This window comes from Prinia subflava (assembly GCF_021018805.1).
Source record: "Prinia subflava isolate CZ2003 ecotype Zambia chromosome W unlocalized genomic scaffold, Cam_Psub_1.2 scaffold_31_NEW, whole genome shotgun sequence".
NCBI classification, from domain to species: Eukaryota; Metazoa; Chordata; class Aves; order Passeriformes; family Cisticolidae; genus Prinia; species Prinia subflava.
Window position 1 is genome coordinate 2,390,053 of NW_026960608.1, and position 288,358 is coordinate 2,678,410.

The 288,358-nt window shown below is 44.0% G+C and overlaps 1 protein-coding gene across 7 annotated transcripts; it reads left to right on the forward strand.

Annotated features, from left to right (window-relative positions):
- The first annotated feature begins 32,248 nt into the window (after nt 1-32,248).
- LOC134564987 (ceramide transfer protein-like) lies at nt 32,249-223,932 on the forward strand. 7 transcript variants are annotated; one of them, XM_063424330.1, is made up of 18 exons: nt 32,315-32,741; nt 35,371-35,505; nt 116,209-116,325; nt 162,459-162,566; nt 163,334-163,472; nt 164,996-165,079; nt 186,339-186,496; nt 194,126-194,218; nt 195,625-195,711; nt 196,689-196,781; nt 197,348-197,422; nt 209,381-209,476; nt 211,873-212,005; nt 212,118-212,188; nt 213,443-213,571; nt 214,360-214,489; nt 215,739-215,926; nt 222,565-223,932. In XM_063424330.1, exons 1-17 carry the CDS (start codon nt 32,646-32,648, stop codon nt 215,915-215,917), a joined length of 1,923 nt encoding a protein of 640 aa, XP_063280400.1. In that variant the 5' UTR covers nt 32,315-32,645; the 3' UTR covers nt 215,918-215,926; nt 222,565-223,932. The 7 variants fall into 7 exon arrangements, 6 of the variants coding, with proteins under 6 accessions (XP_063280405.1, XP_063280400.1, XP_063280403.1 ...); XM_063424331.1 differs by having other exon boundaries at nt 32,319-32,741; nt 215,790-215,926; XM_063424335.1 differs by lacking the exon at nt 35,371-35,505 and having other exon boundaries at nt 32,249-32,741.
- The last annotated feature ends 64,426 nt before the right edge of the window (nt 223,933-288,358 follow it).

Genomic DNA, 288,358 nt, shown 5'->3' on the forward strand with positions numbered 1-288,358 from the left:
AAATGGCTGGTTTTATAGTGTCAGATAGTTTACAGTTGCAGGTGCATTTCTATTGGCATTCAGCATGAGAAAGAATGCAAACAATCTTAGCTTAAGGCAGCGACCGTGTTTCTACTCTAACTGTCCTAGCTAAAGCATGCACACACCTTAACTTAATTTCTAACTGCTCCACAAGTTTAGTCTACTTCTACATGGACCCAAATCTGAGGCCTAGCAGGCCCAAATCTGAGGCCCAGTTTGGGATAGCTCAAACTTCATTCCATAACACATCATGCTCCTGCTACAACTTAATACTTCTCTTTGTCCCTTCAGTTTTTCTTCATATTCATGTAGATTCATCCTCGCCACCTGGGTCAGTTGAATAGTTCTTCCAAGGGGAGATGAATATTAAATATGATTTCTGGGAATCATGCATTGAGATGCGTGTCCCCGATGGTGGACTGAGATCCATATCGGTGGTAATGGTTGGGTCGTTCGCAGCTCCATCTCTGGAGAAGACCCATCTTCCTTGGACCTCCCCTCCTTTCTGCTGTAAATTCAGTCGTTCCCAGGTTGCCGGCAGAGTCATTTTCAATTCCCGAATCCATTTATCCCCAGGCTCGAATGATTTTTACCATTTATTTTAAAGAGCACAACTTGGTTTATATTACACATACATTATAAACACAAATTATCCCACATTATTTATCACAGAATTGTTAAGCCTAATGCTAATAACCAAAGAAATTGAAGTTGCAGATGAAGCAGAGAATTTTAAGAAAATAATGAATCAGATATTCCCTGGAGTGTGGGCTCCTAATATTCCAGGGAGAGCAAAGAATGCCCTACCAGTGCAAATTAGGCTCAAAGAGGGAGGACAGCCAGTAAGAGTTAAGCAATACCCCCTGAGAAAGAAGATAGAGAAGGGATTAGTCCAATTATTGAAAACTTTTTGAAGATAGGACTACTGAGGGAGTGTCAATCTGATTTCAACACTCCTATTTTGCCAGTGAAGAAGCCTGATGGGTCATACAGGTTAGTAAAAGATTTAAGGGCTGTTAACAAGGTGACTGAAGACTTGTACCCAGTGGCTTCCAATACTTACATCCTGATAACTCGTTTAACACCTGAATTAACTTGGTTTGTGGTTTTAAATTTAAAGGATGCTTTCTTTTGCCTTCCTCTCCAGTAAGCCAGCGGGAAAATTTTTGCATTCAAGTGGGAAAGCCCCAAAACTGGGCGGAAAACTCAGCTCACATGGTCCGTATTGCTGCAAGAGTACAAGCACTCCCCCACTATATTTGGGGAGCAGCTTGCAAAGGATTTGGAGTCTTGAGAACCCCCACCAGGAGAAGGACAGTTACTTCAGTATGTGTATGACCTCCTAATAGCCACCCGGACCTAGGAGGTATGTGTGGACTGGACAGTAAGCCTCCTAAACTTTTTGGGCCTGCAGGGGTATCGGGTATCCCAAAAGAAAGCCCAGATGGTGAACCAGACAGTTATCTACCTGGGATATGAAGTGAGTGCTGGACAGAGGACCTTGGGACAAGATCACAAGGAAGCAATATGCCAAATGAACTAAATTTGTGTTGGTTTTTGTGGTTATTTTCTCTTTTTTCTGTGAGATAGATTTTTGGAAGGAAAAAGGCAAAACAGGCCTAACTTAAAGGTTACAAAAATAGTTTTATTAACACAAACTAAAGGAAGGAAAAAAAATTGAATTTAAAAAAAAGAGGAAAATTTGAACCTTTCAAAACCCTTCTCTCTTGTTATAAACGCCAGGACAAATTTATTGCCAAATTCAATAGTTTGGTTTATTAACATCCAAATCACAAAATTTAGAATCAAATTATAACAATTTCAAACAATAAAAACAAAACAATTCGAACCCCACGAACAGCGAAACTTACTTGACCGAAGTTCTCCTGGGAAAAGTTGAGTCAAGGGTGACCCCAGAAACACAGGACCTGGCGGTCGGTGTTTCTAACCGGGTTCACGCCTTTGCTCACCTAAAGGCCCAACTTAAATACCCTTAGCTTCCCCCTCGGCAACCCTCCTCCCATTGTTTCTCTAATCATCGGCCATTAACTTTATTTACATTAAATCCCGAAAGGGTCCCTGGGCACATTCAAATGCTAATGTCCAGAGTTAGTCCTTGCTTTGAGTAACTGTCGTAGAGGTGTGTGATGACCGATGTAAGTCTTTGCTGGCACGTCTTTGCTGGCACGTAGCGTTTGATCGTTGCAAGTCCCGATGAGTTTAGCTGCACGTAGGCAGGGGTAAGTCATCAGCGCCTCGTGTTCTCACCTTCTATTTTTGGAACCCGGAAGATCAGGGAGGTGCTTTCCAGAAGTTCGTGAAACGTGCGGGTTGAGCAGACACACACATACCTTTATACAATATATATCACAGTTCCCAATCTATAATTATTTATAGAACATGAATTAAATAACCATATTTCCCACAACTCCCCCATTTCTTTTCTTTTGTCAATAATTTTAATTCATGTTTTGTATTTAACTTAATTGTTTTCCTCTCTCGAGTTTCCCGTTCCTTGAAGAAACACCTGACCAGCGATTCCTGAACCATGTTTGCCTTTTCTGCTTTTCTTCTATCTTTCCAATTCCCATGTCCCTGACTGCCTTTGAGTGCCAGCTAGTTACTTGTGTCTTAACAGGGGTAACTTTTTGGAGGAGCCTTATGTCACAGGGCTAGCCCTTCACCGAGCGCACAGCCTGGTTCACACTCCCTAGAGTGATCCGCAGAAGCTTCCCTCTGTCTGGCCCAGCGTCTGTCGGGTAGCAACCGAACAACGGGGAAGTTTTCTCTTCGCGACAGCAGGGGCTCTCTGCTCGGACCCTCGGGGTGGTTCGGACGGCACACCTCCTTTTAAAAGCTCCCCACCGAGATTACTTTACTTGCTCTGCCACACACGGCACTACATTAGTTCGACGGCACTCCGTGGCTAACACTTGGGCCTTTAGATCCAATTTTCCCTTTAACCCCTTTTCGTATATTGAATACCACCTGGGATAATTTGGTTCTATCAATCCCAAACGTGTGGCACAGTTTAAGAATCGCATAGTCAGAGTCTGTTTTTCCTCAGAACACCTGGGGCATAACCCCAGCGGCCCCCACCCCCACTTGCAGTGCATCACCCAAATTTCAAGACAATAATTGTATTTGAAATGGATATATGGATTGCAGGGGCATCCAAGTTCAGAGCAGCACATGGATATTTCTTCTGCCATTTGTTTCTGATATCCTGGGGTTGGAGTTCTTTCTCTTTAAGTTTCTGGAGCTCCGGATTCACCCTTCCCGATGTTCTAACACCTTCCTTCTGGTTATCCTTCCCTCTCTTAGTCCTCCTTGTCAGGTGGTTATTAAGTTTCCTTTGAGGCTCCTTTAGGCTGCAGCTTAATGTTCCTCAGGGCGGTTGCGTCCTCGATACAGCCGGGACATCAGATCTCTGGGGGAAGAGATGACATTCCACTCGGGGTTTTCCCTCGGGGCTGGCTGTTAATTTCTTAGCTCTGGAGGCGTGTGCCCAATCTCATTCAGCTGCTGTATCTGCAATTAAAGGACAAGAAAGGGTCCCTCCCAATGAGGGGTTAATGACACCGCTTTCCAAGCTCTTATCAGTACTTTATCTCCTGGTTGTATATCATGAATATACATCGAAATCCTGCAACTTTCTCAGATTGAATTTACCTAGTACAAAATTCCAAACCAGCCCAATACTTACAGGAATATTGTACAGAGAGAATCCCTGTCATGTCTACCATCCAGAAAATCTGAATATTAGAACAAGTTATCTAATAGTACATTCACACCTTTACCATAAAAACAGTTTTGTCCCTGGATCACTATGATTTCCACATCACTATTCACACAATGTACCATACAATCCAGAATTTTCCCCCCTTTTTTTTTTGTACTGTTACAGGAAAAATTAAAATTAACAGAAAGAGAATTTTACTTCTTATTAAACGAGGTTTATACTGAAACATACAAACAATTCTTTTTACATCCTACCAATACTTCTGACAATGTCCACTGGATATATAGCGAGCAAACAATAAACACTAAGACTACTCCAAATCCCATAGCATTAACACAGGTTTTAGCTTTTTAAGGAAAATTCAGTTAAAAAAATCATAGACAAGCACAAACAATTTGGGCTTATTTCAAGAACCAAACTCAGCACATTCAGAGTGATTTGGTATACAGACAAACATTCATAAAACCCAGTATCCTACAATGCTCTGTGACAACAGCAGTTTCCAGGACAATCAGCTGTTAAGGTTACACCCATCCTCACTCAGTTTCTACAGTCTCAGTGCAATGAGGCTGCACTACTGCTAATTAACTGAACTACAAATTTATATTCCAGACCCCTACTCAGCACATTCTCAGATACACACAGCCAAAAGAAGGAAGCAAATTGAGTGAGACAATGGGACCACCTTCTGTCCCTATTTTCGATGTGCACCCTGCCATGGCCATTCTCACTCAGCCTCCAAGAAGCATCTGCCTTCACAACTGCTTCTCACCCTTGCTTCAGCCACCCCTAATGATCAGCAAAATTAACACAATTCCAGAAGTACTATCGGACCTTTCAGCTCTGCTGTTAGCTTGATGGCGACACTTCTTATTTTGGTTTGTAATTCCACTGCCTCGTAGCAATTGTGACTACACTCCTCTGATCCTCCCCAGGACAGAAACTGGGCGGGGTTTCGAGCCGCAGCAGTACGGAGTTCTAACTCCCGGGAATTTACCAGAATTGCCTCATATTTCAATAGCCGGGATTCAGTAAGCCATTTATCTGCATTCTGTTGCAATATACCCCTAACATTGTGAGGGGTATACATTACCAAAGGGGCACCGAAAGTTACTTTCTTTGCCTCCTCTACCATCAAAGCCACGGCCACAATTGCCTGTAAGCATGTGGGCCATCCTTGGCTAACAGGATCTAATAAATTTGGAACATACCCCACTGGTTTCCTGGCTCCCGCCCACTCCTGTGTAAGAACTCCATACGCCGTGTGATCGCTAACATCCACGAAAAGCTGGAACTCCCGGTTAATATACCGGGGCAGTTCCCATCAACTACTCGTGCAGATCCGTCTACAAACCATTTCTCACAGACAGGATCAGCTGCAGACCCCTATTTCAGCGTGGCAAGATACCATCCTGCAGCAGTAGCTGAAGTGACTTCTTCACTTCATCAGGGAGCCAATTCAAACAATCAGTGAGCAGTACAACTTAATAAAGGATAACTTTAAGCAAAATTTGTACCTAATACAAATTAAGAGAAAAACTTAGACCTTACCCATAATCCTGGGGGAGTATTTTAACAAGACAGAAAAAAAAAACAAGGCACACTAAATAGAAGAAAATGATATTACAAATAGCAGAACTTATTCCTTCACCACTTATAGAATATTCTAGACATATACAGATGCTATAAGAACAAAAATGGCATCGCCTCAGGCACTTCTAACTTATTGCGGGTCTGAGCTTTCTTCAGTTTTTATCAAAAGAAGTGAATAAAGTAGCAAGACTAACTCATCTATTTTAGATGGAAGGCATCAAAAGCTATGGTTAAAACGCATCAAAATACTCTGTAATATACTATGCATTACTTAAATTCGGAACTTAAAACTCAGAAAAGTTTTCCAAAGCCAGGAGTCACTGTAAACATCAGGCCCCGGTAATCAGACGGCTTTATCTAGTACAATTACCAGAACATTAACACTACTGCTTCTTACCTCAGTCCTAAAAAGACTTCACAAACTTAGCCTTTCTTAACAAGCAAACTCGAGTTAATTTATGCCTAATTCCCAAAGCAAAGCTCCTGTATTTGCTATCTATTCTTGCGTATTATTAAACCTAAATACCTGGCTCGAAGGACCACAAGCAAACACCGACCAAACTTAACACTGGTGACAAAATGCTGCCTCTCATACATCACTTACTCTCCACTCCTGAAAACACAGGCACCAGGGCAACCTCAAGGTTCACATCCTCCAAACTGAGGAGCAAGTAAGAAGACATAATATCAAAGGGACAACACAAACTATCTCCTTCTAAGGAGTCAGTAATTAAAATTAAGAATCTTGGTTCCCAACTAGATAAAATACACAGAATAGGAACGGTAAAGAATAAAGAAAAATCCTGTAACTACCAACACAGAGAATTATACCACTTTCCCAACTTAATACTACAATCCCGACTCCAACTATCATTCTAACACTATCTCGACAGAAAGATTTAGTTTCTTGCCTCTCAACAGCCACTTTAGTTCGGACTCCACCGGCCACATGCTTCAACCTTTTGAAAGAAAAACTGAAACACACAAAACCCTTGCAATACACTGTCTGCCTACACAAATGCCATATTCCTGCTCAAGCTAACAATCCGAATTCAATATGTAGCAATTGTTTCAAACATAGACAAGCTACATACACCATACTATCAACATTTTGATTTGCACAAAATCCTCACATGCAGTAGCCAGGCAACCAAAAGGAAGATATATTTTCAGCTTTTCAAGAACAAACACCTAGGTATTTCCCACGCATAAGTATAGCTCTCATTCTTGGTCTCTTCTCTCAATACTTTTATCCATTTTTGCTTCCTATTTCGCCTTACGGGGCGGTTTTCTGCCCCAGGCAGCCTCGCCTAGTCACTTTAAAACTGCCGCTTTCTTTCGTCTCCCGGCAACCATGGACTGACTCGCCCTGCCGCTTGCGGGAAGGGGGCGGGTTTCGTTCCATTCCCACGTTAGTGAAAAGAGAAAAAAAAAAAAACTCCGCTGATCTCGTCCAGGAGAAAAAAAAACTCTTAAAGCAAAATACACAACTCTAGGGAGTCTCCAAAATGTATTCAGCCTGAAGTAAAAGATCTACCACCACCAAGGAAAAGAGTAAGCAAGATTCCTTTCAATTCCTTTTTCTATCTTTTCTCCTTTTGCAGACTTACGTGAATTCTCGCATTTCTAATTTCACCTTTGGTAATTTACGGGAATGTTTCTTTTTCCCCATTTTTCCTCCCGGGCCGTTCTTGCTCTCACACCAACTGTCCCACCCTGAATCCCTCCCGGGCTCTTCAAGATCTCCTTCTGGGGTCCTGGTTTTAGCCAGGGCTCTAACTGGTGTATACCTGTCTGGTTTATTCTTCCACCCTTCGTTTTCTTACCCTTCTTCTTTTTTTCTCCATAGTTTAGCGTCGGTGGCCGAGGTGCGGGGTCAGGACCAGAAACGGGGGCAGGATTCCCTCTCGGGAATCTCCTTGAACGGGAGGGAGGTTTCTGGAGTGGCCGCTGAGCTCGGGGCTCCGCATGGGTCTCAGATGGCAGTGCTAACTCTGCCCCTGAGAAGGCCGGGGAGGAGGAAGGAGTAGGGGTAGGGGCTGGCAGGACGGGGGCCACCGAGCCGTGAGAGAAGTTTATCCCGTAGTCCAGTTCATTCCGTGTTTCCCTTTCCTCAGAATACAGCTTTACTCGTACCTCATACCATAACAGAACATATGCCAATTCCTCAAATTCTCTCCTTTTCTTCTTCGCTACATGTTCTCACAGAGCTTCCCACGCCCATTCGTCAAAAGTACCAAACACAGGCCATATAAGATTAGGTCCTATCTCCTTTCCTCCCCAAACATTCATACACAAATAAATCATCCGATCTTTAGATGCTCCTCTCCTAATTGGGCATTCTTGCCAACCCTGCAACAACTTTCCTAATGGACTTTTCCGGGGGATTTCCAGAGCAGCCCTCGCTGAGGTTTCCCTTAAGGAATCCTCCCGATCTCTGCTGAGATCTGATCCCATACTCCCCGTGGCACAGAAGTTATGGGATACCAAAAATTAAATCCCGAGTTTCCGAACTCGATGCCGTTAACTTAATGATCCAACGGATGACCGTTCCGTGGATGTTCGGTTAACCGCGGGGCTCTGTAACCGCCACCGAAAAAATTAACGGACCCCACCTGGTCGCGGTCAAGAAGGCTTACTCGTCCCCGAACTCAAAAAGGGACGTCCTCTTTCCTTCAGGACCCCCTGGTGACCTCCCCCCACCCCGTCGGGTAACACTCACACACGAAGCGAAATATCACGCGTTCCAATCGCTTCCCCGTCGGTCGGCCGTGTCCCTCGCGGGAGCAGCGGAAACGCGACCTTAAGGTCCGCTCTCGCTTCGTGATAAATCACGTCTCATTCACACACACTCACACGCACATACACGTTCTCAAGCACTTGGTCACCCCCACTCAACCAAGCTATACTTACGGTCCTTTTCCTGCGTGGATTCTTCGTGCACTTAGATTTTTACGAGTGAAACAATACCGCGGTTCCAGGGGAAAAACCCCTGCTGAGTTCCCGAGCCCCCCCCAAGCTAGCTTGTCCTAATGCCTAATCCCTTCGCTGTTGTGGGTTCTGGGTTCGTAAAGCCAGTTGTTTCTTCCGGACTTACCCGCTCTGCCAGGCCGCTTTTTACGGCGGGGCACCCCCTGGTCAGAAGCAGGGATCCGTAGAATATTCAAAACTGGCCCCGCTGTTGGGCGTCAAAATTGTTATAAACGCCAGGACAAATTTATTGCCAAATTCAATAGTTTGGTTTATTAACATCCAAATCACAAAATTTAGAATCAAATTATAACAATTTCAAACAATAAAAACAAAACAATTCGAACCCCACGAACAGCGAAACTTACTTGACCGAAGTTCTCCTGGGAAAAGTTGAGTCAAGGGTGACCCCAGAAACACAGGACCTGGCGGTCGGTGTTTCTAACCGGGTTCACGCCTTTGCTCACCTAAAGGCCCAACTTAAATACCCTTAGCTTCCCCCTCGGCAACCCTCCTCCCATTGTTTCTCTAATCATCGGCCATTAACTTTATTTACATTAAATCCCGAAAGGGTCCCTGGGCACATTCAAATGCTAATGTCCAGAGTTAGTCCTTGCTTTGAGTAACTGTAGTAGAGGTGTGTGATGACCGATGTAAGTCTTTGCTGGCACGTCTTTGCTGGCACGTAGCGTTTGATCGTTGCAAGTCCCGATGAGTTTAGCTGCACGTAGGCAGGGGTAAGTCATCAGCGCCTCGTGTTCTTACCTTCTATTTTTGGAACCCGGAAGATCAGGGAGGTGCTTTCCAGAAGTTCGTGAAACGTGCGGGTTGAGCAGAAACACACATACCTTTATACAATATATATCACAGTTCCCAATCTATAATTATTTATAGAACATGAATTAAATAACCATATTTCCCACATCTCTTCCCCACAAACTGTTTACTTTCCCACAACCAACACAGAGGGACAAATCTATGATTTTCAGTCAGTTTCACCATTTAAAAATAATCTTCCATTACTTTGGGAGAGGAGTCTCTCTTGATGTCCTCATGAAATTTCCCCACTGTTTTCTTGTAGGTTTTAACTGCCACAAAAAACCCAGCCGCCCAGTAAAAAAAACCTGCTTCTGTGACCCCTCCCATTAGCAGTTTCCCAGGCTGCTTATAGGTCATGGGTCTAGACTTTTGCTTATTAGGGTGTCACCTTTTAAAGATGCACAACTCAAAGGAACAAAGGATTCTTCTTCTCAGGGAACAGAGATATCTTCTCACTTCTTCACCAGCACAATGGACTTATCTCTATCTCTGTTCAAGCACCTCATAAGATCAATATCACTTAGTCTATCACACACACCTTTGTTCAAAATCTACACTCAAATTTGCACAACATCTCCCTAAATGCATATCTTCCCATGATTTGAAGGGATATGTTAGTCCAGTTTTCATGGTTTACATCCAGAGAAGTCCAGTTAGAAATGTCCACTTTCTTCAATCTCTCTTTTTGATAATTTTCATCAGTTCGTTCGCTGACATCATATCATGCTGTCTTTCTAGTGTTAAATCACTGTCTTTTTTCTCTCTCAGGGAAAGGGTTGGAGTTCTGAAAGTTTTATCTCACCAAGAAAGGGTTAAATCTGCCCAGGTCTGCGATGGTCAGTGTGATCAGCTGCTCTGAAGAAGTTGGGGTTTTTCCTCTCCTCTCCTCTCCTCTCCTCTCCTCTCCTCTCCTCTCCTCTCCTCTCCTCTCCTCTCCTCTCCTCTCCTCTCCTCTCCTCTCCTCTCCTCTCCTCTCCTCTCCTCTCCTCTCCTCTCCTCTCCTCTCCTCTCCTCTCCTCTCCTCTCCTCTCCTCTCCTCTCCTCTCCTCTCCTCTCCTCTCCTCTCCTCTCCTCTCTTCTCTTCTCTTTCCCTCTCAGCCCGGAAGTCACTGGAGGAGGGGTAAGGGGGGGTGGGGTTTCAGGGTTATTGATTCCCTGAGATTCTCCTTGGAGTTGCTGTTCCCTAAGGTACTAAGGGTTCCCCCAAAGTTGCTGTTCCCTGGGAGTTTCCTCTGGGTTGCTGTTCCCAGAGGTAATAAGGTTTTCAGTCTTCTCTTTGCCCTAAGTGTTTCACACCAGAGGTAGAGACGACAAGCTGAGTCCGCCAGTGCATATTTCCAAGGTTGTTTATTATTCATTATCTCAGTTCTTTTTCAGCTCTGCCAGGTCTCCCTGGCAGGGTACCTTATCTTAGTTCTTTCTCAGCTCTGCGAGGCATCCCCAGCAGAGCAGGACACGCGGCGGACTGTGCGGATCAGAGGGTCCTGGACCTTTTGTACCATTCCCCTGATCCAACCACCGTCCAAAACGTACTTTTTATTTACAGAATCATACCAATACTTACTACCTATGTTAACATGTCGTTTCTACTCTAAACCAATCCTTAAAATCCAACTCAGCAAAGATGGGGGACGTGAGCAAGAACAAGGAGCACAGGGGCCACTCCCCAATTCCTCCATCTTGCCTCTTCAACCCCATATACTGAGAATCCTAGATTCTACATTTACATTCTATGATAAACTAACTACTACTTATTTTGAATTCTCTCAGCTTGTGATTCTTCATACAATGTGGGCATTCACTCCCATGGCCAGGGATCAGAGGCAGTGTCCTCCTGGGCTCTGTGTGAGGCTGGTTGACCCCCTTGTACAGATCCCAGACCCCCCTGTCTGGTCTCCAAGCCCTCCAGGGTGGCAAGAGGGATGTTCTAGACTCCGACAGGGGGGATGGTGGACAGGGAGGACAGTCCTTGCCCATCCCGTGGTGGTAATGGGGGTAGGCTCGGCCCAGCTGGGCCCAAAGGTGTTATCAGGGGCCCAGCTCCTGCTGCTTCCTCCCGGCTCGGCTGGCTCCAGGATTCCGGCCGCCTCCCTCGCCGGCCAGCCAGGGCCCAGAGGCACGGCCAGGCCTGAGCTGACTCCTCCCCAAGGGGAAGGGAGCAGCAGGGCCAGGCCAGGCCAGCCTAGGCCATCCTAAGAGAACAGCCCGGCTCGATGTTACCTGTTTGAGTGATCGGGAGGAAAAGGCAGACCTGCCCTCATTCAGAATTTTATATGGGTATTCCTCAATGTAATAAACACCAATCGCTTGTTTTAGAAATTTATGAAAGTTTAATAACAATAAAATGGTTATATAAAAAATAGTAATACAAATATAATAATAAAGGTTAAACAATTTAGAGTTAGGACAATTAATAAGACAATAACAGCAAAGAGTTACAGCCCAGGCTGGGTCCCCCTTCCTAGACAAAAGTCAGCCAGGAGAAGGACCACGTTGAATGAGAATTTACCCCTTAAGAGGAGTCACCTCATGATTATGCATATTTTATTTAAAACAAGAAATTTTGCCTGGTACTTGTCAAAAACTTTCTGTTAATCCCCCAGGCACCTTTGAGTCTAAGTCAGGCTTGAAGAGGTTGTTTCTGTTGATTAGGAAGCCATAAATCCCTCTCCTCTGGAAAATTTAGGGGTTTCTGTAATTGTTGTCTCTGTGCGAAGAATTTCTTGGTTATCTTCTCTTTTTCTTGAGCTAAAAAAGAATATCTCACACACATAGTTCTTATTTTTGATTACTAAAGCTTAATGTTAATTACAAAACTACATTTACTATATTATTCAAATGTTAATACAGCATAACTTTTCAACCTAGCATAATACATATAGTAAATATCTGCGTAGAGCCATATAATATGCATTTTTCACACTCAAAGTCACATCCAGCCTCTTCAATGGTCCAGCCATATGTCAATATTCAAAAATGGACTCTGATAGGTGCCAGTTTCAAAACATTCTAAGGTCCTGACAGGCAACTATTTTCACTTTAACTAAAAACCAAACTGTGTCAACCTGTAACACCCTGAAACCCCAGACAGTGAAGGAAGTGAGAACCTTTCTAGGCATGACAGGGTGGTGCAGACTGTGGATTTATAACTATGGGTTGCTTGTTAAACCTTTATATGCCTTGATCACACAGGGGACTAGGAATCTTCAGTGGACAAAAGATGCAACACGAGCCTTCGACCAGATAAAGAAGGCCCTCATGTCAGCCCCAGCCTTGGGACTTCCAGACATGAGTAAACCATTCTTTCTGTTTTCTCACAAAAAGCAGGGGATTGTTTTATGAATATTAGCACAGAACCTAGGTTTGTACCGGAGGGCAGTTGCCTACCTCTCCAAACAGCTGGACATGGCAGCCAAAGGGTGGCCAGGATGCCTCAGAGCTGTCACACCAGTGGCAGTGAATATCCAGGAGGCACGCAAGTTCACCCTAGGCCAGAAGATCACTGTGCTAGTATCCCATACATTATCTGCAGTCCTGGAAGTGAACGGGGGGCATTGGCTCTCCCCACAGAGACTCCTGAAATACCAGGCCATGCTGATGGAACAAGATGATGGGTAGATTGTGGTAACTAACATTGTGAACCCAGCTTCCTTCCTCAGCAGGAGTATGGGAGAACCAGTGATCCATGACTGCCTGGAGACCATCAAAGCCACCTACTCCAGTCGCCCGGATCTGAAGGATACCCCGCTTGAGAATGCTGAGACCTGGTTCACTGATGTAAGCAGCTACGTCATCAGTGGAAAAAGGCATGCTGGTTATGCAGTTACCACAAGCAGAGGTAATAGAGTCTGGACCATTACCAACAAACACCTCTGTTGGAGTCTAGAACATCCCTCTGGCCACCCTGGAGGGTTTGGAGACCGGACAGGGGGGTCTGGGATCTGTACAGGGGGGTCAGTTAGACCCACACAGATCCCAGGAGGACACTGACTCTGATTCCTGTCTGTGGGAGTGAACACTTACATGCAGGAAGAATCACAAATCCTAAGAATTTGAAATAAGTAGTGGATGGTTTATTATAGAATATAAATATAGAAATTAGGATTCTTAGCATATGGGGCTGAAGAGACAAGATGGAGGAATTGGGGAGTGGCCCCTGTCCTCCTTGTTCTTGCTCTCGTCCCCCATCTTGTGCTGAGTTGGGTTTTAGAGATTGGCTTAGAGTGGAACTGACATGTTAGTAAAGGTAGTAGGTATTGGTAAAATTTTGTAAATAAAAAATACGTCTCAGACAGTGGTTGGGTCAAGGGTACTGTACTTAAGGTGCGGGGCTCTCTGATCCGCCCAGTCCGCTGCGTGTCCTGCTCTGCTGGAGATGCCTTGCAGAGCTGAGAAAGAACTAAGATAAGGTACCCTGCCAGGGAGGCCTGGCAGAGCTGAAAAAGGACTGAGATAATGAAGAATAAACAACCTTGGAAATGTGCACCGGCGGACTCAGCTTGTCGTCTCTACCTCTGGTGTGTAACACTTAGGGCAAAGAGAAGACTGAAAACCTTATTACCTCTGGGAACAGCAACCCAGAGGAAACTCCCAGGGAACAGCAACTCTGGGGGAACCTTAGTACCTTAGGGAACACCAACCCCAAGGAGAATCTCAGGGAATCAACAACCCTGAGACACCTCTGTACAGAAAGCTGAAATAATTGCCATAATTCGGGCCTTAGAGCTGGCAAAAGGAAGAGAAATTAACATCTACACAGATTCAAGGTGTGCATTTGGGGTGGTTCATGCACATGGAGCCATTTGGAAGGAGAGAGGACTGTTGAACTCACAAGGGAAGAATATTAAACATGCACAAGAGATACTGAGACTAGATGCAGTACAGCTACCTGAGAGGGTAGCCATCATGCATATCAAGGTGCACCAAAAAGTGAGCTCTGAATTGGAAGAGGAAAACATGCTGTCGGACAGAGGCAAAAGACGCAGCCAAAGGTGAGATACCTGATGAGACAGTTGAGGCAGCACTGATACCAGATGGAAAAATTTCTATTGAAGGTAAGCCAGTGTACAGTAAGAAAGACAAACTTATTAAGGTAGAAAAAGCAAGTTATAATCAGGAGGGATGGACTATAACAGAAGAAGAGAAACTTGTGGTACCCTCCTATTTGTTGTGGTCATTAGTACAGAGGGAACATGAGAAAACACATTGGGGAATAGATGCCCTATGAAACCATTTGAAAGAAAGAATTATGGCCAGAAAATTGCAAGGCACAGTGATACAGGTAAGTCTTCAATGTAGTCTTTGCCTCCAAACTAATCCTAAGACTACCCCAAAGCCTAAAGTTGAACAAATTGGGAAAGGTTGTGGACCTGGGCAGCAATGGCAAATTGATTTCACAGAATTTCCCAGGAAAGGCGGGTATCGTTACCTATTGGTGTTAACTGACACCTTTTCAGGATGGCCAGAAGCTTTCCCTACTAGGACAGCTAAAGCACGGTGTTGTGGTTTGTTTGCCTTTGTTCTGGCTTGTTAAGGTTTTTCCTTTCTGTGATATAATCATTACGAGTTTACACCCTCCCCTTTATATGTCAATCCTTCCTAACCACCTCCCTTGATCCTCAAAGTTCGATGCCAATCCTCATACCCTCTCCCTGATCCCTTGTCCATTGCTTGGTGTACGCTTCCCTTCTTCCAGAAGGCTCTAAGAAGGGCATCGAGTGATGGGCTGGAAAGCAATGGTCCCTCCCCTAATCTACCCTCAATGGTTTTCCTTGTTGTCTGTTATGTACCCTGTTCCCTCCCCAGCCTTCCTCCATTGGCTGATGAGTGGTTCCTTGCACCCTCCTCCCTGTAAAAGGGGCTGTTGGCTCAAGTCGAAGTCTCTGCACAGTCTGTACCCCCTGGGTCTAGAAGCTCTCCAGAGACCCCAATAAAGACCTGGATTGTTACCACTGTGGAGAGTCCTCTTTCAGCCTTTGCTTTCTCCTGACGACAGCCTTCCTGTGCATGGGGTAACACCCGTAGCTGCCCCTTGGTACCCCAGGGCACTGAGGAGTGTCCCAGCTGACTGCTGTGCTTACAGCTAGCCGGGGTCTCTGACCAGGGTGATCAGGAGGCGCAGTCTCAGTGCTGGCACCCAACATGGGGCCCCTTTAACTCCGGACCCCGCGGGAAGGACTTGGGTTACTCGCCCGTGCTGTTTGCGCCGGCTGCCGGCCACGTGCTCACCCGTGCCACATTGGGACTGCCACTGCACACGCTGTGCAGGCCTGCCTGGCCAGGAGAGAGACCACGCAGAACCGCCAGAGCTGCACCATTGCCCAGCCAGTGCCGGGGCTGCTCCACCGCCACCACATCGCCTGCCAAGCATGCGGACCACAGCTGCCACCACTGCGGCACCTGCCAAACCCTCTCCACTGCTGCACAGACCGCGACCGCTGCTGCGCCTGCTGCACAGCCGCCAAAACCACATGTGCTGACCTGCCGCAGCCATGCAGGGCACCGGGGGACTGCTGCCGAGAGCTCGCTCAGCCAGAGCGGTGAGCTGTGAACGGCCGTGCACTGCCTGCCTGCGCCACCACGCCGGAACCATCCATAAAGCCTCACAAGTCCCGTTGGCCATCAGTTACCCCAGTGTGTGTGCACCCCTTTTTGGTGGGTGGCACTCCTGGGGAGGGAGCTGTCTTTGGTGACCAGAGAGTCACTCCCAGAGAAAGACACATGCCAGGACCCCTGACCCAAATCAGATTGGGTGAGTATCCCTGTCTCTTTAATCGGGAGCTCATCAGCCCCTCTGGGGAGGTTGTCACATTTCTGCCTCTCAGGGGAGAGTGCAACATTGTTAGTTAGGCTGCACAGCCCTGAGAGAGAGAGAGAAAAAAAAAGTGCCTGCAGTGTATGTGTATGCAGAGTGAGATTCTCTCCTTTTTGTTACCGATTTTGGGTCTCTTTGCATTTTAGTTGCTTTTTTTCCTGGTGTGTGGTGGTTTTGTGGCGTTGGATTTTGTGTGGAAAATGGATGCTAAATTGTCCACATCATAGAAAGAGATTTATTACCAAGTTGTGGGAATCCTAGTGGGTGGGGGGAGACGTTTTTCTAAAGGAGAGTTAAAACAGTTTATTCATTGGCTTTTCTTTAATTTCCCTCAAGTATCCCCTGATCAATTTTATGATGCTAGTTTTTGGGATTTAGTCGGGTCAAAATTAGAAGAATTGGGAAAAAAGGGGGATACATCATCAAAAACTTATTTGTTTTGGAGTTTTCAAATTCAGTGTGTATTAATTGATAGACTGGGCGAGGGAAACAAGTCGACTGTGATTCTACCCCAGTTTCTCCTACCCCCAGTCCTAAACCCTCTTCCCCTCACCCAGTTTCCACTCTGTTCATAACATGCCTCTGGGCTGAACCAGTGAGGCAGAATGAGAGGATGGTGCAGAGGCACCCCAACAGCAGGGAAGGAATGAGCTCCTGAGCACAGCCACACAACATGCTTACTTGGCACACTGCACCCAATCTGCAATTGTCCCCAACCACAGGGCAAAGTCTTCAATGACCTCTTGTCCTGGTTTGAGGGGAAATGAGTTTTTCAGGAAGCTGAGGTCAAACCAATCAGTGGTCAGGTTTGAATGTTGGCACCTAGAGTGGCGACTGAGGGCTTGGACATGCCTCTGAGGACACAAGGGGTTAAAAGCAAGGACTCTCAGAGGGACTTCCTCTTTCTGGCTCCGCTTTCAGGAGAGGAGCATCTTTTTCCTCCCCCCCTGCCCAGCTTACCAGGCTGTGTGGGGGAGGGGGGCCAGGTGGCCGGGCTGAGGTAGGCCCGTATGGGAGGGGAAAGAGAGAGAATGGGACTGGAGCTGGGCCAGCCCCATCCAGGATGGAGGGGTGGAGAACTTCGGAGGTGCCTTCCATCCCCCTGTCCCCATCCCCCCCACCCCCCCTCGTCCCGTCTCCCCCCTCCCCCAGGGAGAAGGTGCCGAGCTGCTGCATGTGGGAGTTGTCGGAGCCTGCGAGTGCCTGGGCCTGTGGCCTTGCCTTGAGCCAGAAGCTTTTAACTCTTTCTGAGGCAGAAGAAAACTATTCCCAGACATTGATTCTTATGGCTGGTGGTTTCAGAAGTGAGAGAGACAGCCTGGGACCGAGATGATATAGGACGATGAAAAGGACCCCCTCGATGGCAGAGATGAAGAGGAGTGGCTTTTGGGCTGGACTTTTCTTGCGTAACGTTAGCCATAGACGGACCCTGAACTCTCCTGAACATAAATAAGACTGTATTTGGGTGGATGCTTTTTGGCTCAAACCAAAGACTTTGTGGCCTATTCTTGGAACCCTCGGCCCCAGGGGTAAATGTGGGGGGGACTGCTTGTCCCAATATGAGAAGATGGCTGGTTTTTGGTACTTGGCCAAACATCCTTAAAAGAGCCCTATATGCGGTTTTGGTCCATGGACGGTGGTGAGAGCACTGGACATGGAAAGGAGGGTGTCACCCTGGCAGACTTCTCTGGGTGGTGCCATGGGTAACATGGGAACACGGGAAGGTGGACCTGTGTTTCCTCTGGGGGGGGGGGTCTGTGGTGCAAGAGAGACTCCTCTCTCCCTGGATGGACTGAAGGTTGTTTTTTTAAGGGATGATGACTTTGATGGGGAACCCAGGGTTGTGGAAGGTTTAAGCAAATAAGATGAGGGTAATGGGCAAGTGTTAACTGTTCAAGCATGTAAGGGATGGAAATTGGGGGAGGAGAAGAAATGTTCTGGGAGGTTTTCATTTCTGCTCTTGGGTGTTTGGGTTTTCTTTTCTATTTTTTTTTTTTTTTTTTTTTTTGTTATGTAGTTTAATAAAGTTTTTTTCTATTTCAAGTTTTAGGTCTGCTCTGCTCTGTTCTTGACCACATCTCACAGTAGCTCATTAGGAAAAACATACACTCATGGGTGCACTGGCATTTGGCCAGTGCCAACCCATGACACCTCTTCACCCTGGGGCCCCAGGGAGCAGCGCAGGTGCCTGCCAGACCCACACAGACAGGAGACCTGATACCTGTGACAGTCCTGCACTCCTTCATGTCTCATCCGGGAGCCAGCAGCACCTCCTACCACTTCTGGCAGCCTCTGTGGCCATCATTTTTGTTATTTATCAAACACATGTAATTTATACATATTCCTTTTCAAGGTTAAGTAAAGATGCCCCATCCACCTCAGTCAAGACCAGTAAATTGTCTTAATTGGTAGTTTTGATGATGCGCCATGATCACGAGCCCATTGGTGTTGATGCCTTAAGTTTTAGCTTTCATGTTTTTCAGATTCTCTGCTGCCTAGGGATGTAGTTTGAGCTTCCTATTAAGTGCTAGTAAGCCGTCTTCACAGAGTAGGTAGACAAAACAAATCCTTTTCCTGGTGAAGACCAAGGACAATGAGCACAACTTTCAGGCCCAAAAGCATAAACAATGGTGGACTGAAGAGAGAAACAAGAAGGACGAGACCTCACAACCTGAAGCTGTAATTGGACAATTACACCCCAATATGCAAATGGACAAAACTTATAAAAGTGTAAGACCTCATGACCAGTGGTCCATTTTGTGGCCATTCTAAGTCCATCTTAGGTGTAGCCCTGGTCAGGTTCTTGTCCTGCCCAAGGTATACCCTTAAAGGCTTTTCAATAAATATCTACTTTATTCTCAAGCTCTGTCCAGTCTCTGTTTCAGGTCAGCCTTCCCAAGACATCAGTGTCCCTACATATTTCTCTTTTGAGGTTTTGGAGGACACAGCTTCCTTTTATCCTAAACTCCTGGCTGCATGTTGCCCTTTTCCTTTCCTCATTGGCTGAGTTACTAGGAAGGGACCACCTTCCCGAACCGCCTACCACATATCCCCCCTTGAACTTGTCATTTCACTCCATATTTGTGAAGTTCACGCTTGTGCAGACCCACTTGTCTGTTTCAGGTGCCAGGCTGTCTGGGGTCTGTAACAAACCTGCTGCTTGAAGTTAGTAGAGACATTAATAACCAATTTAAAGATGTTAATACCCATACCCTCACCCATCAAATTGTTTGTAAAGATATTAGCACACATCTTTCCTATCAATCCCTCCTCTTCTTATTTCTCAGTTTGTCTTTACAAACCCTAGTTATTATTAACTTAAACTTTTTTAACAACCTGGCATGGTATTAACATTTGATTAACATTTAAAATACCCCCTCCCAACTTTTCCACATCTGGCCCCCTGCATCAGGTGTGGCAAGTAAATACACAGTAAATACAGAGAATATAGTAGACAGTGACAGTTCATATTAGCCCACTAATCACTAAAAGTCCTTGTAGATGATTTGTGGTTACTGATAGCAGAGGTCTCCCTTTTCCACCTGCTGAGAAGTCCAAATCTCTGGGGTTTTAGAGACCTTGACTCGAGTATGATGGTTCCACCTGTATTCAGCTGTCCTGACTGCTGTTCCTGCGGTCCAGGTTGCATGTTATGAACAGCAAAGTCAAAAGGCAGTGTCTGTCTGAACTGGGCTTCCTGTCAGAGATTTCATGAGACACAATAATCTAGCCACTTACTGGTTTAAATATGTCAGGAAAATTAATCCACAAACACCAGAGGCTTATGTCCAAAAAGGAAATTGAGGAGTCCTGTAACTTGATTCAAATACAGGGAGACGTCATGGAGCATTTCCCCTGGGGTGTCTCGATTTGTTAGAGGATGCAGCCTCCTTTTTTATCCTAATTTCCCGGTCGCATTTCCCTCTCTCTTTCCCTATTGGCTGAGGCACTTGAGAGGTACAGATTTCCCCAATCGACTAATAGAGACCCCATTTCTAATGTGTACACCCTCCATTTTCTTTTTCCTTGTGTCTCCATTATTTTTCTCGGAGTCCAGGGATTTAACACAGTCTTGAGTGAGTAACAGTCTGTGTCAATTAGTGGAATTCCCATGGAATCTATGGTTCTAACCATTGCTTCCTCCACCTCTCAGTATCTGGCCTTATCAGCCATCAGGCCCACAGTTTGTTTGTAAAGACACTTCCTCCTCATGCCTTTCAATCCCTCCTCTTTTTATTTTCTCAATAATTGTCTTTACAAACTTTAGTTACCATTGACTTTTTTTTTTTTTTTTTGTTCCTGGATCTTTTTTGGTTTTGCAATTATTTGCAGGGACACCATTTTCTGGATCAGTAGGCATGGCTACTTACCTGCATTTCTTTGACCACCTGCTGAATGAGCTGCACTAAGCAAGTCGTAGTGCATGGTAAAAAGGTTAGAGTTGCTACAGCACATAAGAGGAAAAAAACATTCATTTAACCCATAGTCCACCAGGTACCCACATAAACAGGTCCCATTCCCATCATTTTCACATTTGGACCGGTACACGAGCTAACTTTCTTATTACCTTTGTTATTTGTTTGATCACTTTTCCATTGTCATCTACTTGCAAACAGCAGTTTGAGTAATTTTATTTTCCACACACTCCCCTTTCTTCTGCTTAGAGATAATCTAATACCATCTGATATTGAAACATTGCATTTCTCATCTGAATGGATTGGTTGGCAAGGTGATCAAGAGCTGTAGCTGTCTGGTTGGTTACTATTTCAAAGACAGTTTGTAACCTAATTATTCGATTTAAATTATAAATGGGTTCTCTGGCACCTGATATTAATTCATTTGGATTCCCAGGGGCTGGTCCACAGTGTTGCAGGATTCGCTCAGGTGGCCATTCATCTTTTTTACATTTTTGGGTGCTCCCTTCAGCCTGAGATGCATCAGTTGACTGGTTTTTTTTTCTAATTAGATCATCATATACCTTGATTCCTAACTGATTTCCCTGAACTTGTGGTAGCAAAAAGAACAATGGTCTAATATACCATACATAACATATCCCTGACCAGTTTGGAGGTAACCTGCGATAAGCATGTTGGCCACAAATCCAATAATGCTCTTTCAAAGCCCAGGTGCTGTTGGCAAAGGAGCCTTCCCAATTTTCATCATCAATTGGTGGGTCAAAATACAGCTTCCTGGGCCTAACAGTCCTCCAGCAATAGTTGCCCCACCATAAGAATCACAATATTTGCATTTCCAAGCTCCCACATGAGGCTTCCACCTACAGTTACATCCCAGATCTGTTTTGTTGGATCTGGAACGGAACTTATTAAAAAGGGTTCGAGTTCCATTCTGGTGTTGCCATTTCCACTGATAGTCACGGACAACATGTGTCCTACTTGGGGAATTATCTCAGAGGCAACTTAAACATAAGTGATCAAAAGACTCGTCCTTCCCCACTGCTTTACAGCTTTCAAAATCCCTTCAGTATTTATGGTAGGAACATCTTACTCAGTTACCATTAGAGAGCTTAACATGCATTTGATTCCATCTGCCTCGATATTTGGAACAATCATAAGGAGGGCAGTTGGGGGTCCAACAATCTAAACTCAAAGATAAAGTCCAGTCACAAACACTTTTTCCCATGTATACGCCTCCTCTGCTATTTAGACAATAAATGCCTCTTTCAGAGGAATGATGTCACCATGGACTTCCTCATCCCAAAATCCTATTCCATTATGGACCTCGCTCAGGTTGCAGACCCATTTATGTTCAACTGGGCTGGCCACCCATGGCCAGTCTTTAGATACTCCTGGCCCTCTGCAGACCCAACAATTGCTAAGGTTAAAGTTGTAGAAGCGGCTGCTCCTGGTCGACCTTAATAAGTACCTTTTTCCCATGAGAAAGTGCATACCAAAGATCATCTGCAGCCATAAATACCCATGTGAAAATGTTTTAATTAAGTGGCCCAGAACACTGGGCTGCAGAGGCTGTGTGGGATGTGTGAGAGTGTCTGAGATAAAGGAGCAAGAAACATCTGCTCTGCCATTTCTTTGTGTGATTGGTTAGTCTCCTACTTAATGGCTGCGTAGCTTTGATTCTGTGATCTGTAAATAATATAAATACTCGTGTGTGCTTAATAAAGTGATTCTGTCGATTTAGAACAGGGTTGGTGTTTTTTCCAATTGCTACAAAATGGCGCCTGAACAAGGGACACAAATAATGAAGGGACACAAACAGTGAATCTCCGGTAGCAATGCCACATTTGAACTGAGTCGTGTGGCAGGGTGCCTAGGTTTAGAAAGACAGGTGTCTACCAGGGAAAGCTGGAGCTTCCCTTGGAATGGAGAATGTAAACCCCCTTCCCTCAAATTATTATAATTTTGCAATTAAGGGAGCTTTCAGGCAACGATATGGCAATAGGAATAACAGTTCTTTACTAAGAATATTAAAAAATACAAATGTAGTAGTGCAAAAAACCAAGCAAACAAACAAACCTAGAAACCCTGAGAGAGTCAGAATACAACCTGACACCCTTTTAGTCAGGGTGTTGGGAGCAGTCCAAAATAAGTCCTCCTGGAGTGACAGATGTGGTTCTCTTGGAGTGTAGATGATCCTGTAGAAAAAGGTCCAGTGGTGGCAAGATAGGTCCAGTCTTACTCTGGAATCCAGTGCGAAACAGGCTCCCTTGGTGCTTCTGATTCTCAGTTTTTATCTAGGTAGGAACGGTTGGCTCCTCCCATTGGATGGAGCATCTCACAATGGGATGATGCAATTGTATCAGTCATGTGGTGAGCCTTAATGGCCCATTAATAGAAGATATTCCCCTGGAGGGAGGATGGATCATGGAAGAGATAAGGAACATTGCTCCACCTGGTTTTAACGGCTGGCCCATTAGCAGAATGCACCTGCCCCCTACCCCCATGAGTTATGAGGAATGGGTTATACAAGAGATAAAGAAAAAACACTTCTCTAACCAATTTCAACATATGGAAAATAGAATACACATTTTTGGTTACATATTGCAACCCAAGACACAGGGGATCCTCAATCTTTGTCTCTACCCACTGGACAGATGAGACTGCAAATGTGGAACTATGGGTGAGTTTTTGTCTCATGAGCACAAGCTTTATTTGGAAATTGTACATAGAACTTCAAAAGAACGGAGATTCAAAACCCTGACAGTTCAGTTAGCTGTTTTATTATATGACTGAATAGCAATTCTAATCAATTCCCCCTGCCCAGTTCCCACAATGCTAAAGTGTAGGAAAAAGTAGGAGCTGAGCTAGAGGCACAGAAAAAACAAGGGTGACCAATCACCGATGGTATGCTAGTTACATGGAAAACTGTATAACGCTTTAAAAAGTTTGCAGTTGTTGGGGGTTACATTTGCTTCTTTTTCACTTAAAGAATTTTTCCCATAAGTTGCTAGGAAAACTTAACGACGGTGCTTAACCAAAACAAAGGAAGTGGCCAAAGGAGATGGCAGCACAAGGCTACACCTATTGTTTTGGGTCTCTGGGAGCTTCCCTCAGAGGGGAGATAACGCGAGCTTTGGGAAAGGTAAAAGACAGAGCTAGGGGGGCAGTTGCTCTCTCTCGCTCTCGGCATCGAGGAGGACAGTCAAGCTGCCGCTCGCTGCATGAAGAGTTCATGGCCATCACTCCGTCTCGTCCTGGGAAATCTACAGTCATCTGCTCGTGTACCCAGGAATCCTGAGTTCGCTTTCTCCGGCCCTCCCCCCACCACCGCTGTTTCTTCAGAGCTTTGAGGGTTTCCCGCTACTCTGTAGTCCTGCACTGCCCAGCCCTGCTGGGACATCCCTGCTGCTCCAGCTTCCAGCGCGGTGCATCTGATCTTACCCACCAGCCTGGGACTTTCCACCCTTCCAGCTTGGCCTCTCGGAGTCCCACAGGGGCACTGAGATCAAACTGCCCCAGGCTTTTGTGAAAGAAAGCCCTTGAGGTTCCTGGTTCTGTTTATTATTAATGCTGTAGTTGTTTGTTTGGTTTTTTTGTCATATATACTAGTAAAGAACTGTTATTCCTATCCCCATACCTCTGCCTGAAAGCCCCTTTAATTTTCTGGGTTGGAATAATTTGGAGGGAGGGGATTTGAATTCTCCATCTCTAGGGAGGTCCTGCCCCCTTCCTAGCAGATACCTGTCTTTCAAACCAAGACAGCGGCCTGCTGAGCAAGTTTGTGAGTGCCCTGTCACAGATATTTTAAGCTAGCATACTGCTTCGAGTGTTAGCAATGTTTATACAGAAGTGCCCACTGAATTCGGAGACAATTACTCTCCAGGGCCTGGCAGTCCTTTTGATCCTGGTCCTACCAACCCTGAGAAAAAAGCCTGATCTTTATCCTCCTTTAACTTCTGTAAAAAAATCAGCTGCTGCTTTTCCCACCATGGCTCAAGTGTTAGCTAATTTTCCTCCTCCTACAATTCCTTTACCTGATTTCCTGCTGCAATCTCATCACTCTCCAACATTATTAGAGAAATGCAGGGAAGAAGCCCTAAAAAGGGGAGATATTCCCATGTTATTGGCCATATCTGTCAATTATCAGCTTTAGAAACCCCCTCAGTATGTATAACCTCTGATGCTCCCCCTCAGGTATTTAGCGATGAAATGTTTGCACCTTTTGTACCCTCCCCAGACCCCTCGTGCTGGGGTCTGCCTGGTGGGTCAGGGTGGCTCCAGCAGCACTGCTGCTTCCCTGCTCTGCAGCCTTTAGTGCGCCCCGCCCCCCCCCCCCCCCCCTTCCCCCACGGCTGCAGCAGCTCTGTCCAGGCCCTGGCAGGGCACCCGGAGACAGCAGCAGCCATAGAGTCTTCACAGAATGTAACTATCTTTTGAATCCAGTTAATGAGTTGATGTTAATATAACTGTAATGCCCCTGCCCTGGATTTATAGACTTGTATATATTTTCTGTAAAGGAAAATTGGCAAATTTAGGTATTGTTAAGCTCTCTGAAATCTATTTACTTCTTGCACTGGTCATGAAGGTCTGAAAGGCATAATATTCAAATTTACAGAAGCAGCTTTTGTGTCAAAGCTGAAAAAGTTTTCTGTATATGATATTTTGTAAGTGACAGAGAAATAACCAACAACAAATCAGCATGTTTGAATGCCATTTTATAGTTAGAAAACTTTGTCCCATTTTGAGCTTCTAGGAAATAATTATTTGGCTACTGTTCCGGTTTGCTCCTGCAGAGTGTCAGTCACAGGTTCCCATCCTTCTCCTCCAGATGAGATGTTCAAATCTCTGGGGCTTTAGAGACCTTGACCCAAGTGTGATGGGTCCACCTGTGTTCAGCTGTCTTGATGGCTGTTTCTGTGGTCAGTAACACTTGGAAAGGTCCACGCCACTTCGTCACCAGTGGTGCTTCTTTCCACTCCTTAACTAGCACCCAATCTCCTGGTTGGATGTTATGAACAGCAAAGTCCAAAGGCACCGTCTGTGCCAGCTGAGCTTCCTGTTGAAGAAAATTCACAAGAGACAGTATCCTGGCTACATATTGTTTTAAATAAACATCACTTATTTCCATCCCCCCACTAGGTTGAAAATTACAAGGGTAAGGAATTCCAAACATCAATTCAGAGGGAGATAATTGAATATCCCCTCTGGGTCTGGCCCTTATTCTTGCTAAAGTTAGCAGCAATAGCTGTATCCATGGCATCTTAGTTTCTATCACCAGCTCCAAAAAGTGTTTCTTTATTTCTCCATTCATTCTTTCAACCCGGCCCGTGCTCTGGGAGTACCAGGGGGTTTGGAGGTTCCATTGTATTCTTTAAGCAGTCATAACCCCTTGAAGAATTTTTCCTGTAAAATGAGTTATATCTGAGTCTATTGCTTCCACAATCCCATATCTTGGAATTGTTTGTTCCAAAAATACTTTGATAACTGATCCTGTAGTTGCTGAAGCACTTGGAAATGCTTCTGGTCACTCTGTTAGCTGACATAGTATTACCAGAAGATATTTAAACCTTGCCCCTGGGGGCATTTTGGTAAAATCCACCTGGCATCTTTGGAAGGGACATACAGCCCAAGGCCTCCCTCCCCTGGCAATTTTTTTATAACCCTGTTGTTGGTTTTAGCACAAATCAAACAACCCTTGATATCTTGCTTTGCCAAAATAAAAAGACCCACAGCAACATATATCTTGAGGAAGGCTTCTGCCAGTCCTTGAGAGTTCCAATGACTCCCTTCATGGAGTTGTTTTAATATTTGTAAGGCCAGAGCTTTTGGTATCCACTGCTTACCATTCCTTGAAAACCAATTATCCCCTATTTCGTCTGTCACACTCTTTTTAAGGATCTCAAGCTCCTCTGGTGGAAAAGACAGTTCCTCTGGCAGCAATGGGGCTACTGGAAGTGAGGGGAGTATCTTAAAGATTTCTGGCAACAGTGCAGCTTTCTGAGCCTCTTCATCAGCCAGCCAGTTACCTACTGCTTCCTCTGAGTACCCTGCCTGGTGTCACCTAACATGTATAATTGCCACCCCTTTTGGTAAATTCACCACCTCCAATAGGCGAGAAATTAAACTCTCATGAGCTAACATTTTTCCCCTACAGGTTAATAAAAATATTCACTATCTTGTTCTGATATAATTCACAGGCTCTTACAAGCGCATGCAACTCTTCTGTCTGAGCTGACCCTGTAACACTTCCTTTCTATCACCCTTGAAGACCCATCAATTAACACATTTTCTCCTTCAGGCCAGGGAATGTCGCATAAATTTTCCTGAGCCTGGGTCTGGAGATCTATCACTTGAATGCAGTCATGGGTTTCTTCCCAGCCTCTCTTCAGGGCTGTTTAGACATGAGGGTGGGTTAAACTCTTGCCCATTTCTCAATTCTATGTCCTCCTGTTCCATTAAACAAGATTCATACTGTAATAACTGAGTGCTAGTCATTCACTTAGAGGCTCTTTCAGTTAACAAAACTTTAACTTAATGTGAAACTTTAACAATCAGATATCCTGCCATTGTCAGTTTTTGGGCCTCAGTTACCATTAAATTTGTGGCTGCACAATTCTGCAGACAATGAGGCCAGCCTCTGGCCACTGGGTCTAACAGCTTAGAAAAATAAGCAACAGGTGGTCGTGTTGCCCTGTGCTCTTCTACCAAAATTCCTTTAGCATGGTTCTGTTTAACATACATGTATAATTAAAATTCCTTTTCTGAGTCTGTAAGAGCTAAGACTGGGGCATTAACCAATTTATCTTTTAATATTCTAAAGCTTTGCTCTCCCTCTGGTGTCCATACCACAACATTAGGACTGTCTTTGGTTAAAAAGTCATATAAAGGTCTGGCTAAAACAGAAAAATTCTCAATCCATGCTCTGTAGTAACCCATCAGCCCTGAAAAACTGATATACCTCCCTCTTTGTCTGGGGTAATGGTACTTGTAAAATTCCTTGTATTCTTTCTAAATCAATACACCATAACCCTCCAGTCAAAATGTGTCTCAAATATTTAACCTTTTTCTCTATCAACTGCACCTTCTTTTCAGACACTCTAAGTCCCTTTTTAGCAAGAAAATTAAGCAGCTTCACAGTAGTCTCTTCAACCACCTTTTCCTGTTCTCCTGATAAAAGCAAATCATTCACATATTGCAACAACCTAACTCCTGAGGATGGAGTACACTCTCTTAATATTTTCTGCAAGGCTTGCCCAAAAAAACCTGGTGACTGCATATCCTTGCAGGAGGACTGTCCATGTCAAGTTGTTTTACCGTTTTTCCTCCTTCCTCCTGTTCCTACTCAAAGGCAAAATACTGTTTATTATCCTCTGTAATCGGACACCCCCAGAAAGCATGCTTCAAATCCAGTACTTAATAATACTGAAGTGAAGAAGGGATCTGATTCAGAACAAGACTGGAGTTTTATAGGGAGACATACATGGCTCCAAAAGACCTGCCTTTAGCAGGCACTCAATGACAGGCTATAACTCCTTCCTTCCTTCCTTCCTTCCTTCCTTCCTTCCTTCCTTCCTTCCTTCCTTCCTTCCTTCCTTCCTTCCTTCCTTCCTTCCTTCCTTCCTTCCTTCCTTCCTTCCTTCCTTCCTTCCTTCCTTCCTTCCTTCCTTCCTTCCTTCCTTCCTTCCTTCCTTCCTTCCTTCCTTCCTCTTCCTCTTCCTCTTCCTCTTCCTCTTCCTCTTCCTCTTCCTCTTCCTTCCCTCCCTCCCTCGAAATAGGGTATTGCTTTTAGATACCACTTGTCCTGGTTGCTTCAAAGTAATTCGGAGAGGCTTCATGTCGAATTTTCCATATTTCCCTGGAGCTCCCACACTTGTGGGTTTATTTCAGCATAAGCCTTCTCAGACATTTTACATAAAGTTACCAGTGTAAGCCTCTGTATCATTTTTCACAATATTAATTTGCATTCCCACTTTAGCCATCCAATCCCTTCTCAGTAAATTACAATCACAATTAGGAACAAAGAGAAATTCCTGCATTTCAAACCTATTCCTCACATCTACTAATAGTGGTTGAAAACACACCTGCTAATCCTTTCCACTTACCCCTTGAATAATCTAAGATCTTTCTGACAATTTTCCTCCCTTAGGGATAAAATTCAAAGTGGCTCGAGAGGCCCTTGTGTCTACCAGGAAACACAGCTCCTCTCGATCAAGACCCACCTTAAAAGTTAACAAGGGCTCCAGTGTGGCGGGTCCCTGGTATAATGGGAGCCCCTGACACCCCTAACAATCCATCTCCATTATCCTCTGGATTTCATTCTCCTGAGTATCCAGCTGTTTTTGCAGGCATTCCCGCTTCCAGTGTCCCTCTGCCCTGCAGATAACACACTGATTCTTTCCCAGTCGCTGTTTGGGTAGGCTCTCCCCTGCTGAAGAGGGAATGCTTCTGCCACTTCCGATAACACACTGATTCTTTCCCAATCACTGTTTGGGTAGGCTCTCCCTTGCTGAAGAGGGAATGCTTCTGCCACTTCCTTGTGGCTGACTCTGTCCCTCCTAGCCCGGGGGATACTTTGGGTCCTGCAGTTTATTCCTCTGTGGCTGTAAAAACACTATCACCTTTGCCTTTGCTTTTTCCTCATCCCTTTCTACATACACTTGCTGTATCTTTCTAACCACTTCATCCAGGAACTTATTCTGTTCTTCCTCTAGTCTACCCCGCTACTGCTTGGGGGTACTCATTCTCCCACAGCTCAAGGTAATTAGTTTCTCCAGAGAAGCAAACAAAATTCTTAAAAGAAAATCCTAATCTTTCTATGTACAATCTGCATTTCCTGGATATTCCTTCCTCCTTATGCTCGCTCTCTTTATCACACACCGTATACCAGAGCCACTCTTTGTCCTGCCGCAGTGTCCAAACGTGGCCCCCGTCCCGGCACTCCCAGTGAGCACAGCCAGCAGCACCACAGGTGGCTGGGGCATTCCACAGCCTCATGGGGCCAGGGGCCACAGTTGCCCCTGCCTAGGGGGTGGCAGGGTCAGGCACCACCCCACACTGAGTCCCAGGAGCCCCACAGCCTCAGCCCAGCACCTCTGTGCCTGGTCCTGCTGCTCCTTGCCTCAACCTTATTTTTCCACACTCCCCTTCAACCAATTCTTTCTCAACATACCAACATCATTCGTCCATCTCTTGTTATCAAGACCCTTTCTCAACTCCCCTTATTGCCTCTTCTGGGCATGGATTGTCGAGATTCTTTCTCAACTTTCCCTTATTTCCCCCTTTGGGCATCCATGTCCTTAATTACCTCTGGGAGAATGTGTAAATCAACTACACATTCTCCCAAGGGATTCTTCAGAGATATTTTGGGATCATCATCCCTTTTGCCAGGGCCCCTTCCTGGCTTTAGATTTGCTACCCTCCATGGGTGCCTTGTTTTACCTGTGCTATCCCCCATGGGTGCCCTCCCAGGTTTACTCCCCACAGATCCCATTTTACTCACTGGTGAGATTTTCAGTGGTCCTTTCCTGTGGACTATTCACAGATCCCCCTGGTCTGCCACTCATCTGTCTCCTGGACAGTCTCAGGAACCCCATCAATCGCCTGGTGCTGGCCACCACCAAGGGGAGCTGATCACTGAAACTGGGCGAGATGCACCTTCAGCTGCACTCACTGCCCATTGCCCCCGGATGGTGGAAATATCCCAGACAAGAGCCCCTAAAGTGTCAGGAAAATTAATCCACAACACCAGAGATTTATGTCCAAAAAGGAGACAGAGGAGTCCTGTAACTTTATTCAAATAAAGGGAGAGGCCATGGGGCATTCCCCTGGGCTCTCTCAAATTATTGGAGGAGGCAGCCTCCTTTTTATCTTAATTTCCTGGCTGCATTTCCCTCTCTCTTTCCCCATTGCCTGAGGTACTTGAATGGTACAGACTTCCTGAAACGCCTAATACCTAAGACTCCCTTCTAATGTTAACCCCCCTCTTTTGTCTTTTCCTTGTGTCAATCAGTGGAATTCCTTATGGAATTTATGATTCTTCCCATTGTTTCTTTCTTCTCTCAGTATCCAATTTTATTTATCAGCAGACCTACAGTTTGTAAAGACAAACCTCTCATTCCATTCATCAATCAGTGGAAGTCTTCCCATGGTTTCTTTTATCTCTCAGTGCTTATTTTATCTACCAGCAGACCCATAGTTTGTTTGTAAAGACAAGTCCCTCATTTCTTTCAATCCTGCCTCTTTTAATTTATCAATAATTGTCTTTACAAACTTTAGTTACCATTGACTTAATTTTCTGCTCCTGGGTCTTTTTTGGTTTTGCAATTATTTGCAGCGACATTATTTTCTGTCCTTTTGTAGTAATTTCTGGATCTGTTGGCATGGCTACTACCTGCATCCCTTTGATCACATGCCAAATAAGTTGCACTAAGTAAGGGATCATGTATGGTAAAAAGGTTAGAGTTGCTACAGCACATAAGAGGAAAAAAACATTCATTTAACCCATAGTCCACCAGGTACCCACGTAAACAGGTCCCATTCCCATCATTTTCACATTTGGACCGGTACATGAGCTAACTTTCTTATTACCTTTGTTATTTGTTTGATCACTTTTCCATTGTCATCTACTTGCAAACAGCAGTTTGAGTAATTTTATTTTCCACACACTCCCCTTTCTTCTGCTTAGAGATAATCTAATACCATCTGATATTGAAATATTGCATTTCTCATCTGAATGGATTGGTTGGCAAGGTGATCAAGAGCTGTAGCTGTCTGGTTGGTTACTATTTCAAAGACAGTTTGTAACCTAATTATTCGATTTAAATTATAAATGGGTTCTCTGGCACCTGATATTAATTCATTTGGATTCCCAGGGGCTGGTCCACAGTGTTGCATGATTCGCTCATGTGAAAAAGGCATATTGTGTGTGTGTGGCTCTACGCAGATATTTACTATATGTAATATGCTAGGTAGAAAAGTTATGTAGTATTAACATTTTAAATAATATAGTAAATGTAGTTTTTAACATTGAATCTAAGTAAGAATTGTGTGTAAGGTATATTTCCTTAGCTCAAAAGAAAAGAGAAGATAACCCGGAGATTTCTGTACAGAGAGAACAATTACAACAAGCCAGACTAAAACCCCTCTTGGATGTTTCAGAGGGAAAGATGCATATCTCCTTGAATCCACAGAAACCACCCTGGTCAAGCCAGACCATGCATATCTCCTTGAATCCACAAAAGCTACCTGGTTAAGCCAGACTCCAGGACGCCAGGGGTTTAGCAAAAGGCTCTTGGCAAACGGGCTTTTCTTAGATAAAGTATGCATAATCATTAAAGTTTGTCCTCAAAATTAGAGAGGCTTCTCCCTAACGGGGCCCTTCTCCTTCGCAGCCTTTGTCTGGGAGGAAGAGGGGACGGTAGTCCCGGGCTACCTTTTTTGCTCTTATTGTCTCATTATTTGTCCTGTCTCTGAAAACTTTTTGAACTTTTATTATTGTATTAATATTTTTTGTAACCAATTTTTATTCTTTATTAAATTTTCATAAATTTCAAAAAACGAGTGATTGGCGTTTATCACACTCAGGTGGCCATTCATCTTTTTTACATTTTTGGGTGCTCCCTTCAGCCTGAGATGCATCAATTGACTGTTATTTTTCTAATTAGATCATCATATACCTTGATTCCTAACTGATTTCCCTGAACTTGTGGTAGCAAAAAGAACAACAGTCTAATATATTCTCCGGCAGCAGAGGAAACAGAGCTCCTCACCTCATCGAGTTACGAAGGCGAAACCCACCGCTAGGTCCACAGAAAGGACGAAACTACGATGGCGGCCACCTGGCGACGGGAGAGAACCGCTGCAGCGGACTGCGTCTCCAAGAGCCAATTGTAACCAGCCTTACTGCTGAAAGACAGAAGACTACAAGTCCCGGCAGCCACCGCGCGGCCCGGCTAGGGCACCTGGGAGGGAAGGCGAGGGGCGAGCACTCGCCTAAGATGGTGCTTGCTACGCTCTAAGTGGAATGCGTGGCAGGCGGACGCGTACTTGTGTCTCCTCGCCGCCTCTGTTGTGGTTTTTGCCGCGGGTAGGGGCCGTGGAGCAATAGTGAGGGGGAAGCCCAGGCTTGCATGCCTCGGCGCCGGCCGGTTGCTGGTGGTACTGCGGGTGCGGAGTGGTACTTCTCAAGTAGAGCCCGCTGCTGCCGTCCCTTCAGCAGGAGGAGGCTGAGGCTGCTGTGGGCGGGGGTCGCTCGGTTCTTCCCTGCTCGGCTATGTCTGACAATCAGAGTTGGAATTCCTCTGGCTCCGAAGACGACCCCGAGACAGAGCTCGGGCTGCCTGTTGAGCTCTGTGGGGTACTCAGCAAGGTAAGTTTGCCTTTCCTCCTCCCCGCAGCCTGTGGCTGACGGCCTCTCGCTTCCCTTTTCCGCGTCGCACTACAGTCCCCCTCCTGCAGTTGGCCCTCACCCTAATCCTGCAGCTGGCTGAGGGCTGTCAGCCCCGGCTGCCTGTTTTCTCTCCACCTCGCTGTTCCGGAGGATCAGGCTAAGGCTCCTGCGTTCCCCGGCGACGGTAGAGGGACCTGGTGGGGGTGTGGGAGGTGCTGTCATGGCCGATGCAGCCGCCACCTGATGGCGCGGAGCCTGCTAGGCCGCTGCTCCGGCGTCCGGCATAAACCCCCCTCTCCCTCAGCCGGAGGCACTACCACATCCCCCCTAGACCGGGGGAAGGGAGGCAGGAGGAGGCGGCTTACGTCCTCATACTCTCATCTACTCAGTGCCTGTTCGTCCTTTCCCTACCCCTCGCAACCTTTGAGAGGCGGCGTGAGGAAGCATTTTCTTGAGGAACAGCCGCAGGTGTAGCTTCAGCTGCGGCTGGGGGAGGGCTTGACGGCTGGGTGTCCCTGCTGCCCCCGTATCGAGCCTGCTGGCTGCCTGGCATGAGCTTCAGGAAAGAAGCCCGCGAGGGGGCATCCAGGTACACGCGAGGAGCTGTCTCCCCCATTCCTTAGGTTTCTGGCCGAAACTGACGTCGGTCCTGGGTGTGGTCTGGAGCCGCGACATCACACGTCCCTGCCCGGGAGCTCCTAAAAGCCGGCGCGGCTCGTGGTCACTTCCCAGAAGCAGGCCCCGGCACGAATGGCACAATCTTTGGTCCAACTATCAAAACAGGGCAATAAAATACCCCTGCAGCGAGAGATAGAGGAGGTGGGGAGGAGTGGAAGAATAATGACATTGAAGTTTATTTCCCTCTTTTAAAAATAAGCATCACTTTTTGCTCTTATATCACTGAAAGTTAAATGACTTGCAAATGTGTTGGATGATACTGCGAAACTTAAGGAGTATTTTAAAGCTGAATACTGAATTACTAAGTTTATAAGCTGATTTTTTAAAAACAGAAAGTACTTTCAGAATAATGTTGACATCTTTAGAATTAAAGCACTATGTTTTGAATTTCTTTCCTATGCAATAAGGCCAGACACAGACCTGTGTAGAAGGCACATATCATAGAGTACTGAAATTATAAGTAGGCCCTGGATGCTGAGAGGAGCTGTAATGGGGCTAGTACTCTGTTTTTTGTGAGGGACTCTGAACTCCTTCAGTCCTGAAAATGTTTCTAAGCCTAGAGATGAGGGGAACAGCTAGGAGAAAAGGCCCTTGGCTCTCATCTGTAAAATCTTATAATTTAATAAGTCCTAGTGCTGTATTTTACTGGTGTAGCAGGTGAAGCCATGGCTTCTGACATTCTGTAGCTTATGTACATGCAAACGTTTCTGGATGATTGTGCTGAGTGTAGCTGATGCTGCCTTTTCTGTGAGAACATGGAATGGAATATGAATATCCAAGTGTGGTGAAACCTGTTGGAGTGAATATGCCTAAGGGACATTTACATTTTGCTAGTTGATGCCTCAGCAATACTTGAGACAAGCCAAAGAAAATGAAATGGTAGTATAGCAAGCTTTCTGCAAATGAAATATTTACTTTTAATAACTTATGTGTATAATTCTTCTTTAAATCAATAAAAGTAGGCTACAGTTCTCTATGTATGTACTACTGTTTCAGTTCTGCCCTTTGGTAAAGAGCAAAGCTTTGGAGGAAATGGAATAATTTAGTAAGAGAATCTTAGAAGTTGTGAGACTGGAAGGATTGCTGGCTCTAAACATTTTGGGTGCATGTGTGGGGAAAGGGGCAGGTCTGGCCTTGCCTTTGGTGAGGCAATGCACTGCCCTGTATACCCCACTCCCCTGGGCCTGTATTCCAGCCCTGCAGTGGCTGCCAATCACTGGCATACTGGAAGCTATGCCCCACACCCCACCCCTGGAGGCCCAGTCTAGCCCCAGAGGGCCAGATGACCAGAAGGACCCAGGAAAGCCAAAGGGTATTTAACCCAGAACATGAGGCAAGCACGTCTTGACCCTACCTCCTCTTGGAATTTCTATCAGCTGAACACCGCAGGAACTAGGAGTGGTAGCTATATTTGTTCTTTTCTGTATCTCTTCTGTCTTTAAATTCCTTCTTGGAGTTTTGAGTAACTTCAAATCAGACAGGTTTGGAGTTTGCTAAATTGAATGGGCTAAGTTAATGCTTTGTGGAATGTTTTATGTTGAATGCTGCTCTAAACTTTTGCCAAAGTTTTCTGATTTTCTGAAGTTGCCAGTAAAGTTCTTCTTGTTGTTTTGACCTCTTGAGAATACCTTGTCGGTATTTCTCCCTTGCATCTAACTCAGAGTACATGAAAAAATGTAAGCCCTTTTAACAGTCTTGTTGAGTAAGTTTTCTGGGGCCTTACAGAAGTGTATCCTACTGATCTCTAAATGTTTCAGAGCTTCAGGGTGTTGTGCTTTTTTCCTATTGTATATCCTACTTAGAATTTTATGGTGAATATAAAGAAGGAACTTTGATGTGGAAATGTCTTTCCTGAAGCCTGAGAAATATCAGCCAAACTTTTTTATTGTTGTTTTTTTATTAGCTGATCTTTGATTTTTTTTTTTTACAGTGGACCAATTACATTCATGGGTGGCAAGATCGATGGGTAGTTCTGAAAAGCAACACACTTAGTTATTACAAGTCTGAAGGTGAAACGGAGTATGGCTGTAGAGGCTCTATCTGTCTGAGCAAGGCTGTGATTACAGTAAGTACTATTTCAGTACTGACATGTTTTTGGGTGCTACATATTTGTAGGCTCATGTCTGGTGAAGGTAAACATGGGTATGGCAAATAAATTCTTGTAGGTTGTTTAATATTAAAGTTAGTTATATTAGTGCAACACTGTGGAGCCAGGGAAAGAAGTTACTAATAAGAAAACAAGCTGGTTTTATCTGAGATTGCAATACACAGCTTTTCATATCTGTTATCTTGGAGGTTTCTGTTGGTAGGGATAGAGTTTGCTTCTGGAGGAGGTGGAGTTTTCCCAAGGGTCAGCCTAAGACCCTGGACCAACTTTGCAAAGGCAACAGCATTCATCACAGTCTTTACACTTCACACTAGAAAGAGAGGGTAGTATTTATTTGACTGTACTTTCTGAACATAACTCTGTACAAAAATTGTAAAAGAAAATGTGCTATGTATTTCCTTCTCTAAAGTGAGGTGCTGTTTCTGCCTAATGTTAAAAGATCCAGCATTATGCTGGTAAGAACAAAGAACCTACATATAAGTGAGATCTTATAAAGATAAAATTGCCTTAGAAGATAAAGAAAAAAAAATTTTTGTAGCTTTCAGTGTCATATATATTAATTATGACTAATGCTTGCCAAAAAGCATGCTTTTCTGTGTTACTGTTAAATAGCTAGTTATTTGATGGGGAGGTGTGTGAAGCTGGACTTGTGTAGCACATAACTTTCTAGAGCAGTAGTGTTAAATTTTAGTATTTATGTTCTTACTCCACCTAATGTTTTGCTTTCAAACTGAATTGAGAATGACAAATAAGAAGTTCCCTTTACTAATATTCAGTTTAAAAATAGATTTTTTTTAAACACAGTTGGATTTGGGAAAAAAAAGACTGGACTGATTACATCAACTTTATGTATTTTGGGAAAAAGATTGTGAAGAAAACACAGATTTTTACATGTAGATGTCTGACAGCTATTGTAGTCATCTGAAAATTAAAATAGATTGCCTAATTTATTTCAGAGCTCTTTTTAAAGCTGCTTAAACTTTTAAACTTGCTCAAGATTTGACTTTTTCAGGAATTTATTGTGCACAGCAACAGCATCTAGAAGTGCTCATTTAAGTGTACTTCTGGTAGTCTGTAGAGGTACCAGTCTCTGATCAGGACTTTAACAAAGGTGTTTTATTCACTCGTAAGAGGCTTAACATGCCAACCAGGCAGAGACAGGAAGGTGGTGGCAGGGAGGTAGGCCAAGAGAAGTCTGGAAATGTGCTGTAGAGTACATCTCAGCAGCTTGAATTCCAGTTCTGGTGGTGGAGAATATAGTGATGCTGATATTGTTTTGGGAATTTTTTGGTATATTGTGCTTTGGGAAGTTGGTGAGCTCCTTGTCTTATGACTAGGAAGTGTGTAACACAAACTTCTTGCAGATAGCGTTTTTCCTCTCTTCTATCTGGCACTTGTTGCATCTGGTAACTTGGTGTTGAATTGTTGTCTCACTCCCTTTCCCCCAGTTCTGGAGCTTCTTGAGTACGTTGAGAAAGAATAAAAAGTATTTCTCAAAATTATTCTGATATTTTAGTTGTTTCATTTTCAGTCAGAATCGTGCTTGCTGACTGGTATTTGACAGTTTAATTGCTTGTAGTTTAAATAATGTCTGAAACCTGGTAAACTGCTGTTAATTATTTCTAGTTGCAGTTAGTGATTGCTATGTAAGTATTAAAGGTTCAGGAATGCTATTAGGTCATGTGTCTCTAGGATACAGAAATTTACTTTTTCAGAATGAATGCTTCTAGTTTCACAGTTTAGTAGTAAATTAAATATTTTTTTAAACCCGTTTTCTGTAATAGAAAATGAATTATGATAATTGTTTATTCTTCCTGTAGTACATAGTCTATTTTCATGTCCTTGTAATGTCTTAATATAAGCTTACTAACATGTATTTAAATGCATAGGAGAATACCAGTAGTGGATAAAATGTTGAGATAATAATGAAAAGCTATTTTTGTTATCAGTGGAACTTATTTGTTACTGTATTTTTTGCAATTACTTTGGTAGAGAAGTTGGGTTTTTTACTGACTTAATGTTCAGTAGCACTGATCTGATGTAATTGGGATCCTCACCTTGAATATTTGTTGACAATCTTTCACTATACTGTAAGTATACTTTTCCTTGATCTTGCTAATCAAGAGTCAGGCATAGTAACTACCTATCTCCTAACCTTCTGTATTGTAGGAAATTTTCCTTAAGTGCAAAGCAGGGTATAAGTGGTATGAAATGGTATTGATGACTGTAATGTTTCCTTGTAGGATAGGGAGGGGACTGGATTCTCATGAAGCCTTCTTTTAGGTGCTCAGATTAGGTATGCCCATTTGTCTTATGGGGGATATAATGATTTTCTGTGTGTAATGAATGCTACTAGTAGTATAGAATGTCCGTGTTTTACTGATGCATAAGCATAAATTTGGAAAACTGCTCTCATTGTGTAGTATTACTGTACTTTCAGCAATGAAGATAAGCCTTATGATAAATCATAAAATTAGGAAACGTGAATGCTGCATTTGGAAATCCACAGATTCCCGTGACAATAGTCTTTATTGAATGGAAAATGTGGGATCTGGTTGGACTGTATTAACCCCCATAACTGAGAAGCCGATTTCTCTGGAATAGAGGACTAAAGGATTGTAACACGCCAGAACATTTAAATGTAAGGGGGTAAACCAAGGTTCCTTTACTCTGGATTGGTGCACACAAGAAATACCAACCAGATATTCTCAAGAGGTCAAAATTACACAAAAGTTTACTGGTAAAATATAGAAAATCAAGGAAGTTTGGCAAAGGATTTAATACTACATCCAATTCAACATAAAACACTTATCATAGCATTAACTTAGCCCATTTAACTTAGCAGCCTTAAAACTGTTTCGTGTTACGTTACCATGAAAAGAGAATTAGGAGAAGAAAGAAAGACAAAACAAAATATAGAAAAAACACATATAGCTACCAACTCGTGGATTCCAAGAGGAGGCAGGGTCAGACACATGGTCACTTCATGGTCAGCCTTTTAAACCCCAGGGTTTCCATGGACCCTCCTCTCAAGTGGGACTTCTGGTCACTCAGCCACTCAGGAGCTGGGTTAGGGCAGAGTGTAGCACTGCCCCTGGTGTACCCTGATTGACAGACACTGTGGGGCTGGGATGCTGGTTCTGTGCCTGGGGAGTGGAGCATTTCACGGCCTTGCCAAAGCAAGGCCTGACCTGCCCCTTCCATCACACACACATCCCAGAATCTCTCGAGACATCAATTTTTTCCAGTCTCTGACAAGGATGAATATTCTATACTCACTGGATTACATAAAGTAATGAACTGTCGAGAACTAGCCATGTGAATTAAGTTATGAAAGAAGACAGTGAAAGTCACTATATTATGCTGTATTGTGTTTTACATTAACTGGCTAAAAGCCTCGAAGGTGTTTAAACAGTTTATAACAGAGAGAAGAGGCTTGAACTCAAGTTGAAAGTTCTGCTGTGGTCAAGGGATGAGAAGGAATTATGGTATTATTAAAAACTTGATATATGCACAGATTCAAGTTTTGTTCTATTAGCTAGCTTGGACACACTAAATTACTGCTGCAGTTGGGTGAAAGGTTTTATTAAAAAAGCTAAGCTGTAAATCCATGCCCTGGGCAGAAGTACCATAGCAATAAATTTTTAATACTTGCTAATTGCATGGGGAAGTAATGCTTCCAATTGTCTGAGATTGGAAAACTATGTTTTAGTATGAGGGCACTTAATGAAATAATTGATTTTCTCTAACTTCATGAAGTACTTTCTCAGCCTTAATTGCTGCTAAAAAGATTACTTGAGTAAAAAAAAGATATAGAATACAAGCCCATAATAGATAGGGGTTTATTTAGAACACAAGGCAATTATACTTTTAGGCTTTGGTGTGAGCTTTAAATACTTTAATAGTTGCATCCAGACTGGTGGAAAAATCTTGGTTAAATGGGAGAGAAATCTGAATGGTGATGGTAGACAGTGCATCCAAAAAACATTACAGAGGCACATGTGGTCAGGAATGCTTATTCATATGTGAAAGGCCTGAGGTGATTGTGTTCTGGAGAGGAAAATGCCAAAGAACAATAGAAGGGCAAGGGAGAGAAAGAGTTGATGCCTAGGAGATGAGATGGGGCTGCTGTTGGTGAGACAGGCAGAAATTGTTTGGAACATGGGATTCTCCTGGACAATAATTTGTAGCATTCACATACTCTGTACAAATTTGTATATGAAAATTACAGTCTGAGTTATCTGAACCAGCAGTGGCTGGGTTGATGTTCAGAGTGAAAATGTCACAATATTGTCCTGTATTTATCAAAATACTATATGAAGTACTAATATCCTTGGCAAGCAAAATGCAAATATTTGACTGGGTGGAAAACTGGAAGATTTCTTAGTATGTATTGAAGAAATTCGGTCGGAAGTGGAAAAGTACACATTCAGATCTGCTTAAATGAGACTGTTAGTCATTATGGAGTTCTTTGTCGTAATATGACCAGGATGGGTGAAAAAATCAGTAATTTATGAAAGTATTAAATAATAAAATATTTTTGCATTATGTAATATTGCTAAAGTATTCAGCTTTAGAACTTATATATAATCATATAATATAATCATAGAATATTTTGAGTTGGAAGGGACCCACAAGGATCATTGAGTCCAACTCCTGGCCCTTCACAGGACATCCCGATAGTCACACCATATGCCTGAGAGTGTTTTCCAAAAGCTGCTTGAACTCTTTCAGGCTTGGTGCTGTGACCACTTGCCTGGGGACCCTGTTCCAGTGCCCAACCACCCTTTGGGTGAATAACCGTTTTCTAATATCCAACCTCAACCTCCCCTGACATAACTTCATGCCATTCCCTCGAGTCCTGTCACTGGTTCCAGAGAGATCAGTGTCTTCCCCTCTTCCTCCCCTCACAAGGAAGTTGTAGACTGCAATAAGGTCTCTCCTCAGTCTCCTCCAGGCTGAACAGACCAAGTGACCTCAGTTCCTCCTTTAGACATGAACTTCAGTTGCTGCTTTTGCCATGTTCCTCCTGAATTCTAATCAATGTGGTTTAGATCAAATCTTCTAGCATACTTCAGCTACTTAGTCTGTTTGCCATGTCTTTCTAGTCAGTTGGTCTACCATTCCCCAGTTAACAGGACCAGTTAAACAGAACTTGCTAGCTGTCATGGGTTGACATTAGACAAAATGCCAATGCACCCATGAGGGTATATTTTACCTAATGAACTACTGTGAGATGTGGTCAAGAACAGAGCAGAGCAGGCCTAATACTTGAAACAGACAGACAATTTATTATACTACATAACAATGGACAATAGAAAAGGAAAGAAAAACCCAACCACCCAAAAGCAGAAGAGAAAACCTCCCAAAACACTGCTTCTCCTCCCCCCAATTTCCATTCCATACATGCTCACTCAGTTGACTCCAGCACATTACCTTCATCTACTTGCTTAATCCCTCAACAACCCTGGGTTCCTAATCCAAATCATCATCCTTTAAAATTCAGACAATCCACATTCCATCCAGGACGAGAGGAGTCTCTCTCGCACCACAGACCCCCCCCCCCCCCCACAGGAAACACAGGTCCACCATCCCATGTTCCCACGTCACCCATGGCACTGCCTGGAGGAGTCTGCCAGGGTGACACCCTCCTTTCCATGTCCAGCACTCTCACTGCCGTCCATGGACCTGAACTGCTACAGGGCTCTTTTTAAGGATGTTTTGGCCAAGTACCAAAAACCAGCCATCTTCTCATTTTGGGACTCAGGTCCCCCCCATTTACCCCTGGGGCCAGGGGCTCCAAGAAGCAGGCCAGAACGTCTCTGGGTTTGAGCCAAAAACATCCACCCAAACACAGTCTTATTTATAGTCAGGAGGGTCCAGGGTCCGTCTATGGCTATCATTATGCAGGACAAGTCCGGCCCAATAGGCCACTCCTCTTCATTCCGGCAATCGAAGGGGCTTCTTTTCATCTCCCATTACCCTCTCGGTCCCAGGCTGTCCTCTCTCTTCTAAAACCACCAACTATGAGAATTCAGCATCCAGGGATAACTCTCTTCTGCCTTAGAAAGAGTTAAAAGCTTTTATCTCCCACCACCAAGGTCAGGCACAGGCAATCGCAGGCACTGCAGCTCTCACAAGCAGCTCCAGCTCGGCACCTTCTCTCTGTGGGGGGAGGAGAGAGACAGGACCGGGGGGGGGGGGGGGAAAGGGGGGGGAACGGGATGGAACAGGGAGGGGGACGCGGAAGGCACCTCCAAAGTTCTCCCTCCACCCCTCCATTCTAGATGGAAGCTGGACCAGCTCCACTCCAGCTCCCTCTGTTCCCCACCCCGAGGCCCACCTTGCTCAGCCAGGCCCACCTTGCTCCCCTCCCCCACCCGGCCTAGCCAGGCCTGCGCAGGGGAGAGGAGAAGACGCTCCCTCTCCGAAAGCAGAGCAGGGAAAAAGAGAGTCCTGCTGGGAAATCCGGCTTTTAACCCCTCGTGTCCTCAGAGGCGTGTCCAACCTCTTAGTGGCCAACAAAGGTGCCAATACTCAGACCTAAGGACTGATTGGTTTGACCACTACTTCCAAAAAAACTCACTTCCCTTCAAACCACGACACTAGCCCATGTCTCCAGATGCTTAAGAACCCAGATTGCATTGTGACTAGAGTCTAATAAAGTCTTAAAAGTTTAAATTGCAGGAGAAAAGTTGTTTCACAATTAAATATGTATGCATATTCAGACTGACATCAAGTCAATTTTAAACTTTGATGAAAGCTTTTAGGCTGACATTTGTTAGCAGTATACCTTGTGCTTATAATTAGCTCTTACATGTTGTTAATTATCATTATACATTAGTTCTTATACACTAACCATTATCATTACATATTCAAAGCAGTCAGTCAAACACTTTTATCCCAAATTAGCTGCAATATGCAGTACCATGGAGAAAATGCCATATAGCTAGCTTGATAATGTTTTTGATGGTCCTAGTTGTTGAGGTCGAGGTGACCTGATGGGAGGATGTGACAAACAGGATGGGGACAGTAATGGTAACAGCATTTATAGAAATGCTTATACAGTTGTACTGTATCAAGTTGTTTATGTTTAGTTTCAAAGCAAGCTAGTCTGTTTAGTATGTTGCTGTGTGCAACCAGCCTCTGTTCTAGCTGCAGCTCCCCTGCTTTCATAGAATGGGAACTTTCCATTCCCATTACTGTGAGTCTGAGTCCAGACTGCTGTACTCTTTCTGACAGCTCAGCATAGAACTACAAAGCATGACTTTACTCTTATGGTAGAGTATCCTGAGTGTTGCCTTGTGGTTTTCTTGTGAAATCCATATTGGATTGTTGGTGTATGTAGAGCTTTTGGATCTTTCTTGGCATACTGCAGTACACAGTATGAGATACAACAAAGACAGCTAATGATACACAAATAGTGATTTTGGGGGTGCAGCAGTCTATGGGATTCCTGTTCTTGTATTTGTTCTATTAAAACTAAAATAAGTGTTACATGGAGTTTATGCATTCTCTAAAGTTGATATGAAGCTGTCTTCCTTCCTGCTTGATTAATAACTCTTCTTCCCGTATATGATGGGATTCCTAATGAGTTTACCTTGGCAATTTCACATCAGTTCTTAGCTGTTTCTCCAGGTGGTATAATTCTGATTTTTTTTCCTCTATGGCTAATATATGCTGCTGGTAGATATTGTAAATATTTTGCTCCTATATCGATACCTGAGAAGCATTGTTTGCATTTTTTTGCAGGGGACTCAGTTCTCTGGTTTAATTCCCACCAAGGTGACAACATGCACACTTCCATTTTCAGTATTTCATATCATAAAATGGTTAAAGTAGGAAGGGACCTTAAAGATCATCAAATTCCAACTCCTCTGCAAAGGGCAGGGACACCTTCCACTAGACCAGGTTGCTCAAGTCATTCCTGGAGTTGTTAACCAATAGTTATCACTAAACAAAAGTTATGCCTTTAATAAAGCTGAGGGCTCTTCAGACTGTTCAAACAGGACAGGCCCATTGGTTACATCCTCATTTCTTGTAGTGTGTATTTGTGAGTGACTGTGACACAGACTCAGACCAGCAGGAAATTTGAATCGTTTATTCAAAGAAATGAGTTGGTTTTATACACTTTTTCAAAGCACAGTATTTCCTTATATGATAATTCTCACTACGTGATCTGATCTATCCCATGTTGCCATGTCAGCAACGTGCTTTCTAAATCTCTTTCTATGGGGTGATCATGTGCTGTTCACCCATCTGTCATCTTTTGGCAGGCTTCTGTCCCATAGGGTTCTGCCACATGTCACCTCCTCCCCCCAAGGTTTGGCGGAGACAAGTCTCTCTGTGCTGCCATGTGCTTCTCTGTGCTGCCATGTGCTTCTGCAAGAGGGTCTGACAACCTGCAGCTCAACTCCATCCCATCTCTTCACACAACTCCCTCTTTTCTTTTATAAAAACAAGAATCGTGAAACAAAACACTTCTAACATTAGAACATGTTTGGCTCGCCGCCTGAACCAAACAAGCTCCATTCCTCACAAACAATATCTTTCCTATGAACAGGGGGATACATGAAAACACCCAATAACTGGTATCTGCACACATCTCCTTCCCATGAATGGAGACAGTGATTTAACAGATAGAACCTTGAGAAATGTCTTTAAATTGTCTAAAACCTTTACCATCACCCAGAGTCTGCAGTTGCTGGGGAGTCCCATTTCACAGTGAAAACTTGGAGAGCCTTTCCTGGACAAGACTTCCAAGTTTACCTTGAAAGAGAGTCCAGCTTTCAGAAGATCAGATAGGCAAGTCAAAGTGACTTGATTACACTTTTAGTGCAGAAACACCTGGGTCTGATGGAATAATCCCATCAGCCAGTGTTGTAATTTAGGTTTAGGGGGGGTCCCAGGGGAGGGTTCCCCGGGAGCCCCCCGGGTCCTACGGTCGTTGGTATTTGCATGCAGGCAGGCAAGGAGACTCTAGACGGCTGGTGAGGTGCTGATGAGATGAGGATTTATTTGGAGTTCAACCCCAGGAAGGCAGCAAGGGGGAGAGGGAAAGGGAGAGGGAAGGGGAGAGGAGCGAAGCCTCCGGAGGCCTCCAGGGCAAAGAGGGCAAGCCCACTTCCCCCTGCACTCTTAACACGGAGCTTCGAAATGGGCGCGGTAAGATTCTTCAGCCAATGGGGTTACAGACCCACGATACTGCAGGGAGATTACAGACTTGGGATAAACCATACACTTTCCAGGGGTAAGCCAGAGCATACCATTTCAATAAAATGCAATTCCACAAGCCAGGGCTAGAACTTGGCCAGAGGCTCAAGCTGTAATTGAGAGGGTTTCCCTAAAATACCTACAAAATTGCCCAAAAACTTTATTAGTCGAAAAGGTATCAATCGTAACATGAACGTATTTCAACTTACCAAACTCAGGGATAGATGTAACAGCAGTCTGCCAGATTTCTAGAGTTTGAAGTCCCTGGGGATTAACTCTGAGGGCAGGCAAGGGTGCTACCTGTTGACAGTCAGCATAGGCTTGTACAATTTGCCATGCTTGGTCGTGTGTAAGCTGAAATTGATTTTGAAGAGCTGCTGCACTCTGGTGAAAAAACCCATGTGACTGATGTGCCTGAAAAAAAAAACATCTGGCACAACAGCTCTAGCTAACTGGTCTGCGCGAGCATTACCTTCAGAGATGAGGCCAGGAAGACCAGTATGGGAACATACATGTAGGTTATAATACCTTTTTGTATGCAACTGCACTGCAAAACACAAACATGGTAATAAAGAAAACAACAATGGGTTAGTTCCTTCTTTCATATAAGCTTCTTCTAGTCTTGTCACAATACCTGCAACATAAGCAGAGTCAGTAGCAATACTACGCTCATCTTGAAATTTTTCAAAAGCTGCTAATTCTACCAGTTCAGAAGAACCATGAACTACTTCTATATCTTGTAGCCACTGACTGTTACTTTGCCACACTATTACAGACTGCTCAGTCTTTACAGAGCCATCTGTAAACACCATGCAGGCATTGGCAATTGGAACTGGGGAACAGTAAGAGTTTTCAATAAAATTAAGATAAAAATTTACAGGGATACCATCAACTTTTCTATGAGCCTGTTGAGCACTTGTGCTGGTTTTGCATTGATTGACATTTAGTGAGTAATGAAGAAGCCACCCATGGAAATGATTTTTCTAAGAGAAGCTGCTAACAGTTTCCTCTGTGGCTGGCAAAACCAATCAGTGACTAGTTTTGAATACTGACACCTTGTTAAACCACTAGGAAGCTGAACCTGCCTCTGTCAACAAACATGTTAAAAATTGAACAAACCCCAGGAAAGCTCTCTTTTCTTCTGGCCTGGGAACAGGTAACAGGCCAACCTGGCCCGCTCCACATGGCCAGGCCGGGCCGGGCAGGCCCTGCCAAGGGGCTGAATGCCTTCCTGGGGAGTCCGCCAGGCCTCGTCCTGGCTCGGCTCCAGTGGCTGCCAGGCAGGGAGAGGGGAGGCCGATGGGCTCCGTCCTGGTCAGACCAGGCCCCAGTGGCTGTTAACATCTTGCTGCCAGGGCGTTCCCCCCTGCCCCGTGTGGGCCTGATGGGGCCAGACCAGGCCCTGCCTCTGCTGCAGCACTGGCCGGGATGGGCCCCCAAGATCCTGGCACAGCCCCAGCATGGCCTGAATCTACCACCATGACTGCTTCGGCCACCGCCCAACAGAAATCATCATGACCACCGCAGGCCCCAGGCAAGATAATAACTCCTTTATTGCACAGATGAAACTTGCAGGACTCTGATCCTCTCTCAAGTAAGAGAAAAGGACAGAGTGATGACACGTAGAGAAACAACATGAAGACACCAAGGTCAGTAAAGGAGTCAAGTCCCAGATGGGAGGAGAATGAGGAGATGCCTTAGTCTTTGGCTGAAATTCTTTTGCAAGGCCATGATGATAAACTCTGATGTACTAGAATATCACTTTAATTCATGAAAACCCTATGAGGGATGGAGTGTTCAAATTGCAGATATGAGCAAAGGCATTCGAGCTGGAGCAAGTGGATGTTGAAGTAGCTGTGATCTCATGAGAAGTTTGAATAGAGAGATGAGAGTGATGAAGTCCATTTGCCCCCAGGGAAAGAAGACCTCTGTTCCCAGAGATGGAGATGATCTCAGAGATAGATGAAGAGAACCTTTGGTTTTGAACAGCTCATCCTTAAAATAGTACCCCATGAGTTTGACATGGCCCATGAACGTAGCTGTAGGAAGGCTGCGTGAGATGGGAGGGACTTCATGATTGCAGATTTCTGGGCTGCTGCTATTCATGAAAATTGTAGCGATGAGAGGAGAACTGTTTTCTTGTGGAAAAGTCTCCATATCATGGTAAAAGATTCCTCTGCCTAAGAGGACTGATGAAAGACTATTTTAGAGGTGTTCAACTGACCTAAGTTTTGTCTCTGTACATTGTCAGTGGGAAAGAAAAGAAGGTTGTGAGGGGAAGAAAAATCTTCTAAAGGTTTTATTCTGATTCTTATTATTTGTTTTCTTTTCTTTCAGTTCTGTCTAAATAAAGTTTTCTTTATACCCTTTAAAGTTTTGTGCCTGCTTTGCTCTTCTCCTAATCTTATCTCACAGCAAAAAATGGAGTAAATAATTCTAGTGGGTGAATTGGCATTTAGACAACATTAGACCCCACCACGTTAATTGGTGCGTTGGCCGGGAAGCGAAAAATTGGCGAACCAAAACCACTACAGCACTTAAAATCTGTGTGATCTGTTCTAAGGCTCCTGTTGCTCTGGGTGTCAGGGTGCGAGGGGAAGTAAGTTCAGGATTCATTTTCAATAACAGGAAAAGGAGGTAGAGTTGTTCAGTTGTAAAACCCAATAAAGGGGGTACCAAATTATTTGTTCGTAAGAGCTTTTGCAAATCCTTGAGGGTAGGCACTTGAGATATCAATTGCAGCTGCAAAGGCCAAACAGTTTGGTAGGGCTCAACAACATTAATGGAAAGCACAGCAAATGCAAATCAAGGGGCATCATGTTCCCAAAGTGGTACAGTAAAAAAATAATCTTTTAAATCAATCACTATGGGGGTCCAGGTTTGTGTCAACATTGCAGGAGATGGTAGCCCTGGCTGTAGGGTTCCTGTAGGTACAACAGCATTGTTGATTTTTCTAAGATCATGCAGCAATCACCATGTTCCACTCTTTTTCTGAATAATAAAAACAGGGGTGTTCCATGGGCTAGTTGTGAGAATGATATGGCCAGCTTGCAGTTGTTCTTGTACAAGCTGGTGCAAATGTTGCAGCTTTTCCTGAGATAAGGGCCACTGGTCCAACTACGCAGGACTATCTGTCATCAAGGTGAGGGCTGGGACATGCTGCTCAGCAGTGGCCCTTATGATAAATTTGTTCCGAATACAAGACCCCATTGGCTAAGGCAGTCTCATCCCCATAAAGTAACACGGAGTTGTCGTGGTTTGAAAGGCAGGTATCTGCTAGGAAGGGGGCAGGACCTCCCTAGAGATGGAGAATTCGAACCCCCTCCCTCCAAATTATTCTGATTTAAAAAATTAAAGGAGCTTTCAGACAGAGGTATGGGGATAGGAATAACAGTTCTTTACTAGTATATATGACAAAACAACAAACAACAACTACAGGATTAATAATAAACAGAACCAAGAACCTTGAGGGCTTTTTTTCACAAAAAAGCCTGGGGCAGTTTGATCTCGGTGCCCCTGCAGGACTCCGAGAGGCTGAGCTGGAAGGGAGGGAAGTCCCGGGCTGGTGGATGAGGAGCTCTGTGCTGGAAGCTGGAGCAGCAGGGGTGTCCCGGCAGGGCTTGGCAGTGCAGGGCTACAGAGTAGCACGGGAACCTCAAAGCTCCCAAGAAGCAGCGGCGGTGGGGGAGGTAAGGCTGGAGAAAACGAGCTCAGGATTCCTGGGTACACGAGCAGATGACGGTAGATTTCCCAGGACGAGACAGAGGCAGTGATGGCCGTGAACTCTTCCTGCAGTGAGGGGCAGCTTGACCGTCCTCCTTGGTGCTGAGAGCAAGAGTGAGTTCCCCTCCCCCATCTCTGTCTTTTTACCTTTCCCAAAACTAGTAATCTCTCCCCTCTGAGGGACACTCCCAGAGACTTAAAAACAATAGGTGTAGCCTTGTGTTGCCATGTCCTTCAAGTACTCTCTTTTGTTCTGATTAAGTAGTCATTAAGGTTTCTTGGAAACTTATGGGAAAAAATTCTGTGAGAAGAAAAAAAAAAAAAAGCAAATCTAACCCCCAACATTATCCACCCCGAATTTTTTCCCATACCAACCTATTACATTGAATTTAAACCTTTAAAAATATATACACACATGCACTACCTAAATTATATACATCTGTACATACAGATATGGGTACAGACACAGTGATGTGGGTAGTTCATCCTAAAACAAGGTCTCCTTGAGGTATGCATCGGGTCTCTCCATCCCTTTGCATCACCCACCAGGTGCATCCTGGTCCCTGAGCGAAGACAACCCTACGGATGGGATTGTCTTTGCTGGAGGCAGAATTAATCCAAACGGTTTTTCCCAGCATACCTCTCATGTGTACCACTGGAACCTTATCTCCATCTGTTGTTCTCAGGGGCTCAGACTGGGCAGGGCCTGCTCGGTTGGTGGAACCTTGAGTGTTCACTAACCATGTGGCCTTTGCTAAAATAATCTCCCAGTTCTTGAAAGTCCCCCCACCCAGTGCCTTCAAGTTGGTTTTAAGCAGGCCATTGCACCGTTCAACTTTCCCGGCTGCTGGTGCATGTTAAGGAATATGGTGCACCCACTCAACGCCATGTTCTCTAGCTCAGGTGTTTATAAGGCTGTTCTTGAAATGGGTCCCATTGTCTGACTCGATTCTCTCAGGGGTGCCATGTCTCTACAGGACTTGCTTTTCCAGGCCCAGGATGGTGTTCCGAGCAGTAGCGTGAGGCACAGGGTAGGTTTCCAACCATCCAGTGGTGGCTTCCACCATGGTCAGCACGTAGCGCTTGCCTTGGCGGGTTTGGGGAAGGGTGATGTAGTCAATTTTCCAGGCTTCCCCATACCTATATTTGGACCACCGCCCGCCATACCATAGGGGCTTCACTCGCTTGGCCTGCTTGATTGCAGCACACGTCTCACAGTCATGGATAACTTGAGAAATGCTGTCCATGGTTAGATCCACCCCTTGGTCTTGTGCCCACTTATAGGTGGCATCTCTGCCCTGATGACCTGAGGCATAATGGGCCCATCGAGCTAGGAACAACTCTCCCTTGTGTTGCCAATCTAGGTCTATCTTTGACACTTCTATCTTGGCGGCTTGATCTACTTGCTCGTTGTTTCAGTGCTCCTCATTAGCCCGACTCTTGGGGACATGGGCATCTACATGGCGGTCTTTTACAGGTAGCTTCTCTACCTGAGCAGCAATGTCTTTCCACTCATCAGCAGCCCAGATTGGTTTTCCCCCATGTTGCCAGTTGGCCTTTTTCCACCTTTCCAGCCAACCCCACAGAGCATTGGCCACTGTGAAAAATAGGGTTAGTTAATTCATGTTTTATGGATAATTATAAACTGGAAACTGTAATATACTGTATAAATGTATGATAGATGTGTACGTGCTCCACCCGCGTGCCTCACAGATTCCCGTTGAGCACCTCTCCTGATTTTCCCGGTCCAGAAATAGAAGGTGAAAAATACAAGGCAAAAACGCTGTCAGAAGACAATTAACATCACCAACCTACACCCTGACTATGTTCGGCAAGCCATCCACGCTGCTACGGCCGTTAATCACCTCAAAGCAAGGATCGTTTGGGGAGATAGCAGGCTGCCAAGCTCTGTATCTCACGGCTCACCCTTGGCATTTTCCCGGGAAAAACTCTGTCAAGTATTTCCGCTGGCTTTGTTTTTACCGAAATTCTGTGATTCGATTTTTGTTAATAAATCAAACTATTCTTTTAACTGGAATATTGGATTGGCATTTATAACAGCCACCATCCACAAATCAGTGTAGAGTCAGAGCTTTGGCCACTTCTCTCTCTCAGCAATGTCCAGGGCCAATTGAATAGCCTTGAGTTCTGCAAGTTGACTCGATCCAACTTCTCCTTCAGTGGCTTGTGCAACCTGTCATGTGGGGCTCCATGCGGCTGCTTTCCACTTACGGTTCATCCCTAAAATGCGACAGGAACCGTCGGTCAAAAGAGCTTAGCGCGTTTCTTCTTCTGGCAGCTGATTATACGGTGGAGCTTCTTCGGCACGTGTCACTTGCTCTTGTTTATCTTCATCTGTGAGACCCAAGTTTTCACCTTCTGGCCAGTTTGTGATTATCTCCAAAATCCCAGGGCGATTTAGGTTTCTGGTACGGGCGCGCTGAGTGATGAGGGCAGTCCATTTGCTCCATGTGGCGTCGGTGGCGTGGTGGGTAGAGGGAACCATTCCTTTGAACATCCACCCCAACACTGGTAGTCGGGGTGCCAGGAGGAGTTGTGCTTCCGTGCCAATCACCTCCAAGGTGGCTTGAACTCCTTTACAGGCAGCCAAGATTTCCCTCTCTGTGGGAGAGTAGGTGGCTTCGGACCCTCTGTAATTTCGGCTCCAGAATCCCAGTGGACAGACTCGAGTCTCACCAGGCACCTTCTGCCAAAGGCTCCAGGACAGACCATGATTCCCAGCTGCAGAGTAGAGCACCTTCTTCACCTCTGGTCCTGTCCTAACTGGGCCAAGGGCTACCGTATGAGCGATCTCCTGCTTGATCTGGGCAAAGGCTTGCTGCTGTTCAGGGCCCCAGTGGAAATCGTTCTTCTTGCGGGTAACCCGGTAGAGAGGGCTCAATCTGGCTGTAATCAGTAATGTGCATTTTCCAAAAGCCTATGTTGCCTAGGAAAGCTTGTGTTTCCTTCTTGCTGGTCGGTGGAGACATTGTAGTGATCTTATTGATGACCTCAGTGGGAATCTGACGCCACCCATTTTCCCACTTTACTCCCAGGAACTGGATCTCCTTGGCAGGTCCATTGACTTTGCTCTTTTTGATGGTAAAACCAGCTTCCAGGAGAATCCGGATGATCTTCTCTCCTTTCTCGAATACTTCCCTTGCTGTGTTTCCCCACACAATGATGTCATCAATGTACTGTAGATGTTCCGGAGCCTCACCCTTTTCCAGTGCAGCCTGGATCAGTCCATGGCAGATGGTGGGACTGTGCTTTCACCCCTGGGGCAGTCGGTTCCAGGTGTACTGCACGCCCCTCCAGGTGAAAGCAAACTGAGGCCTGCATTCTGCAGCCAGAGGAATGGAGAAAAACGCATTAGCGATGTCGATTGTGGCATACCACTTTGCTGCCTTGGACTCCAGCTCGTACTGGAGTTCCAGCATGTCTGGCATAGCAGCGCTCAGCGGTGGAGTCAATTCATTCAAGGCACGGTAGTCCACAGTCAGTCTCCATTCTCCGTCAGACTTGCGCACAGGCCAAAGATGGCTGTTGAAGGGTGAGTGGGTTTTGCTGACCACCCCTTGTCTCTCCAGCTCTCGGATCATCTTGTGGATGGGGATCACAGCATCTCAATTCGTCCGATACTGCCGCCGATGCACCGTCGAGGTGGCAACAGTACTCGTTGCTCTTCTACCTTCAGGAGTCCTACTGCAGATGGGTTCTCTGATGATCCAGGCAAGGTGTTCAATTTCTTAATGCCCTCTGCCTCCACGACAGCTATTCCAAAAGCCCATCTGAACCCCTTAGGGTCTTTGTAATAGCCATTCCTGAGAAAGTTGACGCCCAGATACACGGGGCCTCTGGGCCAGTCACAATTGGATGTTCCTGCCACTCCTTCCCAGTCAGGCTCACCTCGGCTTCCAACAGAGTCAATTCTTGTGATCCCCCCGTCACACCGGCAATTGAAATAGGTTCTGTTCCCATATGTCCCGATGGCATTAGGGTACACTGAGAACCAGTATCAACCAAAGCTTCATATTTCTGTGGCTCTGATGTGCCAGGCCATAGAACCCACACAATCCAAAAGACTCAGTTTTCCCATGCCTCTTCCTGGCTAGAGGCAGGGCTCCTCTAGCACCGGTTACTACTCTCTTCCTGTGCATACATAGTAGAGGTTACTTCAAGGGGATCTGACAGAGCATCCTCATTTCTGTAATACCTGACAGCCTGGTCAGGGGAGGCTGAGGCTACCTTCATTCTAGTGGAACCCCCTCAGTCTTTCTCTCCTTGAGCTCACGCACCCGTGCTGCCAGGACAGAAGTGGGTTTCCCATCCCACCTTCCCATGTCTTCCCCATGGTCAAGCAGGAAGGACCACAGGTCAGCTCGTGAGGTGTACCCCCTCTCTCTAGCCGAGGGACGTTGGGCTCTGACTCTGGGGCCTATAACTGGCACTGGTGCCACATGGGAACTGTTCCTCCTCATCTCCTCCTTCACGTCCCTTATCTCCTCTTGGAGTTCTTTAACCACGCCAGAGACCTGAGTTTGTATTGGGCCACTGATCATACTGTCAAAATTTCTAAGCTTGCTGGCTACAGAACCTACAGTCACTCGGTTGGTGTCAGTATTAATCGTTGCCATGAAGGTACTGTATTCAGATGGCCCTTTAGTTGCTAGATTCCACAACATTTGCCTTGTGCACCTGACTTTGTTGGGGTCATTGTCATGCCGTCCACCCCTCCCAAAAACTACCTCCAGTATTGCCACTTCTCTCAGCTGTTGGATCCCTTCCTCAACAGTCTTCCAGCGCATGCTAAGGTGGTGCTCCTGCATTCTGTCTCTGTGGACAAACCTCTCCCTTACACTCATTAAAAGCCGCTCCCAAAGGTGAAGGGGTCCTTGCTCCTTTACGAATACCTGATTCACACCTGAGTCTTGGGTCAAGGGTCCCATATTCCTTGCCTCACCACCATCCAGTTGCACACCTCTACCCATAAGGTCCCAAACCCTAAGTAACCAGGTTTTATAAGGCTCACGTTCCCGTCGTGCAGCATCTTTTTGCAGACGACGGAGATTTTCATATGACAGGGACTCAGTGATGATCTCAACCTCTGGCTCCCCTGTAGGTTGTGAGGGCCCTCCTTTTTTATCCTTATCACTTGGGTGCTCTGATTTCATCTTATATTTCTTTTTTTCCACAGGGGCAACTGCTGCTGGCTGTGACTGCCCCTGTGGTTCAGCTGGAACCTGGACGGTTGTAACGTCTGTGGGTTCCACTGCTGCACCTTCAGACTCTGCCTCTTCAGGGCAGGGAGAGGGTTCCCACCAGTTGGGGCTAATGAGGCCACCACTGGGGAAAGGTGCTCCTTCAGCATCTGGCCCATCTCCTTCACCAGAACTCCCACCCAATCTGGGTGGTTCATTTCTGAGGTGGGCTTCATGGCAGGGTCAGGTGGTGGGGCATCATCCTTAGTCTGTGGGGCAGTGTCAGGCTCCATGGCAGCACCCTGAGTCTCTAGGGCAGTATCCTTATTCTCTGGGGTAGGTATCAGGGTTGTTATCCAGGTCAATCTCCCCTTATCTCGGAATACTAAATAGATTAGGCCTGTGAGCAATACTAGCCATTGTATGATATCATTAGCATTCAGAGAAGATTTAAACCCTTCAAAAACTGGTGGAATAGACCCAAACAGCTGAGTGAAGGGTTGGGAAAAAAATTCCCCTGGTGTCATTTCCTCACAGTAGGTACCATTGTTAAAGTAACCCCACAAACAGACACTTAGAGCGTGATAGCCATGTATCCATGTGCCTGCCTTCCAGAGGAAGTTAAAAATCCATGAATTCCTCACCTTATTAACCCATAGTGCAAACTGGATAACAGCCACAGTAGCCTTCGTTATAGGGCCCATGTTTAGATAAGGGCCTTGCAAATGGGAGAAAGATAGCCACAACCACATGCCACCCAAACCAAGGTAAGCTAGACCACATGATGCTACTTAGGGAGGTTTCTATACCCAGTGCACAAGGTCACTTAAGAACTGTTATTCCTTTTTCTCTCAATGCCCTCAAGCCCCACAGTGGGCGCCAAAAATCTGTCTTGGTTTGAAAGACAGGTATCTGCTAGGAAGGGGGCAGGACTTCCCTAGAGATGGAGAATTCGAACCCCCTCCCTCCAAATTATTCTAATTTAAAAATTAAAGGGGCTTTTAGACAGAGGTATGGGGATAGGAATAACAGTTCTTTACTAGTATATATGACAAAACAACAAACAAACAACAACTACAGCATTAATAATAAACAAAACCAGGAACCTTGAGGGCTTTCTTTCACAAAAAAGCCCGGGGCAGTTTGATCTCGGTGCCCCTGCAGGACTCCGAGAGGCTGAGCTGGAAGGGAGGGAAGTCTCGGGCTGGTGGATGAGATGAGGAGTTCGGCGCTGGTAGCTGGAATGGCAGGGGGTGTCCCGGCAGGGCTTGGCAGTGCTGGGCTATAGAGTAGCAGGAGAGCCTCAAAGCTCCCAAGAAGCAGCGGCGGTGGGGGAGGGAAGGCTGGAGAAAACGAGCTCAGGATTCCTGGGTACACGAGCAGATGACGGTAGATTTCCCAGGACGAGACAGAGGCAGAGTGATGGCCGTGAACTCTTCCTGCAGTGAGGGGCAGCTTGACCGTCCTCCTTGGTGCTGAGAGCAAGAGTGAGTTCCCCTCCCCCAGCTCTTTCTTTTTACCTTTCCCAAAACTAGTAATCTCTCCCCTCTGAGGGACACTCCCAGAGACTTAAAAACAATAGGTGTAGCCTTGTGCTGCCATGTCCTTCAAGTACTCTCTTTTGTTCTGATTAAGTAGTCATTAAGGCTTCTTGGAAACTTATGGGAAAAAATTCTGTATGTGGAAAAAAAAAAAAGCAAATCTAACCCCCAACAGGAGTGATAGTACATAAGGTTTCACATTATCAGTGCGACCTTCAGGGCCCTCTATTGTAATGAAATTGACACTGTGCTTTGGAATAGCGAGGCCTCCAACCCCAGATAGACATTTAGCAGCTTGAGTCAGGGTCCAATGTCTGGGCCATGCTTAGAAAGCTATAACAATACAATAAGCACGACTATCAAGTATACCGGCAACTTGTAGCTTCTCATTTTGATGCCAAAGAGGGCATTTGAGTGTGGGTCTAGGACTGGAAAGTGATTGTGCCCAGAAGATCTGCATCTGTCCAGTGATATCAAAGCCACTTTAACCTCTAACTCGTGGAAAATTTCCAGAAAGGTTAACATGGAAATCAACAAGTTGAGCAATTCATGCCCCTTCAGAAATTTGACACGGAGGTACAGGGGTCCAAACCATTATCTGAATATCTCCAGTAAAATTCCCATCTATGAGTCTAGGCAGAACAAAAAAACCCTGCTTTGTGGTCAACACTTGACCAATCACAAGTGCACTGCACCCCCAGCCCTGTGGTCCCTGGACATCTGAAGGCAAACAGTGCACACCGCTGTTCTGAAGAGTTACTGTGACTCTGGAGGCCAGGTCCGTGTTGATACGCAGGGTGCTTGCAGGGATGAGTGCAGCTGGGCTTGATTTGCTATCCCCGCACAGCTCCCCCTGAGCTCCGCTGGCTGTTTCCCAGAGGGCCCATTGATGTAGCTGGCAGCAGCTCCTTTTTTATTAAATCCAGACCGGCATTGTTTTACATGGTGCTGTCCCTTCCAGCAACGTGTGCATACACCTGAGTCCCCAGAACCTCTTTTGTTCTGGAGGCGTTCACGTCTCATGTGACCTGGCTTCCTGCACAGAAAACAAACACTCAATCCGGAATGAATGCTTATTGTAGCTAGAACCTCCGAAAGCAAAGTTACGTTATGACCGGCAGTGCCAATTCCCTGACAAGCCTTAAGCATTTCTATGACAGTGGGTGCTCGCAGGGGCCGTAAAACCTTTTGACAATTGGGGTTTGTATTTTCCACTGCTAACTGCTTCAGTAATATTTCTTGTGTGGTGACATTGTCTATTTGCTTATCTAGGGTGGCTTTTAACTTATCTAGAAACTTAATAAAAGGTTCATCAGCTACCTGTTTTATGTTAACAAATGAGACTGTAGTGAGACCATCATCCCGCACTTTACGAAAAGCCCGCAGAGCGAGCTCCTTTGACTGCTGAAGGGCTTCCGCAGGCAGTTGAGCCTGTACCATGGTCAGTACATATTGGCCCTCCCCCATAAGAGCTTCGGCACCGATAGGTCACAAAACGTGCCCCAGGGGTTGCCATAAATTGTCCATAGCTTGAACAGTGCAGAGCTCTCTCCACTCCAACATCCAGACAGTGAATTGTATACTCATGAGCATAAGCCACACTATTTGCTTAAAGTCTTGTGGTGCTAAGTTATACGAGTTCACCACAGTTTCCAAAAGGCTAGTAGTGAATGGGGCACTGATGCCATTGTCCATGGCTGAGCGGCGCATCTCTTTTCCGACACCATAAGGCAAGCTTTCCCATCTAGTTAGTTGGTGGGGCTAGTAGATAACCGGAAAAACATGTAAAAAATCCACATCTCTTTCTGCGGCAGTCTGTTTTCTTACCACTGCCCACCGATCAGAGGGGAAAATATCAGGCTCCCTTCCCAGGTGCAAGCGGATCAGGGGACCAGGGGTCACCCTCTGGTTCTCCTCCCAAAGTCCCAAGAGACTTATGGTTAAAGTCTTGTGTCTTCTGCAGCAGCAGTGCGGAAGGAGCGGGTGCGGTGGGAGCAGGCAGGGCAGGAGCGAGCGCCGAAGGAGTGGGCTCCAAAGGAGCAGATGCCTGAAGAGCCAACCCAGCTGTCACGGTGCCATGAGTGTCCTTCTTTTTCAGGTCTCTGGGTGTTGCATGTGCCATGGGTGAAGGCGCACACAGTCTGCTGTGAACATGAAAGCTCCGCCAGTGTTCTGCTGCCTTGCCCAACACGGTCCCACAAAATGTCTCTTAAAGCATCCCATGTCTGAGGGTCAAAAATATTAGCAGTACCTTAAGTTTGACCACAGTCTTTTGCCCAGAACAAGAGTCTATCCAAATCTGTAGACTCAACTTTCCTGCTGTGTTTCTGCAAAATCCATTCCAATGTCTCTGCGACATCCTTTTGCTCCTGGGAAACACCATTTCCCATGGTTCTTGGCTGCTACCCTCAGTCCTGCAGAAAGGCCAATTGGTGCCATGAGCTTTGTTTCAGCTCACATGCTTCGTTTCAGCCTCCAGGCTTCCTTTCAGTCCCTCTGTAAAGTTCAGCCAAGTCGTCTTCACCGGAGCAACTGCTAGTTGCCTTTCAGTCCCTGTTCAGGTGCCATTTGTGGGTGACTGTGACATGGACTCAGACCAGTAGGGAATCTGAATTGTTTATTCAAAGAAACAAGCTGGGTTTATACACTTTTTCAAAGCACAGTATTTCCTTATATAATTCTCACTACGTGATCTATCCCATGTTGCCATGTCAGCAACGTGCTTTCTAAATCTCTTTCTATGGGGTGATCATGTGCTATTTGCCCATCTGTCAGCTTCCGGCAGGTTCCTCTCCCATAGGGTTCTGCCACATGTCACCTCCTCCCCCCAAGGTTTGGCGGAGATAAGTCTCTCTGTGCTGCCATGTGCTTCTGCAGGTGAGTCGGACAGCCCGCAGCTCAACTCCATCCCATCTCTCCTCACATGTATTTAAATCTGGCAACAGCCCTTCTATCGAGTTTTCTCGCAATACCTCCGAGCGTCCAGCCAGCGGAGAAATGGCTTAATAAAATAGCGAGACGGCTTCCCAGGATATGCTTTGTAAAATAAAGGTTTTAATAACAGCAAAAATAACAAACATTACAAAATGAAAAGAGATAAGCCGAGCACAGTGTACCAAGTACAGTTACACTGGCTAAGGCATTCCCAAAAAGCCACGTGCACCTCTTGTGCTAGCTCTTTAATACTCGATGGTCTAGGTGGGCTTATTTGGCTCTTTGCCCAATGAGATGGACACTAGGCTTTGAGGTGCATTTCCAAAGCCCTATCACTGTGTTTGTGCTGGTACTGAGCCAATTGCAATGAGCAGGCTATAGAAAATTCTAGTTTAACTTCCTTATATAGAAACACCTGCTCGAGTACAGAAATGCACGACTACACCCTTCACTAAGCCATGGAGCTTTTACATAGGGAATTGACAGTCAATGGTAGGTTGCATAAAGCACTGGCTATGTGTGTGCAAATGCTGCTTTATAAATACTTCAATCCTGACCTCATTTCTTCTAATAACACAGTGCCATTCCATGTCATTGACCCAAGTTTAGCTGATATTTCAAGTGCACATTTGTTATATTATAGATTTTGCTATTGCAAATCCTGGATTTTTTGTTGGGCAGTTGGGAATAGTGTGCATCACAGGTGTGTTTGTATATCAATTGATACAGTGTGATGATACTATATGGTAATTTCACAATATTAACAGGAAAATAACTGGATAAAGTATTCATTAACAAATTGGGTATTGGAAAACTGTAGGACAGTTGATTCCACACCAAAATTACAAATTATTTATTGGTTTTTTATGACCACTCCTGCCTCTGAACATCTTTGCCATGTGTGCAGATTAACCAGGTTCATTCTTGAGAACTGCAGGTTTCAAGTTTAAAATGTGGTTTAACTGTAAAAGTAACATACAGTATATATATCTTCCAGATGTAAGGTCATTTTAAGATGAAGGTATTTCTTTGCAATGGATTAGACCAAGTTAAAGTTTGCCTAATGTGCTAGCAAACTAATATTAAGTTCTGCTTAGTGTGCTTCTGCTTTCATGGGTGCAGTGGGCCTCACTTCAGTTAAGATTTGAAAAGACAAGATAATTATTGTTTATAAGAAAAAGTAATATTGTTTACATTTTGAAAGACAAATATCCGAACAAGATATGAAGTGAAATATTTCGATAGTGGCAAAGAATGTAAGCACACTTAACAGGCTTTTATATTTTTAAGTCTATTTTGTTGATAAGATTCTTCTATATGTGTAAATCTGCCATTATGAGAAAGGGTTTTTTTTTATGTATTAATGAACAAATAATAGAATGATTAGATGTCCCATGTTTTGCCACCTAAAAGGATCACTGTTTTAGTAGACAGTGTCTACTTGTTTACAATGCTTTCCTATATTCTGTAAAAAATGCAGCTAGCTGATGTAACTAAAAAGTGGATTCTTTTTGCTTAAGAATAACAGCAAGGAAAGACAAGATATCTATCTAATGTTTCTACTAGGTTGTTCTGGTTTGATTCGTAACTGGGCGGAAGTACCAATTCATGTAGTAGTTTCACGTTCGCCAATTTTGACTTTTTTCGGCCAAAGCACCAAATTTGTGATGGTTTTTGTGCTTACTCTTTTTCTTTTTGTGAGACAGACTTTTGGAAGGAAAAAAGGCAAAACAGGCCTAACTTAAAGGTTGCAAAGATAGGTTTATTAACACACACCAAAGGAAGGAAAAAAGGAAAAAAGAAATTTTCAAAGCTTTTCTCCTCTCTCCACAAACTGTTCACTTTATCACAAGCAACATAGAGAGACAACTTGTGATTTCTAGTCAGTTTCACCATTTAGAAAATAGTCTTTCATTACTTCTTTAGATGAGGAGTCTCTTTAGTCATGGATCTCATTGACAAAACAGTTCTCGTGTAAGTTTTAACTGTAACAGAAACATCTGCTTGGGGAAAAACTGCTGCTGTGACCACTCTGACCCTTCTTCCCATTAGCAGTTTCTCAAGCTGCCCATGGGTAATGTGAACTCAGACATATTGGGGTGTCGCCTTTTAAAGATTCACTACTCCAGAAGCAAAAGATTCTTCTTCTCAGGGAACAGAGCTATCTCTTCACTTCTCTACTAGCACAAAGGCTTCTCATCTTTCTCTGTTCAAGCATCTCATGGGACTACAAGAATCACAGATTCTAAAGCAATATTACTCAGTCTATCACAACACCTTTGCTCAAAAATCTACAAATAAACAATCATCTCCCCAAATGCATCTTTCTCATAGTTTGAAGGGATAAATTACATATAGAGTTCATTACATAGAGAGTAATTGCATATAGAGTTCCATGGCTCTAATTGAAGTCCAGCCAGCAGGCAACTCTTCTATCCTTCCTTCAATTAGTCTTTCACTCTCTCTCTCTCCATCTGACTTCATGCTGGGTCTTCTCTATGTTCTCTCTGCCCATGTCTCTTTTCTCTCAAGGAAGGGTTAAGTTTCGAAAACTTCATGTTACTAAGAAAGGGTTAAATCTGCCCAGGTTTGCGATGGTCAATGTGATCAGCTGCTCTGAAGAGGCTGGGCTTTTCTTCTTTCCCCCCCTTTCCCTCTCAGCCCGTGTGAAATACCAAGTTATGTTTCGTGTCAGGGAAATGAAGAAAATCTGTGTAATTGTAGTTGTAGAACACGGCCATGGGACAGTTATAAAGATGAGTTCTAATAAACAACTGAGGAAAGCATGGAAGGAAGTTTTTTGAATAAATCTTTTGCTTGCAATTACCTATTATAAATCTCAAGCTATTCTGTAATAAGTGCCTTTTAATTATAACTTTAGAAGCTTGCTTTGTATTAAAGAATTTTTAACTGTAGTTTTAGATTGTAAAAAGGCTTTTAGACAAAAGAAGGAAGTAAGAAGGGGGCCCAGGCCTTTTCACAGAAGGTGGGAAAACATCCTAGACACAAAAGAAAGATTTCAGCTCACTGATTTATGGCTCCTGAAGAGGGAAACTGAAAAATCACTATCGAAGATTGATGGACCTGGAAAATAGAAACTGGACCCCCACATCTGTAAGCCAGACCACACCATGTGGAAAACATATCCTGGATGTACATCCTGGAATAGTGAAATATCAAAATAGATCACAATAGCCTATAGAATTATACAGGACAAACTAGGGATTTATGACTGTTAAGTATTGAATTGTGACGTTAAAACTAGAAATGGAAACTGCTGAGAAAGCTTATGAATATGTATGAATATAGCAAATAAAATACCAGCAAGTCCAGCAATCGGTGTGCAGTCGGAAGGGAAAACCCCTACCACTGTACCCAGAGCTGCCTTTGCTCACACTTTACCATGCTAATTAATCAGTTATTAAATTGAATTGCTGCTTGATATATTGGCCGTGTCAAGCGTCTCTTTTCTAACACCTGGGAGTCACCGGAGCACCGGAGGAGGGGTAAGGGGGGGCGGTCCTTGCCCATCCTTCCGTGGTAATCGGGGTAGGCTCGGCCCAGCTGGGCCCAAAGATGTTATCAGAGGCCCAGCTCCTGCCGCTCCCTCCCGGCTCAGCTGGCTCCAGGATTCCGGCCGCCTCCCCCGCTGGCTGGCCGGGACCCAGAGGCAGGGTCAGGCCCTAAGCCGACTTCCCTTCAGGGGGATGGGAGCAGCAGGGCCGGGCCAGGCCGGCCTAGGCCATCCTAAGAGAATGGCCCGGCTTGATGTTACCTGTTCGAGTGATCAGGAGGAAAGGGCAGACCTGGCCTCACTCAGAATTTTGTATGGGTATTCCTCAAAGTTGCATCCAGCCTCTTCAATGGTCCAACAATATATCAGTATTCAAAAATGAACTCTGACAGGTGCCTGTCTCAAAGCAATTCTAAGGTTCTGACAGGGAGCTGTTTCTACTTTAACTAAAAACCAAACTGTGTCAACCTATAACATAGGTTTTGTATGGATTTTAGAATTCAAAAGGGGAAATTGTGAATTTTTTGTCTAAACTATATTCCCCAGGTTTGTGGATCAACTTGGATTTTGGATTTTTTTTCAGGAGGTAAAAAAAAAAAGTATTGCAAATCAAGTGAATTAGAAATTGCCACATCTCTTGGGTTTTTGGCATATTTTGAATAAAATGTATGATGAACAATGAAATATGCTTTCTCTAAGTTGTTACATCCTAGCAGTAAGGTCTAGGAGAGATAATGATATTTTAAAAAAAACCAAAAAAAGCCTTGCAAAATTTAAGTAATTACTTTATTTAGTAACTTTATTTTTCGATTTAGAAGTTTAAGCATTAATTTGTAAAGAAAAAATAATCTTATGTACTTCTCTAATTGTATTAGGTATATATGACAAGGATGGGGACTGCAGGCCAGCCTCTGTGAGGAGAGACTAGGGCTGCCATGCATTGGACACAGACCGTGCTGGAACAGGGGAAAAAAGTGAGAAATGAGTAGCAGAGTTGAAGTTTTATGGACTGTCCCATCCCTGGAAGCGTTCAAGGCCAGGTTGGATAAGGCTCTGAACAACCTTGTCTAGTAGGTGGCATCCCTGCTCATGGTAGGGGAGTTGGAACTAGATTATCTTTAAGGTCCCTTCCAACCCAATGATATGACTGCAACTCCCCCATCCCCCTGCACCTGTGTTTTTAGTTTTTTCATTGTTTCCCACAATCTAACTCTATTTTTATTTGGCAATAAATTAAAAGAATATTCACCAACTTGAGTCTGGTTTGCCCATGATGGCAATGGGTAAATGATCTCCCTGTCTTTATCTTGACCCACAGCTTTTCAACTTCTTTTCCCCATACAGTTGAGGAGGGGATGTGAGAGAGCAGGTGGTTGGGGATATGGCAGCCAGCTAGGGTACACCCACCATAATCTAGAGAATCATCATAGATTAACCTTGTAATTAATGTGATTGTATGAAAGAATAAGAAGGGATAAGGATTGTTCTTAAGCAGAGGCAGGATTTTGCTGCATGTACTCCATTTTTGGGGAAGGAAGAGATCTAAAGGAAGGGGGATGGGGACAATATCAGGCTTGCCATAGGCAAACTGTGGGGTAGTATGAAAAAGTGGGACAGGATACTTGTGAGGGCCCTCTGGAGGTAACTGAGATGTACCAGCCACACTGGAGCACACCTGTAGTCTTACAGAAACAAACCAAGGATTGCTGAGGTAATAGAAGCCAACAGGGAAACACTGGAGAAACACCATAGTAACAAAAGAATGCTTAAGAGGGAATACCTTGTTCCAGCACAAGCAACCAAAACCACAACCACTAGACAGGACTATTGAGTATCCCTTTGCACTCCCACTGGCATTGTCACCATTAAATACTTCTATTAAATGCCTGTACACCAACACATGCAGCATGGGGAACAAACAGGAGGAACTAGAGATCTGTGTGTGCAGGGCTTTGATGTCATTGTGATTACAGAGATGTAGTGGGATAACTTGCATGACTGGAATGTTGTCATAAAGGGTTACACACTGTTTAGGAGAGACAGACCAGGAAGGATCAGTGGTGGAGTTGCCCTCTATGAGGCAACACTTGGAATGTATCAAGCTCTGTCTTGGTGAGGATGACAAGCTAGTTGAGAGCTTATGGGTTAGGATAAAAGGGCAGACTGGCAAGGGTGACATTGTGGGTGTTTGCTACAGGCTGCCTGATCAAAATGAGGAAGTGGATGAGGCCTTCTACAGGCAACTAGAAGCAGTCTCAGAGTCACAGACCTTGGTTCTTGTGGGGAATTTAACCACCTGGACATCTGCTGGAGAAGCTACACAACAAAGCACAAACAGTCCAGGAGGTTCCTGGAAAGCATTGATGATAACTTCTTGTCACAGTTAGTGGAGGTTCCCACAAGGAATGGTGTGTTGCTTGACCTTATACTAACCAACAAGGAGGGCCTTGATGATGTGAGGGTTGGGGGCAGCCTTGACTGTAGGGACCATGAGATTGTAGAGTTCAGTATTGAATGAAGAGGTAACAGCATGGCAAGGAAGATTGCAACCATGGACTTCAGGCAAGTTAACTTTAGCTTTTTTAAGGATCTTGTTAGAAGAATCCCATGGGAGCAGGCCCTGCAGGGAAGAGAGGTTCAAGAGAGTTTGTCGGTATTCAGGGCTTGCTTTCTCCAGGCTCAAGAATGATGCATCCCAATGAGGAAGAAATCAGGCCAAGGGTGCAAGAAACCTCTGTGGATGAATAAAGAACTCCCGTCTACTTAAGTACAAGCAAGAAATACACAGAAGATGGAAGCAGAGTCATACTACTTAGAGTGAATGTAGAGAGGTGGCCAGAGTAAGTAGAAATGAGACTAGAAAGGCCAAGGCCCATGTAAAATTAAATCTGGCCAAGGATGTCAAGTATAACAAAAAAGGCTTTTTCAAATACATTTTAAAAACAGAGGATAATTTGAGTCCATTAGTAAACACATGATGCTTGCTGTTGTGGGTTTGGGGGAGTGTGATATAGTCAGTCTGCCAGATCTCCCCATATTTATATTTCAGCCATTGTCCTCCATACCAGAGAGGCTTTAATTGCTTGGCCCGCTTAATTGCAGCACGTTTCACATTTGTGGATAACCTGTGTGATAGAGGGCTGGGCACTCACCAACTGTATGAACTTTAACAAGGGAAAGTGCCAGGTTCTGCACCTGGTATGGGGTAACCCTGCATGTATAGACCGGGGAACAAGACACTGGACAGCAGTTCCACAGAAAGAGGTATGGGGGTCCTGGTTGATGGAAAGTTGAATATGAGTCAGCAGTGTGCCCTGGCAGCCAGGAGGGTCAACCATATCCTGAGGTATATCAGGCACAGCATTACCAGCTGGTCAAAGGAGGTGATTGTCCTGCTCTACTCTGCACTGGTGGGGCCTCACCTTGAGTACTGTGTGCAGTTTTAGGCACCACAATATAAGAAAGAGATAAAGCTATTAGAGAGCATCCAAAGGAGGGCTATGAAGATAAAGGGCCTAGAGGAGAAGCCATATGAGGAGCGGCTGAGATCACTTGATTTCTTCAGCCTGGAGAAGAAGAGACTGAGGGGAGACCTCACCGCAGTCTACAACTTCCTTGTGAGGGGAGGAGGAGGGGCAGACACTGATCTTTTCACTCTGGTGACCAGTGACAGGACTTGAGGGAATGACATGAAGCTGTGTCAGGTGAGGTTCAGGTTGAATATTAGGCAAAGGCTCTTCACTGAGAGGGTAATTGGGAACTGGAACAGAGTCCCCAGGGAAGTGATCACAGTCCCAAGCCTGCCAGTGTTCAAGAAATGTTTGGACAATAGTGTCAGGTACATGGTGTGATTCTTAGGGCTGTCCTGTACAGGGCCAGGAGATGGACTTTGATGATCCTTGTGGGTCTCTTTCAACTCAGGATATTATTTGATAGTGTCCATAGTTACATTCACCCGTCGATCATGAGCCCATATATATATATATATATATATAGTAACTCTTCTTTGATGTCCTGAGATGTCATGAGCCCAATGAGCTAGAAGAAATTCACCTTTGTGTTGCCAATCCAGATCCACCTGAGCCCCTCCAATCTTAGCAGCTTGATCCACCTGCTAGTTGTTGTGGTGTCCTTCAGTGGCCCAGCTCTTGGGTGCATGAGCATCTATGTGATGTGCCTTTACAACCAGGTTTTTCACCTGGGCAGAAATATATTGCTACAATCCAGCAGCCCAGATGGATTTACCCCTATGCTGCCAGTTATTCTGCTTACATTGCTGTAACCACCCCCACAGGGCATTTGCCACCATCCACAAATCAGTATAAAGTATTGGCCATCTTAGCCATTTTTCTTGTTCAGAAATGTCTAAGGCTAACTGGATGTCTCACCCCTGCAAACTGACTCGATTCATCTTCTTCAGCAGTTTCTGTGACTTGTCATAGGGGACTGAACAGCTGCTTTTTATCTCCTATGCTTTCCCTCACAACTGCAGGTTCCATTGGTAAACAAGGCATATTGCTTCTCACTTTCTGGTAATTTATCATTTAGTGGGGCCTCTTCAGCCTGTCACCTCCTCTGGTGACATTCCAAAATCTTTGCCTTCTGGCCAGTCCATGATCACTTCAAAGATTCCTGGACACCTGGGATTTCTTATTTGAGCTCATTGTGTGATCAGTGTGACTCATTTACTCCACGTAGCATCTGTTGCATGATGTGCAGAGGAGAACCCTTCCTTTGAATATTCAACCCAACATGGGTAACTGGGGTGCCAGGACGAGCTGTGCTTTGGTACCAATCCCTTCTGAAGTAGCTCAAACCCCTTTGTAAGCTGCCAGTATCTCTTTTTCCAGTTGGGGTGTAGCAGGCTTCAGATCCTCTGTATTTCCAACTCAAAAAACCTAGAGGTCGACCTCAAGTCTTCCCTGGTGCTTTTTGCCAGAGGCTCCAGGTAAGGCCATTTTCCGGGGTTGTATTGTAGAATACTTTTACATCTTGCCCTGTTTAGATACTGCATGAACTATCTCCTGCTTGATTTGTTTGAAGGGTTGTTGTTGCTCAGGGCCCCATTTGAAATTCTTCTTCTTCTAGGTCACTGGACAGAGAGGGCTGACAATCAGATTGTAATTTGGAATGTGCATTCTCCAAAATCCCACAACACCTGAAAAAGCTTTTGTTTGTTTTTTGTTAGTTGGTAGAGACATCCCTATTACCTCATTAATAACATCCATTGGGATATTATGACATCCATCTTGCCATTTTATTCCTAAAAACTGGATGTCCTGTGCAGGTCTCTTTACCTTACTTTGTTTTATGGCAAGGCCAGGTTTTAGAAAGATTTGGACTATTTTCTTCCCTTTCTCAGAAGCTCCTTCTGCTGTGTTCCCCCATACAATGGTATCATCAATATATTGCAGATATTCTCGAGCTCCACCCTGTTCCAGTGCAGTCTGGATCAGTCCATGGCAGATGGTAGGGCTGTGTTTCCACCCTTGGGGCAGTCAATTCAAAGTTCTAAAACCCTGCTTTCACTCGACGAGTTTCTTAAAGGAGCTGAGGGGTTTTTTTATACCCTGAGGTAGGCGCATGGGAGAAATGCAACAATATTCTCAGGAGGTTAAACAACAAACTTTTACTGGCAAACTTTAGAAAATAAGGGTACTTGGCAAATTTTAAAGCAACATTAAATTGAAATAAAGTATTTTACAAAGCATTGACTTGGAAACTCTAACCCATCCAACTTTAAATTACCCAGATTTTGAGAAGAGGAAATTAAGAGAAGAGAGAGAGATTAATATTCACCGCTTGAATTCCAACACAGTCTCAGCAGCTATAAAATCCAAAATGGTGGGCCATGACCTTGTATCTGTGCAATGGCTTTTATCTGCTTTGGTCTCCTGGGGCCCTTTCCTCCACGTAGGGCTTCTGGTGTGCCAATGGCTGATAGCCATTCTGGGGCTGGACTAGAGGCTCTAGGAGGGAGGGGGGTGGAACAGTGCACTGTTTCACTTTTCACAGAAATTGCCCTGCCCACACACATGCACACACATATACCCTTCAATTGTTTTGAGCCAGTAATCATTTTCTCCAGTCTCTCACACAAGTGTATTGGACAGCCCTTCACGTGAAAGCAAACTATGGCCTGCACTCTGCATTGGCATTAGTAATCTCAATTGTGGCACCACTTGGCTGCCTTTGACTCCAGTTCATATTGAAGTTTCAGCATGTTTGGTATGGCAGTACTCGGCAGCAGTGTGACTTTATTCAGACCACAATAATATACTGTTAGTCTCCATTCTTCATTAGACTTTCATGCTGTCCATATGGGGCTGTTAAAGTGTGAATGGGTCCTGCTGATCACTCCTTGGCTCGCCAGTTGACAAATCAACTTATGGATGGGAATCAGGGAGTTGTGGTTGGTGTGATATTGTTTCCAGTACACTGCTGTGGTAGCAATCAGTACCTGCTGTTCTTCAACCTTCAGCAACTCCACAATGCCAGGGTCCTCTGAGAGACTAGGAAGGGTTAACATCTGCATAATTTCCTCCATCTCCATGACAGCTATACTGAAAGCCCACTGATACCCTTTTGGATGCTTGAAATATCCTCTCCTGAGATAGTTTATGCCAAGGATAGATGGAGCCTCTGGTGCAATCACAATGGGGTGCTTTTGCTACTCATTCCCACTCAGGCTGATTTCAGCCTTCAATAGTCAGCTGTTGGGCTCCCCCTGTAAATTTCCCCCAGAAATACAAATGGATTCTGTCCCTACATAGCTTGATGGCATTAAGGTACACTGTGCACCAGTGTCTACTAAAGCCTTGTATTCCTATGGGGCTGCTGTGCCAGGCCATTGAATCCACACAGTTCAGTAAACCCAGTTATCCCTCTCCTCCACCTGGCTGGAGGCAAGGCCCCTCTAATACTGATCACAAGGTTCCTTGCTAACATCTTGTAAAAATGGACTAAAACTTCTCTTCATAGAGTCAGTAGTATGATCAGACCTTCCATTCTGCTTGGAAAACTTTCTGCTGGAGACTGGAGCAGCAAATTTTTTGGATGAACCCCCATTAGTGATTTTTTTCCCTGCAATTCCTGCACCCGTACCTCTAAGATCAAGGTAAGCTTTCCGTCTCACTTCATCATGTCCTTTCCATGGTCCCTGTGGTGGGTTGACCTTGGCTGGATGCCAGGTGCCCACTAAGCCATTCTATCGCTCCCCAGCTGGACAGAGGAGAGAAAAAAAGATGGAAAACAACTAGTAGGTTGAGATAAGGCAGTTTAATAAAGCAAGAGTAAAAGCTTGCATGTGCATAAGCAGAGAAAAAAAAAGTTTATTCTCTACTTTCCATCAGCAAGTGATGTTCAGCTATTTGTTGGGAAGCAGGGTTTCAGCACATGTAGCAGTTGCTCTGGAAGACAAACATTGTAAATTACAAATGCCCTCCATTCCTCTTCCTTCCCTTAGCTTTTATATCTGAGCTGACATCACATGGTATGGAATATCCCTTTGGTTAATTTGGGTCAGATGGCCTGGTTGTGTCCCCTCCCAGGATCTTGCTCACTCCCAGCCCCTTGATGAGAGGGGAAATGTTGAGAGACAGTGCTGATGCTGTGCCAGTGCTGCTCAGCAATAGCCAAAACACCGGTGTGTTATCAGCACCTTTCTAGCAACCAATGCAAAGCACAGCACTATGAGGGCTGCTATGGGGAAATGAACTTCACCTCAGCTATACCAAATGCAATCCCTCAGGTAAAACCACAGAGTATCCCATGGTGTGTACCTTCTATATCCTCTCTCTTGAGCAGAAGGACACCTGCTATTAACTACTGAGTTACAGGCCTGTACAGATGCGGAGTAGGACATAGTTTCTCTGAATTGCTGGAACTCCTGGGATGGTTTCTCCACAGCAGAGACAAGGGAGAAAGAAATACTATCTTCATATTCATGGAGTTGACAAACTGCTTCATCCACTGTTGGTAGCTCATCATCTTTCCAAATTAATTTTGCCAGTGGATTGATATGTGATGTTGGTGTGGTCTGTACAAATTTTGGCTACATGGGTCATAGACATAGGGCTTCATCTGTGTCTGTGTATAATTCAGCTCATAATAAATCATCTCTTGCACAGCCAACTCCCTCAGGTATTGGTTATCTTTCTCTATTGCAGTTCATTTGCCTGGGTGACATCGAATATTTTCCTTGTAGGGATACCTTTCCCTCACACTTGATACCAGTCACCTCTAGAGGCTTGTGTCTTTTTTTCCCCACTGCTTTGTCAGTTCCTGGTTCCTTAGCAAGTGATCCCAGCTGCCTGACTTCCTTATCCTCCAATTCCAAACTGCTAGCCCAGCATTGGAACAGCCAGATGGCAATATGCTCACCTGGATGATGGCTAAAATCTTTTTCTATCTCCCACAGCTCACCTGAGGATAGGGATCAAGTATGGGTTACCTCTTCTGTGTTTTCTTCCTGTTTTTGTGATGGCCTTGGTAATGGCATTAAAAATGGCCCTTAGGATGGCCCTGCTGCTTCGCCCTCTTTGCCCTTGGCTCTCTTCACCCTCCTCTTCCTGACCTTCTTGTTCTACTTCACTAAAGCTCTTTTACCATGTGACTCTCATCTGCATTTCTTCTGTTTCTGTGCAGGGACAACTGACACCAGCCCATGTTGGTTCTCTGGTTCAGTGGCAGTGTCTGTTGCCAGAGCTGGAGTAACTGCAGGGCCTGTGATGGAGGCTGGAGTACCTGCAGTGTCTATCATGGTTGCTGAAGCAGCTGCAAGGCGTCATGTTATTTTTAGATCCAAAGACCTTCTTTTCCCCTTGAGGGCACTGAGCAGTGTTGAACATGGCTCTCTGGATAGGCTTGGGTCAGGCCCCAGCACTTTGCAGTGTTTTATGTCTCTCTGGAATTGCTAGGGTAATGGTACACCTTTTCCAAATATTTTACTAGTTTTTCTGGGTTCTGCGCTTGTTCAGTGGTAAGGTTCAAACACACTGGAGGTGCCTACTGCCCTAGGTACTTGCCCATACAATCCCACATACCCCACCACTCTGAACTATCCAGCCTTGGGGCAGATCTCTGGGTGATGTTCTTAATTATTTTTCTGACCCTAAAGAAGACATGAACCATATTCAGCAACAAAAAAGACCAGCTTGGTTTCAAGGGTATTCAAAGGATATTCAAAATCTTTAAAATTCTCAAATGCTACTGTAATTGTCCTGGAGGAGAAGGAAGGAAAGAAGGAAGATGTAGGAAGGTATCCCCCCCGTAGGTTGGCTCTCCAAGGAGAAAAGGCCAAAGGTGTGATTATTAATTGTTCCCAGTAGATGACTCCCAAAGTCCAGAGGTGCCTGCAATACTGAATACATATACCAGATTGATGTCTTGACCAGCAACACTATCATATCAATACAAGTTACCCCACAATGATAGTCTTAGCCCAGGCCCCCAGGACAATAAACATCACCACAAAGAACACATACTGCAAGTAGTGTATTACCAGTATTATAGAACACCACCCTGAGAATAAACATAACAACTGTGGGAGTAAATAAATCAACATTGTAAGCAGTGACTATTAAGCCAATACAATGAATGCTTATGACAAGTTTATCTGAACACACTCTGGTCATATCTGTTGTTATCTCAACCCTTTGTGCCTCATGTTGGGCACCAAAAAGGATTGTTGTGATTTAGGCTGTAGTGGTTTCATGTTCGCCGAATTCCGTTTACCAAATTTAATGCAGTGGTTTAAGTGTTTCCTCTCTTTTTCCCTCTGTGAGATAGGATCAGGAGAAGCAAAGCAGGCCCAAACTTAGAGATAAAGATAAATTTATTAACACACACTAAAAAAGGAAAAATGAAAATCAAAATTAAACTTTCAAAACACTCTTCCTCCCTCCACTAAGTGTTCACTTTCCCACAAACAATATAAACAGACAAAACCTGTAATTTTCAGTCAGTTCCACCATTTAAAAATAATCTTTCATCAGTTCTTTAGGGAGAGGAGTCTCTCTTAGTTTACCATGGAATTTCTCCCCACTGAGAACACAGAACAGTTCTCTTGTGGGTCTCAACTGTCACAAAAATAGCCACCCAGGAAAAAACCCTGCTTCTGTGAACTCCCCTCCCATTAGCATTTTCCCAAGCTGCTTATGGGTCATGGGAACTCAGGCATACTGGGGTGTCACCTTTTAAAAATTCACAACTCCAGAGGCAAAGGATTCTTCATCTCAGGGAACAGAGATGTCTTCTCACTTCTTCACTGGCGCAGAGGGCTTCTCATCTCTCTCTGTTCAAGCATCTCATGGGATCACAAGAATAGATTCTAATTCAATATTACTCAGTCCATCACAGACACCTTTGCTAAAATCCACAAATCTAAACAATCATCTCCCCAAATGCATATTTCCCCCATGATTTAAAGGGATAATCTACATATAGAGTTCATTACCATGGCTCGATAAGAGAAATTCAGCTTAAAATAGAAAATTCCTCAATCCCTCCTCCCAAAAAGTCTTTTCACTCTCTTTGATGACTTCATGCTGTATCTTCTCTACGTTCACTCTGTCCCTTTTCTTCTTACTCAAAAAGAGGATTAGAGTTTTAAAAGGTCTCATCTGTGTCAGGAAGGAGTTAAATCATGCCCAGAGTCTCTCTCTCTTGAGCTGTGACTCATGGTGTTAGATTTCAAGGCCACGCTGGGGGGGAAGAGCTGAAAGGTCGGAACTCGGAGTGACTGGGCTGTCAGGAATCATAAATGCTATAAAATGCCTCCTGCTCACCCTCTCGGGGACAATCGGGGTGGGCCCGGCCCAACCAGGTCCATAGCTGTTATCAGGGGGCCCGGCAGACATCTCTTCCGGCTTGGCCGGCTCAAGGGCAGGCTTTAAAATTAGCTGATGTTTAGCTGCAGCCTCCCCCTCCCCCGCCAGGAGCCGATGGGGCCCGGAGCACGGCCAGGCCCTGAGCCAACTCCTCCCCAGGAGAAGGGAGTGGCAGGGGCCTAGCTGGCCTGAGTCGCTCCTCGGAGTGGCTGCTGGGGCCGGTTGTTACCTGCTCCTCTGGCCGGAAGGAAAAGGGCCAGCTCAGACACAGTCTCAGCTTTATATGGGTATTCCCAAAAGGCGCATTCAGCTTCCTCAGTGGTCAAACCATATGTCAGTAGGTAAGAATTGGCTTCTCATAGGTCCCTGTCTTTTCCAAAACAATTCCAAGGTCCTTACAAGGAACTGTTTCCACTTTAACTAAAAACCAAACTGTGTTAACCCATGACATAGGCCCAGCTGGCAATCAAGCAATGTTCAGCTGCTTGCTCACTCCCCTCACCCTGGTGGAATGGGGAGGAAAATTCAAAGTAAAACTTGTAGGTTGAGATAAGAATAATTTAATATTTGAAAGAAACTAAAATATAATAATAACAATAATAGTAAATGAAAAAGGGAGAAAACCCAGGAAAAAGAAGTGATGCACAATATAGTTGCTCACCACCCACTGACTGATGCCAAACTAAACACCATTCCCAAACTGTGATTGCCTCTTGATCTCTCCTATTCCAGATAACTCCTGTTGTAGTAAGCTAGTCAAGACTCCATTTTCTCATGTGGGAAAAGCCCATTTTTTATTCCCATAACTAATTTTATACAGTTTTGACACATCTCATGTGCAACACCCATTGCTTGGTAGTTTTCTTACTACATTTATTGGTCAGAAGGTGATTTGTGTGTACATGCTAAGGTTCCTTTTTCCTTTGTGGGTTCTCATGGAACAGATCTAATGTTTATACAGATGCAATTATTTTTCAATCCAAGAATAGGTTGTTATGTTAACGAAACTTTCATACTGTAGTGGTTTCACGTTCGCCAATTTCTGTTTCCCAAAATTAGTGTGGTGGTTTAAGTGCCTACTAGAATCATTTACTCTTTTTCTGCTGAGAGATAGGATTAGGAGAAAAGCAAAGCAGGCTCAAACTTAAAAGGTGTAAAGACAGGTTTATTAATAAAACTATAAGAGAATAAATAGATAACAATCAGAATAAAACTTTCAAAACACTTTTCTCCTCCCCCAACAGCTTCTTTTCTTTCTCACAGACAACGTATAAAGACAAAGATCAGAACTCTAGGTCAGTATCACTTATAAAAGTCTTTCATCAGTTCTTTTAGAGAGAGAAGTCTCTTTTAGTCTGTTATGGTAACTTTCCATGAGAAAGAACAGTCCGCTTGTGGCTTTTAACTCTCACAAAAAGAGCCGCCCAGGGAAATTTGCAGTTGTGAAAATCCCTCCCAAATCATACAGCCTTTCCCGTGGCTGCATATGGGCTGTGAAGTTCATTTTAAAGATGAATGGTTCCAAATGAAAGGTTTTTCTTCATCTGTGTCTAAAATCATCTCCATCTCAAGAAATAGAGGTCTTCTTTTTCCCTGGGAGCAGAGGGCTTCATATCACTTTATCATACTCTGTTCAAGCTTCTCATAAGATCACAGCTACTTCAGTATTTACTTAGTCCATCACAAATACTTTTGCTCAAATCTACAATCTGAATACTCTCATCATCTCCCCAATGCATATTTTTCCACAGTTTAAAGGGATATTCTAGCATATTACAGTTTGTTACCATGGCTCACAAAAGACTTTCAGCCTAAAAACCAAGGCATCTTCTCCATCTCCTCATCTAAGATGCCACTCTTCCTTAACTGACCCTGATATCTTAATATTGTCTCTTTACATGTTTCCCACTCTGGCTGTTCTCTCACTAAGAGAAAGGTTAGTGCTTTGCAAGTTTCATCTGTGCGAGGAAAGAGTTAACAGTCTCCCAGTTCTGCAGAGGTCATGCTGGTTCTTCCCTGGAAAATGGCCAAAGGTAGTAAATTCAGGCCATGCCAGGGCTAGAGCCATGATCTCTTGTGCAGTTGGGCTTTCCCTCTCCCCCTTCCTCTGTCTGGCAGCCGCTGGAGGAAGGGGGGGGAGGGGCTCAGCCCAAGCCGTGATGGAAGTGCAGCATAGTGGCAGATGTTAGCAGCCGATTGGGCCCAGTCTCAGCTGAGACAGGGCATACTCTCCTCCCCTCCCTCTTCCAGGGAGTCATTGGGCCCAATCCGGCCAAGACAGCTGCAGCGGCAGGGCCTGGCCGGTCTGCCAGGCCGGGGGGCCACACGGCGGAGTGGGGCTGGCCCTGTTACCTGTCCTGAGGCCCGGAGGAAAAGGAGTTTTCCCAGAATTGCTCTGATTTTTAACCTGTGTAGCCCAGAGGTGTATCTGATATTTAATTGGTCAATCAAGCTGTCAACATTTTGCTATAACTTCCTTGGAAAAAATCACTTCTGTGCTATACCAGCACACATACCAAGATTGTTTTCGCATGGGAACTTGCAAATTACTTAGCTGCACTTAGAAGAAATGACAGGCTAGCTATTAATTTAACAGAGCAGGCCTGATTTTGAGGCCTTTGTTTTGTAATTCTTCTACCTGTCACTACATCTTCCCCTTTTCATTAATTTAAAAAAGCTCATATGTTCTGATGTTAAAACAGCTCACGTTTGTGAGAGTATTATCTCATTAAGGTTATTACTGGTTTTCTATTAGATGTGGGATAAAACACATAAAAAACAGATTACAATCAACAAAAAGTACCAAATTCCGTCATGTCATTGATACAGGGTTTCACAGCATGAGAAAATAAAAATAATGTCCAATGTCTCTAGGGGAAATAGAGATAAATGACCATTCTTTTAAAGTCCAAATAGTTGAGACTCAGGAGAAAGTCTGTTAGCTGGAAATGTTGATCTTTGACATCAGTGAATGTCCTTTTGGATTCTGGAACAGGGAATAATTGAAGAAGGTTAGTAGGTACACTATACCATGGTGATGACATAGGGCTTTTGTTGGCAGCTTGCCTCTCTAAGTCTCCAGACACAGTCATGCTCTGGCAGTCCTACTTTTGCTCCTGTTCTGGTTACGAAAGCTGGGTGGTGGTTAGGTCATTTCTCACTGGACCTCATTTTCTCAGAGGCAATTGATGTCTGATCAAATGAATAGATGACTACTTTGAACCTGTTGATGATAAAACACAGGCATACCTTCTCTTTAAGTTAAGGAATCAATTAGGCTTTGCTGTTGTACACTCAATTGGGATTTAGATTTGACGATCTTTTTTCCACTTTTTTAATGTAAATATTGTATTATTCAAAATGATTTGTTGTCCAAACTTGTAATGTGTGACAGTTCTGGTTTCTTTTTTCTTCTGCCAAGGTCAGGATGAATAACACAGGAAATGTAGATTTCGAGTTCAGTCTTGGTTGTTTATTTTGTCTTATTTACAGTATTTACAGACTCACTAGCCATGAGTTCCAACTAGCAAGTTAGAGAAACAAGGTAAAATGGTGTGCTTCTAACTCTTTCCAAGGTTATTTAAGCGATAAGTACCCAATACCTGTTGCCTTTCGATGAAAAGGCAGGCGACCTGGTTTCAGAAAGCCAGCACGGCAGCTCGACCTTCTCCCGAGCCACTCGGGCCACAGACACGCTGACACCAATGTGGTGGACGGCGAATGACGATTTATTGGGTTCTTACATGGGGTTATATAGTCTAGGGGGTCTTCACTAGTCAGGGGGGAGGGAAGGTTAAAGGTTAGTGGAAAACTACTGGGTTTGGAGGGGCTACATTGTTCTCAGAGTTAGTTACACATCTCAGAGGGTGAGGGGAGAGGTCCCTGTCTTTCCGTTACAATCCCGAGATCTTCCGCGGCGCCAGGCCTTATCTTATCTGCTCACACACATCTCCCCCCCTCCTCTCACAAATAAATGAGGTAGTTAAAATATAGGCATTAAAATGAGGTACAATGTAGTAACTTAATAAAAGAAAAAGGGGTTTGAAAAACTTGAATAAATATTTGCGAGGTAGATCAGACAAATCTCGCGACTGGCAATGTTCACAGTTTCATTCACAGCAATAGTTGCTGTTCTACGAATAGAATGTTGGCCCATTCTAGGCGTGTTTGGTGGTTCGTCACTTCCCTCTGGAACAGGGGTGTACGCGTTACGGGGGCGTCCCACGAGCATGTTATGCAAATAGAAACTCACAGTTTTCATTAGTTTCATTCTGAAGATCAGGCTTGATTGACTTAAGTGGACACCACTTGATTCTGCCCTCTCTTTTGACAGCTGCGTACCCTCTTCCCGTGAGTACCAACCTCCAGCCCTGCTCCCATTCACCCAGCTCATTTTTAATTACAACCTGTGGGCCCTCCTCTAGTGCTCGAGTGGCCCAGTGCTTTTGTGCAGGACTGTTTATTTCATCTCCCCTGGGGAACTGATTCAGTGCTAGCAGGGCAGTTGCCAGCAGCCGTGCCTGGTCCCCTGGGGGAATGACATTGGCGAAACCCTCTGACTTCGCCAGCACCTCTATTCTGGCTTTGAGGGTTTGGTTGGCTCTCTCCACTATGGCCTGACCTGTAGAATTGTATGGAATGCCCTGCACTAAAGTGATGCCCCACTTTGAGGCGAAATCTTGCACCGGTTTGGAGGTGAAATTTGAGCCATTGTCAGTTTTAATTTGCTTGGGGATACCAAGCCATGCCATAGCTGTCAGCCAGTGCTGAATTGTGGCCTTAGAGTTGGTTTTGGGGTGCTGTGTGGCTACAATCACTCCGCTGTAAGTGTCCACTCTCACTGCCAGCCATGCTCGAGGCTTCAGCAGTTGACATAAAGTGAAATCCGACTGCCAGATTTCTGAGGCCTTGAGACCTCTTGGGTTGACCCCACTGGTCCACAGGGGTGACTTCTGGCAATGAGGGCAGGTGGCCACTACATGTTTCGCGTCTGCTGTCGAGATCCTGCATCTTTTTGCCAGTGCTTTGGCTCCGATGTGGAGTGACTCATGCAGTTGACGAGCTTCCTGCAATGTCCACACTCCCTTTGCTGCTGCGTCCGCTTTGTCGTTGCCGGTCTGGAAGAAGCCCTTGACTGGGTTGTGGCTGTTGACGTGAATGACAGACACGGTGCCTTGTCACGAGGAGAGCACTTCTTCCAGCATTGAGGCTGCTGTAGATGTTGACACACCTGGTCCTGACATGGCCAGGCAGAGCCTTGCCACGAATATGGAGTCTGTTACGATATTGAGGTGCTCATCTTGGAAGAGTCCACACGCCAAGACCACAGCTGTTGCTTCCAGTTGTTGCACTGACAGTGTGGGGTCGCATGCTTTGACACAATGCCACTGTTCTCCTGTCTGCCACACCGCTGCTGCGGTGGAAGTCGCAGAGGAGGCGTCTGTGAAGACCGTCGGTCCTGGCAGCGGACGGTCCATGACCTTTGGTGGCAGGTCTATGTCGACAATGGTCAGTAGCTGAGTCCAAGGTGGTCTGGAGGCGTAGCAGATTTCTCCTCCGAAGCCGGTGAGGGCAAGGGCCAGGTGCTCCGACGCTGCGGTCGACTCTGTGGTCAGCTGCTTGCGGAAGGGAAGGTGGATTTTTGTTGGCTCGATTCCCAGATGTTTCAGGGCAAGTTTCCTGCCTTTCATGATGATGTTGGCGACGCATTCGACTCCTGGGGAAAATGCACGAGCTGGTCTTCCGAGGACCACCCACTGGATCGGCTGGGCTTTCTCAGAAGTTCCTTGGGCCAGTGCTCCCACTCCTCCCTTCTGTGTAAAGTGGACGTACAGATCAAGGGACACACCTGGGTTCCACCTGGCAAGTGTGCCAGTAGACATCTGACGTTCGATGAAGTTGAGGGAGCTCGCTGCTTGTGGTGTCAGCTCCTTGGGTTCCCAGGGGTGCTTTCCTTTCAGGAGGTCATATAAGGCGTCCATGACCTCGGGAGGGATTAGGATGATGTTGCGAAGCCACTGCAGAGATCCTACAAGTCGCTGCATGTCATGGAGCGTCTTGATGTCTCGGCAGACCTTTACCTTGGGAGGGGTCACGTAGGAGTTTGTGATCCCCACTCCCAGGAAGGTCACGCAGGGTCCTCTTTTGATCTTTGCGCTCGCGATCTCAAAGCCGTTGGCCTGGAGAGTTTCCGTGATTGTGGGCACTAACTGATCCACTTGGCTGGCTGATGGTGCAGCGATGAGGACGTCGTCCATGTACTGAATGATGGTTGCAGCAGGGTAGGAGTGTCGGACTGGCATCAGTGCTTTGTCTACGGTAATCTGGCATACCGTAGGGCTGTCCACAAAACCTTGGGGTAACATACACCATTGGAAACGGAGGCTGGGTCGCTCGCCGTTCGGGAACACGACAGAAAAGGCAAACCGTTCCTTGTCCTCGGGGTGCAGAGGTATTGAAAAGAAACAGTCTTTGATGTCCAGCACTGCGCATGGCTGCCCTTGAGGGATGGCTGAGTTCATGGGCAGCAGTGTCTGGACGGGACCCATAGATTTGGTTGTCTGGTTTACTTCCCTCAGGTCGTGGACGAGGCGATAGCCTTCTCCAGACCTTTTGGGGATCACAAACACAGGTGTATTCCAGGGGCTAGTGGAGGGTTCTATGTGACCCTTTTGCAGCTCACGGTTGACCAGTTCCAGTAAGGCTGCCATTCGAGGCTTTGACAGGGGCCACTGCTCAACCCATACAGGGTCTGACGATTTCCATGTCAGTTTGATTGGCAGCGGTGGGTGCACGGCAGTGGCCCTCAGGATAAATTTGTAATTCTCACTCCTAACATGGCAAGGACATCCCTTCCTATCAAGGGTGGTGAATTTTGCAAAATGTAGGGGTAGATTGCCACAGTTTGTTCTGGTCCTTCTTCTGTGTGGAGTGTTATAGCTACCAACCGGGTGCTTCTCCACGCCCGGGTCTGCCCTCCCACTCCTCTCAATGGGGGTACTTCTTTAAATTGCCAATGCCGAGGCCAGTGTGCTTGCGGGATTATCGAACAGTCAGACCCCGTGTCCCCCCAAAACGGAAGCCCTATGATGTGGGGATCCCGGCTGCCATAAAGGCGGCATGTTCCCCAAATCACCAGGGGCTCCTTCCCCATTTTCATGGCCAAGGCCACCCAGGGCTCCCGCTCTGGGGTGACCCCTGCTGGCCCTGTGCCCCAGGTGCGGCTTGCGGTGGTGGTGGACACGAGGGCGCCGCTGGCGGTGTTGTGAAACCTTGCCATTGTGTCGCTGTGGGGGGTGCAAAACCGGCTGTCCCCTGTGGGGGCATGGGTTATGATGGTTCCCCGCCCCACTGGGGGTTGGCATAGATGGGCCGCCTTGCATTCGCAGCGGGAGGAGGCTGGGTGCGGCCCGCACGCCCCCTCCCCTCCGGGGTGGTGCCGCTCCCACCCCCTGGGCTTGCTCTGCCTCCCGCGGGGGGAGGTCTCTCCCTCTGATGGAAGCAGCGCCGAGCGTCGCTCCTGATCGGGCATGCGCTCTCTGCTGTTCTCCCGCGCACGTGCGTTTGCAAAAGCCCGCTGTTCTGGGCTGAGCGGGTGCTCTCTGCCACTCTCCCGCGCATACGCGCCCGTGGAGAGCCGCGGTGCCGCTTTGAGCATGCACCCTCTCCCTTCCTGCTGCGCGTACGCATCAGCCAAAGCCCGCAGCTCCTGTCTGAGCGTGCGCTCCTCTCCCTCTTCCCCGTCTCTCTCCTGCGCATGCGCGTCAGCGGATACCCGCGGCTCCCCGCCACAGACATCCGGACCCCGCCCCTCCTCACGGCCGCCGGCGCCATTTTCAAACGCGTATGGCGGCGGTGCCGCCCGCGCCGCGTTTTCAGCGTCTCTGGCTTCACCCGCCAATCCCTCCCAGAAGAACCGCGAGCGTTGCCGCGCCTCGGGCTCCGAAACGCCGGCCGGCGGCGAAGAGCCGGGCGAGGGACTCGCGGTTTTTTGGGAAGGTTCCGCGGGCGGGGGGGACCCGGCGGTTTCGGCGGGGGGGTCGGGGGATTCTCTAAGGGCACTGGGGGGTTTGGGTTCGGGCTCCGGGAGCGGGGAAGCGCGCCTGGCTCCCGCGGCTCCCCGCCCTCGGACAAATCGCGTTCGAATGCTGTTTGCGTGGTGGCACCCACTCCCGATTTGGGTGCAGTTAGCAAACACACGCGTGCGGCGCTCCAGGTCTCCTGTTCCTCCAGCGCCTTGCTCAAAGCCTGCTCGACTCTTCCCCACGCTTTGAGACTTTTCGCACTGCCCGAGGCTTTCGTATCCTTAGCCAGGGCAATCGTGCACTTATCCCATACCTCCGAATGGAGTATATCTATTGGGCGGTCTATCACTCCAAGCTCTAATAATCTTGCCATAGCAAGTTGAAGATCTCTGAGCTTACACTTAATTCCCCACTGTTTATGAATCAAACTCACGACCTTCGCGATGGCCTCCATGATCCTCGCTGGTCCGGGGATGTCTCCCCCGCCGTGGGTCGGGTCCTTTTGTCCCGCCCCGGCCGCTGCTCCTGTCCAGGCGAAAACCCCGATTCCCGAGCGTTTTTCTCCCGGGATTCGGCACCACTAATGTTGCCTTTCGATGGAAAGGCAGGCGACCTGGTTTCAGAAAGCCAGCACGGCAGCTCGACCTTCTCCCGAGCCACTCGGGCCACAGACACGCTGACACCAATGTGGTGGACGGCGAATGACGATTTATTGGGTTCTTACATGGGGTTATATAGTCTAGGGGGTCTTCACTAGTCAGGGGGGAGGGAAGGTTAAAGGTTAGTGGAAAACTACTGGGTTTGGAGGGGCTACATTGTTCTCAGAGTTAGTTATACATCTCAGAGGGTGAGGGGGGAGGTCCCTGTCTTTCCGTTACAATCCCGAGATCTTCCGCGGCGCCAGGCCTTATCTTATCTGCTCACACACAATACCAAGGTGACAACTATATTATTTATGTTTTTGACACAATAATGACCATCCAAGGCCTGCAATGCGGACGTTTTTCACCCAATTACAGAAAAACCTAAACCAATGAAGGACGAAGAAGAAGAAGAAGGAAGAAGAAGAAGAAGAAGAAGAAGAAGAAGAAGAAGAAGAAGAAGAAGAAGAAGAAGGACTTAGACAACACACAAAATCCTCCATCTTGACTCACACACATTATCATATACTTGTTTCATCTTTCCCAACATAAACTAAAAATCCTAAAATCCAAGTTTCCAGCATTCCAACATCTCCCCCTCTTTTCTGAACCATGAAGACTGCTTTGACTGCTTTGTTTTTCTTTGCTTACCACTCCCTAGAGTGGTAGAAAGAATGTCCTTGACCAAAGACTGATCTTTGCTTGTATAGCTAAATTTGGCACAAAAAAATAATGTTTACAGAATTAGAGATGTAAAATTCTTCAGGTTCAAAAGATGTCTTGGGAAGGTGAGGAATTCAGTAGTCTCATGCATCTACTGGCATGCTAATTAAACAGGTAGATGTTCTCTCTAGGACTGCATAGGAAAGACATGATTTCTAAATCTGATGCATTGGCTAAAGCCTTAGATTGTCTAACTGGCAAATCTGCACTTTTGTTTTTCTCCCGGTAGCTTCAGTCGGTCTCGGCTGCCTTGGTTGTTCCTGGATAGAGGTGCACCTGCGTACCCCCCTGCCCAAGCAACTCTGGCAAAGCTCCCAGGCACAGGCAACACTTAGCAAGCTTAGTTATAGTGATATACAGCTCTTTGCAGTGATCAGCTCTTTTGCAGTGATTCTCAGCTCATAAGCTTGCTAAGGTGCCTTGGCAGACGCAGGGAGAGGGAGGAGAAGCGCTGTATGAAGTTCCACAGATGATTATTGGCATCCTCTGTGAAGGGTTTCAGGGACAGCTCTTCTGCTGAGCTGGGGGAAAAGTGGGGTTTTTATAGGGTACCGAGGTTTTGAGAAGTGGTCCAATAGTATGAGTCAGGGTAAAAAGTGACCTATTGTCTTACATGGAGATAAGAGAGGGTCCGAGCGCGGGAGAAGGGTTATTTTGGCCTAGTCACCATGACTAGGCATTTCTGCCCTTAGGCGACTGACCGCCAGAGAGGCCTACCAGGCCTCACAGCTGCAACACTGCACTACTAAAATCAAGCAAGTAACTAAAAAGCATAAGCATAACATTCAATAGAATCCCATACTTCCCTTAAACTATCATCTAACAAAGGAATTCTACAATACTACTGATCTCCAAACTATTTCTTTGGCTGGTGACATGTAAGGTTGCATTGCTGAAGGCAAACAAAACAAGATATGAACATGATACCTGATTTAATTTCATGTTTTTTCTTTGGTTAAATTTTGATTTGAGGCATTTTCTTTTTCATTCTTAATTTCCAAGCAAACCTTTTAGCACATTCCTTTTTTGTTTTCTCCCAATTTTGTTCTCGAACTCTCAAAGATATGGCACTAAATTGTTTTGTTTGCATTCAACTCCACATATTTGAATATCCCCTGATTCTTTCAAAAATTCTCTTCTACATTCCTCCCTAAGAGCAGGAAGACGGGGGCTATTTTCTTCTTCGTGACCCACTGTAACTAAAAATTCAATAGCTTTTTACTTTGGGCTTCTAAATCATAACATGATGTACACCACGCTTGTGCCAATAGAGCTGTATGATACCAATGATTCCCACACTTTTTACATTGACACAAAACCCAAGGTTCACAGTTCTTGCATGTGAGACAAAAGTTGTCTGTCTTCAACTGTAGTCTCTGTGCAGCTCATGTCTGTGTGCTTGCTTCTCTGTTCTTGGAATTGTCATCATGTTTCTGTGCTTGATATGGTTTCACGTACTTTGCTGGAATCCACCTGCGTTCTGTAAATGCAGAAACACAAGCAAGCTCATTGCCATAGGATAATAGAGAAAGTGTACCTTGATGGAAAAATGCATAACTCTTGTTAAAAACTGAAACCAATCAGGAAAAAAATTAGATATAATAACTAAGAATATTTCAGGTGACAGGCGTAATTAATGACTATTAACAATAACACATATGAAGTCAAATGAATAACAAATACTAAAATATTGTACCATTCCCAGAATCTGCAACAGCTGAAAAACCTCTTTCCAGTGAAGACCTGGATATCCTTTCCCAGGCAAGGTTCTCAGGTTCACTCCAAAGATCGGTTTGACTGTCATATTTGTAGGGTCAAATTGTCAAGTCAAAGTAGCTTGTATCTAGTTTTTGGTGCAGAAAATGTCTGGTGTCATTGGCAAAGCATCTGTCCAGATAGTCAAGAGTCTGGCCAGGGCTCAAGCTCTGAACTGGAGTGATGTCCCTTAATACATTTTCAAAACAAAGTTCTTAACAATAGTAGTTATGAAACGCTTAAGTAATTAGAAAATATAAAAAAGGATCCTGAAATGACACGTCTTGTAGATTGTTAGAAAAAGTTGTTAAAGCATATAAGAAGTCAACTATAAATATAGAAAATTAACAAATTCACATCATTTAATCAATATAGCTGCACTAGTTATCTTAACAAATTGAAATAATACTTTTTGAAACTATTATGGACTTATAACCTTAAGATAAAACAAAAAACCCCACTAAAACAGCTTACAACCGTGATGTAAAAATTGTATCTTCTTTCATCCCCAAACAAGCTTTTCAGTGTTTCATCACAGCTGTCTCAGTCAAAGCCATCTTATTTCTAAGAAAAAATTACTAAACTTTGCAAATTAGATAATCATATTTTAACAAAACCTGGGATAATTTAAAATCTACATGAAATAAAACTTTAAATTAATAGAATATAAATCTATTATCACTTAAACTTTATAAATAAAACTCAAGCTTAAATTTGATTTATACTTAACAGGGCCCAAACTTAACCTATACCATACAGAAATTACTCTTAATATTTAAAGAATCATAAAACATACCTCAGACCTAAATATAATAAATTACTTCAATTTAAAATCCACTTCTATTTTATGACAGTAGGTCTTTTCCCCATAGTGTAATGGGTTTCTGCACAACAAAAGAACAAATGATTACTGCTTTTCTTTTGGGTCCTTTAATTGTAATCATGCACCTGCTTTGTCGATATCTGGTGGCTTCCATATCTTCCCTCCTGAATCCAGGAAACCTGTAATTTGGATTGATTTGTTGTCAGCTGTTGCTGTACATTATAAGTATTAGAGGGTGCAATAATAAAAGCGGTCAGAGATGGCGCTGCAGTAGGTTGAACGTCTTGTTGATCACAAGATGGCGCTGGCGGAAGTACACAGTATTGTTTATGGAAGTACACAGGGTGTTGCCATTGCGATGTGGCTCTGCCCACTCCGGGTGGCGTTGGAGCCACCCCTGTCGCTTCTGGCGGCGGTGTAACTGCTTTGCTCGCTCCTGATGGTGCCAGAGCTGCCCCGGTATGTTGAGATTCTTGAGTGCATCCAGAGGAGGGCAACAAGGCTGGTAAAGGGGCTTGGAACATAAGCCTTATGTGGAACTACTGAGGGAGCTGGGGTTGGTTAGCCTGGAGAAAAGGAGACTCAGAGGTGACCTTATCACTCTCTACAACTTCCTGAAAGGTGGCTGTAGTCAGGTGGGAGCTGGTCTCTTTCTCCAGGCAACAACTGACAGAACAAGAGAGCACAGTCTCAAGCTGCACCTAGGGAAATATAGGTTGGATATAAGAAAAAGTTTTATACGGAAAGAGTGATACAGTCTTCGAATGGTCTGCCTAGGGAAGTAGTGGAGTCACCATCCCTGGATGTGTTTAAAAAAAAATTGGATGTGGTACTCGGTGCCATGGTTTAGTTGAGGTGTTAGGGCATGGGTTGGACTTGATGATCCTGGAGGTCTCTTTCAACCTAGTGATTCTGTGATCACTGGCCCACACTGTTGGAAGGACAGCATCTTCAATTTCTTTGGGAATTTCACCACAATTCTCCTGTATGAAAAGGGCAGCTATGACAAGAACAGGGCATATGCCTTTATTAATATTCAGCTCTTTATTAAAGTGATCAGCTCATTATTAAAGTCATCAGCAGGATTGCAGAGTCCGATCAGAGTTTTCTACGCTCCTGCAGCCGTCCGAAGGACCAGGTGCTGTCCCAGTTCATCGTTCCACTGCATACAGTAGATGCCGAGTCCTTGTTCCCATAGGAACAGCTAGGAGTTCTCTCTGGTCAACCATCAGGAGGCAGGGCGGTGAGCGGTCTGCCACGGGAGTGCAGAGTCAGCTCTTTACCCTCAGGGAAAAACCTTGAGAGTTTCCCATTGTCTGACCAAGTCACTTCAGCTGGCTGGTTCCCATTCCATTCAGACTCCTCATAGCTCATGGTGAATCTTCAAACCAGGCCAGGGGTGCGTCCACTTCTTGCTCGGCCAGGGCACTATCTAATTCTCCTCTGACGCATCTAGCTTCTTGTCTTGGGGTGCAGTTTCCCTAAAAAACCCTCCCAGGATCCACAAGGACGGTTTTATTTGCATATACAAATGCATATGCATTTGTCCTGGTTGCAGCAGAGGTATTCCTGCTGAAGGAGGTAGTTACAAAGAACAATGTTAGGGCTATCTAGTCATGGGCAGCTTCTTTTCACAATTTAATGAGGTAGGAAAGTGTTGCCAGGCAACTTTTCTTCAGGGCAGTTTCCCTCCCTACTCAAACTGGCTGGGGTGTGGGGGTTACCTCTAGCCAGGAGGGGGTCAGTTGCTTTTGAGGGACAGCAGCCTCACCCCAGTTATGGGGGTTTTCTGCAAGATGGAAAACCCCCCATTTTTCTCAAAGGCTGGATGACGGCACAAATTGGGAGGAGGGCGGTGGCATTCTCAGAGCTCTTTTAATATGCTAATGCATGCTCTATGTTTTCCTCTGGGGGGGATGGTGCGACTGTCTCGGCTGTCTTGCTATGTGGCAAGGACAGGGATAGCCCAGCCCTCCCCCCTCCAGGAAATTTGTTCATAACAGCTACATCGACAAATTTAGTTTTGGGAATTATAATTTGCACTCCCTCTTCTTTGCAAAATTTAATTTCTGATTCTAATTTCCTAATAAATCCCTACTCAACAATGGTTTGGGGGAGTTCAGCATATAGAGGAATTGGTGAGTCACCCAGTTTTTTCCCAGTTTAAATTTTAAAGGTTGAATCAAAGGCCTTGTTTCATGTAGCCCTGTGGCACCAATCACTTGTACAATATCTTGACTCACTTTCCCTTTTTAAAGTATTTAACACAGAATACGTTGCCCCCATATCGACCAAAAATTCAGCATCATTTTTCCTCAGCTTAGCTACAACTGAAGGGTCAGCCAGGGATAGGCCCTTCAGTCATCCTCAGTCTACTTTCACAGCTTATTCACGAGCTAGGAGTGTCCTCTTCATCCGCATCGGGCACTCCTTTTCCCAGTGTCCCTTTTTCTTGCAAAAAGCACATTGATCTTTTTTAGAGGAGGAGTACTCCTTTTTGACATGTTAGATGACTTTCCCTGATCACCCCTCTTACCCTGCTGGCCTTTATCTCCATCTTTTGAATCCCTATTTTGTTATACTATCCAAGCTATGTCCAAAATTTTGCCTATGTTATGTCTCTCATTCATCTTTTGCAGCTTTTTCCTTATGTCACTTGCAGACTGGCCTATAACAAATAAACCAGGTGGGACTAATTGTCAGGTGCCTTGAAGTCCATATTTGTGTATTTTCATGCAGCTTCTTTAAGCCTATTCAAGAAGTCTGTAGGAATTTCATTCCTGACTTGTCTTATTTTGTACAATTTGGACCAATATACTCTTTTATGTATAACATGTCTTATACCAAACACCACCCATTTCTGATAACGTTTTAATCACACCATTTGTTTTGATACATTAGGGTCGTAACCTGGGTCATTTAAACAGAAAATATCATCAACTGGCCCTGGAAGAGTTCTGGCTGCTTTTTGGGCCTCTATACCAGTTATAACAGTCCTTCTAACCATCTCTCTTTCATCTAATAATGTGTCCATCACTGCATCTAGGTGGCTCCAGTCTGGGTTTGGTGTCTTAATAGCCTTGTGTACAAAATTAGCCCCCTTTTCTGGATTTTCTCTATACTGTCCAACTGAGGTTCTCCACTGTTGAAGCTCAACAAGAGAAAAGGGAACCTTAATATAGACAGGACCTTGATTACCAACTGTGTGGTGGTGTGTTTTTGTTAAGTTGTTGTGAAGTTATTTTCCCAATGCATCATCCCTGCTTCCCCTCTGATATGTTTGGTATTACCCAAAGTTTTCTTCTCCCTTGCCTGGTTGTCATTCACTCCCTAGATCCACCTGTTACCTCATTTACATAGTGTCAATCCTCCCTGGCCCCTACCCCTTGTTCTGGAGGGTTCCCTGTCAGTCCTTGTTGTTCCAACCCCCTGCCTAAACCCCTCCTGGGGAATCCCCCACTCTACGATGCCCCATTGGTCCATGTAACCCTTTCCACTCCCATTATCTTTCCTGTTGGTTGTTATATTTTGAGCCCTTCCTTAATCTCCTCCCTGTTATATCCCTGATTGGTTGAAGAACTGTATCCTCCCCTGTTCCTCTCCTGTTTAAAAGTTTGTGCAGTTCTTTGTTCTTTGGCTTTTTCATCTCTGCCCTTCTCGGGGAATAAACTCCTTTTAGAAGCACACGAAAAGCTCCTCCCCTGTTCTTTGCCCTGATCCTTGGTGTTGTGCCACTGGCTGCCGTTGAGAGCAAAAGCAGCCCTGCTCTGCACCGCTACCTGGGTCAAAGCAGGACCCAGGGACGGCCACACCTGGCGTGGACCGGGGAGTGAGAGCTAGCACGGGGAATTTCTCCAACATGCTGCATCACAACTGCCTGCCTCACAGGGGCTTGTATGGCTGGTTCTTTTCTGGCTATTCCATTTTAGACCTGCTTTCTTGCTTCCTCTCTACCTTGGGTCCACCCTGCCACTTGGCTTGAAAGTAATTCCTGTCTCTTTCCCGACTGCCCGTCCCCTCCTTCCACTCCCCGTCTCAGACACAGTGTCTTGGTTTGAAAGACAGGTATCTGCTAGGAAGGGGGCAGGACCTCCCTAGAGACGGAGAATTCAAATCCCCTCCCTCCAGATTATTCTAATTTAGAAAATTAAAGGGGCTTTCAGGCAGAGGTAGGGGGAAAGGAATAGCAGTTCTTTACTAGTATATATGACAAAACAACAAACCAACAACAACTACAGCATTAATAATAAACAGAACCAGGAACCTCAAGGGCTTTCTTTCACAAAAGCCTGGGGCAGTTTGATCTCGGTGCCCCTGTGGGACTCCAAAAGGCCAAGCTGGAAAGGTGGAAAGTCTCAGGCTGGTGGATGAGATCAGATGCACCGTGCTGGTAGCTGGAGCAGCAGGGGTGTCCTGGCAGAGCTGGGCAGTGCAGGGCTACAGAGTATGAGGAAAATCCTCAAAAATCCGAAGAAGCAGCGGCAGTGGGGGGAGGGCCGGAGAAAGCAAGCTCAGGATTCCTGGGTACACAAGCAGATGACGGTAGATTTCCCAGGACAAGATGGAGTGATGGCTGTGAACTCTTCCTGCAGCGAGCGGCAGCCTGACTGTCCTCCTTGATGCCGAGAGCGAAAGAGGGCAACTGCCCCCCTAGCTCTGTCTTTTACCTTTCCCAAAGCTCGCGTTATCTCCCCTCTGCGGGAAGCTCCCGGAGACTCAAAACAATAGGTGTATCCTTGTGCTGCCATGTCCTTCGGATACTCCCTTTGTTCTGGTTAAGCACTGTTGTTAACGTTTCTTAGCAATTTATGGGAAAAAATTCTTTAAGTGAAAAAGAGTCAAATCTAACCCCCAACACACAGACAAATCCTCTGTCTCCTTATCTTCCATATCTAGTGTCACCATTATCTCTACATCATCCTCCCATTGACTACTGCATTATAGATAGCTGTGCCTTATACTACAAGACAAACAACATCACTTCAATCTCCTGTCTTTTGCCCTTTCATTTTCTAATGATAACACAAAGGATTCTGAGTGGATATGTAAATGTTGCTTTTGCCATTCTGGGTGCTTTCTCAACTTAAAGAACAAATCTACATCAAGTGCCTCATCCCATTTTTCCTCCTTTCTACAAAACAACATCAACTGTAGAATGGTGTCGTACTTTAAGGTACCATTCTTTGGCTGTTTAGCTTGTTCTTCAAGCTCATGTAAGGGCCACGAATCATTACAATATTGGATCGGTGCAGGTTTACTTAGTGGTTCTCCTGCTTTTTCCAGTGGTTCAATATACATTTCAATGGAGAACTTGGGATATTATCCTCCACTCTATTTTTTTTTAGGAGAACCTGTTCCCATATTCAATAATTGCAAGTACGGGTGGGGGAGAGGCGTTGCCAGACCTGCAGTCACTAAAATCGACTCAGAGAGTGCTCCAAGACCACAAATGCATTCTCACCCACCAACATCAAATATACAGAAGTCCAACCAAATATGCAATAATCCTCAAAAGTCTCAGCAAACTTACTCTTGAACACTCTTTTAGCAAAGATATTTTTTATACTGTGGGCATCCCTCCTTTTGTATGCTTGCAAACTCAGATCACCATACACCACTATCATACACAAACACACTCCGAGTTCAAGAAAAATGCAAGGGCTACAAAGCAATTGAACAGACTTCACCACTCTCCAGCCAAGGCTGGAGCTGAGCTCCGCTTGAAAACTGAGCCTGGGTTTTGTTTCCTCCTCCTCCACCCAAATCAAGATAGTGAAGCCACCATGAGACAGCAAAACTGTGGACTTGGTCCGATGATACCTCCTGGAGAAAACCTATAATATTTCCAGGGGACTCAAACATTTATTCCCTTTTCTTTTTCTGGGGGACTAGAACCCCTTATACACAGAAGGGGAGAAATTCCCAAGGGGGAGGGAAAACTTGAAATCCCTCCCTTTCCCCCTCATTTTTGGTAAGCTTATTCAGGGGCTGTGTAACCCAGATTACCTGTGAACCCCTTGCTCTTCCCTGTTCTTTGCCCTTTAACCTCCCTTTCCAGTAAATCAAATATATCCCTTGCCAAATAACCCCAAAATATATGTAACGATTCCTTTACTCACCCAGGGATTCTCCCTTAGCCCCAGGAGACGATCAGAAGTCAAAGCTCTCCCCAAGAATCCCTCAGAGCCAGCTGCAGATCTATTGGCCAAAGACCCTCTGGGGCTCAAGGCTGAAGTCCCATCTGCGTTGCCAAATTACTGTTACCAAACGTCCGAAATATAGGAATCAAACTCTCCAACACTAAAATTGTGTTAAAGAGGGCATAATTTATTCAGGCCTGAAGTGCATGCGGGAGATTCTAACCTAACATGGACACATGATTCTACAAGAGGGTTTCTTATATACAGTGGCTGCATGCATAGTACAATTTACTCATTACCATAAATTCCCACCCCAAGTTCCCAGAGATTCAGTCCTTTGTTTTGTCTATCACTGCATTCTTGGGCCAGATGTAGTCTTCTTATCTTCCAACTGTCCTTGCTGAAAGCAGCTTTCCCAGGCTTTGTTTCTCCACTAAAAGTTTCACAGGCACAGTAAAATTTGAATTAACTCTTGGTATCAGTCTCATTGCTGTTTTTTTTTCTAGTAAACTGTTATTTCAACTCATAATTGCTGCTTTTTGTCCCTCTCTCACCAGAGTGAGTGTCACCAAAAACCAGGAAATAAACTCAAACCAATTTGTTGGGTTAGAAAGCTGACTACTTATTTAGCCTGAGTACATGGAGGATCTCTAACATGTACCCCCTGCAACCTAACAGACTAGCTTATATTCATGAACCTAATATATATTCACTATATTCCTATTACATATTCATTACATTTCCTGAATGCATGCATATATGCTAATTATTTATGTGGACTCTTTTGGATATGGTTCCAGATCTTCCAATGAATCTTTTCTCCTTGAGAGTATCTCAAAGATGTGGTCAGGTCATAATGTACTTCTCTTATTATTCTTTGCTCTGATTTTCCAACATCTTCCCCCACTGCTGCATAGACTCCTTTTTAAAGAAATATAACTTGTTCTGTATGGGGCAGGGGGGGGTGTGAAGGGAAGGCAAAGTGACTGCTTGGAGTTTAATTTCCATCTGATTTTAAATCACAACAACCACTAAACCATGTCCCTAAGTGCTACATCTATGTGTCTTTTAAATACCTCCAGGGATGGTGGCTCAACCACTTTCCTGGGCAACCTGTTTCAGTGCTTTACAACCAAGGCAAGACATGGTGAAACATGCTGGAAAGAGACATAGATGAAGCCTTTCTCCATCTGGTTCTTGTGATATGGATAAGTTGAGCTTTAGAAAAATAATAAGGTGTAATTGGTTTGCATGGCTAAGCTTTGGTAGCGAGGGGGGGGCTACAGGGGTGGCTTCTGTTAGGAGCTGCTAGAAGCTTCCTCCCATGTCTGGCAGAGCCAAATCCTGCTAGCTCCAAAGATGGGCTTGCTACTGGTCAAGGCTGGGCCAATTAGAAATGGTGGTAATGCCTCTGTGATAACATATTTAAGAAGAAAGAAAAAAAAGTTATTGTGCAGTTGCAATTACAGCCAGAGAAGAGCAGGATAAGTATATGTGAGAGGAACAACTCTACAGACACCAAGGTCAGTGGAGAAGGAAGGTGAAGAAGTGCTCCAGGTGCCAGAGCTGAGATTCCTCTGCAGCCTGAAGTGAAGAACATGGTGAAGCAGTCTATCCCCCGGCAGCTCATCAAGGACCACAGTGTAATACATGAAGAGACAAGACCCACCAGCAGAGAGACTAAATCTAAAGTTTATTTGAAGCATCAGTAAATATATATCTTTAGTTCTAAGAGCTTTTTTTTTTTTGGTTACAGCTTACTGAAGTGATCACAGTCCTACAATAAATCTGTCCTCTTGACATTTTCCATTGTTCTCACCAAAGCCATGTGTCCTGGCTTAGGCCAAATTTGGGAGAAAACCTCCAAATGGGGTCCCTCTAGAAAGCAGATTCAAGTGGCCCCTCCTCCTACTGGTTCGGGAAAATATTTCCTTGGAGAAAAGTGGAAAAAACCTGTTTATTTAACAAGCAAAATGTTCACGAGCATAAAAAATGAATAATATTAAACAATAAAAATTCCTGCTTTCTGAAGAGATGGCAAATTCAGAAAGTCCTTGTTGCGAGGGGTAGCTTGACTTGCTCAGTCTCTTATCAGTCCCTCCTGTACCGGAAAATGCCACGTCCCAGGCCCCGGTGGGCCACAGGCGTGAGCTCCTGGTGTTTTTCTGGGTTTTCAGTCCAGAGCAGGCTGATCAGCTCCAAGAAAAAGAAAAGCTATGGTCCTGGGAACTTCTCTGCCTCAGCTAGCTAAAAAATTAACTAAAAGAAAAGAAGAGCTCTCTCCCGCTCCATGCTGCACACAACACTGTCTGTGAGAAGGAAAGCTCTTATCTTTGTTTTGAATACAACCACCTCAGACATTTCACTGCTTCTCCTTCTCCCCCCTTCACTCTCAGATCTAGTTTTAAAGGTGGGAAACTTATTTCTAGGCTAAACAGATGAATGGGGTTACAATTCAGCATCATAAAGTTACCTCAGGACACCATGGTAAAGGAGTGTGAAGAGTGTGCATCTATGTTGACGTAGAAGTTGAAACTCATTCATTCAGTTCTGTCTCAGGTATACACTGTGTCAGAGAGATGCTGCTGGTTCTGCTGCTGTCATTCTCTGTTTAACTCTTTCCTTACACCAACACCTTTTAACCCAGCACCATGGGGTTTCAGATAACCACCCACAGCCCATGGAAGAGACCCACGCTGGAGCAGGGGGATGCCTGAGAAGAGGATATGACCCTGTGGGAGGCCCATGGAGAGAGGAGCTCACGTTTGAGCAGCCTGTCCTTTAAGGACTGCACCCCATGGAAGAGTGACCCATGGTGCAGCAGTTTGGGGAGGACTTGCCCATGGGATGGACTCAGTTGCAGCAGTTATTTTGCTGTTGGGCAGAGTCAGCACCAAAGACACAGAGACCAACTCAGGGAGTAAGTGTAATTTACTATAATGTAAAACTGCAAAGAATCACAAAATAATAAGTTAAGCAATACACCTAATCATTACTACCAAAGAATGCCTATAGTGATTAAGAAAGATACATCACCAATTACCCTAATACTTTACCCCTTTATCCAGGTCCGCACAAGCTGGGGAAGCCACTGTCACAGTGAAGGACTGGAGAACCATTCCTGCTAACTGGGAAATTGTGCAGATTTGTCTACCTACAGGCAACAAGGCTTCCAACTTTGCTGTTAGAAGGTCCCATTTTTATACTGTTGAATAAACAAGCTACCATTACTTTTAGTGCAGGAACATCTGGTTTCAGTCTCCTATTAGGTTTCTCCCAAAGTCTGGCCAGGGCTCAAGGAGAAACCAAGAGAATTGTCTTTGATCCTCTACCCCCAAACAAAGCCTGATGTGGCCTTGTCCAGTTTCCAAATATGGAAAGGTAAATACATGTTTTGCCAATGAGCAGATACATGTATTGCTAATATTACTTTGTTAATGAGCAATTATATATATAACATTTTGTTGGAAGTTTCATCTAGAGGTCAACTTATGCTCATGGCCTGTTGTTCAGGCCTTAGTACTTCAGCAGTTTGCAGAGAACTGTTGCTCATGAGATGGACTCACATTGAAGAAGTTTGTGGAGAACTATCTCCCGTGGGAGGTCTCAAGGTTATTGTTTCCCTGAGATTCTCCTTGGGGTTGCTGTTCCCCAAGGTAATAAGGGTTCCCCCAGGGTTGCTGTTCCCTGGGAGTCTCCCCTGGGTTGCTGTTCCCAGGGGTAATAAGGTTTTCAGTCTTCTCTTTGCCCCAAGTGTTACACACCAGAGGTAGAGACGACACGTTGAGTCTGCCGGTGCACATTTCCAAGGTTGTTTATTCTTCATTATCTCAGTCCTTTTTCAACTCTGCCAGGCACTTCCCTGGCAGGGTACCTTATCTTAGTTCTTTCTCAGCTCTGCAAGGTGTCTCCGCAGAGCAGGACATGCGGCAGACTGGGCGGATCAGAGAGCCCCGCACCTTATGTACGGTCCCCTTGACCCAACCACTGTCTGAGACGTATTTTTTATTTACAAAATTTTACCAATACCTATTACCTATACTAACATGTCAGTTCTACTCTAAGCCAATCTCTAAAACCCAACTCAGCACAAGATGGGGGACGAGAACAAGAACAAGGAAGACAGGGGCCACTCCGCAATTCCTCCACCTTGTCTCTTCAGCCCCATATGCTAAGAATCCTAATTTCTATATTTATATTCTATAATAAACCATCCACTACTTATTTCAAATTCTTAGGATTTGTGATTCTTCCTGCATGTGAGTGTTCACTCCCATGGACAGGGATCAGAGGCAGTGTCCTCCTGGGACCTGTGTGGGTCTAACTGACCCCCCTGTACCGATCCCAGACCCCCCTGTCTGGTCTCCAAATCCTCCAGGGTGGCCAGAGGGATGTTCTAGACTCCGACAGGAGGGACCTCATGCTGGAGCAGGGGAACGACTCCTCTCCCTGAGCAGTGGGAAAAACCATGTGTGATGTACTGACCATAACCCCCATTACATCTCCCTGCGCTTCTGGGGTAGAAGGTAGAGCTTGGAATAAGGGAGGGGTGAGGGAAATATGTTTTAAAGATTTTATTTTACTTGTTATTATCCTGTTCTGATTTTGTTAGCAATAAATTCAGTTGATAGCTCTAAGTGGAGCCTGTTTTGCCCATGGTGGTATTTGGTGAGTGAACTCTCTCAGTCTTTAACTAATGAACCCTTTGTTATATTTTCTTTCCCCTGTCCAGCCTCAGAGGGGAGTGATAGAGAGGTTTCCATGGGTGGCTGACATTCAGACATCATCAACCCACTACACAGGGTAAAAAGTATGTTCCGTTACTTAGGGCAGCCAGCAGGACAGGGGAAGCAGAGGAAGATCAAGCATGCAGATTTGAGTGTATTCATCGTAGAATCATCACTGAATAGTTTGGGTTGGAAGGGACCTTCAAGATCATCTAGTTCCAGCCTCCCTACCATACATGGGGACATTTTCCACTTGACCAGGTTGCTAAAACCCCATCCAACCTGACCTTGAACACTTCCAGGGATAGGGCATCCACAATTTCTCTGGGCAACCTGTTCTAGTGTCTGACCACCCTTGCAGTAAAGAATTTTTTCCTATTGTCTTATCTAAATCTACTCTTTGTCTTGGTTTAAGACAATTTAAGAGATGGGCACTCTGGAATGAGTTGCCTCCCATTATAGTTTTACCAATCCTTTTCCACCAATAAGGGAAAACTGAATATGCGTAGATAGAAGTGAAAAAAATAGCAGTTTACTAACAAGCAAAACAGCAAGAGGCAAAAAATAACAGCAAATAATCACTAGATACAAAATTGCTAAATCTCATGAACTCCACAGAAACAAAGAGAAAAACAAAATTGCCAGACTACCCCTCCCTTTCCCAAGATGGTGGGCCCACAACCAACCTTGTGGCTTGAAAGACAAAGGGAAAATGGTGACTGCCTTCCCCCCTCCAAGATGGTACTCTTCAAAGGCAACCACGCAGTCTGGGAGACAAAGGGAAATGATGGCAAAAAAAAACTCCTCCTGGGATGGTAGGAGCTTATGAAGAACTCCTACTGGCAGATGAGAATTGCCAATGTGTGTGAGGTCAGTACTGTTGCTCACTGCTTCTTCCTGCCACCTGATGGACTCTGCTGGTATTGATGCTGCTGTTTCTGAGCCGCTAGTGTGTTGAGGGAGGAGGGGAGAGAAACTGTCCCTCAGCAACAATGTGTGATAGCCTGTCCCCAGACCAGCTCAAGCTTCACTCTCGCGACATGTTGCAAAATTCATTCCAAAACAGTTTCTGATTGCAAAATTCAGCTTTTCTAGTTGCTACTGTTGCAAGCCCAGAAAAACCTGCCTGAAACAACCTTTGATGAAGCATAGCCTCTGCCTTGAGCAAAAGCCACCAGACAAAAGAGAACTCAGCTGGGGTGTTCTGACTTTTTAAACGGACCCTGGCAACCCCCTAGCCCTGTTTCTGGCAGCGGTACTGGGTCTTAAAAAGACAGAAACAATTTTGGGCACAGACACATATGAAATACAGAAACATTTTGAGTTACCCAGGACACATCTAAGTTTAAAGCCATTCCCTCTTTTCTTGTCACTACACACCCTTGTAAAAAGTACCTCTCCACTTTTATGACTCCCCTTAGGTACTGGAAGGCTGCTTTAAGGTCTTCCTGGAGCCTTCTCTTCTATAGGTGTCTTAGATTGGAAAGACAGATACTTGTCAGGGAAAACTGGAGTTTCCCTTGGAATGGAGAATGTAAAAACCTTTCCTTCCAAAGGATTATAATTTTGCAATTAGGAGCTTTCAGGCAAAAATATGGAAATAGAAGTAACAGTTCTTTACTAGGAATATTAAAAATGCAAATGCAGTAATTAAAAACAAAACCAACAAGCAAGCAAACAAACAAAAATCTTAGAAAACCCTGACAGAGTCAGGAATACGACTTGACACCCTGTCGGCCAGGGTGTTGGAAGCAGTCCAAATAAGTCTTCCTGGAGTGACAGATGTGGTTCTGTTGGAGTAGAGATGATCTTGTGAACAGGTTCAGTGGCGGTGAGATGAGTCTGGTCTTCTGAGAATCCAGTGGAAAAGAGGATGTCTTGGGTCTCTGTGTCCTCATTTTTATCTGGATAGGGAATGGTTGGCTCTTTCCCACTGGGTGGTGCATCTCACAATAGGATGATGTAATGTGTCATGTCATTGGTGAGCCTTAACGGCCCATTAACAGAAGATATCTCCTGGAGAGTGGACGAGGTTGATGAAAGAGATAAGAAACACTGCCCCACCTGGTTTTAACAGATGGTCTATTATCAGAAGGCATCCACTCTCCCCCCTCGGAGTTACAAGAGATAAAGAAAAAAAAAAGAAACCAGATCTTAACTGCTTTCTACAGATGAAATAGAACACACAGTTGTTTTTTTTTTTTGGTTACATAACCCAAGACAATAGGCTAAAGAGCCCCAACTTTCTCAGCCTCTACTAATAGGAGAGGTGCACCAACCCTCAAATCATCTTTGTCTCTTCTGGACTTGCTCCAATAGGTCTGTGTACATCTTTCATTGGGGGCCCCAGAGCTGGACACAGTACTCCTGGTGGGGTCTTATGAAAGCAGAGTAGAGGAGCAGAATCATCTCCCATGACCTGCTGGTCACACTGCATTTGATGCAGCCCAGAACACAGTTTGCTTTCTGGTCTGCAAGTGCACATTGCTCGGTCATGTCAAGGTTCTTGTCCACAAGCACCTCTAAGTCCTTTTTCTTAGGGCTGCTCTCTCAATCCATTCTTCATCCAGCCTTTATTTCTGATGGGAATTGCCCTGACTCAGGTGTAGGACTTTGCACTTGGCACTGTTGAAGTTGATGAGATTAACATGAATGGGCTGTTGTGGTTTGATACTGGCCAAACGCTGGCACCCACAAAGTCCTTCCCTCACCCTCTTCTACTATAGTTGGGCAGAGGAGAGAGAAAAAGAATTAATGAAGGGCTCATGAGCTGAGATAAGGACTGGGAGAAAAACACTCTAAGGGCAAAACAGGGTAAAATGTAAAGGTATAAAGTAAATTTATTATTAACAGAGTTGGAGGATAATGAGAAGTAAAATAAGCCTTTAAAATACTTTTTTTTCTCCCCAGCCTCTCCCCTCCCTCTTTCCCACTAACAGCGCAGGAAGATAGGGCATAGGGGTTTTGGTCAGTTCGTCACTCAAAATCTTCTTCTGTTTGCTCAGGGAGAGGAGTCTTTCTCTGATATGGTGTGAGGTCCCTCCCATGGGCAAAGAGTCTTGCCAAAACTGCTGTGGTGTGGGTCACTCATCCATGGGGTGCAGTCTTTGAAGGATAGGCTGCTCTAGTTTGGAAGCAAGGGTCTTCTCTATCTCTGGGAGCAGGGGCCCTCTCTCTGTATTCGGGTCTCTCACTGGAACACACTGGAACACAGCTTTCTCCGGCACCCATCTGCTCTGGCGTGAGTACTTCTTTCACAGGCTGCGAGTGGATCTCTGCATCCCTTGTGGACTTCATGGGCTGCAGGGGGACAGCTTATTTACCATAGTCCTCACCATGGCCTGCAGAGGAATCTTGGCTCTGGTGCTTGGAGCACCTCCTCCCCCTCTTTTTTCCACTGACCTTGGTGCCGCCATGTGCTTTCCCTCACATGTCCTTACTTCCTCCTCTGAGTAGAAGAAAAACTGCTGCTCATAGGTACCATTGTCACCAAGTTCCATCAATTCAAAGATTCCTACAGGAACCTGCAGCGCTGAGAGGCCGATCTCATCTAAATTCTGGGCTGGACAGTTGCTTGCAATGTTTTTGCCACCTACCATGCAGCCCTGCCGCCACCAAGCAGGCAGTGGTGGCCGTCGCAGTGCTAGTGCTATTTAACACCTTTCTTCCTTCAGGACATCTCCCTGCCTTGCCTTTTTGCCCGCAGCATGGCTGGCTAGGGGCAGCCATGTTGGGATGGCCTCTGGCAGCAGCATTTCGCCACCCTTGGAAAAAACTGTGCTTGCGCTGTTTTGATTTCCTTCTTAAATATGTCATCTCAGGGGTGCTACCAACTTCTCTAATTTGGCCAGCAGCATGTCCATCTTCAGAGCCATCAGAGATTGGTTCTGTGAGACATGGTGGAAGCTTCTAGCAGCTTCTCACAGAAGCCACTTCTGTGGCCCTCCCCCGCTACCAAAAACTTGACTGTGCCAAATCAACACATGAGCCCATCTCTCTGAATGGCATCCCTTCCTTCTATTGTGTCAACTGCACCACACAGCTTGGTGTTGTCAGTGAACTTGCTGAGGGTGCACTCTATCCCTCTGTTCATGTAACTGACAAAGATGTTTTCAGCGCCAGTTCCTTGAGGAATGCCACTCATCACTGCTCTTCACTTGTGTCTTGGTTTGAAAGACAGGTGTCTGCCGAGGAAGGCAGGAACCTCCCTTGGAATGGAGAATATGACCCCCTTCCCTCCGAATTATTATAACTTTGAAATTAAGGGTCTTTCAGGCAAAGATACAGGAAAAGGAATAAGAATTCTTTAGTAGTCTGTATATGTATAACAAGGCAAACAAGCAACAACAATGGCAGCAGCAGCAACAACAAATAGAACCAGAAACCCAGTAACAGCCTTCTCTCGGCTGCAGGCACTTTCCCCTTTGGCGTAGTTATGGTCACAGCAGGCAGGGGCGTTGGTAGGCTCCCGGTCGGACAGGGCATGTGTAATGATTCCCTTGTTGCTGCAGGGGGCGCTGTGGCACGAACTCAGTCGCATCTCCCTGACGTGGCAATAGCGGACGGGTTGAATGGCAAAAATGGGCTGCAGCCAAGACATCACGTAACATGGTTATCCAGCTGTTTGCTGGATATTTTGTCTATAGGGATACTCTGAGAGACAGTATCCCTAAAGATTACATCTACAGGCTTTCCTAGATTAACTAGGTGGGTTACCCTGTCATTAAAGGAAATCAGGTTTCAAAAGCAAGGCTTTCCCCTCATGAAGCTGATGCCTTGGGAAGGCTGACCTGGAACAGAGACTAGACAGAGCTAGAGAATAAAGTAGATATTTATTAAAAGGCCTTTAAGGATACACCTTGGGTCTCGGGTTCTTATCCCCGAGATTCGGTGGTAAAATGTCTTTTGCCCTCTGAAACACTTTGCGTCAGAAGCAGAAGAAGAGTCAGGAGTCGCCATCTCAGGTTTTCCAAGGTTGTTTATTCTTTCTTATCTCACAGTTCTTTCTGTGCTCTGCCAAGGTTCCTGCTGCGGCAGAGAACTTGTGGCGACTCCCCCTGGTCGGGTGGTCTCAACACTTTTGTACCATTCCTCCGGCCCAACCACGGTCCATAATGTATTCCTTATTTACAACTAATTGCATATACCCATCACCTATGCTAACCATGTCATCTCTACTCTAAACCAATCTCTTGTGACCCAGCACTGCAGAAGATGAAGGGCAAGAACAAGAAGGAAGAAGAACAGGTCCACGCCCTGATTCCTCCATCTTGGCTCTTCAGCCTCCATTCTAAAAAACCCCAAATTCTACTTTTTCACCCTGTGATAAACTACTATTCATTTCACACTCTTGAGACTTGTAATTCCTCTTGGACTATGTGCTAAGGTTTCCAACCCCCCTGTACAGATTCCAAACCCCCCTGTACAGGTTCCAAACCTCCTGCTCGGGTCCCAGACCCCTTTGACAGGGTCCCAGACCCTCCAGGGGAACCAGAGGGATGCCCTGGACTCCAACACTTGGGGAGTACAAGAGCCTGGCCAGGGCTACACTCGAGGTGGACTTTAAAAGGTCACAAAATGGATGACCGGTCATGAAGTCTCATACTTTTATAAGTTTTGTTTCATTTGCATATTGGGGTTTAATTGTCCAATTACAGCTTCAGTTTATGAAGTCCCATCCTTCTTACTTTCTCTCTTCAGTCCACCGTTGTTAATGATTTTGGGCCTGAAAGTTGTACTCGCTGTCCTTGGTCTTCAGCAGGAAAAAGAATTGCTTTGACTACCTACTCTGTGAAGAGAGCTTACTAGCACTTAATATGAAGCTCAGAATTACACCCCTAGGCAGCAGAGAATCTGAAAAACATGAAAGCTAAAACTTAGGGCATCATTTCCCCCCTTTAGAGGCCTGAAAAGAACTTTTCCTTGTTGAGTCTCTATTCTAAATATCTACTAATAATAGGTATTCAATAACAGATAATTAACTATAGTAAACAACTAAGAATAATAAACATGTAAAAATAATAGACATCTAACAAGAGATATCTACCTAACAGTAAAAAAGTATCTGACACTAGATCAATATCTAATAACAGTAAATATCTAACAACAGTAATGTCTTGCACAGTTGGGTATCATGCAAAGGATAATGGTTATTGTGAACAGTTCTTAAGGCACAGAAGAGGAATCATTTAGAGCATGTTTTTGCCTGCATCAGTCTCTGTTTTTACAGTTGTTTCAGGAGCTTTCTTAACTCTGGAGTAGTGAATCCAGGGTCCTTTGCCAGCAACTTTGACTGCGGTGAGGGTGGTCAGCAGTGAGTGACATGAGCCAGTAGAACCCCAGCTAGCTCTGATTCTCAGCTGTGCCAGGGGCCGTTCCCGAATCTGCCAACAGTCTCAGGTAACAGTGCAGAACAAGGCTGTTCTTCTACGGCAACAGATGTTGCAGTGTCTAGGTTTCGGAGCAAGGACTTGAGAAGGCTCTTTTTCGTATAATTTCTCAGAGACCTGTATTCCCAAAGAGGGGGGATGAAAAAAGAGGGAGAGACAAAGCTCACACCCACTTTTAAAACGGGGAGTGAGGGGCATGAAACAAGCAGGTGATTTGCCCCAGGACAGACGGACAGGTGTTTTTCTATAAGATAGGGCAGGGTCAGGGGAAAGATGAACAGCTGACTGAAGCTTCCAGAGACAAGGCAGGGGCAGGAGAGGTAGACAAAGAGACAAAAGAGGAAACATCCCTGGATGGTACCCGACCCATCGGTGGGAGGGAAACAGGGAGGAAGCATTGGGATACACAACTCAAAACAGCTTAACAAAAACCCACCACCACACAGCAGAACTTGGAATGGTCCTCTTCACTTGGCTTGTAGAGGATCATTGTCCCACCATTTAACATAGACCCAGCCTCCAGGTTGGAAGGGATATGCAGGCATGTCCAGTCCTATGGGTCTGGATAGCATGATGTAAGTCTGGAGCTTCTGCAAAGTGGAACCTAAAGCCATTAGATTTCTCTGTAAATCAGATTTCGCCTTCATGTGAATTTCATCTGGAATATGTGGAAACTGATATGGTCTGCCATACAGTATTTCATAGGGACTGATGTTATCCCTCTGCCTTACTTGTATGTGGATTCTCAGTAAAGCTACAGGCAAAGTAAGAACCCATGTCATGGATGTTTCCTGACAAATTTTGCTAATTTGTGTTTTGAGAGTCCCATTCATACATACGTTCAACTTTACCATTCGCTTGGGGCCTATAAGGTGTATGCAGGTCCCAAGTAATTCCCAAAATCCGGCTAATTTCTTTAACTACTGTTGCAGCTAAGTGTGGTCCCATATCTGATGACTTCCCCAAGGGAACCCTGAACCTTGGAATTATATGGTTGAGCAAAACTTTTACCACTTCCTTGGCTGTATTAGTGCAACAGGGGTAAGCCTCTGGCCATCCACTGAAGGTGTCAACTAATACCAGTATGTACCGGTATCCCTCCTTGCGTGGTAACTCTGCAAAATCTATTTGCCAGTAATCTCCAGGAAGATCCCCTGCTTTTGTTACTCCTAATACAACTCTTTTCCTTGTGTCAGGGTTGTTTATAAAGTAAATTTCAAATTTGCTCACTACTGATTGTATAATGTCAGTCATTCCTTTTCCTATTACTACCTTTTTTAGATGTTTCAGAAGATTTTCAACCCTGAAATGTGTTTTCATGTTCTCTTTGAGCTAGCTCTTGAAGGATCAGGGGTGGGACTTCAACCTGATTTGCTGGTCTAACAGCCCACCCACTTTCTGTGATATTAGCTTTAAGAAACTTGATTAGTTTGTGGTCTTCTTGGTCATATTTTGGGGTGAGCCCCAACAAATCAATCTCTTTTTGTGGAATTACTGCAAGAATACCTTTTTCTGAAAACCCTTTTGCTGCTTTATCAGCAAAACAATTTCCCAGTTCTGGAATTGTTTTTCACTTTTTGGTGACCTTTACAATGCATTATAGCTACTTCTGCAGGTTTTTTAATGCTCTCTAAGAGGGCGAGTATTTGTTCAGCATGTTTCATTTGATTACCTTGAGCATTCAGACATCCTCTCTCCTTCCAGATAGCTCCGTGGCCATGGACAACACTAAATGCATATTTCAGGTCAGTCTATATATTTACCTTCTTTCTTTCACTCAGGTCTAGGGCTCTCGTCAGTGCAATCAGTTCAACTTTCTGTGATGACACATCTGCTGGCAGGGCCTTTGCCTCAATCACCTTATCCTGTGTGGTTACTGCATAGCCTGTCATCCTTTTGCCATTTTTCATAAAGCTGCTCCCATCTGTAAAAAGCTCCCAATCTCTCGGGTTTAACCCCCCGAGATTAGGGTGATAAATTGTCTCTGCCCTTTGAGGAGTCCCGAGCCGGGTGCAAAGAAACACACGGAGTCTTCAGGTTTCTCGTGTTCAAGGTCTCGCTCTCTGTTTATTCTTTCTTATCTCACAAGCTCTTCTCATGCCCTGCGGAGCTCTGTGCAGCAGTAGGGGCAATGATGCTCTCCCCTCCTCTGGGAGGGTCTTGACTTCTTATACTACATATTACGTTTCTATTATTTACAATTAATCACCAATACCCAACACCTATGCTAGACAGGTCATATCTACTTTGACCCTATCCAAACATGCCACCTTCACAGCAGAAATGTCAGACCAGAAGAAGAAGAAGAGGGACAGGACCACGCCCTGAATCCTCCATCTTGTCCTCTCAAGTCCACACACCCAAAAATATATGCACCCCCAGTGATAAACTGATTACTATCTATTTCACACTTTGGTGACTTGTAACTCCTCCTGCAATGTAGGTGGTTTCTCCCATGAACTGAAGTCAAAGCCTGCATCTCCCTGGGCTCTGTGCCAAGGCTTAAAACCCCCCTGTACAGATCCCAGACCCCCCTGTACACATTCCAAACCCCTCTGTCTGGGTCGCAGACCTGTTTGACTGGGTCCCTGACCCTCCAGGGCGACCAGAGGGATGCCCTGGACTCCAACATCAATCTGGATTTTCCAGGGGCATGTCTTTCAGTTCAGGTTGGCTGGAAGAGACTTCTTCAATTGTCTGTAAACAGTCATGCTCAGACTCATTTTCAGTTAAGGTGGAAGACAAAGACATGGCAGGGTTAACAACAGAAGTTGTTTTCAGGGTAACATCATCCTGTTCTAATAACAGTGCTTGATATTTAAGCATTCAGTTACCAGATAGCCAATGCCCTCCCTTTTGTTCCAGTACAGCTTCTATGGCATGGGGTACATACACTACAATTTGTCGCCCAAGGGTGAGTTTTCGGGCTTCCTGTATCAGGAGGACAGTGGCTGCCACAGCCTTCAGGCACCCTGGCCAGCCTTGGGCAACATTGTCTAGCTGTTTGGAAAAGTAGGCAACAGCTCTCCTTTGGTTCCCGAGGCGCTGTGCTAGTACTCCCAAAGCCATATTCAGTCTCTCTTATGTAAAAAGTTCAAAAGGTTTAGTTAAGTCTGGTAGTCCCAGTGCTGGGGCTGACATTAGACAGTGTTTCAGCTGTTTAAAAGCTGCTCTGGTGTTTTCAGTCTATATGATAATTCCTTTTTTGGCTGCTTTTAATGCCCCATATAGGGGTTTTACCAGTAGTCCATAATTTGCTATCCACAAATGACACCAACCTACCATTCCCAGGAAAGTTTGCATCTCTCTCACAGTATGGGTCTCTGAGAGTCGACAGATGGCTTCTTTCTGTTCTTTGCTGAGCTGTCAGTGTCCGTGGAAAATCTCAAGTCCCAAGTAAACTACTGCTTCTTTGGCAATCTGTGCTTTGTCTTTAGAAACAATGTGCCCACTCAGTCCCAAGAAGTTTACTTACGGCAAATCGTATACAGTCATCTCTGGTTCTAGCCGCAATCAGGATGTCATCCACATATTGAAGAATAACTCCTCCTGGCTCCTGTCTTTTCCAGTCTTTAATTCCTTTGCTAGCTCATTTCCAAATATTCTTGGGCTGATCTTGAAACCATGGATAAAACTATCCAAGTGAGATGAGTTTTCCTCCCTGTCTCAGGATTTTCCCACTCAAAAGCAAAAAGCTCCTGGCTTTTTTATGCACAGGAATGCAGAAAAAGGCATCCTTCAGGTCTACAACAGTAAACCACCCTAATTTGTCTGTCAGTGTGGTCAAAAGGGTGTAGGGATTGGCTACCACTGGGTGTATGTCCTCTGTAATTTTGGTAATCACTCTTAAATCTTGTAGTAATCGATAACTCTTACCATCTGTCACCGCTAGTCTTTAGCTAAGACAAAATAAATCTGGTCATGGCAAGTCCAGTTCGGCTGACCTGGCTTGTTCTAGAAGTCCCTAGGTAAATAAGAGAACTCATGCAGAGACCTCAGCCAATCAGTGAGTCCAGAGAGCAGACATGTCACTGGTCAAGGAGCTGGGCAGGGCTAAGACTCAGACCAATCAGTGTCTAGGGCCAGGAGTTTTGAACTTCCTATATAAGGGGGTTCTGAACAATAAAACAGGCTGTTTGTCTCATGATCAAGAGGACTCAAGTCATGATTTCTGTCTCCCCACCTATGACTGTCATGTAATAACCATCTACTTTCTTAACAGCTAAAATTGGCATGCTTAATTTGGACTCACATTGCACTGATAAATCATGTTGCAGGAATTTTTCAATTACAGATGCCAATCCCTTGTGGTTTCTCGGGAGGGTTTTCCCGAGAAATATAGGTTTAGAGTCTCTGTTCCTTGAATGCCCATGCCAGAAGCAGAAGAAAGAGTTGGAGTTCGCCAGCTCAGGTTTCTCAAAGTTATTGTTTCTTATCTTTAAGTTCTTTCTGTGCCCAGCAAAGGTCCTTGCTGCAGCAAGAGCACGAGGCAAGTCCCCCCAGGTCGGGCTTGCTAGACCTTTTGTACCCTTTCTCTGACCCAACCATTGTCTACAAGGTATTTCTTATTTACAGTTGATTGCCAATACCTGCTACTTATACTAGACATGTCACTTCTGTCCTAAACCAAACCCTTGCAACCCACCACAGCAGAAGATGGAGGACAAAGACAAGAAGAAAGAATAACAGGGCCACACCCTGATTCCTCCATCTTGCCTTCCCCATTAGCACCCGGTGATGAACTAACTACTATTTACATCAAACTCTTGGGGTCTGTAGTTCTTCATGCAATGCTGGTAATTTTTTCCATGAGCTGAGATCAAAGACAGTGTCACTTTGGGCCCTGTGCCAGGCTCTCAGACCCCCCTGCCAGGGTCCTGGACCTCTCTGCCAGGGTCCCAGACCATCCAGGGCAGCCAGAGGGATGCCCTGGACTCCGACAACGGTTCTCTAATTTCAAAGGGTATTGTTTTTGCCTTACTGATGTGGCTCCTGGTTTGAGTGCAGTACTCACTGGTTCTGCCCATTTGGATCTTCCTGGGATATCACTAGCCCACACTATTGGATTTACCACATTTTCAGCTTCAGTGGAGATTTCACCACATTTTTCCTGTATAAAAAGTGCACCAACTTGGACAAATTTAGATTCAGGAATTACAACTTCTACACCTTTCCCCTTTTTAAATTTAATTTCTGATTCCAACTTCTCTAGCAAGTCCCTCCCCAGCAATGGTGTAGGGGAGTTAGGCATAGAAAGGAATTGATGGGTTACCCAGTGCTTCCCCAGCTTAAATTTTAAAGGTTGGAAGAAAGGCCGTATTTCGGTTACTCCGATAGCCCCAACAACATGTACAGTATTGTGACTCAGTTTCCCTTCTGAGGCATTTAACACAGAATAAGCAGCTCCAGTATGTACCAGAAATTCAATGTCCTCTTTCCCCAGCTTAGCTACAACCAAAGGTTCTGCCAGGGAAAAAACCTTCTGTCCCTGGCACTCGTAACTTGAGCTGCTAGATGTTTCTAGTACTGGGAGTTGGGGAACTGAAGATTTTTCTTTCAGTACTGAACAGTCATTCCTCCAATGTCCCCAGTTCCTGCATTATGCACACTGGTCCTTCTCTGTAGAAGTTTTCTTGGACTACTTTTCTTGAGTTAGTTTCTTACTAGGTTGGGATTTAACTTTTTCAGTGGGGCCTGTCTCAAAACACCTTCCAGGCAACCTCTAGCAGTTTATCTATGTCTAAAATTCTGAATTTTCATATGCATATGTTTCCCATATCACTCTCATAATTTACCTCTCCTAGTCCTGACCATAGTAAGGGACATGCAGGACTTACTATGATGCTGGCCTCAGGCTGTGTACCTGCGATCATTGATGACGTCATCTGAGGCAGCTCCCTGGCGTTCGGGGTTGCTATGGAAACTCACAGGCCTAAAAGCAGAGGAAGGACCACTCCCCCCTCATGGGAGGTTCCCTCTTTGTCCTCTTTGTAGAAGGCTCTGCCCTCCAGCTCCTCCCCTAGGGGTGGGGCTGTGGGCTGCGCATGCTGGCTGTCCCCTCCCCCTCCTCCTTCACCAGCTGGAAGTCTGCCAGGGGCACGCCCCACCCTGCCCCCCCTTGTTCGGATGGCGGTGGCAACAGCCTGGCCGAGGGCTGTGGCGAGAGCAGGGGGGGCCAGCCCAATCGGGGGTCGTGGCGGTGGTTGCCAAAGCCCTCCTCTCCCGCTTGCTGTGATGACGGCGATGACGGCGCCTGCAGGGGTGGGACCAGGGGTGGAGGGGCCCCGCCTGGACCTGGGCTCGGGCCCGCCCTCAAATGAGGAGCGATGAGGTCTAACTCCGCCTCCTCCTTGTTTTTACATTTGCTATCCCATATCAACTCATCCTTTTAACTTTTCCACTGTTTTTCTTTAGGACCAATATATGCTCCTTTTTCTCTGACCCTTGCCTACAAGCCAACACCATAAAGAGCCTAGCATATTATAGCTCGTCAAAATATCAGTCTTTGCATATACAGGAGATTTAACTTGATATTAACTTCTTATCAAGACTCCCGAATTCAGGCCACATTTCATCGTTATCTAGTTCATAAGTCGGACAGATTTTTTCTGAGTATCTAATAAGTTTGGATTTAAAAAACAGCTAATCCCCTCCAGTTAAGTCAGCCCAGTTTTTCAATACTAATCCCAGGGGACTATATTATTATCACAGTGTTCACAAGAAAATATACACCCCATATCTCAACAGTTATGAGTAAGAAAGTAACCAGAGAGAAAGAGAGAGGGAGCAAGCAAGCAAGGAACAGGATCCAAACCCCTGGCCTTCAGAGCTGCAGTGTGAGAACTACCTACCTACGCCACTGCTGGCCTCAGGCCAACAGCACAGCAATCTGACCCTGCTTTTCAGAGACCATCCTCTCTTACTACTGGCGAGGGAGACAGCATTCCCCCTGATCATAGGGCCCTTTCACACTAAACAAAATTACAAGACGCCTCCTAACACCTAACTTGGGTGCTAAACAGAATATCCCCTTTATTCAAGTATTCACGCGTCTCTGTCGGGTCTAAGGATTCTTGGATTCTTGGGCTCTGATACCTTCTGGGCCACAGCTGGACCGCCCCCTTGTAATGCCGGCAGGAGTGGGGAGGCAGGTCTCCGAGCAAGGTGGGGGGCTCTGTCCAGTCTCTGTTCCAGGTCAGCCTTCCCAAGACATCAAAGCCATGCTGCCTGTGACTGATGACTGCATTGTCCTTCAGGTATTTTTCAGTTCTTCCCAGAATAATCTTTTCCATGATTTGCCCTTAGTGAAGCTGTAGTGGCTTGATGCTGGCTAGATGCCAGGTATCCACTATGTTGGTTTTGCACAGCCTGTTTTTTAGTAGCAGGAGGGCCACAGACGTGGCGTCTGTGAGAAGCTGCTAGAAGCTTCCACCATGTCTGGCAGAGCCAATCCTTGATGGCTCTGAAGATTGACATGCTGCTGGCCAAGACTGGGCTAATTAGAGATGTTGGTAACACCTCTGTGATAACATACTTAAGAAGAAAATCAAAACAAAGTGGACAGAGTTTTTTGTCTAGCTAGAGAAGAGGAGGAGATGTGAACATGTGAGGGAAACAACATGGAGACACCAAGGTCAGTGAAGAAGGAGGGGGGAGGGGAGGTGCTTCAGGTGTCAGAGCTGAGATTCTTCTGCAGGCCGTGGTGGAGACCATGGTGAAGCAGGTTGTCCCCCTGCAGCCCATGAAGGTCCACAGGAGATGCATAAATCCACCTGCAACCCGTGGGGGAGATGCTCATGATGGAGCACGTGGATGCCTGGAGGAGGCTGTGGTCCAGTGGAAGACCTGGTCGAGAGAGGGGTTCCCCTGCTTCCAGGCTGGAGCAACCTATCCTTGGAGGACTGCACCCCGTGGAAGAGGGACCCAGGCTGCAGCAGTTTTGGGAGGACTGTGTGTCCGTGGGAGGGACTCAAGTTGCAGCAGGTGCAGTAGGACTATTGCCTATGAGATTTGGGCCCAGGCTGGAGAAGTCCACGGAGAACTGTCTCCTGTGGGAGCGACCTCACAGTCTCACAGGGGAAGTACTCCTCTCCCTGAGCAGCAAAGGAAAATCTCAGGTGACCAACTGACCAAATCCCCCATGTCACAGCTAGTCTTTAGCTAAGACAAAATAAATCTCTGATCATGATTTCTGTCTCCCTACCCGTGATCCCATCGTGTTATACCCCCATGCTCTGTGTCCCTGCACTGTCAGTGGGAAGGAGGGAGGGGTTGGGGGGACAAATGTGTTTTTAAGGGCTTATTTGACTTCTCATTATCCTCTGATTTTGTTAGTAATAAATTCACTTTGTACCTCTAAGCTGAGCCTGTTTTGCCGTTGGAGTGTTTTTCTCCTGGTCCTTATCTCAATTCACGCACCCTTACTTACAACCTGACACCCTTTTAGTCAGGGTGTTGGGAGCAGTCCAAATAAGTCCTCCTGGAGTGACAGATGTGGTTCTGTTGGAGTGTAGATGATCCTGTAGAAAAGGGTCCAGTGGTGGCGAGATGGGTCCGGTCTTCCTCTGGAATCCAAAGGAAAAGAGGCTGCCTTGGTGTTTCTGATTCTCAGTTTTTATCCTGGTAGGAACAGTTGGCTCCTCCCACTGGATGGAGCATCTCACAATGGGATGATGTAATTGTATCAGTCATGTGGTGAGCCTTAATGGCCCATTAACAGAAGATATCCCCCTGGAGGGAGGACTGGTTGTGGAAGAGATAAGGAACATTGCTCCACCTGGTTTTAACAGCTGGCCCATTAGCAGAAGGCACCTGCCCCCTCCCCCCTGGAGTTATGAAGAATGGGTTATAAAGGGATAAAGAAAAAACACCTCCCCAACTGGTTTCAACAGATAGAAAATAGAATACACATTTTTGGTTACATATTGCAACTCAAGACAGCAACAGACCTCCATGAACTGCTGCAATGTGAGTCCATCCCATGGGCAATTCCTCCCCAAACTGCTGCAGCGTGGGTCACTCTTCCACAGGGTGCTGTCCTTCAAGGACAGGCTGCTTCAATGTGGGCTCCTCTCTCCACGGGCCTCCCACGGAGTCACAGCCTTCTCCCGGAGTTCCACTTGCTTCAGTGTGGATCTCCTCCACAGGCTGCAGGTGGATCTTTGCATTCCCGTGGTCCTCTATAAGCTGCAGGAGGACTGCCTGCTTGACCATAGTCTTCAGGCTGCAGAGGAATCTCAGCTCTGGCACCTGGAACATCTCCTCTCCCTCCTTCTCCACCGACCTTGGTGTCTGCAGAGTTTTTCCTCTCACATATTCTCATCCCGCTCTTCTCTGGCTGCAATTGCAACTGTGCAATAACTTTTTTTCTTTCTTCCTAAATATGTTATCACAGAGGCGTTACCACCATTTCTATATTGGCCCAGCCTTGACCAGCAGCAAGTCCATCTTTGGAGGTAGCAGGGATTGGTTCTGCCAGACATGAAGGAAGCTTCTGGAAGCTCCTCTCAAAAGCCACCCCTGTAGCCCCCCCCTCCCCCCACCTCCCCTACTACCAAAGTGTGCTGGTTTAGCAAGGAAGTGATTTTTTTCCAAGGATGTTATAGCAAAATGTTGACAGCTTAATTGATCAATTAGAGAGTTAAAAACACCCCTGGACTACACAGGTTAAAAATCAGAGAATCTCAGGAATTTGCCTCTTTGCCGTCCAGCCTGCCAACAGGTAACAACTGGCCTGGCTCTCTCTGTGCAGCTGGCGGGGCTGGGCCTGGTCTGGCCCCTGGGCCTTAGGCAGCTCCGAGCAGGGGAAGGGGAGGCCTCAGCTACTAACATCTAGCCAACCTTAAGGGCTGCCCCTCTGCCGGTTGGGCTGAGGGAGATGTCCCCAGGGCCCTCGGGAACAGCTCTGAGCCGGGCTGGGTGTGGCCCACCCCAATGAGACCAAGGGGTGGGGGGAGGCATCCATCAGCCTACCTAGCTACTGAGATCCTTGCTGCCCTTCCTGAGCCTCCCCCATCAGCTCGGCTTTGAAATCTAACACTGTGAGTTGCAGCCTGAGGGAGAGACACGGGAAAGAATTTAACTCTTTCACTGCACAGATGAAACTTGCAAAGCACTAAAATTTTTCAGAGTTTTAGGAAAGCCAGAGTGGGACATGTAAAGAGACAACATTAAGATATCAGGGTCAGTGAAAGAGTGACATCTTAGATTAGGAGATGGAGAAGATGCCTTGGTTTTTGGGCTGAAAGTCCTTTGTGAGCCATGGTAACAGACTGTAATATGCTAGAATATCCCTTTAAACTGTGGAAAAATATGCATTGGGGAGATGATGAGAGTATTCAGATTGTAGATTTGAGCAAAGATATTTGTGATGGACTACGTAAATATTGACGTAGCTGTGATCTTATGAGAAGCTTGAACAGAGTATGATAAAGTTATATGAAGCCCTCTGCCCCCAGGGAAAAAGAAGACCTCTGTTAATTGAGTTGGAGATGATTTTAGAGACAGATGAAGAGAAACCTTTGCATTTGGAACCATTCATCTTTAAAATTATACCCCAATGAACTTTATGGCCCATATGCAGCCATGGGAAAGGCTGCAAGATATGGGAGGGTTTTCACAACTAGAGGTTTCCCCAGGCAGCTGTTTTTGTGAGAGTTAAAAGCCACAAGTGGACTGTTCTCTCTTGTGGAAGTTACCGTAACAGACCAAAAGAGACCTCTCTCTAAATAGACTGATGAAAGACTATTTTATAAGTGGTACTGACCTAGAGTTCCGAGTTTTGTCTTTATAGAGTGTCTGTGAGAAAGAAAAGAAGCTGTTGGGGGAGAGGGTAATGTTTTGAAAGTTTATTTCTGATTCTTATTAGTTTCTTCTCTCTTGCAGTTGTGTTAATAAACCTGTCTTTACACCTTTTAAGTTTGAGCCTGCTTTGCTTTTCTCCTAATCCGATCTCTCAGCAGAAAAAGAATAAATCATTCTGGTAGACGCTCAAACCACCACACTAATTTTGGGAAACAGAAATTGGCAATTGTGAAACCACTGGTGTTTCCTCCTGGTTATGATCTAAAATCATCACACAAAGCTTGGCCATGCTGGCTGTCATCAATCAACTTTTTTTTCATATGCCTTAGCATAATTTTCAGGATCTTTCTGGGCTCAAAGGTGAAACTGACTGGCCTTTATTTCCCTGGATCTTCCTTATTTCCATGCACTGGGTTTGCAGTTCAAAGTTTTGGTAGCAGGGGAGTGGCTACAGGGGTGACTTTTGTGAAAAGCTGATGGAAGCTTACAGTATGTTTGCTGGAGTCAGTGCCAGCCAGCTCCAAGATGGACCTGCTATTGACCATGGCTGAGCCAATCAGTGATGGTAGTAATGTCTCTGTGATAATGTATTTAAGAAGGGGAAAAAGGTATTGCACAGAAGCTTTTGTATCTAGCGAAGAGCAGAGTGAGACTATGTTAGAGAAACAACTCTGCAGACACCAAGGTCACTGGAGAAGGAGGGGGAGGAAGTGCTTCAGGTACTGGAGTAGAGTTTCCCATGCAGATCATGGTGAGACAGACTGTCCCTCTGCAGCCCATGCAGGTTAATGGCGAAACAGATGTCTACCTGTAGCCCATGGAGGATGCCACAACTGAGCAGGTGGATTTCTAAAGGAGGCTCTTACCCCACAGGAAGCCCATGCTGAAGCAGGCTCCTAGTAGGAGCTGTGGGCCCATGGAGAGAGGAGCTCATACTAGAGCAAGTTTGCTGGCAGGACTTGTGACCCCTTTGAAGACCTATAGTGGAGCAGTCTGTTCCTGAAGGACTACACCTGATACCAAAATAATTTGTAAAACTTTCTAACACAATTTGAAGCATTAGAAAGCAAGCATCCTTTATCAGTGCTGGACACACCGAAGGATCTCTCCTTTAATGAGATCTGTATGGTTAAACTTTACAATGGGGTATTTATTCCATCATGATCATACATATTCATTACAACATACTTCCTAGCTAATACATAAACATCACTTTTCCTAGAACTAATTTGGATGCATCCATCTCCTACTGGAAGTCCTTTTATAGTCCTAGAGGGCCATCTAAAGGTGTCTCTGGTGGTCATATTCACTGAATGCTTCAATATTAGAGGTGCCCTTTCCTTAATCTTTTTCTTCGGGCATGCATTGTATCTTCTTGTTACATAACTTGCCAAAAAGCCACTATATTCCTCATGATCTGTTTCTCCACTGGTTTCAGCTATGTTTATCATCCTGTGTGCATACTTTTGCATTCTTTTATGGTTTTTTTTGCTAGTTAGTCTTTAAGCTCTATCCAGAAACATCAGGGGAACTGAAAATTTCTATTCTCTATGTTTTTTATCACACCCTGTGGAAGGGACCCACACTGGAGCAGTTTGTGAAGATCTGCAGGTGATGGAAAGGACTCACATTGGAGAAGTTCATGAAGGAATGTCTCCTGTGGGTGGGATCCCACACTAGAGCTGGGGAAGTGTGTGAGGAGTCCTCCTCTTGAGGAGGAAGGAGCAGCAGAGCCAGCAGCTGATGAACTGACTGTAACCCCTATCCCTGCACCACTGGGGTGGGCAGTAGAGAACGAGGAATAAAGTTAAGCCTGGGAAGGAGGGAGATGTTGGGGAAGGTGTGTTTAAGATTTGGATTTACTTCTCCTGGCCTTACTCTGATTTGATTGATAATAAATTCGGTTAATTTTCCCAAGTTGATTCTATTTTGCCTGTGATGGTAATTGGTGAGTGATGTCTCCCTTCTCTTAACTCACAAGCCTCTCATATTTTCTTTACTCTGTTCTGGAGTGGGATTCACAAAGTGGCTTTGATTGGCACCTAGCATCCAACCAGGGTCAACCTACCACAGTCCTTTTTGGTGCCCAATGTGGGAGTTGAGACAACAGCAGTTTTATATTGTGTGCTATAACTATGGTAGCTATTAAATGGCAAGCTCCTGTGTGGGATATGGAGTTTGTCAGCTGCACTGTTTATCTTTATTCTGCTGAGTTTGGAAACATGTTAATACAAATAATGTCTCTTCTTTGTCCTGCCATTGATGGCCTTGGTATTTTGTAGGTAGAATGAAGTTGAATTAAGTTGAGATGGTCAGGTATTAAGGGAATTGGTAGCTGCAGCTGATTCACTTCATCGCTAGCTTTGTCGGTTGGTGGATTTTTTTGTGGGGGGAAATTTAAATTTATTTAAACTCAACTTAGGTTAAGATGCCTGACCAAATAAGTGAAACTATTGAAAAAAAGTACTTTTGTTGAACTCTTCTTAACTCTTTTTTTTTTTTTTTTGTGCATGTTGGCTTCTGTTGTCATTTTCTTCCTCTAGTATATTTAAACAAGAAACACTGTCTATTATATATAAGTAATTTCTGATTTTCAGATCCTTAGAAAAGAATTCTTATGGACACTGAATTGTTGCACAGAACACAACAAATGAGATTTGCTTTTAGGTTTTCTTTTGTGGAATGTTTCACAAGTGATCCACAGTGCTTTACTTGTCTGCAAGATGAATGTATTCACAGAGCAGTAAAGGATATTAACGGCTATAGACTTGTCTTTTGCATCTGGAATCAATATTTATTGCCTTTCAGATCGCATTGTTTGCCTTACTCTTAGTCTGTTATGTCCCTGTGTGTTTCTGTGTGTAACATTTCTTTGTATTCAAATTCAAAAAGGTGTTCAGCTGTACCTGTGTTATGTTTTGTTAAGAATAGTTTTCAATTAAGGGGGAAAAAAGTTTTTCAGTGTTGGATGTTTGCTAGGGAGTAAATTTGACCTGACAGTATCACAGGGCAAAATAGATCCTTGTTTTGTTCCTTTGTACTTTCATTACTAGCTTCACTGTGATGCTATTAAAGTCGTTTTACTATTTGAGGCATATGAACTGAAAGTTAGATGCATTCAAGTGGTCATATGGGAAGGGATTGCATGTTGCTCCCAATTATCTGACAGTCCTCTTAGGTAAGGTAGTTGAGGCAGAGGATGCCACAGCTTCCTTTAGTTTCCTGCCTTCCTTGTCATTTTAATATATTCTGCTTTTATGGCTCTATCCTGGTGCTTTTTGCTATGATGTGTGTTTCTTCCATGGAAAATTAATATTGATAGCAATAACCTTAATTTCTCTTTCCTGCTTTGAATTTAAAATACAATATTTTCCTGGCTGTGTCCAGTAGTTATTTTGCTAAAGAATTCCTTTGGAATGTTTGGTCACTGTTTGTGTGGAACTTTTTTGTGACAATTTTGTTAAGACTGTACTAAACTGGCTTTTCTGTTTCAGAAGATTGGCATTTTTTATTATGCAAGTGTATTATGTTCATTATTTGAGACAGCTACATACAACCAAATTTAAAATCTAGGATGAATTCAAGGCAATATTGATGAGTTTTTCTAATTGCTGTATTTCTAGAGTGTGAGATATTGTTGATCATTATGATAATTTTAGCTATCTTTACATTCTTTCTCAGCCTCATGACTTTGATGAATGCAGGTTTGATATCAGTGTAAACGACAGTGTTTGGTACCTCCGAGCTCAGGACCCAGACCACAGACAACAGTGGGTACATGCAATAGAACAACACAAGGTACGTGTTTTTTCTCATTTCCTCTTTCAATCCCTCCTTAGATCTAGTGGTGCTTGCAGAGACTTGTAAGCTTCAGTGTACAGTCATTAAAGTACTCAAGGTATTTCTGAAAGATAAAAGTTGCAAGATCGAAGCCATGATGTTAATTATGTTCCAAAGGAATTGATTTGCTTATCCTTCATATACAAGAGTTTAGAGAACTGTGAGCTAACATCTGAACCTTTCTTGTGCACTATAGCTTGAAAAAGAAAAAGCTTGCATTATGTTTGAGGGACTTTTTAATTTTTTTGGCTATCCTCTCTCACTGATTATTGAATTGGTTGTTATCTAGATGCCACAAATGTTAAACTTCTTAGTCATAGAGTCCATTCTCCTAGGTTTTTATTTGGTTTTTAGGCTCATCTCTGTTCACTTGGTTGCTTTAACTGTATCTGATAACTGGCTTTTGTCACCTTGTTTTTTAAGGCCCTATTTTTCATCAGCATTTTCATTCTGTTTTCCTGATATATGCCTTATCTCTTCCGATGAACTCTTACTTTCATTTTGCCTAAAGGGCTTGAAGGTCAGATATTTTTAAAATATGTAACACACAAAACGTCTGTTATGTTTTCAGATGAAAGGCACTGCTCCAAAGTGTTGAGTGTAAGTACAATATATAGCACAATGAAACATTTCACAGAATCACAGAATGATTAGGTTGGAAGATACCTCCAGGATCATCAAGTCCAACCCAACCCTAACCTCAACTAAACTATTGCACCAAGTGCCACATCTAGTCTTCCCTTAAACATATCCAGAAATGATGAATCCACCACCTCCCTAGGTAGACCATTCCAATACTTTATTACCCTTTCTGTAAAGAACATTTTCCTAATATCCAGCCTATATTTCCCTTGGCATAGCTTAAGACCATGTCCTCTCATTCTGTTAGTTGCTGCTTGAAGAAGGAGGCCAGCTCCCACCTGACTACAACCACCTTTCAGGAAGTTGTAGAGAGCGATAAGGTGACCTCTGAGTCTTCTCCAGGCTAAAAAACCCAGCTCCTTCAGTAGTTCCTTATAGGGCTTGTGCTCCAAGCCCCTCACTAACCTTGTTACCTTGTTGTCCTCCTCTGGACGCACTCAACCATCTTAACGTCCTTCCTAAACTGAGGGGCCCAGAACTGGACACAATACTCAAGGTGCAGCCTCATCAATGCTGAGTACAAGGGAAGAATTTGCATCTGGGTTATTGTTACAAATGAGAAGGGAGAGTTTGGATGGTGCCTGCCTTTGTCCAGGTTTCTGGCAGTAGGCAGCAGCTTTACTGAGGTGGCCAGCACCCCAAAACCACTCTTGCTCGCAAGTTCTTAATAATGACCAATCAGATATATTACAACATGAATTATTTATTGAATTGACACAAGGAAAAAACAGACATAAGACTTTAACAGGCTTACTTACTAAACAAGATAAACAAAAGAATGACTAGTAGATTAAAAAAAAAAAAGTGCACAATAAAAGGTACCTATATTACAGCTAGCGAAGAAGTAGTATAGATTAGAAGGCAGTGTAAATTACCACTGAATTGATGATGGAGTACACATAGAATCCTTTCCCTCATTTCCCAGGAAAGTATGCATAAAATTTGCATCCAAACTTAGGGGAGAAGTCCCATGCATTTCCAGGGGGTGTGTAGGAGACTTCTGCCTCCGTGAAAGTTTGTGCAGCTTTTATAGTTTGTAAAGTGAAGTGTCTGTCAGGAATTCCAGCTTACCTCCCCACATCTTGTTCTCAAGGCAAGTTGTTTATTGACAACTGGAAATTCTATCTCTAGCTCCAGGGAGAGAAATAACTCACTAGCCAGAGACAACTCACTAGTCAGAGAAGCTGGCCTTGGTTGTCTGATCAATTCATGTGAGGGGGGAGAACACTCGGAGCTACTGCCCCAGCTGATAGAATAGATAAGCTCTTCTGTGGTAGGGGGGAAGTTGTGGCACAGTTATACAGGTAGAATAACAGAATATCTCAAGTTGGATGGAACCCATAAGGATTTAGTCCAACTCCCTGCTCCATGCAGGGCTACCTAACACTAAACCATATGACTAAGAGTCATCCAGACAGTCCTTAAACTCTTGAAAGGCTGGGTGCTTCTCAGGGTTGCTGTTCCCTGAGATTCTCCTCAGGGTTGCTGTTCCTCGAGGTATATAGGGACTCTCTCTCTCTCTCAGGGTTGCTGTTCCCTGAGATTCTCCTCGAGGTTGCTGTTCCCCGAGGTATATAGGGCTTTTGAGATTCTCTTGCCCGAAAGGTCCTACGCCAGAGCCAGAGAAGACAAGCTGAGTCCGCCAGTGCATGTTTCCAAGGTTGTTTATTCTTTCATTATCTCTTAGTTCTTTCTCAGCTCTGCCAGGCCTCCCCAGCAGAGCAGGACATGTGGCGGACTGGGGCGGATCAGAGGGTCCCGGACCTTTTGTTCCGTTTCCCTCATCCAACCACCATCCACAACATACTTTTTATTTACAGAATCTTACCAATACTTACTACCTATGTTAACATGTCATTTCTACTCTAAACCAATCCTTGTGATACAACTCAGCAGAAAATGGGGGGAAAGAACAAGAACAAGGAGAACAGGACCACTCCCCAATTCCTACATCTTGCCTCTTCAAGCCCATATACTAAAAATCCTAGATTCTACATTTACACTCTGTGATAAACTAACTACTGCTTATTTTGAATTCTTTTGGCTTGTGATTCTTCATACAATGTGGGTATTCACTCCCATGAACAGGGATCAGAAGCAGTGTCCTCCTGGGCTCTGTGTGAGGCTGGCTGCCCCCCTTGTACAGATCCCAGACCCGCCTGTCCCGTCTCCAAACCCTCCAGGGTGGCCAGAGGGATGTCCTGGACTCTGAGAGGTGCTGTGACCACTTCCCTGGGGAGCCTGTTCCAGTGACCACCCACCTTATCAGCAAAGAACCTTTTGTTACTGTCCAATCTGAACTTCCCCTGATGCAGTTTCATAGCATTTCCTTGTGTCCTATCACTGGTCACCAGAGAGAGAGGAGATCAGCACCTCCTCTTCCACTGCCCTTCTTTAGGAATTTGTAGATTGTGATGAGGTCAGTTCTTAGCCTTCTTTTCTCCAAACTGAAAAACTAAGTGACCTCAACTGTTCCTCATAATTTATCACAAAGTAGTTGAGAGAAAGCTCAAGAAGTAAGACACAGGAGTTATGTGGATTATTATGACCAGATTTATTGCTAATACAGTATCTAAACATTACTGATACAGTATCTAAATAATAACTATTGTTTATTTATGGAAATGAGACACTTGACACGGCCAGTATATCAAGCAGCAATTCAATTTAATAATTGATTAATTAGCATGGTAAACTGTGAGCAAAGACAGCGCACTGGGTACAGTGGAAGGATTTTCCCTTCCGACTGCACACCGATTGCTGGACTTGCTGGTATTTTATTTGCTATATTCATACATATTCATAAGCTTTTCTCAGCAGTTTCTATTTCTAGTTTTTAAAGTCACTGTTCAATACCTAACAATAGTAAATCTATGACGGTGGTGTGTGCAATTGCATTTTATGGAAATGGTATGCTCTGGCTCACCCCTGTAAAGTGTATGGTTTATCCTAAGTCTGTAACCTCCCTGCAGTACCATGTATCTGTAACCTCATTGGCTGGAGAATCTTAGCGCGCCTACTTCGAAACTCCCTGTTAAGAGTGCAGGGTGAAGTGGGCTCGTCCTCTTTGCCCTGGAGGTCTCCGGAGGCTCCGCTGCTCTTCCCTTCCCTCTCTCCCCTTCCCTCTCTCCCCTTCCCTTCCCCCTCTCTCTCAGTGACCATGCTGCCTTCCCGGGGTCGAACTCCAAATAAACCCTCACCTCATCAGCACCTCAACAGCCATCTAGAGTCTCCTTTGCCTGCCTGCATGCAAATACCAATGAACCTAAAGCCCGGGGGGCTCCTGGGGAACCCTCCCCGGGGACCTCCCTAAAATCTAAACCTCAACAAATGATGCACCAACGTGGGGCGAGAGCACCAATGACCCTGAGACAAAGATGGACCACCACACCACCAGCACAGCGCAGAACCCCGCGGAACACCGCTTCAGTGCCGTCTCCGGCGGAGCGGCCATCCCGGGCCGTCGCGGCATGGGGCGGCCCCTCCCCCACCGCGCAGAGACCCCGCGAGCCACCACTGCCAGCCAGCGCAGCGCGGGCCCGGGTCCCAGCCCCTTGGGGCCCCAGCCCGCCGCAGCGCGGTCTGCGCAGCCCCGGCAGCGTGGCCCCAGCAGCGCAGTAGCGCGGTGCGGGCAGCACCGCCCCGGTGCGGCAAGGCTCTGGTGTGAGTCTCTTTGCCTACCAGCACGCGAACACCCACGAGCCAAGAGCCCGGGGGGCTCCCGGGGAAGTCTCCCCGGAGACCCCCCTAAAATCTAATTACAACAGTGCTGTTTGGTTCCTATTCAATTTCTATAGTCTATTGTGATCTATTTCAGATTTCAATATTTGAGGATGTACATCCAGGATATGTATGCCAGGTGGTGGGTCCAGCTTCCAGATGTGGGGTCCAGCTTCTATTTTCCAGGTTTATCAGTCTTTGATAGTGATGTTCAGTTTCCCTTTCTCAAGAACCATAAATCAGCGAGCTGAAATCTTTCTTCTGTATCCAGGATATTTTTTTACCAGTCTGTGAGAAAGCCTTTTTACGTTCTAAAACTACAGTCTGACTCAACAGAAGGGACCACAACCTGATGATACTATAATTCTTTGCGATAAATGTGAAATACAAAGTTGTGTTTCGTGTCAGGGAAATAAAAATAATCTGTGTAATTGTAATTGTAGAACACGGCCATGGGACAGTTATAAAGATGAGTTCTAATAAACAACCGAGGAAAGCATGGAGGCACGTTTTTGAACAAACTTTGCTTGCAATTACCTATTATAAATCTCAAGCTATTCTGTAATAAGAGTCTTTTAATTATAACTTTAGAAGCTTGCTTTGTATTAAAGAATTTTTAACTGTAGTTTTAGAATGTAAAAAGGCTTTTAGATGAAAGAAGGAAGTAAGAAGGGGGGCCCAGGCCTTTCACAGAAGGTGGGAAAACATCCTAGACACAAAAGAAAGACTTCAGCTCGCTGATTTATGGTTCCTGAAAAAGGAAAACTGAACATGACTATCAAAGATTGATAGACCTGGAAAATAGAAGCTGGACCCCACATCTGGACGCTGGACCCCACCACCTGGAAAACATATCCTGGAAATACATCCTGGAATATTGAAATTTAAAATAGACCACAATAGGTATTGAATAATGACATTAAATATTGGAAATAGAAACTGCTGAGGAAAGCTTATGAATATGTATGAATATAGCAAATAAAACACCAGCAAGTCCAGCAATCGGTGTGCAGCTGGAAGGGAAAATCCTTCCACTGTACCCAGTGCGCTGTCTTTGCTCACACTTTACCATGCTAATTAATTGAATTGCTGCTTGATATATTGGCCGTGTCAAGCGTCTCATTTCTAACACCCCTGCTTTCTAAACTTCTCAGAAAAGTCTGGGTGTGGCTCAGTCCACTTAGTCTCAGATGAAAGAGATAAGAAACACTGCCCCACCTGGTTTTAACAGATGGTCTATTATCAGAAGGCACCCACCCTCCTCCCCCCTGGAGTTACAAGAGATAAAGAAAAAAGAAACCATTCCCCAAGTGCTTTCTACAGATGAAATAGAATCTCAAGAATACACTTTTTTTTGTTACATAACCCAAGACAAGAAGTTACTTTTTTTTGCATAGCCAAATACTGCAAGATGACCTTACATCTAACAAGTCAGACTTTCATTAAGAAAGTTTCAGTCTTTACAAAACTGACAAATGCATAGGTTTGGCTACCAATTCCCACTTTCTCTTTTCTCTTTTCTTTTCTTTTCTTTTCTTTTCTTTTCTTTTCTTTTCTTTTCTTTTCTTTTCTTTTCTTTTCTTTTCTTTTCTTTTCTTTTCTTTTCTTTTCTTTTCTTTTCTTTTCTTTTCTTTTCTTTTCTTTTCGCTTTGCTTCTTCAGCGCTGCCACGGGGCGGGTGGAGTGAAATGAAGCAGGTGGGCGGAGCCACCGCTGCCGCGCGACTCGCTCCGCCGATGCCGGGCCCGGCCCGGCCCCGCCACCACCGTCCGGCCGGGACTCACTAACGGCCTAGCGCGGCTGCCGCGCTTAGCACGGGAGCCGAGGCGGTGACGGGACGCAGCCTGGCGGTGCGGCTGGGGGAAGGGGACGTTTCTCGCCGCCCCCGCTGCAGCCGGGAGCGGGCGGAGGGACTGGAGACATCTTCACCTGGCGCTGCCACATAGGCGGGGCGCAGTGTTCTGTCTGGTGTCCCGGGGCACTGCTCGGCCGCTGAAAGCAGGGAGGCAGTGGGAGCGGGGCTTCTGGTAGAATGATCCCCTCCACCTCCTCCCCCACAGGCGGCCAGCAGCACAGTCAGCACACATAAGCTGAAAAAGTACAGCGAGTCCCTGCCACGCTTCCACACAGCTTCATTAGGTTCTGGCTTTTCTGGGTTGTGGGCAGTGCAGGCGAGGTCTAGGCGGTTGCAGCGGCGGTCCAGCCGCAGCGGCAGCACGGGGGCTGTGTGGGTTTGGGCGGCTCCGGTCGGGCTTCTCGAGGCGCGGACGGCAACTTTTTTGAGCGGCTGGCTGTGGGCTGCCCCTGCTCCGCTCCCGGCGGGGCAGGCGGGGACGGCGGGGAGCTGAGACGACCCAGGGAGCTGCCCACCGCCCTCGCGGAAAGCTCTGCTCCGGGGAGCAGCGGGGGAAGGTGGCTGGTTCGGTCAGAGGGCTTAGGGAAACACTAGGGAACTGGCAGGACGGAGCGGGAAGGATCCCCACTAGCTTGCACATTGCTACTGGGGACCCCAGGTGGAGGTTCTGGTGCCGACGGACACCGGACAGCGGGGTCACCGACAATGTTGCATTGCTCTCCGGGCCAGTTAAAGGCACAGGCACACGCCATCTCTGTCCCGTATCTGTCAGCTGGAATGTCCGAAGGAAAATCTCTTAAGGTGGACGGGAGAGTTCTGGCATTCCCGGGTTTTTCAGTCACTGGGCTTTTTAAACACCCACAAAATTAATTCTCCGAGGTCTTCTTAAATTTCTTCCCCCGGTCAGCCAATTTCAACTTACAAACCTTGTTAATGTCTCTCTCCTCTACAGACATTCGTACTCCCATTGTTAGACGAATGTTGCCATTCTCCTACCTTCTTCTGAAGGCCTGCCTTCTTCCAAAAATCGTTGCCAGAGCAGCCTCCTCTTGGCTATCTAGCCTCAAAATGTTCCTCTTCGACTCAATGCTGGCACACTCATGAGAAAGGGTTCCTACTCTTATAAATGAAAAGCTAGACTTGCCAATGCATCAAGCAATATAGCCAATTTATTAACTTGTTTGATATAAAGGTGAGCAATGACAGCACTGGGTATGTGGGGGGTGTCCGCCCCAACCAACACTCAAATTCAGGTCTCGGACAGTAGTCTCTCATACCATTCTAGGCACTTCGCTTTCCCACATTTTCAGTTATTTTCTACTTGCTTTTCTTCGTAATCAGCAGTTGTGGTTTTTGAAGATCTGTTGGGGAGATGGTCCGAGATGGTCTTCTGATATCTCCAGCCTCCCATTCTTCTTTTAAAACATCTTTTTCCACTAGCATTATTTTTGGTTGTACAGTTTGCTTAAGCAAGCATATTATTCTGTTAGTCAGCATACATTTTGCAAGCATCTCAGTCATTACACAACCTAAAGCTCCTAAAGCTAGCATGTCTCAATAAGTGTCTTCATAGGGCCCCTCTCTCAGTGATTACAAAACCCAGTCAGCATGTTTCAAAAATGTCTTTGTAGATCGTCTCAGCTTATGTTAGTACTACTTCCACTTTTTAAGTGATTACAAATTCTTCATACTCAAAAAACCCAAATTATAACTTGTACAAAGGATAGTTTAAAACTTATACTACAAGGTAGTTTAAAGCTTATATTAATTACTTGTGTAATATATGATGTAATTCGTGTTCATGCAATATAAATGGATAAGCTTCCATGTTCATGTAATATGATGTATCGATGGTATAAATTCAGTCACGTTTTAGGAGGAATACAGTAGCAGTCACCAGGCTTGGAAATAAAGTAAAAGGATTAAAAATTGTGAATGACCTTACTCAAAACTTGGGCAAGAACCATGATTTACAACAGAAAGGAGGATGACTAGGAGAAGAGATAAGCCCACTCCGGAGATGGACTCCACAAGGACCGACAATTATCGCTTCATATGGATCTAGACTTCATCATCCGGGGTGTGCATCCCAATACAAGATTCCCAAAATTGATTCAAGTATTCATCTCTTCTCAAAAATCCAATCAATCCTCCGAAGTGAGGACAGAATTACATGAATATGGAAAAAGAGTCAAAAAGGACAAAGAAGTATGAAGCAATGCCCTGTCCAACCAAAAACTGTATATAAACTGACCCTTCTGGGACTGAAATTGTGAACAGGGAAGCTCCGGTGCGATAGAGGCCGAAGCTAGGTTCACCCAGTGCGGACCCCGGGCTCGACACTGACTTTGTTTGTGGCTTTTTTTTTTTTTGCAAATTTTGTTTCCAAATTTTATTTTGTAAATACTTAATAAAATTCATTTTTATTAATTGGATTGGCCACGCATTTAAAACAAACTTGGGGACTCGTCCAGGATCCAGTTTTTGGGGTCTACGGTCCCCCTCTTTCCATCCGGGAGGCGCCCCGCTGATTCAGCGGCCCGGTGAAATGGGGAGATCTTGTGGAACTGACTAGACATACTGAACCAATCAGAAAAAGCCACAAGCAAAAGAGGACAGGATAAGAGCTGGCTCAGGGGCTCTCAGAAAACTCAGGGAGGACTCGGGGTAAGGAGTCCTCGGAACTGCAGCATAGTTTCACTCATAAAATCGATGTGGATGAAGAATCCACGCAGGAAACAGCTCCGTAAGTATTGTGTGGTTGAGGTGGGTGATGGTGTGAATGAGATGTGATATTTTCACGAGGTGAGTGCGGACCCCATGATCGCAGTTCCATTGTCCCCTGAGGGAGACGGTCGGTCACGGGGGAAGCGAGTGACTTAAGTTACATCAAATCCGATCCGGGGAAGGGTCAGACATTGGTCACGGCGGCTAAAAGGGAAGGGACGTCCTTGAGAGTTTAAGGGCTGGTAAACCTTTTAGTCTAGGACCAGGGTAGGTCCAGGAAATTTAGGCAAATAGAGAGCTCATCACCAGGTGAAACCGTCCTTGTCGGACCCTTGTGGGGCTAGCAGTCTGGTGATACCGAAATAAGGAATCAGAGAATACGGTACCGGGTAAGTTCAGGAATTGCAAAGTTAGAAAAAGTCAGGACTTCATGTGTGACAGGCTAAACTGCAGTAGCCTAGACGATATGTGACAGCAGAAGAGTAAATCTCAAAGGAAAATGGAGGAGAAATCCTCTGAGAAATGGAAGGATAGTACCCCAGAAATCCCGAGGGGAAGCCCATTGGGGTGGTTACTGGAGCGTTGGGATTATTGTCCCATGAGAAGGAGAAAATCTAAGGAAAAAATGATCCATTTCTGTGTAGAAGTCTGGGGAGGGGAGGAGATAAGGAGTCATGTAATTTGGCCTGTGTTTGGTACGTTTGAGCAATGGACACGTAGAGCTTTGTGCACTTGTGTAGCTGGCTAACAGACACAGGATGAGGAGGAGTATGAGTACCCTAAGGTATGGGAAAGGGCAGACGTCAGGCTCTTTCCAATAAATACCAAAAACCTTAGTGGTGCCCAAGGCAGCACATGGGATCCTTTAGATAATTTGACACCACCCTACCTACAGCCTTTACCCCAGCCTGCTCCAGTTCCAGCACTCCCAGGACACCCACCCCAACCCCTGCAGGCGGCTCGAGCTCCTCTGCTGGGGGCTTCGGCACTGCCTCCTGCACAACAACCCTCACTAGCAGGGATCCAGCCCCTGCCCCCTTCCCAGCCCCAGGATATCCTACCCCCAGAACACCCACCTCCCGAGCTGGACTCGGCACTCCCTCCCAGCTCTAGCCCCTCCACGAGCCTTCCAAAAGCGACCTTCACCCTACCAGCCAGGAGGATGCAGCAAAAGCCAAAGAGAATAGGTGAGTAGGATAACGAAGAAGAGGAAGATAGGCACAACCTCCTTCCCCTAAGGAAGGTGCTGACTGCCCCAGGAGTTATCAGAGATGTAAACGTACCGATCAATACTGGACATGTAAGAGTCTTTAAAAAGGAGATGGGAAAATTAATGGACAACCCTTTAGGGGTCTCTGTCAGACTTGATGAGTTCCTGGGTACGAGTATCTATTCATACAATGATCTCACCACAATATTAAGATCTCTGTTTAATACAGAGGAAAGAGAGTTAATTAGGCAAGCGGGAATGAGGGAGTGGGAGCACCGAAATCCCCAGGGCACAACAGAGGAACTGAGGTGGCCTAGTCAGAGACCTAATTGGGATGCCCAGATGGAGGACGGCAGGTGAAATATGATAGATTTAAGGAACGTAATAATACAGGGTGTAAGAGAAGCAGTACCGAGGGGACAAAACATTAATAAGGCATTTGGGGAATGTCTGGGGAGGGACGAAACTCCTTCAGAGCAGTTAGGTTAAGAAAGAGTACAGATGTATTCAGGAACAGACCCAAATTCCCCTGTAGGGGAGGTGTTGTTAAAAATACGGTTTGTGGCAAAATCATGGGAAGATATACGGAGGAAACTCGAGAAAATAGAGAACTGGCAAGAGAAGGGGTTGCAGGAGCTGCTTAGAGAGGCCCAAAAGGTTTACATGAGAAGGGAGGAGGAGAGACAGAAGGTACAGGCGAAAGTGCTAGTTGCTGCTGTCAGGGAAGTGCAGAGGCAGGATCGACCCCATGATTCCGGAAGAGATCGCTCCCAGAGGAGGAAACGACCTCTGCCAAGAAGGGACTCCGACAGTCAGAGGGAGAGACCTGAATGCTATTACTGCAAGCAAAAGGGGCATATTAAGAGGGATTGCAAGAAAAGATTGAAAGATTTGAAGATGTTTCAGGAAGACTAGGCAAGTCTGGGACTCTTTATTTTGGGGTCGAGAACATCTAAGGAGCCCTTGATAACATTGAAAATAGGACTCCATAGGGAGGAGATATCCTTCCTAGTTGATTCGGGAGCCGAACGCTCCACAGTTCAGAAATTGCTGAAGGGGTGCACAAAGAGTAGGGACACCATGATAGTGATAGGAGCGAAGGGGGAGTCCTTCAAGGTTCCGGTTATTAAAGATATAGAAATAGAATCAGAGACTAAAATTTGTTTGGGGAACATGTTACTGGTAGAGTAAGCAGATTACAATCTGTTAGGAAGAGATTTGGTTGTAGCTCTAGGAATAAATTTAATAGTTCAGGGACTGGACTTGGTAGTAAGTTTGTACAAATTAACAGAGGAAGATGAAAATAAGGTAGATCCTATAGTCTGGCACACCCAGGGAGAAGGTGGGAGATTAGAAATGGAACCAATTTCCATAGAAATTCAGAGACCAGAGGAACCCATCAGAATAAAGTAATACCCCATTTCCATGGAGGGAAGAAAGGGATTAAAGCCCCTAATCGATTACTTAGTGAAACGGGGAATCTTAGGACCATGTCTGTCCAGGCATAATACCCCGATTCTAGCAGTAAGGAAAACTGACTGGAGTTTTAGGTTGTTTCAGGATTTGAAGGCTGTAAATCAGAGAACAAAAACAAGCTTCCTTGTGGTCGCTAATCTGTACACCCTCTTAAATCAGATCTTCCCTGAGGACACTTGGTACAGTGTAATAGACCCAAAAGACGCTTTTTGGACCTGCCCCCTAGCTGAGGATAGTTGGGATTATTTTTCTTTCCATTGGAAGGATCCGGAGACAAATAGGAGACATCAGTTCCGATGGCCATCCCTGCCCCAGGGGTTCATCGATTCCCCCAATCTGTTTGGGCAAGCATTAGGGCAGTTGTTAAGCCAGTTCGTTCCAATGGAAGGAACGAAACTTTTGCAGTATGTGGACGATCTATTGATCATCGGTCCTAAGGAGGAAGACATGAGGGCAAATACAATAGCGTTGTTGAATTTCATAGGGAAGAAGGGGCTGAAAGTGTCAAAATCAAAGCTGCAGTTCACCGAGCAGGAGGTAAAGTACCTAGGGCATTGACTCACGAAAGGGAAAAAGAAGTTATATCCTGATAGGATTGCGGGAATTATTGCATTACATCCCCCACGGTCAAAGAGGGAGGTTAGGCAGCTGCTGATACTTTTGGGGTACTGCAGACAATGGATTGAGGGATATAGTGAAAAGGTAAAATTCTTATATGAGAAGTTGACCATAGAGAGAATAAAGTGGACAGAGCAGGATGAGGCACAGTACAAAGAGTTGAAGAAGCCACTTGTAGCAGCTCCAGTATTGAGCCTCCCTGATGTAAGGAGGCAGTTTCAGCTGTTTGTGGATGTTAGCAATCACACAGTGCACAGGGTGCTAATGCAGGATTGAGCAGAAATCAGGAAGCTGGTGGGATATGTGTCTAAGCTCTTAGACCCCGTGAGCCGAGGCTGGCCCACCTGCTTGCAGGCGATAGTCGCAGTGGCACTGTTAGTGGAAGAAGCCAAGAAGGTCACTTTTGGGGCACCCTTGGTAGTGTATACCCCTCACAATGTGAGGAGTATTTTGCAGCAGAAGGTGGATAAGTGACTCACCGATGCTAGATTGCTAAAATATGAAGCAATATTGATTCATTCACCCGATTTGGAGCTACAGACAGCTGCTGCCCAAAATCCCGCACAGTTCTTGTTTGGTGAGGCATCAGAGGAGTGTAGTCATGATTGTGCAGAGGTGGTAGAACTGCAGACAAAGATAACACCAGACTTCGAAGAGGAGGAATTAGAGGAAGGAGAGAAATGATTTGTGGATGGATCTGCGAGGGTTGTAGAAGGGAGAAGGAAGTCAGGTTACGCAATAGTGGATGGAAAGACGGGGGAGGTGATAGAGTCCGGACCTCTGAGTGTCAGTTGGTCAGCACAAGCGTGCAAATTGTATGCAGCGTTACAAGCGCTTAGGGGACTGAAAGGAAAGAAAGGTACAGTTTTCACCGACCCGGAGTATGCCTTTGGGGTGGTACATACGTTTGGAAAGATCTGGGAAGAAAGAGGGTTAGTTAGCACTCGAGGAAAAGGGCTTATCCATGAGGAGTTAGTCAGACAGATTTTGGAAGCGATAAGGGAACCTGAGGCTATTTCTATTGTACATGTAAAAGGGATACAGTTCCGAATCTGGGGGAATAATTTGGCAGACCGGGAGGCTAAGAAAGCTGCACTTCTAGTGGTAGAAACCCCTGAAGTTCAGGAAGACAGCACCTAGGGATACCCCTCCCTTCCTTCCCCCAAGGAGATTGAAGGATATAAGAAGATAGGAGGCTAGTGGGTGGAAGAGAAATGGAAATTACCAGATGGGAGGGAATTCTTATCTAGGGATTACACCAGAAAGATCCTGAATAGGCTCCACCAACAGACCCACTGGGGGGTACAGGCCCTCACCAAGCAGTTTCTGAAATTCTTTGGATGCAAGGGAATCTCTGAGTTAGCAAAACAGGAGGTACAGGGGTGTATGATATGTCAAAGGGTTAACTGGGCCAGGTCTTGTCGGACTCAGTTAGGGGGTCAACCCTTGGCATATCGTCCTTTCGGGAGGGTACAGGTAGATTTTACCAAGCTACTCAAGGTAGGTAGGTATAAATACCTACTAGTAATACTGGATCAATTAACCCATTGGGTGGAAGCCTGTCCTAGCTCTAGAGCTACGGCCCAAACAGTATCAAGGATTCTGCTAGAAGAAATCATCCCTCGATATGGTATAATAGATCACATAGATTCAGACCAGGGGACCCACTCCACATCAAAAATTATCGGGCAATTGGCAGACACCCTAGGGATCCGCTGGGACTATCACACTCCGTGGCACCCCCAAAGCTCAGGGTGGGTGGAATGAATGAATCAAACTTTAAAAGCTCATTTGTCTAAGCTAATGCTAGAAACCAGGATGTCATGGGTTAAGTGTCTCCCTTTAGCCCTACTAAACATAAGAACTATGCCCCACTCCAAAAGTGGACTATCGCCTTTTGAAATGCTGTACAGAATGCCCTATGAGCACGGGATGCCTGTCGGTCACCCCAGATTAGAAGACAGCCAAATCCAGCCGTATCTAACAGCCATAAATAAGAACTTACAGGAACTCAGGAAAAAGGGGATAATAATGCAGAGCACCCCCTTGGGATTTGCCATCCATAGAGTGCAACCAGTAGACGAGGTATTGATCAAAACCTGGAAGGAGGTTTCCCTGACTCCACATTGGGAAGGTCCCTTTCTTGTCCTTTTAACCAGACACGTCAGTTTGAACGGCTGAAAAAGGCTGGACACATGCATCATGGGTTAAGAAGATCGAGAGACGGGAAGAGGAACCGAAGTGGAAAGTAGCCTCTCCCCCAGGAGATCTGAAGATCAAACTCCGCAGATGCGATAAACGACTGACGGGAATACAATAAGGTGTTTTAAGCCTGAATGTCTGTGTTTTCCATGCATTCATTTTAAGTGAATCTATTGTCACAAGATCTGGGTTGTACATTGTCAAGGAGCGTATAGACCGAGGGGCTTGTGTACAAAGTGTTTTGAAACAGAGCTGAACCTGACTGGTCGCATCTTAGCGCTTGCCACAAATTTGGATGTATTAGATTCATACGAGTGGTTTCGCATATTCCAAAAGGGGGTGAGGGGACAATTGGACACAAGGGCGCAGGTCCTGGAGATCAAGTGGCAGATAATTAACAAAGTACCCTGTAACACCAATCTGGTAAAGCTATGTCTTGGTTTAGGGCAAATTTGGGAGGAAACCTCTGAATAGGGTCTTTCTGGAAAGCAAACTTAAAAGACCCCCTCTTCTCAGCCAGTCAGGGAAAAAGAACTTCTTTGGAGAAAAGTGGAAAAAACCTATTTATTTAACAACAATATGCCTACAAACATAAAGAATGAATAATATGAAACAATAAAACCTCTCACCGCTCCGAACAGAGATGCTAAACCTGAGAAAATCCTTGCCATGGGTGGCTCAGCTCACTCAGTTCTTTATCAGTCCCAGTCCCTCTGGAGGTCCAGGCCCGGTGGGCCGCAGGTGCCAGCCCACGGTGCCTCTCTGGGGTTTTCAGTCGGGAGCAGATTCAAAGAGTCTCAAGAAAAAGGAAAAAAACAGTCTAGGGAACTTCTCTGCCTTAGCTAGCTAAAACTAACTAAAAAGCAAAAAAGATCTCTGTCACAGCTGCCAGTCTGTGCTTCAGACGAACTAGACCAACACAGTCCATAGAGGAATGTGCAGGAGGAGAGCTGTTTTCAAAACAAACTTGGCGCTTCTTCATTCTCTGCTTTGCTCTCAGAGCCAGTCTTAAAGGCACAGAACTCAATATACAGCACAAACAGAACAGACGGTTGGGGATAGATACAAGCATCATAAAGTCACTCTAGGACATTCCACCCCTTATCCCCATATTGTCAACTTAATATTAAAACTAAATAAATTCTAACTCTACACACACACACCTCATACATGTATATGTATAAACAGTATACGACTATATACAGACAATGGCACTGACATTCAGCAAACAATGATATTTACACATGGTTCTCACTTAATCATATTTCCCTGCGGTACACATCGTGTTGTTTTATCTTTCTGCATTATCCACTATGTGCAACTTGGTCTCTGAGCAAAGACAGTCCTACGGATGGGTTTGTCTGTACTCGAGGCAGATCTAATCCAAACTGTCTTTTTTAACAAACTTCTCAAATGTACCACTGGGGCTTTATCTTCGTCTGCTGTAGAGAGGAGCTCAGACAGGGCAGGGCCTGCTCTGTTGGTGGAACCTCGGGTGTTCACGAACCAGGTGGTTTTCACTAAATGCTGCTCTTAATTTTTGAAAGATTTTTTACTTAATGCTTTCAAGGTAGTCTTTAACAGTCTATTGTATTTCTCTACTTTTCTAGCAGCTGGTGCATGGTAGGGAATATGGTACACTCACTCAATACTATGTTCTCTAGCTCAGGTGTTTATAAGGCTATTCTTGAAATGAGTCTCATTGTCTGACTCAGTTCTTTCAGGGGTACCATGCCTTCAAAGGACTTGCTTCTCAAGGTCTAGAATGGTGTTATGGGCCGTAGTGTGAGGCACAGGGTAGGTTTCTAGCTATCTCGTGGTGGCTTCTACTATTGTGAGCACATAGCCCTTTTTTTGGCATCTCTGGGGTAGTGTAATATAATCAATCTGCCAGGCTTCTCCATACTTATACTTGGACTACTGCCTGCCATAGCACAGGGGCTTCACTCGCTTGGCTTGCTTGATCGCAGCACGTCTCACAGTCATGGATAACCTGAGAAATGCTGTCCATGGTTAGATTTACCTCTCGATTTCGTGCTTACTTATAGGTGGCATTTCTGCCCTGATGACTTGGGGCATCATGGGCCTATCGAGCTAGGAACAACTCTCTTTTATGTTGCTAATCTAGGTCTATTTTTGTCACCTCTATTTTGGCAGTTTGATCTGTTTACTCGTTGTTTTGGTGTTATTCATCAGCTTTACCCTTGGGGACATGGGCATTTACATGGCGGACCTTCACAGGTAGTTTTTTTTACTCTAGTAGCGATATCTTTTTACTCATCAGCAGCCTAGATTGGTTTTCTGGGGAAGTCGGTTCCAGGTATATTGCACTCCCTTCTATGTGAAAGCAAACTGAGGCTTGCATTCTGCTGCCAGGGGAATGGAGAAAAATGCATTGGCAATGTCAATTGTGGCATACTATTTGCCGCCTTGGACTCTAGCTGGTACTGGAGTTCTAGCATGTCCGGCACAGCAGTGCTCAGCGGTGGAGTCACTTCATTCAAGGCATGATAGTCCACAGTCAGTCTTTATTCAGACTTGCGCACAGACTAAATGGGGCTGTTGAAGGGTGGGTGGGTTTTGTTGACCACCCCTTGGCTCTCTAGCTCACGGATCATCTTGTGAATGGGAATCATGGCATTTCGAGTTGTTCTGTACTGTCAGCGATGCACTGTCAAAGTGGCAATTGGCACCTGTTGTTCTTTTGCCTTCAGAAGTCTAACTGCAGATGGGTTCTCTGATAGTCCAGGCAAGACGTTAAATTGCTTAACACTTTCTGTCTCTACAACCGCTATTCCAAAAGCCCACTTGAGTATTTTTGGGTCTTTGAAATACCCATTTTGGAGGAAATCTATGCCCAAAATATATGGGGCCTCTGGGCCAGTCACAATAGGGTGTTTCTTCCACTCATTTCTAGTCAGGCTCACATCAGCTTCTACTAAAGTAAAATCCTGTGATCTCCCTGTCACGCCAGCAATAGAAACAGATTCTTCTCCTACATATCTTGATGGGATTAACCTGCACTATGAACTAGTGTTAACTAAGGCTTCATACTCTTGTGGTTCAGATGTGCCAGGCTAATGAATCTACACAGTCTAATAAACACGGTTTTCTCTAGCCTCTACCTGGCTAGAGGCAGGGCCCCTCTAAGCCTGGTTATCTTTCTTTTCTTGGGTAACTGGAGCTGCTTTTTTTTTGGTGGAACTTCCTTTTTGAGTCTTGCTGTTTTCTAATTCAGACACTCGTCGAGCCAGAGCAGCAGTAGGTTTTATATCTCATCTCTTCATGTTTTTTCCACAATCATGCAGGAACTACCACAGCTCAGCTTGTAGAGTGGTATTTCTTTCTCTATCTGGGTAACATCTGCATTTGGTGCCAGAACTTTTGATCTGTACTGCTGAGATTTGGAGAAAGCCTTCTTTCATCTCTTCTTTGAGCTTCTTGTGGCTCTCTTCTATCGTGTCTTCTAATTTCTGCAGACGTGCTTCTACAGCTGTGATTCTTGCGTCTGTTGGACTATGCACAGCATCTGCATACGCTCAGAGCTTTTTTGACATATCCAGCACGGTCTCCTCCGTGTCATCCTGCTTCATTATTGCTAAAGCAGAAGAGTATTCTTGTGGCCCAAGTCGCACAAGTTTTCACCACATCACGGGTGTACATGGTACCAAGTCTGGGTTCCTAATGTTTAGGTCATCTGAGAAGGCAATCTCTGCCACTGCCATTTCTCTTAAGCATTGAATCCCTCGTTTTATGGTCTTCCACTGGGTCTGCTGCATATAGAGGTCATCTGTACACAGATATCTTTGTGCTACACTTCCCAGGACCCGTTCCCAGAGACTGCAAGGGTGAGCCTCCCTCATTATTTCTTGGTCAATAACGGGGTCATGTGACAGGGATCTCAAATGCCTCGCTTCAGTGCCATCTAGAATTGTAGCCTCACCTGCAGCATCCCAAAGACAGACTAACCAACTAATTATAGCCTCATCAGGTCGTCGAGTGTAATCTTTTCTTAGGTCACGAAGGTCCTTCAGGGAAAAGGACTCAATAGTGGCTCCTGATCTTGTGCCAGTCTGTGGGGCTTTTGATCTTGTGCTAGTTGGTTGGGGTCCTGCTCTTGTACCAGTTGATTTGCCTTCTGATCTTGTGTGAATTGGTTGGACTCCTGATCTTGTGCCAAATGGCTGGACTTCTGGTTTTGTGTCAGTTGGTTGAGCTTTTGATTTTGTATCAGTTGGTTCGGCTTTTGTTTGTGTATCAGTTGTTTCGGCTTCTGACTGTGTGTCAGTTGCTTCGGCTTCTGACTGGGTGCCAGTTGGTTCAGCTTTTGATTGCGTGTTGGGAAGCATTGCGGGTTTTTCACCTGGATCACTGCCCACTGGTCGATCGGTTTTGCGTGTGTACTTCTTTCTTTTCTTTCTCGCAGCGACTGCCAATGTCTTAGCCTCACTGTCTGGTTTAGCTGCTGCCTGAGTAGTTGGGGTGTTGGCTGCAGTCTGAGGGGCTGGGGTAGCTGCTGATTTATCTCTCTGCTCCCCTGCCTCTATCTGCTGCCCTACAGTATCTAGCAGCGTGCGATAAGCATATGCCAGGGCCCAGCTTATTGCAATGAGCTTTTTCTCCTTAGAGTCATCATGGCAGTACTCCTCTAGATATTTCTTCACTTCATCTGTGTTCTGAATTTGTTCACGTGAAAATTCCCAAGCTGAGGGATCAGAAAATTCTTTCAAGGTTCAGCCCATTCTCTCCCATTTTCTACACTACTCAGGATTTTCCATGCCTGGGTCTATTTCTGGATTTATTTCTGGGTCAGGGGTGTTATCAGCCTCTCTGGACATCTCAGACCTCACTCTAGACAAGCTACAAACAATATAGAGGAAGCTTAACAGATGAAATACTAGGAAGGTAGTATCTTTAAAATTCAGGGGACACTGAACATTCTCAAAAAGTGATGTAACAGATTCAAAAGAGAAGAAGGAAAGGAAAGGCTGCAAAGCTTCATCCCCTACTCTTCTTCTAACAAACTGGGTACAATTACTAATAAATCTCCAAAACATGCTACTGGAACTAAGACGCAGGGTAGGACGAAGAAACCACAAACCAAACATACCTGGCACAAACTCTGGTAACTTTATAAACTTCCTATAAATCATGATCACTGAGCCTAACAAAATAGCAATCTTAATTCATGCACCTCTAGTGTAAAAGCTATGGGTTAGAGACAACATTGGAGATATTTCTGGAAAAGAAAACAAACCTAGGGACTAGAGAGGTATTAAAACCTCAAAAAAGCCTAGGGAACACAAGGACTCCATTCCTAGAGACATTATGAATTCAAGCAACAACATGGCTACTGTTTTACCACCACACAAAGTACAACCAAAATGCAATCAATAATCAATACAAGTTTTTCCTATTCTCTTTAGCCCCATGTTTGGCACCAATAACAAAAGGTATTGTCTTGGTTTAGGGCAAATTTGGGAGGAAACCTCCAAATAGGGTCTCTCTGGAAAGCAAACTCAAAAGGCCCCTCCCCCTAGTCGGTCCAGGAAAAGAACTTCCTTGGAGAAAAGTGGAAAAAACCTATTTATTTAACAGCAATATGCCTACAAGCATAAAGAATGAATAATATGAAACAATAAAACCTCTCACCGCTCCGAACAGAGATGCTAAACCTAAGAAAATCCTTACTGTGGGTGGCTCAGCTCACTCAGTTCTTTATCAGTCCCAGTCTCTCTGGAGGTCCAGGCCCGGTGGGCCGCAGGTGCCAGCCCACGGTGCCTCTCTGGGGTTTTCAGTCGGGAGCAGATTCAAAGAGTCTCAAGAAAAAGGAAAAAAACAGTCTAGGGAACTTCTCTGCCTTAGCTAGCTAAAACTAACTAAAAAGCAAAAAAGATCTCTGTCACAGCTGCCAGTCTGTGCTTCAGACGAACTAGACCAACACAGTCCATAGAGGAATGTGCAGGAGGAGAGCTGTTTTCAAAACAAACTTGGCGCTTCTTCATTCTCTGCTTTGCTCTCAGAGCCAGTCTTAAAGGCACAGAACTCAATATACAGCACAAACAGAACAGACGATTAGAGATACAAGCATCATAAAGTCATCCTAACACAAGCTATCCAGGTGGGGCGCCTTTAAGAGGAGGTTCGTGGCTCGATCCAATTATGGAACCCCAGAAGAGTACCCTTGCTGCCAGGAAGACGGATTCCCTCGCCACCGGTTGCAACCCAGTGGGGGCAGGCGTAGGCAGAGGAGTACACCAATGGGGAATCCTAGAGATCCTTAGTCTAGCCATGTGCCGGATGGTTGGCCTGCCCCTGGAGGATTGGATCAGCACAGAGGGGCCGAATCTCAATAATATGTGCAAACTATGCCTTGAGATAGCAACCGTGTATAATTGCCAGAAGGACGACATCAAAGGGTACTCTATATATAATGGCACTCAGTTCAAAATGTGCGATTTGGGAGGGAAAATAATCCGCTATGATGCAAAAACGATGCCCAAGGGCGAACAGCGCTGAAAAGTTTATTCTGTCTGGGCTCCACATTGGGGAACTGCTCGCAATGCCTCTCACTGCTGATCACCTGGTTCCCACCGGCACCACACCAGGCCGCACCTGCCGCTAGCTCCACTCAACGCCTCTCATGCAGGGCACCAAAAAGGAAAAGCTGCTGCCACCACTTTTGCCCTTCTGTCGGCAGGATGGCTAGCTAAAAGCGGCTAAGCAATTAAAGTTCATTGCGAGGCATGCCGAAACAGCAGAGGCAGCATGGCACCGTCCCGGCCGCCCTACCCTGGCCTAGTGGTCCTAGCTGCCTGGCCACTCCCAGACTGGGATGGCAGCGGCTGCTCCTGGCCTGGGCCGCATGGTCTCCACGGCATGGCTGCTCGCGGCGCTGGGATGGCCCCCCCCCCCCCCCCATAGCGACATGACCCTGGCGGCCGTGCTGGGAAAGGGCCCCGGCCATGCTGCCAGGAAGGGGCCTGGCAGGCCTTCTGGGAAAGGGCTTGTTGGCCCCCTCACCACCCCTCCAAGGGGAGAAAGAAAAAAAGCTTCCCCCGCTTTTTCCTCTCTTAAATATGATATCATAGAGTCTTTACTAGCTTTTCTAATTGGCTTAGCAGTGTGCCTATTTCTTGGAGCCAGACAACAATTGGTTTTTGCCAGGCGCGGAGGAAGTTTTTAGTAGCTCTTCACAGAAAATCACTTCCATAGCTGGCTTCTTCCCTCCTCACCAAAAATCAAGCGATGCAAAACCACCACACTCTCTAGACCATTCACCATCTTCATAGCTGTCCTTTGGATGCTCTCTAATAGCTTTATATCCTTCTTATATTGAGGCACCTAAAACTGCACAAAGTACTAGAGGTGAGGCCATGCCAATGCTGAGTAGAGCATAACAGTCACCTCTCGACCATCTGGGGATGGTGTGCCTCATGCATCCCAGGACCTGGTTGACCCTTTTGGCTGCCAGAGCATGCTGTTGTCTCATGGTTATTGTTTCCCTGAGATTCTCCTTGGGGTTGGTGTTCCCCAAGGTAATAAGGGTTCCCCCAAGGTTGCTGTTCCCTGGGAGTTTCCCCTGGGTTGCTGTTCCCAGAGGTAATAAGGTTTTCAGTCTTCTCTTTGCCCTAAGTGTTACACACCAGAGGTAGAGACGACAAACTGAGTCCACCGGTGCGCATTTCCAAGGTTGTTTATTCTTCATTATCTCAGTCCTTTTTCAGCTCTGCCAGGCACTTCCCTGGCAGGGTACCTTATCTTAGTTCTTTCTCAGCTCTGCAAAGTATCTCCGCAGAGCAGGACACGCGGCAGACTGGGTGGATCAGAGAGCCCCGCACCTTATGTACAGTACTCCTGACCCAACCACTGTCCGAGACGTATTTTTTATTTACAAAATTTTACCAATACCTACTACCTTTACTAACATGTCAGTTCTACTCTAAGCCAATCTCTAAAACCCAACTCAGCACAAGATGGGGGACGAGAGCAAGAACAAGGAGGACAGGGGCCACTCCCCAATTCCTCCATCTTGTCTCTTCAGCCCCATATGCTAAGAATCCTAATTTCTATATTTATGTTCTATAATAAACCATCCACTACTTATTTTAAATTCTTAGGATTTGTGATTCTTCCTGCATGTGAGTGTTCACTCCCATGGACAGGAATCAGTCAGCATCCTCCTGGGATCTGTGTGGGTCTAACTGATCCCCCTGTACAGATCCCAGACCCCCCTGTACAGTCTTCAAATCCTCCAGGGCAGCCAGAGGAATATCCTGGACTCCAACACTGTTGACTCATGTTTAACTTGCCATTAACCCAAATCCACAGATCTCTTTCCATGGGGTTGCTCTCCAGCCACTTGTTTTCCAATTTGTATGGATAGCCAGGATTACCACATCCCAGGAGGAGAATCTGGCTCTTGCTCTTGTTAAATTTCATATGACTGGTGATTGCACAGCTCTCTAGTCTGTCTAGATCTCTCTGTAATGCCTCTACCCTTGAGAGAGTCCACAGCTTCTAATTGAGTATTATTAGCAAACTGAATGTTCTGTAGATTCTTGCATTCAGATCATTTATAAAAACAATAAAGAGCACTGGCCCTAAAATTGAGCCCTGAGGAACCCTGCTGGTGTCTGGCTCCCAGCCTGATGTAACCCCACTTACTATAACTCTTTGAACCTGACCCATCAGCCATTTGCTCACACAACCTATTATGGACTTGTCTAGGTTTATGCTGGACATTTTTTCCAGAAGCATACAGTGAAAAACAGTATCAAAAGCTTTGCTAAAATCCAAAATACCCCACATCCACTGGCTTCCCTAGGTCAAGTAGATAGGTGACCTTGTCATAAAAGGTATCTTGGTTTGAGACAACTTAGAGAAGAACACTGGAATGACTTGTCTCCCTTTAAGGGTTCCAGCAATCCCTTTCCACCAATAAGGGACTGTCCTGGGGTGACTGTATGATGCTGAATCCCCTATCGTCTGCTCTATACCCAGACATGAGTCTTGTAGCTTTACATTTGAAGGGGGGGGGAGGTGATGGAATTCTTTCAGCGACTGTATTCAAAATGAGACGCTTGACACGGCCAATATTTCAAGCAGCAATTCAATTTAATAATTGATTAATTAGCATGGTAAAGTATGAGCAAAGACAGCACGCTGGGTACAGTGGTAGGGTTTTCCCTTCCGACTGCACACCAATTGCTGGACTTGCTGGTATTTTATTTGCTATATTCATACATATTCATAAGCTTTTCTCAGCAGTTTCTATTTCCAATTTTTAACGTCACTATTCAATACCTAACAATAGTAAATCTATGATGGTGGTGTTTGGTTCCTATTCAATTTCTGTAGTCTATTGTGATCTATTTCAGATTTCAATATTCCAGGATGTACATCCAGGATATGTATCCCAGGTGGTGGGGTCCAGCTTCTATTTTCCAGGTCTATCAGTCTTTGATAGTGATGTCCAGTTTCCCTTTTTCAAGAACCATAAATCAGGGAGCTGAAACCCTTCTTCCGTATCCAGGATGTTTCTCATCATTCTGCGAGGAAGCCTTAAGCCTTGTTACATTCTGAAACTACAGCTTAAAATTCTTTAGTACAAAGCAAGCTTCTAAAGTTATAATTAAAAGACTCTTATTACAGAATAGCTTGAGATTTATAATAGGTAATTGCAAGCAAAAGATTTATTAAAAAACCTGCCTCCATGCTTTCCTTGGTTGTTTATTAGAACTCATCTTTATAACTGTCCCATGGCCGTGTTCCACAACTACAACTACCCAGATTTTCTTTATTTCCCTGACAAGAAACACAACTTTGTATTTCACAAAAACACAGATAACTTGCTCATCTTTTCCAGCTCTCTCAGCTTTTTTTCTCCAGAGAGAGAGACGGAGTTTTTCTTTTCTTTTTAGCTAGTTTTTTAGTTAGCTGAGGCAAGAAGTTTTTCCTGGGACTGTGGCTTCTTCTTCTCCCCCTTCTTCTGGAACTGTTCAGCTTTTCTCCGGTCTGAAACACCAGAATGTCACTGGGGGCCTCCCGCACTGCCCCGGAGGCCAGCTCTGGATCCCAGAGAGAGCTGAGCCATACCTACAGAAAAGACTCTGAATCTACAAGCTCTTCTCCACAGCGAGAGGTTTTATTATTTAACATTATTCGTTCTTTCTTATGCCTATGAGCACCCTGCTTGTTAAATAAACAGATTTTTTCACTTTCCTCCAAGGAAAATTCTTTCCGAACCTGGATGGGGGAGGGGTTGATGAAACTTGCCTTGTATTAGAGGACACATTTATTACAGGACATTTCCTCCCAATTTGTCTCAAATCAAGACAGGGAGGAATTCTAATATAGATAAAAGTGGACAAATAACCTTTTATTAACAAACAGAATGCCAACAAGGGGGGGGAAAAAGTAAATAACTGCTAGATATCAAACTGCTAAATCCCACAACCCCACTGGAACAGAGACCCAAAATGCCAGATATACTCAATCCCGATACAGGGCCTAGCAGGGACAACCTCGGGCTTTGCAGGACAAAAGGGACAAGAAGGCATCACATCCCCCTCGGGAAGGCAGGAGTCTCATGGAGCAGTTCCAGCAGCAGATGAAGAGATTCCCTATGCCAAGGCACAGCAAAGCAGGCATGGTAGGTGAAGCAGTTGGACTGGAGCTACTCAGCGCTTCCTCTCTCTGGCTCTGTGTAGTTGACAATGACTCAGGCTGGAGCAGGGCAGCTCCGCTCCTGTCAAAAGGATGCCCCCGGCTTTGGACAGGCAAATGTGGAATTCGCCCTTAAGGCAGTTCAGAGACCACTACTGCAGCTTCTCCAAGCTGAGGAATAAAAAACACCCAAAAAGGAAATAAAAGCCTTTGCCTGAACAAACACCAAGCAGCCAGTGGCACAAATACCACACTAAAAAAAAAAAAAAAAAAAAAAGCAGCAAAAAACCTGTGCTTTTCAATAACTACCAGAATAACCTTCTCCGTAATTTTGCCAGGTGCTGAAGGGACACTGACAGTCCTGTACTTATCAGGGTCATCTCTCTTGTCCTTCTTGAAAATTGGGACAATGTTACCCAGAGTCTAGTCAACTGGGACCTCTCTGTATTCCCAAGACCATCTGAAACTCATTGAGAGAGGTGTAATGACATCAGCCAGCTCTTTGAGCATTCTTCTATGAATCCCATCAGGGCCCATAGACTTATAGAGATCCAGCTGGAGCAGTAGATCCTGCACAGTTTCAGGGTTGACTTGGAGTTTGTCATTCTCACAGTCATGGTCCTCCAGTTTAGGGCTCTGAGGGTCCCAGAGCCCATCATTGGTATTGAAGACAGAGGTGAAGAAAGCATTAAATGTCTCTGCTTTGTCTGTGTGCCTGTTTGTGAGGTGACTGATGTCATCAGGCCACAGACTAATGTTATCTCTGATTCTCCTTTTGCTGTTAGCATGTTAAAAAGCCCTTTTTGCTGTCCTTCACAGTGTTGGCCATCTTGAAACCTAATGGTGCTTTGTCCACACGAGTTTTCTCCCTACAGTGCTGAATAGCATCTCTGTAGTCCTCCCATGTTGCCTGTCCTTGCTTCCAGTACCCATACACTTTCCTTTTCCACCTAAGTTCTAGGAGGAGATCCCTGCTCAGCCAAGCTGGCCTTTTGCCTTGCTTACTTGACTTATGACACTTTTGAATTTCCTGCTCCTGTGCTCTTAAGAGATTGCTCTTAAAAAGTGACAGCACTGATGGACCCCAGAACCTTCAAAAACGTTTTCCCAGGGAAGCTTACTAACTGGGTTCCTGAGTAGCACCAAAATTGGATTCAGTATTCCTACGGAGGATCTTCCAGATGTTGAATAGAATGCAGCATTATTTTCTGGGTCTTGTAAACCACCCTGTATTGCAACATCATTATTTTTTTTTTAAATTCAACTTGAAAGCCACTAAATCTTATTCATGTGTAGAACTATCTGCAGATTGTTTTCTGTCCTGTACCTATGCAGTACATTATTTCCTATAACCAAATCAACCTTAAATGTCATTTTTCCCTGATGTACTCAAGTGTTTAATTTTTGGTGGTCTTCCATTAACTTTAGTCTTTCTAGCTCTGCTGTCTTGGATTTTGGTTTCTTTCCATAAATAATTCTTTGTGCCGCCTGGGTTTGGTTCAGTTTCTTTAGTGGTTGTGCTCATTGATCTATTTCTTTCTAAAAAATGGTCAGAATGGAGACCAGCTGGCTGAGGAAAGGCTAGATCATTTAGTGCTAACTTGGTGTCCTGAGGTTACTTTATGATGCTTGTATCCCCAATTGTCTGTTCTGTTTATGCTGGATATTAAGTTCTACACCTTTAAGACTGGTTCTAAGAGTGAAAGAGGGGAAAAGAAGAAGCGTGGAGTTTGTTATCAGAAACTGCACTTGCTCCCTCGCATCCTCCACAGACAGTGTTGTCTGCAGTACGGACAGCGAGAGAGAGCTCTCCTTTGCTTTTTAGATAGTTTTTTTGCTAGCTGAGGCAGAGAAGTTCCCTGGACTGTGGTTTTTTGTGTTTTTTTTTCTTTTTCTTGGAACTGTTAAAACCTGTTCTGGACTGAAAACCCAGAAAAACACCAGGAGCTCATGCCTGCTGCCCACCGGGGCCCAGGACAGCATTTTCCAGCACCGGAGGGACTGATAAGAGACTGAGAGAACTGAGCTACATACAACCCATGGCAAGGACTTTCTCAATTTTGCCATCTCTCTTCAGAATGGCAAGAGGTTTTATTGTTTAATATTATTCCTTTTTTATGCTTGTGAACACTTTGCTTGTTGAATAAACAGTTTTTTTCCACTTTTCTCTATGGAAATTTTTTCCCGAACTGGTTGGGGGAGGGGTCTCTTAAATTTGCTTTCTAGAGGGACCCCATTTGGAGGTTCCCTCCCAAAATTTTACCCTAAACCAGGACACTTGATTATTAGCTGAGTTTTCTTGTTATTCTGTTGGGAGCTGCTTATCTGAGTCTGAAGTGGTATATATATGTGGACTTAAAATAATTTTAAAGTTTTGTGTCCATGAAAACTGGAGTCTCCTTCATCTAGTCAGAGCATTAACAGACAGTCTTTATAATCTCAGTAGAGGTCTTGAAATATCCTTTTAAACCCCTCTCCCCAAATGGTAGTGAACTTAAGATACTTTACTGCTATTTTCCCTTGAATTAACTAAACATGTGAATTGACTGAAGCTACAAATGTATTTAAAGTTTTAAGTAACTTTTTGATCACCATATAGCCAGATTGGTAACCCGGGCTGTTCTGAAATGTCTAAAGAATGCCTGAAAATTACAGGCCAAAATGCAAATAAGCAGAGCATTGCCTTGTGGATGCAATACCATGGGGGCATACACAAAAACAACACAAACAAAACCCCATAAAACTGAAAAAAAACACAACACCCCAACAACAACAAAAATCATTTTGAAAAGTGGTAACTCAGTATCATATATCATGAAAAGCTTGTGACACTACTGCTAAGCTGTTAAGAGTATGTCAATCAACATATTTGTAATGCTATTTAATGAAGGGCAATGTATATGGCTGAAGTAAACTCGGTACCAAGTCTAATGCTGAGTCTTCAGGGGACTGGAACTAAGATACCAGACTCAACATACATTTGGCCATGCAGTAAATAACGGGTCTCATTTCTATAAACAAGTGGGATTCTAGTAGTAAACTCAAAGGCATTATTAATTCACTTTGTGAAAACAACTGTGGTAGAACATTTTGATACTTTTATTTCACAGAAATAAAGGGAATGTCCGTGCTTGTAACTGGCAGAATGATACATGATGAAACAAAGGGCTAAGCCAAAAAGCTTAAAATTAGACAACTTAGGAGTTGTTGAATTAACATCCTTAATAGCAATTCTGGACAGAAATCAGAGGCAAATGGTCATTTATTTTCCAAGAATGTCCAATGAAGCAAAGACTTTCAAGGGTTTATATACACTGCAACTTTTACCCTCTCCTTCTACTATTTCGTCAGATACAGGTCTATGATGTTTCATCTTGCTGTTCTTCTGTGAAGCAATACTGTCATCTGGTGTCCTTTTCTGGTAATTTTGAGGAGGGACGTGAAAAGGTGTCTCCTTTTTCTTCATCACCTTTATCTTTGTCATGCCGCCCTCCAGATGACATTTCAAGCCTCACACATGCACCTTTCCTTCTTATGGTGTCCCATTTATTATCTTATGGTTCTAATTGTTTGCTTAGACATCTAATCCGTCTCTAGTTATAAAATAACTGAGGCTCCTCTAGTTAAAACAATACCTTTTTATTGAAGCTTCTGGGGTGTAGCAATCTCCCTAAGTACAGGTGCAGTACATTTATCAGTCTAAACCTGGGTTACTCCCTGTTCTTTCCCATAACATTTTATTAAAACAAAGTTAACCACTGATTAAAACTAAAAACAACTAAAATGACAGAACTGTAGAAACTAAAATAACAAAGTTGCAAAAACAGATTTAACTAATCTCAATACTGCTCCTTACAAAATTCAAAATCACTGAATTTCTTGGGTAAATACAGTATATGTCTTTCATGGTAGCTCTAGGAATCAAGCTCTCTGTGGCAGTGGCAGCACATTTTTGCACAGTTTTCCTGAAAACAGTATTTTTGGTTGAGACACCTGTGCTAAGCTTGACTGAAGTGGTAAATGCCTCTTCAAATCAGGGTAAGTGCTGCTCTTTGTATAAAGAACAGAAAGTACAGAGATGCAATGTGGAAGCAGTGAGTGGTTAAATGGTAAAAGCTGACAGTTGCCAAATAGATCTGCACACTTTACTTGGAAGATTTACTCATCAGCTCAAACACTATTGTGCATTAAAAGTTTAATAGAAAAATCTCAGATACTCTGCCTCATCTATGAAATGAAGTATTTTTTTTTCCCCATTTCTAAAAGACTTGTTAAGGGGTGGGTTTGCTTCAGTGAGCTTTCATTAGACTCAAACTCATTGAGTTGATTTTAACAGAACAGTTACACCCTTACCAAAGGGAGTATGTGCTGCTCAGCCATGACATATAGTCAGTAACATTCAACATAGGTAATGTTGTTCAAAGTCCTTCCTGGCTTTTTTTTTTTCTTTTGTCACACCCCTCCCCATGTCCCTCCCAAAAAGAGAATAACTGCAGTATTGGCGATTGATGAGAGACGGGAAGACTGATTTGGTGATCAGAATTCAATTTTACTCAGGTTTCCCAAAAGCTTATATAGTATTTCAAACAGGTTAATAATTTCTACTACAATAATCAGGTTAAAAATCACACAGAAAACTCATGCATTTTACAACAATTCCTTTGCTTGCAGAAGTTGATTGAATCTTCTCTCTTCCCGTAAGCAGGTGTAATCCCATCTCCTGTAATTTTCACAGTTCTGTTTGTTCCTGCCATGGCATCTTGGTTATCAAACTAGCTATGCTAATCAAGTCTGTTTGACTCTCTGTCTTGTGTATTCCCAGACTGCAGGAGCTAACATGACTCTAAAGAGCTATGGGAGACTTTGAAAAGGGGAATTCTTTTAAAAACAGAACAATAAGACTTTGGACATCTCTTGCTTATTTAATTTAATGTCCACTTGCCTTTATTGGAAGCTTTGAAGGTAATTGTCCTAATATAATTTCTATTGTAGAAGAATAAAAAGGGTTTTTTTCTCTCTGAAAAAAAATAAAGCATGAAAGTATGCATTTGCTGTCTCTTTAGTGTCATCTAGGTGAATGGACGTAATGCAGAGTAATTAAAATCTGGTGTCTTGAACATATCTTTTTTTAAATGGAGGAGGAGGAAGAAAGGTTTAGTATTTAAATGTCAGAGATATTTACTGTTATGAACATGAGCATTAGAACATATTGGTATCTGGGGGGAGGGGAAGAGGGAGAGTCTTTCTTTCTTCCCCTGATAATCTGAAATAACTTGTATTACCTTAAAATTGCTGGTTTGAGTAAGCAAGTATAGATGGGGCTGCTCAGCTGATATGTATTACTTGCACTGATATATGTCCTTTTATTTTAGGAACTCTTAAAACATGATATTGCTTGTCATTTAATGTTACTAATTTTTTCTAAGTGCACTTATTGCTGGACATTGTAGATTTCCTGAAAGAAGACTTCAGGGCAAGGCAAGTGAATTGGCAGTTTCAGTTGACTACATCAGTATATGTTGCAGCAAACCTTAATGCTGTCAAAGGTGTTTGAGTCTTTTGAGGGGAGGGTTGCACTATATGCATATCTTTTTCCTTTCTGTATCTGAGACTAGGTGTTATGTTAAATACTTACATGTTAAGATAATTTTTCTATTTAGCATTTTGTTTCTACCATGTTATACTTGTTCTTGACCCACAGACTAATATGAGAATTATAGAATCAGGTAGGTCTAGTCTTTGTAAACCAATTCATGTTTTCATTTAACTTTTTAAAATGTTGGTACATCCATTGTGTTTTATATATTTGACCAGACTGAGCTTCATTTCTAAACAAACATAATTTTGACGCAAATAGAAAGGACCGTTTTTATGAGACCTCAACCCTGGCCAACTTTAGGAATTTGAGGTTATATCAGGAATGACAAAAAAGATGCATGTTCCCCAAGGTTCAGTACTGGTGCCAGTTCTGTTTAATATATTGAGCAGCTTTTTAGATGAGGGGATCAAGTGAACCCTCAGTAAGTTTGCAGATAACACCAAGTTTAGTAGGAATGTTGATCTGCTGAAGGGTAGGAAGGCTCTACAGAGGGATCTGGACAGCCTATATTGATGGGCCAAGGCAAATTTTATGGGATTCAATAAGATGAATTGCTGGGTCCTGCACTCAGGTCACAACAGCCCATGTAAAGCTACAGACTTGGGGGAAAATGGCTGGAAGGCTGCCGGGTGTAAAAGGACCTTGGGATGTTGACTGGCAGTCAGGTTAACATGAGCCAGAGTGTGCCCAATTGACCAAGAAGGCAAATAGCATCTTGGCTTGTATCAGCAACTGTGTGGTCAGCAGGACGAGGGAAGTGATTGTCTCCCTGTACTCAGCACTGGTGAGGCCACACCTTGAATACTGTGTTCAGTTCTGGGTCCGTCATGACAATAAGAACATTGAGGTGTTGGAGTGACTCCAGAGAAGGGCAATGAAGCTGGTGAAAGGACAAGAGAGCAAGTCTTAAGAGAGAACAAGTCATGATAAGCATCTAAGGGAACTGGAGTTGTTAAGTCTGGAGATAAGGAGGCTGAGGGGAGACCTTATCAGTCTCTGCAACCACATAAAAGGGCATTTTTGCAAGGGGTAGACTCAGTCTCTTCTCCCAGGTAACAACTGACAGCACAAGAGGAAAGGGCCTCAAGTTGCACCAGGGGATGTTTAGATTGGATATTAGGAAAAAAATCTTCACTGAAACGATGGTCAGGCATTGGAACAGGCTGCCTAGGGAAGTGGTGGAACTACCATCCCTGGAAGTGTTCAAAAATTTGTGGATGTGGCACTTGGGGACATGGTTTAGTGAAGATCAGTGGTAGTGTTAGGTTAAGTGTTGGACTTTATGGTCTTAGAGGTTGTTTCAACCTTAAGGATTCTATGTCCTGGCAAGTCCCTTATTTCATATAACCTTTTTTGTTCCACTCTAATTGGTGCAGAGTCTTCCTTGGTATTTGGTGAGTTTTAAGAGAAGTGGGTGTTAAGACCTGAAAAAAACAAGGACTACAGCAGGGAGGAAGTAAGAAGAATTGGGAATACGTTTTGAAAGCGAAGAAAAATGCATTAGGTTTGATGACGTGTGAGATACAAAACAAGCACTGTTGGCTAGGTGGATGGTGTCAGGGAACTGAATGGTCCTCCTGTTATCCAGGAGGAGGCAGTCAGAGAAGTATTGAGATGCTTGAATGTCCATAAATCTATGGGCCCAGATGGGATCCATCCCAGGGTGATGAGGGAGCCGGCAGATGAGCTTGCAAAGCCACTCTCCACCATTTACCAACAGTCCTGGTTCACTGGTGAGATTCCAGATGACTGGAAGCTGGCCAATGTGACACCCATCCACAAAGGGGGTAGGAAGGAGGATCCTGGTAATTATAGGCCAGTTAGCCTGACCTCAGTCCCTGGTAAGGTTATGGAGCAGTTTATATTGAGAGATATGCAGCACTTACAGGATGGCCAGGGTATCAGACCCAGCCAGCCCGGATTTAGGAGGGGTAGGTCATGTTTGACCAACCTGGTCTCCTTTTATGACCAATTGACCTGCCTGGTGGATGCAGGGAAGGCTGTGGATGTTGTCTATTTGGACTTAAGCAAGGCCTTTGACACTGTCTCCCACAGCATACTCCTAGATAAGCGGGCAGTCCATGGCTTGGACAGGAGCACTCTTTGCTGGGTTAGGAACTGGCTGGATGGCCGAGCCCAGAGAGTGGTGGTGAACGGTGCTGCATCCAGCTGGCGGCCAGTCACCAGTGGTGTCCCTCAGGGATCTGTGCTGGGGCCTGTTTTATTCAATATCTTCATTAATGGCATGGATGAGGGGACTGAGTCTTTCATTAGGAAATTTGCAGATGACACTAAGCTGGGAGCGTGTGTTGATCTGTTGGAAGGTAGGAGGGCTCTGCAGAGAGACCTGGAACGGTTGGATGGATGGGCAGAGTCCAATGGGATGAAGTTTAGTAAGTCCAAGTGCCGAGTCCTGCATTTTGGCCACAAAAACCCCTTGCAGCGCTATAGGCTGGGGACAGTGTGGCTGGACAGTGCCCACGCAGAAAGGGACCTGGGGGTTCTGGTCAACAGCCGACTGAACATGAGCCAGCAGTGCACTCTGGTGGCCAAGACGGCCAAGGGCATCCTGGCCTATATCAGGAACAATGTGTCCAGCAGGAGCATGGAGGTCATTCTTCCCTTGTACTCAGCATTGATGAGGCTGCACCTTGAGTATTGTGTCCAGTTCTGGGCCCCTCAGTTTAGGAAGGACGTTAAGATGGTTGAGCGCGTCCAGAGGAGGGCAACAAAGTTGGTGAGGGGCTTGGAGCACGAGCCCTATGAGGAATGGCTGAGGGAGCTGGGGTTTTTTAGCCTGGAGAAGACTCAGAGGTCACCTTATCGCTCTCTACAACTTCCTGAAAGGTGGTTGTAGTCAGGTGGGAGCTGGCCTCCTTCTTCAAGCAGCAACTAACAGAATGAGAGGACATGGTCTTAAGCTACGCCAAGGGAAATATAGGCTGGATATTAGGAAAAAGTTTTTTACAGAAAGGGTAATAAAGTATTGGAATGGTCTACCTAGGGAGGTGGTGGATTCATCATTTCTGGATGTGTTTAAGGGAAGACTAGATGTGGTACTTGGTGCCATGGTTTAGTTGAGGTTAGGGTTGGGTTGGACTTGATGATCCTGGAGGTATCTTCCAACCTAATCATTCTGTGATTCTGTGAAAGCAAAAATTTTTTGTCTCCGCCTTTTATTCCCCTAAATTACTCTTGTAAAATTGCATTTTATATGGAGTGATGTGTTCTAATAATTTTTCTTACGGTGTAAGATCAGTTTTTCTTTACTTTTGTCCAATATAATATGGACTTATCTTTGACAATTCTGACTTTATGCTTCAGTGCTTGCTACCTATTGCATACTCTGGGATACGCTGAACATTTAATGGATTTCTATTCTCATGGCTAGATGAATATCTGAGGATTGAGTAGAGAGGAAAAAAATACCCCACCCCATTTCTCTATGTGGAAGTGACAAGATAATGTTTAAGTGCAGCAGGCAAACTTTAGCACACTGTTAGCTGAGGCCAGAACATCAGTGCTTTTCCTGATGGTGTCTAACAGCAGAATGGAGATTTCTCGTTCTTGTGTAGATCTTACTTGTCCCCCTGCTGACAGCCCAGATTCACAAGAGGGACAAATAGCCCTCTTCCAGTCTTGCTATACCCTGGTGGCTCAGTTGTACAAGCTTATTTTAGATTTATTAAGTCAGTATATAGAGCAAAGGGGTTATTGTCAGATTGGGTTTTGGCACCTTTGCTCGGGAAAGTGTTTTATTCTGTAAATCACACTTTCCCACAGCAGTTCCCGAGCCTGAGAAGCAGAACTTTCTCTGTTGGCTTGTGTCCTTTTGCTTGGTGCCCTAGTTCTTCATTTTCCTTCCTCTCAAGGGAGTGCTTGACCCTTTTGTCTTGGGTTGAAAATGTAACCAAAAATGTGTATTCTATTTTCAACTGTTGAAGTTGGTTGGGAGATATTGTTCCTTATCTCTTGTAACTCTAGGGGTGGAAAGAAGGCAGATGCCCTCTGCTAATAGGACACCTGATAACACCAGATATGGCAGAGCCTTCTTATCTCTTCCTCCACCCATCCTCCTCCTAGGGATATCACCTGTGAATGGGCCATTTAAGGCCTCTTACAGGACTGATTACTTACTTACATTACTTCATTCCATTGTGAGATGCCCCACCCAGTAGAAGGAGCCAAAGCCTTTCCACAGGGATAAAACCAGCAATCCCAAACACCAAGATTGCCTGTTTGCACTGGATTCCCAGAGGACAACTGGACCCTTTCTTGAGGATCATCTCTACTTCAATGGAGCCACAACTGTCACTCCAGGAGGACTTATTTCAGGCTGCTTCCAATACCCTGACCAACAGGGTGTCAAGTTTGCATTCTGTCTCTGTCAGTGATTCTTTGTATTATTGCATTTATTTTATTTTATTTTATTTTATTTTATTTTATTTTATTTTATTTTATTTTATTTTATTTTATTTTATTTTATTTTATTTTATTTTATTTTATTTTATTTTATTTTATTTTATTTTTATCTTTCTTGTTGTTTGCTCTCTCTCTATTAAATTGTATTTCTGACTTGGAGTCTCACTGGTTTTGCTTTTCAAACCAGCACACCTTTCTATTCAGCTTGTATGGAATCTCAGGATTTAGAGACACCAAATAATGTTTGGTGAATAGTTTTCCTGTGCACATTAACAATTAAAGGAAATTAATGGAGAAAACAGTATACATCCATGTAAATAAAACAAAGTGTGAACTATGTGGATAAAGATTATCAAAGGCAAATCATTTGCCTTTGGTTGCCTCTGTCAATCTGCGTCCTCTTCTTCTCTTCTCTTCTCTTCTCTTCTCTTCTCTTCTCTTCTCTTCTCTTCTCTTCTCTTCTCTTCTCTTCTCTTCTCTTCTCTTCTCTTCTCTTCTCTTCTCTTCTCTTCTCTTCTCTTCTCTTCTCTTCTCTTCTCTTCTCTTCTCTTCTCTCTCTGCAATATTTTGTCTTATTTGTACTACTTCTTGACCGTTTCCCTTTCTTTAGAAAGCAGTATGTGGTTCCAGGGCTTATCAATCTGTGTACCACTCTAGCTCATGCAGCTATTAAAGGTGCTTATTGTCTGCAGGCAACACACAGTAACTTAGGAAAAATGTGTGGTGTTTGAGAACGAAACACCCAAAAGATGTGACTTAGATTGAATGAGTAGAGAAGTTATGATAATTTTAGTGCTGTATGACCATAGCTTTTATTTTTCAGTTGTCTTATTTTTCATTGCAGAATTCCTATTTTTTTCCTCCTGTGCATGTAGTATGTTTATTTACTGTGGAGTTGCAACATTTATCACTGCTGCAGGAAAAATATGTTTACATTTCTTTACCTGTTCTTGCAGTTACAGAGAGGTCATGTTGGAAGCTTTTTTTGCTCTCTAAGTAGTCTCCTGCACTATGTTTGGGAGGGCTATAGGCAGGGAAATCATTGTCCATCTGTTGTGACCTGGATTGTGAAATTTCTGTCTCTACCTTCCTGATAATCACTTCACTTTTGAAATCATCTGTTGTCAGACCCTTTAGAACAATTGAAAAAATAAAACTTACAGATACATGTTAAAATCTACAGATGCATATTAAAGATAAAAGTAACTTCAATCCACAGAAATGCATCCTGGACTGCCCTACCTGTAGTGTCTTTCTGTCTACAGCAATCCCTAGGTAGCCCTTCCATGGCTCATCATCATTCTTGAAACTTCTGCAGCAAGTCTAAAAATTGCTCTTGGAACACTGGTGTTCAATAGAGCTTTTCTGCTTAGTATCTACCAAGTCTTTCATAGTACCTTCCACCTCTTGCATTTTGTGTTGCTACTTTTTTATACGTTATTGTTTTTATAATATATTGTGGTTTGATCTCATAGATGTTTTAGTAAGATTTTTCACAAATACTGCAGAAAACATGATTAGAGTCACTGTATCCTAAAGTCTGTTTTATCCCTTCCTAGGGTGAGCTGTATGTCTTGGAGGGGCTGCCTACTGCTTGTGTTATGTAAAATAATAAATAATTTATAATGCTAACTGAAAATATCCATTTTGGTGAACAAACATACATGGAAGTGCTTGACAGGCACTTTATTGAGACATAATCAAAACCATGCCTTAAAAATGTGGCAGAAAAATATGAGCTTTTTTTTTAAAGTGAGGGAACTTTTCAGTGAGTCGTTGCTTTACTCCAGAGTATTATTTACCCACTTTAGGAAATCCTTAACTGGTGGATCAGTGTGAGCCATAATGGAGGTCTGCAATATGATTCTGTGAATACTTAGCTATTTTACTGAAAGCAGTTTTTCTGATGTACTGCCTTGTTGCTGATACCACCACCTGCTCAAGTAAAGAATCACATGAAGCTTTGGATCATGTGGCCCTTTCCTCTTGTCTATCATAATGAAAATAATTTTGAAAGGACTAATGGATTTCATGCACAGCCTTAGAAAGCTGAAGGAGTTTCAATGTACTAACAAATGCCAGTTTTGACCATACCTCTGAAGCTATGATGTATGCATGGAATTTAAAGAACTGCATCTATATACTCAAAATGGTAATATAACATTGGTGCTTGATGCTATGAATTGATACAACTTCTGCAAATTATTTTGTTTTCAAGCAGAGACTGCTGGCTTCTATCATGTGGACTGTACCTGCTTTTCCAATTTTATATGGGAACTGAAAAATTATGTAAACATAAGCTTGTGTCAGTGTAATTATTTCTGCAGTGAAAAAAAAATTACAATCTACTTTACAAGACAAATGAAGCAGTGACCTGCTCTTTATGGTAGTAGAATAGTGGGGCTTTGCATAATTTATGTTTTCATTGTATTAAGCTGCTTGCATGTGCCTGTTGAGAGCGGGATAACTTGTCTCTGCATCAGTTACAAAGCAATACTTTTTTTCTGGTTACTCTGACAAATAAGTATTCTTGATAGAATTTTTATTTTTTTCCCTTTGGCTGCTAAACCATAATTATCTGAGACAGTTTTGTGAATATCATCTGTAAGTGCACACACTTCGGATTTGTGTTGTGTTCTGTTTAGTCTGCTGTATTTGCTCCTTAGTTGCAAATAGCTAAAACTGCCTAAATGCTTTTTGTGTAGGTGTCCTGGGGTGACTGTATGGCCCAGTATCCCCTATCATCTGCTTTTTTGTCCAGATATAAGTTCTGTGCCTTTAAGATTGAAGAGGGGGAGCGGTAGAATTCTTTTGGGGAAGTTTTTTTTTCTTCACCTATCCTCCTCTAGGTTCGCTGCAGTTGCAATCTCCTGTGTTGTCTGCGGCACGGACAGAGGGAGGACAGCTGTGCTTTTTCAGCTAGTTTCTTGTCTGTGAGCTGAGTCAAAAGTTTTCCCAGGACTGTGGCTTCTTTTTCTGGAACTGTTCATCTCTACTCCTGTCTGAAAACTAAGATCAACACCAAGAGCCCATGCTGCGGCCCAGAGGTGCCTGGGACGCTGCATCTCAGCTCCAGAGAGAGCCAAGCCACACCCATATTGGCACCCAATGTGCGGCTGGAGAAAGTGAAAAAAAACTGTACAAATGATAATATCTGGCAAATGATAATGGAGATGAAGGTTTATCTGAGGGGTTACCCAGAACAAGTCAGTCAACCAGATGGATCACAACTTTGGGTGTTAAAAAAGAAAGAAGGGTAATTGTAGTAGGTGATTCCCTTCTGAGGGAGACAGAGCACCCTGTATGCCAATTGGACCCATCTCACAAGGAAGTCTGCTGCCTCCTTGGGGCCTGGGTAGGAGTGTTGGTCTGTTAGAGGGTAGGAAGGCTCTGCAGAGGGATCTGGCCAGGCTGGATTGATGAGCTGATGCCAGCTGTATGAGGTTCAACAAGGCAAAGTGCTTGGTCCTGCACTCGGGTCACAATAACCCCATACAGTGTTGCAGACTGGGGGAAGAGTGGCTGTACAGCTGCTTGTCAGAAAAGGATCTGGAGGTGCTGGTCGAGAGCTGGCTGTATATGATCCAGCATGTGCCCAAGTGGCCAAGAAAGCCAATGACATCCTGGCCTGTATCATCAATAGTATGACCAGTAGGATCAGGGAAGAGCTTGTTGCCCTGTACTCAGCACTGGTGAGGCCATACTCAAATCCTGTGTCCAGTTTTGGGCCCCCCACTACAAGACATTGAGGTGCTGGAGCAATTTCAGAGAAGGCCAACAAAGCTGGTGAAGGGTCTAGAGGGTAAGTCCTATGAGGAGCGGCTGAGGGAGCTGGGGTTGTTTAGCCTGGAGAAAACGAGGCTCAGGGTAGACCTTATCACTCTCTACAACTACCTGAAAGGAAGTTGTAGCCAGGAGTCTCGGTTTGAGACAAGTTCAGGACAAAACATCCTGAAATCAATGTCTCCTCTAAAGAAGGCAGGTTTCAGCATTCCCTTCCCCAGAGATGCAAAAGGAATTTCTTGGAGGAAAGTGAAAAAACCTGTTTATTTAACGCACAAAGTGCCCATAGGGAACAGGAAAAAGAAAATTAATGATGTTAGATTTTAAACTTCCTCACTGCGGAGAAAGCTGGTGGATTCAGAGTTCTTTCCTTAGCTCTGGCTTGGCTTTTTCCCGAGGTCCAGAGCTGGGATGAGGTGTTCCTGCAGCCTCCTGGCAGGGACTCATCGCGTGGGGCTCCCGGCAATGTTCTGGTGTTCAGACCAGAGCAAAGCTGAACAGTTCCAGAAGAAGCCACAGAAATCACTGGAGAAGCTGTATGCAGTCCAGGAAAAACTTCTTGCCTCAGCTAACAAAAAGAAGCTAGCTAAAAGCAAAAAAAATGTACTCCCTGTCCATGCTGCAGAACCGAGAGACATATGTGAGCTGAACACAAAACTGCACGCTGAGGATTTCCCCTGGCTTCCGCCCCTCCCCCCCTCTCCCCCCCCCCCCCCCCCCCCCCCCCCCCCCCCCCCCCCCAGCTTAACGCTACAGCATCCAATTTTGGGCATAAAGCAGATGATATGGGAATACAGTATTTTTATAAAATCACCCCAAGACAGCAGGTGGAGGTCAGCCTCTTCTCCCAGGCAGCTAATGACAGGACAAGAGGACAGAGCTTCAATTTGCACCTGGGGATTTCCAGACTGGACATCAGGAGGAATTTCTTCATGGAAGGTATTGTTAAATATTGGAATGGACTGGTCCATGGAGGTCATGGAGTCACCATCCTTGGAGGTTCAAAGAAACAACTGGATGTGGCACTTAGTGGCATGGTTTCGTTCACAAGGCGCGGCAATTTCTCAAAGGTTGGACTGGATGATCTCTGAGGTCTTTTTCAACCTTGTCATGGGTTGGCACTGGCCAGATGCTAATGCACCCATGAATATATGTTTTTCCTAACAACTACTGTGGGATGTGATCAAGAACAGAGCAGAGCAGGCCCAAAACTTGAAAATAGAAAGAAAACTTTATTAAACTACATAAGAACAGAAAATAGAAAAGAAAAAAAAAAACCCTAAACACACAAAAACAGAAATGAAAACCTCCCAGAACATTTTCTTCTCCTCCCCCAATTTCCACCCCTTACCACGTTACCCTCCATAAACCAAAACCCTGGGTTCTCAATCAAAACATCACCACTCAGACAAAACTAATCTTCAATTCAGCAAGGGAGAGAGGAGTCTCTCTTGCACCATAGACTGCCCCCCAGGAACACAGGTCCACCCTTCCATGTTTCCATGTCACCCATGGCACCCGCCTGGAGAGGTCTGCCGTGGTGACACCCTCTTTTCCATGTCCAGTGCTTTCACCACTGTCCATGGGCCAAAGCTGCATATAGGGCTCTTTTAAGGATGCTTGGCTAAGTCTCATGCCGGGACAGCAGTCCCTCCCCGTCTTTCCCCTGGGGCCGAAGGTTCCAAGAACAGAGATCTTCCCTGAGGGCAGAGGGCGCCACCAAACCCTCTTCCTCTCTTCTATGTTCTCTCCACTCCTACAGTGCCAGTCACTGCAGCAAAGTCAAGCTGACTGCATCCACGCAAATACAGTTTATGTTCAAAGGGACTCAAGTTCAGTCTATGGCTAACATTATGCAAGAAAAGTCCAGCCCAAAAAGCCACTCCTCTTCATCACTGCCCATCTGGGATTCTTTTCATCTTCCTTTGTCATCTCAGTCCCAGGCTGTCTCTCTCTCTCTTCTCACAAAACCACCAGCCACGAGAATCAATGTCTAGAAAAAGTTTTCTTCTGCCAAGAAAGAGGTAAAAGTCTCTGGCTCCCAGCAGAGTTGCAGGCTTGGCACATCCCTACACAGCCAGGAACTTTTTCTCCCCCCCCCCGCTCTTTCTTCGCTGCCAGCTGCCACTAATATCAATTCCGAAGCTCTGAAGAGGCAACCTCTCCGTGGGGGGGAGGGGGGGGAGAGGAGAATGGGGATGGAGGGCACCTCCACAGTTTTCCATCCTTCCATCTTGAAGAGGCTCTGCATGGCTTTCCCGCTCCCCTCCCCCACCCAGCCCCGGGAGCTGTGGAGAAGGGGAGAGATGTGTGCTCACCTTGCAACCGGAACCCAAAAAGAGCAATCCCTCTGAAGTCCTTGCTTTTAACTCCTTGTGTTCTCAGAGGCATGTCCAACCTCTCAGTGGCTACTCCAGGTGCCAGCATAAAACCTGACCACTGATTGGTTTGCCCACAACTTCCTGGAAAACTGACTTCCCCCTCAAACCAGGACAAACCTTAAGGTATCTAGGATTCTGTAACACCTTTTTATAGGTAGGGTTTTCAAGCTGACAGCTGTATACATCTGTCTTGTATGCAGTTCAGAAGCATGGATAAACTGTTGAGTAGAACTATTAATCACAAACATAAACAACAGTCAAATAAATATATTGCTGAAACGGTACCTTAAAAAATATCAGTCTTTCATACTGATATGGAAAGAAGGTGATTTTGTTCTTTCATCCAATATCTTTTATTTTGTGAACTAAATTAACTGAGCATTGACTCTAAGGGTAATATCAGAAGAAAAGGATTTAATTCAAATGCAGAATATGAATAATGAGATTTCTTTTCCTTCTAAGATTACATCTGTTCTTGTAAGTACTAGAGTAGTACTATTAAGATGTGACTGATTAAATCTTCAAATAGGGACATTCAGAAATTTCACTTAAGCTTAAATTCAAGTTTTACATAGGCGTGTCTTTCCCACTTAAAGGAGAAAATCACAACATTTGCTATCCTTAGTTAAAATGCTTTGACCTCAATGCAATGGATATTTTGGCTACATTTTAAAACTGATCTGTTCATTAAGTCATATCCAATTAAAGAGAAAAGAGAATGAGTTCCTACTGTCAAACTGACTGTAGTAAAAGCACATTCCAAGTCATCTTAATATTTGTAGTGTATGATTAAACATTAAAGTTACCAGGGAAACAGTGAAGTTTGGTTTAGATTTGCATTTAGAAGAAATCTAAACAGAAGTGTTTTGTGATGCTTTGAGGTTTGAAACTCTTACAAAATGCTCTCTGGAGGTTTATGCTAATTAAACACTTCTGACATTAAATTATAGTATTGTATGCCTAAAACTCTTATTTTTTTTTAAATCCTTTTATTCCCTTACCTCCTCTGTTTTCACTTGTCAAACCTTTGAAAGTCTTAAAGTCCATATAAAGAGCCAAAAGCCCTTACTTGAGTATTTGCAAAAAACCTAATCAAAGCTTCATTATTTGTTTTGTTATATTTGAAATTCAAATCTGGTGAATTAAGGTATAATCTCTGTACTGTAGCACAAGAGCAATGTAATTCAAAATGTGGTCCTGTATACCAAATATGTTGCCGAAGTTAGGTGTACTGCTTAACACTTGAACTAATATTCTAGAAGAGTCCTGTGTATCCAATGTGAATGTTCTAATAAAAAGCTTATTCCAATAGATATTTTAAAGCTATACTTTAAAACAAATAGTAGTACTAATTGTTAAAAACCTCATCTTTTAGCACTTCTGTCACTACACTTATGTAACTATATTTCTAGTGCTCTTGCTCTCTATAAAATAGCTTTAAATCCATTATTTATAGCAGAAATTTGTAAATGCATCTTGCCTTATATTGTTTCACTATAAGGTGTCATTAAAAAAATTCTCTTAAAATATTTTTAATTTTTTGCTAAATTAAGCAATTAACTTAAGATGTGCCTTATTAAATCTTTTGAACTTATGAGTGTCCTTTTTCCTTTTTTCTTTTTTTTCTTTTGCACTCCTTTCTGCTCTCTCACTCTCTCTCTTTTTTTTTTCTTTTAAGTTGATGATTACTCAGCCATTTTCCACCAAGATTTGGAATACTCTTTTCTAACTATACTTGCATTTTTTGATAATTTTCATTTTCCCACTTTGTTTTTACTTCTGATACTTATTCTTCTTTCTTCTGTTTCCTCAATTCTTTGTTGTCTTATACCTCATTCTTTAAATGGGCCTGATAGAAACTGACACTTGACTCTGTTTTACTTGTGGCTGGGAATCTCATTCAGTCACATTCATTCAGGAATTATGGTAACAATTCTGGAAGTCACATTTTTCTTTTGTCATACTTCAATTTTTCCACAACTGTGTTTCTCTGCCACTGCTCCTTTGTAACCCAAACATACATGTTTTGTCCTGCACACTTGCAGTATTGTATAAATTCTCCTTTTTTAGCAAACTCCAACTTTGTGTCCTTTCTCATTTCTTTTAATACTCTGTAAGTTCAGTTGCATCTTAATTTATCAGCACTTTCTTAACTTCCCAAAGTCTATGCCAATTTCAAAATTTCTACAGAAGTCCAACACCTAGAATTCCATTGCTGCTTCTTGCTTGTTCCATAACATGTGTTGTCTCCCCTTCTCCCTGCCCTGTCTGAATTGCTCTGCTACTGCAGTATTTCTCATTCTGTCAAAGATCTTTTACAGTATTCTCTGTCAACTTGATCAAATCTAGTAACAGTATTTCAGATATTGCTCTGAACCATCTGTTTCTTTTGTCACAGAAATTTTGCAACTGGCACATGTTGACAGAGGTGAGAATGTATAGTATAAAATCACAAGTAATTCTTTATTCATGGTTATGAGGTATCCCATTCAAATTGGGGTACATTGAATGTGATTTCACACGATTCTTTACCTTTCAAGTATTCAGATACAATATCATTTGACCAATCATTAATTAACACACACATATTGCTGTTTTGCAAAGCAACTATAATTCTATGGCATCATTGTCCATCTGATTTTTTCATGATTGAGATGTGCCTTGAGTGAGTCTTGCTACAGGTACTTGTCTATGATGCCAGATAATGGGAGGGTTTCACAGAGGTGTTAGAGGGGCTAGGATGATGGCATTATCTTGATAGTCCGAGGGTATCCTTTATTCTTCAGTGTGGGGTCTGTCTTTCTCCTTGCAATAAGATGGGGTCCTTTAGTCATTCTGAGTTAACCATGACTATGCAGTATACAATGTTAACTATATATCTTAAGAATTATAGAATGGTTTGGGTTGGAAGGGACCTTAAGAATCATCTAATTCCATCCCTCCTGCAATGGGCAGGAATACCTTTCACTAGACCAAGTTGCTCAGAGCCCCATTCAACCTGGTCTTGAACACTTCCAGGATGGGGCAGTCACAGCTTCTCTGGGCAATCTGTTCCAGTGCCTCACCACCCTCACAGTAGAGAATTTCTTCCTAATATCGAATTTAAACCTTCCCTCTTTCAGTTTAAAGCCATTTCTCCTTGTTCTATCACTACATATCCTTGTAAAAAGTCCCTCTCCACCCATTTTGTAGATCCCTTTCAGGTACTGAAAGGCCACAGTAAACTCACCCTGGAGTCTTCTCCAGGCTGAATAACCCCATTTCTTTCAGCCTTTCCTAATAGGAGGGATGTTCCATCCCTCTAATCATCTTCATGGCCCTCCACTGGACTTGCTCCAACAGGTCAATGTCCTTCCTGTGCTGGGGACCCCAGAACTGGATGCAGTATTCCAGGTGGGGTCTCAGAGGGGCAGAATCACCACCCTCGACCTTCTGATTTTGAAGCAGCCCAGGATACAATTGATTTTCTAGGCCACAAGCCCACATGACTGGGGCATGTCCAGCCTCTCATTCGCTGGTATCCTTCAAGTCCTGGGGCAGGGCTGTTCTCCATCCATTCATCCTCCAGCCTGTATTGATACCGGAGGTTGCCCAGTGCAACCAAACAGCCCAGGTGCAGCACCTTGCACTTGGCCTTGTTAAGTCTCATGAGATTCCCATGGGCCCACATTTTGAGCTTGTCCAGGTCCCTCTGGATGGCATCTCATCCTTCGGGTGTGTCTACCACACCACTCAGCTTGGGGTCCTCTGCAAAGTTGCTGAGGATGCACTCTAGCCCTTCATCTACATCATTAATGAAGATATTAAATAACACTGGTCCCAATTCAGACCCCTCAGGGGCACCACTAGTCACTGATGTCCATTTGGACTCTGAGCCATTGACCACTACCCTCTGGATGTGACCATCCAACCAATTCCTTATCCACTGAACAGTGCACCCATAAAATCCTTGTCTCTCCAATTTGGAGAGAAGGATGTTGTTGGGAACCATGTTAAATGCTTTACAGAAGTCCAGATAGATGGCATATGTAGCCCTTCCATTGTCCACTGATGTAGTCACTCCATCATAGAAGGCCACTTGGTTGGTCAGGCAGGACTTGCCCTTGGTGAAGCCATGCTGGCTGTCCCGAATCACTTCCCTATCCTCCATGTGCCTTAGAATAGCTTCCAGGAGGATCTCTTCCATGATCTTCCCAGGAACAGAGGTGAGGCTGACAGGTCAGTAGTTCTAAGGGTCCTCCTGAGATGAAGAAAGTTCATACAGATTAATACTATAAGGACTGGTACAGTAGTTAGGGAATGAGATTTTCCAACACTGCCTTAAATTCTCTTTTAGGGTTTTTCTTCTCCTTTGTCATGGGTGCCATTTTATGTTAACCTTTAGGAAAATACTTTTCTTATAGTTCCTCACTATCTTCTGTTTTACTTGTGAGGACATTTGTCAAACTTAATATTTTTCATTCTTTTTTATGCTATTTTAATCAATAGATGCTTTTCATTTTTTTGCATTGTTTAATTAGTTACTAGTTTAGGGGTACACAATAAATTGCAGATAACTACTTTTTTCCAGATCAACATGATAACAAAAAAAAAAAGAATCATAGTAACTTTACAGTTACTACATCAACATCTTAAACTTGCAGACACAATCCAAGTTAAGCCCTTGCTGCTTCCTGACAAGAAACAAATGGGCTAGTTTAGAGGAGATATTAAACTTGCTTTCACTAGTTCTTTTTTTTTTTTATTAAAAGCCTCAACTCTCTACTTTTGTGTGTGGTTTGGTTTTTAGACTGAATCTGGCTGTGCATCAGAGTCAAGTTTAAGACGCCATGGCTCCATGGTGTCTCTTGTTTCTGGAGCAAGTGGATACTCTGCAACATCTACCTCTTCATTCAAGGTTAGTGAATAGCATTTTCTTAGTATTGGTGTTTAAATAACACACAAAAATGGAAAGTAAATAAGCTATGTGAAGACTTGTTTACACAATTATAGAAAAAAACCCCAAACAAATCTTTGGTTTATTATAAGTGTTAGTAATTCAGCATGTGATGAACAGATCATACAGGAAACTTTTTCATGCCTCTGTGCAGTTATCCCTCTTAAACTATGGTGTCATTTTCAAATGGCAAGGAAATCAAACCTGTGGGAGAATTTATTAGTCTTTCTTAGTGTACTTCTGAGAATATCAGGGCTTCTACATGAAAGGAAATGCTGATTCTGTGACTTGACAAATGCCAACTTTGTTTCATGTGTATAAATATTTAACATTTGAAATTGGTTGAGGCAGAAGAGGAGCAGCACAAGAAAAGGGGGAGTAAAGGCTAGAATAAAGTACTTAAACTAGAACTGACTGTTTTCAGGTAAATAGGTGTAAACCTCATCGTATGTAAGATTGTTATTAATAAATTTTTATTGAATGCTCTAAAGCATCAGATGAAGTCAGGATGAAAAATTAAGATTAGTGGACAAAATGAGTAAAAATCGCTTTTATACAGTTTCTTATGTTCTAACATTACCAGTATTTCATAGCTGCTGCTATCTGAAATTTCTTTGGTGTGCTTAAAGAATTTGTTCTTCATAATTGCAGAAATCTTTTTTTTTTTGGCATTGAACTATTGCTGAGCCTGTAGAAGCATTTGAGCCTTTTTATGTTTGTATTTTCAGAAGGGCCATAGCTTACGTGAGAAGCTTGCAGAAATGGAAACCTTTAGAGACATCTTGTGTAGACAAGTTGATACTTTACAGAAATACTTTGATGCCTGTGCAGATGCAGTTTCCAAAGATGAACTCCAGAGGGATAAAGGTAAAACTGTAATTGAGAACTGTTATCTCCATAGAATTTAACTTTTTACACAGTAATAGCCCTTGAAATAGTTATTATAGCATTTGATACCATATAAATGAAGTATGCATATTAAATTTAGTCTTAGGAATGAGATCAGTTGTAGATATTTCTGTATATACCGTGAACTATTTTCATTTCAGAAGTTGGATTCCCATAAAAATCTGCTTAACTTAAATATTGACCTCTAGCTGTCAATTGTATAAATGATCTTTTAAGCATTTGATGTTATATAACAATAATTGTTTACCCCATAACATGAATTCAAGCTCGTTTACTGGTGTGTCTCTGTCACGGTTTAACCCCAGCTCACAACCAAGTACCATGCATCTGCTTGCTCACTTCCCCTTCTCTCTCAATGGGATGGGGAGGAGAATCAGGAAAGAAAATAGAACTCATGGGTTGAGATAAGAATAGTTTATTTGAAACAAAGTAAAAGATAATAATTGTAATAAGAAGGAGAGGGAGAGAGGGAGATATAACCCAGGAAAGACGAGTGATGCACAATATAGTTGATCACTATCCGCTGACTGATGCCCAGCCTGTTCACAAGCTGTGATCAGCCCCTTCTTCCAGGTAATGCTCCCCAGTTTATATACTGGGCATGACATTCTATGGTGTGGAATATCCCTTTGGCCAGTTCAAGTCACCTGTCCTGCCCATGCTTCCTCCCAGCCTTTTGTGCAGCTCTTCACTGGCAGAGCATGAGACACTGAAAAGTCCTTGCTTTGGGTAAGCACTACTTAGCAACAACCAAAACATCAGTATGTTATCAGCATTATTCTCATACTGAATCCAAAACACAGCTCTGTACCAGCTACAGAGAAGAAAACTCTATCCCAGCCAAAACCAGTCTCTTTATTTTGAAAAGCAATAGATTATTAGTTTTCATAGGAACAATACATTCCTTAAAAAAGGCAAAGGTTCTGCCATAATGAATGCTCCTGACATGTATTGGCTGTAGCTAGAGCACTGAGTGCACACTGGAAGTCCTAGTAGACTCAGGTATGGATGTCTACGTCTCTCTGAATTTTCTTCCCAGAACACAGCTTGTCATATTCATGCACTCATCTGAGGCATTAATATTCATCCCCATGTTTGTTCTGGTAGCCTAAACTTTTGATAGTGAGAAAACAATAGATAAGTACCATTCCACTTCTTTGAGAACTTTCTAGTATAAAAGAGTAGATAGTTACTCAATTGTGGCTCCTTGCTTATCCAGTTGTAACACCAAGATAATGTTCTTCTTGCCATCAAATCAAGTGCTAAATTTTGACACTGAGCAAATGTTAGTCTCCTGATGGTTTCTGAAGGTAATGTTGATAGTGGTCAAAAAAAAAAAGAAGGGAGGGTGTGTGTCATGACTGTTACAGGAAAAAATCTTACATGCTACTTAGCCATGAAGATGCTCTTATTTCTTTTTTGCACACTAAAGACTTGGGAAAGCTTTCTCACTCCCATAACACAAACTTTCTCACATTTAGTGGTAGAAGATGATGAAGATGATTTCCCTGCGATGCGTTCTGATGGGGAATTTTTACATAACAGTAACAGCAGTAAGGAAAAATGTAAGTGTGTCAACTTTTTCATTGAAAATTTGTATGAATGGTGTGATAAGCCTGATACAAGATGGGTATTTATGTTCTTTTCTAAGCAGAAAATTGACAAGAATAGTTATTTGAATGTATGTGACAGGACATTCTTATTCATGTTAAGATAATCATGAAAAGCAGTTGAGGAATTATAATCTGAGTTATTCTTAATTCACACAGATATTAATGCAAGACTGTTAAGCTGGAATTTCCTATTTGTGTCCAAAGCCATTTCCACTACAAAAATCTGTTGAAACAGCTGCATCATTTTTGTACTGGGAACTTGTAGGAGCTTCTTGGTGACGGCAGGGACAGCAACAAAATATCTCTATAAGTAAAGCAGCTGTGAGAACACGTGGTTTATTGTGAGTGCAGGGGCCTTGCTTGTAGCTGCTAAGCACGGCTAAAGCAAGCCAGGAGAGAGCAGGAAAAGACAAGAGGAGGAGGTTGTGGTTACCGTACAATAAATGTCCTTCTGAGTTGAATAGTCTGTGTTGAACCAACCAATCTAATACAAGATACCAATCTCACAACATTTACATACAGCCAATAGAACTGTCACTTTACCTTTGGCAAGCAGGAGGGTATTGTTTAATCAAGGGAGATTGCCCCCAGCTAGGCACACTATTGTTCACTAGCTGATGGCTTGGTATTTTACATCTCAAAGCTTTCCTTCATTTCTATCTCACTTGTTGGTCTCATACTCCCAGAATCTAAACCATCATATTTACAAGGCCTCTCTACTTGATCCTTCCCAACAGGAACTGAGATTTGTAACAAGCAACTGCAGTTTTTCTTGCAAATATTATCTGCTTTAGGAGTGTGGTTAAGCACAGTGCTTTTCCAGTTGGGTGTGCCTCATTACGGTTTTTCTAACTTCTATGTCTATGTAATGATAAAGTCAACATTGTTACTGAATCTCACTCATCCTAATTTTAGCTCTTTTTAAAACTGTTTTTCAGTGTTATGCTGAACAGAATTCTGATTTTTATTCTTATCCAAAATGATCTGGTTATAGTTATTGCACTCACTGCATCTATTCACTAAATGTGAATTCCTCATGCAAGTCTTGCTTTTTGAGAAATCTGATACATCTGGCCTACCAGAATTTGTGTATGCACTTAAAAATCTGTTTGCATTCTTCTTATACTTTCTCTTGTTTCCTGGCTGAAATTATTTCTGCATTGACATTTTATAATGGTTGACAATTCAGTATTTGTTAGACTTTGGTTCACAAAACTTTGAAGCAGTACAGTTGCAAATCTGATGGAATCTCCAAAAGTACTTAGAAAGAGCATTTTTAAAATTGTAGACACTTTCTTCAAGAATCTGAAAAATAAATGTGCAAAATAAGCCTTTTCTGTCTTCTGTTTTCTTTTATCTGGCTCTAGTTCCCCATGCGTTGTATGTTTCCTTGCTGAATTTAAGTTTTCTTTCTAGATTATTGCTAAGAATTTTTGGAGGAAAGGAATTGGAAGGAGTTACAGTATACTTCCAGAGAACTAAAAATATGAGTAGATTTTTTTTTCAGTCATTTAAAGTGCTTGCTCTGCTAAGTATGTAGTGATCAGGAGAGGGTATTTCAAGGACCCAAAAGGGTATTGTTGGGCTTTTGGGATAGCTGCTGTAGAGACAGATTAGTTGAGTACCCTGCCTCGTCTCTCAGAGGACCCTTCTGCTGTGGCACTGCTGAGGGTCAAAGAACAACAGGTACAGACCTCTACCACAACAGTGCACCGTTGACAATACTGCACCAACTGAGACTCCGTGACCCCCATCCATGAGATGATTCATGAACCGGAGAGCCAGGAAGTGGTCAGCAAGACTTACTCACCCTTTCATAGTCTTATATGGCCTGTGCGTAAGTCCAGTGGAGAGTGGAGGCTGACAGTGGACTATCATAGCCTGAATGAAGTCACACCATCACTGATTGTTGTTGTGCTGGACATGCTGGAACTTCAGTACAAACTGGAGTCCAAGGCAGCAAAGTAGTGCCACCACTGACATTGCTAATGGATTTTTCTCCATTCCTTTAGCATCACAGTGCAGGCCACAGTTTGCTTTGACCTGGAGGTGTGTCCAGTACTGTCGCTATTTGCCACGCTCAAATGACCACACGGAGATGGAACTTGAGAGAAAAGAGCAGGGCGGAAAGGCCTGCCCTCTCTTTATTTTATCCTATTATATACTTTTAGAAAGGTGACCATGGACTGAAGAGTGGAATCCCACCCCTCATCCACATTGGCCAACAGGACTGCCGTTCAACCCTCGCCTCTCCTGGAGAAGAATGCGAAAACAATGGCAGTATTTACAAAAATAAACTCCTGTTTACATGAGCAGAGCGTGAGAAAAGTGAGAACTTCTACTTTAATATGAACGCTCAGAAAACTAGGAAATCTCATGGAGACACAGTACATCTGGAACTGACTGCCCCAGGGATGGAAAAACAGCCCCTCTATTTGCTGTGGACTGATCCAGGCTGCACTGGTAAAGGGTGACACTCCTGAACACCTGCAATACATTGATGACATCATCGTATGGGGCAACATGGCAGAGGAAGTTTTTGAGAAAGGGGAGAAGATAATCCAAATCCTCCTGATAGATGTTTTTGCCATAAAACAAAGTAAGGTCAATGGACCTGCCCAGGAAATTCAGTTTTGAGAAGTAAAATGGAAAGATGGATGTAATCAGATTCCAGTGGATGTGGTCAACAAAAGAGCAGCTGTCCCCCATGACCAGCGAGAAGGAAACACGGGCTTTCCTAGGTGCTGTGGGTTTTTGGGGAATGCATATTCCAGAGTACAGTCAGATTGTAAGTCCTCTCTATCATGTGACCTGGAAGAAGAAGGATTTCAATTGGGGCCCTGAATAAGAACAAGCTTTTGAACAAATTAAACAGTAAATTGTTTATGCAATAGCCCTTGGGCCAGTCAGGACAGGACAGGATGTAAAAAACATGCCCTACACTGCAGCCAGGGAGAATGATCCTTCCCAGAGCCTCTGGAAGAAAATACCTGGGGACACTTGAGGATGACCTCTGGGGTTCTGGAGTAGGGGAAACAAATGATCCAAGTGTTGCCCGATCCGAAGAAAACACAAACAACCGAAGTCGTTTATGCGGTGCTTTATTGAGGGCCCTGGGAGCCTGGGACTAGCGTCCAAGTCAGAGCCCCATCTCACAGAAATTTTACAGGGTTTTTATATGTTTCTTTACATGATTTCTTCATCGTTACAAAATCTTACTTAATTCTAACGCCTGGTACTATTATCTTCTTGACATTTGGGTTCTTGCCAAAAGGTACATTCCTTAGATAAGTGATTATTTCTTAGCTACACTGCTTACATTATAAATTTCACTATGATAGTTCATCTGTAGGTTATACGCGGCCTACCAAGCCTTAGCATGACTACTATTAATGTCAACTATAAGGTTCTCTACTAGCTAAATACAGTTTATTTTAATCAAATAGCAACAACTCTCCCCTTTTGAGCATTCTTCAGTCTTCTGCAAGGATGCTCAATTCTCAGTTGTTATCGGGTCTTTCAAATGCTGGGTTCTCTTGCCCAATAACATCTTTATACTTCGGAGGAGTTAAGTGAGACAGTTGCATCTCGTTGGTTCTTGTCAAGGCTTTCATCACTCTTCTGGTACGTTTTGTCTCTTTCTCGATGACTCTTAGAACACACTTATATACTAGCTAAACAATTAATAACAGAATTACGATCAACAAAATGTACTGTATTACAGACGAAACCTATCCAGAAACTTGAAGCCCTAAAGATTCAAAAATTTCTCTGATCTAATTATGTTGTGCTTCTTTTTTAATATCTTTTGTTTTGGATTCAACGATTTCTAATTGAGAGATATCTTTTTCTACTTCAATAGTCATGTTTGGAATATGGATGCAGCAATGATTAATTCTTGTTTTTAGATACTGACACACACTATGCTCTTTCAGCAGGAGCATATCCAGTGCCATCTTGTTCTGCAAAGTCATTCGGGACGTGGCTTGTAATTGCAAATTTATATCTTTGAATCTTTTTTTAGTGGCTGCTGCTAATCTTTCAGTCTGCCCTAGCAACTTGTACAGCATCTCTCTGTTCCTATAGGTGGCTATAGGCGCAAACAGCGATTCTAAAGCCCATCTAAATTTAACTCCGCCATCAGGTTCGTGCCATTCATTTTCTAACTCAGTGAATGCATCTACTTCTCTTTTCTTCCGGTTGGATTTTAATTTTGATTGTTTCTATAGGGGACAAAGAGTGGGGATTCCTAGAGTAATTTGTGTCACAGGCCCATCTATAGGAATATGTGTGGTCTATTGTCTATGTCTCATTACTCAAACTAAGTTTCTTGGACTTTTAATTGTAGTGTCTTTACAGCTTACAGCTCTCCTAATTCCGTTACTCCAGAGTGAGTTTACTTTGTCCAGTATTGTATGATTGAATCTCTTGCATTCACATCTCCATTTAAGTAATACCCTAAGAGGAGCCAGATTGATCTGATTTTCAGGGGTATCACATGTAATGACTTTAGTGCAGTTCCAATTTTCTTTGGCTTCTTTAATTTCTCTTGTAGACGTTTCTGTCTTATAGACTTCTAACAGGGTTTTATTTTTATTTCCTGTCTATTGTATACACCAACTCACTGCTCCAATGTAGCTGTAGTGTTCTAGTAAGCTCGGACCCCATACAGTTTTCCAATTATCTCAAATCACTTGTTGCTGGCTTATATTTTCACACTTAACTTCCTGGTAAGGTTGCTTTGTTCTAACTTCTACATCTTCAGCAGCATACAGGGCTGCGTTCTAGACATTCTTTTTGACAGTCACTATTTCTCTTTCTTTTCTTTCAATGTGACATACAGTAGATATGTTTTCTGCCGTCTCATGTGGTAATGGAATGGGAATTATTCCCCATGGAATTGGTTCCCCTGCCGCTTGTGGAAGTGGCAGGCATGCTGTGATTCGGGATACGTTTTGCACCATCTCAAAATCTCTAATCAGCCCTATTATCAAATTTTCTCGTTCATGACTTTGGTGTACAGCTACCTCTCTACGCTTCTTTCCTATTGGGGGTACTATGTGAGGGGGTCTGGTTCCTTGTCCAGCTTCTACAATTTTTATTCCATAATCGGCCTCATTTCTACATATCACTAAACACAAGTATTTTCCTTCAGTAAGACTAATTTGAGGGTTACTAATGTTCAACTATCCTATACCTTTTCCAGATTTCTCCCACTAGCTAATTCTTTGATCTATCCTATCTCATGACTTTGGCTTGTTTTCTTTCTACCATTTGACTTGCACAGTCTGATTACATTCCTGTTTTAATATGAATGGGCAACTCATCTTCAAAGGAAGTCCATCCCACATATTTTGTCCAGCCCAAGGGGGGTTTATCTCTACAGATTCCTGGGATGGAGTATCCTTCTACAACTTCTAGGGCACTATTCTCAATGTAATTTGTTTATAATCAAAGCTTTTTTGGGATTTTACAATACACATGTACCTTTCCATATCTTTTTGGCTGACTCGCTTCAGCTGTAATCTGGTGTTTCCTTTTTGTGCATCCTTATCCTAAACTGTAGTAACATTTGCTTCTGGATAATCAGCACCTTTCTTCTAGGTTGCTCGCACATTCCGGGCTTCAGTTTTCTGGTTATTTGTTATTAAACAGGTCAGGTTCACATCTATTCTTTCCATGACACTGACCACTGGTTCGGTAACTGCAACTACAATAGAATCAGAACCATTAACACGGATGGGTTTCGTCAATACCAGTAACAATATAATTAAAAATGCTACTTTCTGCGGAAAATCATCCGCGTGGGAGAGACTGAGTCTCTTATTGTACAGGGACTTTCTTGACCCGAGTGTAATGGATCCATGAGTTGATTCCTTCGACTTTTACTGCTGTGTAGGTTGTCAGGATCACTTGATGTGGGCCGTCCCATGCTTCTTTCAAGGGGTGGGTAGACCAATTTTTCACGTACACTTGGTCTCCTGGTTGAATGTCATGCACCGGATTCTCCAGTGGCATAGGTCGGTTCTATTGCAAGGTTCCCCTTAAAGCATTAAGGATTTTATTTAATGACATGACATAACTGAATATTGTCTGATCACCTTGCACATGCAGATCCCCTTTTAACACGGTAGCATGGTATGGTTTCCCATATAGGATTTCATATGGACTAACTCCTACCCGCTCCCTGGGTTTGATTCTGACTCTGAGCAATGCAAACGGCAATGCCTGTGGCTACTGTATTTTTGCTTCTTGGCAAATTTTCTTAATTTGTCCTTTAATTGTTTGATTCATCCGCTCTACCTGGCCACTAGATTGAGGTCGCCATGGGGTGTGTAAGTTCCAGGATATGTCTAGCACCCTGGCTACCTCTTGTACAATTCCTGCTATAAAATGTGGGCCTCTATCTGATGACAGTCCTAACGGCACCCCGAATCTTGGAATGATTTCCCTCAACAGTGTTTTGACTACTTCTTTTGCTTGATTTGTTCGGCAAGGGAAGGCTTCAGGCCAGCCTGAAAAGGTGCATACATACACTAAAAGATACTTGTAGTTCTGTGCTTTCAGTAACTCTGAAAAATCTACTTGCCAGTAATCTCCTGGTTCTGGTCCTATCTGCAATTTCCCTAGCTGAATCTGTTTCCTAACTATTGGGTTATTCTTTAAACAAATTGGACACATGGCATTCACTCGTTTTGCTAATGTTAACATCTGGTTAGAAATCACTTCTCTTTTTAAAAATTTTACCAATTCTTCTGCTCTCCAGTGGCATTTATTATGTTCTGTTTCCAGGATTGCCTTCATGATTCTGGCAGGCACTACAACTTGTCCCGTTCCTGTTACATACTATCCGGTTGCATTCTTTTGGGCTAGCAGCAATGATGCTAGTTTTTCATCGTCTGGAGAGTACTTTGGTTCCTGTAACAGATGTGGGGTTACTGGACTCACCTTAATTGGTATCAAGGCCATCTGAGTCTATACTTGTCTAGCTACATCTCGAGCTGTCCAGTCTGCCATCCGGTTCCCTTCATAAATTTTTCCGTCTTCCTTTTGATGTCCTCTAACATGCATCACCGCTACCTTCACAGGTTGGTGGACCGCATCTAGTAGAGCAAGAATTTCAGTTTTATATTTGATAGTAACTCCCTGAGAGTTCAACAACCCTCGTTCTTTCTACAAAGCTCCGTGAATGTGGACAACTCCAAAAGCATATTTAGAGTCAGCCCATATGTTCACTTTTCTTTCTTTGCTTAATTCTAAAGCTCTTGTTAATGCAATAATTTCTGCTCGTTGGGCTGAAGTTCCGGGAGTCAAGGCTTTCGCCTCTACCACGGTTTTTACTGTTGTTACAGCCTACCCTGCATACCTGGTTCCGTTCTCTACAAAACTGGATCCATCAGTAAACAATTCCCAGTCCGGGTCTTCCATTGGGGTGTCCTTTAAATCGATTCTGCTAGCATGCACCTGTTCAATCACTTCTATGCAATCATGTGCCAGTTCTCCTTCTTCCTGCTCACTGCGGAGAAATTCTGCTGGGTTAACATGATTAGTCATTTTCAGCTCCACATCGTCTTGTTCTCTCAGGATTGCTTGGTATTGTAGCATCCTGCTGGACGAAAGCCAGTGACCCCCCTTTTGTTCCAAAACTGCCAGTACCATGTGAGGCACAAATACTTCTATTTTCTTCCCCAAAGTCAATTTTCTGGCCTCCTGAATGAGGATCACTGTGGCCGTAACTGCCCGCAAGCATGACGGCCATCCAGCACTAACTGGGTCCAGTTGCTTCGAGAAATACCCCACTGGGCGTTTCCAAGATCCGAGTCTCTGAGCCGGTACCCCAAGTGCTAGTTTTTGCCTTTCATTCACATATAACTGAAAATCCTTGTTCAGATCTGGGAGGCCTAACGCAGGGGCCTCCTTCAAGGCCTGTTTTAAGTCCTCAAAAGCCTTTTTCCTTTGTTGGTCTCAGTGTAGCTGCGGTTCTTTCAGGGCCTCATATAAGGGCTTAGCTAAGAGCCCAAAATTCAAAATCTACAGCCTGCACCATCCTACCATTCCTAAAAAGGATCTCAGTTCGTGATGGTTTCTCGGCTGTGGTATAGCACAGATAGCTTTTACTCGATTGATTCTTAATTTTCTCTGACCCTGTGTAATTTCATATCTCAGGTAAATAACACTTTGTTTCACCAACTGGGCTTTCTCCTTTGATACCCGGTAGCCAGCTTGGCCTAGCATGTTTAGCAGTGCAATTGTCAGCTTGAGGCAGATTTCTTGTTCTTCTGTTGCCAGAAAGATATCATCTACATACTGCAATACTACATAAGAGAATGGAGATTCTCTTACCTCTGTTGTCTTCTATACTTCCAATTCCTTTGCCAGCTGATTTCTAAATATTGTAGGACTGTTTTTGAAACCTTGAGGTAGCCGAGACCAGGTGAGCTGTCTCTTTCTTCCCGTGTCGGGACTCTCCCATTTAAATGCAAAATATTTTCTGCTTTCTAATGCCAGAGGGATGCAGAAGAATGCATCTTTGAGATCAATCACAGAAAACCATTTAAATCTTTCTGACACAGATGTTAACAATGTATACGGGTTAGCCACCACTGGGTGAATGTCTTTCACTATTTTATTAATAGCTCTCAAGTCTTGTACTAACCTGTACATACCATTTGGTTTTTGTACTGGAAAAATTGGAGTGTTGTATTCTGACTCACTTTCTTGTAAAATTCTTTGGGCTAGGAACTGAGTGATCAAAGGTGCTACTCCTTTTCTTGCTTCTGGTTTGATTGGATATTGTTTTACCCTGACTGGTTTTGCCTCTTCTTTTAGTTCTACTACTACCGGCTCCGCTGCCTTGGACCGTCTTGGATTTCTTGTTTCCCATACCCAGGGAACTACTGCATCTTCAATTTCTTTAGGTATTGGAGAGGGGTCTACTTCTCTAATCACAAAAAGCTTAGCAATCTCTTTTTCTGGGAATTCTAATTTCACCCTACCTTGATCAAAAGATATCTTGACATTCAAAAATGACAGTAAATCTCTCTCGAAAAGATGTTTAGGGGAGTTAGGCATATATAAAAATTGGTGATCTCATTCTTTTCCTCCAAATCTTAAATGTGAAGGCTGCAAAAAGGGTTTTTCTTCTACTTGTCCTGTAGCCCTCACTACCTGTATGGTAGTGTCACTCAAAGGTCCTAACCGTTCATTCAGAACAGAATGGGTAGCGCCCGTATCTACTGTAAATGCCTGCTTTTTTCTATCAACTTCGAGCACTACTGTCAGACTTTCCTCTAGTCAGCTTTGATTCTGATAGTTGCTCAACACTAATGCTTGGGCGACCCCTTCTGGATTCATCGGGTAACCCCCTGAATTACCAGATGCCCCTCCCAGCCCAGCTTTCACAGGGCACTCATTTTTCCAATGTCCTATTTGTTGGCAGAAAGCACACTGATTAGAGGCAAGCCCCCCTTGTTGGAGTCCTGGGGAAACCATCTCTCTTCCACTTGTTCTCATATTTTGAAATCCTGTCCTTCCTTGCCCTCGACCCCGCCCGAAACCACCTCTACCCCTTCCTCTACTAGCATTCGTTTGCTGTAGCACTGCCAACAGGCTCGCTTGCTGCTTTTTGTTAGCTTCTTTTTCTCTGTTATTGTAAACTTTCTAAGCTATTTCCAGCATTTTATCTAAATCCTGAGTATCTTGTCCCTCTAATTTCTGCAGTTTCTTACGAATATCTTCCTGGGTCTGACCTAAAAAGATTAAGGCAAGCTGCAACTTTCCTGCTTCACTGTCAATTTCCAAATCTGTGAAACGTCTGGCTGTTTCTTTAAGTCGTTCTAAAAATGCCGAGGGTGATTCATTCTTATCTTGTCTAACTGAATACAATTTTGACCAGTTTAGTGTTTTGGGCATTCCAGTCCTAATTCCTTCCACTAACAACTCCTGATATTCTCTGATAGATTCCTTTCCCCTATTCTCATTCGGATCCCACCCTGGATCATCACTGGGCACCAAGTCTCCCAAAGTTCTTCTGCCTGGATACAGCCTGATCATTTCCCGAGCACGTTCTTTCATTGCCCGCAGCACTATCTCCCTCTCGGTGGAATCCATTAGGGTGTCTAACAAAACTTGCATATCGTTCCAATCTGGATTCTGTGTTTTAATAATCATTTTAACCACCCGTGCCACTCTTTCAGGATTCTCACGGTAACTCCCTGCTGACTGTTTCCAAATCACCAGATCTCCTGGGGAGAAAGGTACTTTCACGAGCACCTTCTCTCCTTGGGGTCCCATAGCTTCCCTTAAGGGAGCAATAAGCTGGGGTTCCCCATGATTCTTTCGTCCCTGTCTAGTTCGTGCTGCAAGCGGGGTGTTTCGCCGATTTTGGGGAGAAACACGGGAAGGGGTTGGGGGACGCACAACAACCCTCTTAGCATTCCCTGGTATTACTGTTATATTTGCCACCTCCTCCTCCTCCCCTTCCTCTTCTTCCTCGTCTGCACTGCTCTCCGGTAACGCGGGATACAGGGAGGAATAGGGTGAAACAGAAGGGAGGGGGGAGACAGCAGAAGGGGGTGAGACAGCAGAGGATGCTGAGGCAGCAGGGGACGCCGAGGCAGCAGGGGAGGGTGGGGAGGAAGGCGCTCCGGGTGACACCATTAAAGACAAATCCTCCTCTGATCGAGAGGTTAAGGCTAAGCACTGGACACATTTAGATCTCCCTTTACAGCCCCCGCACCCAGGTTCTTTCATCTCCAATACCATTATTCCACATTCAGTCTGCCACTCCTTTTTACTGCGCAGTAAGTAAAACAAGTCTAAATACTGTACTTCATCCCATTTTTCGTTTTCTTTCAAATACTGCATTAGTGAATTCAGGGTATCATAATCCACAGTACCATTTTCTGGCCATGACGGCCCCTCTCGCTCATATTCTGGCCACCAATGATTACAATATTCAATCATCTTGTCCTTACTCATCTCTTGGAAAAACCTTTCACTCTTCCACCTCTTCAATAAACATCCTAACGGAGTATTTTCGGGTATACCCTTAGAGAACTGAACCATAGACTTAAGAGCTCTAAATGGCATTTTGAATCGGTTTCACCTACAGCTGTACAACAACTCAACAACAACTAATATGCAGCAGCGTACAAAACAATAATAACCCCAGTCAATATTGACAATTCAACAAATCAATCACACCACATACTCACACTCACACAGCAAAATGAATACCAGAATAAATACCAGACCAATACCAGACCAATACCAACTTGCCGCTTCTCGACGCCGCGAGGGGCAAGTGCCGGACCTGCGCAGCTTTCGCCGCGTCTGACAGCCGGCGCCTAGGCTTCCCAGACCAACCAGACGTCTTAGCCCAACCCTGCGAGGATCGCCGCCTCGTCTTATGGGCAGGCACCCAAACCAGAAAAATAAAGCACCTTCGGGCTTACCTTTCGCAGTCGTCCGCCAGGCGCAGGGGTCGGGCACGAACCGATGACTCCCCGAGAATCACTCGGTGCCGGCGTGGAGTGGATCGAAACGCGAACCGCCCCTAGCCACCTTCGGAGTCCTGCCGCGGTCGCCAGAAAACTGTTGCCCGATCCGAAGAAAACACAAACAACCGAAGTCGTTTATGCGGTGCTTTATTGAGGGCCCTGGGAGCCTGGGACTAGCGTCCAAGTCAGAGCCCCATCTCACAGAAATTTTACAGGGTTTTTATATGTTTCTTTACATGATTTCTTCATCGTTACAAAATCTTACTTAATTCTAACGCCTGGTACTATTATCTTCTTGACATTTAGGTTCCTGCCAAAAGGTACATTCCTTAGATAAGTGATTATTTCTTAGCTACACTGCTTACATTACAAATTTCACTATGATAGTTCATCTGTAGGTTATACGCAGCCTACCAAGCCTTAGCATGACTACTACTAATGTCAACTATAAGGTTCTCTACTAGCTAAATACAGTTTATTTTAATCAAATGGCAACACAAGGTCTGCTACATCCCAACTAAAAAAGAGATCCTGGCAGCTTTTAAAGGGGTTTGAGCTGCTTCAGAAGTGATTGGCACCAAAGCACAGCTCCTCCTGGCACCACGATTACCAGTGTTGGGCTGGATGTTCTAAGGAAAAGTCCCTTCCACACATCATGCCACTGATACTATGTGGTGTAAATGGGTCATGGTGTTCACACAGCTAGCTTGAATAGGAAACCCCAATTGCTCAGGGATCTTGAAGATCATCATGAAGTGGCCCGAAGGAGAAAATTTTGGACTATCATCAGAAGAGGAGTGGGTGACGTGCTGAGGAGGCCTCACCATATAATCAGGTACCAGAAAATGAAAAGTGATATGCACTCTTTACTGACAGTTCCTGCCATATTGTAGGGACAAATTGAAAATGGAAAGCTGTTGTATTAAGTCTTATGTGGTGAGTAGCAGAAGCTACTGAGTGACAAGGTGAATCAAGTCAGATTGCAGAGCTGGAAGCCATCCAGCTGGCTTTAGATATTGCTGAGCGAGAGAAATGGCCAACGCTCTACCTCTACACTGACTTGTGGATGGTAGCAAATGTTCTGTGGGGGTGGCTGGAGCAATGGAAAAAGACCAATTGTCAGCAAAGAAGTAAACACATCTGGGATGCCAAAGTGTGACAAGGCATCACTACCCAGCCAGAAAAGTTGGCTCTAAAAGTCCATCATGTAAATGCACACATACCCAAGCGTTGAGCTACTGAAGAGCATTGCAACAATGGACAGGTAGATCAAGCGGCCAAGATTAAAGTGTCTCAGGTATATCTGGACTGGAAACATAAGGGTGAATTATTTCTGGCTTGATGGGCTCATAGTATCTCAGGTCATTAAGGAAGAGATGCAACATATGAATGGACTAGTGACTGAGGGGGTGAACTAAACCATGACCACCATCTCCCAGGTTATCATTAAGTGTGAAACGTGCTTCATTTAAACAGGCCAAGTTGGTAAAGCATCTCTGATATGGGGGATGATGGCTGAAATATAAATATAGGGAGGCAGATCAATTACATCACACTCCTGCAAACCTGCCAAGGCAAACACTTATGTGCTTACAGTGGTGGAAACAACCACGGGATGCCTGGAGACGTACCCTGTGCCTCACATCACTGCCCGGAAGACCATCTTGGTCCTTGAGAAGCAAGTCCTGTGGCCACATGGCACCACAGAAAGATTTGAGTCAGACAACGGGACTCATTTCAAAAATAGCCTCATAGATACCTGGGCTAGAGAGCATGGTATTGAGTGGGTGTATCATATTCCCTATCACACACCAGCCTCTGGAAAGATACAACCATGTAATGGATTGTTAAAAATCACACTGAAAGCAATGGGCAGTGGGATGTTCAAACATTGGGATCTACATTTAGTGAAGACCACCTGGTTAGTTAACACTAGAGGCTCCACCAATCAAGCTGGGTCTGCCCAATCAGAACCTCTACATACTGTAGAAGGGGATGAAGTCCCCATGGTGCATATGAGGAGTGTGTTAGGGAAGACAGCTTGGATCAGTCCTGTTTCAAGCAAAGGCAAACCCATGGGCATGGGATTCTTTTGCTCAAGGACCTGGGTGCACTTGGTGGGAAATGCAGAGGGACAGGAAACCATGATGTGTACCTCAAGGTGATTTGATATTTGAGTGAGAACAGTTTGTAATCTTGAATTGCATATGTAATATGGGTTGTTGAATGACACTGACACTTGACACTGTATGTTGTAAATACCATGAACAATGAATATGAACTGATCCAGTTACACCAGTCATGGACTAAAAGAATTCAACAAACATCTTGGGAGTATTTCCAGTGACTACTGAAATAATACCTGTGCTTGTGCATAGCCGTATGTATATATATGTATATAGTTGAAAGGTATAAAATCTGGGCATGATATTAATGGTATAGAATAAGGGATGGATAATATCTTGGATACAGAAACAAGGGGATGGAGTTTTTTATGCTGTCTATTCAGTACCACCCATATCACCGCTGGGGAGTGTGGTTTTGGAAGGGAAAACCCCAAGGCTGGAAATAGGAAGGTTTCCATTTTTTTTCTGAGCTCACTGTGCTGGTTTTGCACTGATTGACATTTAGTGAGGAGGGAAGAAACTACCCATGGAAATGATTTTTTTAAGAGGAGTTAAGAGTCTCCTCTGTGCCTGACAAAACCAATCAGTGTCTAGTTTAAATACTGACAAACTGTTGAACCAATTAAAAAGCTGAATACATCTCTGTGAGATTCACATTCTAAGACAAACAAGCTCGGGAAAAACCTTTTCTTCTTCCAGCCTGGGAACAGGTAACATGCCGGCCTGGCCCTCTTCGGGCAACCGGACCGGGCCAGGCGGGCCCTGCCAAGGGGCTGGACCCCCTCCCGGGGAGCCTGTTGGGCCCCGTCCCAGCCGGACCAAGCCCCAGCAGCTGTTAACATCTTGCTGCCAGGCCAGTCCCCCCCCTCCAGCACAGTCAGGTTGGCCTGCAGCTGGAATTAAACGCAGTATGGGCCTGAGACCAGCCATGTGGCCAAGAGCGGCTGCTGCCATTCTGGCCAGGCCTCCTGAGATCCTGGCACAGCCCCAGCATGGCCTGAATCTATCACTCTGACTGCTTCGGCCACCGCCGGGCAGAAAACCATCATGACCATCTGCAGGCCCCAGGCGAGATAGTAACTCTTTCATTGCACAGATAAAACTTGCAGAACACTGATCCTCTCTCAAGTAAGAGAAAAGGACAGAGTGATGACACGTAGAGAAACAACACGAAGACACCAAGGTCAGTAAAGGAGTCAAGTCCCAGATGGGAGGAGAATGAGGAGATGCCTTAGTCTTAGGCTGAAATTCTTATGTAAGGCCATGGTGGACTGTGATACACTAGAATAACCCTTTAATTCATGAAAACAGTATGGGGGATGGAGTGTTCAAATTGCAGACATGAGCAAAGGTATTCTTGCTGAAGCAAGTAAATGTTGAAGCAGCTGTGATCTCATGAGAAGTTTGAACAGAGAGATGAGAGTGATGAAGTCCCTTTGCCCCCAGGGAAAGAAGACCTGTTCCCAGAGATGGAGATGATCTCAGAGATAGATGAAGAGAACCTTTGGTTTTGAACAGCTCATCCTTAAAATAGTACCCCATGAGTTTGACATGGCCCATGAACGTAGCTGTAGGAAGGCTGCGTGAGATGGGAGGGACTTCATGATTGCAGATTTCTGGGCTGCTGCTATTCATGAAAATTGTAGCGATGAGAGGAGAACTGTTTTCTTGTGGAAAAGTCTCCATATCATGGTAAAAGATTCCTCTGCCTAAGAGGACTGATGAAAGACTATTTTAGAGGTGTTCAACTGACCTAAGTTTTGTCTCTGTACATTGTCAGTGGGAAAGAAAAGAAGGTTGTGAGGGGAAGAAAAATCTTCTAAAGGTTTTATTCTGATTCTTATTATTTGTTTTCTTTTCTTTCAGTTCTGTCTAAATAAAGTTTTCTTTATACCCTTTAAAGTTTTGTGCCTGCTTTGCTCTTTTCCTAATCCTATCTCGCAACAGAAAAAGAGTAAATGATTCTAGTAAGTGCCCTGGCATTTAGCCTGCACTCAACCCATCACACTCACTCTAGAGAGGGTGTGGGACCAGGACTGCTGTTGCTGCTACCACACCTCCACTGCACCAGTGAGCCCCTGTACCCACACCACCCTGGAGAGAGAGCCCCTGCAGTGGGGCCCGAGCTGTGCCAGGTGGAGCAAAGTCAGCATTCCAGCAGCACAATTCCTCATTTGGATGAACTAGCTTTCCAAGTTTCTTTTTGTCCCTGCTTTATGTTGGTTTTGGGCTGGGGGGAAAAAGTTAAGCTGTAAGGGCCTCCCAATATATCTCTTTGTTTTTCCAAATACCACATTGCTCCAGTCCAGGGCCAGTCACCATTCTGCCTTTGTCTGGGAAACCACGCCAGGTGCCGTCTTTGGGAGACATTTTTGTTTGTTCGGTGGTGAGTGTCCTTTTGTGGGTAAAACTCTCTGTCTCTTTTGTACATTCTTTTATTAATATTGTATGGATATTGCAATTTTTCAGTAAGTTGTGATTCCAACTTTAATCTCTCCTAGTGTTCCTCCATTACCGGAGCATCCTGAGTGGATTTAATTTTCTAGCCTGATTTTAAACTAGTACAGTTCTCTAGGATCTTGGAGTGATAATTAAAAAGACCACTATGAAGGTATCCAAATTTATTGTTCACTTTTCAATTAGAAAATCTGGTAACTGAAACAATGATCATTTGTATAAAGCACCAAGGGACAGCCTGGCTGATGCATATTTACTCAGTGGGATTTTAGAAACTAAGAATGTAGAATTTTGATCAGGAAGTTTAACCATTCATCTGCTCAGGAAAATGAGTGTATTTGGGTTTAAATTATGTAAGAATAAGAGCAGTAGGTGGCACTTAAGGGAACCTCTTTGAAGATGAAAGGTAGTTTTGTACTGAAACTACAAAGATAGAAATGGTACAGAGAGTAAAAGAAAATTTTTATATAAAACAGTGGGATTTGTGTTGGATTTTAATGCTTTGAATGGAGGAAGAATATTCACCAATATACTGCTGGAATAATGAGGGGTTTTTTAGAGGAAAACTAATTATATTGATACTATTGCTATCCACAGAATACCAACAACAGTAGATATAAATAAATGGGTTGTGTACCAAAGCATTTCTCTTTCATTTAGAATTAGTTTAGTGACAAAAGATGTTAACATGGCATAAAATGGAAAAGATAAAAGAACTTTGTTTTTCTACTTACTGTCTTTTAAAAGTAGTCTTTCATTTCAGTGGAAAACAGATTTGATTGAACAGGTGATTTTTGGAACATCTGGGAAAGTATTACAAACAGTATCTTATGAATAAGAAGGCACAACTAATCTATCCTAACAAACAGAAATGTGTAGGAGAGAAGGGCTGAAGAGCTTTTGAAGAAGGCTAAAACATGCTATGAAAAATCCATTGTAAGAAAGGCAAGAGAAAACAATAAATAAAGCAAAATTATTAAGAGAGAGAATAATTGAAAAGAAACCACTTGAAAGATGTTTAACTTCAAAGTAGAAGAAAAATAATACTGCTGCATCTTTCAATTGGCTACATACAGTTTGATCTCTAGGCAAAAAGAGTAGTTGTAATGATAACACTTTTCTATTAGCCTTTAACTTGAACCTACAGATCTCCTGATGCAAGATTTCATTTTGAAATTTGCTGACACTGACTTTGAAACTGCCAACTCTGTATGTATCACTGCTACTTTGAGACTAGTCATTAAAGAATTACTTAGAATATATGATGACTGAAACTGTGTGTAAGTATTAATGAGTTGTAGATGAGACCAAAAGACATCCAGGAACAAAAGCTGGCTTTTTTCCAGGAAATTGGGCTACTTTGCTGCATCTCCCTTGCAGTTTACCATAGATTTATGAAATTATTTTATACTGTTGTAGTCAGTGGTAATTTCTTCAGTGTGTCTAGCATATTGCATACTTAAGAGAAAAATCACATGTATAAGCAGCCTAGCTATACTAGCAAGCCTGCGCATGAACATGATCTACACCAGCATGACATATTAGCAGTATAAACTGCATTTTCCCCTTTGCAGCTGTTATGGGTTGACACAGTTTCGTTTTTAGTTAAAGTGGAAACAGTTCCCTGCCAGGACCTTAGAATTGTTTTGAGACAGGCACCTATCAGAGTTCATTTTCAAATACTGACATATTGTTTGACCATTGAGGAAGCTAGATGCGACTTTGAGAAATACCCACATAAAATTTTGAGTGGGTCCAAGTCAGCCCTTTCCTTTCTGGCTGCAGAACAGGTAACATAAACCTGGGCCATTCTGTTAGAACGGCCCAGGCCAGCCCAGCCCTGCCGCTCCCCCTGTTAGGCGAGGGAGGTGGCCCGAGGCCTGGTCGGGCTCCGGCAGGGGAGGGCAGGCTGCCTACCCCCTGGAGCCCTGGAGCCAGCTGAGCCGGGAGGGAGCCAGCGGAGCCAGGACCTGATAACAACTATGGGCCCAGCTGTGCCGAGCTCACCCTGATTTATCACTGAGGGGTGGGCAGAGCTCCCCCCTTCCCTCTCCTCCGGTGACTGCCGGGAAGAGAGGAAAAAGGAGGGGGGAAAACCTGGCCACTGTGAGGAGCAGCAGCAAGAGAAGCTGCTGCCCAGCAGAGAGCACATGACCATTGCAGGCCTAGGCAGATTTAACCTTTTCTTAGCAACCTGAAGCTTCCGAAGCTTCTCTTCTTTGAGAGAGAGGAGAAATGGGCAGAGTGGACATAGAGAAGACCCAGCATGAAGTCGGAGAGAGAGAGTGAAGGACTAACTGGAGGAAGGATGGAGGATGTTATAAATGCCAGGACAATTTATTACCAAATTCAATAATTTGGTTTATTAAAAATTCAAATCACAAAATTTGGAATCAAATTACAGAATTTTAAGCAATAAAAAAAAAAAAAAAAACCTCCACAAACAGCGACACTTACTTGACAGAATTTCTCCCGGGAAAAAATGAGCCAAGGGTGACCCAGAGACATGGACCCTGGCAGTTTGAGTCTCTAGCTGGGTTCACACCTTGCCCACCTAGAGGCTTAACTTAAATACCCTTAATTTCACCCTCGGCAGCCCTTCTCCCATTGTTTCTACTAAGCATCGGCCATGAAGTTTGTTTATACTAAATCCTGAAAGAGTCCCCTGGCCCATTCAAATGCTAATGTCCAGAGTTAGTCCTTGCTTTGAGTAATTTAACCGTCATAGAAGTGTGTGATGATTCCTCTGCACGTAGCACCCGATCAGTGTAAGTCCCTGCTTTGAGCCGTAGAAGTGTGTGACGACCCTTCTGCACGTAGCATTCGACCGGTGTAAGTCCTGGCTGTTGAGGTAATTTTCGCTGCATGTATGCAAGGGTAGGTTGATCGGTACTCATTGTCTCATCAGTGCCTCGTGTTCTCACCTTCTATTTTTGGACCAGGGAGATCAGGAGAGGTGCTTTACAGAAGTCCGTGAAACGTGCGGGTTGAGCAGACACACATACCTTTATAAAATATATTACAGTTTCCAGTCTATAATTATTTATAGAACATGAATTAAATAACCCTATTTTCCACAGAGGATTTGCCTGATGGCTGGACTTCAATTAGAGCCATAGAAATGAACTCTATATGTAGATTATCCCTTCAAATCATGAGAAAGATATGCATTTGGGGAGATGATTGTTTATTTGTGGATTTTTGAGCAAAGGTGTTTGTGATGGACTGAGTAATATTGCATTAGAATCACAGATTCTTGTAGTCCCATGAGATGCTTGAATAGAGAGAGATGAGAAGCCCTTTGTGCCAGTGAAGAAGTGAAGAGATAGCTCTGTTCCCTGAGAAGAATCCTTTGCCTCTGGAGTTGTGAATCTGTAAAAGGTGACACCCCAATATGCCTGAGTTCATACAACCTATAAGCAGCTTGGAAAACTGCTAATGGGAGGAAGGGTCCGAGGGGATCACGGAAGCAGGTTTTCCCCGGGCAGATGTTTCTGTGACAGTTGAAAGCCATAAGAGAACTGTTCCAAAATCCTCAGTGAGATCCGGGACTCTAAAGGAGACTCCTCTCCTAAAGAGATAATGAAAGACAATTTTTCAAAGAGTGGAGCTGACTGAAAATCACTAGTTGTCTCTCTGTGTTGCTTGTGGGAAGGTGAACAGTTTGTGGGGAAAAAAGTTTTGAAGGTTTTATTTTTTTTTAGTGTGTGTTAATAAAACTATCTTTGTAACCTTTAAGTTGAGCCTCTTTTGCCTTTTTCCTCCCAAAGTCTCTCTCACAGAGAGTAGGCGCAAAAACCATCACAAATTTGGTGCATTGACTGAGAAAAGTCAAAATTGGCGAACGTGAAACTGCTACAGCAGCTGTTAGGGAGAGGGAGAGCTCATTATTGCTTCTGAAACAGATTGATCTTTCTTTCTTTCACTCCCATTGTCTTTGCCCTTTTAGGGAGTATTCTTAATGAACATGTAACAAAAAGATAAGCTGTGTTCTACCATAGTATGTATGTTTACTGAGGTATTTGAAGTAGTGTGTGGCATGTAAACATCTGTTTGAAAAAGTTTGATTCCTTCTAAAAGAAGGGCATATAAAACCTCTGGAGACTCAAACCATTACTTAAGACCATGTGATGCTTGCTTTCTGTTCCCTAAGTGTAAATATTGTAGTCTACTATTAGAGAACAGTAATTGCATTTCTCTTCTCTACAAGAACTGAGATGTTTGAAAGCTCTGCTTTTTACCCTTGCAGATTGATATTGCATAAATTTACACAAATAATTATTTTTACTCTTTAAACCGTAACAGTGGCACATTGACAAACTGACAGACCAGGAAAAGAAAGCGATATCCAAGTGGGTGATAAGTCATCAGGTTGCCCCATGGCACAGCAGGAGTTACTTTAACTTGCTTGGCTCAGCTTCAACATGAGTGTTACTTCTGCTTTCTAATATTTTCTGACATTATTGCAGTGTTTGATTTGGTATTCTGTCAACCGACATACAAGTTTGACATAGAATAGGTACTTTTTTGTCACACATTTTAAGTGACTTGTTTAAATAGCCTTAGTAACAAATGGTCTGGTTGAGAGCAAGAAGTAGTTGTTGGAACTACCAAGCACCACAGTATTTGGATAATTCAACGTATTTGGTACTTTTATATCATACCTTTTTATGTTGTGGTTTTTAAATCTAGTTACCTGCTAAAAGCAGTCTTGAAATGTTACTTTTGTTGTTTCATTGCATTTTGAAATAGTTTCTTTCTTAGTGCTGTACTGGATATGTTTTAAGGCTGCTCTGTATTACTTAGGCAGGCCCCACTTCAAGCTGTCAAACTGCTATTGTTACAAAGTATTCCCACTCCCTCCACCCACATGATTTGCAGAGTAATACAGCATTACAGGTAGACTTGAAATACAGTATAGCAAGATGAAGCTGAAGAGATGTGTTTTTCTTTTTAAATCTCTTTGCTTTTCCAGTGAATAGCTGAAAATTATTAGCACTTTTATTTTTTATTTTTAAATAAATTTCTAGGCAGTCTATTTTCTTCAGTGATAATATAAAGCATGCATGTAAAATGCTTGTTTGAGTTAAAGGCAGTTATCAATGAATAATTCATGTTTCGTTTTAGTGTTTCCATATGTGACACCCAAAGGAATTAATGGCATAGACTTTAAAGGAGAAGCTATAACTTTTAAGGCAACTACTGCTGGAATCCTTGCTACACTCTCTCATTGTATTGAACTCATGGTAAAACGTGAAGAAAGCTGGCAAAAAAGACTAGATAAGGTAAGATCATTTTCCTTTAACTTTTGTTGAAAAAAAAATTTCTTCAGTTTAAAATTGAAATTTCAAATTAGTTAGTTTAAACTTTAGTATTCCAGGTTTTACTTTTATTTTTATGTACAGCACTTATTCATTTTGATGCTTTCATTATTTATTACTCCTTTAACATGTTAAAACCTCATTCTGACTGTTGGTGATACAGTAATATTATTCATCATATTTTTTTCTTTTCCCAGCCCTTGTTAAGATAGTATTCCTATATTTTTAATACTATAAAGAACCTGATAGCATTCTACAGTAATAAGTGTATTGCTTGCAGCCCTCTAAGAGAGACCTAATTATCTATGCTTGCAAAATGTGAAAATCTCTGAAATGCTTTGTGATAAGAAATGGTGACAGAACTGAGGAGAACAACCAGTTCTAACTCTAAAGGTCTAAGATACAGTTATTTCACTTACCTTTAGGAGACTAAAGAGATTAATTTAAGTCATGTTTTATACTAATGGTTAATTTTGGGGTGGGGCTGGGCCGATATTATAATATGTTATTCTTATGGCAGTGATAGTTCATGGTAAGCCTACTCAACCACTATAGCAACTTGAAAGGAGCAGTGTCTTCTCTCTTCAGATGAGATGTGCTAGAAACATGGCTAGGTTGTATTTCAGGCTTTGATTTCTAGAATTCTGCCATCACTGCCTGGCGTCCTGTACAGTCCTTTAGCCACTGTTGTCTTGTTTTTAATTTAACATATTTCTGTATGGTGTATATCACATTTCAAATCTTACTCAACATGTGTTAGTAGTACACAATTCAAAGAATGAAGTTATTCAGACAAAATACAACCATATTTGAATCCTCGCCCATGTCTCCTGGCTCTTTGTCCGTATGTTAAAGACCTGGTCCTATCTAACTGTATTGTGACTTCTGTCAACATTTAATTTATTATGGCTTCATCTAGGTAGTTCAAGGAATTATAGCAGACCTAAGACTTGAAGCTTGTTCATAGGATTGTAGGGTAATTCAGGTAAGAAGACATCATCTCTAGTACAATCTCCTGCTTAAAGGAAGGACAGTTTGAATCAGATCGGGTTTATCATGGATTTATTGTCTGATTTCAAGTCTCCAAGGCTGAAGACTGCAGAGCAATTCTGAGCAGCCTGTTCTGATGCTCAGCTGCTGTTATATATCCACTTGGAGCAGCTCTTATTCCAGTATCTGTCTACTGTTTTTCTTCTTCCTACTATAGACTGGTGTGAAGAGTCTGACTGCTGATGACCCTCTTGGAGGTATTGGAAGGCTATTATTAAGTCCCCCCACAAAAACCTTCTCTATTCCAGACTGAGCAAACACAGGTCACTCTTGATGATCACAGTTTGCTTACAGCATGGGTGAAGTGATTTATTTCTTGTCAGGAGGTTAGTATGTTATTACAGAATAATATGTTAGTATAGAATTTGGTTTAGATCAGTTGTCATATTTTCTTCTGTGGACTAACTTTAAAGCCCTTTTTTTTAGCTGTAAGCAGTTAAAAATTCAAACCTAAATTTCACTTTCACTCATACAGAATCACAGAATCATTTAGGTGGGAAAAGACCTTTAAGATCATTGAGTTCAACCTTCGAGCAATCACCACCTTGTCAACTAGACCATGGTATTAAGTGCCACATCCAGTTGTTTCTTGAACATCTCCAGGGATGGTAATTCCACCACATCCCTGGATATTCCATTCCAATGCTTAACAGCCCTTCCATGAAGAAATTCTTCCTGATGTCCAACCTGAACCTTGCCTGGTGCAGCTTGAGACTGTGTCCTCTTGTCTTGTCACTAGTTGCCTGGGAGAAGAGGCCAACCCCTACCTGGCTACAACCTCCTTTAAGGTAGTTGTAGAGTGATAAGGTCACCCCTGCGCCTCCTTTTCTCCAGGTTAAGCTCCCTCAGACTCTCATCATCAGATGTGCTCCAGACCCTTCATCAGCTCTGTTGCCCTTCTCTGGACTTGCTCCAGCATCACAATGTCCTTGTCATGAGGGGCCCAGAACTGGACACAGCAGTCAAGGTGTGGCCTCACCAGTGCCAAGTACAGAAGGACAACTGTTGTTAAGATTTTCAGACGGCACAGAAATAACAACATTACTCTCAATATGATGGTGAAGATGAGAGCAAATCTTTATTCTTCTAAATTCTACTTTTATAGAGTAGTTTGGTACAAAGAACATGATTGGTTATTCAGAGTCTACACCCTTTGTCAACAACCTTGCCAGTAAACATGTTGGAAAAACACCACCTGAGGATGGTTTCTCACTTCCCAAGGTCTGTTTGAATTCCTCCTTAAGATTTTCCCAGGCCAGAATGAGAAAGTTGCTTGCTTGCCTTTCACACAGACACTGGCAGAGCCTGAAGCCTAAATTCAGACCAATTGTCTGCACCCATAGACAACCACTTCCCTGGTCCTGCTGCCCACACTATTGTTGCTACAGGCCAGGATGGCATTTGCTTTCTTGGCCACCTGGGCACATGCTGGCTCATGTTCAGCTGTTGTTGACCAGCATTCCCAGGTCCTTTTTTGTGCTGGGAAGCTTTTCAGACACTCTTCCTCAAGACTGTAGCACTGCATGGGATTGTTGTGGCCTAAATGCAGGACCCAACACTTGGTCTTGTTGAATCTCATACCACTGACCTCAGCCCATCAATCCAGCCTGTCCAGATTCCTCTGTAGAGCCTTCCTACCCTTCAGCAGATCAACAATCCCAGCCCAACTTGGGTGAAGTCTGTGAACTTACTGAGGGTGCACTTGATCCGCCCTTCCAGATCATCAATAAAGATATTAAACAGGGCTGGCCCCAATATTGAGCTTTGGGGAATCCCACTAGTGACTAGCCATCAATCGCATGTGACACCATTTCCCATCACACTCACTCAGGGCCTGGACACTCAGTCAGTTTTTAACCCAATGAAGAGTGTACCTGTCCAAGCCATGGGCTGCCAGCTTTTTCAGGAGAATGCCATGGAAGACAGTATCAAAGACTTTGCTGAAGTCCAGGTAGACAACATCCACAGCCTTCTTCTCATCCACTAGGTAGGTCACCTGGTCATAAAAGGAAATCAGGTTGGTCAGGCTTTTCCTAAACCCATCCTGGCTAGGTCTGATCCCTTGGTTGTCCTCTATATTGCCATGTGATCACATTCAAGATGATCTGTTCCATAACCGTACCAGACACTGAGGTCAGGGTGACAGGCCTGTAGTCCCCCAGATCCTCCTTCCGACCCTTCTTATGGATGGGCGTCGCATTGGCCAACCTCCAGTCATCTGGGACCTCCCCAGTGAGCCAGGAGTGATGATAAATGATGGACATCGGCTTGGCAAGCTCTTCTGACAGCTTCTTCAGCACCCTCAGATGAATTCCATCTCGTCCCACAGACTTATGAGTGTCTTAAATGGCTCAGCAGGTTTCTAACTGCTTCCTTCTGGATTACAGGAGGGCTATTCTGCTCCCCATCTCTGTCTACCAGCTCAGGGTGCCAGTTCCCCTGATGATAACTGATTTACTGTTGAAGACTGAGGCAAAGAAGGTCTTAAGTACCTCAGCCTTTTCCTCATCCTTGGTGACTATATTCCCCCCCGCCATGTACAATAAAGGATAGGGATTTTCCTTGGTGCTCTTTTTGTTGTTAATGTATTTATTAAAACCCTTTTTATTATCTTTCACAGCAGTAGCTAGATTGAGTTCTGGTTGAGTTTTTGCCTTTCTTATTTTCTCTCTATGTAACCTAATGACATCCTTGTACTCTTCCAGAGTTTCCTGCTCCTTCTTCCAAAGGTCATAAATCTTTCTTCCCTGAGTTCCCATAAAAGATCCCTGTTCAGCAAGGCCAGTCTTTTTCCCCAACAGCTTGTCTTTTGGCACATAGGGACAGACTGCTCCTGAGCCTTTAAGATTTCCTTCCTAAAGTATGTCCAGCCTTCCTGGACCCCTTTGTTATTAAGGACTGTTCATCAGGGGACTTTTCTGAAACAGTGTCCTGAACAGGCCAAAGTCTGCCCTCTAGAAGTCCAGGGTAGAGGTTTTGTTGATGACCCTCTTTACTTCATCAAGTATTGAAAACTCTACCATATTGTGGTTGCTGTGCTCAAGACAGCCTCTCACCATCACATTTCCCAGCAGCCCATCTCTGTAAACATCAGGTCTAGTGGGTCCCCACCCCTGGTAGATTTGTCATCAAATCTTCCAAAATATCAGAATAAGACTCCTTAAAACTAATGTGGTGTTAAAGAGGGAATAATTTATTCAGGCCTGAGGTCTCACAGGGGATACTCCTAACCCTATGCAGACATGTGATTTTACAAGTGTTGCTTACATACAGTCACTACATGCATATTACAATTTACCCATTCCCATAAAACCCACCCTGAGTTCCCAGATTCAGTTCTTGTTTTGTCTGTCACTACATTCTTGAGCCAGATGTCATCTTATCTTCCAACCATCCTTGCTGGGAAAACAGTGTTTGCACGTCTTGTTTTTCTACTAAAAGTTCACAAGCACAGTAAAAATGGAATTAATCTGTGGGCACACAGTTTGTGGTGGTTGGGAATGCGGCTGCAGCCAAGCCTCGTCCCTAATGGGCTACAACTGTGTTGGACAGGTGAACAGTATTGAAGGCAATGAAACATGGAGTGCTGAGGTGTACTGACCAATCACAAAAGGGCATAGAGGCCACACAGGTGTAATGCATGTAAGGTGAAGGGTATAAAAGGTTGTACTGACAATCAATAAAATGCTGATGGTTGGAGCCTTCTTCAGTGTTGGTTGTGCCTCCTCTGTCATTAACCCTTTTGGTATCAGGCTCACCTAGGCTGCTAGGAAGTTCTCTTCCACATGCTCCAAGAACCTCCTAGACTGCCTCCTCTCTGTTGTGGTGAGTTTCCAGCAGACATCTGGCAAGTTAAAGTCTCCCACAAGAACAATGGCTGACGATAATGAAACATCAGAGCCACTTATAGAGTAGTTCATCTGCCTCTTCATCCTGGTTGTGTGTTCTATACCAGACTCCCCCCAGGATAACTGCCTTATGAACCTTCCCCCTGATTCTTATTCATAGGCACTCCTACAGCGTAAGTAAATACATTTTAAAGGGGGTCACTTGGAGATTTTAAGTCTCTGCTTTGGTAGACGTGCAACTTTGTCACACTTGTCAGTGAAACTTTCTGGGGATTACAGCACACTGATGGTAAAGTACTATAATTCTAATATAAAATAACCTTTTTGTTTGGATCCCTCTAATTCTTAGCTTATTAGATGAGGAGATTTTGATTGAATTAAATAGTGTAAAATTGTGGTGGGTTAACCTTGGCTAACAGACAAATGCCCACCCAGCTACTCACTTAGCACTCCATCCAGCAGGACTGGAGTGTGTGCGTGTGTGTGTGAGAGAAACAGGATGAGAAAGCTCACAAGTCCAGAGAAAGACAGGCAGATTGCTTAAGAGTTTTTGTCCTGGCAGAAAATCTGTTGCTAATTAAAATAGGTACAGTTAGTAGGAAACAAAAAGACAAACACTAAAACAGCTTTTCTTCCCCCATTTCCCAGGCTCAGCTTCACTTTTTAACTGCAGGCTCCTCTACACCCCTGCTTGCTAGCCCCAAGGAGTGCAGGGGGGGTGAGGGAATGGAGGTTTGGAGGTTAATCCAAAATACTTAGTCTATGCCACTTCTTCTCACACTTTTCCCCTGCTGCTGCACAGGTCCTTTTCAGGGCTGTAGTCCTCTGGGAAAACTCTTCATTTGGAGTCCTCCATGGAACATGGTTCCTTTAGGAAATGTCCCTCTGCTCCAGCATGGGGTCCTTAATGGGCTATGGTGTGAATATATTCTCTGCCCTGGAACTCTTCATCATTCTCTTCTGGCCTTGGCATTCCCTCTGTTTCTCCCTTTTTATTCCCTCTTCTCTCTCCCTGGGCTGTTTTTTGCTCTTAAATACATTTTCACAGAGATTCTATGCATGTGGTAGATGGGCTCAGCTATGTCCTGTGGTGGGTCTGTTTTGGAGCCTGTTTGACACAGGACAGCCCCAGGCCACCTCCCTCATATGCCACTCCTGCAGCCCCTCACAACTAACACCTTGACACCTACAACCTGCACAAGAATTTAAAGACAGCAGTTAAATGTATTCAGACCTTTGCTAACACTATTTATTCCACTTCAGTTGTAGGGCTTGTTTTGTTTTGGTTTGGTTTTTTCACCTTGATTTACTGACTAAACATGGCTCTGTAAAAGTCTCTTCTATAGCTATGAGCCTGAGCAAAAGATAATTGCTCTGTTATCTGATAAATAGATGTAGGAGGAGAATTATGTTGATCTGTGTACTCTTGGGTTTCTTGGATAGATGCTTATGCTGCTGTGAAAAAGAAATAAATATTAGAAGATTATAAAGTTCAGAATGTTTTCTCTGAGAGGTTAAAGGGGGAAATTATATTAAATTAGGCAGCCATTCGTGTTTGTTTTAGCTGGGAGGTTTTTTAAACTCTTGTAAGTCTCTCCAGTGTCTGTAAAAGACCGGCTAGAAGAATTGAAAGGTGCAGCATCAAGTTTGTCCTTTATATATCAGCAGATTCACTACGTAGGCTCTGTGCTGTGCAGGTGTGTCATAGTAAGAACAGGATCTCTGTCAGTGGCTAAAAGCAATAAGTGCTTTACTAGTTAAGTACTGTTGTAATCTAGCTTGCTCTCCTTCTTTCTCCAGACTCGGCACTTCACTAGCTTCAGAACAATGTTTTACTTGGCAGCAAAACACAAACATGAATAGTGAGAGTCCTGCTACTTCACAAAACTATACAGCCTCCATCTTGTAGAGGGACAGTTTAGCCTTCTCTGCCTTGTAGGGGGTCAACAGCTCCTCCCAATTTAGTGTTGCCTGAGAACTTGTTCAGTATATCATTGTCCTGCATTCAAGTTGTTTATGAAGGTATTGAAGAGAACTGGCCCTAAAATGAAGCCCTGTGGAACACCACTTGTGACTGGTCAGCAGCCTCATGTAACTCCATTTAGTACAAGCCAGTGTGTGATGTGTTTATCCAGCTGTGTGCTGAACATTTTATCTAGAAGGATACTGTGAGAGAGAGTATCAAAAGCTTTATTGAAATACCAAAAGATTACATCAACTGGCTTCCTTTGATCAACTAGGTGGGTTATCTTGTCATAAAAGGAAATTAAGTACAACAAGCAGGACTTTCCCCTCATGAACCTGTGCTGGCTGTGATCAGTGACTGCATTGTCCTTCAGGTGTTTTTCAATAACTCCCAGAATATTCTCTATAACTTTTTTAGGCACTGAAGTGGGACTGACCCTCAACAAACCATGAATAGCTATGATTAAACTAGATACCAGATTTTTCTTGCTGATCTAGTTTATTCCATGTGACTTAAAGAAGTTATGCTCAAGGTAGCTAGCTCCTCGAGCTTTGTATTATGGATGCATCTATAAGGGCACTTATAATGTATGCATTCAAATAAAATCAGAAAATCAGCACCTCTGCAATTTTTCCTTGGGAATAAAACATACTGATCATTCCATTTATTGTCATACTGACTATTAGTCAATATATTCTTGCTGCTTTAAATGATCATGTAATTCTACAGGAAATAGAGAAAAGGAGAAGAACTGAAGAAGCATACAAAAATGCTGTGACAGAACTGAAGAAAAAGTCCCACTTCGGAGGGCCAGACTACGAGGTACAAATTCTGCTTTTGAAATTTTTAAAAATGCTAAGGCTTTTGAAGATTAGTTTGTTTCTCAACAGAGTGTGTATGTAAATCAAAGTCTTTGTGCAATGTGTTCATGCCACTTTTTCTGCCTTGGAAACTGAAACTAAATGAAGAATCTCAATCCTTCAGTGTTTTGAGAATACAAGTGTCTTCACCTTGAGTTTCCTATTCTACTTTTGTCTAAAGCATTTTACTTTCAAATATTTTTGCTGACTTCTTAATTATTTTTCTTGTACATTTTATACTGCTCATTTGAAAGTTGTGTACTCTTACATTTTAATTAGTCAGCTGTCTAAATATGTAATGCAAATATGAAAGCCCTGACTGCAGAGGCAGTCCTAGAATCTGAAGTTTAATTTGAATTGATTTTTAACTTGTCACTGCCACTTAAAATGTGTTAATAAATTCAACTATTTTAGGTTCTGCTTCATCTGTTAAATGGCATATTTTATCAACTTCCTCCTCAGTTTGATTAAAGTCTGAGTCTCTTAAACTGCCTTCTGAACAATAATGTAAAGTAATGCACCTATAAAGCAGTTTGCATAACTTTTAAGGACTCGATTATTTCATTTATGTTAAGCAGGTTTCTACTTACAAATTGTAGCCTGAGAAATAGTATTAATATGTTGAGATATTTAAAGGGTATTTGAGCTTATGTTCTCAGTTGGGGCTAAAGCACTGTAAAAGAAAAAGATGGATAGGAGGTTGGACTTTGTCTACCTGGTTATGAACCCAACTGCTTCTCCCAGATATCTCTGATGTAAAGTAGATTTTTGAAATTTGCTGGACTAGTTTGTTTTACAATACAATAAAAACGGTAAACCTAGTTTTCCTAAATTACTATTTTACTTAATGGACACAAGTTTTTAATAATTGAATCAACTCTACCTGCTGTTTAATGTTAAACTCTTCTTTCCAAGAATTCTCAATAGTGATCCACAGGATTTTGTCTTGTTGTGCTTTGAGAACATATCTGAAATCCACCCTAAGGCAATGGAATACTTGGAAGGAGTCTAAATACACAATTATGATAATATATTTACGTATGGTAAACATTTTTAAGAGAAGATATCTGTTAATTAAAATCTAAATCTCATATCAAAGCATATTGGCACTTACTCAGTCTTCAGTTTCCTGGGGTATTTGCTTAAGTATCCTTAAATTGTACTTAAAGGAAATAACTTCCTTTAACAAGTAGAGTTTTCAGATTAATTCTAATATATGAATATTGGTGAAAATATTTAAGGTCTATGGAAGAAATTTCCTTCTTTCAGTTATATGCATAATACATAAATAGCTATTTCTAGTATTGAACTTAAGTAGAGCTCTCATGTCTCCAAAATCTTGAACTAGTTTTGTTTCTTATGCTCTAGGAGGGTCCTAATAGTTTGATTAATGAAGAAGAATTCTTTGATGCTGTTGAAGCTGCTCTTGATAGACAGGATAAAATGGAAGAACAGGTATTGATAGTTGAAAAATGTGTTAATGATGGGCACTTCATGGAAGGCTTCTGTGACTTAATCAGTGGGGTGCATCTCCTGAAACTCTAGATATTTTAGACTGACACTTATAAGTGGGATTTGCTATATAATATTTACAATTAAATATCATTGTTTAACACTAATTTTGAGAAAGTGACTTGACAGCTTGCATAGAAAAGGATAGTATAAGTGTTAAGATAATTGATTGTCTCTGGTTTCTAACTCCTAAATAAATGTATTAGTCCTGTATAAAACTTATCTTTATATGTAAGTGATGCCCTGGGAAAATAAGAATATCTAATGATGCAGCTATTTTTCAAAACCTAATTATTGCTCTGAGGTTTCTTTTAACTGTAACAGTATGTGAAATAGGAAAGACAGTTCTATTGGTATTGAGTTTTGTTTAAAAATTGTGTAGGCTCTGGCTATTTCTCTAATTTCTTGAATATACTTCAGTGACAAGGATCAAAAAGGGATGTGTGTGATGAAATACATAGACTATGAGAAAATATAGTAGTGTATAAAATGAGGGGAAATAATAAAGTGGTGCCTCCTTTGTCTTAAAAGGTTTTTGGCTTATGAATATAGTCAATACAATGACTTGATTAAGAATTATAAGACTTTCTAGTGGACATATAGTACCCAACAGTTTATCTATGTTGGGGTCTCTTAGGAGAAGGTAAAAATTTTGAGTTACTGTAGTACTACTACATGGATGCAACATCTGTGATGCTGCCGATCCGTTTTGTTTTACCTGGAAATATACCTTGAAGTATAGATAAATGGGTAATTCTGTCTCCAGGCCCATTTGCTTCCTGAGAACTCCAGTGGGATGACAACTTCATGTCTGTCATGGACAGCATTAGTTGTAGCCACTATAAAGATTGAAGGTGCCTCACTCTCACAGTCCATCCAGTATCAGCTGACTACCAGTAATTAAAGTTATTTTGTTGCAGTCCCAAAGTGAAAAGGTCAGATTATACTGGCCAATATCCTTACCTACTGGAGATGCATATTCTGCTGTGGGGACTCATAGATTTGTCCAAAAGGTAAGATATTTCTCATGATTTCCTCTGTATAATTGGCTGACTTGTATTTGTATATATTTTATATGGATAGGTAAGATTTTTTTTTAATTTTTTAGATGTTTCTAGAATAACTTTCAGTTGTTTACTCATTTTTAATTGAAGTAGCTGGAATTTGAAAAGGACTGTTTTCTGTCTTGGCTAAAAAATTCATGATTTCTGTATCTATTTAGAATACTCAATTTGTATCAAGCTTGTCAGTTAGAGATAATAAAGAAAAAAAAAAGAACTTGCTAACCTTGATGCTTTTAAGATACCTTCACCAAAATAATTTAATTGGTAGAATAGTCGCTTGCATTAGGTTCAATTGACTTCTTTTAGTGTTACTTGAAACACTATGCCTTTTTTAGGGCTACACTGGGAACATAATACATCATAGGTGCATGAAATCAACATTCGTCACTGTGCTTGCTTCTTATGGTGCTTTTGTTTTCATTTTCTTCATTATCTTGTGCTTGCAAGTTGGTACTGAATGCTCTGTTGTGTCTTTGTTCTGATTACTTGGTTTTTTCTTTGTCTGTCTCTGTTAGCCCTGTAGTCGCTCTTCCTCCATGTCTTCCATTGATCTAGTCAGTGCCTTTGATGTTCACAGATTCAGCACCCAGGTACTGTATTAATGTGTAGAGTGGGGGTTGTGTATCTTGGCTGTATTTCATCCTCTTCTCTAGAACCTGGGATTTTTGTTACATAAATCACTGTTTACTCTGAACTAGTATGTTGAGACAAAAACAAGTTATCTATTTTTATAGTAAATGGTTGTCTTTTTACATTCTGCTTGCATGCGTCACTTGTGCAGAGGCCCAAATCTTGTGAACTCTTGGACTGATTTCATCAGCTTTAATAAAAATACCCACAACTTGAAAATTTTGCATTTCTGTTTATAATAAAGTGATAAAATAACATCTAGTTTGTGTGGGCTGGAGATGGTCTTTGCTTCAAATTGAATAGTGTTTCTTGTTTTTAAATCAAAGGTTTAATGCTGTCTTTAAAATTTGTCACTCGTAATAACATTAAGACACCAAATTTTAAGGTTCTCTATTACAATTTTTTACCTCTACAACTAGTTTTATTACCAAAAGGTCATAAAGGATGTAGTTAAAAAATGAGATTGTGGATATGAGAACTTTTATTGAAGAGTTCCAATATACTCAATTATGCTTCTGAAAATGTCTGACATCCTGAATAAGTAAGTAAATTTCACTGTAGTGACATATTCCAGTAATGTACAAAATTACTCTAGGTGCTTGCTCTGAAGAACATAGTTTAAAGTTGAATTAGATAAGTGAATTAATGTGTTTGATCTTTAGTCTCAAAAAAAATTCATTCAAACAGCATTCAGGCCATTACTTTCCTTCTGCTGTGATGCATATGATTGTGAATATGGGGCTTCCTTCTGGGGTCTGTTGGCTTGGGGTTTGTTTTTAAATTATTAACTAACACTGTGTAAGGCCTCAATAAAAGGACTTTACAGTGGTTCATGTACTCTGGGTTAGATACACAGGAGAAATACTGACCAGATATTCTCACGAGGTCAAAACAAGACAAAAGTTTACTGGCAAACTTTAGAAAAATCAGAGAGCTTTGGCAAAAGGTTTACTACAGCATCCAATCAACATAAAACACTTCTCTCAGCATTAATTTGGTCCATTCAACTTAGCAAACTTTAAACCTGTGCAATGTTAAATTACTCAAAATCTTCCAAGAAGAGGGAATTAGAAGAAAGAAAGAAAAGATATAGAAAAGCATGCATATAGCTACCAACTCTCCTGGGTTCCAACAGTGTTCAGATAGAAACTCTAAGAGGAAGGCAGGGTCAAGACATGCTGGCCTCATGGTCAACCTTAAATACCCCTTGGCCTTTGTGACCCCTCCCCCCAGGTGGAACTTCTGGCCACTCAGAAGCTGGGTTCGGTGAGAGTGGAGCTCTGCCTCCAGTGTTCCATGTTTGGCACTACTGCAGGGCTGGGATACTGGCTCTAGGGATGGGGAGTGGGGGGCAATTCACTGTCTTGCCAGGGCAAGGCCCAACCTGCCCCTCCCCCACACACACACACGCATCCCAAAATGTCTTGAGACATCCATCTTTCCAGTCTCTGACACACTGCAGCCAGCCTGCTTTTTCGTATAAAAGGAATGGATTTTTCTTGTGAGTAACTGAGCCTGGACTCATACTACCTGCATACCTTGCCACCAGCTTCATGAGCAGAACCCTAACAATTAAGGACTTGCTTATTGGACTAAAATCCCAACACTTGCCTTGACTTATTGCAGTCAATTAATTTCTGGAATTTGAATTTTTTACAAGGGGAAAAAGTATGCTGGTCATATTGCACAACACCAATAGGCTGATCTACTGGTACTCCAGTCACATTAATAATTCAAGTTTGGTTTTGTAGGGGAGGAGGGAGGAAATCAAGTAATAGAAAGCAAGTTTGATTCTAAAGACAGAATTCATTGTCTATCAGGCTGCATTGCCAGTTCAATGTAAGGGAAACAGTTATTCAAATATGTGAGTCTTCTCATTTTCACCTCTTAGGTCTGTGATAACACTTGTGAGTCCATATGGTAAACCTGAGTATCAGACCACTAGTGTGGCTGAAAACCTAACCAACTTAAATCTGAGACTGACCAGGTCCTTATCGCAATAATGCTAATTGACATTAAAGATCAGGGTCAAATGGACTGGATTATGGGGTCAAGGTATTGCACTTTCTATGGACTGGATTATGGGGTCAAGGTATTGCACTTTCTAGCAGCTGTAGGGATTATACTATGTAGAAGCTACTACCCAGTGTCTTAGGATGTGGTTTCAAGTTAACTGACTTCAAAAAGAATGATCCTGCTAACTTACAAGAAACCTACTCTTCTCTGCCCCATTCTTCCCCTGTGTTTTCCCTAGAACAAACTTGCTAGTTCATTAAATTGCTTCACCTGCTCTGGAGCTTCATTGCTAGTGAACAAGCAGGTGGAAGACAACTGAGAGCATGAAGAGAAAAGCAGCACACCTTTTGGTGACAACCTGCTGTAGACATTATTAGGATATTGTCCTCTGTCCCCAGGCTGAGGATTTGGCTTTTGGAAAGGCAAGATAAATCTTGATTCTGAATAACTGAGGCTTGTTTCTAGACTTCATTTATATGAAGGGAATCTTAGTAACAGGTCAAGTGGAAACTTGCACCTTTGCTTTTAAGATGGAGATGCATAAACATTCTGACAGGAGCTGGTTCTTCAATGTGCATTGAAAGGCATTGGTTTGTCTCTGCCAGCTGAGTGAGAGATTGTGGGCTTAAAATGCTGCAAATATGTTGCAAATAATTTTCTCCTTTTAGACTATTGTTGTTGGGATGGTCACGACACAGAGTGACACCATGAAAATTCAGAAGGCTTCTTTATTATGGCTGCATGCTTTATACAGTTTTTACAGACCTCGAGGGCAACTTCTAATTGGTTAATAGCTTTCTTGTTAATTATTCTATTGGTTAATAAAAGACATTTCACTTGTCTATCAAATCTATCTGTTCTTGGATTCTTTACATATTTTCTTTACTGACTCTCATGGGACAAATACCTTGTTATTACAGGTACACTTATTTTTCACCCTCAGAATAGATTGTTGTGTTAAAGGAACTCATTCTCTAAACAGCTTCATATGGGAACTTACAGATTACCTGTTAGCTGCACTTAGAAGAAATGACAGGCTAGCTTTCTACCCTATTCCTACAGACTATCAGATTTTAAAATAGATTGAGCTCTTCTGAGGGCCTTTTAAATAAATATCTTCCCATTTAATGTTAAGACCAAGGCTGCATGGAATAGAAGTATTTTTGCAGATCATTCCTGTAGTCTGCCAGGAACCCAGAGGTAATAGTGTGGTCTCCCCACTGGGAAAGAAGCTGTGAATATTTGTCCTAGTTTAGGACAAATTTAGGGGAAAATTCCCACAACTCCCTCCCCCACCACCGGGTTCGGGAGGAATTTCCTCAGAGGAAAAAGTGGAAAAAACTTGTTTATTGAGAAACAACGAAAAAACACTCCCCAACACAAGAAAAACAGTCCGAGATGACAACAAATGTTTTCACCAGTCCAAGAGAGGGTGAGCAGTCTCTGCTGGGGAGGGTGCCAAAGCTTCTTTCAGGTGCAGACTCCGGGGGGTTTTCCCTTGATGTTCCTGAATCAGGACCCGAAGCAGGTCCGATGTCTTCAGGGAAGGGAGGAAGGAAAGAAGGGGAAACACAAAAGCAGAAAAATGGCAAAAAGCAAGCAAAAAGCAGAAAGCAAGAGAGCAAAGCCAGCAAAGCAGCCTAAAGCTAGCAGCAAGCAAGCCAAAAGCAAGCAGCCAGGGGAGGGGCTCAGCTATAGACAAAACAAACTGGGAACATGGGAACAGGAAAAAAAACCCCACGATTTGGGATACAAAGCATGAAAATGTCCTGTCACCCCAGGACATTCCACCCCTTATCCCATATCGTGAACATGTTACTGAACACAAAAAAAACAACTTTCTTCTCACTTGCTCAAACCTTCCACACTTACACATTTCCTTCCATCTTACTTGCTCAGACCTTTGACACTTTCACGTTTCCTTCTGTCTCATATCTGTATGATCTAACATACAGACAATGGTGGTAATGCTCAGCGAACAATGATATCATCCTACAATCAGATCTCCCTGAGGTACACAACAGGTTGTCCCATCTTTCTGCATTATCCACCAGGTATAACCTGGTCCTTGAGCAAAGACAATCCCACGAATGGGTTTGCCTGTACTCAAGGCAGGATTAATCCATACTGTCTTCCCCAACAAACCTCTGACATGGGCCACTGGGACTTTATCTCCATCTACTATATTAAGGGACTCAGACTGGGCAGGACCTGCTCGGTTGGTGGAACCTCGAGTGTTAACTAACCAGGTGGCTCTTGCTAAATGCTGCTCCCAGTTCTTGAAAGACCCCCCCACCCAATGCTTTCAAAGTGGTTTTTAACAATCCATTGTACCTCTCCACTTTACCTGCAGCTGGTGCATGGTAGGGGATGTGGTACACCCACTCGATGCCATGTTCCCTAGCCCAGTTGTTAATAAGATTATTTTTAAAATGAGTCCCATTGTCTGACTCAATCCTCTCAGGAGTACCATGCCTCCAAAGGACCTGCTTTTCAAGGCCCAGGATGGTGTTGCGGGCTGTAGCATGAGACACAGTGTAGGTTTCCAGCCATCCCGTAGTGGCTTCTACCATGGTTAGTACATGGCGCTTGCCTTGGCGGGTTTGAGGCAGTGTGATGTAATCAATCTGCCAAGCCTCCCCATACTTGTACTTGGACCACCGCCCCCCATACCAGAGGGGCTTCACCCGCTTAGCCTGTTTAATGGCAGCACATGTCTCACAGTCATGGATAACCTGAGAAATGCTATCCATGGTTAGATTCACCCCTCGGTCTCGTGCCCACTTATAGGTGGCATCTCTACCCTGGTGGCCTGAGGCATCATGGGCCCATCGTGCTAGGAACAGCTCTCCTTTGTGCTCCCAGTCAAGGTCTATCTTCAACTCCCCTATCTTTGCAGCCTGATCTACCTGCTGATTGTTCTGCTGCTCCTCATTAGCTCTGCTTCTAGGGACATGGGCATCTACATGGCGAACCTTCACAGGTAGTTTCTCTAACCGGGTAGCGATGTCTTTCCATTCTTCAGCAGCCCAAATTGGTTTTCCTCTGCGCTGCCAGTTCGCCTCCTTCCATCTCTTCAGCCATCCCCACAGAGCATTGGCTACCATCCAGGAATCAGTATAAAGGTAAAGTTTTGGCCACTTCTCTGCTTCAGCAATGTCCAGGGCCAACTGAACAGCTTTGAGCTCTGCGAGTTGACTCGATCCACCTTCTCCTTCGATAGCTTGTGCAACTTGTCGTGTGGGGCTCCATACAGCTGCTTTCCACTTCCGGTTCATCCCCACAAGGCGACAGGAACCATCAGTAAAAAGAGCGTAGCGTGTGTCTTCTGCCGGCAGTTGGTTATATGGTGGAGCTTCTTCAGCACGGGTCACTTGCTCTTCTCCCTCTTCACCAGTGAGACTGAAGCTTTCACCCTCAGGCCAATTTGTAATTACCTCCAAAATCCCAGGACGATTTAGTTTCCCAATTTGGGCGCGCTGTGTAATGAGGGCAATCCACTTGCTCCATGTAGCATTGGTAGCATGGTGGGTGGAGGGAACCTTTCCTCTAAACATCCACCCCAGCACGGGTAGTCGAGGTGCCAGGAAGAGTTGTGCCTCGGTACCAATCACCTCTGAAGTGGCTTGGACTCCTTCATACGCGGCCAAGATTTCTTTCTCTGTTGGGGTGTAGTTGGCTTCAGACCCTCTGTAGCTCCGACTCCAGAATCCCAATGGTCGGCCTCGGGTCTCCCCAGGCACCTTCTGCCAAAGGCTGCAGGACAGGCCATGGTTCCCGGCTGCAGAGTAGAGCACGTTCTTCACCTCTGGTCCTGTCCTGACTGGGCCAAGGGCTACTGCATGAGCGATCTCCTGCTTGATCTGGGCAAAGGCTTGCTGCTGTTCAGGGCCCCAATAGAAATCATTCTTACGGGTAACCAAGTAAAGAGGGCTCACAATCTGACTATATTCAGGAATGTGCATCCTCCAGAAACCTATGGCACCTAAGAAAGCTTGTGTTTCCTTCTTGTTGGTTGGTGGGGACATAGCTGTGATTTTGTTGATGACATCAGAAGGAATCTGGTGCCATCCATCTTGCCACTTCACTCCCAGGAACTGGATCTCCCGAGCAGGTCCCTTAACTTTACTCTTCTTAATGGCAAAGCCAGCTTCCAGGAGAATTTGGATGATTTTCTCTCCTTTCTCAAACACTTCTGCTGCTGTGTTTCCCCACACAATGATATCATCAATGTATTGTAAATGTTCTGGAGCCTCACCCTTTTCTAGCGTAGTCTGGATCAGTCCATGACAGATGGTAGGACTGTGCTTCCACCCCTGGGGCAGTCGGTTCCAGGTGTACTGCAAGCCCCTCCAGGTGAAAGCAAACTGAGGCCTGCATTCTGCAGCCAGAGGAATGGAGAAAAACACATTAGCGATGTCGATTGTGGCATACCACTTCGCTGCCTTGGACTCCAGCTCGTACTGGAGTTCCAGCATGTCCGGCACAGCGGCGCTCAGCGGTGGAGTCAATTCATTCAAAGCACGGTAATCCATGGTCAATCTCCATTCTCCTTCAGATTTACACACAGGCCAGATGGGACTGTTGAAGGGTGAGTGGGTTTTACTAACCACCCCTTGGCTCTCTAACTCTCGAATCATCTTGTGGATGGGAATCACAGCATCTCGATTTGTTCGATACTGCCGCCGATGCACTGTCGAGGTGGCAACAGGTACCCGTTGCTCTTCTACCTTCAGGAGTCCTACTGCAGATGGGTTCTCTGACAGTCCAGGCAAGGTGTTCAATTTCTTAATGCCCTCTGCCTCCACGGCAGCTATTCCAAAAGCCCATCTGAACCCCTTAGGGTCTTTGTAATAGCCATTCCTGAGATAGTCTATGCCCAGAATACTCGGAGCCTCTGGGCCAGTCACAATTGGATGTTCCTGCCACTCCTTCCCAGTCAGGCTCACCTTGGCTTCCAACAGGGTCAATTCTTGTGATCCCCCTGTCACACCGGCAATGGAAATAGGTTCTGTTCCCTCATGTTCTGACGGCATTAGGGTACACTGAGAACCGGTGTCAACCAAAGCTTTATATTTCTGTGGCTCTGATGTGCCAGGCCATAGAACCCATACTGTCCAAAAAACTCGGTTTTCCCTAACCTCTTCCTGGCTAGAGGCAGGGCCCCTCTAAGCCTGGTTATCCTTCTTTCCTGAGACATATGTCTTGGAGGTTCCTTCAAGGGGATCGGACAAGTCATCATCATCATTATGCCTGACAGTTCGACTACGGGCAACTGGAGCTGCTTCCCTTTTCCTACCTTCCTTCAATTCACACACCCGTTGTGCCAGAGCAGCAGTAGGCTTTCCATCCCATCTCCTCATGTTTTCTCCAGACTCACGTAGGAAGAACCACAACTCAGCTCGTGGGGTGTACCTTCTCTCCCCAACAGAGGAACGTCTGCGTTGGATACTAGGGCCTCTAATTTGTACAGCTGAGATTTGGAGGAGGTCCTCCTTAATCTCTTCCCTGAGTTTCTTACGACTTTCCTCTATTTTATCTTCTAATTTCTGCAGTGGTGTTTCCACAGCTGCAATTCTGGCATGAGTCGGGCCATGTACAGCATCTGCATATGCCCGAAGCTTCTTTGCCATATCGAGCACAGTCTCATATACCTCATCCCGCTTCATTATTGCTAGAGCAGAAGCGTATTCAGGTGGCCCAAGGCGCACAAGTTTCCTCCACATTACTGGTGTGCACGGTACTAAGTCCAGATTCCTAGTTGTTATATCATCTGAAAAAATGATCTCTACCACTGCCATCTCCCTCAGGCGTTGGATCCCCTGTTCTATGGTCTTCCACCGTGTCTGCTGAAGATAAAGGTCATCTGCACACAGGTATCTTTGTGCTACGCTGTCCAGGACCCGTTCCCAGAGGCTGTGAGGGCTAGCCCTCCTCATCATGCCTTGGTCGATGACAGGATCATGTGACAGGGATCCTAAATGCCTCGCTTCAGTGCCATCCAGAATGGTAGCCTCCCCTGCCGCATCCCAAAGGCGGACTAGCCAACTAATTATAGACTCATCGGGCTGTCGCCTATAATCCTTCCTTAGGCCTCGAAGGTCCTTCAGGGAGAAGGAATCAATATTGGCTCTGGAATCTATGCCACTTGCTGTGGTCTCTGATTTTGGTGATGGTCCTTCTCTTGGATCATCATCATCCTTCACCCTTCGGTCAGTCTTGCTTTTACACTTTCCACCTTTTGTATTTGCAGCAACAGCCATTGGTTGGGGCTTACTCTCTGGTTTAACTACTGGCCTGGAGCCTGGGATGTTGGCTGCAGCCAGAGTGACTGGAATAGTAACTAATTTATCTCCCTGTTCCCTTTCCTCTATCTGCTGCCCTACAGTATCTAGCAGGGTGCGATAAGCATGTGCCAGGGCCCAGCTCACTGCAATGATCCTTTCCTCCTTAGTGTTACCATGGCACCTCTCTTTCAGATACTTTACCACCTCAGCTGGGTTCTGAATTTGTTCAGATGGAAAGTCCCAGACTACAGGATCAGAAAACTCCTTTAAAATTTGGCCCATATCCTCCCATTTCCCACGCCACTCAGAATTCTTCACCCTTGGTTTCACTCCTAAATCAGGAGTCTCACCAGCCCCTCTAGAAATCTCAGCCTTCATCTTATATAAACTGCAGACAGTATAAAGAAAGCTTACTAAATTAAATGCCAGAAAGATGGTGTCCTTGGCAGTCAGGGAGGACCAAACATTTTCTAATAGAGATGTAAACAATTCGGAGGAGAAGAAGGAGAGCAAAGGCTGAAAAGCCTCCTCCCCTGCTTCTCCCCTAACAGAGTACACAACCACAACCATGAACCATCCATTCCTGGAAACGATAGCAACATTTTTATAAACCTCTTGCAAATTATCACAACCAAGCCCAGCCCGATAAATATTCTGGTTAGTGCCCCACGGTTACAAAAGCTATGCATCAGGGACAATATCGGAGCTATTGCTGGATAAGAGAATAAACCTAACGACCAAAAAGGTATTAAAACTTCAAAGAACCCTAATGACCAGAAATAGAGGCAGGCTTTCACTCCAAATGACATTATACCTTCAAAAAGAGACATACCAATATGCCCACAAAACAACAGAAACCAAAATATTATTACAATAAAGTTTTTTCCACTTTGTATGATCGCCTCCCCGTACGGGCCACCAAAAATGTTTGTCCTAGTTTAGGACAAATTTAGGGGAAAATTCCCACAACTCCCTCCCCCACCACCGGGTTCGGGAGGAATTTCCTCAGAGGAAAAAGTGGAAAAAACTTGTTTATTGAGAAACAACGAAAAAACACTCCCCAACACAAGAAAAACAGTCCGAGATGACAACAAATGTTTTCACCAGTCCAAGAGAGGGTGAGCAGTCTCTGCTGGGGAGGGTGCCAAAGCTTCTTTCAGGTGCAGACTCCGGGGGGTTTTCCCTTGATGTTCCTGAATCAGGACCCGAAGCAGGTCCGATGTCTTCAGGGAAGGGAGGAAGGAAAGAAGGGGAAACACAAAAGCAGAAAAATGGCAAAAAGCAAGCAAAAAGCAGAAAGCAAGAGAGCAAAGCCAGCAAAGCAGCCTAAAGCTAGCAGCAAGCAAGCCAAAAGCAAGCAGCCGGGGGAGGGGCTCAGCTATAGACAAAACAAACTGGGAACATGGGAACAGGAAAAAAAACCCCACGATTTGGGATACAAAGCATGAAAATCTCCTGTCACCCCAGGACAATATTGACTTGGTGCCTAATGTGGTACCTGAAATAGGTTCAGGCTGGCAGCAACCAGCAGGTAGATTACAGTTTGGACAGATAGTATGCACAAGGCAGTTGTAGGCACTGCAATTACTTAGTCAAATAGAAATAATTGCTTGTTGGTGATAAACAACATTCTTTTTCCTCTGAAAGCTGCAATGATAATACCTCTCCTTTCCCAAACCTAAGGGGGAGCTGTCTGAAAGATGTATTAGCAGGAATGAAACTTTACTGGGAGAAGTGAGGGAGAGAAACAAACTAAAGATGCCTTTCAAGTTTTCAGAGGAAGTCAGGGGGGTCAATGCTGAACAATTCCAAAGGCCTTAAACTGTTTAGATTGTACTTAGGTATGATTCTTGGGATTGTCCTGTGCAAAGCCAGGGGTTGGACACTGTGATCCTTGTGGGTCCTTTCCAACTCAGGTATTCTCTGATACTCCTGTCAGTGCCTCATTCTCATCTTTCTTTGCTATTCTCCTCCTCCCTCTGCATTTGGCATAAAGCAAAAAGCAGCAAAATACAAAACAATCACATACAAGTTGGCTTTGTCCTGAATATATTAGGAGCTAGGGGAGAAGAAAGAGACCCTGAATATGTTACAGGTAAAGTTGCAAGGGCATAGCAAGGATTCCTTCCTGAAAGAAGTGTGACCTAGAGCTAAAAAAATAAATATTTAAATAACTCACATTCTTACCTGGCTTGGCTTGTACTGTGTCACTGTTTGCCTGGAAAAAAAATAATTAGAAGAATATTTGGTAGGAAACCTGTTAGTAAGTAGCAGGAAAAGATGGCCTGTCTAAAAGCAGAAACAAATCTTGTGGGTGTCTATACTTCATTATAACTAAAAAAAAAAAAAACTTAAAGAAAACAAAGAAAACTCCCAAAACTGGACTGATAACTTGGTTTATGTAGAGAATTCTATAGTTAAAATTAGATAAAGGAGCATTTCTGTTGAAAGGATTTTCTTTTATGTTGTACTTTGAGGCTTTTGACTTGATTCAATTACTTTTTTTCAAGTTGTACAAAAACCACCCATAGGTTTCTGGCTATTAATCTTGTGATTATACAGTTCTTAGGCTAATCTATATGTTGGTCAGTTGGCTAACCTTTGCTTGCAATACATTTCTTCTTTAAAAAAGCAATTTCTACTGATTCAGGAAAATAGTGTCAACTACATGGATTTATTTGATGTGATGAGTTTTATTAGTCACCTATTTCTTGGGAAAAAAATATTAAATTGTTTTGTGCACATGTAAACATTACACAGCAATGGATAATTTAGCTTTTTGTCTCTGTTTTTATTTGAGGGAGAATAGGAATTGGAAATGGGGAGACAGACACAAAAGAAATATATAACAAGACTGTAGAGTTAACATAAAAATTCATTTCCTGTCCCACCCCCCATTTTCATGCACATTATTTGGAAGGAAAAAAAAGTATTCACATAGCTTGATAAAAATGTATCAAATATTTGACCTTTAAGAAAAACATACTTAGCTGTCTAGCTAAGTATTCTTAAATGAGTATTTCAAAATAGTGGATCTCTGCATCATCATAATTTTTTTCAATGTAAGCATTTCTGTTCTGTTTTTCTAGTTGGCAACTGTGCAAAGATGCCAAACAGAATAGGCATGCTTTTCTCATTACTATTTCCCTCACTGCTGTTTCAATATAACTTTTAACAGGCATTTACTTTTTTTAGAGCTTGTTTGTCTGTCTCCCCTCCCCCCCCCAATCTTTCTAAATGCTCTTCAGTAAATATTGTCTTTCAAGTCCTACGATGCGCTGTAATTCTATTTGGAGGTACCAGAAGTAATTTCCTACATGCTGAAATAAAACAGTCTCAGGTAGGAATAGTGAGTTTTGACAGTTTAAAGGTACAAAGGAAGGATAGGGAAGAACCCATAAAAAATTAAATTGGAAGTTGAATCAAGAATTTGGCTTTTGTTTCTGAAGGCCACAAGTACCTGCTTGATCTTAACCTGTAATAGAAGGCTCTATTGTCCAAGTTCAGCTCCTGCACAGGATTTGAAGTATTGACTTATGGCTTCCAATACTGTACAGTCACCTGCCCAAGAAGATGAATGGAATTATTTTAAAATGTGTAATTTTTCCTTTAAAGGTGGAAGAGATGGTACAAAACCATATGACATATTCCTTGCAAGAAGTAGGAGGAGATGCTAATTGGCAGCTAGTGGTAGAAGAAGGAGAAATGAAGGTAAGCATTTGTTTTGCTTAATTGATATAAGATGATATGCTGTGAAGGCAGATATTTTTATTCTCTTTGAATACTATTACTGAGCAAGTTATGCTGTTTAAACTCCTCTCTGAGAATAGCATTGTTTAAGTTAGGACTGGAGACCATACGAGCTGCAGCTTCTAATATATTCAGCAAAATCTTATGCAGCACTTGCAATAGCTTTGTCTTTACAGATTCCTTTCTCATTTTCTCCTACTTAAAACTTCCGATCAGCATGGTGTACTGTGTTGATTTGGCACGGCCTGGGTTTTGGTACCAGGAGAGGGCCACAGAATTGGCTTCTGTGAGAAGTTGCTAGAAGCTTCCATCATGTCCAACAGAGCCACTCTGATGGCTCTGAAGATGGACATGCTACTGGCCTAATTAGAGAGGTTAGTAATGCCTCTGTGATGACATATTTAAGAAGAAAATCAAAACAGTGCATATGCAGTTTTTTCCAGGGGTGGTAGGGCGCCGCTGCCGGGGCCATCCCGTTGCAGCACGCAGTAATGCTTGCGGCTGCTGCCATCTTGGTGCAGCCTGTGGCAAGCCTTGCCTGCCTGACTGCCCCTAGCCAGCTGCACCACAGGCAGAAGGGCAGGGGTGACAGTGGTGGCTTCTCCTTTCTGGTGCACCACATGAAGAGAAGCATTAAATAGCGCCAGTGCTGTGGCAGCTGCCACTGCCCACTCAGTGGCGACGGGGCCACCTGGCCAGTGGTGGAAACATGGCAAACGATTCCCCAACATGGAACCTAGATGAGATGAATCTCTTGGCACTGCAGGATCCTGAAATAATCTTTGAATTGGTGGAACTTGTTGGCAGTACTACCTACAGGCAACAGTTTTTCTTCTAGTCAGAGAAGAGTAGGAAGTGAAGACATGTGAGGGAGAACATCATGGTGGCACTAAGGTCAGTGGAAAAAGAGGGGGAGGAGGTGCTCCAAGCACCAGAGCCAGGATTCCTCTGCAGACCATGGTTAAGACTATGGTAAATAAGCTGTCCCCCTGCAGCCCATGAAGTCCCCGGGGGATGCAGAGATCCACTTGCAGCCTGTCAGAGAAGTACTTATGCCAGAGCGGGTGGGTGCTGGAGAAAGCTGTGTTCCAGTGAGAGACCCAAATACAGAGAGAGGGCCCCTGCTCCCAGAGATAGAGAGAGAGAGGGCCCTTGCTTCCAACGTAGAGTAGCCCTATCCTTCAAAGACTGCACCCCATGGATGGGTGACCCACGCTGCAGCAGTTTCGGAAAGACTGTTTCCCCATGGGAAGGACTCACGTTGCAGCAATTTCAGAAAGGACTGCTTCTTGTGAGGTTGGAGCCGTGCTGGAGTTCACTGTCTCCTGTGGGAGGGACCCCACGACATAGCAGGGGAAAGACTCCTCTCCCTGAGCGAGCAGAAAAAGATCTCGGGTGACAAACTGACCTGAACCCCCACACCCTGTCTCCCTGTGCTGTTGGTGGGAAAGAGGGAGGGGCTGAGAGTGATAAAAGGTGTTTTAAAGCTGTATTTTACTTCTCATTATCCTCCTCTGACTCTATTAATAATAAATGTACCTTAGACCTTTAAATTTGAACCTGTTTTGCCCTTGGAATGTTTTCTCCCAATTTTCATCTCAACTCATGAGCCCTTAGTTAATTTTTTCCCTCTCCTCTACCCAATTGAAAGCAAAAGAGAGCAAGCAAACGACTTTCATGGGTGCCTGGCATTTGGCCCGTGTCAAATGACAACATGTGCAAATTCAATGTATGAAAATCTTATTTGGTAGCAAATTACTGTTGGTAACTCCACTGTGCTTGTACACATTCTTGTGCATAGTGATAAATAGGATAGCTTAATTCAGGACGGATAGGCAGGGCAGACGATAGGGGGGGTGGTATTGTATGTAACATAGGGGCTGGAAGGTATGGAGCTCACAGTCAGCAGTGGCACAGTTGAGACCCTTAGGGTATGGATCAAGGGACAAACAAAGCATGGAAGTCTGCTATAGGCTACCCAGTAAGAATGATAACACTGATGAATTATTCTTTAAGGGACACTTCTAAGTCAACCACCCTTGTCCTTATGGGAGACTTCAACTTGCCAAATGTTAACCACACAGCTGGTGCAAACATGTCCAGGAGATCCCTAAAACACCTGGATGACAACTTGTTAATCATTTTTGGAGTAGAGATTTTTCAAAATACTGGTATTTTCATGTGAAGTGCCTTGCAACAATATCTGCATTGGTAGTTACCATAGAACACTGACATGGCAAATTATTCATTTGTTAGTCTTCTGGGTAAAGTTTTATCAAAGCTGCTGAAATTTAAATAATAAAACATGAACAGTTTTGACAATTTCTCTTCATTTCTTTCTTTTTATTTGACCACAGGTATACAGAAGAGAGGTGGAAGAGAATGGAATCGTATTAGATCCTTTGAAAGCAACACATGCTGTTAAAGGGGTAACAGGGCATGAAGTTTGCCACTACTTTTGGAATGTTGATGTTCGTAATGACTGGGAAAGTAAGGAATTGATTCTTAAGCTTTGCCTGTTTATCCTCAAGCATATAGTTTATAACATTGACCTGATATCTGTGCTTGTTTACTGATGGATTTTTATTTCCCCTCCCCTTAGCAACAATTGAAAATTTCCATGTTGTGGAAAATTTAGCTGATAATGCCATCATCATTTACCAGATGCATAAGGTAATAACACTTCACCTGTATACAAACCTCAGTGAGACAGTCCAGACTACGTGTTCTAATCTATTCTGAAATACTTTACCATCTTAACAACTTAAAATATTATCCAGAACAACAGTTTAGAACAACTTCTCTATTGAACTGCAACTTTGTAAATTTATCAAACTTGGCTTGATAGCGTAATTGTTTGTGTATCTGTCTGATAGAGTTTGTAATAACAAATCAGGACTGTTTTTAATTTCCTGACTACATGGAAGAAACCCCTACCCCTGTATCATACATTTTGTTGCAATAATGCAAGTTATTGTTGACCACAATTACTTGACATTCTGTATTTGCATTATGAGGTCTTATAATTCCTGGTACATTTGTTCTTTTAACTTCATTGTGGTTTTTCACCCCAGGTAGTTCTGATTTAGCTTTACTAAAATGTTCATTTGACTTATAACCCAATAGCTATAACCTAACAGGTTCTAAAAAATTGGGAATGAAGTGTACACTCTTATCTTTAATCTTGCATGATTTTGAGTATTAGTATATTCAAATATTGAAACTTTTTTTTTAACTGGTAATGTGGTTATCTTAAAACCGCTTGAACAGCAGACTGATTTTTGAACAACACAATTGTATGAACTGTATAGTGTTGTGGTAAAAGCTAGACTTTTTGCCCATATTGAGTGTCAGGAAAATGCTTTCTGTACAGTTTTGCTTTATTTTATGACACTGCTTCTGTAGCATTCTCTTAGATAATACCAATTTACCATATCTATCTCATTAAAGTAGTAACTTCTTGAAATAATATTTGTTATAAGTATTTCTTGTACTCTCTCACCATATTTATGGAGACATAAATAACTGTAGATGCTTCTATTTATACTTAACCACTAGTTCAGTTTATAGCTTACAAGTATTAATTACAGTGTAAACCTGAGACTGAGAGAACAGGAGAGGAAGTGCCTCTTCCTGGTTGCCTACTGAAAATGTCATTGCAACTTGGCTCTGCCTTTCAAAGACCTTAAACTTTCACCTTAAATTTTTAAAATTAAGTATAGCCATATAGCCTGTTATACATCTGTACAACACCTGTGTTCTGCTTGAGTTTTCAAAATTGCATGAAATGACTAACTTGAATAAACTTTTTTACTTAAATAACATGACTGACCTATTTTGCCTTGTTTGTTTTTTTCCTTTATCTAAGGATAGTAAGTACTTAATTTGCAAAACTGGAAAAGCTTATATTCAGGTGTTTCTCTGCAGAGAGTGTGGCCGGCTTCTCAAAGGGATGTGCTGTATTTGTCTGCCATCAGAAAAATACCAGCATTCAGTGAAAATGATCCTGAAACCTGGATCGTTTGCAATTTCTCGGTGGAACATGACAGTGCTCCTGTAAGTATTATTTTCATTCTGTCAAGTTCTTCTTTAAAGATGCCATTTTTCTATTATGTGGTATGATGCTCTTGCAATACTGGGGGGAGGGGGAGAAGGGAGGTATGCAAAAATACAGTTTGTTTATACCAGATGATACAATGATCTGATTAAAACATTCTGAGCCAAAAACTTTCTTACCTTATCTCAATAGTTGGCAGATCTAAGGTGTTGCAGAAAAAAGGAAGCAAAATTTCTGGTGAAAACATTTTAAAGAATTGAGGTTCCTTGGTATGGAATTGAATAAATAACACTTCAATATTGTCAGACATGGGGATAGGCTTGTATAACTAGATATGGAATCTGTTAAACCTACAGCTTACACAGTTCTGCCTTGGTTCTGTCAGATAGTAGCAATGATTGTTTTCTCTGTAGTGTTTCTGTGCTGAATACTATGCCATTGCCTGCTTACAAGGGAAAAGTTACTAGCTGATATTTGTAAACACTGATGCATTATTCTTTAGATGTTTCCTTACTTGTCACAACAATCGAAATAATTCATTGTATTAAGCAAGCAGAAACTTGAGTTTCAGACGTTTCAGTTTAACCCTTTCCCTACTCACCATGTACATTTCATTTCATTCACATTCATGTTATATCCGTGTAGTGCTAGAATGCAAACTCCCAGAAACATAACTTTTGGAGTACCTTACACTTTATACTAAATTAAAATGTTAGCATTTGAGTATGCTGAAAGAAACCTTGTTTGAAGTTTACAAATGTTTCTTTTTCTTTTTTTTTTTTTATAGATGAACAATCGTTGTGTTCGTGCCAAAATAAATATTGCTATGATTTGTCAGACTTTAGTAAGCCCGCCAGAAGGGAACAAGGAAATAAGCAGGGACAATATCCTATGCAAGATTACATATGTAGCTAATGGTAAGTCTAAAATTATTTAGTATGACATTAATTATATGTGTTAATTCCTGGGAGCTAAATACTGGGGAACAAAAAGGTTGATGCAGTTTTCTGTTAAATTTATATGTAGGACCACACTTGTGGTCTTCATGGTCAAAAGTACTCAAATTAATGTGCTACATTAATCAGTGAATGGGATCTTTCATTGTGTGGCATTTTGAGAGCAATAAATGAAAGTAATGTGTAGCTCAGTCCTAAGTACAGAACCTTGGGATGGAGGAGGGGTGGGCAGAAGAAATATCTGCAACTGCCATGACTTGGCATAAGCTTTAAGTTTTAGTAATAATCAGGGGGTTTTATTCATGCATTACTATCAATTTTTTTACACAATTCATGTTTGTGAAAGGATGTTTGCAAACTATAGTACAATGTAGTCTACAGTTTTCTTTAACTGACAGAATCTTTGATATTGACTGCAAAGTTAGCAAAACCAAACTTTTTTGTTGCTGTACCCAGTATTCAGCAGTATATTATAGTATTGGAACCTCATACCTATTATCTCCTCTCCTGTAGATCCAAAATACTTTGAGTATCTCACCTGCTTATTATTTTTGACCACCTATTACATAGCTTATTAAAAAAATCACAATCTGAAAATTGTGTTCAGTAAATCTTTGCCATATAGGAGTGATACAACCTGTATTAAATCCTGTACAAATAATACCATATGATGTTAAACTGGGGTAAGCTCCTTTGTTTCTGGTTTAGAAGTTTCACAATTATTTAAAAAATATATCTTCATTGAAAAATTCTGAACTGTGATTATATGGGAAGTGGCATCTTTTTCAGCAAAGTATTTGACCTGTGAATTTAAATATATTTTACAATCAGAACAAATTTTGCTTGAAGTACTTTAAAAATAATTTGTAAGACATTGGCTGTGTAGCAACTCTGCAGGCAAATGCAGCAGTTATTGAAAAGTTAAAGCTTGACTTTTATTTTCTTTGAAATGAGAAGTAGCTTGAGTCTCTCTTTCCATTGTTTTTTGGAAGTACTTAAAGAATATCATCTTTCATTTGGGCATTCCGCAAAGCCAACACACCATGTTTAATGTTTTCTAAATAGTAGCACTGTAGAACTGGACTAAATTAGAGTAATAAGAGTAGACAGTGCATCAATACAAGCTGTAAGGGTTTAAATTCTGCTGATTATTCTTTCCTGGAACTTCAGAAAGAATTACAGAAATACAAAATTAAATTTTCTTTTCTAGCTTTCAGCAGATTTGTTATATTTCAATGTCTGGCTTACTGTCTACTTCTAGTGAACCCAGGAGGATGGGCACCAGCATCAGTGTTGCGGGCAGTGGCAAAACGAGAATATCCAAAATTCTTAAAGCGTTTCACATCATATGTGCAAGACAAAACAGCAGGAAAGCCTATTTTATTCTAGTATTAGCAGGTATACATTCATTTTTTTTAATTCTTGATTCACTATTGTAAATATTTAAGGCCAAAAAGAAGTACGTCATCCAGAAATGTCTTTCTAGCATGACTTCAGTGCTTAGAATTATTATATGTAGATGGTTACAGGCACTTCATGAGGGATTGGTAGGGTAGACGATGTGGGGGGGTGGTCTTGTATGTAACAGAAGGGCTGGATGGTATCACAGAATCACAGAATTAGTCGGTTGGAAGAGACTTTCAAGATCATTGAGTCCAACCCATGTCCTAACACCTCAACTAAACCATGGCACTGAGTGCCACATCCAGTCTTTTTTTAAACACATCCAGGGATGGCGACTCCACCACCTCCCCAGGCAGGCTATTCCAGTACTTTATTACTCTCTCTGTGAAAAACTTCTTCCTAATATTCAACTTATATTTTCCTTGACGCAGCTTGAGACTGTGTCCTCTCGTTCTGTCAGTTGTTGCCCGGAGAAAGAGACTGACCCCCACCTGACTACAGCCACCTTTCAGGAAGTTGTAAAGAGCGATAAGGTCACCTCTGAGTCTCCTGTCCTCCAGGCTAAACAACCCCAGCTCCCTAAGCCGTTCCTCATAAGGCTTGTGTTCCAAGCCCCTCACCAGCTTCGTTGCCCTCCGCTGGATGTGCTCAAGCATCTCAATGTCCTTCTTAAACTGAGGGGCCAAGAAGTGGACACAGTACTCAAGGTGTGGCCTCACCAGTGCCAAGTACAAGGGAAGAATGACCTCCATGCTCCTGCTGGCCACACTGTTCCTGATACAAGCCAGGAGGCCATTGGCCTTCTTAGCCACCAGGGCACACTGCTGGCTCATGTCTAGCTGGCTGTTGACCAGTACCCCCAGGTCCTTCTCTGTCTGGGCGCTGTCCAGCCACACCGTCCCCAGCCTATAGCGCTGCAAGGGGTTTTTGTGGCCAAAATGCAGGACTCGGCACTTGGACTTACTAAACTTCATCCCATTGGACTCTGCCCATCCATCCAACCGTTCCAGGTCTCTCTGCAGAGCCCTCCTACCTTCCAACAGATCAACACACGCTCCCAGCTTAGTGTCATCTGCAAATTTCCTAATGAAAGACTCAGTCCCCTCATCCATGCCATTAATGAAGATATTGAATAAAACAGGCCCCAGCACAGATCCCTGAGGGACACCACTGGTGACTGGCCGCCAGCTGGATGCAGCACCGTTCACCACCACTCTCTGGGCTCGGCCATCCAGCCAGTTCCTAACCCAGCAAAGAGTGCTCCTGTCCAAGCCATGGACTGCCCGCTTATCTAGGAGTATGCTGTGGGAGACAGTGTCAAAGGCCTTGCTTAAGTCCAAATAGACAACATCCACAGCCTTCCCTGCATCCACCAGGCAGGTCAATTGGTCATAAAAGGAGACCAGGTTGGTCAAACATGACCTACCCCTCCTAAATCCGGGCTGGCTGGGTCTGATACCCTGGCCATCCTGTAAGTGCTGCATATCTCTCAATATAAACTGCTCCATAACCTTACCAGGGACTGAGGTCAGGCTAACTGGCCTATAATTACCAGGATCCTCCTTCCTACTCCCTTTGTGGATGGGTGTCACATTGGCCAGCTTTCAGTCATCTGGAATCTCACCAGTGAACCAGGACTGTTGGTAAATGGTGGAGAGTGGCTTTGCAAGCTCATCTGCCGGCTCCCTCATCACCCTGGGATGGATCCCATCTGGGCCCATAGATTTATGAATATCCAAACATCTCAATAGTTCTCTGACTGCCTCCTCTTGAATAACGGGGGGACCATTCAGCTCCCTGACACCATTAACGAACTCAAGAGGACAATTGTCCTGAAGGCTAGTCTTCTCACTAAAAACTGAGGCAAAGAAGGCCTTAAGCACCTCTGCCTTCTCCTTATATACAGTTACTAAGTTCCCTCCTTCATCTAATAAAGAACAAAGGTTGGTCTTACCCCTCCTTTTATCATTAATATATTTGTAAAAACATTTCTTATTATCCTTTACAGAAGTTGCCATTCTAAGTTCAAACTGAGCTTTGCCTTCCCTAATTCTTTTCCTACATGTTCTAGTAGCCCCCTTAAATATTTCCCAAGAGGCCTGACCTTCCTTCCAAAGATGATACATCCTCTTTTTGTTCCTAAGTTCCTTCAAAACCTCCATGCCCAGCCAGGCTGGACGTTTGCCTCCTGGGCTCCTCTTTTGGCACACAGGGACAGTCTGTTCCTGTGCCCTCAAGATCTCTCTTTTGAAGCATGTCCACCTTTCCTGAACTCATTTGTTTTTAAGGACTGCTTCCCAAGGAACTCTTTGGATAATCCTCCAAAATAGGCCAAAGTCTGCCCTCCGAAAGTCCACTGTAGAAGTCTTAATTGATATTCCTCCTGACTTCACCAGTTATCAAGAATTCTGTAATTTTGTGATCACTGTGCCCCAAGCGGCCTCCAACCACCACATCTTCCACCAGCCCATCTCTATTTACAAACAACAGATCTAACATAGTCCCTCCCCTGGTGGGCTCACCCACCAGCTGTGACAAAAAGTTTTCCTCCACACACTCTAAAAATTTCCTGGACTGCCTTTTTTTCTGCTGTATTAAGTTCCCAGCAGATGTCTGGCAGGTTGAAGTCACCTACAAGAACAAGGGCTGATGATCTTGAAACAGTTTCCAGCTGCTTATAGAATAAGTTGTCTAACTCTTCTTCCTGCTTGGGTGGATGACAGCAGACTCCCAGCTGGATATCAGCCTTGTTGGCCTTCCTCTTAATTCTTACCCACAGACATTCGATTTCATCATCATTAATTTCAACACTCATAAGCATCAAAACCCTCCCTAATATAAAGGGCCACCCCTCCACCTCTTTTCCCTTTCCTATCTCTTCTGAAGAGTTTGTAGCCATCCAGTGCAGTGCTCCAGCTATGTGAGCCGTCCCACCACGTTTCCGTGATGGCGACTACATCATAGCACTGCTGCTGCACCATGGCTTCCAGCTCTCCTTGTTTGCTATCCATGCTGCGTGCATTAGTATACATGCACCTCAGCTTGGCTGCTGATTTCACCCCTAACTCAGATTTGTCACCCTTGGGCCTGCTTCCAGACAGCCCAGGTGCATCCCTCTCCCCCTTCAAACCTAGTTTAAAGCCCTCTCAACAAGATCTGCCAGTTCATTAGCTAAAATGCTTTTGCCTTTAACAGAAAGATGGAACCCATCTGGTTTAAGCAGGCCAGGTGCCAGAAAAGTTGCCCCATGATCAAAGAATCCGAAATTCTGCCTATAACACCAACCTTTGAGCCACTTGTTGATAATGTGAGTTCTCCTATTCCTTTCATCGTTCTTCTCAGCCACCAAAGGGACTGAGGAGAAAACTATCTGTGCCCCTGTCCTATTAATCATCTGACCTAGTGCCCTAAAATCCCTTTTAATTGTCCTGATACTCTTCTTTTCAATCTCATCATTGCCAGCCTGGAGTATCAGCAGTGGGTAATAATCAGAGGGCTGAATCAGCCCAGGGAGTCTCTCAGTAATGTCCCGGGCCCGGGCCCCAGGGAGGCAGCAGACCTCACTGTGGGATGAGTCCGGACGATGTATGGGGCCCTCTGTTCCCCTCAGAAGGGAGTCACCCACTACGACTACCCTTCTTTTCTTTTTGATGTTAGAGGTTTGACAGATCTGTTTGACAGATGAATCATAATTAGGAGGCAGATAATTTTCTTCTAAATCATCTGGCTGACTCTCTAGATCCAGTAGTTCATACCTATTCTGAAGTGGCACCTGGCTAGGGAGTGAGGGTCTGGAGGAATTTTTATTATTACCTCCCTGCACAGGGACTCATCCATTCCCACTTCCCTTCATCCACCAGTTGTCCTTCTATTGCCTGACAATGGGAGGCATAGGAGTCCTCTGGCTCTTGGTGGGCCTCCCTCACGGATGGGAGGGCTGAGCTCCACCGATCTATTTCCCTTTCACTTTCCCTGATACTCCTTAGTCTTTCAACTTCCTCTCTAAGTTCAGCCACCAGTGAAAGGAGATCATTCACCTGTTCATACTGCAGGCAGGTTTCCTCCTCAACACCCCCTGAGAACACTGATAAGCTGAAACACTCCACACAGGAATGTGTCTGTACAGACACATCCTTTTTGGAGGGTCCCATTTGGTTACATTCACTTGTACTAACTACACTTTTGGACCGTGTAGAAACCATTACATACAGAAACCCCCAAACTGCCCAACTAACAGAAACACCGGAATCAACCGACAGCAAACCTTACAATCAGGGAAACCTGCAACCCTGCCTGTGCGAACTGCCATGCCCTCAGAGTCGTGCCACGCCCCTGTTTGCCCGCTCCTGTTTGCCACGCTCTGGGTCGCCACGCTCCCTAGAGGCCTCTTACAATCAGCCTCTCAATCACCTCACAATTGCCGGAGGAAGTCGCACCCTCCTCCTGCCTGAGTCACAGATGCAATGTATGGAGCTCACAGTCGGCAATGACACAGTTGAGACCTTTGGGGTAAGGATCAAGGGACAAACAAATAAAGCATGGACGTCTTCTATAGGCTACCCAGCAAGGATGATGACACTTATGAATTATTCTTTAAGGAACTAAGGGACACTTCTAAGTCAACCACCCTTGTCCTTATGGGAGACTTCAACTTGCCAGATGTTAACCACACAGCTGGTGCAAACATGTCCAGGAGATCCCTAAAACATCTGGATGACAACTTCATGGTACAGGTACTAAGGGAGCTGACTAGGAAAGATGCCCTCCTTGATTTGTTCCTTGTTAACAGAGAGGGTCTTGTGAGTGGAGATTGGTGGCTGTCTTGACCACAGTGACAGCAAAGAGATCGAGTTTAAAACCTCTGTTGACAGGAGAAAAAGTGTCAACAAAACTTCAGCCCTGAAAATGAGAGCAGACTTCAGGTTGTTCAGGGAACTAGTGAATAAGGTTCCCTAGGAAAATGCTTTTGAAGATGCTGGGGTCCATCAGTGCTGGTCACTTTTTAAACACCACCTCCTAAGGGCACTGGAGCATGCAACTGTCAAATGTCAGAAGTCAAGCAGATGAGGCAGAAGGCTGGCTTGGCTGAACAAGGATCTTCTTTTGGAGATAAGGCAAAAAAAGGTGTATGGACATTGGAAGCAAGGTCAGGCGACATGGGAGGACTACAGAGATACTGCTCGCCACTGTAGGGAGAAAATTCATGCAGACAAAGCACCATTAGGGTTCGAGATGGCAAACACTGTAAAGGACAGTAAAAAGGGCTTTTTAATATGTTAACAGCAAAAGGAGAATCAGAGATAACATTGGTCTGTGGCTTGATGAGTTCAGTCACCTCACAAACAGGCACACAGACAAAGCAGAGACATTTACTGCTTTCTTCACCTCTCTCGTCAATACCAATGATGGGCTCTGGGACCCCCAGAGGCCTGAGCTGGAGGACCACGGCTGCAAAAATGACAAATTCCCAGTCAGTCCTGAAACTGTGCAGGATTTTCTGCTCCAGCTGGATTCCTATAAGTTTGTGGGACCTGATGAGATTCATCCAAAAATGCTCAAAGAGCTGCCTGATGTAATCATGAGGCCCCTCTCAATGATTTCTTAATGGTATTTGGAATCTGGAGAGGTCTCAGTTGACTGGATGCTGGGTAACATTATCCCAATTTTCAAGAAGCACAAGAGGGATGGCCCTGGTAAGTACAGGCCTGTCAGTCTCACTTCAGTGCTTGGTAAAATTGAGGAGAGGACTATTCTGGGAGTTACTGAAAAACACCTGAAGTGTAGCATTGTGGCAGGATGGAGAAATGCTTAAGTCCTGTGTGCAGTTTTGGGCACCCCAATATAGTAAGCAAATAAAGCTATTAGAGAGCATCCAAAGGAGGGCCATGAAGATGGTGAAGGGCCTTGAGTGGAAGCAGTATGAGGAGTAGCTGAGGTCATTAGGTTTGTTCGACCTGGAGGAGACTGAGGAGAGACCTTATTGCAGTCTACAACTTCCTCATGAGCAGAAGCAGGAAGGCAGGCTGGCAACTCATCTCTTTTCTCTGGTGACCAGTCATACGACCCAAGGGAATGATATGAAGCTGAGTCAGGAGATATGTAGCTTGGATATAAGGAAAAGGTTTGTCACTCAGAGGGTGGTTGGGCACTGGAACAGGCTCCCCAGGGAAGTGGTCACAGCACCAAGCCTGTCTGAGTTCAAGAAGCATTTGGACGACACTCTCAGGCACATGGTGTGCTTCTTGGGGCTGTCTTGTGCAGGGTCAGGAGTTGAACTCAATGATCCTTGTGGGTCCCTTCCAAGTCAAGATAGTCTATGATTCTATGAAAATGGGGTTTTATCTCTTTTCTATGTATGACATAGGCTACCTCTTTTTTTTTGGTTCTATTTGTTATGTCAGACTCCAAAAGTCATAGTAGTTTCATCCCACTGTAACAGGTAGCCATGTAATGATTCTCCTTTTTAATTGTATATTGTTAAATAACTTGTGTAGGTGGGCCATTTAAAACATAGCTGTCACAAGCCAGCAGTTCAAATGTAATAATAGTGCTGATACTATTTAAGATTTTTAACAAGTTCTGGTTTTCCTGTTATTTTTCAAAATTTTCACTACTGCATTTTTTCTTTGCAGTGATCAGAACAAGACTGGGTGAGCATTCCACCTTGAAGTGACCGATAAGTGCACCAAACAGTCCATGTTGGAACAAAGGATCTATAGTCTTTTTATGGTTTCTAGGGTTTGTATACTGAAGTAAAAAGTGCTGCATTACCATGAGGCCGAATATTTAACACTAGCTCTCTCCTAAATTTTTTTGCAGTCAGTGTGTAATTATCAATAGATGTTTTGATAACATGCATATGGCTATTTTGATTGCTTTAAAAGAGGAAGAATGTGTATAGCTTTGAATCACCAACAGGGGTTCCTGCTTTTATTTTAAACAACTTGCAGAATCTCGCTGTCAACATTCCTAAGATACTAGTGCAGTTTTTGTGCATGTCTAAAAAGCACAAAAGACAAATGCACATATAGCATACTCTATATGCTTTATGTGCACAAAAATCTCGTATTTTGGTGGGGAGGGAGTTCAGTAAAGCCTAAGTGACTTATTTTGTTTTGTTTTTTTGGTTTTGTTTTGCTTTGTATAATCATAGTTCATTGCCATTTGTTTCTATAATGAATCATCTTGTTACATAAAATGTCAGGTAATAATTGAGGGTTGCCAATATCCTTATGACTTTGCCTTTTCTGTTGTCTTACTCTTATGAACATCTTTGGCTCTGAAGGAGTAAGAGTGTGAAAAGCTTTATTTTTTTTCCAGGTATATTTCTATTGGATTTTTTAGTTGTGCTATAGAAATTTTGCTATTAAACATGATCCAGAAATTTCTAGGAAGATTCTGTATGAGAGGGCAAGACAGTGCCTGAAAGCTAGAAGTCATCTGTTAGTTATAAATGTGAACTGCTTTCTTTCATGATATCTGGGGCTTTCCCAAAGCTGTGAGAAGGTGCACTATAATATTTGCTGAAGTAATTTGGACTACATAAGACAACATTCCCAGCCCAGAATGAAGATGAGTACATTATTTTCAGATCCTGCATGTGTTTTTCTCATCTTGATAAAGCCATGCTGTGAGGTTCATGTAGAAAATAAGTTGCACTGATACTTGCGTTAATCAAAATGTCATCAGTTATAAGGATGTATAGTTCATATTGGAAAGTTCTGTCTATTTGCTATGAGAATTCAAATGTCAGATATTTGCCTGCCTCTGGTTCTGGATATGCTCATTAAGTCTCTGGCAGACTAGTACTGACTTTGAGGTCTTTTATCCATGTCCTGTAGCTGGAAACTCTTCAGAGACTGCAGAGTGTTTCACTGACCTGTGTATCTCAAGAAAAAAGTTCCAGATTTATTTTTTTTTTCTCAAAAGCAAACTCAAAATCTTGTTTGATATAGTAGGGTAGGTAACTGAAAATAAATAAAAAATAGTAATTTAATAAAGATTTGGTGAATGATTAAATGTGATCTGCACAGTGTGGACAAAATACTTCATCTGTTCATCTTCTTTATAGAGATGAAATTATGCATAACACACACATGCATGCAGCTTTCATGTTCCGTAACTTTTTCCTTTTTATTTGCCTTTTTCAAATGATGTACATGGAATATGCCTTATTACAGAGTTATTCTATTATTTTGAATATCTAGAAAAGTGCCTATATGTTAATGCTAATAAGGAAAATAAGATGAAAAGCTGTATGTTTACTACATCACTGGTGAACATTTTATATAGCAATTTAAAAAAAATTATCTCAAATGTACTTCTTCATTTTAAAATCAACCAAGCAGTGGTTAATTCCACCATTGTCACTAATGAGTACGGACAGCATGAGTAATGACATTGACTCTCAGTGTAGAGCAAAAACGAGAGCACTCTTTATTTTCTAAATTCTCCTTTTATACAGTACCTTGGTACAATTCATATGATTGGTCGTTAGAGCATTGTCTTGAGTTGTAATATCTAATTAAAAATGTGTATTCTATTTGCCATCTGTTGAAACCAGTTGGGGAGGTGTTTTTCTTTTTCTCTTGTATAACCCATTCCTCAAAACTCTGAGGTGGAGGGGGCGGGTGCCTTCTGTTAATGGGCCAGCTGTTAAAACTAGGGGAGCACTGTTCGTTATCTCTTCCACGACCCATCCTCCCTCCAGGGGGATATCTGCTGTTAATGAGCCGTTAAGGCTCACCACATGACTGATAAAATGAAATCATTCCATTGTCAGATGCTTCACCCAGTGGGAGGAGCCAAGCATTCCTACCTGGATAAAACCTGAGATTCAGAACAGCAGAGCATCCTCTTTTCCACTGGATTCTCAGAGGAAGACTGGACTCATCTCACTGCCACTACAGGATCATCTCTACTCCAACAGAACCACATCTGTCATCATCTCTACTCCAATAGAACCACATCTGTCACTCCAGGAGGACTTATTTGAACTGCTTCCAACAGCCTGGCCAACAGCGTGTCGGGTCTCATTCCCGACTTTGTCAGGGTTTTCTAGGACTTTTGCTTGCTTGCTTGCTTGTTGTTTTGCTTTTTTGGGGTTTTTTTTGGGGTTTTTTTGGGGGGGGGGGCGGGGGGGGGGGCGGGGGGGGGTTGTTTTTTGTGGGTTTTTGTATTACTGCATTTTCATTTTTAATATTCCTAGTAAAGAACTGTTACTCCTATTCCCATATTTTTGCCTGAAAGCTCCTAATTGCAAAATTGTAATAATTTGGAGGGAGAGGGTTTTACATTGTCCATTCCAAGGGAAACTTCAGTTTTTCCCTGGAAGATACCTGTCTTTCCAAACCAAGACAAGCCTACACCTCTTTGTAAACATCTTTGCTAGTAAACATGTTGGAAAAACACCACCTGCTGATGGTTTTTCACTTCCCAAGGATTGTTATTGTTCTTCCTTTATTTTTCCCAGGCCACTTACTCAGGCCTGTGTGAAGGTGGTATGTGAATGATTTCACATAGACACTGCAGCTGCCTGATGCCTACAATTCAGACCATTGTCAATATCCACACACCATAGCTACTGATGGGAATGTAAAGGGGAAAATAGTCCAAAATATAGAGTTTAACTCCATATTTGCCTTTTCTTGTAGTTGTTGAGCACAGGCAACTAACTGTTCATAAATTTAATTGGATTACTTTGTTTTGCAAAGATATGGGCAGTTTACAAAGCAGTATATAATTCCTATATCATTAGTTGCATTTGCACTAAGTATCATGTACTTTCGTAATTCTGTAAATAAAATTAAACTACAGATACTAATGATAAATAATATTTTGCTTTTAGATAAAGGCACTGGCACTTCACTACAGCTGGCCCTCCCCAATCATAATTGGAAGTCTTCTTAAAGAATACGGAAGGAGTTGCAAAATTGAGAAATAGGTATTGATTGACTGCTTTAAAAACCAATTTTAAAAGGCAGCTGTCAGCCTCTCAGATTGTCCATGTGCAAGTAGCCATTAGGTCTTTTCTTCTAGAAGGGATCTTTTATGTTTTTAAGAATTTCCCATCTTTTGAGCCCAACCCTTTTTCCAGTCACTGCCACATATCTGTGCATTCTGAGTTCTCTTCTTCCCATTAAAGGATCTGCATTGTTTATACAGCTGTGTTTTTTGCAGAAGCAGCCCATGATTCTAGAATGGCTGTTTTCATAAGCTGAACCAGTTTGAATGGCTGAGAAGAGTTTTCTGATCCATCAGATATTGTTCTCTGAATATCTGTGCATTTGGTGAATTTGAATGTTGCTGAACTAGATGTGAAGGAAATGACTGTAGAACTTGTATTGGGAATGAGGATGAGAGATGGTCATTGTTATCTTGTCTGAAAACTTAGCATCTTATTTTGACAAATTTATCTGTGAAAAATTTAATACATCTTGGGAAAAAAAAAACCTTTTACTTAATTGGGCTGAGCTGGCTTATGTGAAGTTATGCAGATTCTCTTTTAACTAATCAGATTGTCCATCTGTATTTTTGTCAAGTTGTACAGATAACACTGTATTTGAATTGCCACCATTCATCTACAGATTCAAAACATGAATCATATTTTTGAATACCTTGAGTGTATAGAGTGTAACTGTTTTGTTCTATAATAGCTTTATGATCCTAATGATAAATTTTTAAAAATTAAAATAAATTGGTCCTTCCATGGTACAATCACAAATTTTGAACCAGTATTTAAATGCGAAAAGTATTAAAAAATATGAAGAAAAATCCTGCTTTGTACTTATTTTTAGCTTTCAGTGTTTTGGAAAAACTTATTTAAAACCTTTTACCTTGTAACCAACTTTTGAATTGTATATAAAGTTATGTACAATACTATAATGTAAGGAAACCATTTGACAGGAAAAGAGTTTGTTTATATTACTGAGGTTATCATAGAATCATAGCACCAGTAAAGTTGTAAAAGACCTCCTTGATCATCAAGTCCAACCTTTGACTGAACATCACCTTACAACTAAACCATAGCAGAAAGTGCCATGTCCAGTCATTTCTTGAACACTTCCAGGGATGGTGACTCCACCAGTTCCCTTGATGCCTGGAAATAGAACGAAACCTTCCCAAACAACGTTCAAATGATAATATAAAAGCAAATCTTTACTTGAAAGCTTTCATGTGCACAATATGGTGAAAACTGCACCCCAAATTAGATTTGTACAATTTTCTAAGATTGGACAATTAGTATATCTAGCAAATATTGTCCAATTAGAAGAGCAGTTAGGTAATCTCTCCTCTGGGTTCTGCGCCATTGGAGCTCACCTCCCCTCAGATGTCCTAGCTCTACCTTTATTATGTCTATGATTACATGATGCAAAATAAAATGTCCTTGCTAAACTAACAAATAAGACTAAACAATTCCAAGAATGCATCAATAAGAGTTTGTTCGCTGTGGGAAAGAGAGCTGGAAAATTACTAGAAGTTACAACCATGCCTTAAAAATCTACAAAGTTAAAAATACATGAAGAATACGTAAAAAGCTAAAAATCTTTAGGTAGTATAACCCTGGGCAGCCTGTTCCAAAGCTTGCCAACCATTTTGGTGAAGGAATTTTTCCTAATATCTAGCTTAAACCTACCATGGTGCAACTTGAGGCTGTTTTCTCTCATGCCATCACTTGTTACTTTGGAAAATGGGCCCAACACCCACCTCGCTACAATGTCCTTTCAGACAGTTGTAGAGAACAATAAGGTCTACCCTCAGCCGCATTTTTTCCAGACTAAACAACCTCAGTTCCTTCAAACTCTCCTCATAAGACTTGTTCTCTAGACCCTTCACCAGCTTTGTTGTTCTTCTTTAGACACAATCCAGCACCTCAATGTCTTTCTTTTAGTGAGGGGCCCAAAACTGAACACAGGGTTCACGTTGCAGCCTCTCTAGTGCTGAATCCATGGGAATGATCACTGCCCTAGTCCTGCTGGCCACACTAGTTCTGATACAAGCCAGGAGCGCATTGGCCTTCTTGGGAACCTGGGCAAACTGCTGACTCATGTTCAGCCAGCTGTCGATCAGCACCCTCTGGTCCTTTTCTGCTGTGCCACTCTGCCTTCAGCTTATAGCATCCCATGGGGTTTTTGTGACCGAAGTGCAGGACCTGGCACTTTGCCTTATTGAACCTCATACAACTGGCCTTGGCCCATTGATTCAGTCTGTCCAGATCCCTCAGTAGAGCCTTCCCACCCTTCAGCAGATCAACATTCCTGCACAACTCATTGTCATCTGTGAATTTACTGAGGGTACACTCGAGCTCCATGTCCAAATCATCAGTCAAGGTATTAAAAAGGACTTGTCTCAATATTGAACCTTGGGGAACCCCACCAGTGATTGGCTGCCAACTGAATGTAACTCCCTTCACCACCAGTCTCTGGGTCTGGCCATCCAGCCAGATTTTAACCCAGTCAAGAGTGCAGCATGGGCTGCCAGCTTTTCCAAGTGAATGCTGTGGGAGACTGCATCAAAGGCTTTACTGAAGTCCAAGTAGACAACATTCACAGCCTTTCCCTCATCCATTAGGTGGGTCACCTGGTCATAAAGGGAGATCTGTAACCGAGTTTCTCAGAAGTCGTGGGCATGATGTGCTGGGGGATGGGGTTTGAGCTATTCTAAACTAGGCCGAACTAGGCCTCAGGCCTGGGCCTAGTAGGCCTCAAACGTCCAACATACGTAGTACCAGATAAACTTATCTGGTACTAGGAATGTGTTAAGGTATGGACATTTACAGAATAGAAGTATTTACACTAAAACTCCGTAGCTGCCTTAACTCTAGATTGTTTGCATACTTCTCTATTCTCACTGCCTATCAGAATGCACCTGTTCTTGTAAACCATTCTGTCTGTATTTAACCCACCATCTCAAGGAATAAAGGGAAGAACGTGTGATATACCCACATTGGATCAGACCCCGTTCTTTAGTCCCCGATCTTTAACTGTTCCCAGCAACATAGTGGCGCCTGAACCTGGGACAGTTTCTTCTCTTAGATGAGGTTTTTATTTTCTCTTAAATGAGGGTTTTTGTTTTCTCTTAAATGAAGTTTTTTGTCGCTTGAATGCGGAGTTTTTGCTTAGATGCAGAAAAGTCCTTGTGCTTGGAAAGTGATTCGTGTGCTTGCATACACCTGTTCCGAGCTTGCAAGGCAGATCGGGGAGCGATTGCTGACTGGATTTGCTTGAAAGGTCTGCGGTGTCTCTCACCGGTGACGGAAAGGAGGTAAGCAGCGATCGCGGAAGGAAACAAAGGACTGTAAGAAAAATGGAGCGTGACTTTCAGGCTGCTGTGCAGCTGCTAGCCTCCATTGTCTCAAAACGGGGTGAAAAAATTAAGGATTCTGATATAAATCTGCTGACCCAATGGGCTCAGAAGAAAGGGAAATTACATCAGCCCTCACTTTTGTTCAGTGAGACGGAGTGGAAGGAGATCGGTGATTTGCTATGGGACTCTGTAGTTTCGCAAGGGAAAGAAGCGAAAATCTGCTCGGAATTAGGTGCAATTTGGAAGAAAATCATAAATACCTTGCAAACTTTTGCTGCAGAACGCAGAGCTGCCCAAGCCGCGATTTTTGCATTGGAGAGAACGACTCTTTGTCCTTCAGACCCAGGAGTCGTTCCTCCCGAAGAAAAAGAACAAAAAAAGGTATCCAAAGTAGCGAGATTCTTTGGAATCAATTCCACGCATCCTGTTAAGGGGAATGCAGCCCCCCTTTGTTCGTCCCTCCGCGATGTGGTGGATGTGGCAGACCACGCGGTCCGGCCACCGGAAACACTTTCGTCGCGGTCCCGGGAGACTGACAAAGGGGAGGGGGCAGCCCTGCCGCCAGATCCCAGAGGCGTGGTGAAAGATGAGGAGACAGGCGGGGCCGACAGCAGCGTGGGGCGGGCACAGGTGACGCAGCAAGGGGGCGGACTTCGAGGCGGTGCCACCAGCGGAGCGGTGTCAAACCCCCCCCCACCGGAACGGGAGCTGACGTCAGCAGCCCACCTGACCAAAACAAAACCAGCAGACATGGCGGTGCCCATGCCCGGATCTGACAACGTGAATTTAACTCAATCCGAGACCCCTGCGCCCCTGCAGCCTGCATCAGTGGGACCCGCCACCCATCCACAAGCGTCCCACTGTCCCTTGCCGGAATCTGACTCCGACGAGGAAGTTTTAGAGCCTGACAACCGCTGCACGGCTCGATCACCAAAAAAGCCGCAGAGATCAGTGGAATTACAGCAAATAATAGCTGAACTTGCTAAGCTGTCAAATCGTCAGAATCAATTAGAACAAAGAACACTCAAAATGTCTAAAACGTTTCCACAAAAAACGCATGACTTGCAAACTTTGTCATCTTTACACAACAAGCAGACACTGCCGTCCACTGGCCAGCAGATGGCGCTGCCTGTCAACCAAACAGATCCAATTCTAAACCACTGGTCTGAAGCTAAGAAAAATGCCATTCTAGATCAGGATTTTGCAGCAGCAAATCTCATGGCTTGCCCTGTAATAATTGAACAAAACACCGCGAAATGGCAACCGCATGAGTGGAAGGTATTACAATCTGCAAAACAAACGGTCAGCCAGCACGGAATTCGCTCGGAGGCAGCCAAGAACATCATACAATATATTTTTACAGCCGACCTCCTTTGTCCGGCCGATTCGTCGAATATCGCTGCCCTTTTGCTCACGCCATCTCAGTTTCTTATTTTTGAAAGAGAGTGGAGGCGTCTTGCGACCGAGGAAGCCAACAAGCACCAAACTGTGGGAGATCCATTCTATGGAATCCAGCCAGACATGCTGACGGGCCAAGGGGCCTACGCCACGACAAATGTACAGTTAACCTTTCCAATTGAGATTCGTCAGCTATCCCAGGCACTGGCCCACAGAGCTTTGCTGTTAGTGCCAGATAAGAAAAAGCCTCCATCATATGCTAACATCAAACAGGGAGCCACAGAATCATATGGCCAATTCATCGATCGTCTCTCCACAGCTTTAAAAGATGTTCCAGACTTACCTACAGATGTGTGAGATCATCTGTTTCGTTCTCTCGCTTTTGAAAATGCCAATGCACGTACCAAAACCATATTAGCCTCCCTCCCTCAGGGTTGCGGAGTTGATGAAATGCTAGTGAGAGCAGCCAGAGCAGAACAAAATAATCAAACAGCAGCTTTTACAGCAGCGATGCAGGATGCAATGCAGCAACAGGGACATATCGCAGCTGCATTGACAGGGAAAGGCTTCAGCCATTCCAACAGCAGCAAGAAAGCCCCAGCAGACATCCTTTGCTTCCGCTGCGGTGAGACAGGTCATTTTAGGCGAACCTGCCAAAAGACTGTGTGGTGTCACAAATGTAATGTAGACACCCATGCCACTGAAATTTGCAGAAAACAGGGAAACTTCAAAGCCAGCGCGCTAAGGCAGCGCGCCAAGACACAAATCAATGCCTTGACCCACAAGATTCCAAAAATGGCTTCTTAAATAAGAACAGACCTGCCACATGGGGGAGTCTTGGTGTAGATATAACAACCGCAGAAGAAGTCACCCTGCAAGACAAGGAAGTGACCCTGATTCCCACAGATGTTTATGGACCAATGTACAGTAAAATTTCCTTAGTTGGAGGCTTGCTGTTAGGAAGATCCTCCACAGGTAAACAAGGTATCATTGTAATTCCAGGAGTCATTGATGCAGACTATACAGGACAAGTAAAAATAATGGCTTATGCTTTACAACCACCAGTGACTATTCCGAAAGGGAGCAGAATTGCTCAAATTATTCCATTTGAGAACATTCTGCCAAATCGTCGATTCCCGAGACAGCCAACTGAGCCAGAAAGAGGAAATAAGAACTTTGGATCAACTGGCCACAATGTTTTTCTTACAGTGAGCCTGAAGGAGCGCCCACGGATTACAGTAAAACTCCAGCGAGGTGATGAGATCATCGAGCGATCGCCACTTCTCGACACCGGCGCAGATATTTCTATAATAAATCAGCTACATTGGCCAACTAATTGGCCGTTGCAGTCACCCTACACCCATGTAGTGGGGGTAGGCGGCACAAGTGTCCCTTCAATGAGTGCAGACCCTATTCGTATTATCTTTAATGATAATCAAGTCATTGTAACTCATCCTTACGTCATGCCAATGCCAGAGAAAATTCCAGGACTTTTGGGTAGAGATGTGCTTTCCCAGATGGGGATGGTCCTAACCACTAATCAGCATTTTCCTTAATGGCCACTGCAGAGCAGCCACCCATTTTAAAAATCACTTGGTTGACTGAAACTCCTGTATGGGTCGAGCAGTGGCCAATGACAGAAAAGAAGCTGCAAATTACTAAACAGCTGGTGCAAGAACAACTAGAAGCAGGTCACATTCAGCCCTCAGTGAGTCCATGGAACACGCCAATTTTTGTAATCCCCAAAAAATCAGGGAAATGGAGATTGCTGCATGATCTTCGCAAGGTCAATGAGCAAATGCAAGCAATGGGTGCTTTGCAGCCAGGCTTGCCAGCACCAACTATGATCCCTCAAGGGTGGAACATTGTAATCATCAATTTAAAGGACTGCTTTTTCACTATTCCGCTTCATCCACAAGACACTCAGCGCTTTGCCTTCACTGTGCCATCCATCAACAGAGCAGCCCCAGCACAACGATATGAATGGGTTACCCTCCCTCAGGGGGGTCGTAACTCACCTACCATGTGTCAGTTGTTTGTTAGTTGGGCCTTGCAACCTATTCGTCAGCACTTTTCTAGCGCAATAAATTACCATTATGTTGATGACATTCTTGTTGCCACTAAAGCGCCATTGACAGAGACAGAATTAAACTGGTTGATAGCACAATTGAAACATCGTGGACTGACTGTAGCCGCAGAGAAAATACAGCGATCAGCTCCTTGGAAATATTTAGGTTGGGTGATCACAAGTTCACAAGTTCGCCCACAAAAAATTACTTTACATGCTGACATTTCCACTTTACATGATGCTCAGAGACTCTTTGGGGACTTACAGTGGGTTCGTACCATTGTAGGAATCACAAATGATGATTTGCAACCATTCCTACCGTGGCTTCATGGTAGTGATGCCAGCAGTCCTCGAACGTGCACCCCTGAACAACAACAAGCTTTGGATCAAGTGTCCAAAAAGTTGCAACGTGGTTGGAGTGCTCGTCGAATAGAGCACCTTGCACTGTCACTTTTCCTTTCCAACGCTGATGCTTGTCCATTTGCCATTGTTTTTCAATGGCAAAAGAAAAAGGGGGAACGCCTGTCCAAGTTTAAGTCAACAGCAAGTGTGATCGAATGGGTGTTTCTACCTATGCAGCCAAAGAGTCGTGTCCTGACCAGAACAGACTCTCTTGCTGCGCTGATAAAAAAGGGCAGAGACAGAATTATAGAAATGGACGGGAAAGAACCAGCAGATATCAGTGTGCCTGTTAGAAGTGAAGATTTAGAGTGGAAGCTGAGACATTCTGTTGCTTTGCAAGAAGCGTTGCTAGGTTTTACAGGTGTGGTTCACAACCAGCAGCCAAAAGGCCCAATGTGGACTCTAATTACACGTTACCAATGGCTGGAAAGACCTTTGTGTTCCTTGACACCAGTAAAAGGCAGAACAGTGTTTACAGATGCTGGTCGAAAACCAAAAAGAGCTGTGTGTGTATGGCAACAGCAAGGAGAATGGATGCGACATTTACTTCAGAGTGAAGCAGGAAATAGCCTGCAAACCCTTGAACTGAGAGCAGTGTGTTGGGCTTTGCAAACTTGGAACAAAGAACCTCTCAATGTTGTTTCAGACTCGTTATATGTAGTTGGAGTTGTACAAAGGATCGAGGATGCGCTCATCAGAACCACTCAAAACCAGCGCCTTGGAGAATTGTTTCTGCAGCTGAGAAGTATACTGAGACAGCGTCAGCATGCCTTTTGTGTTATGCACATTCGTAGTCATCAGTGCAACAGTGGCTTGGGAGAAGGCAACGCACAAGCAGATGCTGCAGTCAGTTGCATTGCTCATGTCCCTCCTGAAAATAGTTTTGTGCGAGCTCGTGAGAGCCATGACAATTTTCATCAGAATGCTAAGGCCTTGCGTCGTCAATTTCAAATATCTATGAATGATGCGCAAGGGATCGTGCGTGCTTGCCCTCAGTGTAGTCATCATGGGCCAGGCCTTGGTCTAGGCGCGAACCCAAGGGGAATGAAAGCTTTAGAATTGTGGCAAATGGATGTAACTCACGTTCCAGAATTTGGAAGGCTGAAATATGTCCATGTCACCGTTGATACGTATTCTAAATTTATCTGGGCCACAGCACAACCGGGAGAAAGAGCTTTGCATGTTGAAAGACACTTAACTGTTTGTTTTGCAGTAATGGGAGTGCCTGCAGAAATTAAGACCGACAATGGTCCAGCCTATGCTGGTCAGCGAGTTGCTAGATTTCTGCAGAAGTGGGGAGTCAAGCATACCACCGGAATTCCTCACTCTCCTACTGGTCAAGCCATTGTAGAAAGGGCTAATCAGATGCTGAAAGAATATTTAGCAAGGCAGAAACAGAATGACGAAACAGACATAACTAGCCGACTATCAAAAGTGTTGTTTACACTAAACTATTTGTGTTTGGCAGAAGGAAGAGAAGAGCCTGCAGTTGTTATCCACCACCATGCAGTGAAAGAAGGAAGACCACAAGCAATTCCAGGGCTTTATGTATATCATAAAAATATGCGAACGGGTGAATGGCAGGGACCAAGTCCTGTGCTGTTTAATGGTCGCGGATATATGTGTGTTTCCGCAGGAGAAGCAGGACCGGTTTGGGTGCCGAGCCTTATTACCCGTGCGTGTCCGCAGAGATACCAACTAGCAGTGGTAACCACGGTGACAGCAGTGAATTGCCTGAAGCACCTCAAGAAGACTCAGAGACTGTTGAAAATTAATTGCTATAGCAAAAATAAATAGTTGTACTATTACAGTTTTATGATTAGAGTTGTGATAGGCTATTTTTAAGATTTAATTTTAAGTAATACACTAGTGTTATTTAGTTGTATAAGAGACAACTAGAACAATGAGCAGAATGTTAGGTGTCAGAATGTCTGTTTTGATTGGTATTTTAATAGAAATGGGATCAGGAATGCTTGACATCGACCCAAGGCAAAATATGTGGGTCACATGGGCCAACCAAAACAAGCAAGATTCCTTTTGTTTGTCTTTGGCCACACCATCTAATCCTTTTCGAACTTGTTTGATTGGAGTTCCAGTGAGCTCCATGACAGAGTTCAGAGCCTGGTCTCGAATTCAAATTAATTCAAAAAGTGTTTTAGGAGCACAAGCTGCTGTCATTGCACAAAATCTTCAAGTTACTAGTGCAGAGCCTCAGGAACTTGATCTTCTGGGCTCTGTGCCAGGAAATTACTGTTTGATATTTGGACATTTTATCATAAATTCCAGTTTGTTAATCATAAACAAGCAACAGCTGAAAGATGACAGCACTTGGTTATCTCCCCATTCCTCATTGTACTACAATTACACTGAATATTGCAGCAATCGGACGAAGTCTGTGGCACCATTGACAGGTGTCGCTAAGAAATTGCCACCAGGAATCTTTCTCATCTGTGGAGATAGAGCCTGGTCTGCAATGCCTCAAAAAGGTATAGGGGGACCGTGTTGTTTCGGTAAATTGACATTATTTGCTCCTACCATTCATCAGGTTTTAGGATTGTCTCAACCAACCCGACGAGTCAAACGAGGTATGTCTCAACTAAGTCCTGATTGTAAAGATCAAGTTACCCTATGGCAGCCTGCAGCTGTAATCTCAACATCCATTTTTGCCCCAGGAGTTGCTTCAGCACAAGCTCTCACACAATTGAAACATTTAGCCTGCTGGACGGGAAAACAAATTAATATAACATCCAGTTTGCTGAGTGAGCTTGCCAAAGATGTTAATGACATTCATCATGCTGTGCTCCAAAACAGAGCCACAATTGACTTCCTTCTTTTATCTCAGGGGCATGGATGTGAAGAATTTGAAGGCATGTGCTGCATGAATTTGTCAGATCATTCGCGATCAGTTTATCAGCAGTTATCGCAGTTGAGAGACAACATGAAAAATCTTGTAGTTGTAGACACACCGTTTGACAAATGGCTTGGATCATGAGGTTTCACTGGGTAGATTAAAGATTTGATTCGCTTTAGCATAATAGTACTTATTGTTATCATAGTTATCTTAATTATAGTGCCTTGCTTAATACGATGCATGCAAAAATTAGCCAGCCGTGCCTTAGCATCAGTTTGGATAGCTCAAAAAGAAAAAGAGGGAACTGTAACCGAGTTTCTCAGAAGTCATGGGCATGATGTGCTGGGGGATGGGGTTTGAGCTATTCCAAACTAGGCCGAACTAGGCCTCAGGCCTGGGCCTAGTAGGCCTCAAACGTCCAACATACGTAGTACCAGATAAACTTATCTGGTACTAGGAATGTGTTAAGGTATGGACATTTACAGAATAGAAGTATTTACACTAAAACTCCGTAGCTGCCTTAACTCTAGATTGTTTGCATACTTCTCTATTCTCACTGCCTATCAGAATGCACCTGTTCTTGTAAACCATTCTGTCTGTATTTAACCCGCCATCTCAAGGAATAAAGCGAAGAATGTGTGATATACCCACATTGGGTCAGACCCCGTTCTTTAGTCCCTGATCTTTAACTGTTCCCAGCAACAGAGATCAGTTTGGTCAAGTAGGACCTGCCTTTCCTGAACCCATCTGGGCTGTGTCTGATCCCTTGATTGTCCTGTATGTGCCATGTGATCACACTCTAGATAATCTGTTCCATAACCTTTTGTGGCACTGAGGTCAGGGTGACAGGCCTCTAGTTCCTTGGATCTTCCTTCTAACCTTTCTTGTGGATGGGTGTCACATTGGCCAACCTCCAGTTGTCAGTGTCCTCCCTGGTTAACCAGATGTATTGGGTCTGGCTGAGCTGGAGTTCATTTCCCCATAGCAGCCCTCACAGTACTATGCTTTGCGTTGGTAGCTAGAAAGGTGTTGATAGCACACCAGTGTTTTGGCTACTGCTGAGCAGTGCTGGCACAGCATCAGTGCTGTCTCTCAACATTCCACCCCCATCAAGGGGCTGGAAGTGGGCTAGATTCTGGGAGGGGGCACAACTAGGCCAGCTGACCCAAATTAACCAGAGATATTCCATACCATATGACATCAGCTCAGATATAAAAGCTAAGGGAGGGAGGAGAAATAGGGGGCATTCATTTTTTTACGTTTTTTCCTTCCAGAGCAACCACTACATGTGCTGAAGCCCTGCTTCCCAGGAAGTGGCTGAACATCACTTGCTGATGGAAAGTAGAGAATAACCTATTTCCCCCCTTTGCTTATGCATGTGCAAACTTTTGGGTTTTTGCTTTTGTCAATTACCTATTCTCAACCTACCAGTTGTTTTCCATCTTATTTTCTCTCCCCTGTTCCTCTGGGGAGTGATAGAGTGGCTTGGTGAGCACCTGGCACCCAGCCATAGTGACCTCACTCCAGTCCTTCTGGCACCCAATGTAGGCATGACCTTAACCTCCATTTCCTGTATCCTTGTGCCACTGGGGAAGGAGGTAGAGCTTGGAAGGAGGGAGGGGCAGGGGGAAGGTGTTTTTAAGGTCTTATTTTACATCTCATTATCCTCCTCTGATTTTGTTAGTAATAAAATCAATTAATATATCTAGTCTGTTTTTCCCGTGACGGTATTTGGTGAGTCCTTGTGCAGGTTTAAAAGCAAAACCAGTGAGAGACTTCAAGTCAGAAATACAATGTATTGGGAGAGAGAGAAGAAAGAAAAAAAAAGTAAAATAAAATAAGAGTAATAGCACAAAAGACCACTGACAGTCAGAATACAACCTGACACCCTGTTAGTTAGGGTGGTTGTAGCAGTCCAGATGAAGCGGTCTTGTTGAAGCAAATATCCTGTAGAAAGGTCTGGTAGCTCTTGTCCTCTGGGAGTCCAGTGGGTAACGCCCACTGTGCTGTCCCAAATCCCAGATTATATCCAGGTGGGAATGCTTGGCTCCTCCCCCTGGATGGAGCATCTCACAATGGGATGATATCATTCTCTGAGTCATGCAGTGGGTCCTTGATTGCCCATTAAACAGAGATAGCTCCCAGAGGGAGTTACCTATGAGTCATGTGCCAAGGCGTTGATGGCCCATTAACAGAAGATAGTCCAGAGGGAGGGGGCAAGGGAAACACTGCCCCACCTAGTTTCAACAGCTTGTGAAGATGGTGATAGAATACATACTTTGGGCATATCTTACATTGTAACCTAGGACAGTCCTTAGCTCATGAACCCTTCATTATATTTTCTCTGCCCTGTCCAGCTGCATAGGGGAGTAATAGAGAGGCTTTGGTAGGTGCCTGGCACGCAGCCAGGGTCAACCCACTACACCAGTACTGATGATAAATGAGGGAGAGTGGCTTGACAAGCTCTTCTGCCTGCTCCTTCAGCAGCCTTGGATGAATCCGGTCCCATAGACTTGTGAGTGTCTAAATGGCACAGCAAGTCATTAACTACTTCCTCCTGGATTGCAGGGCATCTATTCGGCTCCCCATCCCTGTGTATCAGTTCAGATGAGGGAGATGAAAGCTTGAATGTCACATTAGTTTGCATATTAGAAAGCTCAATTTATACTAGTATATCAGAAGCATGTTAAAATATGTTCCTGTATAGTATTGTCTTAATATAGAGCACTTTCAAATTCATATTTAAGCTTTTGTCTCTGTACAGAATTAATAACATTATGAAAATTTCCACGGTATGTAGATTCAGAACTGAGGAGTGCTAGAGAATAAACTTTTACAAAGTATGAAGAATTTTTAAGAACCAAGGTGAACTTCTATAGAGCAAGCTTTCTTAATAGCAGAAATAGCTAGTGGCTAAATGTCCTACGATGACTTTATGATACTTGTATCCCCAATCGTCTGTTCTGTCTGTGCTGTATATTGAGTTCTGTGCCTTTAAGACTGGCTCTGAGAGCAAAGCAGAGAAAGAAGAAGCACCAAGTTTGTTTTGAAGACAGCTCTCACTCCTGCGCATTCCTCTCCAGACAGTGGTTTGTCTGCAGCACAGACCGGCGGCTGGGACAGAGATCTTTTTTGCTTTTTAGTTTTAGCTAGCTAGGGCAGAGAAGCTCCCTGGACTGATTTTTTTCCTTTTTCTTGGGACTCTTTAAATCTGCTCTGGACTGAAAACCCCAGAGGAGCACCGAGGGCTCGTACCTGTGGCCTACCAGGCCTGGACCTCCAGAGGGACTGGGACTGATAAAAAACTGTGTGAGCTGAGCTACCCAGGACAAGGATTTTCTCAAGTTTGCTATCTCTCTTTGGAGCAGCGAGAGGTTTTATTGTTTCATATTATTCATTCTTTATGCTTGTGGGCATGTTGTTTGCTAAATAAATAAGTTTTTTCCACTTTTCTCCAAGGAAGTTCTTTTTCCCAGACCAGCTGGATTGAGGGGCCTTTTGGGTTTGCTTTCCAGAGAGACCCTATTTGGAGGTTTCCTCCCAAATTTTCCCTAAACCGAGACACTAATGGATCAATGAAATCCTACCTTTATTTGTTATGCAGTGATTTCTAATTTTTATATAGTATCACTAAAGTTGTAGAAAGCTTACAAGTATGCAAGACTGAAGGAACAACTTGAAATGATAGAAAGCGTTACTTCCAGAAAAAAACCCAAGCCTTTTAGGCTTAGCTGCATCAGGCCTCAGGTAATTGAATGCAACAATGGCAGAATCCTTAGACTAGCCCTGCCCTTGAAGAATGCAGTTATTTAAGCTGGCAAAAAGAAAACCTCAAAATAAAATAGAAACAATACAGTCATATGGTTGGTCCCATAAGTTATGTTTGTGTTTTAAAAATATGTACTTTCAAGTAAGGAGATGCTGAGCATTTCTGGAGCTATCTGTATAACTACAAAAACAAGGGAGAAATGTCAGCAGAGTTGCTGCTCTGGATTTCAAGAGAGTAAACTAAGATCTTCAGGGAGCTATATAGCAGAGTACCATGGGAATCTGCTTTTTAGGGCTTAGGAGTATACAAGTTCTGGTCCGTTTTGAAGAACCACCTTTTAAAGGCATAGGAGCAGGCAATACCTTAGTGTTGAAAGTCAAGCAAGTGGGGCAGAAGACCAGCTTGGCTGAATGTGGAACTCCTCATGGAGCTCAAGATGAAAAAGAAATTGTACAATCTCTGGGATCAAGGTCAGACTTTGCAGGAAAATTACAGAGGCTTAGCTGATATATGCAGGGAGAAGACAGGAAAGGTCAAAGCTCAATTAGAGTTGAAACTGGTCAGTATCATGAAGGGCTGTCATGGGTTGACGCTGGCCAGATGCCAATGCACCCATGAATATATGTTTTTCCTAACAACTACTGTGGGTTTGATCAAGAACAAAGCACAGCAGGCCCAAAACTTAAAAAAAAATAGGAAAAAAAAACTTTATTAAACTACATAAGAACAGAAATAAGAAAGAAAAAAACCTTAAACACACAAAAGCAAAAATGAAACTTCCCAGAACATTTCTTCTCCTCCCCCAATTTTCACCCTTCCACGCTCAAACCAAACCTTAGGTACTCAATCAAAACAATCACCACTCAGACAAAACTAATCTTCAATTCAGCAAGGGAGAGAGGAGTCTCTCTCGCACCACAGACTGCCCCCCAGGAAACACAGGTCCACCCTTCCATGTTTCCATGTCACCCATGGCACCGCCTGGAGAGGTCTGCCGTGGTGACACCCTCTTTTCCATGTCCAGTGCTCTCACCACTGTCTATGGGCCAAAGCTGCATATAGGGCTCTTTTAAGGATGCTTGGCTAAGTCTCATGCCGGGACAGCAGTCCCTCCCCGTCTTTCCCCTGGGGCCGAGGGTTCCAAGAACAGAGGTCTTCCCTGAGGGCAGAGGGCACAACCACACCCTCTTCCTCTCTTCTCTGTTCACTCCACTCCTATAGTGCCAGTCACTGCAGCAAAGTCAAGCCGACTGCATCCACCCAAAATACAGTCTATGTTCAAAAGGACTCAGGTTCAGTCTATGGCTAACATTATGCAAGAAAAGTACAGCCCAAAAAGCCACTCCTCTTCATCACTGCCCATCTGGGATTCTTTTAATCTTCCTTTGTCATCTCAGTCCCAGGCTGTCTCTCTCTCTCTTCTCACAAACTACCAGCCACGAGAATCAATGTCTAGAAAAAGTTTTCTTCTGCCAAGAAAGTCTCTGGCTCCCGGCAGGGTCGCAGGCTCGGCACATCCCTACCCAGCCGGGAACGTTTTCTCCCCCTCGCTCTTTCTCCGCTGCCGGCTGCTGTCAATATCAATTCTGAAGCTCTGAAGCGACAATCTCTCCCGGGGGGGGAGGTGGAGGAGAGGAGAATGGGGACGGAAGGCACCTCCACAGTTTTCCACCCTTCCATCTTGAAGAGGCTCTGCATGGCTTTCCCGCTCCCCTCCCCCACCCAGCCCCACTAGCTGGGGGGAAGGGGAGAGATGTGTGCTCACCTTAACTGGAACCCAAAGAGAGGGCAATCCCTCTGAAGTCCTTGCTTTTAACTCCTTGTGTTCTCAGAGGTGTGTCCAACCTCTCAGTGGCTACTCCAGGTGCCAGTATACAACCTGACCACTGATTGGTTTGCCCACAACTTCCTGGAAAACTGACTTCCCCCTCAAACCAGGACACTCCACCCTTCGTGTCTGAGAACACACATTTCTAAAATTATCACCAACATTACATCTATAAATTTACTTTATCACTTAATTCATGCTTTGCTCTTGTTCCTCTTTGATCTCATCCCACAGTTTTCATTTTACCACTCTTGTCACTGGCTTAAAAACTCATTTTCCCGGTCAGGGAACCAGAAATGTCATGGGTTGGCGCTGGCCAAAATGATGTCATAGTACATGTTCCATAAATCAACGCTGCACACACCTGGACAAGGTGTACGCAGCTGAGTCACTGGAGCAAGAGTTGGGGAGTTGGGAGATCTGTTCAAACCACCCCCTAGAAGGCAAGGGGGGTTGAGAGGGGAAGCAAATTGGAGACGTTTATTAGCCCCAAAGCCCACTCTACGCTCTACTTCTGTAAAAAGGCCAACTCCAATCTCTTTTTCAACTCCAGCTCCGGCTCTTATTTCACCTCCTGACATCTCTGTTCAAACTCCAGCTTATGTTCCATCTCCCACTCCAATTAAAGCTTTTTCTATTTCAAATCCAGCTCCACTTTTAGGCACAGCTGAATCAGCTCCAGTTTCTATTTCAACTTCAGCTCCGGCTTCTACTCTATCCCCTACTTTGACTACCCCACTTACTCCTGAATCTCTCCCACTGCCCAGCAGTGACAGTGAGGAAGAGGAGCCATCTCCAAAGGGTCCTACAGAATCCCGGACTCAGAAAAAACCAAAAAAAATATACAAGCACCTTTGAGGGAGGCAGTAAGTCCTGAAGGGAAAACAATGCTAGTTAAAATCCCTTTTTCTACAATGGACTTAGAGGCTTGGGGAAAGATTGCGAAACTTTATCAAAGTGACCCAACAGGTATTGCAAAGAAATTAAAGTTTGTGATTAAACAGCATGGACCAGACTGGTCAGATCTCCAGCTGTTGTTGGATGCCTTAACAGAGACAGAAAAACAATTGGTTTTGAAGGTAGCTGGGGGTTTAGCAGAAGATGCTTGTAGAATAACACAGAGGAGAATGAAAAATCTCTTTCCTCTTCAGGATCCACACTGAGATCCTAATGATGATGAGGATATGGGAAAACTAGAGGATTATCAAGACTTTATAGTAAAGGGGTTGGAAAGGGCAATTCCTAAAACAATAAACTGGTCGGCCCTATATGCAATTAAGAAAGGTCCCTCTGAAACACCTTCTGAATTTTTAGAACATATGTGAGATGCAATGCGTCACCCTACAACTTTAGATCCTGAGCCTGAGGAAGGGACACAACAACTAGTGGGTTTATTTTTAGGGCAATCTGCAAGGGACATCAGATACAAACTTCAAAAGATACGGGGTCCTACAGTGCGGGATTTAGAGACTTTGCTAGAAGAGGCATGGAGAATTTTTAGCAACTGGAAAGAAGGGTGCAAAGAAGGGATGAGAAAATTAGTAGCAGTAGTAAGGGAAGAAGAAAAAGGGAGATGTGGACAAGGCCCACCAAGGCAGGAACCACCCTGGCAAAGGAAAGATCAATGTGCATTCTGCAAGAAAATTGTACACTGGAAGAACCAGTGCCCAGAAGGATGAAAAAGTGATGAAGAAAGAAGAGGAGGTGAAAAACGGGAGGCAGTGGTTGCTCATGTTAAGGAAGACTGAGGTGGATCGGAGGATCTTACCCTAGGAGACCCTCTGGTTATAATTAAACTAGGGAACAAAGAAAAAGAAATGAAATTTTTGATAGACACAGGGGCAACATATTTGGTGTTAAATAAAGCTTTAATACCAACAACAGATGACTACGTCATGGTAAAGGGGGCAACTGGTCAATCTGAAAGAGCTTATTTTTGTAGGCCACTGAAATATAAACTGGGGAAACAATGGAGAATTCACAAGTTTTTATCTATGCCCAGTACTCCATCCACACTTTGGGGTAGAGATTTATTGGAACAATTAGAGAAAAAATAATATTTAAAAATGGAGAGATTATTTTGGAGGTTAAGGACCAACAATATATGGAATTTTTAGGCCTGATGTTGATAACCAATGAGGCTAAAGTTGAAAGTGAAGGTGAGATTCACAGGAAAATAATGGATCAAGTATTTCCTGGGGTGTGGGTTTCTAACATACGAGGGAGAGCAAAGAATGCCCCCTCAGTGCAAGTAAAGCTTAAAGAAGGAAAACAGCCAGTTAGAGTTAGGCAATATCCCTTAAAGAAGAAAGACAGAGAAGGAATTAGTCCAGTGATTAAAATTTTTTTGCAGATAGGGCTATTAAAAAAATGTCAATCTGAGTTCAATACTCCCATAATACCTGTTAAAAAACCTGATGGATCATACCAAATAGTACAAGATTTAAGAGCTGTTAATAGGATAACTGAGGACTTATACCCAGTGGTTGCCAACCCCTACACTTTTTTAACTTGTTTAACACCTGAACTAACATGGTTTACCGTTTTAGATTTAAAAGATGCTTTCTTTTGCCTTCCTCTTCATGAGGCTGGCCAAAAAAATTTTGCATTTGAATGGGAAAACCCCCAAACTGGACGCAAAACTCAGCTCACATGGTCTGTACTGCCCCAAGGACTTAAGAACTCGCCCATGATATTTGGAGAACAACTTGCATAAGATCCGGAATCCTGGGAAGCTCCCTCAGGAGAAGGACAGCTGTTACAATATGCGGATGACCTCCTGATAGCCACCAAAACTCAAGAGGCATGTGTGGAGTGGACGGTAAGCCTCCTAAACTTTTTGGGTCTACAGGGGTATCGAGTATCCCAGAAGAAAGCCCAGATGGTCAAGCAAACAGTTATCTACTTGGGCTATGAGGTCAGTGCTGGACAAAGAACCTTAGGATGGGATTTCAAGGAAGCAATATGCCAGACCCCAAAACCCCAGACAGTAAAAGAATTGAGAACCTTTTTAGGCATGACGGGGTGGTGCAGACTGTGGATTTATAATTATGGGCTGTTAGTCAAACCCCTATCCCCCAATGTGCAGAGGCCCCGCGAGACACCACCACCAGCCGGCGCGGTGCAGGCCCGGGTCCCGGCCCCTCGGGGCCCTGGCCTGCCGTGGCGAGCAGCGGGCTGCACGGCTCGGGGGTGGCGAGGCCTGGCCCAGCAGGACCCTCACCGCAGCCCCGGCTCGAGAGCCGGTGTGGTGCGGCCCTGGTCCTGCCGCTGCGCTTGCGCGGGTCCCGGCACCCAGAGAAGCCACACGGAGCACACCCGGCCCACTGCCTGTGGCACTGTTGCCACAGCGACAGGGTTGAGACAGCCCTCCCCCTGCCCCACAGAACAAGCAGACCATGCAGACCGTGGAGCCCTAGCAGCCAATGCCCTGGACAGCAGCAAAAAGAACCGAAGCCCGCCTGTTTCAGCGAGTCATCAGAGAAGGAAAAAGCAGTCTTCAGCTTTGCCCAAGCCCCGCACCTCCCAAAATTGTTTTTGTAAATTCTGTGACCTCCTTCCTCACTCTTACTCCCTCCTCCCCTTGCTGTTCCTTCTCCCTTACCCGCCTTCCCCTAAACAAAGCCCCGAGAGTTAACCCCGTCCTGCTAAGCCTGGCACAGCTGCTGCCATGTGCTCTGTGGCCACATGGCCAACATGGCCACCTGCCTCCCCTCCAGCTCCTAGTTCCTACCTTCCGCTTTCCATGTCCCACAGGGTAAAGGCTAAGAAACCAAAACCCAAAGCTAAGGTAAATTTGTAATAGCAGTTTTACAGCATTGTATAATTGTTAATTCTACTTTATGATCTCCTTTCCCTGTTATTCTGCCCCTGTCCCTCCTGTCTCTCCTTACCCCAGCCCCAAAACTCAGCATTTTGAAAAAAAAAAAAAATCCACTCCTCAAATGTTGACAGCCTGGGGACCCCAAAATGCCTGAGACCCCCCTTGCTGTTCTGGCCAAACAGCAGGGTGATCCAACCCCCTACTTCTCCAACCCTAAAACCCAGAATCTGTTGTTTCTCCATTTCCTTCCCATCCCCATGAAGTAGTTTTACAATTATGCCTTTCTAGTTTTTGTGTGTGTTCATATTGCATTGTCCTGATTTCAGTTTTAGAAAGCAGAGGCCTATTCAGGTCACAAGGGTATATCCATGAAAAGCAGTTTTTGAATTGTTTTCTTGATTAGCGTGATTCAGATAGTTGTAGACTGTAGGAGGATAGCTTATATCATAAGGTAGAGCTATCCACACCTGGGCTTCAAGCCAGGCCTCAGACCAGGCCTCAGGCCTGGTCTAACAGGCTTCAGTACGTTCAGCATACGTAGTAGCAGATAAACTTATCTGCTACTAAGAATGTGTTAAGGTAGTAGTGTTACTAGCATAGAACAGTTACTGGGAAGACACGGTGGCTACTTTAAACTGCAATAGCTTACATATTTCTGTATTCTCACTGCTTATCAGAATGCACTTGTTCTTGTAAACTATTCTGTCTGTATTTAACCCGCCATCTCACAAAATAAAGGGGATTGCGTGCTTAGAACCATATTGGTGTAGACGCACGTTATTCTAGCCCCCGATCTACCAGGGCTCCGCCTTTAGTAGACTACTGAATCAGAGTCGCTTTTGGGTTTATGCTGTCCTCAGTAGATTCTGAGGGTGACTGATAACCTAAAATGGTGTCTGAGAAAGTATTTTGATGGTTTTTGTATTTTTTTTCTTTTTGTTTTTCTTTTGGTGACCTAAAACTGGGGGTCTTCTGTTAGGTCTCCTGACACTTCTGGCGGAGATATGAATGATAAAATCCCCAGTGGGTACTTATGGATGTATATGGACAAGTGCATACAGAGTGTCGCTCCTTTGGTTAAACCAGTTGGAAAGTGAAAGGAATGGTTTGGCTCAGATCCATGGGTGAGAATCTGAAGCCTTGTCTGGAGTCCGGAGGGCTCCAAGTGTTTTCCTGTCCCTAGAATGGGAGCAGAAGTCAGCGCCATAGCCTAGAACTGGGGGCTGTGGTGGTCTGAAAAGCCAGTTGGAAAAGGCTAGACACCATTAGGCCAGTCACGCTGAAAAGGCTAATAAATTTGTTTAAATTTTGCAATATGAACCCACATAACCCATTTCTTGCAATTACATCAAGTCAGATAGACTGTTCACAGTATAACGTAATCCTTACTGCAATTGTATTCATTTTTAAGCTACAAAACTGTGTAATTAATGCTTCATTTTTAAATCATTAATTTTCATATTTCTCTTCATCTCACATTTGTAGCGGTGTGTGACTCTCTCCAGTCCCAGGGCACACAGCGGCCAGGGGTGCGACACCTTCCCCCCTGGGGAGCTCTCACCTCCCCACCTAGGGACTCTGATGTTCTCGGCAGTGTCTATTTCGGAAGCAGAGATGGAGTGGAGGCGAGACGGGTCTTGGGGTGAACTGAAGAGGTTTATTAAGGAGATGAGCAACTAAAAGACAACACCCCAAGAAGCCCCGAGCAGGGCTCGGGCAGTGGGTTTTATACAACAAGCTTAGGGGAGGGGTAAAGGGAGCGGTAAATTTAAAGCAACCAATTAGGGTCTGTATCTAGGGTGTTGCATCCGCGGGTAAAACTAACAGAAACCAATCCAGGATGTGTGGGATGGGTTTACATAAGGCGGGAAAGATAATAGACAGATAACTGAAAGTCACATAACATAACAGGTGCACGCATAACTTCAAGCAACTGAAGGAGACAAAGGAATACTAATGAGGGGGATAGGGGTACATAGAACTAAATTAAGGGCACATAAAGAAGGAAAATGGGGTACGCAAAACTGAGTTATTACAACAAATATGAAATCATAATAAACTAAAAATAATGCACCGCCACATCTCCTCCTTTCTTTTTTCAAAAAGAAGAGTGTGTGGTGTCTAAAATCATATTTACTAAGAAAAAGAATTCAAGGGAACTAACATTCATAGCATCCAGGAACAGTATTTGTCCTTATAAAATACTTTGCACTCTTAAAGAGCTTTTCAACTTCAGACTCCAGGCCAATTTAAATGCCAAATTTTCATTTGGTAATTATGGGTTCTTGGATGCTATGCATTTACAAAGTAAAACTTTTTTTTTTATCAAAATGACAATAAATCATTTTTATCAACACAATAACACGATAGAAGTACTAGTCTTGCTGCTTGCTTTGCAATCACTTTCTTTGATTCTCTCCTGGGCGGCTGGAGAGCAACAGGGTTGTTTCAGTCTTTGCAGTCTTCACTGTTAGCTGATTGCGAACTCCTAGAAGTTCTGAGCAGGTGCAGATGCGGCAACATGACTTTCTTTCTATAACACAACTTGACAAATAATTTAGAAATAATCAAAAATATAAGGAACATCCTGAGTTGGATACAAGGTAGGAAAAATGAAATTAAAATTACGTGGGCTTAAGGTTTAACTCAGCTTGTATTTCAACTTGGGTTACTTATTCTAAAATACAAATTAAAAATACAAATACAATCTAAAATACAAAATACAAAATCTAAAGTAGAGACTTAAAATTATTCAACATATTACCTCTGCAATAATACTATAATCAAGATATTAAACCGAAAATAAGGTCTATTATATAGAAAATCAAATGACTTTAAATAATATAATATTTAAATTAGCTTTCTATCACTAAACTATGAACATTGACCTTCTGCTGGGCCCTTGCAAGAAGACAATGGACAAGGCTTAGTAAATAGATATATTAACTTATATTTAATCTCATTAAATTAAAAGATATTAATAAAATTGTTATAATAATAATATTAAACACATATGTAATATACATATAAGTAATAAATATAATAAAATATAATAACTAATGTAGTAAACTAGAATATAAGGATAATAGGAAATCAAAAGGAACATTGGGAAAGGTATGACAAGGAGAATGGATGGGAACTTGTGCAGTTGCTACAAACGAATCATTAAACTTAAAACAATACTAAAGAAATGCACAGCTTATTTTGGCAAAATAATACAGAATTTCTTTTCGTTGGGATGAAAAAATCTTACAGACCGGACAGGCTTTCTCAGAGGTCGCGAAGGATCAAAACTTTGCGGGATGTCATTCCAAAAACTGAACATCAGTGACTGAACGCAAACTAAACGAGGAAAATGCTTTTTAGTAAAAGAAGCAAAAGCATTCGAGTTAATGTGTGGAAAGCTAAAAGAGGCAGAAAGGGAATTAGGGATTGGGTAACTGTCACAAGTGATTTGGGGTTCTGGTAAAGGGGGCGACCTGGGCGCTGCCATCTTGGGGGGAGGCCAGACGACAACCCCGAGCCTGGGTTTCCGGCTCTTCCTCCTCCATCTGAGGAGCAGCGTCCCTCCTTAGAGGAGGGGGCTGTAGGGCCGTAAGAAGGAGTGGGGTTCGTGATTCGGCGTCCCTTCAAAGGGGCTGACCCCTCCTCTCCTGCCCCCAGAAGACCCCTCGAAAGAGGGGTATCAGGGTGACGACGGAAGGGAGGGCGATTGAAGGAAGGCGTGGAACCGGGGACAGATTCAGGGACTGGAAAAGAAGGAGAGGCACGGGAACGTGGGTTCCAGGCGGCGTGCGCATCGCCATCTTGGAGGGGAGAGCCTGCCTGACCCAAGTTAATGGCGGCTGGCTCAGGGGACAGACAAGGGTTGAGGAAAGTTGGAGGGATTTGGGTTAAGGGGGACTTCACAGAAGCCACAGGAGAGTCTATGGGAGAGGGGCCCGACGCAGCTGAATTTCGACGCAGCGCGTGGTGGTAAAGGGCCTCCTTAATTATAATACAAACAGCTTTTAACTCATCTTCTAAAATCCAATTTTACCAAAAATTCCAAAACTCAATTTTAAAGAAATCGATTGGGGTCCCTGGGAAAACCCCAAAAATTAAAATTATTATCCTTTTTAAATCCTTTTTCTCAAATTCTCTCCCATAATTTCTTAAAATAAATTTAAACCTAACAAACGCCTCGCTGTCCACTCAACACTCTCTGCTCCATTATCTTTTTTCTTTCCACTCTCCCTCCTCCCCCCAAAGATGCGCCGCGCGACTTACTCCCGGTTACAGGGGGTGAGAGTGAAAGGAATGGGTTGGTGAGCCTACTTCCCTCCCCAAAGGCTTTCTCTCAGGTAACTTACTGCAGTTCCCTCATTGGGGCAAAGCAGGGGCAGTGAGGACTCGAAACACTCACTCAAGCTGCCGCTTTATCTGCCGCAGACATCCCGTAAGGTCTGGACAGTAAGCTACCGACAATCCACCCTTTTTTCCTTTGGGAGAAGGATCCCCCACCGGCCTGGCCAGTTCCCAACCGGTAGGGACCTAAAACCTGCGCGCTGCTGGGGCGCGACCCCGGAGCCTTACCCGTGCCAGGCGCTTGGTCCTAGCAGCACCTCGGCTCCCCGCAGGCTCAGCTGGCGCTAGTCCCCCCAGGCGGACCGCCCTCTCGCTGGATCTAGAGTTTCTCGGCTCACCACGCGTCCAACAGCTGATCGGGTTGCAGGTCTCGATGACACGTGCCGAGGGCTCCCTTTCTGTTCTCGGCTCGCCGCCCCCGTGACTGGATCTCTGCGAGTCACTTACGCCAGAGACCTCAGCCACGGCGCGCCTCTGCGCCTTCCCTCCAAGGCACCGTACCTCGCGAGGGCCTTCTCGGCGAGCTTTCTCCTTCGTCCTCGGGTACACACCCCCACTGGGGGCAGGCACGAAGGAGTCCTGGAACCGCTCCTGCCTTTCGGTTCCTCCCCGGAGTCAAAGAGTCCCGTGCCGCCGATGTTCTTTCCTCCCTTCCTCTTCCTCGGCGAGGCGGGCGCCCTCGAATTTGCCCGTTTGGGTCCTCAGAAGAGGCAGGGAGGCCCCTCGTTGGTCGCAGGGAATGTCGCGGTGTGTGACTCTCTCCAGTCCCAGGGCACACAGCGGCCAGGGGTGCGACACCTTGCCCCCTGGGGAACTCTCACCTCCCCACCTAGGGACTCTGATGTTCTCGGCAGTGTCTATTTCGGAAGCAGAGATGGAGTGGAGGCGAGACGGGTCTTGGGGTGAACTGAAGAGGTTTATTAAGGAGATGAGCAACTAAAAGACAACACCCCAAGAAGCCCCGAGCAGGGCTCGGGCAGTGGGTTTTATACAACAAGCTTAGGGGAGGGGTAAAGGGAGCGGTAAATTTAAAGCAACCAATTAGGGTCTGTATCTAGGGTGTTGCATCCGCGGGTAAAACTAACAGAAACCAATCCAGGATGTGTGGGATGGGTTTACATAAGGCGGGAAAGATAATAGACAGATAACTGAAAGTCACATAACATAACAGGTGCACGCATAACTTCAAGCAACTGAAGGAGACAAAGGAATACTAATGAGGGGGATAGGGGTACATAGAACTAAATTAAGGGCACATAAAGAAGGAAAATGGGGTACGCAAAACTGAGTTATTACAACAAATATGAAATCATAATAAACTAAAAATAATGCACCGCCACACACATTCTAACAAAAAAAAAGGTGAAGTGTGGAATTGCATTTTATTTAAATGGTATGCTCTGTCTCACCCCTCAAAAGTGTATAGTTTATTCCAAGTCTGTAACCTCCCCTGCTCCAGAGGCCTCTGGAGGCTCTGCCGCTCTCCCCTTCCCTGGAATTGCTTGTGGTCTTCCTTCTTTCACTGCATGGTGGTGGATAACAACTGCAGGCTCTTCTCTTCCTTCTGCCAAACACAAATAGTTTAGTGTAAACAACACTTTTGATAGTCGGCTAGTTATGTCTGTTTCGTCATTCTGTTTCTGCCTTGCTAAATATTCTTTCAGCATCTGATTAGCCCTTTCTACAATGGCTTGACCAGTAGGAGAGTGAGGAATTCCGGTGGTATGCTTGACTCCCCACTTCTGCAGAAATCTAGCAACTCGCTGACCAGCATAGGCTGGACCATTGTCGGTCTTAATTTCTGCAGGCACTCCCATTACTGCAAAACAAACAGTTAAGTGTCTTTCAACATGCAAAGCTCTTTCTCCCGGTTGTGCTGTGGCCCAGATAAATTTAGAATACGTATCAACGGTGACATGGACATATTTCAGCCTTCCAAATTCTGGAACGTGAGTTACATCCATTTGCCACAATTCTAAAGCTTTCATTCCCCTTGGGTTCGCGCCTAGACCAAGGCCTGGCCCATGATGACTACACTGAGGGCAAGCACGCACGATCCCTTGCGCATCATTCATAGATATTTGAAATTGACGACGCAAGGCCTTAGCATTCTGATGAAAATTGTCATGGCTCTCACGAGCTCGCACAAAACTATTTTCAGGAGGGACATGAGCAATGCAACTGACTGCAGCATCTGCTTGTGCGTTGCCTTCTCCCAAGCCACTGTTGCACTGATGACTACGAATGTGCATAACACAAAAGGCATGCTGACGCTGTCTCAGTATACTTCTCAGCTGCAGAAACAATTCTCCAAGGCGCTGGTTTTGAGTGGTTCTGATGAGCGCATCCTCGATCCTTTGTACAACTCCAACTACATATAACGAGTCTGAAACAACATTGAGAGGTTCTTTGTTCCAAGTTTGCAAAGCCCAACACACTGCTCTCAGTTCAAGGGTTTGCAGGCTATTTCCTGCTTCACTCTGAAGTAAATGTCGCATCCATTCTCCTTGCTGTTGCCATACACACACAGCTCTTTTTGGTTTTCGACCAGCATCTGTAAACACTGTTCTGCCTTTTACTGGTGTCAAGGAACACAAAGGTCTTTCCAGCCATTGGTAACGTGTAATTAGAGTCCACATTGGGCCTTTTGGCTGCTGGTTGTGAACCACACCTGTAAAACCTAGCAACGCTTCTTGCAAAGCAACAGAATGTCTCAGCTTCCACTCTAAATCTTCACTTCTAACAGGCACACTGATATCTGCTGGTTCTTTCCCGTCCATTTCTATAATTCTGTCTCTGCCCTTTTTTATCAGCGCAGCAAGAGAGTCTGTTCTGGTCAGGACACGACTCTTTGGCTGCATAGGTAGAAACACCCATTCGATCACACTTGCTGTTGACTTAAACTTGGACAGGCGTTCCCCCTTTTTCTTTTGCCATTGAAAAACAATGGCAAATGGACAAGCATCAGCGTTGGAAAGGAAAAGTGACAGTGCAAGGTGCTCTATTCGACGAGCACTCCAACCACGTTGCAACTTTTTGGACACTTGATCCAAAGCTTGTTGTTGTTCAGGGGTGCACGTTCGAGGACTGCTGGCATCACTACCATGAAGCCACGGTAGGAATGGTTGCAAATCATCATTTGTGATTCCTACAATGGTACGAACCCACTGTAAGTCCCCAAAGAGTCTCTGAGCATCATGTAAAGTGGAAATGTCAGCATGTAAAGTAATTTTTTGTGGGCGAACTTGTGAACTTGTGATCACCCAACCTAAATATTTCCAAGGAGCTGATCGCTGTATTTTCTCTGCGGCTACAGTCAGTCCACGATGTTTCAATTGTGCTATCAACCAGTTTAATTCTGTCTCTGTCAATGGCGCTTTAGTGGCAACAAGAATGTCATCAACATAATGGTAATTTATTGCGCTAGAAAAGTGCTGACGAATAGGTTGCAAGGCCCAACTAACAAACAACTGACACATGGTAGGTGAGTTACGACCCCCCTGAGGGAGGGTAACCCATTCATATCGTTGTGCTGGGGCTGCTCTGTTGATGGATGGCACAGTGAAGGCAAAGCGCTGAGTGTCTTGTGGATGAAGCGGAATAGTGAAAAAGCAGTCCTTTAAATTGATGATTACAATGTTCCACCCTTGAGGGATCATAGTTGGTGCTGGCAAGCCTGGCTGCAAAGCACCCATTGCTTGCATTTGCTCATTGACCTTGCGAAGATCATGCAGCAATCTCCATTTCCCTGATTTTTTGGGGATTACAAAAATTGGCGTGTTCCATGGACTCACTGAGGGCTGAATGTGACCTGCTTCTAGTTGTTCTTGCACCAGCTGTTTAGTAATTTGCAGCTTCTTTTCTGTCATTGGCCACTGCTCGACCCATACAGGAGTTTCAGTCAACCAAGTGATTTTTAAAATGGGTGGCTGCTCTGCAGTGGCCATTAAGGAAAATGCTGATTAGTGGTTAGGACCATCCCCATCTGGGAAAGCACATCTCTACCCAAAAGTCCTGGAATTTTCTCTGGCATTGGCATGACGTAAGGATGAGTTACAATGACTTGATTATCATTAAAGATAATACGAATAGGGTCTGCACTCATTGAAGGGACACTTGTGCCGCCTACCCCCACTACATGGGTGTAGGGTGACTGCAACGGCCAATTAGTTGGCCAATGTAGCTGATTTATTATAGAAATATCTGCGCCGGTGTCGAGAAGTGGCGATCGCTCGATGATCTCATCACCTCGCTGGAGTTTTACTGTAATCCGTGGGCGCTCCTTCAGGCTCACTGTAAGAAAAACATTGTGGCCAGTTGATCCAAAGTTCTTATTTCCTCTTTCTGGCTCAGTTGGCTGTCTCGGGAATCGACGATTTGGCAGAATGTTCTCAAATGGAATAATTTGAGCAATTCTGCTCCCTTTCGGAATAGTCACTGGTGGTTGTAAAGCATAAGCCATTATTTTTACTTGTCCTGTATAGTCTGCATCAATGACTCCTGGAATTACAATGATACCTTGTTTACCTGTGGAGGATCTTCCTAACAGCAAGCCTCCAACTAAGGAAATTTTACTGTACATTGGTCCATAAACATCTGTGGGAATCAGGGTCACTTCCTTGTCTTGCAGGGTGACTTCTTCTGCGGTTGTTATATCTACACCAAGACTCCCCCATGTGGCAGGTCTGTTCTTATTTAAGAAGCCATTTTTGGAATCTTGTGGGTCAAGGCATTGATTTGTGTCTTGGCGCGCTGCCTTAGCGCGCTGGCTTTGAAGTTTCCCTGTTTTCTGCAAATTTCAGTGGCATGGGTGTCTACATTACATTTGTGACACCACACAGTCTTTTGGCAGGTTCGCCTAAAATGACCTGTCTCACCGCAGCGGAAGCAAAGGATGTCTGCTGGGGCTTTCTTGCTGCTGTTGGAATGGCTGAAGCCTTTCCCTGTCAATGCAGCTGCGATATGTCCCTGTTGCTGCATTGCATCCTGCATCGCTGCTGTAAAAGCTGCTGTTTGATTATTTTGTTCTGCTCTGGCTGCTCTCACTAGCATTTCATCAACTCCGCAACCCTGAGGGAGGGAGGCTAATATGGTTTTGGTACGTGCATTGGCATTTTCAAAAGCGAGAGAACGAAACAGATGATCTCACACATCTGTAGGTAAGTCTGGAACATCTTTTAAAGCTGTGGAGAGACGATCGATGAATTGGCCATATGATTCTGTGGCTCCCTGTTTGATGTTAGCATATGATGGAGGCTTTTTCTTATCTGGCACTAACAGCAAAGCTCTGTGGGCCAGTGCCTGGGATAGCTGACGAATCTCAATTGGAAAGGTTAACTGTACATTTGTCGTGGCGTAGGCCCCTTGGCCCGTCAGCATGTCTGGCTGGATTCCATAGAATGGATCTCCCACAGTTTGGTGCTTGTTGGCTTCCTCGGTCGCAAGACGCCTCCACTCTCTTTCAAAAATAAGAAACTGAGATGGCGTGAGCAAAAGGGCAGCGATATTCGACGAATCGGCCGGACAAAGGAGGTCGGCTGTAAAAATATATTGTATGATGTTCTTGGCTGCCTCCGAGCGAATTCCGTGCTGGCTGACCGTTTGTTTTGCAGATTGTAATACCTTCCACTCATGCGGTTGCCATTTCGCGGTGTTTTGTTCAATTATTACAGGGCAAGCCATGAGATTTGCTGCTGCAAAATCCTGATCTAGAATGGCATTTTTCTTAGCTTCAGACCAGTGGTTTAGAATTGGATCTGTTTGGTTGACAGGCAGCGCCATCTGCTGGCCAGTGGACGGCAGTGTCTGCTTGTTGTGTAAAGATGACAAAGTTTGCAAGTCATGCGTTTTTTGTGGAAACGTTTTAGACATTTTGAGTGTTCTTTGTTCTAATTGATTCTGACGATTTGACAGCTTAGCAAGTTCAGCTATTATTTGCTGTAATTCCACTGATCTCTGCGGCTTTTTTGGTGATCGAGCCGTGCAGCGGTTGTCAGGCTCTAAAACTTCCTCGTCGGAGTCAGATTCCGGCAAGGGACAGTGGGACGCTTGTGGATGGGTGGCGGGTCCCACTGATGCAGGCTGCAGGGGCGCAGGGGTCTCGGATTGAGTTAAATTCACGTTGTCAGATCCGGGCATGGGCACCGCCATGTCTGCTGGTTTTGTTTTGGTCAGGTGGGCTGCTGACGTCAGCTCCCGTTCCGGTGGGGGGGGGTTTGACACCGCTCCGCTGGTGGCACCGCCTCGAAGTCCGCCCCCTTGCTGCGTCACCTGTGCCCGCCCCACGCTGCTGTCGGCCCCGCCTGTCTCCTCATCTTTCACCACGCCTCTGGGATCTGGCGGCAGGGCTGCCCCCTCCCCTTTGTCAGTCTCCCGGGACCGCGACGAAAGTGTTTCCGGTGGCCGGACCGCGTGGTCTGCCACATCCACCACATCGCGGAGGGACGAACAAAGGGGGGCTGCATTCCCCTTAACAGGATGCGTGGAATTGATTCCAAAGAATCTCGCTACTTTGGATACCTTTTTTTGTTCTTTTTCTTCGGGAGGAACGACTCCTGGGTCTGAAGGACAAAGAGTCGTTCTCTCCAATGCAAAAATCGCGGCTTGGGCAGCTCTGCGTTCTGCAGCAAAAGTTTGCAAGGTATTTATGATTTTCTTCCAAATTGCACCTAATTCCGAGCAGATTTTCGCTTCTTTCCCTTGCGAAACTACAGAGTCCCATAGCAAATCACCGATCTCCTTCCACTCCGTCTCACTGAACAAAAGTGAGGGCTGATGTAATTTCCCTTTCTTCTGAGCCCATTGGGTCAGCAGATTTATATCAGAATCCTTAATTTTTTCACCCCGTTTTGAGACAATGGAGGCTAGCAGCTGCACAGCAGCCTGAAAGTCACGCTCCATTTTTCTTACAGTCCTTTGTTTCCTTCCGCGATCGCTGCTTACCTCCTTTCCGTCACCGGTGAGAGACACCGCAGACCTTTCAAGCAAATCCAGTCAGCAATCGCTCCCCGATCTGCCTTGCAAGCTCGGAACAGGTGTATGCAAGCACACGAATCACTTTCCAAGCACAAGGACTTTTCTGCATCTAAGCAAAAACTCCGCATTCAAGCGACAAAAAACTTCATTTAAGAGAAAACAAAAACCCTCATTTAAGAGAAAATAAAAACCTCATCTAAGAGAAGAAACTGTCCCAGGTTCAGGCGCCACTATGTTGCTGGGAACAGTTAAAGATCGGGGACTAAAGAACGGGGTCTGATCCAATGTGGGTATATCACACGTTCTTCCCTTTATTCCTTGAGATGGTGGGTTAAATACAGACAGAATGGTTTACAAGAACAGGTGCATTCTGATAGGCAGTGAGAATAGAGAAGTATGCAAACAATCTAGAGTTAAGGCAGCTACGGAGTTTTAGTGTAAATACTTCTATTCTGTAAATGTCCATACCTTAACACATTCCTAGTACCAGATAAGTTTATCTGGTACTACGTATGTTGGACGTTTGAGGCCTACTAGGCCCAGGCCTGAGGCCTAGTTCGGCCTAGTTTAGAATAGCTCAAACCCCATCCCCCAGCACATCATGCCCACGACTTCTGAGAAACTCGGTTACAGATCTCCCTTTATGACCAGGTGACCCACCTAATGGATGAGGGAAAGGCTGTGAATGTTGTCTACTTGGACTTCAGTAAAGCCTTTGATGCAGTCTCCCACAGCATTCACTTGGAAAAGCTGGCAGCCCATGCTGCACTCTTGACTGGGTTAAAATCTGGCTGGATGGCCAGACCCAGAGACTGGTGGTGAAGGGAGTTACATTCAGTTGGCAGCCAATCACTGGTGGGGTTCCCCAAGGTTCAATATTGAGACAAGTCCTTTTTAATACCTTGACTGATGATTTGGACATGGAGCTCGAGTGTACCCTCAGTAAATTCACAGATGACAATGAGTTGTGCAGGAATGTTGATCTGCTGAAGGGTGGGAAGGCTCTACTGAGGGATCTGGACAGACTGAATCAATGGGCCAAGGCCAGTTGTATGAGGTTCAATAAGGCAAAGTGCCAGGTCCTGCACTTCGGTCACAAAAACCCCATGGGATGCTATAAGCTGAAGGCAGAGTGGCACAGCAGAAAAGGACCAGAGGGTGCTGATCGACAGCTGGCTGAACATGAGTCAGCAGTTTGCCCAGGTTCCCAAGAAGGCCAATGCGCTCCTGGCTTGTATCAGAACTAGTGTGGCCAGCAGGACTAGGGCAGTGATCATTCCCATGGATTCAGCACTAGAGAGGCTGCAACGTGAACCCTGTGTTCAGTTTTGGGCCCCTCACTAAAAGAAAGACATTGAGGTGCTGGATTGTGTCTAAAGAAGAACAACAAAGCTGGTGAAGGGTCTAGAGAACAAGTCTTATGAGGAGAGTTTGAAGGAACTGAGGTTGTTTAGTCTGGAAAAAATGCGGCTGAGGGTAGACCTTATTGTTCTCTACAACTGTCTGAAAGGACATTGTAGCGAGGTGGGTGTTGGGCCCATTTTCCAAAGTAACAAGTGATGGCATGAGAGAAAACAGCCTCAAGTTGCACCATGGTAGGTTTAAGCTAGATATTAGGAAAAATTCCTTCACCAAAATGGTTGGCAAGCTTTGGAACAGGCTGCCCAGGGTTATACTACCTAAAGATTTTTAGCTTTTTACGTATTCTTCATGTATTTTTAACTTTGTAGATTTTTAAGGCATGGTTGTAACTTCTAGTAATTTTCCAGCTCTCTTTCCCACAGCGAACAAACTCTTATTGATGCATTCTTGGAATTGTTTAGTCTTATTTGTTAGTTTAGCAAGGACATTTTATTTTGCATCATGTAATCATAGACATAATAAAGGTAGAGCTAGGACATCTGAGGGGAGGTGAGCTCCAATGGCGCAGAACCCAGAGGAGAGATTACCTAACTGCTCTTCTAATTGGACAATATTTGCTAGATATACTAATTGTCCAATCTTAGAAAATTGTACAAATCTAATTTGGGGTGCAGTTTTCACCATATTGTGCACATGAAAGCTTTCAAGTAAAGATTTGCTTTTATATTATCATTTGAACGTTGTTTGGGAAGGTTTCGTTCTATTTCCAGGCATCAAGGGAACTGGTGGAGTCACCATCCCTGGAAGTGTTCAAGAAATGACTGGACATGGCACTTTCTGCTATGGTTTAGTTGTAAGGTGATGTTCAGTCAAAGGTTGGACTTGATGATCAAGGAGGTCTTTTACAACTTTACTGGTGCTATGATTCTATGATAACCTCAGTAATATAAACAAACTCTTTTCCTGTCAAATGGTTTCCTTACATTATAGTATTGTACATAACTTTATATACAATTCAAAAGTTGGTTACAAGGTAAAAGGTTTTAAATAAGTTTTTCCAAAACACTGAAAGCTAAAAATAAGTACAAAGCAGGATTTTTCTTCATATTTTTTAATACTTTTCGCATTTAAATACTGGTTCAAAATTTGTGATTGTACCATGGAAGGACCAATTTATTTTAATTTTTAAAAATTTATCATTAGGATCATAAAGCTATTATAGAACAAAACAGTTACACTCTATACACTCAAGGTATTCAAAAATATGATTCATGTTTTGAATCTGTAGATGAATGGTGGCAATTCAAATACAGTGTTATCTGTACAACTTGACAAAAATACAGATGGACAATCTGATTAGTTAAAAGAGAATCTGCATAACTTCACATAAGCCAGCTCAGCCCAATTAAGTAAAAGGTTTTTTTTTTCCCAAGATGTATTAAATTTTTCACAGATAAATTTGTCAAAATAAGATGCTAAGTTTTCAGACAAGATAACAATGACCATCTCTCATCCTCATTCCCAATACAAGTTCTACAGTCATTTCCTTCACATCTAGTTCAGCAACATTCAAATTCACCAAATGCACAGATATTCAGAGAACAATATCTGATGGATCAGAAAACTCTTCTCAGCCATTCAAACTGGTTCAGCTTATGAAAACAGCCATTCTAGAATCATGGGCTGCTTCTGCAAAAAACACAGCTGTATAAACAATGCAGATCCTTTAATGGGAAGAAGAGAACTCAGAATGCACAGATATGTGGCAGTGACTGGAAAAAGGGTTGGGCTCAAAAGATGGGAAATTCTTAAAAACATAAAAGATCCCTTCTAGAAGAAAAGACCTAATGGCTACTTGCACATGGACAATCTGAGAGGCTGACAGCTGCCTTTTAAAATTGGTTTTTAAAGCAGTCAATCAATACCTATTTCTCAATTTTGCAACTCCTTCCGTATTCTTTAAGAAGACTTCCAATTATGATTGGGGAGGGCCAGCTGTAGTGAAGTGCCAGTGCCTTTATCTAAAAGCAAAATATTATTTATCATTAGTATCTGTAGTTTAATTTTATTTACAGAATTACGAAAGTACATGATACTTAGTGCAAATGCAACTAATGATATAGGAATTATATACTGCTTTGTAAACTGCCCATATCTTTGCAAAACAAAGTAATCCAATTAAATTTATGAACAGTTAGTTGCCTGTGCTCAACAACTACAAGAAAAGGCAAATATGGAGTTAAACTCTATATTTTGGACTATTTTCCCCTTTACATTCCCATCAGTAGCTATGGTGTGTGGATATTGACAATGGTCTGAATTGTAGGCATCAGGCAGCTGCAGTGTCTATGTGAAATCATTCACATACCACCTTCACACAGGCCTGAGTAAGTGGCCTGGGAAAAATAAAGGAAGAACAATAACAATCCTTGGGAAGTGAAAAACCATCAGCAGGTGGTGTTTTTCCAACATGTTTACTAGCAAAGATGTTTACAAAGAGGTGTAGGCTTGTCTTGGTTTGGAAAGACAGGTATCTTCCAGGGAAAAACTGAAGTTTCCCTTGGAATGGACAATGTAAAACCCTCTCCCTCCAAATTATTACAATTTTGCAATTAGGAGCTTTCAGGCAAAAATATGGGAATAGGAGTAACAGTTCTTTACTAGGAATATTAAAAATGAAAATGCAGTAATACAAAAACCCACAAAAAACAACCCCCCCCCGCCCCCCCCCCGCCCCCCCCCCCAAAAAAACCCCAAAAAAAACCCCAAAAAAGCAAAACAACAAGCAAGCAAGCAAGCAAAAGTCCTAGAAAACCCTGACAAAGTCGGGAATGAGACCCGACACGCTGTTGGCCAGGCTGTTGGAAGCAGTTCAAATAAGTCCTCCTGGAGTGACAGATGTGGTTCTATTGGAGTAGAGATGATGACAGATGTGGTTCTGTTGGAGTAGAGATGATCCTGTAGTGGCAGTGAGATGAGTCCAGTCTTCCTCTGAGAATCCAGTGGAAAAGAGGATGCTCTGCTGTTCTGAATCTCAGGTTTTATCCAGGTAGGAATGCTTGGCTCCTCCCACTGGGTGAAGCATCTGACAATGGAATGATTTCATTTTATCAGTCATGTGGTGAGCCTTAACGGCTCATTAACAGCAGATATCCCCCTGGAGGGAGGATGGGTCGTGGAAGAGATAACGAACAGTGCTCCCCTAGTTTTAACAGCTGGCCCATTAACAGAAGGCACCCGCCCCCTCCACCTCAGAGTTTTGAGGAATGGGTTATACAAGAGAAAAAGAAAAACACCTCCCCAACTGGTTTCAACAGATGGCAAATAGAATACACATTTTTAATTAGATATTACAACTCAAGACAATGCTCTAACGACCAATCATATGAATTGTACCAAGGTACTGTATAAAAGGAGAATTTAGAAAATAAAGAGTGCTCTCGTTTTTGCTCTACACTGAGAGTCAATGTCATTACTCATGCTGTCCGTACTCATTAGTGACAATGGTGGAATTAACCACTGCTTGGTTGATTTTAAAATGAAGAAGTACATTTGAGATAATTTTTTTTAAATTGCTATATAAAATGTTCACCAGTGATGTAGTAAACATACAGCTTTTCATCTTATTTTCCTTATTAGCATTAACATATAGGCACTTTTCTAGATATTCAAAATAATAGAATAACTCTGTAATAAGGCATATTCCATGTACATCATTTGAAAAAGGCAAATAAAAAGGAAAAAGTTACGGAACATGAAAGCTGCATGCATGTGTGTGTTATGCATAATTTCATCTCTATAAAGAAGATGAACAGATGAAGTATTTTGTCCACACTGTGCAGATCACATTTAATCATTCACCAAATCTTTATTAAATTACTATTTTTTATTTATTTTCAGTTACCTACCCTACTATATCAAACAAGATTTTGAGTTTGCTTTTGAGAAAAAAAAAATAAATCTGGAACTTTTTTCTTGAGATACACAGGTCAGTGAAACACTCTGCAGTCTCTGAAGAGTTTCCAGCTACAGGACATGGATAAAAGACCTCAAAGTCAGTACTAGTCTGCCAGAGACTTAATGAGCATATCCAGAACCAGAGGCAGGCAAATATCTGACATTTGAATTCTCATAGCAAATAGACAGAACTTTCCAATATGAACTATACATCCTTATAACTGATGACATTTTGATTAACGCACGTATCAGTGCAACTTATTTTCTACATGAACCTCACAGCATGGCTTTATCAAGATGAGAAAAACACATGCAGGATCTGAAAATAATGTACTCATCTTCATTCTGGGCTGGGAATGTTGTCTTATGTAGTCCAAATTACTTCAGCAAATATTATAGTGCACCTTCTCACAGCTTTGGGAAAGCCCCAGATATCATGAAAGAAAGCAGTTCACATTTATAACTAACAGATGACTTCTAGCTTTCAGGCACTGTCTTGCCCTCTCATACAGAATCTTCCTAGAAATTTCTGGATCATGTTTAATAGCAAAATTTCTATAGCACAACTAAAAAATCCAATAGAAATATACCTGGAAAAAAAATAAAGCTTTTCACACTCTTACTCCTTCAGAGCCAAAGATGTTCATAAGAGTAAGACAACAGAAAAGGCAAAGTCATAAGGATATTGGCAACCCTCAATTATTACCTGACATTTTATGTAACAAGATGATTCATTATAGAAACAAATGGCAATGAACTATGATTATACAAAGCAAAACAAAACCAAAAAAACAAAACAAAATAAGTCACTTAGGCTTTACTGAACTCCCTCCCCACCAAAATACGAGATTTTTGTGCACATAAAGCATATAGAGTATGCTATATGTGCATTTGTCTTTTGTGCTTTTTAGACATGCACAAAAACTGCACTAGTATCTTAGGAATGTTGACAGCGAGATTCTGCAAGTTGTTTAAAATAAAAGCAGGAACCCCTGTTGGTGATTCAAAGCTATACACATTCTTCCTCTTTTAAAGCAATCAAAATAGCCATATGCATGTTATCAAAACATCTATTGATAATTACACACTGACTGCAAAAAAATTTAGGAGAGAGCTAGTGTTAAATATTCGGCCTCATGGTAATGCAGCACTTTTTACTTCAGTATACAAACCCTAGAAACCATAAAAAGACTATAGATCCTTTGTTCCAACATGGACTGTTTGGTGCACTTATCGGTCACTTCAAGGTGGAATGCTCACCCAGTCTTGTTCTGATCACTGCAAAGAAAAAATGCAGTAGTGAAAATTTTGAAAAATAACAGGAAAACCAGAACTTGTTAAAAATCTTAAATAGTATCAGCACTATTATTACATTTGAACTGCTGGCTTGTGACAGCTATGTTTTAAATGGCCCACCTACACAAGTTATTTAACAATATACAATTAAAAAGGAGAATCATTACATGGCTACCTGTTACAGTGGGATGAAACTACTATGACTTTTGGAGTCTGACATAACAAATAGAACCAAAAAAAAAGAGGTAGCCTATGTCATACATAGAAAAGAGATAAAACCCCATTTTCATAGAATCATAGACTATCTTGACTTGGAAGGGACCCACAAGGATCATTGAGTTCAACTCCTGACCCTGCACAAGACAGCCCCAAGAAGCACACCATGTGCCTGAGAGTGTCGTCCAAATGCTTCTTGAACTCAGACAGGCTTGGTGCTGTGACCACTTCCCTGGGGAGCCTGTTCCAGTGCCCAACCACCCTCTGAGTGACAAACCTTTTCCTTATATCCAAGCTACATATCTCCTGACTCAGCTTCATATCATTCCCTTGGGTCGTATGACTGGTCACCAGAGAAAAGAGATGAGTTGCCAGCCTGCCTTCCTGCTTCTGCTCATGAGGAAGTTGTAGACTGCAATAAGGTCTCTCCTCAGTCTCCTCCAGGTCGAACAAACCTAATGACCTCAGCTACTCCTCATACTGCTTCCACTCAAGGCCCTTCACCATCTTCATGGCCCTCCTTTGGATGCTCTCTAATAGCTTTATTTGCTTACTATATTGGGGTGCCCAAAACTGCACACAGGACTTAAGCATTTCTCCATCCTGCCACAATGCTACACTTCAGGTGTTTTTCAGTAACTCCCAGAATAGTCCTCTCCTCAATTTTACCAAGCACTGAAGTGAGACTGACAGGCCTGTACTTACCAGGGCCATCCCTCTTGTGCTTCTTGAAAATTGGGATAATGTTACCCAGCATCCAGTCAACTGAGACCTCTCCAGATTCCAAATACCATTAAGAAATCATTGAGAGGGGCCTCATGATTACATCAGGCAGCTCTTTGAGCATTTTTGGATGAATCTCATCAGGTCCCACAAACTTATAGGAATCCAGCTGGAGCAGAAAATCCTGCACAGTTTCAGGACTGACTGGGAATTTGTCATTTTTGCAGCCGTGGTCCTCCAGCTCAGGCCTCTGGGGGTCCCAGAGCCCATCATTGGTATTGACGAGAGAGGTGAAGAAAGCAGTAAATGTCTCTGCTTTGTCTGTGTGCCTGTTTGTGAGGTGACTGAACTCATCAAGCCACAGACCAATGTTATCTCTGATTCTCCTTTTGCTGTTAACATATTAAAAAGCCCTTTTTACTGTCCTTTACAGTGTTTGCCATCTCGAACCCTAATGGTGCTTTGTCTGCATGAATTTTCTCCCTACAGTGGCGAGCAGTATCTCTGTAGTCCTCCCATGTCGCCTGACCTTGCTTCCAATGTCCATACACCTTTTTTTGCCTTATCTCCAAAAGAAGATCCTTGTTCAGCCAAGCCAGCCTTCTGCCTCATCTGCTTGACTTCTGACATTTGACAGTTGCATGCTCCAGTGCCCTTAGGAGGTGGTGTTTAAAAAGTGACCAGCACTGATGGACCCCAGCATCTTCAAAAGCATTTTCCTAGGGAACCTTATTCACTAGTTCCCTGAACAACCTGAAGTCTGCTCTCATTTTCAGGGCTGAAGTTTTGTTGACACTTTTTCTCCTGTCAACAGAGGTTTTAAACTCGATCTCTTTGCTGTCACTGTGGTCAAGACGGCCACCAATCTCCACTCACAAGACCCTCTCTGTTAACAAGGAACAAATCAAGGAGGGCATCTTTCCTAGTCAGCTCCCTTAGTACCTGTACCATGAAGTTGTCATCCAGATGTTTTAGGGATCTCCTGGACATGTTTGCACCAGCTGTGTGGTTAACATCTGGCAAGTTGAAGTCTCCCATAAGGACAAGGGTGGTTGACTTAGAAGTGTCCCTTAGTTCCTTAAAGAATAATTCATAAGTGTCATCATCCTTGCTGGGTAGCCTATAGAAGACGTCCATGCTTTATTTGTTTGTCCCTTGATCCTTACCCCAAAGGTCTCAACTGTGTCATTGCCGACTGTGAGCTCCATACATTGCATCTGTGACTCAGGCAGGAGGAGGGTGCGACTTCCTCCGGCAATTGTGAGGTGATTGAGAGGCTGATTGTAAGAGGCCTCTAGGGAGCGTGGCGACCCAGAGCGTGGCAAACAGGAGCGGGCAAACAGGGGCGTGGCACGACTCTGAGGGCATGGCAGTTCGCACAGGCAGGGTTGCAGGTTTCCCTGATTGTAAGGTTTGCTGTCGGTTGATTCCGGTGTTTCTGTTAGTTGGGCAGTTTGGGGGTTTCTGTATGTAATGGTTTCTACACGGTCCAAAAGTGTAGTTAGTACAAGTGAATGTAACCAAATGGGACCCTCCAAAAAGGATGTGTCTGTACAGACACATTCCTGTGTGGAGTGTTTCAGCTTATCAGTGTTCTCAGGGGGTGTTGAGGAGGAAACCTGCCTGCAGTATGAACAGGTGAATGATCTCCTTTCACTGGTGGCTGAACTTAGAGAGGAAGTTGAAAGACTAAGGAGTATCAGGGAAAGTGAAAGGGAAATAGATCGGTGGAGCTCAGCCCTCCCATCCGTGAGGGAGGCCCACCAAGAGCCAGAGGACTCCTATGCCTCCCATTGTCAGGCAATAGAAGGACAACTGGTGGATGAAGGGAAGTGGGAATGGATGAGTCCCTGTGCAGGGAGGTAATAATAAAAATTCCTCCAGACCCTCACTCCCTAGCCAGGTGCCACTTCAGAATAGGTATGAACTACTGGATCTAGAGAGTCAGCCAGATGATTTAGAAGAAAATTATCTGCCTCCTAATTATGATTCATCTGTCAAACAGATCTGTCAAACCTCTAACATCAAAAAGAAAAGAAGGGTAGTCGTAGTGGGTGACTCCCTTCTGAGGGGAACAGAGGGCCCCATACATCGTCCGGACTCATCCCACAGTGAGGTCTGCTGCCTCCCTGGGGCCCGGGCCCGGGACATTACTGAGAGACTCCCTGGGCTGATTCAGCCCTCTGATTATTACCCACTGCTGATACTCCAGGCTGGCAATGATGAGATTGAAAAGAAGAGTATCAGGACAATTAAAAGGGATTTTAGGGCACTAGGTCAGATGATTAATAGGACAGGGGCACAGATAGTTTTCTCCTCAGTCCCTTTGGTGGCTGAGAAGAACGATGAAAGGAATAGGAGAACTCACATTATCAACAAGTGGCTCAAAGGTTGGTGTTATAGGCAGAATTTCGGATTCTTTGATCATGGGGCAACTTTTCTGGCACCTGGCCTGCTTAAACCAGATGGGTTCCATCTTTCTGTTAAAGGCAAAAGCATTTTAGCTAATGAACTGGCAGATCTTGTTGAGAGGGCTTTAAACTAGGTTTGAAGGGGGAGAGGGATGCACCTGGGCTGTCTGGAAGCAGGCCCAAGGGTGACAAATCTGAGTTAGGGGTGAAATCAGCAGCCAAGCTGAGGTGCATGTATACTAATGCACGCAGCATGGATAGCAAACAAGGAGAGCTGGAAGCCATGGTGCAGCAGCAGTGCTATGATGTAGTCGCCATCACGGAAACGTGGTGGGACGGCTCACATAGCTGGAGCACTGCACTGGATGGCTACAAACTCTTCAGAAGAGATAGGAAAGGGAAAAGAGGTGGAGGGGTGGCCCTTTATATTAGGGAGGGTTTTGATGCTTATGAGTGTTGAAATTAATGATGATGAAATCGAATGTCTGTGGGTAAGAATTAAGAGGAAGGCCAACAAGGCTGATATCCAGCTGGGAGTCTGCTGTCATCCACCCAAGCAGGAAGAAGAGTTAGACAACTTATTCTATAAGCAGCTGGAAACTGTTTCAAGATCATCAGCCCTTGTTCTTGTAGGTGACTTCAACCTGCCAGACATCTGCTGGGAACTTAATACAGCAGAAAAAAAGGCAGTCCAGGAAATTTTTAGAGTGTGTGGAGGAAAACTTTTTGTCACAGCTGGTGGGTGAGCCCACCAGGGGAGGGACTATGTTAGATCTGTTGTTTGTAAATAGAGATGGGCTGGTGGAAGATGTGGTGGTTGGAGGCCGCTTGGGGCACAGTGATCACAAAATTACAGAATTCTTGATAACTGGTGAAGTCAGGAGGAATATCAATTAAGACTTCTACAGTGGACTTTCGGAGGGCAGACTTTGGCCTATTTTGGAGGATTATCCAAAGAGTTCCTTGGGAAGCAGTCCTTAAAAACAAATGAGTTCAGGAAAGGTGGACATGCTTCAAAAGAGAGATCTTGAGGGCACAGGAACAGACTGTCCCTGTGTGCCAAAAGAGGAGCCCAGGAGGCAAACGTCCAGCCTGGCTGGGCATGGAGGTTTTGAAGGAACTTAGGAACAAAAAGAGGATGTATCATCTTTGGAAGGAAGGTCAGGCCTCTTGGGAAATATTTAAGGGGGCTACTAGAACATGTAGGAAAAGAATTAGGGAAGGCAAAGCTCAGTTTGAACTTAGAATGGCAACTTCTGTAAAGGATAATAAGAAATGTTTTTACAAATATATTAATGATAAAAGGAGGGGTAAGACCAACCTTTGTTCTTTATTAGATGAAGGAGGGAACTTAGTAACTGTATATAAGGAGAAGGCAGAGGTGCTTAAGGCCTTCTTTGCCTCAGTTTTTAGTGAGAAGACTAGCCTTCAGGACAATTGTCCTCTTGAGTTCGTTAATGGTGTCAGGGAGCTGAATGGTCCCCCCGTTATTCAAGAGGAGGCAGTCAGAGAACTATTGAGATGTTTGGATATTCATAAATCTATGGGCCCAGATGGGATCCATCCCAGGGTGATGAGGGAGCCGGCAGATGAGCTTGCAAAGCCACTCTCCACCATTTACCAACAGTCCTGGTTCACTGGTGAGATTCCAGATGACTGGAAGCTGGCCAATGTGACACCCATCCACAAAGGGAGTAGGAAGGAGGATCCTGGTAATTATAGGCCAGTTAGCCTGACCTCAGTCCCTGGTAAGGTTATGGAGCAGTTTATATTGAGAGATATGCAGCACTTACAGGATGGCCAGGGTATCAGACCCAGCCAGCCCGGATTTAGGAGGGGTAGGTCATGTTTGACCAACCTGGTCTCCTTTTATGACCAATTGACCTGCCTGGTGGATGCAGGGAAGGCTGTGGATGTTGTCTATTTGGACTTAAGCAAGGCCTTTGACACTGTCTCCCACAGCATACTCCTAGATAAGCGGGCAGTCCATGGCTTGGACAGGAGCACTCTTTGCTGGGTTAGGAACTGGCTGGATGGCCGAGCCCAGAGAGTGGTGGTGAACGGTGCTGCATCCAGCTGGCGGCCAGTCACCAGTGGTGTCCCTCAGGGATCTGTGCTGGGGCCTGTTTTATTCAATATCTTCATTAATGGCATGGATGAGGGGACTGAGTCTTTCATTAGGAAATTTGCAGATGACACTAAGCTGGGAGCGTGTGTTGATCTGTTGGAAGGTAGGAGGGCTCTGCAGAGAGACCTGGAACGGTTGGATGGATGGGCAGAGTCCAATGGGATGAAGTTTAGTAAGTCCAAGTGCCGAGTCCTGCATTTTGGCCACAAAAACCCCTTGCAGCGCTATAGGCTGGGGACGGTGTGGCTGGACAGCGCCCAGACAGAGAAGGACCTGGGGGTACTGGTCAACAGCCAGCTAGACATGAGCCAGCAGTGTGCCCTGGTGGCTAAGAAGGCCAATGGCCTCCTGGCTTGTATCAGGAACAGTGTGGCCAGCAGGAGCATGGAGGTCATTCTTCCCTTGTACTTGGCACTGGTGAGGCCACACCTTGAGTACTGTGTCCACTTCTTGGCCCCTCAGTTTAAGAAGGACATTGAGATGCTTGAGCACATCCAGCGGAGGGCAACGAAGCTGGTGAGGGGCTTGGAACACAAGCCTTATGAGGAACGGCTTAGGGAGCTGGGGTTGTTTAGCCTGGAGGACAGGAGACTCAGAGGTGACCTTATCGCTCTTTACAACTTCCTGAAAGGTGGCTGTAGTCAGGTGGGGGTCAGTCTCTTTCTCCGGGCAACAACTGACAGAACGAGAGGACACAGTCTCAAGCTGCGTCAAGGAAAATATAAGTTGAATATTAGGAAGAAGTTTTTCACAGAGAGAGTAATAAAGTACTGGAATAGCCTGCCTGGGGAGGTGGTGGAGTCGCCATCCCTGGATGTGTTTAAAAAAAGACTGGATGTGGCACTCAGTGCCATGGTTTAGTTGAGGTGTTAGGACATGGGTTGGACTCAATGATCTTGAAAGTCTCTTCCAACCGACTAATTCTGTGATTCTGGGATTCTGTAATCTTGTTTACTCAGCTTCCTTCCTCAGTGGTGGTACGGGAGAACCAGTGATCCAAGACTGCCTGGAGACCATTGAAGCCACCTACTCCAGTCACCCAGATTTTAAGGACACCCCTCTAGAGGACACTGAGACCTGGTTCACTGATGGAAGCAGCTATGTGATCAGTGGAAAAAGGCATGCTGGGTATGCAGTTACCATGAGCAGAGAGGTAATAGAGTCTGGACCATTACCAACCAACACCTTGGCATAGAAAGCTGAAATAATTGCCTTAACCCAGGCTCTAGAACTGGCAAAAGGATAGAAAATTTTTCTTTACACAGACTCAAGGTCTGCCTTTGGGGTGGTTCACGCACATGGAGCCACCTGGAAAGAAACATGACTGTTGAACTCACAAGGAAAAAGCATTAAATATGCACAAGAGATAAAACTTTTGGAGGCAGTCCAGCTACCACAAAAGGTAGCCATCATGCATATCAAGGCACACCAAAAAGTGAGCTCTGAATTGGAGGAAGGAAATGAGCTGGTGGACAGAAAGGCAAAAGAAGCAGCTAAAGGTGAGGTAATTGTTTAAACAGTTGAGGCAGCCTTAATTCCAGATGGGCAAATTTCTATTGAAGGTAAGCCAAGGTACATTAAAAAGGACAAGAAGCTTATTGAGAAAGAAAACTGAAGTTATAACCAGGAGGGGTGGTCTATTACAGACAAATAGAAAGGAAGGCTTGTGATCCCCTCTTACATGAGAAAACATATTGGGGAATAGATGCTCTGTACAATTATTTGAAAGATAGAATCATAGCCAGAAACTTGCAAAGTACAGTAATTCAGGTGACTCGCCAATATAGCCTTTGCCTCCAAACTAAACCCAAAAATATTCCTAAACCAAAGCTTGGGCAAATTGGGAAAGGATATGGACCTGGGCAGTAATGGCAAATTGATTTTTCAGAACTACCCAGGAGAGGGGGATATTGATACCTATTGGTGTTAAGATACCTTTTCAGGGTGGCCAGAAGCTTTCCCTACCAGAACTGCCAAAGCGCAAGAGGTAACCAAAGCATTGTTACAAGAACTTATACTGCACTTTGGAGTCCCAGCCACAATGTCTTCAGATAGGGGGCCACATTTTATTTCAAAGATTGTGCAGCAAATTAGCCACCATTTAGGCATAGACTGGGAACTTCATACTCCATATCACCCTCAGTCAAGCAGCCAAGTGGAAAAAATCTATCATTTGATCAAGCAGCAAATTACAAGACTGGGACAAGAGGCAAAGTTACTTTGGCCTCAGGCTCTTCCATTAGCATTATTACTAATTCAGACCAAGCCAAGAGTAAAAGAAAAACTAAGTCCTTTTGAAATATTGTATGGAAGGCCAGATGGAATTCAAGAAGGAACAACACTCACTCAAGTAGAGGAAGAAACCCTACACAGATATATGATGGCCCTAAACAAACAACTTAAAGAAATTGAAAAACATGTGGCTGGGGCTTGAAGCAGAGAATGAGATGGACCAGTACATGATGTACAGCCTGGGGATTATGTATATGTTAAGTCTTTTGCAGAAAAAACTTTGGAACCACAGAGGGAGGGACCATTCCAAGTGCTCCTCACTACCTTTACTGCAATCAAGGAACAAAGCACCTGGGTACATCCCTCCCGAGTGAAGAAAGCTCCTGAAGGACTTTGGAAAGTTATACCAGGTGACAATGAACCGAAACTAAAGTTTTCTCAGGAAAATAAATAGAGCGTGGGTGAAATGATAAGTATAGTACAGCAACTCTCCAAAAATTGGAAAGGCTTGTAGTTGTAATGGATAATCAAGTAGGTATAGCCTGGAGAGTTGTGGCCTTTATGACCATCTCTATAGCTACAGCTAATGCAGTACCATACATTATAATGTGACTGGTATATATGAGTGCCAAGGGAAGGCTTATGATTTTGACTCCCGCAAGTCTCTGATTCAGATGCTAAAAGTTACAAATGCAACTGTGTGGGAAGGAAGAAATGTTTGGGGGTGTGAATATGCATTTATCCAGGATGGTTTCCATGAATCTCATCAAGAACCCATGAAACCTATTTGAACTGGCCCTGAATGCTGTGACAAATTCTTAACTAACTGTTCTTAGTATAGGCTCAAAATAGAAGGTTGTGCAATTAAGGACTTTAAGATTGGTTTTATTATAACTCAAGTTTATACTGCTCCCCAAAAAGATGAGGTTAACTCAACCACCTTGACCAGCACCAACCTTAAAAGAACCATGTTGGAGTCCATGTTCCCATGGATCCTCCGCAGAAAATGAAAAATAGCGGAATTGAACTAAAACCTTTCGAAAAAATTAAAATATATAAAGCCACACACACATGAAGTAGAAATTTAAGCCTTAAACCTTTTCAAAGTGCCTAACTGCTAGGGTAGAGGTAACAAGCTTCAGGCCTTGCGATAGAGTATAGACATAACAAAAATAGGGTAGACTGCTGTTTGTAATTTGTATGAACTTTATGTAGGGAAGACAGTTTTTCATATATGCTAGAAGTTTTCTACAATAACAAGATAGAACTTTATGCTAGTAAGAGAGAGTTTTGCGTTAATAGATATGTTATGTGCATAGGTTTTGATACTGTTTTTCGTAGTTTTTACGAACTTTAAAATTGTACTTAGATTGGCTAGTCTGTAGATAAAAAATGTGAATATGCATTTTGCAATTTGGGATAAAACGCCTCAGGGTTGGAGGTGGAGGTATCAATTGATTGATCAATTCGATCCATCGATCCAACCTCCATTTTCTGCAACCTGAGGAACGATCCTTGACAGGGAGCCGAGACGGGATTTTAAGGTATTATACATCGCGGTCCCCGCTCTAAGGGATCTGGGCCCCGGGGTTCCCCCCTTTTCCCCTGCAGCACTTGCCGCCGGAGCGCTTGGTCGGGACAGCCAGGGACTCTGGGTGGGGAGGGACCCTGAGGCCCCCACTGCCCTCGCGACTCCCCGGACGGGAACCCTGCGCGGCTCAGGGCCCTCCAACTGCCCTCGCGATCCCCCGGACGGGAACCCTGCGCTGCTCGGGGCCCCCACTGCCCTCGCGATCCCCGCGGATGGGAGCTCTGTGCGGTTCGGGATTTCCCATTGTACCCGCATCCCTGCGGTCGAGGGCTCTGTGTGGGTTCAGAATTTCGGGGTCCCTTTTGTTGTCATGATCCCTGCGGCTGAGATCCCTGTCTGAAAATTGTGATCGATTCCTCTCTGCTATTGTGACCCCAGCGGTTGAAAACGCTGACAGTAATAAGAGGTTGCTTTACCCTGAGGCTGTAAATGATATACTTTGCTTGTAGTTTTACTAAGGTTTAGTTTGTTAAGATTTCTATGCTTTGGTTATTGTCTTGTTTAGACTTTGCTTGCCTAGATTTATAATTGATTGTAGAATAAGGCCGCTCTCAGAACTCTTGTGCCTTCAGATATGTGCTTTTGTATAAATAAATTACTCTATTTAGATACTAAGATGTTGTAAGACCTTTAGAGACTTTATACCTGTACAACGACCTCGGCAGAACCACAATGGATGACTCAAAACACTTAAGAACCCATAGCCCCCATAATTACCAAAATCTGGCCACATGCTGTTAAGAAGACAGGAATTCAAAAATTGTTAGTTAATCCAAAGTTGTCATTAAAACAGGTAGAGATGGCAGTGCAAGTGGATGCCTCTGATATTTGGCCGGAGTGTGCTCCATTTTTAAGGACCTCTTTCATGGATTTAACCACCTGGCTGCAGAAGCGTATACCTTATATGTCCAGACAGAAAAGAGACTTTACTGAATTACTGGGGATGGGAGTAGGGGTTCTAAACACCATGGATTCTGAAGTATTAATGAACAAATTGACAGTAATTGGCAGTGATATAGCTAAATTGCAACAACCTTTACAACCTTCCTTATTGGCATTAGGTGCCAGCCAGTGGAAGTTGTCTAAAATATTACCAGAATGGGACAATATAGAAGAGCGAGATCATCAATTGATGATTAACACCTTAGGCACAGCTAGTGAGAACATTTCTTTGGCACTTGGGTGTACACAGGCACAGATATGGATGCAATCAGTAGCAGCTTCAGTCATCAGGGAAGGGGAAGAAGGCATATTTCCTGCTGAAATTCATGAAGTTGTTTGGGATAATGCCTCAGATCTAGAAAAGGAACTCCAGTCTTGGTGAGTTGTAGTTAATTTTTCTTATAATCCTGTGACAAGTATGGTAACAGCTTTTGTTTTGACTATATATGATGCATCAGTAAGTGTGATACATCCAATTGTTGCTTTGGGGCTAAATCATGAGGGGACCATACTATATCCTTCTGAGCGCAGAATGTGGGCACAGAACATTGAAGGAAGGTGGCAAACCATTAATTTAGAACCCTGTTCAATAAGGGAGCAATTGGGGTTTATATGTGAGGGTCATGTAGGTGATGATAAAGATACTTGTTTGGAACCAGAGAAAAGCATTTGTTACTTTGAAATGCATCCCATTAATCAAACAACCCTGCTTGTATATACAGGACAAGGTTGTGCCTGCCTTAGGACAGCATACCCCACTATAATGGCAGATGAGATAATTGTGAATGAAACACAATTTAATTTGTGCATTTGTAACTTTGCTGAAATTGAAGGATGTGATTTTTCCTATCAGGAACCTGTTGTATCATACCAACATATAAAGGCAAACTCGACTACTGTTCAAGAAATATCATCTGTGCCTATAGGGATGAACTTAACTTTGGTTGCACAATTGTTGAAACACAATGAATTAAAAGAAATTCTTAAGGAAATCAAAGATGAAGGAAAGAGAACTTTGATTACAATACATCGTGACACAGAGACTATATGGAGAGTATTTAAAAGGTTGGAAGAAGGCCCATCCCACCATTAGTGGGATGTGCTTTTTGAATGGTCACCAACTGCAACCGGTCTGCTTAATACCTTGGTTCATCCAATTATTGTTTTGCTTATTTTAGTTGGTATAAGTTTGATTCTGTCTGTTATAATACTTGTTTGCAATTGAAGATTGCTGAAGCAAGTAGCAGCTTTGACTTCAATATCAAGAGCATATGGTACGGTTTTGAGGGAGACCTACCACACAGCTTTGCTAGATGAAGAAGAATCTGCATATTAGTAAAAGAATTTACTAACCTTGAAGAAGGAGTGGGGAAATGAATCATGATTTTTAAAGAGTTAAGATTTTAGCTAAGGGTTAGAAGCAATTTATATGGATCAGGATGTAAGTTAGATAAGCAAATGGTAGGTAATGATTATTAGGTGCTTAAGCCAGAGCTAATTGTTATATTGCTTGCTATTATGAGCTTGTTTATAGAAGAAAGTGGAGTAAATGAACCGTTATAAGAACAGATTGAAACCAGTAGAACAATGGCCAGCACCTGGACTCTATATCTATCAATCATGAAGCAGGGGGCCTTGGATCATGACAGAGGGTCACAGAGACCTGATGAAGACTTTCCTGATTTATCCTTTGAGACCACTGACCCGATTCGAGACCACTGACCCAATTCAAGAGAATTGCACATGTGTGAAGGACTAATAGCCTCATTTTAATACTGAATGGGGATGGGAGGTCCTGGGGTTATGCATAGGTATTGTATGTAAGATTTTGGGAAATAAATAGAGGGAAAAGAACCTTGTTTGGGGCAGTCATGCCTTTTGGAGATGACTCCTGTGCCACCCACCGGTGAATAAGCATACCAGTTTCTAACTTTAGTTAGAAGGTCTTTGTCCGTGATCATATCAGTTTTTAACGATTCAGGTGGATCAGTGGCCCCTTTCAGAAACAAAGTTAAAGGCGCTCGAATCCCATGTGCAGGAGCAGTTGTCCAACGGCCACATAGTACCATCCACTAGCCCTTGGAACACCCCTGTCTTTGGTCTTTGTCATTCATAAACCAGGCAAAGACAGGTGGAGGCTACTGCAAGACCTCAGGAAGATCAGTGAGGTCATTGAGGACATAGGCCCCCTGCAGCCAGGCCTACCCTCACCCTCAATGCTCCCAAGATATTGGAAATTGGCAGTTATCGATATCAAAGATTGCTTTTTTAACATCCCTCTCCATCCCAGAGATGCCCCAAGATTTGTATTTTCCATCTCATCAATTAATAGACAAGCCCCTCTAAAAAGGTATCAATGGCAAGTTCTCCCCCAAGGGATGGAAAATTCTCCATCTATTTGACAAATGTTTGTTGCCCGCATTCTCTCACCCATCTGAGAAAAATTCCCTGATGCCTCAATTTTTCACTATACGGATGATATTTTAATATGCACCTAGACTATTATTTGGAGATTGTCCTCAAAAAAACTATTCAAGCTATTGAAGGAGCAGGATTTGAGATCATCAAAGAAAAGATTCAGCGCACCTGCCCTTGGACTTACCTTGGACTCTGGATTGGCAAGCGGACTATCGTACCTCAGCAGCTCACCATCAAGGACAACTCAAGAACTGTGAGAGACCTTCACCAGCTGTGTGGCAGCATAAACTGGATTTGTCCGCTGCTGGGGATCACAACCGAGGACCTCGCGCCACTTTTCAACTTCTTGTGAGGCTGCGATGACCTTGACTAGCCACAGACCATCACACTGGAGGCCCAGGTAGCGATCCAAAAGGTATCAGAGGCACTGTCCATGAGACAAGCCCATCGAGCTGATCCTGCCCTGCCTTTCCAATTTGTCATCTTGGGTAAGTCACCCAAGTTTCATGGGCTCATTTTCCAGTGGGACCCCACTCTGAGGGACCAGCTTTTAATTATAGAGTGAGTGTTCTGATCCTATCAACCAAATAAGACTATTACAACACCCCAGGAGCTGATGGCTCAGCTCATTATAAAGGCCAGAGCACACCTTCAGACCCTAGCAGGGTGTGAATTCACATGCATTTACGTTCCATTGACATTCGGTAGTCTGGAAGTTTTGTTCCAGACCAATGACCACCTCCAATTCACTCTTGAAAGCTACCCAGGTCAAATCTCTATCCAACCACCAAAACATAAACTATTTAATGTGAGTTTTAATGTGGTACAAAAATCATTAAAGAGTCAAACTCCTTTAAAGGCACTGACTGTTTTTACTGATGGCTCCGGAGGATCCCACAAATCAGTTATTATCAGGCCTAACCAGAAATGAGACTGGGGAGACAGATCTGGGTGGACAGAGCATGCAGGGCAGAAGAGTGGCCCCTTAGTTTATTTTCCTATTATATACCTGTGGCAAGGTGACCATGGATTGGAGAATGGTATCCCCACCTCTCTACTACATTGGTCAAGGAGGCTGTCATTCAACTTCCCCTTCTCCTTGAGAAGGAATTCATAACAAGGGCAGTATTTACAAAACATGGTCTTGTGTTTACATTCACGAGAGTGAGAAGCTGCACACTTCTCCTTTAATATGAACGCTCCGCAAACCAGGAAAATTCATGGCAACAAGTTATGACTTGGAAGAATTCTGACACTCAGAAGTGGGAGTCTGATGTTCAGATTGTTCAGGGATCCCCACAAATTGCAGAATTAGCAGCTGTTGTCAGAGCCTTTGAGAAGTTCAATCAACCCTTGAATTTGGTTACTGATTCGGCCTATGTTGCCGGGATAGCTGAAAGAGTAAAAATTCTTTATTAAAGGAGGTATCAAATTCAAATTTATACAACTTGCTCTCAAAATTAATATATTTTCTCTCCCACCGAGAGCAACCATATTACATTATGCATGTGAGGTCGCACACTGACCTCCCAGGATCAATTGCACAGGGCAACCATAGGGCAGATGCTTTAGCCATGGCAGTACAGACCACCCTGCCAGACATCTTTAATCAAGCAAAGTTGAGCCACCAGTTTTTTCACCAAAATGTACCAGCCCTTGTTTGCATGTTTAAAATCACAGGACAACAGGCGAGAGCAATTGTGGGTTCCTGCCCTAATTGCCAGGATTTTGCTTTGCCATCTATGGGGACTGGGGTTAATCCCCAGGGCCTAGAGAGTTTACAACTGTGGCAAGCACATTACCCATTATGCTCCCTTCGGGAGACTTAAATATATTCATGGATCTATTGGCATGTTCTCTGGGGCTGTCTTCACGTCAGCCCACGCAGGAGAAAAGGCCAAGGATGTTATCCGGCATTTTCTCCTAGCATTTTCCACCCTGGGCATTGTCCAAACCGTCAAAACAGATTATGGTCCTGCTTACGCCTCCAAAAAATTCAAACAGTTCCTAAATCAATGGGGAGTGAAGCACACCATCAGCATACCCCACTCCCCAATGGGACAATCTATTGTTGAGAGGGCTCACCGCACCCTCAAGGGAGTCCTTGATCAGCAGCATGGGAGAGTTGAAACACTATCGAGTATAGAAAGATTATGCAAGGCTCTTTATGTCATCAATTTTCTTAATTCATTTATGGAGCCAAATTCCCCCCATAGTCAGGCACTTCTCAAACACTAGCAGAGCTCAGCTCTCAGAGAAACTGCCTGTGCTGGTCAAGGACCCAGAAAGCAAGCAAATAATAGGCCCTTTCCCATTAATAACCTGGGGGAGAGGGTATGCCTGTGTCCCCACAGGATCAGGCCCAAGGTGGATTCCTGGCAAGAACATCAAACTTGCCGAACGTAGCACCCAGAGAAACTCCAGGTGAGCCACAGAAGGAACTACTGGACCAGACACAAGCAACTTGGAGAAGAAGGAAGAAAAAGAAACATCACACCAAGCCAACTGCAGATAAATTATAAATACATTGCTCCACAATAGTTAGACTGTTAGCAGACTTAAGATATGTGTTAAGCTGTCATTTAAGTGATCTCATCAATACTCCTCCTTTCTTCCCCTATTCCTTTAATTCAAAATATAAAAGGGGAATGTTATGGGAAAATATAAGGAGTTGGTAAGGTTGTTATATATCTCCCCAGTTGCTCAGTTTCAAGTTTGTCTTTTTAATCCCACAGAATAGCCCATCTTCCCTGAACCTTTATTATGCTTCTGATGGCAGTAGACCATGGACTGACTATTCACCATAGCACTCTGGACGCTTCTCACCTTTCCATCAACTGTTGCGTGGATCATCCCTCAGTCCAATCAAAACATCTGGGTCACACTGGCAAAGACTTTACAACAGGACAACCTATGCCTGTCCATGGGCAGCCTAGACAACTGCTTGCCCATGGACATGGCTGCCAGGACGTTGAAGGGATGTGCTGCTTCAAACTTTCTTTGCACTCAGAATCTATCCATGCAAATATCCAGAAGCTAAGGGAGCAGGTAAAAGACTTGGAGGTGGAAAAAGCCCCAGACTGGGTGTCTTGGTTTAGGGCAAATTTAGGAGGAAACCTCCAAATAGGGTCTCTCTGGAAAGCAAACTTAAAAGGTCCCTCTCCCCAGTCGGTCCGGGAGAAGAACTTGCTTGGAGAAAAGTGGAAAAAACTTATTTATTTAACAAACAAAATTCCCACAAGCATAAAGAATGAATAATATGAAACAATAAAACTTCTTGCTGCTCCGAACAGAGATGGTAAACTTGAGAAAAATCTTTGCCGTGAGTAGCTTAGCTCACTCAGTTCTTTATCAGTCCCAGTCTCTCTGGAGGTCCAGGCCCGGTGGGCCGCAGGTGCCAGCCCACGGTGCCTCTCTGGGGTTTTCAGTCGGGAGCAGATTCAAAGTCTCAAGAAAAAGGAAAAAAACAGTCTAGGGAACTTCTCTGCCTTAGCTAGCTAAAACTAACTAAAAAGCAAAAAAGATCTCTGTCACAGCTGCCAGTCTGTGCTTCAGACGAACTAGACCAACACAGTCCATAAAGGAATGTGTAGGAAGAGATCTGTTTTCAAAACAAACTTGGTGCTGCTTCTTTCTCTGCTTTGCTCTCAGAGCCAGTCTTAAAGGCACAGAACTCAATATACAGCACAAACAGAACAGACGGTTGGGGATAGATACAAGCATCATAAAGTCACTCTAGGGCATTCCACCCCTTATCCCTATATTGTCAACTTAATGCCAAAACTAAATAAATTCTAACTCTACACACACACACCTCATACATGTATATATATAAACAGTATACAACTATATACAGACAAGAGTAGTGACATTCAGCAAACAATGATATTTACACATGGTTCTCACCCAACAATCATATTTCCCTGCCGTACACATCATGTTGTTCCATCTTTCTGCATTATCTACCATGTGCAATCTGGTCTCTGAGCAAAGACAATCCCACGGATGGGCTTGTCTGTACTCGAGGCAGATCTGATCTAAACTGTCTTTCTTAACAAACCTCTCAAATGTACCACTGTGACTTTGTCTACCGTAGATAGGAGCTCAGACTGGGCAGGACCTGCTCTGTTGGTGGAACCTCGGGTGCTCGTAGAAATACAAGCTTCAGCTTTAAGCTTCACATGCCCTAAGTTCCTAGTTGTTAGTGTAGAAGTACAGAGCTTCAGGCCTAGTGATAGAGTTTAGACATAAAAAAAATAGAGTACTGTTTATAATTTTTGGTATGAATTTTGCGCAAATAAGATAAAGTTTTTTACGTGTGTTAAGATAGAGTTTTTCACATAACAAGATAGAATTTTTACGCACAATAAGATAGAACTTTTACGCTAGCAAGATAGAGTTTTTGCACTAACAGATATGCTATATGCATAGGTTTTTGATGCTGCTTTTCGTAGTTTTTAGTAGTTTTACAAACTTAGAGAACTGCACCTAGATTGGGTAGTGTGTAGATAAAGGTATGAATATGCATTTGTAACTTATGGATAAAAAGCCTCTGGGTTGGAAGTGGAAGTATCGATTGATCAACCAAATCTATCAATCCAACCTCCACCTTCTGCAGCCTGAAGAACCAGCCCTGCCAGGGACCCGAATGGGATTCTAAAGGTACTATCTATTGTAGTTTTTGTTGCCTGGGATCTTGGCCCGGGGGTCCCCTCCCTTTTTCCCCCCTTGCATCGCTTGCCGCCGGAGTGCTGGTCGGGGCTGCCGGGGACTCTGCATGGGGTGAGACCCCCGGACCCCCTTCCTGTCACTATGATCCCTGCGGCTGGAAACTGTGTAGGTTCGGGACCTCGGGACCCTCTTCCTGTCACTGTAATCCCTGCTGCCGGAACTCTGGGATTCAAGACCTCGGGACCCCTTTTCTGTCACTGCGATCCCCGAGGCCGGAAACCCTGTTTGGGGTCAGGAGTTGAAGGTTGTTTTATCCTAAGGCTGGAATGTTATGTTTAATTCCATGTTAAGACTACTGTTTATTCTGGTATTCTATTTCTGAGATTTTATACACAGATACTTTATACTCATAACTGATTGTGAGACTGTAAGACCGCTCATTTAGGACTCTCGCACTTTCAGATACAAGTTTTCATGTAATAAACAACTTCATATAAGACCTTAAAATGTTCTTGGACCTTTAAGATCTATTAACCTGTAGAAACAGCCTTGACACTTGTTCTTTTCCCACATTTTCTGCTGAGTTGTATCACAAGGATTGGTTTAGAGTAGAAATGACATGTTAACATAGTGTCACGAGCCAAAGGATGGTCGTGATGGTTCGTTTTGATTTCAAAGTGCAAAAAGAGGCAATGAGAACATAGTTCAAGTAAAATCAATTGTATCTTTATTGATACACACAATTATGCGATAGAAGAGAAGGGAAAGAAAGAGAGAGAGAGAGAAAAGAGGAAAGGGGCGGACATAGCTAACGACAACAAGCATGAGTCCTCGTGACACTGGAGACCAATAGACCACCTTCGCAGTGCTCGAGGAGTGCGCCAATAGATCCGTCTTGTCCATCGGGGAGATCTCAGAGACTCTCCTTCTTGGGGTGATTATTATAGTTCTTTTTCGAGGTGAGGGGCAACATGCCAGGAAGGGGGAGAGATGTCTCTGTGGTAAGTAGGGACAGGCGCTTGGAAGAACTCGGGATGTACGGAAAGCGGGACCCTTCCCCCCTCACTTCCCGTGGTATGCAATCCCCTAGCCCCAGTAATTTTCCATTCCTTTACTAACCCTAGTTAGACCCAGCTATGACCATCCCCAGCTACCATCCCCCCTGTGACGTAACATAACCTCCCTCAGACTATATAACCCCACGGTGTAACGTAATAAACGCCATTTGACCATCCACCACATTGGCGTCAGTGTGTCAGTGGCCCGAGTGACCCGGGTGGGGCTGGGTTGCCTTGCCGTTTCTTGGGACCAGGTCGCCTGCCTTTCACCAGAAGGCAGCAAATGGTGCCAAAAGCCCGGGAAACAATTTGGTAACAGGATTCGCCTGGACAAGAACTGCGACCAGAGCGGTGGGTCCGTCTTTGGCGGGGGAGATGTCCCTGGACCAGTGATCGGCATGGAAGCGATTGCGAAGGTCGTGAGTCAAATTCATAAACAATGGGGAATTGAGTGTAAGCTCAGGGATTTTAATCTCGCCATTGCTAGACTCCTGGAGCTTGGGGCGATTAACCATCCAGTGGACGTGTTGCACCCGGAGGTTTGGGATAAATGCACCACAGCTCCGGCCGAGGACACTAAATCCTCGGGCAGGGGCAAAAATCTCAAAGCATGGGGTAAAGTTGAACAAGCTTTACTCTGAGCTGTTGAGGAACAAGAAACTTGGAAGGCCACCCACGAATGTTTATTAGCTATACCCAGGCTGGGGGTGGGGGCGGCCACCCAGACTGCCTTTGAGGGCGATCTCTCCGAAAGCGGGGATCCTTGGGAGTGGGATGCCTTCCGTCCTTCTCCGAACCCAAACCCTCCAGTACCCCTAGAAATCCCCCCGACCCTTCCTCCGAACCCTTTGGGACCTCTCAAATCCTCCCCGGAACTTCCCCAAAAATCCCCAGTCTCCCTGTCCATCGCTCAGCCGCCGGTACGGGATCCATTGTTAGAGGCACAACAGCGTGCGCGATCCTTTTGGAGTGAGCTAGCGGAGGAAGCCAGAAATGCCGCCGTTAATTCGGAGAGCAGGGTGGGTGGGACCGGACCCCCGCCCTATTCAGTACAGTGTAGCGCTGGGCGGCAGAAGTGAGAGTGGGAGACAGACACGGCCAGCGAGAACAAAGAGGATCTGGTAAAAGTTGCAAACTCACGCGAGCGGGGAAGAGAGGGGGCCACGCACGCGGCCGGCAAGAATAAAGGAGGTCTGTTAGAAGTTTCAAACGCGTGCGGACCAAGGGGGGAGGAGAGTTCCGAAGGGGGAGAAAAGACCAACCAGAAGGTTTGCCTGAAAGCATACCCTTATACGGCAAGAGCCTCCCCTAGCAGGAGGCGGGGCGAGCCTAGGGGGAAGGAGCGCCCCGCCCACAGGAAGGGTAGGCGGGGTCGGGACCTGACAAAAAGGTATCAGAGCCCGGAAACGCTGAGTCACTCCACATCCGACACTGATTCTGACACAAGCGGCTCAGATGAGCTGTCAGAAACTGACACGGACTCTGAAAGAGAGGGAGCGGGCCGAGCGTGGTTTAAAGCAAAGTCAAATAAAGCCTCAGCCTATCCCGAGAGGGAATTGAAATACGAACCAGCCCAGCTCACTGACTGGGGGAAAATAAAAATAGCTTGTGCAAAATGGGCCCCTGTGGCCACAGTCCAAGTTTTTCCAGTGAGGGTTACCGGGCCAGAGGGAAACAAACAGAGGACTTATACCCCGGTAAATCCCAAGGATGTTCAGGCAATTGTCAAAGCAATAGCAGACAGGGGGATCAATTCGGCCATGGTCTCCACTCTTGTGGACGGCCTTTTTGGCAACAATGACATGCTCCCCTTTGACATCAAACAAATAGATCTCATGATTTTTGATGGAGCAGGAATGATTGTATTTAAGCAGGAATGGGAGGACAATTGCACAAAGCTACTGGCTCAGACATCCGGGGCAGGACAGTCACTGCATGGCTCAAGCTTGTCCAGGCTGCTGGGTAGACATGATGAGGTGGTCACTCCTCAACTGATTCTGGGACGCCCTCGTGATGCCTATGTTCCAGTCCCGAAAGAAGACACACCACCAGAACCTGAGAAACCAGTATCCGTAAGACCCAACCAAAAGAGGTACCTCTGTGTGATCCTACTTTGAGGGCTTTTGGCCAGAGGTCAAGCCGATCAAGGACAAAATCCCCACCAGCCATTCCAATGGGTTTTGAGACATTTAGGCAGTGACAAAAACTTTCTAGAAATTATCACTCCTGAAGCACCATCCTTTGTGTTTTCACATTGCCTACTTATTTCCAGGAGTGCACAAACTCCACACCTATAACCCACGCTACATGATCATGTATCTGTCCTACTGGTGCCCAGCCTCCTGATGCCTTAGGGCTGGGTTTTTTTCTGTTTTGTCTGATAGCACTGAGTGGTGCTAGGATCTTCACGGTGTGATGGGGGTAGGGCGGCCTTTTTCAAGGACATTGTCTCTAAGCTCCAGGCCCGAGTATAAACAACCTGGAAGAGAAGGGCAAGTCGAGAGGGGGGTGTTTGGTGATTTGGGGTTATTGATTGGACGGTACATTGCTATATGCAAATGAATGGAAACTTGTAAAAGGGGTAAGATCTGGGGACAAGCCCCTTTTCGTCTCCATCTTGGGAATATTCGGGTTGGGCCACCTCTGTGGGTCCGGAGACGCAAGGGCATGGGCTTGAATAAACACTCATTTTGTTCCTTTCACTCTGTTTAGTCTCTGTTTCAGCCTCAAGGCATCACTCCAATCCGGGGAAACGCTACTGCAATCACCCAGGATGGGGGCACTGTGGGCACTGGGGCTGTGAAACAATTGTGATGGACTCCAGGCCATGGGGGAGAGGGTGGAAACTGCCGACGCCAGACAAATTTATACAGTTTTCCTGGGTGCCCACTGGCTGCAGAGCACCAGCTTTCGGAGGTACTGGCAGAGGCAACACAGATGTCATGAACATTGAAAGGGCAGCCAAATATCGGTTATGCTCTGGATACAACATAACCGTCTTGCAACCAAACCACCCAAATTGGGTCACAGGCAAAGTGTGGACAGCAGTCCTCTCAGCTTCATCAGCTCTTGTTAATGTAGAGATCATCAAACTCCGGGTGCCAGTGCCTATAACAATCGGACCCAGTCTAACAGTAGTGTTCTTTGAGAGAAAAACCCACTGTCTGTCCCAAAGTCTCTCCCACAAAGCTCACCGCCGTTCCACCCAACCAGATGAATGCCAACCAGGTAGGCCATCTAACCGGAACTGACTTAGAATCCATGCTTCGCTTGGTAGAGGTCTCTTTCGAGTCTTGGAACCAATCCAACCTGAATCTGACTACATCGTGCTGGCTTTGTTACGATGTGAAACCCCCTTTTTACGAGGCGATCGCCTTGAACACTTCCTTCAATTACTCTATGGCTGATAACCCTTCCCAATGCAGATGGGACACCCCCCAGAGAGGAATCACTTTAAGCTATGTCACTGGCCAAGGCGTATGCTTAGGCAATGGGACTTTGGCGAGGCGAAGGGGGAACATCTGTACTGAGGTGATCACACCCCTGAGAGGACCCTGAAAATGGATGGTCCCGTCCCAGCTGGGAATGTGGGTGTGCCATTTGACAGGCGTGAGTCCCTGTGTGTACCTTCCCAAATTTAACTGTTCTGCAGACTTTTGTGTACCGGTCTTGATCGTTCCCAGGCTTTTGTACCACAGGGAAGAGGACATGTATCTCCACTTTGAGGACCCCGGCCACCGGCTCCTGAAGAGAGAGTTGCTGACAAGCATCGCCATTGCCATGCTGCTCAGTCTGGGAGCAACAGGTGCGGGCACAGGTATTTCGGCCCTCGTCACCCAGAACCGAGGCCCCTCTCAACTGCAAGTCACCATAGACGAGGACTTGCAACGCATTGAGAAGTCCATCTCTTTCCTGGAGAAATCCGTCTCATCCCTGTTGGGGGTTAGATTTGGGTTTTTTTTCTTCTCACAGAATTTTTTCCCATAAGTTTCCAAGAAGCTTTGATGACTACTTAGTCAGAACAAAAAGGGTACTTGAGAGATATGGCAGCACAAGGCTACACCTATTGTTTCTGAGTCCCTGGGAGTGTCCCTCAGAGGGGAGAGATGATGAGCTTTGGGAAAGGCAAAAAGACAGATCTGGGGAAGGGGGAGGCACTCTTGCTCTCAGCGCCGAGGAGGACGGTCAGGCTGCCCTCTGCCTCTGCCTCGTCCTGGGAAATCTATCGTCATCTGCTGTGTACCCGGGAATCCTGAGCTCGCTTTCTCCAGCCTCCCCCCACCGCCGCTGCTTCTTCGGAGCTTTGAGGTTCCACTGCTACTCTGTAGCCCTGCACTGCCCAGCCCTGCCGGGACACCCCTGCTGCTCCAGCTGCCAGCGCAGAGCTCCTCATCTCATCCACCAGCCCGGGACTTTCCTTCCTTCCAGTTCGGCCTCTCGGAGCCCTGCAGGGGCGCCGAGATCAAACTGCTCTGGGCTTTTGTAAAAGAAAGCCCTCAGGGTTCTTGGTTCTGTTTATTATTGATGCTGTAGTTGTTGTTTGTTTGTCGTTTTGTCATATATACTAGTAAAGAACTGTTATTCCTTCCCCCATACCTCTGCCTGAAAGCTCCTTTAAATTTTTTTTTAATCAGAATAATTTGGAGGGAGGGGATTTGAATTCTCCATCTCTAGGGAGGTCCTGCCCCTTCCTAGCAGATATCTGTCTTTCAAACTAAGACAATCCCTCTCAGAGGTCATGCTGCAAAACCGACCAGGACTGGACCTTCTTTTTATGCAGCAAGGAGGCATTTGCGCAGCCCTCAGAGAGGAGTGCTGCACAAGCTGGTCCCATTTGTTCAGACCCGCCTGGAACGGGTCAACATTCTGTTTGTGGGCCAGCAACAAATGCTGTAAACCAAACTGCAAACACTGCCAGTTGCTAGTTTTTTCTAATTTGCCTTGCAGAATTGTCACGAGCCAAAGGATGGTCGTGATGGTTCGTTTTGATTTCAGAGTGCAAAAAGAGGCAATGAGAACTTAGTTCAAGTAAAATCAATTGTATCTTTATTGATACACACAATTATGCGATAGTAGAGAAAGGAAAGAATGAGAGAGAGAGGAAAGAGGAAAAGGGGGGGGTAATAGCTACCGACTGACAGAAGCGAGTCCTCGTGACGCTGGAAGCCAAGACCACCTTCGCAGTCCTCGTGGCGTGCATCAATAGACCGTCGTGTGTTGTGGTGTGGATTTTTGCTTTGAGTCTTCAGGCCAGCTTTCTATTTCATTTGTGTGTTATGATTTAAATTATACATGCCGTTATGTGTCAGTTCTCTGTATCCCTGACTCTGTTTCTAGAACCTTCCTTGCCAATCTTCCCTCACTTGATATATCATTTGCTGTTTTATATCATTACACTGCTTCTGCTATTCTCATTGGATTTAGTTCTGTATTCCCTGCCCTAGACTCCTCCCTGAGTGTATTCTCATTGGTTGTTTGCTTTGTATCGCCCTGTCTATAAAACCCACGGTGGGACATGTGCTCCCCGTTTTTGGGGTCCAGCTTTTAGTTGTTATGCTTCAGTTATACCTATAATAAATCTCCTTAGTTTACCCCAAGACCCGTCTCACCTCTGATACATCTCTGCGCCCCAAAAGCAACTGCCAAGACCACTGAAGTCCAGAGCGGGGAGGAAAAGTCTCCCCGGGGGGATGTGTCGCTCCCTGATGCTGCCGTGTGCACCCTGGGAAAAGCACACCACAACAGTCGTGTCCGCCAGGGAGGGCCTCAGAAGCCTGCTCTTTTGGTGGTGGTTGTTATAGTTCTTTTCGAAGCGAAGGGCAAAATGCCAGGAAGGGGGAGAGGTCTCGTGGACATTGCAGGTGTTTTCTCACAATAGAGGGAGCCGTGCAGCTTGAACCTCACCAGGTACAGTCAGTACAGAAACACCCCTCCGCAAACACGGCCCAGAAACTGTAACAGCCCCCCATTGTTTCATGCACGGGTCCCTGAGGAGGGCATCTCAGTCCAATGACAGCAGCTACAGGGAGAAACATGGATTCAGCCTCGGTCAGGCCAGCAGCTCAGGGTCCATGGGGGTCTCGGCTGGCAGTCATGAGGCAGATGAGGGGCCTTTTCTGACCGACTCTTGCACCACCCTGTGACTCATGATTGTCGACAAGAGAGCTCCATCAGCCGAGTTCGTTGCGTTGTTCTGAAGTCTTCAGGACTCATTGCCAGTGTCAGCAGTATACCCTGGAAAATAGAGACGAGAGAAAGAGAGAGAGAATAAAAGAAATAGAGAAGAAGGGAAAAGAGAGATATCATAATGATTAATATTGATCATTAAAATCTCAAAACAGATTAAAATCTTAAAACAAATCCAGATAATAGTTAATATTTATAAAATTCTTGAACAAATCATAATGATAAATGATTCAAAGTCAAATAATCAAGACAAAATCTTAACAATATTAAAACAATTTTCAAATATTCAAGGCAAAAAATCATAAAACAATTTTTTTCAAATAAGATTATAGTAATATTAATTAAAACAATTTCAATCAAGACAAAAATCATTGTAAAACAATTTTGAAGTAACATGAACAAATTTTAAAAGTGATCAACACAAATCACAAAAAAAAAATCAAAATACATAATTTGCTTAAAATATATG

Excerpts from the sequence above, each read along its gene's own strand:
- LOC134564987 (XM_063424330.1), top strand. The coding sequence starts at position 32,646 with ATGTCTGACAATCAGAGTTGGAATTCCTCTGGCTCCGAAGACGACCCC. Across the intron at positions 165,080-186,338 it reads TAACAGCAGTAAGGAAAAAT|TGTTTCCATATGTGACACCC; the intron begins GTAAGTGTGTCA and ends GTTTCGTTTTAG. Across the intron at positions 213,572-214,359 it reads TGGAACATGACAGTGCTCCT|ATGAACAATCGTTGTGTTCG; the intron begins GTAAGTATTATT and ends TTTTTTTTATAG.